This window comes from Anoplopoma fimbria, chromosome 5 (assembly GCF_027596085.1).
Source record: "Anoplopoma fimbria isolate UVic2021 breed Golden Eagle Sablefish chromosome 5, Afim_UVic_2022, whole genome shotgun sequence".
NCBI lineage: Eukaryota > Metazoa > Chordata > Actinopteri > Perciformes > Anoplopomatidae > Anoplopoma > Anoplopoma fimbria.
Genome location: NC_072453.1, coordinates 6,146,976 through 6,403,774, shown reverse-complemented (window position 1 = coordinate 6,403,774; position 256,799 = coordinate 6,146,976). Strand labels below are relative to the sequence as shown.

Genomic DNA, 256,799 nt, shown 5'->3' with positions numbered 1-256,799 from the left:
TCCACATGATCCTCAATGGTGCAAAGCAACACCAGGCTGTTTTTTCCAAGAGGTGGTCCTGTACAGAATACACCACAGGGGGATACTGCCCATTTTGAAGCAATGAAGGGTCCACTGTTATTCAAATAACATTATGCCCAATTAAGCTTTATTAGTTGGCGTAATTTGATATACCTACCTCTTTACTGTGTATATTGTATCCGATAAATAGTGTAAATAGTCTAGGAAGTTACACTTGTGAGGAGGATATCAGTGCATCTGTCCTTCTGTCTCCACCTGTGTCCTCACAGTGAATTGATGACTGAGGTTTTTGTTGGTGCGTGTGCGTGTTTTAAATGGAGGATGTGTGAGTTAGTGGGTTAGTGAGCAAAGCAGGCAAGCGAGATTGAATGAGTGAAAACGAGGAGGGAGGAGTGAAGGATTGAGTGAATAAGTGATTTTTTTTTTTCATGAGACACAGGGAGGGAGTATATGAAAGGGTGAGTTGTACTACACAAGTGCATAACAGAGAGGGGGAGGGGGGCATAGATGAGGGTGAAGGAATGAATGAGTGAATAAAGCGGGTAAGGATAGCTGGAGTGAATAACATTTTTATATATATATATATATTTGTGTTGCGCAAGTAAAGAAGGGAGGAGCCCAATTAGACCATGCAGTGCGTTGCTTATGTGCGTATCTCTATAAATACACAGTAATGTCTCCGTGATGTTATGAACAACATGTCTATTGTTTGAGACTTCTATTCGGGCCAGGTGTAACACGAACACCTTTCGGCTTGTTTTGGTAAAAATGATAGTGTATTGGTCCGTTATTCTTGTCCCCGTTGGTCCGGATGGAGGTGTTATTGTTGTCTTTGACCGCCTGTGCCCCGTTTAGGAAGCGTTGCTGAAAAGCAGCCGCCAAACACAGACCCTCCCCCGTCCCCCGTAGACCACTCCCTTTATCCGCCGACAGAGGGACGTCCTGGGCTTGAATTTTCCCTGCCAGAATTATAACCTGCTTTTTTTAAAATTATTTTTTCTATTTTTTTTGAGGATTCGTGCCTTTGGGGTGTGGGCAGAGCTTCTAAAATTTGATGATTAATTTATTGGTTAAATGACGGAAATTAGTCCTCACTCCATTTATTGGTGTAAACAGTCATTCACTACTGCTACTAGCACACTGATATCTTGCTTCCCAGTTAATAATAATAATAATAATTCATTTTATTTGAGGGCGCCTTTCAAAGCACCCAAGGTCACCTTACAGGGCAGTTTAAAAACAGAAAACATAATCAACAATCATAAAAAACACAAGAACAAGATACATTGAACAATTTACATAAGTGGGGTGAGATGGGTTAGATGGAATATGTCAGTTTAAAAAGATGTGTTTTGAGACGAGACTTAAAAGTTGTAAATTTGGTGTTGCCTTTGTCTGACTTGCAGTTATATTCAACTTTACATAATGCTTAACCTACTGCTGGTTTATTTGTCTTAAGTTGGAGCAAGTTGAGTGGGATGTATAATAAATGTATTTACAGAAGACAGCAACACCATCCTCTCAGGAGTGCGTTAGCGTTGCACCTCTAAGTTTATTTGATGCCAGTTTGTAATTTAAACTGCCTTAAACCTTCTCAAGTCTTGTCCTGCATTTGGCCCAAAGCATTCTGGGGAACATCACACAAAGTTTCACTACTGAGGGCCTCAGCGTTCTCCATATCAGGGCTCTGGATCAGTCCCGTATTAGGTTCAAAACTGTCCAACACATGATCACAGTGTGCTCCGTTAAAAGCATTATTTTTAATATATTTTTATGTGAGGACTGTGTGGTCGTTTACTCTGACTTTGAAAGTCAGATAAGGCCAAATTAAGTTAGATATTTTTTATTTACTCGGTTGGCAAGAAAAGATGGTCTGGAGACCGGTTTAGATCATTTGTTCTTTTCCTGCTCTTCTCTTAAGACTTTTATCGTCAAATTTTTTGATTTACTAATTCTCTACATGCATTTTACTCCTACACATACATTTTTATATTGTAAAGAATTTATAGCTTTTTGATGAAATGAGTATGCATCCAAATCAAGTTTCACTCAATCACTTGGCCAGTCAATAGAATGGAATTAATTTCATTTTTTGGCTCATGTTTAGGATTATGTGCAGTATTGTAGTTTCCATGATGTGGATTTTTGAAACCCATTTGATGTATTGCTATATCATTTTGTTGCATGTCTTTGAAAGATCAGATGAAGTGCACTCCAGCTGTTAATCACAGTTACATTCCCAAAACTACATCTTTGTTTCTTGTTATAGATTTATTTTAGCAACTTTTCTTGGAAACCAAACTGATTCCACTCTAGCAAAGTGCTTTGAGAAAAAGTCAAACAAAAAACACAAACAATGTATACAGGTATAGTTTATAGTAGTTTATCTGCACAAGAAAATTATCGAAAAGTATTTGTTTAAATCTTTGACCAGTTGCGTCTTCCCTGCTTGCGTATTTAATCAATGTAGCCCTTTGTACAGTTTTAAAGTGCTACTTGTGCCCTTGAGCTGGACACCATTTAGTTCAGCTGTCCATTGCGCTGCCACAGATAAAACCATTTATGTCTTGGTGATTAGACTTGCGCTAAACTAACAGCATGCCATGTTGAGACAACCAAAGTGAGAACGAGACGTTGACACACTGGCGGCTTTAATACAAGTTTCCTCAGGGCAGCTGGGGTGCGAGTGTGCTCTGTTTCGACAGTTGTGACAACACTTGGATGTGTGAGCAGGTGTCAGCAGCCAAGTGCTGTACTGACTGTGCGGCAGCTTCGTCTTGATGAATGTCCTACCATTCATGCTCCAACCCCCCTCCCCATCATCTCATTATGTAGAGCAGGTAACTAGTTCCTCAATGTCAGCTGTCTAACAACCTCTCACATGACAGGCTTGTCATTGGACACAGTCTTTGAGAGCACCTGTGGGCTGTCAATCAAACCAGCAGAGATGACCGTAACAGCTATTGTGCTTTGTCTCTCATGCTACAAGATGACACAGCATATTTGTCAAACAGTTAAAAGTGTGATTTAAAACGTAGGTGCTCGATTTAAATATAATTTAGTCGGTCAGTTATGTTCATATTAGTGCTAAAACTAAACATTTTAGAGTTGCTGCTTTCTTTCCAAGTTATGGCACATGTGACATGTTGACCACTAGCTATCACATCTAATTTGTTACTGATACATCACAAGAATGCTACATTTAGCCCTAATCCTGACTTTAACCCTTGCCCCTTTAATACTTGGAGACTTAGGAAGAGTACAGGAGTGACACGAGCTGCTGAAACAGGCTGCCACTAAACCAGAGCCATCTATTAGTAGAATTCAGTATAATTGTGATATTTCTTTTGAAAAAATATTTAAACTATAAACTGTCTTTGGTTTTTTTGGACACCATGAGAAATTATTAATTTATTTATTTTACTTTGTGTTTTGGGTCAAAGCTTTGCTTAAAAATACCAAACAATGACTGAAATAGTTTTTTATGGTTCTAATGCTCTCTTTAAACTTTAATGAACAAGATTTTCCAGAAGTATTTAGCGCAAAGTCCCCTAATACTGTGTACTGGTGACTTCTGATCGTAGCCGCGTTTACCAACAGAGGGCAGAAAGTAACACAAGTTACTTTCCAGTATTACTATTTGCCATTATAATAACCTTAGACTTAGCTTAAATGGGGTTAGCGCTGCTACACAAAAGAATAATATATATTTGTGTTAAACAGTTATAGAAGACAGTAATAGGTGTGTAAGCCATACAGTAAATGTACGCAATAAAGACACTTAGGTATGTTATTGATCTATGGCCTATCCTAAAAATGATCTTAACTAAAGTACAGTAGGGATGAACTATGTGTATTTCAGGTTCATAACTGGTTTTGTCAGCATTTCTTTAAAACTCTATGGTTTGTTAATGTGGATGTCAGCCAACAGGGCTGCCCTCAATCTGGGATGCAACTGCACGTTTAGACACCAGAGGTCTCTCCAGACTTAGTTTCCGGAGACTGCTCAGAAAGCCTGTGCTCAACTCAACTACTAGTGGCACTGTGACGCTGGAATGTCAGAAATAACCATTGATGTTTTTGAGGGCAGACCTGTCCCAGTAGAGAAGTTAATATTGCATAAATGTGGTTGAAAATGTGACTTCCCTATGAATTCACATCATGACAGTTTTACGGAAATGTCAATGCACCCTTTATTATTTACACTTTTACACTCCCTTTCTCCTCTTATTCTTTCCCCTTTTTTCAACATTATTCCTCCAACTCACTGCTTCCCCTTCCTCGCTTCTTACGTTTTATGTCCCCAAGAGATCTTCTAAGTGGAGCAGTTTGGACTAAAACTGTGTCATACGGTGACCTGATTTATTTTTCTGCCATTTTTCATAATGCGGGTGATTCCCTCTATTGCACAATCACTACTGATTGGCATTTGGCTGATCGAGGGTGAAGCACCATCTATTTTAATTCACATGATTAGTTAGAGACTAACAGGTTCCAGACATCGCCTAGAACAACTTGTCTTCTTAATTTATAAAAGATGAAGTCAGCTAAGAGAACAATAGACCAACGCTGTAATGCTGTGATCCTGCACAGTGACAAAACACTGCTGAGTGTTAAATGTATTTTTCAGACTAGTTCCAGTCTTTTTGAGCATTACCATCCCTTGAACTCAAAATCTTGTGTTCAGGTCATGTGATTGAAGTTCAATACTCTCCTCTGTTGAGCGTTCAAACTGTAGCTCTTCACCCTTTTTTAACTGTAATCGTATATTAATATTTGCTTCCTATCCCCGTGTTTTTCAGTGTGGTCAATGGTCGATCCTGATAAACCTTTTCTCAACTAGCAGACTCGTTAGATATACATAAGGGCAATGACACACAAAAGGTCATTCATCCTCAACACCAGCAAGATCACAGTGCGTGAGGAATCGGCTCTTCATTAACACATAAAGACCTCTACCTTCTGCATAGTATTTAAAATATTGTCTGCTGGGATATAACATTGAAATTGCTTCAAAATTATTATCTGTTACTATAAAATGTAGCAGATGTGATCTAGATTTAGACCCTTCAATTTTTTTTTGTCAATGCTGAAATTGACATTGCAATAACAATCAAAATTGACTACACCACAGAGCCTTTTTTGTTGACATCTAAAAAGTAGACTGAGCCCTAGGGCTGAATTTCATCCAAGTTAAAGAGAACCAAACCACCATTTTTCAAAAGTTTATGTGTAACATAAATGAACAATAAACAGTGATTAAATCCTGGTGGAAAGTTTATTTTGCAACCAATCCTTTAGACTGTAAAGTTAGAGGAGCTTATTGTGCACATAAACAAATCCCTACCGTTTGCATTCACATCTAGTACATGGTTACATAAGGCCACTGCTGTATAAATGAGAGAACATGAACCCTCATGCTTGAAACCTGGCAAAGCTGCGGTGTATAATGAAGACACACTGAATTCAGACCTTTAAGGCATGCATTTATAGCTCCTTACCATCCGGTTCACTGACAGAAGCACGACTATCCACACACAGACACCAATAAATAAACACCTGCCTTATGGACCTGGAGGTCATTAAGCTGGTGAGGAATAGCACAGACTGGGGGTCTAATTAATGCGCCTTCCTGCCTCCCTGAAAGACCTTGTTATTCTCACCCTGCTCTCTCACAGAAGCTAGACCAGTGTTTTTTCTGCTGCTCTCAGGCCTTGTTAAAGAGGAAGCAAGCTGCCGGAGTTCGTCCTGCCGTCTGCATCCATCCTCCAGGGGTGAATGGAACATGAAGGGGTTTAGTCAGGCTCAAGGGTGACCATTCAGTTGGGGACGCTTCAGGCACCAAAAAGGCTTATCTTGCTCCGTCAGTCATCTGGATAATGTCATTTGGTATCAGTTTAATGGAAACAATGATACTGGAAGCTGGTGTGACCCGTGGTGGGGCTGTGAGCCTAGTTGGCATCTAATGCATGTATTTTTGCTTACATAAATCTAGTGCCATGTTTTGCTCCATCAAGGCCATTTGTGCATTTTCATTTGATAGTGTGATTGCATAGTGCTGTATTCATATTGGCTTTTTTTAATAACCGTGCCAAGACTGTGTTGTGCTGATGTTATTTATACAGCTCAAATACTGTCTTAACAAATTCACCATCTTGTTCAGTTTTTGTACACATGGTAGAGCTTGGGTTTTTCTTCTTTATTTTTACTTTTTGCACAGGTTTTATTTTTTTTTTTTAGTTCATGGCACTTAAGTCTATCATTTTTTGATGGGAGTCCTGTGAGGTTACCAAGGCAACAGTTGAATCCAGTTTAATTTCACTTTTGCTGCTCTTTCAAACTGTCTCACTTATGGCAGTCTGCAAATTCTCCAGTAGTGACGTTCTAATTAGATTTTTCTTATTCATGCTCACAACTAGAGAGTATTGTAGACCAATTCATTCTGAACATTGATTAGTAGTTGAACAAAGAGTGTTGAGTGACTTCAGTCCTTCCTCACAGAGAAGGAGGTCCTGATGATGACTAGACTTGGAGGTAATTATTAAGGTTTTGTTTAAACTGTTTCAGAATGGAAAGTCAGGGAGCTCGTCCATGTTCAAGGTGGCCTAGGCCAAATCTATTATGACAAATATAGCAGTTACTCCTGGCTCCATATAGACAGCAGCCTCAGTCTGAGCCAATGAAGCACAAGACAACTAGTAATGACTAGGTCCAGATATTTTAGAAGTTTTTTTTCAAATTAAGAAGTATTTATAAGCCTTCCTGCCTGTAAGAAAATGAAAGCCCAAACATCTTGTGCAACAATGGCACTTAAACAGCTAGAGGCACTGTTTGTAACCGAGCCAGAGGCTGAGTTACACTGTTGGTGGTGAATCTCACGGGGAACAGTTCAAATGACGAGAAACAACCCCTGCTTCAACTGCAACGTAAGCTGAAGTCGTCACCAGGTCTCAAACCCAACGACATATTGAGCTACATTCAGCTCGAGGGCATTTAAGGATCTTTCACTTTTTTTATGAGTTAAGATTTACGTTCCCATGCTGCTCCCTCCCCCTCATAGGCATTGTCCCGAGGAGGAGGGGTCACTGCGGATTTGTGCAGAAGGAAAACACCTTTTTAAGGGGATTTTTAATGAAATCAAGCACAGCCATTGCCTTCCGCCCACATGAGCAGTTACAAGTTCCTTTAAATCATTTGCATATTCTGACCCGCTTGCTCTGCTCTCTGCATGCCGGTCTCTTTATTGTGCATCAGATTAACATAAAAAGAGCCCTTTTTCTCTAATTACTTATAATGAAGCATTGTATTGAGGATTGCGGTCTTATGTTATCGTCGTTGTGGTATTCATTTGAGCTCATTGGAGGATCAGTGAGCCATCCAAACAGTCTAATTCAATTCAATGTTTGTGCATGTGTGTTTGGGGGGCTGGCAGTTCGCTTGAATTGTGCAGCAGTGCATACAATGCGCTAATGTGCCAGTGTTTATAATTAGCACAGGGATGTAAAGGCTTGCAGAGCAGTCTGTACCTTTTTTGTGGACCAGCAGTGCTATTGATATCATTAGTAGTTTCATATTGTCTCTCAGCCATTCATCTCCTTTGTCTTCTGTAGTCCTTAAATTAACACATGGTTAGGATTTCACCATATGCCTGTCTTAGTAGCTTTTGTCATGTTTATAGTGTGTGGGTTTTGTGTGTGTATGTCTGTCAGTAACAGACTAGTCATGTGTGTAGGTGGGGGGGGGGGGGGGGTCTGTGTCAGTAGTAGGCGCAAAGCCGCAGTGGAGCCCATCCCATGAGACGCCTTACTTGTAGTGAAGAAGAGGAGCCGCAGCCCATGGACACTCCCTCCCCTTCTCCAATTGGAAAAGAGAGGCCACCTCCCATCCCCTGCCTCATTGGTATGCAGGCGGCGCAGTGTGTGTGTGTGTGTGTGTGTGTGTGTGTGTGTGTGTGTGTGTGTGTGTGTGTGTGTGTGTGTGTGTGTGTGTGTGTGTGTGTGTGTGTGTGTGTGTGTGTGTGTGTGTGTGTGTGTGTGTGTGTGTGTGTGTGTGTGTGTGTGTGTGTGAGTGTGAGGAGAGAGAGAAGAGAGAGAGAGAGAGAGAGAGAGAGGTAGCAGTCAGTGCAATGGGATAGAGGAGGTAGGAGGAGAGTGAATGAGAGCTGCTGGATCTGCCTCGCCTGTGTGCCCGCCTGTCGTCTGCTGAAGCTGGGGTCTCTTTTTTTTTTTTTGTTGCCTCCGAACCACCGAGCCACGCTGCACCGGCACAGAGCAGAGGCACCACCGTCCACAGTCTCGGCACCAACCACGGAGCCACACAGCACCGAGTCTGACTCCAGCGACACCAACCAGCACCGGAAAACCAGATAGGGAGAGAGAGAGAGAGAGAGAGGGGGCATTTTCTCCATCATCAAGGGGGCGGGGGGGACACAGCAGCTCTGAAGGGGTCTGACGTTACAATTTTAGGGAACCAGCTGCTACCTGCAAACACCCCACCACCACCTTACCCCATCCTTAACACCACCACCACCACTCATCCCTTGCTCCTCCCTATGCCCTTGTCCTCGGCGGCTCCTCTCACCTCCCTGGCCAGTATATGGATAGAAGCTCCCTGTTTCAGCTCATACAAGAGCAGGTAAGCGAGCGAGCAGGCAGCGGCAGAGGTTTCTATGGTTACGGGGCTTCGGCCACCTCGTCGTCTACCCAGGGATTGAGACGTGGAGGCTGGTGGGGGTTGTGGGGGGTGACAAGGGGTGACAAGCTGATGTTAAGATTGATAGCAAGGGGGGCTGTTGGCACGAGCAAAAAAAATGAGCGCGTGAGACAACATGACGGACGCAAGCATCATGGAGCCATGTGGGCCCAGAGAATGTGAGGTCAGATACCATTGCTCATGGGGAGGAAAGGGGGGGGAGGAAGGGTGTGTGTGTGTGTGTGTGTGTGTGTGTGTGTGTGTGTGTGTGTGTGTGTGTGTGTGTGTGTGTGTGTGTGTGTGCAAATAGAGGCATGGATATGCTGTATGAATGGATGTGTAAATGCATTGATTGATTCTTTTTTTGAGGAATGACATTACAGCTGCTGCATCGGCGTATGTGCATGGGTTTGTGTGTCTGTACCTGTACATGTGTTTTTCTTTTTTTCCTTTTTTTTTTTAACACGTTGACCACTCACACACTCTTATCATCTCAGGGTCACAAGAACCAAAGATTGCAAGATTATTCCGAATTTTTCATTTACAGGGGTCAAGCAACGAGGCGGTTCCTGTGAAGACCAGGTCACAGTTGTTTCTTCTAGAATAGAAGCTGTTATTAGGCTTTAAACTGTTTTTCTTCTTTTTCAGCCCAGCTGTTGAAAACACAGTGTTAGTGGCCATTGACAAATGTTAGTCTTGACATCTGTAGTCCTCTATCCAAACTGTTGTTTTTACTGTACAGGGAGATCTATCTTTGAGTTAAGGTTTGGTCAACCATCTCCAAAATCAACAGACCAGTATGGATTTGAAAGCAGAAAGCAATGTTTATTTTTGGCTAGTGCTTCCTGAAGACGTGTGTGTGTGTGTGTGTGTATGTGTGTCTCCAGCTCTATTTCATGTCTTGCATTTAATGCAATCTTGCATTCTGTCTTCTGTTTTTGATGAATCTGGGGTTTGGCTGATTGACAGATGGATTGGGCAATCATTCTGTCCACAAGGGAGAAATCAATTATCTGCAGCAGGGTTTAGGGGTCACGAGTGGCCAATCAGCAACACATTGATCAACACACTCAAGAGCCTTTAGGGAGAATTGTGTGTGAAAGTGTGTGTGAATGAGTGTGTGTCTGCGATGATGTGCATAGTTGTTTTTTTTATGAATGTCTGTGTGTGTTTGTATAATAACTGCAGGAAATCCGTGTGGGTTGAGTGAGAAGATGCTTTGTGGTCACACTGGTGAGTCACGTGCGGTATAAACACTTAAGTGATAACAACTATTTAGTGATACCTCAACAACACTTCTTCCTTCATAGACACATTTTAATGTGGAATCAAAGAAGCTGACTCATCTGTGTCAATATCCATTTTGGATGTAGCAGGTCTTTGGGCGCGAGATGAAGCCAATACTTCCACATTGTAAACGGATGGTTGTTTATTGATTGTGGGGTTTACTCTGCTTGCGCCAGTGTGATCATATAGACAGACTGCGGTCCAATTTAGCTCAAGTCTAGACCAAATCACTCACACTGGCTGACGACAAGCTTTTTCCACCTCCATGTGGCGGCTTTTGATTTTGGAAAAGGTCTCTCTAATTAAATTCGAATTAAGTGAAATCTGACAACCACTTTTTGGACTGTGAACAGGTATGCTTGTTTTAAGCAAAGCCTGCTGCCTTTCTAAACATTGGGCACTTTTTGCTCATCTTTATTCGGGACAATGTTTTGCAGAGTATGCCTCTTGTTTTTGCAGTTCTGGCCACTAGAATTAAATAGTCACATACACTGGAGTCTCCGCACAATAACCACAGAGTCCCGCCACCACTAAGCAAATCCACAAGAGCAACTGGAGGGCAAGTGCTTTGCTTCAGGGCATCTTAGATTTAGCCATTTGTAAAAGGAAAAGATTACTCTGTCACTGCTTAGCTTATAATAGTCTATGGTTTCAAACCTACAGCAATACACCTTTTTTTTTTTATAAACATTGAGATTTAAGCTACCACTGGCTAAACATTTCCTTCAGCCAAGCACACATTAATGTTAAATTAAAACTTTAATGCTTTGGGGTTTTTCTAGGAATATACCTCAATTAGGATGTTTTGCTCTAAAAGAAAACGGGGCATGCTTGGTTTGTATGTGCACTGCAGGTATAAAGGAGAGGGGGTATTGCAGCCGTGTCATACAGACCCACATGAAAATGCTGCAGGGGGAGAGAAGGAGAAAGCAACAGTAGCAACATGAGTGAGTTTTAAAAAAAAACAACATTTTTATTGGTCTTTGTCTGCAGGAGGTTGCAATGCTGAGCTCAGGCTATTTCTGGCCTATGCAGGCTCACACATATGCTCATGATCAGAGCACGCACACAGACGCAGTTTCTCTAATAGTCTTTCTATTGCAGCGCCTCTGATGGTCGGAAGCACTAAGTACGCTTTCATTAGTTGGTGGATATCTCTACATGTGTCATTCAGTTTTTATTCGGCTTATTTATATCTCTCCCATAAGGACCTGGCATATTAATGTCCAGTAGAGAGAATAAGGATCTCCTACACTGTCCCCTTTCATCATTCTCTGATGCTAATCTACATTGAGCTGTGTTTGAAGATGCCTCTGGCTGTTTGTTCTGAGTTTAAACGCCAGGAAATGCAGTTAGATTATTGTTTGAATCAAGGAAAATCCCCTCGGTGTCTCTCTACAGTAGTCTCCACTTGAGGAGAGAGTGGTTTGGATGTTACAACCATCACATCCCAAAGCCACAGTAGTAAAATTTGAGCATAATGATGATAACAGCAGGGCAGAACATGAATTGTGATAATTAAAGAGTCGGTGGCCCAGTTGTCGGTGAACACCAGTGAGACCACAGACAAATCAAAAGGGTTTTATCTGACGCCATGCAAATATGCTCTGCCCTGTAAATGCCACTGCCCTCTGCATGTACACAGCCCTGTTCAAGCTCGACAGTCTGGTTCACAGAGACCAAAGAAGTCTGTAGTATTGGCTCTGTGCCAAAGGGTTAGCTAGTGAGAACCATACCAGTGCTGGTGCTGCATTCCCACCGTTATGTAAGTTTTAAGTAGATACCGTTCATTCAACAACTATCAACCTTTCAAGCAATTTTACTTTTGACATCAAATAATTAACGTACAGTGAAAAAGAAAGCTAAAACGTAGCAAAATACTTTAATTTATATATCTCAATAATTAGTTTTTCATGTAGTCTGATCAAAGAAATTCAATTGGCAGTTTCTTCTTGAAAAATGACACAAACAATCAGTTATCAAAATGTTGGCAATTAATTTTCTGATGATTGAATAAACAATCAATCTACTATATTTTAGCTCTCATAAGATTACCTCTAACCAGAATAGAAGTAGGAAGAGCCTCATAAAACAGTTAAAACTGTGGCATCTTGAGTTGGCTGATGATGAAGGTAAATGCAGGCGAAGTGTAACCATGGGAATCTTAACCATCTCTACTGTACTCTCTGCCTCATATGATGTGACCACAGTATTGGCTTTGACTCGCTTGTTCCACAGTCAGAGGGCCTTGTCATGGTTGTGTTTCAGCCTTCTGCAGGTTAGGACTATAGAACTGTCTGTGCATCAACCCACTGACTGTGAGTCTGTCATGGCTGGGCTTTGTAGTTTATTACCAGGCTGGAGGGTTCACTCTTGAGCCTCTGAGGAACAGACTGATAAGTCAGTAGCGGGCTGGGGTTAGTCTGAGTCACTGTGGTGGAGGTAATGGAGGTCCCAAGGGTTAACACTGAGATCATTCCCCTTGCAGTCAGCTTTCTACTCCTCTTTTCCTTCCTCCTCTTCCTCGTACTCATGTAAACCTTTTTGTTTTCTCATGTCTTGTCAATCTCCTCCCGCTTGCTCTTGAGCCAGCCAAATTCGGATTCTCTCTCTGACCAAAATCTCCACCTTCCCTTCATAATCTCTCGCCTTCCTCTCTCGACATCTAAATCCTGCTTTCGTCTTATTACCACCTAATTATTATCTAATTCATCTCCTTCCATCCATCTGTGTTCTATTTTTCCTCCCGCTCTGTACCCTTTCCTCCTTTCATCGTTGCTTTCTCTCTCCCCCCTTTTGTGTCCTTCCCTCTGCCTCTCGAGCACCAATATGTCGGGAAAAAAGGGGGGGGGATGCAAGAAAGGGAGGACACACAGGCGACTGGTAACCATGGCAACGCATGCAGCTTGTCAAAGTGTCGCCCTAACCAGTGTTGGATCGCTTCAATAACTGCTTCCCTCTCATCGCCTTTTCACTCCTTCTTGCAACCCTTTCTTTTTCTCCGTCTCCCCCCTTGTCGATGCATGTCACCATCCTGCCCAGGAAAAAAAACCAAGCTAATCTTGCCAATACTCATTCATCTCAGTGTACCTCATCTCGCTAATTGATAACCCTAATTGGCTACAAGAACCAATCCTCCTTCTCCTTGTATCCTCGTCCTCGTCTCCCCCTGTGTAGCGTTCCTCCTCAATAAGGTCAGACTGCAGAGGGAACAGTATCTGTGCAGTATGACAGCTCAGCGTCAACACTCGGTTAGCGTTAATGTGTACGACCATATACAGTGCGGCTCCACGTCTGTGCTGCTGCTGTATGTGTAGAGATGTGCCGACATATGGAGGCTGACAGTAATCAGACGTCCCCAGTGTGGCTCTCTGTTCCCCCCTGTCAGCCTGGGCTGAGCCGGGAGCACATTAGAATCTGATCTATCTCCCCCTCCATGGCAAGTGGATGCAGAGCACTGGAGTGTGTCACAGCCCTCTTATAGGGAAAGAGAAGACAAGCCAGACTGCCAGGTTAGACAGACGCACAGAATAGCAGACAGTGGTGAGGAGTTTTTATTCTCTGTGCGACCTTGTTTCAATTCTGGCTGTCTCTGTTTTTTTCTTGTTTCTCTTTTCATACATTCTCCTCACGTTCCCTCACATTAATACATTTTCACTATCATTTCACCAACCAACCAACCTACCCACTCTGCTGCTTTTTTCATGTGCTCCCCCCAATCCCACGTATCCCCGACATGTCATCCTGGTGCCCAACATGTCACAAAAGCTGGCCATATCTTCACCATTTTGCCTTAAGCTTCAAGCGGGAGAATGGAGTGTGTTTTAACAAACGTCCATGGAATACACAGTCAAGGGGATTATCTAAAAATAGAGCTGGGACCATTTTCTTTTACATCCTGGTTCATTTTTTGTTCACGAATTTGTTTTTATGCCTTTACACTGCTTGGTTGTCTGACTCAGGAGATGAGTGATGAGATTATACGGAGATCTGAGAGGGACTAAACAACCATGAGGGAGGTTATCAAGTATTATATGGATTTTGCTATTCATGTGTAAAAAGACCTCACTTAAACAATGTACATGAGGGGGGGAGTGTAATCAGGATATGCCCAAGGGATAACAATAGTTGTGTGTGTATAGAATCTTGATTAAAATTAGTTAAAAAACAATTTTGTTACGCTGTTGGTTATGTTAAAGTATCAAAACTAACAAAATTGCTTTAATACATCAACCACCACTGAGAAAACACTCATTTCGAGTCTACCATCATAAACTTACCCATTAGTTCCTGTGCTCTCCCAGGTGAATAAATACATACATATATTTGGAAAGAATGAAAAAAATCAGATGAAATAGAGTTAAAAGGATGCTTGTGTTCAACTAAATGACTGAGGGGAGAAACTGGAGACAGTGAAGGGGAAAGCAGAGCACATACAGTAAACTTGTTCAGAAGGAGATACACACCCACACCAATGGATTCCCTGTTTGATTCCTAGCTCCTTAGTTGAACAGCAGAGCTTTAAGCTTTGAGCCTCCTGCAGTAGGAGCAGACACGTCGCAGTGTAGTCTAATGCCGCTCTCCACATGCAGCCGATCAAACGCCTATGTCTAACCATGTCAGAGCAGGCCAGGTCCAGACTAAGGCGGCCTAGACATGATTCGCCTCGTGGACTTATGACACGGACAACGATGATCCAACACGACTGACTCCACACTGACGCAACATCTGAAAGCTCACTCCTCCCTGGGGCAACGAGAAGCTGTTGGTTTACTATCTGAAACCTAATGAGGCTGTGTTAGCATTCAGGAAACAGTAAAATCAGAAGCAGCAAGGGCTCTTCCCATGTGGTCTCTTTGTACTGCTACAGTTTGTCCTCTGGCGCATTTTCACAAACACAATCAGATGTACGAAGGAGAGCTGGCATGAGAAATTAACACTCCATTGCAGAGCAATCGAGTGCATTTAAGAGGAGGAGAAGGAGAGGTTGAGGGGAAGAAAATCAAGTAATAAGAACGTGAGGGCTGCTCCCCTAAAAAAAACAAAAAAAACATTACATAAGCCAAGCATGGATATACACCCTATACTTTACAAGCCATTTTTAAGCAGGCGCTATTTTGGACAACTACACTCAGCCATTTTTACAACACTCTCCCGCTTAAATCAGTTACAAGGAGCAGCACTGGCATACAGACATCAGCAGTAATAACCCATGGGGCTGTGGGTCTCAGTGAGTGAGTGGTGATTAAGAAAAACCACACTGACTACAAGATGCAAATGTGACCAAGGTCGGACTCACACAGGGAAATTAAGCATCCACTCAGAAACAAAGTCTAAAAAGTCAGCCTCATTTAATGCTGAGGGGATTTTTGTTTTAAAGGAAACTGCAGGTCACTACATATTACAATGACGGGCTCGCCTGTCTCTCCCTTCGCTGCTCCCAACAACAACTACCATCCCGCTGTTTGCTTTGACAGACCTGCCTCTTTAAGCAGGTTTTATTCTTTCAAAGGCATCAAGAGCCAGCACAGCTTAATTAATACTAGTGTCCCTCTCTGAGCTAATGCCTTCACTCTTGTATCTTTGCATTTGTCTTTATGAATAACTTTATGGATTGTATACGTCTCAGCAGTCTCAGCTGTCAAACACTGATGCGTTCTCCCTCATGGCAAACTGACATTTCATCTCTGCAGTGCTGCTTGCTATAAAAAAAATCCTGATGCATAAACAACATCTTCAATACATGCGTTATCAGCAATGTAGTTTTTATCCAAAAATGGTCTGAGAGTGGGCTGTTTATTTTTTGTTTATTTTACAGCTGGACCCAGACAACACCGGTTTCATCGCAGTGGAGAACTTCACCAGCTTGGTGGAGCACCATGAGCTGCAGCTGGACCCGTCCAAACTGGACATGCTGTTAGCCCTGGTCCAGAGCAATGAAGAGGGACAGGTGTGCTACCAGGAGCTCATCGAGCTGGTGAGTGTAATAACGTACAGATGCACATACACATACACAGATACAGATTGTAACACAAAGGGGTTTCATGTCCTGCAGCACGGACGCACATTTCAACACATACACCCACTTTCTGAAAGGTTACAGAATTGATTCAGGCAGAGCCGGCAAGCTCTGCAGTGGCGAAAATTGACTCCACCATCCAGGTCGTTGTCCTGCAAAAGGAGAATCAATCTTTCCAGTTAATGTGTCGGTAAATCCAGACACTTAACCTCAGTAGCCGTGCACAACACCCACACAGAGCTGACAGAGCCACAGAATTAAAGCAACAAATGTATTTATCATAACTCATAAACTCGAACACAAGGTACATATATTAAATAGACTGTGAAGAAATATGTTTTATATACTGATGTGAGAACAGTCTGTGTACTTTTATATTCTCTTAATATGCATTGTTTAAGGCAGCTTTTGTCATTTGCCTCTGCTTTGAGTCATCCAGGTCCCTTATTCTCTGTCTCTTTTTCTACGTTCCCCCACTTCTTCACCTTTGTGTGTCTAAAATAGTTTATTATAAATAATGTAGAGCTGTAAGTGTGAAACACTGATTCTCTCCGAGCACGTCAATGAGCACCTGCCTTCTGCTCCTTGCACTGGGATTAGTTCAATGCAATTCCTGACATATTTTCACTCCCTTAAACTCATTTCCCATTCTCTTGCTTTTCTCTCTCTCTCTCTGTTTATCTGTCCCTTTCTTTCTTTTTCATCTATTTCTCTACTCTTGTGTTGTGCTACCACTGGTTTGTAATGAAGGCCACATGAGGCCACTCAATTTGGAGGGGGTCCCATTTCAACACTGATTTCACTACAGAGAAATCAGTGTTGAGGTGCTGCTCCTTTACATCAGCCCTCTTTCCAGGATGTGTACAGCCATCTTGCTCCGCCATTTTTAAAGTGCTATTCTTTATTTGATCCATCTAATTTCAGTGCATTCTCATCTTTACCCCTCCCTTCCTCTAGCAAATGTAATATTACCCCCCTCTTTTTTTTTACCTGCCTCCTTGAACCCTCAGAGCTCATTTCCTTCTCTTCCATTCTACGCTCTTGAGCATATGTTAGGTGAAAAAATTAAACCTGCCTCTCCTCCGAAAGCATCAGGGAGACACTTTGAAAATTGCCCATCAGCCAAATGCAAATTGTCTTCGATTAGCCCAGCATCGGTAGTAGCACGCAGTAATCTGAGGTAATTTAAGAACGCCCAGCCTCACACAGATATCGACCCCCGGGTCTGATTTTTTAAAGAGTCGTCTGATACACACACGTGAACGCACACATGCCATACCCACACCGTTCTGTGCATACATACAATTTACATGCATACAAACGCTTTCATTATTAATTAAAGCCACCCACTTCCTCTCTGTGCGTCTCACTACTACCCTCTCCCTGATATATACACACACTGTCTCAAACACAGACAGACTCTCATTCATACACATGAGCACTGCCAGTTCAGATTTGCTGACTAATTTAGAGGATATTCAAATGTTGATGTGAATCTGGCCTCCCGTCGCCCAGCATGTGATGCAGATTCTCTGGGATGAGCACTAGGCTGCCACTCGGAAAGTGCCGCATGTAGCCTGACATTTTCAACCAGGTCATCAAGAAATCCCCACAGACTTCTGTTCTCTGTCTATTATAACTTTCTCTCCAGTTTTTTATTTAGTCCCTCTCTTCACTCTCTCTGGTTTGCATTTTGTATGACCCTTCTCTTCCTCCGTCTCTATCTCCGTACACATCTCTGTATCTCAGGCAGATTTATATGTAGCACTCTGCAGTGTGTGACAGATGACAGTGTTATGATTGGAAAGTTCATTGCTGCCATTATTTCATAACCAGTGCCTTAAGTGTGGTTTCTGTATTGATTCATGGTCCGGCCGCTACGGAAGGTGGAACTGCAACGTATTATAATTGACATGGGAAGTGTGTGTGTGTGTTGTGTGTGTGCGCGCTTAGTCCATGCTTATTGATGCTTTTAGGCCACAAGATGTTTCTGTGTTATGTCTCTTAACGGTTGTGTTCAACATTTTCTGATTTGTTGTTCTACACAGTGGAGCCGTGAATCCACACTGCTCCTCTCGACCTCAGTGGGTGTAAATGTGTTTGAATCGCACCGTTGGGCAACAGCGTCTCAGTTGTCTGTGTGAGTGTGTGTGTTTGTGTGTGTGTGTTTGTACAAGACTGTCTTTGACATCGTTTCGTGTTCAACCCATCTTTCATGCAGAGCGATCTTAGCCAGAGAACTCCATCAGTTCAGCCAGAGGGGTGAATAAGTAACGCTCTGCTAAAACCTCTCTTGGGGAACTGTACACACTCGTGCATGCACACACACTCACTCATGCATATACAATGACAAAGAGTATATTCTAGGTCTGTATCTAACTACCTATCCACCTCAGCACAAATAACCTACACAGCAAAGCAACCAGCGCACATTTTACACTCGCACAATTACGCACAAAGATTTTGTCGATGTAGGCGTCTGAGAGACACCAGAGGTGGCAAAGTTCACACATGGTGGGGCTTTAAGGGGACGATTCTGTGATAGAGGAGTGTCTGTGAGTGAACTGAGGGTAAACCTGAAGTCTTATATATTCCTCTGTGTGTAACTGCACATAATGACTTCTTTAAATAGAGTCAACCAATGCTATTGTGCACCAGTTGTGTAATTGAAGAGGTGTGTCATTGTTTTCCTTCGGGTGGTAATTTAGCTAATGTTCAGAGATCCAAAATGGCTGCCATGGTTTATTTTACAGCTAGAGGGTGTATTGTAGAGATTAGGATTTAGAATACTCTTTGTTCAGGTTAGAGGATTTCAAGACTGTTGCTTTGTGCGTCATTTTTACCCTTCTGCCCAAATGTTGAACTTACATTTCCCCTTGTTACCCCAGGAGATATGGTTAACAGATAATCTGTTTTCTATTTTTCCTCTGGATGAGTCTTTTGTCACATTTAAACTAGTATTGTAGGAAGAGAGCACTTACAGAGAGCAGAAATGAACTTCAGTACAGTCCTGGACAAGAAACACTCTGTAGTTTATATACACTATTTGAAAGTTTTCAAGTCATTTGAAGTTGCATTAAGTGCCCACAGTGCATCTGTCTCCAGGGACGCTTCCTATCAACATCACATCCCACACCAAACTCCAGTCAAGGCTTTCTGTTTTAGATGGATTGCCGACTAAAAGTGATGCACTTTCCTTAAGTGTCCTGGAGTGAAGGTTTGTTTTTTTCCCCCAACAAGTTTTAGCACCGCGATGATTAAACCACAAAGCAAGGCTGTGGCCACAAACTGCTCAGGAAAAAAAAAAGAGTTGGACTCTGACTTTAAAAGGATTTGGGTAAGAAAGAACCTGAGTATGTGGGTCAGGGTAGAATCAGAGAGGCTGAGATCTGAAGTGATTTAGATTCTGCTCTGAGAGTGCATGTGTCAGAGAGAGAGAGAGAGAGAGCAAGGGAGAGGGGGGTTTGGGGTCTTCTGAATGACTCACAAATTGGGCGCATCCTTCTAATATTCTAACCATAAATGATTTAGCACGTGTGTATGAGCCAATGTGAGTGAAAGATGGCCGCCACCAAATTGTTTTATAATTTATCGGATTGTTTGTATCTGCAGTGCAGACGCCTGAATGGTCTTTAAACTGTGTTTTTTTTTTTAAATTGTTATTACTAATTAGTATTGAGCTGTGAGGTATTGACCATGTGGTGTGGCTAATTAATCCATCAAGGACAATTGACTAAAGCTGAGAGCAGCATGTACAGTAGGCAACATGCAGCTACCAAGAAGAGGAGGACTGACTCTTGCTGCTGACACACACACACACAAACACAAACACACGTATACGCACACACACTTCTGTCAGTTTGGCCCATTCAGCGGTCTCTCATGGGGAATACTATCTTTATCTTTGTGCTCTTAGCCTCAGTATCAATTATTCCCTGGCAGACGTCGCCTCGTCAGGAAACTTCCACCGTTATAAGTCAGAGGTTTTCCCCCCTCCCACGTTTTATGTCATGGCATGGGATTTTTCGGTTCACCTTGCTCTCTGTCACTCCTCTCCGTGTGTTATCTCATGTTTCAGCTGCTCATGTGTGCCTTTCTGTCTGTTCGCCGTCTCTCCCCCATCGTCACTTCAAAAGGCTGCTAATGCTCACTTTAGAGGCGGCCGTCCTGCATGTCAGAGAAGGCGAAGCGGAGTGATAGCTATGCTTAGCCGTGTCTCCTGGGAACAAATTTTCACAGAGGCGGTATGAATGGCAGAAAAAAACGGTGCGAGGTGGAGAGGCGGCAGGTGTTGTCACCGAGCCAAAGACAGATGAAATAAATTCAGAAAACAGAGACTTTAATTCGAGAAGAAAGCTAACAGAGGAAGAAAACACAATTATATTTAAGTCCCTTAACCTCTCTCTATTCCACCTTTTTTCTTCATTTAAACACACTTACTCTTTTTCATTGTAAAGATATTTAAAATGACAAAAGAGCTGTATCGTCTTCACTGTCCATTGGTGGAGTATCAAGCTCACCCAGGCAGGCATCTCATCTTCCCGTCTTCATTTCTACCTCTCTGCCTTCTCATGTCCCTCTGCTCCTCTTCTTTTGCTTTCACTCCCTGCCTCAAGTATAGTATAATTGCATTTTCCAGGCCTGATTTCCATACTAAATATGCATCCCATCCATCTGCGGGAGAGCCAGCAGCCCAGCTCAACATGGTTCTGGTTATCATTGTGCAACAGACCCCTCACACCCTCACTGTACAACCACTAGTGTCATAATTACCCACTGTTAGGGTAGTAACCACTTCCTGCTCTGCTAACTTCCACCAGGGATTAGCACGTTTTTGTTTCTTTTTTCCTTAGCGATTTCTTAAAATGGCAAAGAAAAAGCTGCCGGCCTTTTTGTGGAGCAATCTGTTCATTACTTCTTTATTATTTGCTCATTTATTTACAGTCTTTGTCCTTCAGTATATTCAGCTCATTAGCTTTTAAAGATATTGACCCACAGTTTCCTTCACTGTGCCCCCTGCTTTGTCTACATATAATGAGTCTACAAGCAGCAGGACTTGGCTAATGAATTAAGAATCTGGTACTTTAATAGCAGGTTGTACTTCCTACAGGCCCCCCTCTGGAAGTTTCATCACACATATGAGGATGCCATGTTGTCTAAGGTTACTATTATTAGAAACCTATACATAAGGTTTGCTGTTGTAGGTTTATACTGTTACCATTTACAGCTGCTGCCCACATGCCCTATTTTTCCTCCTTCACTGCTTTTCCAAGAAGCTAAATTTCATAAAGTGTCACATCACATTATAGCACATATTTTGATTGAAGCATACTTGCATAGTAAGCCAGTTGTCCTCAACGGAGCTGTATTGTTTTAGCTACACAGGAGACTTCAGGCATCTGGCATTGCCACTGAGCATCAGCCTTGAAGTAAATCTTACCTGGGAAGCATGCAAGCTGGTTTTCTATAAGGAATTGCAGATATCTGTTAAAGATTCCTGCTATGTTGGCTGGTCTAGTATTTTCAGTTGTAATTCTGGGGGAAAAGAACCCTCTGTGTCGCTATCCAGACAGTTATTTGCCTCGGCTGTCAAATAGTGGCATTAGGATAGTTTTCATCCTAAGCCCCAATAAAGAACTTATCAAGAGGTGGTACCGATGACCTGCAGGCTGCTGCAGAGCTCCTGCTCACTAAGCAAACCTGGAGTCTGTGATAACATGGATACATACTCACAGACTTTCTCTTTTCACGGAATAGTTCCTCTTGACAAAGATTCGCTTTTCAAGGGCAAAATCACCCCGACAGCCCATTTGTTGTGGTGTCTGAGCTGCAATCAATTCTGCCGGCAGTCACGCTTACATTCTGTCTAAATCAAAAACACTTTTACATTATTTAAGGTTCTTATCAGCCATGAATATTCAGCTGCGGTTCTGTCATTTCTCTCGAAGCAAAAAAAGAAAGAAAATCACCAGTTGTTTATACATGTAACATGGCTTTTATATTAATATTTTAATTTCTGCTGAGATATGCAGGAAAAATGACATTTTATGTCCAACATCAGTTGAATAAAATTGACTATGTTCCCCCGCTTATCAAGCACTAAGGTTTTTTCCTCCTACTTTCTGGATTATTAAGGTCCTGATTAATATTTTTGTGTGAGAAACTGTTTATAGCCATTTTTGTTTATTTTTATTCTGAATAAATGATTGACTTTGAAGTCACACCTGAATTACTATTAAAAATACATAAAATGAATGCAACAATGTGCAAGACGTGCAAAAGAAATACAACCATTAAACATGAATACTAAAAGAGAAACTTCACTATTCATTGGCACCTCTGAACAACATCAGAACAACATAATACGTTCTTAACGAAAAAGACTGTCATTTATTTCCCTTTACTTGATTATAAAAGTAGAACTCACATAAACTGTCATGCTATCCCTTTTGAAATCCGTACTTTATGAATGTTGACGATTAGTCACATTGATGAGCTTCCCTCATTTTATATGAAAAGTAGCTTTTCTTCATTTACGGATGTGTGATCCACTTAGCTTGAAGAAAGTTCTGGATTTAATTGCTAAAATGAAAAATTCAGCAGCAGGCGATGATGAGATCTGTTCATCCTGGTAAGGTGTCTCCAGCTGCCGACAGTGATGCTCATGAAAACAACTTGAGTTTATCGCAAAAAAAACGTTTAGTCATCAACAAAACATACAGGGAATGAGCCTTCTGCTGTTTCCTTGAAGTCACAATGAACTATTCTGTCAGCTCAAACAAATGTTTCTCATGTTTTCTTGAGAAATACGCTCATTTGCTCTCTTGCTGAGAGATAGGTAAGAAGATTGATACAAATATCTGGTAAATATAGGGCTTCAGCAGTTGGTTTAGCTGACTTAGCCGTGCTCTGTCCAAAGGTAAAAGAAAATCCACGACCAGCACCTCTGAAGCTCACTAAATAAAATGTAATATCTTGAATGTTTAATCTGTACAAAAGTCAAAGCATAAAAACAACAAGCTGTAGTTGAACAGAGTTTATATGCCAATCATGGGACTATTACTTGACCTAGAAGTAACTGCCTGCCAATCTCAACCTCACAGTCAAGACGTTGAGAAGTTAAACAAAATTGAATTTATTAGTTAGCGAGTTTTAGAGGTACTGGTTTATTAACTTTGGAGAGAGCCGGTTTAACTGTCCCTCCTTGTTCCCAGTCTTTATGTTAAGATAAATCAAGAGATTGCCAGTTGTGGAAAAGAAAGTGGTTTTGACCTTCTCATCTCACCCTCAGCGAGAAAGCAAATAAGCCATTTTCCCCCAAAATGTTATATTAATATTACATTTTTATCTATATAGCGCCAATCATAATGTCATAAATAAAGTGAAAATGTATCTTGGTAGAAGTAAGTTAACAGATTCCCATAAGTCTTATTTTGAAAACAAATCCAAGCATTTGCCCACAGGAAATTGCACTGAACTCTTGAGATTAATAAATGCATGTTTTTTCACCCTCTCCTCAGATGAGCAGTAAGCGCTCCAGCAGTTTCCGACGGGCCATTGCTAATGGCCGCCGCACGCTGCAGAGGGAGATCCTGCTGGATGAGACGGGGCTGGGTCTGTACAAACGCTTTGTTCGCTATGTGGCTTATGAGATCCTGCCCTGCGAGACGGACCGACGCTGGTACTTCCACCAGAACCGCCTGTGTCCCCCACCTGTCTTCATCGCCATCGTCACCATCGTACAGGTGAGATCCAGGAGCTGACATCATCAACATGTCAGACAGTGAACTGACTATTCTACCAATGTAGCCCATTCATTCAAATGTTCCTTAAACATGGGCTGCAATATTTAAATTGAGTATGTGCTACTAACCCACAACCCTTACTTTAGACTGTTCTGTTGGCTCAGTCGCTCGCTTAAGACCCCCTGAAAAGATTTTCTGCCTTTGATCACACACTTTTACTGTGAGCGCGATATGAGCTGGTAACCCATTTGGGAGTCAGGGGCTTAGTTGGTGCATTTAATGCCTTTCCTCCAAGCTGAAACACTCTGTCAGCCAACATGCAAGGATTTTTTTTTTTATAGACACTGATTTTGGGACTTGGAAACCAGGTTGGAAAGCACCATGGCCACCACAGTGACATTAAATGACCAATTACGTTAATTTGGTAAAAAGAGAACCACTAACACTGAAGCCCTCGCAGACCTCTATTAAATGGTTGAGGATTAAGCGGCGAAAATAACCTACAGCTTCTTCACAAAACTTCATAATTTCCCCTGAAATCATCATAATTCACAGGAAAAAAAAGCCAAGTGCTCTTATACTGCCTCCAAATGGCAGTGAATGGCCCGTGATGACAATGAGGTTGTGATAATAATGGTTCACATTCATTTTAATTCACAGAGACAATGAGTCATTATTCTATGAAAATAAATTAATGGAATTGAACCAGATGTGGCTTTTTTTTCTTCTTCTGCGAGCAGTAATTGTCTCCACAAGTCTAATAAGCATCAGCTGAGGAATACAGAAAGAGAAGAACAACGTCATGTGTATTTCATAAAGCACAATGGGGTTTTGTTTTGCACCTTTGCACCAACAGTCTGCAGAGAGAGAGCGTGTAATGAGGATGTCAGCAAGAACTGAAAGTTTGGTGTCATTTCTGTGTCTGTTGCAGATTATCGTGTTCATGTGCTATGGCATCATGCTAAACAAGTGGGTACTGCAGACCTATCAGCCCGACTTCATGAAGAGCCCCCTAGTCTACCACCCCGGCCACCGTGCACAAGTGTGGCGCTTCTTCAGCTACATGTTCATGCACGTTGGGTACGTTCACAAAACCTCCACTTACCTCATGCTGATGTCTGCAGGACTGGTTCAGTTAAAATCTGGCTGGTTGTTGCAGATGATGCACTGGTGTAGGACTAACTGTTTATCTTGTGCCGTCATTTTAATTTTGTTCTCTTGCTTTGCTCTTTCCTCAGTTTGGAGCAGCTGGGGTTCAATGCTTTACTGCAGCTGATGATTGGCGTTCCTTTGGAGATGGTCCATGGCATCTTACGAATAAGTCTGCTTTACATGGCAGGAGTGCTGGCAGGTGAGTGTTTTTTAAAATAGTGTTTTTTTCATTATTTATAGCAGCGGTTCTCAAAGTGAATGCCGTGGGTTCCTAAAGACAGGTCCAAGGGTGCTGCAAGAATTTTTCATTTTCATTTCTTTACTCTACATTTTTAATGACCCGACATTTTGATTGACCACAAGTTAACAGTTTTACATTATGGATGCAAACATATGAAAATGGAAGAAATAGGAAATAGTAATGCAACAGCTAAGATTGGTGACATGACAGCTCTACTTTTGAACAAAAAAAGGAAATACATTCAATTTGTTAACATTGTTTATTTAAAGTTTAATATGATTCTGCTAATCTGCACAGCCTTTTAGCCTGAAACTGGTGACTTCTTCTATTCTGAGTAATTGTGATGAGACAATATTATTTAAGGTAATATTTATATTAGTTCATATACTGTATGACACATTTAATACATCAGTGTTAGTTGTTTTGTTAGTCAAGATACAGTACTATAACATATATTCATGGTTAGTTTTAGCTGAAAAGTGTGTATGTGTGTTGTGTGAGTGGACATGGGGTGGGGGAACCAGTAGTGTAGAATAAGTACTGATGTAGCACTTAGTTTAGATATTGTTAGCAAATGTTCTGACAGTTTTAGGTCATCTGCAGTGCAATATGGACAGTGCTTTCCCTTTTTAAAACAATGACATAAACAGAGAAGACAGTTTATTCTCTGTTCTGCCCAGTGGCACAAACAAGCACTTTCAGTGGACAGTGAGGAGTTGCCCTGAGCGAATATATTGCAGCCCGTTTAAACGGCTGCTGTCTGCAGCGTTCCAATTCAATACTGGACCAATTTCAAAAGTTGTTGTCCCCATTAGTCACTTAGACACAACAACATTGGTTGTAAAAAAAAAAAAAAGTACTCTTTTAAGAGCTTGTATTAGACCTCATATTTGCTGTGGCAAAAAACAACATTTACTTGCAGCTCTAGTGAGGCTGAATTTTTTAACATCTTGTCATCAAGCTGACATCCATGAGTGGCCTGTTTGATAGTTTGGATAATATACCCGGCCCAGCTGGTGGCCCAGACCTTTGGACAAAAAATTGTCTCCAAACTGAATTCAGCGGAGTGATTCATGGTGCCCAGAAGCTGAGCTGCAGCACTCAAGTCTTTGTTGTCAAGAAACCTCATTAACTTTCATCCTCCTTCAAGCCAGTTAGAAGATTGGAATTTCTTATATCTGTACTGATTGTTGGATGTGGTTTCCCACTGCTGTTTTTTGCTGCTAATGCGTATTTCCAGAAATCATATCAACACTGCTGCATAAACCTATTTCCCCTTTCATCTTCACTGGGAACGATTTCTGTCTTCGATCTGGAAAATCTCTGCTAACCATTAAATGATTACTGTCGAGAGCCATAACCTAATTCAAATTGAGTTATATTAGTTCATTTTCAGTAACATGAATTTTTTACTTTCTTTTGTAAGTGACATATATTCAAAATTCTTTATTTCCCATTTCCCGAGTTCTCTCTGCATGTACAGAAGTAAAATGGAGTTGAAGTTGCTCAAAACTCCTCTTGCTGTGTAAAAGTGAAACCCTCACTCTCCAATACACACACGCTCACATGCACACACACTCCTAACACTCATGAATTATTGTAGCTTTGATTTATTTTAGCTATGATGACAGAGAGAAAGTGAGCGAGAATGGTAGGAGAAAAAGTAGGAGAGTGGCGCAGGGTTTCTCTCTGGGGAATTAGCCTAAGTGCAGTTTGAGATGCTGTTTGGAGATTTAAGCTGCAGCCCGAATCAAAAAGGAGGAGAAAGCAGTGAGGAGATGGTGAATTTTTTTCCCCCAGAGCCCAGAGTTGAACTGCATTCATTACAACTTCTATGCTCCACTGATCGTAGTGATCAAAAATTAAATGTATGTAGTACTGTAGTGTAGTAGTGTGTAACTCTCTGGAATTAGATTAGAATTTTTTTTTTTTGCATTTAACTTTCCACACAACATAATAAATTAATTCCTCCTCAACAGTGAGGAAGAGCGGAGCTGCCTCAAGGTCACAAGATGATGAACGGCTTTAAGCAGCATAATCATTTCACCTTCTGATTCTGCTTGATGGAGTGGAAATTGGAGCTGTGCTGGCACAAATGTTGTAATCTACTGGAGAGTAGTCTCTTAGAAAGGAAGAGCACTTGGACTCTTTGTAGGTGTAATTCTGTGTGATTGGAGTTTTGTAAGAGTCAGTTGGGGTTAATGACAGTTCAGTGGTCAGTTGGTGTTGTGAGGCGCACTGCTGGTGAGGGGAGATTTTTCATTTTATTAAAATAAATGAATCATTTAAATTGCAATCCTTCAAGTTTGCAAATATAGCAATACCTTTTATATTTTAAGGGGCACATTACATCATAAATATATAAGCAGTCATTTGTTTGCAGAATGTCAGAGAAATGAATGTCTACATAAGAAGGTTCTAAAAGGCCACGAATTAAAATGACAACAGAGGACTCATAACAAATGTGTCAAAGCTCTGAGGAAACAATCATTAAAGATTATGTGACACTGTTAGGAGACAGCCAAGTTTTAATCAAATGATGAAACCACTAAATTAAATAAATGAGGCTCCTGCCTGTAATTATCTTCAACCTAATTTGATGCTGAACTTCATATTACAAACGTTATAGCTGCCTGACCCTCTGCTAGGTAGACAGGTGTATTTGTTCATGTACCTCCATCCAGCCTCACATTCCTCCTTTTACTGATCTATTTAATATCATCATCATCATCATCATCAACCATTGCTTGTTCAGGGAGGAAACCGACTTAGCATTCAGGTCTTTAGCAATACCCTGAAACCACATTTGTACGTGCATGTCCGGGATTGTGCTTGTGCAGACATTGGGTCTTTTACCTGCACTTTCCCTCAGTCTTCGTAAACTCACAGTTGCTTTTGGATGTGAGGAATTTGCCCGTTGCTTAGGATTGCTAAGTGAAATTCTTTCTTTTTTTCCCTCCTTCCCCATTTTGTCGATCCATGGCTGTCTCATGTTTATATTCATGGAGTGTTATTCTTGCTCATGAGTTCAATCGTGACGGCTGTTTTGCTATCAGCTCCCGCACGCATTTTGTTTGTTATTTTTTTGTAGGGCAGCGAAGCTTTCAGGTTATAGCTGCAGTCTGTGGGTGTGTTTATGGAGCGACATGCTGCAGGTATTGTTCCTTTTTGTGTGCCTTAACACACTGCAAGAATTTCTGCACCGCAGGGCTTGCTTTCAAACCGAAAAGTAAGAATTTCTTTTTGAAGATGCATCAAATGCTGTGAAAGTATAACATTGTTCTCAAAGATATACATATTTCACATGCAGGAGCACGCATCTCTGCAGTCTTTGTGTGGAAAATCAAAAGAATTGCCATTTAAAAGAAAAGATAAAAGAAGTTGCTTAAAGTACAAGGTTTTCGTTTGTGTAGGTCAGATAGTATAACAAGGCCTACGCATCTTTAAGCCTTGGATATTGTACAGGTCCTGTACTGTAGTACACCCTCTGAAAACAAAGTATGACACTGTACATTTTGTCTTTGGATGTGTGCTGACAAAAGGAAGAATTCTGTAATTACTTTCTGACAGTGCTGTTCAAACCTTGTCATCTCTCGCTTTGCTCTGCTGCAATAACAGCAGATGACGAGCTCCACTTGAATGTCGTGTTTCGGAATATGAATAGCCACAATTCCAAACGAGATGAATGTAAAACGTTGAGTCATGTTCAACGTTTTCAGTCCAGCTCAGTGTTAAGGACAAGCAGCTGCAAAATCCATTTCTTCTATTTACCGTCTTTTTTTCCTCCTCTCTCCTTTGGGTCTCCTTCCCTCGGGCCACCAGCTCCTTCAGCTTCCTCATGTGTTTCAACAAGGGCCAAAACACCATGTTGTTTTCTCGTAGCCCCATGTGAGCCCCGGGCTGTCTCCCTGCTCTAACACCTTACACTTGAGACAAATCCTCCAGCAGCATCTCAAAACAGCAAGCTTGAGTCTCCTGTGTCCCTCAACTCAGAAAGCCATGTATTGATGAGGTTTTAGTGTTGACATAAAATAGTATGATTTTTTTTTCTGCTCTTTATTTTGTCACATTGAATATTGCAAAGACCTGAGCTAGAACTTTCACTTTGAATCATCAGATTTGTTCTGAAATATCAACAAATTCCAATGGAAGAGAGTGTGTTGCTGTATCAGCAAGAGCTTGTGGTTGTGTGTGTTTGTACGTGCGTGTTTAAGACGCTTATTTATGTGTCCTGCATATTAGTTGTTACAGTCATCCACCTCTATTTTCTGTGGAAAACAATCTTTTTTTTACATATCTTAATTGGATTTGTTTGGGTTTATTTATTTATCTTATTTATTTTTATGGGGACAGAACGCATCAAATATTCACTGAGCAGAACAATGCCACAAATCATAGCATTTAATTTGCAATGCTTGTCCCCAGATGGGCTTTTATAAAAACAAATACATACATAGTGCAATAAATAGCACAATAAAAATGCAATAAAATACATATGCAAATATACAGACAACAAATAGAAAATAAGGATGATGATAAAAGGGGCACCTCTACCAATAAACTGACGCTTACATATAAATGCATTAATGCAATAATAAGGAGTCAATAATATAATAATTAAACACTAACTGGGGCCATTGTGTATAATGAGTAATTTGATCTTTGATGCTTAAAACACTTTACTTTACAATGCTAGTTAGGGCTGTAAGTGATGATTATTTTCATTTATTGATTAATTGTTTTTGTCTGTGAAATGTTCAAAATAGTGAAAAACACATTACACCTTCTCGTGTCTTATTTTGCTCAAACAAAAGACAAACAAACCAAAGATCTTCAGTTTAACATGATATATGGTAGAAAAACACACTGCAAATCCTCTCATTTCAAAAGCTAGAAGCAGAGACTGGCATTTTTCTAAATTTTTGCTTCAAAAGTGCTGAAAAAATAAATCGAATATCAGCATAGTTGATGATCTGATAATCATTTCAGCTGCTAATACTTCTACTACTTAAGTAGATTAATTATAATACTTCTTCCACCACTGTCCCTGGATAAATAAAGTTTAAAAAATATGCACAGGAGTAACTGACCTGTAAACCCTGAGAGGTTTCACCATGTCACTGATCACCTTAAGCTCTTGTGGACTGGCTCGCCGACCTTCAGCCCATGCTTTGAATAATGCAGGAGCATTTTCTCCCCTTCGTGTCCGGGAGCCTATTAACAGAATATACTGTTTACTGTAATAAACTGACCAGCCAGTGTTGGATATGACTAGACTCACAGTGCTTATTGGTGTCCTCAGTCAAGAGAAGAAAGAAACATATGTTGGGAAATCGTAATGGAAATGTGATAAATGGCTGCATGTCAACCTCATTGTTTCAAGCTAGCTGATGTTGTCATTACTTAAAAGCACCATGCCAAGTTACATGTAATGTTTACATTACATTACAGTCATTTAGCAGACGCTTTTATCCAAAGCAACTTACAATCAGTAGTATATTACATATTCACCCATTCACACACTGATGACAGGCTACCATGCAAGGTGCCACCATCAGACTCTAACTAACATTCATGCAACATCCAGTCCACACCGATGGCAAAGCCTTCAGGAGCAACTTGGGGTTAAGTGTCTTGCCCAAGGACACATCGACTGCCGAAGCCGGGTATCGAACTACCTTGCTCTCCACTACGCCACAGCCTCCCGCTTAATCCTTCAGCAGTTGATTAATGTTGTTCTGACATCTGGGATGACGGTGGCGGTGTTCGCTTTCCGCCGCGGCCATGAGACCGACTCTATCCTGGGCCCTAATTTAGCCGAATGATTGTTTCTGCATCTTCTCAAGCTAATAAAAGCCTTTTCAGTCTCTTAATGACTGATGGACTTCAGGCTTATTTTTACCTGTGATGCACTACCATTCCTATGTTCCTGTTATACAATTGACTGGTGCTTTTTTCAAGGCGCACTGCACATATTTAGGCAGGGTAAATATGATTATATGTGCTGCCAGTGAATAGAGGGCCTTGGTGTGTGGCCAAGGGTGACTTTGTCCATCATCCATTTTTGCTGATGTTTGATGTTTGGTCGTGGCACACAAGCTGCAAGTATGTCGATTCTATGGAAATCCCAAAAGCCTAGAAAAACAGCTTTCTACAAGATTAAAATTCATAAAATCAATTGAGTAATTGGAAAAAAAAAATAGAGCTTTACTACTTTGATGTTAGATTTCCAATTTGGTAAGAGATTGACTTTATAAGTTTTATTTACAGCTGATTCTTTGTTCTCTGTTCATTTGTTTGTGTGATAGAAGAACTATATTATAGTAAATACTGTTTAAAAGTAAACTTTCCTATAATATAGGAATAAGTGATTAAAAGAAAAAAATACAATTAGTTCTTGACTTTGGTGAAGTAGTTTGTCATCTCGACTCAGGAAAGTTGGTGCCTGTGAACAGACGGTCGGATTTTTTTAAGAAAATGGGAGTTTTTGTTGGAGCAAAGTTCAGTCACACCGACGCTGATAAGTGAGGGCAGAACGGAGAGTAGAATCATCAGAGAACAGCGGGCTGCATGAATTCCTCTCGCTGCCAGAAGGGTGACTCTGTCTCTGACTCTCAGACTTTGTCTCTCTGACTTCAAGCGCTGGTGTAGAGATATTCAACGGCACACTGATTTCACTGGCTCGAGGTGAATCTGTGATGCTGTGCCGAAAGCAAGATACATTTTTTTAGGACTGTGAGAGCTGTGTAGGTGTCCTTGTGTTGCTATTGCCAGCTGAATACCAATAATTACTTGCTCGCTCACTCTTTGAAGGCCCGTTGGTGGAGTGTGTTGGTGTGAGTGTCACTAGACAAGGTCAGATTTCTGTCTTTTCAGCCAACTTTAGCTGCAGACCGCTATGTGTGTACAAGCCCTGATGTAGTGTACGGCGCTGAAGAGTCTGGTCCTGTGTTTCTGATGTACTCCCCTGGTGCTGAGCTGAACTGAGCCACTGAGGAAGCAGGGTGACCTTGGTGCGTTGCAGAGGCTGCCAGCATGATTATGATAATTCCCAACCCCCCATCCCACCCCGCAGTCAACTCTTCCGAGGTGACACCGATCTCACTTCCTCCACAAGCAGCCCTTGCAGCCCCGCTGATAACAACACCGAGGGAGATGAATACTTCTACTGTAATGCAGCCTAATTGAAGGTAGCCCGTCGTGTGGCGCGAGCCCACTGTGTTTATGGGTGTCTATTTGCATCTAATGTGTGAAGCCAATCGGGGACAGCAATTTTTATTGCAGACACTTGGTTAGATTTAGGAGGAGTCTATTTCTCTGCCCAGTTTAAATTACATTTACTTTGGTGTTAAGTTGGTCCAATGAAGAAACACATCAGGCTCGCTGTAGCCATCACTGTGGCTTCATAATGTTGAACACAGGAATGGATTTCATGCTCCTTTTCATTGTGATGTAGAATTTGAGTAATTTCATCCAAGGTCAGCTATTGTGCTTGTTAGTTGAAAAGCAGTATTGAGTAATAACCGCTTTGGTCGTGACAGGAGTACAGCCATTTGTATAACCGCTCTTCTTTCAGAAACACAACTTCAGCAGCATATTTCCATGTACACTCACTAATTTACAAATTGTGACTCTTTGCTTCTTCAGTTTAAGGCATGCTGATATGCCCACACACACTTTTATACTTTTCCAGCAACGGTTCGTGCTGTGCTGAGCGTCCTCCTCTCCTCTCAGCAGCTCGGAGGATGTGACTTGCCGAGATTATTGATTTTTCCTGATGCCCCCTGGGCTCTGGGGTTGCATAAATATTATCATATTTTTTCCCATGTGGCATATTTTGACAGGCAAGTTAAATAAACAGAATCAATCTCTATGGAAACCAAGGGCAAGGTGTGTTTACAGTGGCCATGTTAGCAGACTGTGAAATTGATGAATTGTATTTGTTCCTCCAGGACAGAGCTTGGCATCGATGACGCTGATTGTTTTCATGTACCCTTTTTTGGTGTATACGTAGACATGAGGTGTCCTGATTAATGTTGTTTTTTTAAATTTTGGATCTGTCTTTCTCTTCTCTGCTCATCTGCTCTGACTGCAGTGCATGAGCGCAGTTGTGGAGTGTTTTTTATCACCTAATGATGCGTACAGTTTGGTTGGCCCTCCACATCTTGATTCTAAAAAATAAGTCAAATTTTCAGACACCGTCTTTCTGTTCACGTCATCGAAAGGGGTTTCTTCCCTCCTGCCTGCGCTCCACCAGGGCACGAGGAGATGGATGGAGATGTTAGATTGGATGAAGACTGATTGCAAGTCATGCTTCTCCACTTTAAGGAAAGCGTCAGCGCCGGAGATGATATTTCCCTTATCTCTTTCTGTCTGGATGACACAGACGAGTCCATCTCCTTCCCAGGTGGAAAATCTCTTTAATAAAGCTCTCCCAGTCGGAGAGCACTATTATGGTAGAAATGAGGCTTTGAAATGGACGCCACTCTATTAAATGACATTTCAAGCGATGGACTTTTCAAATAGACTATAAAATAGATAAAAGACCATGTGACAGATGGTCTGACTCTAGTCAAGTCACCCTGACATTTACTTATTTTTACTTCAGTCACCTGCATACGGTGTCTGCTCATATACCGAAGCTAAAGCAAGTTGCTTTTCCAAAGCAAATAACAATTTTTGATGCTCGAAAACGAGAAAGCGATTAGTTGCTTCAGAATAAATATATAACTATTTTGATAATCAATTAATCATTGAAGTCATTTTTATAACAAAAATGTGTGTAGAGATGAGAGAGAGAAAGAGAGGGGTATGACACCTAACAAAGGTCCCATAGCTAGAATTGCAACCAAGACATAATGGTAACATGACATGCGCTGTAACCACTGGGCTACCAAGGCGCTCCATGGTTAGCTAAATTAACAGAATCTAGAGCCCTAGTTATTTGTAACTGAACAGCAGCGTATATTTTAAAAAATGACAAAAAATAAAATTGTAGTTATGATGGCTTGCTTGTACTCTCAGTGTGCGTACTGTATCATCTTTCCTCGTGCACTCACTCCGCTCTTTCTCCCCCCCTCCTTATTTGTGCTCAATAAATAAATCTGATCAGGCATTTCCCCAGTTGATTAGCCAACAGAGGCAGCCCTGTGACTGCAGTGGTGCTGACTACAGCACATCTCCGTGCAGGGACACAAGATTTAGTGCATACAGGATAGATCTGTCCGAGGCAAGTGCGCACAAATACTGCAACTCGAATCTTAAAGGCAACAATCCCATCGTATCGGGCAGAGGTTTCCCTTACTGATACTGTCCTGTGTGCGTATTACTTTATTATTAAAAAGACTAAATGGTAATCATGATGGACTCAACAGAAATTTGTCTTAGAAATTCTCTCATGTCTCATTATCATTTAAAAAATGCATTTGAGTGGTTTATCCTTGTAGCTTATACCATAGACTGAATAAATGAATAAAAGCACAGCGGTGGGTTGACAGATTTTCTTTTATCCAATACCGACTCAATCACCCGAATAAATAAACACACAGTGTCCTTTAATTGTCCTCTTCTGAGTAATTTATTGGCTGACTAACCAAGAAATGTAAATCAATGTATTAATTTTCTCAGACATCCAACTGGTGGACATCTTTACAAATATGGCGTGATATGAAGTTTTGATTCCCTGATAACATTTTCTGTCTCCTGACTAAAGCCTCTGAGATCTAGACATGTTTCACTATGGTGTCTGTGTGTTAAAGCCGCACTAATTAATAATTTTATATTAACAATGGTTCGGATGGCTATATGTAGCCTGATGTTTAAAGGGTCGCTCACTGAGATGAAACCACAGAGAAATATCGCCCGACTCTGCAGTTCCCAACAGCTCTACCGAGCTTCATATCTCATTGATTTGGTTTATCGGCCCTCAACCTCTTTTGGTTCGGTCTCACCTCACTCATCAGCTTTGTTCAGAGAAGCAAGCAGGCAGCTGTTTTTAGCAGAAAAAGCTTGCAATAAACTGATGAATATAGTTGAGCATTTAGCAGCTAAAGAGCCAAATATTTCCCTCAGGAGTTGATGAAAACCAAACAGAACTAAATAGAGAGTGAATATTGGATTTACATTCGCTGGGTCGCCTAAAGCACATCTCCAAAGGAATACTGATGCTTTTTTGTATCAGCTGGATGTGTAAATAGTTAAATGCTTAAATGTTTGCCATATCAACTTCATAAGCTGAGTATATATCAATGTTTACAGCTTCTTATGCTGCCCCCAAAATAGTTAATTAATGCAGGTTTAACTTTTGGGTATGTATTCCCCACTTTTACACAACCTTTATTCCAAGACAAGTTTTGAATATAATGTGCTAAATTGATCTAATGTATTCAATATATTTAACCCTATTATCCCTTTTAGTCTAGACATCTACAGCCGTTGAGATGTCCTTTAAACACACAGAAATGTTATCATTAGAAATCAGCCACATTTCTCCAGGGACTCTTGATAGACTGTAAATAGTCTCAGTAATCACAGTTGATAGCTACCAACACATACAAACTGTAGAAAGCAGAAAACAAGGTTTGTAAGTGTTTGTGCAGAGGCATATTTTCCAAGGATTAAAGGATTTTATTATTGCAACATTTACTTTGCTCTAGCGCAGCCTCCACTGGAGTGGCTACAGAGCGGTGCAGCCTCAGGCACTGTCAAACCCCGGCCATGGATCAGCTTACCATCCCTTGTCTGCACCTTATCCCCAAGAGACTGGAAATACAGAGTTGACCCATAGCTTAAGGGCAGCCTGGAGTAACTGTAATGGTGTAGCAAGTTTGGTTTGACGGAGAGGCTCAGTTCCCGGAGCTGCATTGGGGATTATACTGCGGTAGATCATAGCCCTGAGTGTGTGTGGTTGACTTATACCCCACACAATGTACATTTTCACTCTCTACACTGCAGTGCACTTGTGGATGTTGCAAGCTCACAAAAAGATTTGAGGATGTTGATGATGACTTCAGGATGGTGACAATAAATAATCTGCTCATGAGATGGAATGTGTCAGCTCGGCACTAAAATAATCGTACAACTCACGTCTCAGCCACTGCTGAGTGAGAAAATCCTGAATCTTAAATCCCCCTAAGCAGGAGAGCCCACATGACAGGACTGTTTAATATTCATACTGTATAAGGGATCCTCTCACCAAAGCACAGCGAACAGGAGGGGAGAGCAGTTTGTTTCCTCCCTGTGGAGCCGGTCTCTTCCTCTGTGCTGGAGGTCTCAGGTTTTCTTCTTCACCCACAGATGGTTGTGTCACATCCCTGAGTAGTGTCTCCAATGAAGAGGTGGTCCTGTCTGTTGTTAGATGTAATGTTAGAAACCAAACAGCTCACGTTAAGACTCTTAATGCTTCTCTTATCAACACTTTTATATTACCGTTGTATCAATGTGTAATGTGGACGGGGTTGCTGGTAGAGGGTATCCCCGAGTCTGCAGTTCCCCTCAGCTATAAGGTTCACTGTAGTTCACTGTGAGCTATAATTTATCAATTTTAACTTGTTACAGCCCACAACTTTACTTTCATGATTCACTCCCACCGCTCTCAAAGCGTCATTTTCAGCCGCAAAAGGCAGCTGTTTTCAACATAAAATATATTTTTAATAACACTTCACTATATACTATTAGATGTCAACCACAAGTTTGTGTTATTGTTATCTTTATTATTTACTTTGCTAATGGAGGAAAATACATTTTATGAATTTGTCAAACTTAATTATACTGAATTAAGAGCAACAAAAGACAAAATTAACACACAATCACTGTAACTAAAACCCCAGACATATCTCTCATATTCTATCAATATTTAATCAATATATCTCGTTGTGAAGTTGTGAAACTCCAAGAGGACTAAAAAAAGACCAACTCAGATGTTGATGCTGCTCCAATTCAATTTTTCCTTTACTTTGAAGAGATCAGAGACCACATACTGTATGCTGCACTGTGTAATTGCAATTTTGTGGAACCTCTAAAATTGGAGCACTATAAATCTCCTCAAATCTTTAGCTGAGGAGCCAACCTTCATATGCCCCATAAATCCATGTAAAATAGCCCATAGGCGTCGGAGCGATGCGAGATGAATGACTCAGGATCGTGCTCTGATTATCATCTGTCTTTCCATGATCATCACTGCCACCACGGGCTGACAAGGCGTTCGTAAGACGGTGTTTACTCTGTGCGGCCCCAAAACGCATGCACACACACACACACACACACACACACACACACACACACACACACACACACACACACACACACACACACACACACACACACACACACACACACACACACACACACACACACACACACACACACACAGAATATGAATGTTACAACATGCATTATAGATCTGAGATCACAACTCCAGCAAACCCCAACTGTGATTAAAAAGAGACTGTTTTGTTTTATCAGCCCTCTCCGCTTCCCTTATCAGCTCATTTGCATAATTAACAGTGGCTGACGCTGTCCTCACGAGCGAATGCAGCTATGATTTCTCCTGCTTGGAATTCTGTCCCTGGAACTGGATGAATGCACCGTGCTGCATTCAGGATTGTAGCTTTATACACTTTTAAACACAGACTGCTGAAAACAGCTTCTGGCTTCATTCTGTGTGGTCCATTTATTTGCCTTTTGTTTTTTGAGAAAGCACACACAACAATGTGCAGACCAGTGTTGGCTCCAACGTATGTCCATCACAATTCAGTCACGTCCAATAACTCTTCTCCAGTACACCTTGCTTCATTCATCAAATGATCTTGGCTCTCGTGCCTTCACCAAGGTGGCAGTCATGTGACCCATAGATCACCATAGACACTGAGTATATAAATAATATTATCAGCATCCTTTTTAAATAATATACTATTCACAAAATAGAAAATTTACAATATTTCAACAATCTTTTAAGAATAATCTTTTATCTCAACCCATCAGTGGGTAAAAACGTTGAATGTAGGGATGCACCGATCCAACTTTTCAGTCCCGATACCAGTACCTGGGCTTTGAAAATCAACTGAAACCGAATGTTACAAATAAATACATAGATATGGATTCAACTGCGGAAAGACAACAAAAAAATTGCATTAACATTCAATATGCATACCTGATTAAATCCATGGAAGAAGAGGCTCTTTGAAAGAGTGAGGTTTCAAATGGCCTTAATCATTCAAATACAATGGATGGCAGATGCAACGTAATTAGCCAGAGGAATTGAAAACACCTGTGTGCAACGTGTGTAAGTGCTCAAACCAAGAGAGTAAATGACAAGACATCAACATCAAATAACTGCTTGAAAATGATAAGTTTTCATACATAACACCATCAATTATTTTAACAACGATGCAGTTATAATATACTGTAAGTGTGCAATCACTTTACAGTACAGTTTGTCATAATGTTCACGTCGTTGTCACTGCCACGACAGCCATTGTACTTTCCATATTATAACTTTTTAAACAGAACATTTGGCTTCTGTCCATTTCCACATATGCCAGATTACATTTTGCTCATGAATACAACACGAATAATCTTTAGAGCACACAAATTGGAAATTATCCTCTTCAGTGAGGATCGCCTGTGTTCTCCTTGCCTCACTTTGATCAGAGATCATTTTTAGAAGGACTTTTTTTAATTGCAGCATCCTGAAAGAAAATCCAATTAGGAAATATTCCATTTCAGTTCTTTACCATTTTAAGATAATTAGTCAGCTGCAGTTTTAGGAGACTGCTTACATACAGGAAAAGCCTTAATAACATAGATCACGTGTATGTGAGTGTGTCGTGTATACTAAATGTGAATTTAAAGGGCATGTGAAGGTCAGCTGATGTAGCACAGTCCCTATGAACAGAGGGTGATTTTTACTCAGACATTTTTATAAAAATGCTCCTAGGAAGGTGACTTGTGCTGCTGCGTGATGAGTAATCTGACTCTCCCTTTAATTTGCCCCTCTGATGTCCTTTGCTCTGTCTCTCTTTCTCCCTTCCTAACATCCAAACACGCACACACACACACACACACACACACACACACACACACACACACACACACACACACACACACACACACACACGCACACAGCATTACTACTCTCCCTCTCTGACGTCCACGCTGCTAATGTCACTTTTTCCGTCTCTGTCTCTCTGCAGGCTCGTTGACAGTGTCCATCACCGACATGCGTGCTCCAGTGGTGGGGGGCTCTGGAGGGGTCTACGCTCTGTGCTCAGCCCATCTAGCCAACGTCGTCATGGTAACTGTCATCATCATTTCCTCCATTGTTGCGTCTGAAAAGCTGTTTTCACTGGTGACGAAATGTCAGAGCCATCCACATGGTGAGAGATGGACACCACACTATTGCTCTGTTTTGTTAAAAAGAAAATGTTTGACAATAGATGTTTGTTGCAGGTTTTTTCCTGCTACAGTAGGATCACATCGATTTGAAAAATATATTTTACTGCCAAGCAGCTTTTGGAAATATGCCATTAAATATTCCATGTGACCTCTTTGGAGAAGTTCTTTGAACTTTGTTGTTGAGCAGCTTACCCCACCATGAAATGTTTTCTCTGTGCTTGTCATTTGTATCAATGAATCTAAAGTGAACTGGCATTACAGTGACTTTGTTTATTTAAGTTGTGGATTCCCTTGATGTTGCTTGAGAAATTATTTGTTTGCAGTATATTTATTTGTATGTGTCACAAGGTTTTTATTTGAAATGCCTTCCACATTCTTTTCAACTCTCGAGGCGTCGTTACATCTGACGAATCACTTTAACCACAACGCTGCTGTTCACTGTGGGCAGCAGAGATGCCAGCAGGGACAGAAATCAAAGTGCACTGACGGGCCTTAAGCAAAGACTATGTAACTGTTTGCTCTTAGCAGCTAACAGACAGTTTATTTAATCTTTTACGCTTGATGCTTGTTTGTAGCTGGGAAATCCTTTAAGGCACGTCTTAGTTCTGCTCTGTAGTTTGTGTTCTTGAAGGAAATCTTGAAATCTTGTCCAGTCTCGACCCGGCATTTCCCATGAAGCCTCATCATCATTTCACTCAGCAGACATTTTCAAGCATGACTCCCCAGAAGTCATGTGTCTCCAGCTAAAACATATTGGAACCATGTAGCGCACAAATTCAGCTTTGAAAGAAAATGTGGCCCTTTTCATGTTTAGTTTTTATATTTGTGTCTTCTCATCAGCAAGCCCTCTTTGTTGGAGTCTCTGAATGATCCCTGCACCTCACACACATACGTCAGATTACAAAGTACCATTTCAATGTCAGCAGTGTGATAACAAGACGTCTAACAGACTTAATGGAGTGGCTGTCGTTTGGTTAAAGATCGCCCTTCTCCTCATGAGAGAGGAGTCACTTCAAAGCAAATTGCCTCCCATCAGAGAACAGCATCACCACATCACAGCCAGCTCCAACTTCCTCCTCTGCACCACTGCGTTGACTTCTCTCTTTCCATGATATTAATCATTTATTTGTGGATATATTGGAAATGTCGTGTGCTGCCACTCCTTGCTTGCTTTTAAACGTATGGTCGCTGCAGGTTTTATTTTTATATTCTCCTGTCTTTAATTTTGCATGGCGTTCCCCATTTTTTTTTCTGCTGTGAGAGAAGAGGTGAAACACTGGCCCTGGGTCATATTCCCACAACTAAGAACTTAAGGAGAGATGTGATTGGTACAATTTTTCATCCTAGGGAGTAAATGTGTTATTCTAAGTCCGGATGCCATTGTTCTTTTTCCAAAAGGCTATTTATTGGCCCATTTTCCCCGTCTGTTAAATTATCTTAGCCCTAATTAATGGAGTGCCACTAGGCTGGAACCAGTAAGTGGAGAGCAGCCAGGTGTATAATTGCGTCTGTGTGTAGTGTAAGTGCTTCTTCCTCTCCTGTATGGATCTTGGTTGTCTCTCTTTTAGGTCTAAATATGTCTGGAGGATAACAACTGAAGTTTCTTCTGTTAATATACTCACATGTTTATCATGGTTGTTTGTGTCGTGATTGTTTATGCTGACAAGACAAATTTCGCTCTGTTTTGCAGAACTGGGCCGGGATGCGTTGTCCCTACAAGCTGCTCCGCATGATCCTGGCGCTAGTTTGCAGTAAGTTGTCCAGATTTACTCTCAAAGACCTGCACTTGTGTTCTCACTGTTTCAATTTATTTAGAATTTATAGCTCAATCAGTGAATTGCGAGTGTGCATAACCGGTCATTTTTTAGCATATTTAATGTCCGCACACCTGTTCACAGTTCAACATGTGTATTTATCATCTGAGACGCAGTAAAAATGTCTCAAAGCTCAGCAACAGACATGCTACTCAAGCTAACTTAGTTAATTGCGCAGGCCGAAAGGCTCCATGATTAGACATGTTTCTTTGTTTTCAAAGCATTTGAGTCATACCACTTGTGCTTTTTCTCTCCACAAGGGCCGATACACTGCGACTTTCATTAGTGAGCAATATGTTCCTTCCATCTGTCCCGAGCCTGACGCCCCCAAACTGAGAGAGCAGCCAGTCTCTGCTGCGATGTTAGAATTCTCCTCAGTGTTTTACAAACAGGGAATTCAGCTTTTCTCAATAAAAAGTGACACATAATTTGTATGAGATACTGGGAAGACTGAGTTAACATTTGCTCTGGTTTTATACTATAAGAGTTGAATATTTATTGAGCTAGGACTCTGGGAGAACAGCTTCAAACAACGTCAAATAACATTTGAAAGCAATGTTTTGAGTAAAGATCCATTTAAATACTCCTGTGAACTTTGTTCGTCTGCAGAAGTAGACTTTTAATAAAACACCTACTGCACTACACAGTATAGCTCATCTTCAGGCAATGACATAAAGTCAACTCCGACCTAGGCCCTATTCTTTATATGTGGTTATACGAATGAATTATTCTCTTAGAAGGATGAAGTTACAAGGAAAGCCAGATAAACTTAAATAAAAGTTGCACACAAGTGAAATCAGAAAACACTCTGACTTTATGAAAGGGATTTGGCATTTGAAATCTCAAATTTATGAAATGTACTCACTTTTAGACACATGGATTTTCTTACCTTTGGACATAACCAGGATAACTATTTCCACTTGTTTCCAGTCTTTTTGCTAAGCTAAGCTAACCAGCTGCAGTAGCTACATATTCACCGTGCAGACAGGAAGATGGTATTAATCTTCCCATATAACTCTCCACCAAAAAACAAAGTTCTCAGACATGTTAAACAATTATTTTAAGCAATGATAGAATAATAATCATGAGCAGATACTTAAGAAGTTCTCTCTTTCATCTCTCCTCTCTCCTCCGCAGTGAGTTCAGAGGTGGGTCGTGCAGTATGGCTTCGCTTCTCACCACCGCTGCCCTCCTCGGGGCCCCAGCCCAGCTTCATGGCACACCTATCGGGGGCCATTGTCGGTATCAGCATGGGGCTTTTGATTCTGCGCAGCTACGAGGAGAGTCTGCAGAAACAGTGCTCCTGGTGGGTCATCGTCTTCTCCTTCATCACCTTTCTCCTCTTTGCCATTTTCTGGAACATCTTTGCATATGAGCTGCTGGGGGTGCAGATACCACCTCCTCCCTGATGAAGGCCCCCCCCCCCCCATAGGCCCTCGTCCACATACACACGGACTACAACCCTGCTCCAAACAAAGGTTCCCCTTTGATCATAGTTAGCATTTACTCTCAAGTTAGCCCAAAATGAAATGATATGAAATCATTTAAAACAAAAATCGACCAAGAATCCTTTTTTACAGATACTTTGCAAATCAAAGAAATATGTCTCTTTTATTAAAGAGGGATTACAGTAGCAACAAGTACAGGTGAAAATCCCTCAGATCCATTTTGAATAGCATTATAACTTTTTATCTATATGTCGAAAACTCATCCACATTACCAGCACTAAACTTTGATTTAACGTTTTTTCATCAATTGTTTCTTAAAGTGCGTCTTTCATTTATGGAAAGAAGAATCTGGGTTGATGACAGATGCCTGTGATGAAAAGGAAAGGGAATTAAAGGGGGGGACAGGAAGTGTATGTTGTGTTGTGGCGGTGACAATGCTGATCACTCGCTATGAGTGATGTTCTGTCTTTCATGAAGGTCAGAGATCAGCATCAGCTGCAGCAATGTGCTCGTAGTGCTCGTATGACTTAAGCAGATTTGATGCCTAAATCTGTGCAATTTGAATTTGTGCTACAAATCAGAGCTGCAACTGCTTTAAATGAAAAATTAAAGGAAAATTTCAAGAAGACCAAATTTATCTCCGGGGGCAGCAATACAAAATTACAGCAGCACCAATGAAGTATGATTGCTGATATGAATTTTTGAATTCACAGCCCTGCTGCTACTCACAGGGACTACTTTTTACACCGATTGAAATAAAACGCAACTAACAGAACTTTTTATTGAAATTGCGCTGCTGAGCAGGATCTCCTGGCCGATTATAAAATCTCACTCAAAATTCTTTGCAGTACAGAGGCTTTCCCAGAGCAGTTGTAGGAAGAATGGAGGAAAAAGTTTTAAAGATTTACGTGGATCCTGTCATATTCAAGTACCTTAAGGTTAGAGGCATCACTGTCATTTTCATTTCATGGGGTCTTATCAAATTAGAAGACATGTGCTTTTTAATGATTTTTCCAAGACATAATACCTACACTGTGGATACAGACTCATAGTTCACACAACATAGACAAAAACATAAAGATGGGAAATCAAAGTGACCGCGTGACAGGAGAGAAAAGAAAAAGAAGCTCATGAGTGAGGGATCGCTGAAGTTTCCTGGATGGTCATTACTTAAGAGAGTGAACTTCTCCTTTTTGCTGTGTCAATCTAACCACCAACTTGCTAGGCGCACCTTGTAAAATATGCCATGTCATGCTCTGTGGATCTCAGCGAGACAAGGACACACAAACACACAAACACAAACACTTCTCCCCTTTGTCTTTGAGAGCAGCAACTGCCTGATTCAGTAGGTCAACGTGGACAAACTGAAGAGAAGACACCACACACACACACACACACACACACACACACACACACACACACACACACACACACACACACATACTGGCCTCTGCCTGTTCTCGCTCTGACAGACTGAACTGGGGAGGACATGGATGCGTCATCACCTGACCTCTGACCTTTGTGTCCCAAAGGGCATTGGGGTCTCTCTGTCGGGCCCAGTCAATACCTCAGTTTCTCATTCTTAGGGACTGTATACTTTTGTAAAGGAATGTACCTATAAAGAAAAAAAAAGGTGTTATTAAGTTGTCCCTGTTTTTCCATTTGATAGTGGATGTGTATAATGTATGTTCATAACTAAGAGTATATTTATTTGTATTTTTTTTCCTCTTTGAGAGGGAAGAGAGAAAAGTTTCAAATGGTGCAAAATCAATGCTATGATTGTTGTTCTTCTGATATCTCCTGTATGGCTTTGATCCTCGGAAAAGTCTATGTGGCAAAATCCCCTGGTTTGTTAGATGACCACCACTGACTATAGCTTGATTTTATAAATCTTTAGTGCTTTACAAAATAAGCCATAGAAAGAACCAATTGGAGAGGGTAAAAAAGAGGAAGAAGTTTGTTGGTATCTACAGTGAAGCTTCATTTTTTACTGTAATCAAACATGATTTCTTCATTGTGAATATTCAACAGGTGAGGTGAAAGAAGACAAACTGTGCAAGTACGAGCCTTTGAAACTCTGGACTGTTTGAGATATTTTCATGTAGCGAGACTCATTTTACAACTTGTTTGTAGTCAATGCAACTTTTGCCCACATCTCCAAACTCTCCCTTGCAGGGCGCAGATGCCTCGCTGCAGCTCTTCTTTTGCAAATAACAAATTATGGCCAGAGCTCCTGTCTTACATTATCTCCAGAGTGATTCAAGCTTTTTGGAGAGCTGAGGCCAGGATAGCGATTACACTTACTCATGTTACGTTCCATTTTTCAGTCTTTCAATCAATAATTCATTTGAATGTCCGTTGGCTGCCTGGGGAAAAAATGTTGTACATTTGCCAATTTTGATAGCTGGTCATAAATACAGTCCTCAGCGTTTGCTTCCACATGAAACTGTCAGAAGTAACAGAAGACTCTGTGTTAAATGAGGAAATCCGCATGAAATAGCCAGACAAAAAGCCATTTTCAGATGCATTAAAAAAGAAAAGATCAGCCAATACATGGCAGTAATGGATCCTTGATAGAAACTCTTGTGCTTACTTGGAAATAGTATTGCTTGGTATAGCAAAGATGCGTCGATGAATAATGCATACATATCCTGTTGGCCTATAATGAGGATAAAGAGGATGCCTGAGAGGAGGTTAATGTGCCTCTTTAACTGAAAAATCATACGAACCCAAAAGGGTTGTAAAAAGGGCTAGTAAATGGCCATGTTTTTTCACATTAACTGTGAATATTACCCCTCCTGGAAGTAAAGCAAAGTTAATTCTTGTTGCCCCAAAAAAGATACTCAACTTAGCACTCCTCAGACAAAGTGAAATGGCCGGTGTTTGGTTTATTATTATTATTATTATTAAATATCTTCTGAAAAAAGCAGACAATAGCCTCATAAACAGAAGATAAAATGAGCAGTGCGTGTATCTTAAATAACCAGGTGCATCGGAAACTTTTCAGGAGTAGTTAAGCTGAATCTCCCAGTACCAAAACATCCTAAAATATGCCCCCTCCTCTCTGATACAAGCATCCTCCTGCACTCATACAGCATCTTAAAGGAAATGAGTGATTGAGGCCTGACTCACATAATCTGGCTTGACAGAATGTGGCAGTTTATGGTCTGTGAGGGATAGCGGGACAGCAGAAACAACAGTGTCCGCATTCTTCATAAAACCTCAGCAGCGTACGTGCCCATGTCACAATCCCCCCCTCCCCCCAGTGTCAGGATGATGCATGGTTGTTGCGGGGATACACAGGAGCCCAAAGCTAGAACGTAAACAGGATATCTTCCTTCAATAAGTGGATGTGACAGGCTGCATGATGTTGATTTAATTGCTGCCTTTTGAGTGACACATTTGTTTTCAACAGTATAAGAAAAGCTTGGTGAGAGATGGCATGAGCTGAATAGGGGCAGACTATCAATAACATGTGATCCATCACTTTGTGTACTCCACACGCCCCCTCTTGATTGGTTTTTATATACAGCCATGACTGCGATACGAGGTGATGTTAAAAGGTCAGTGCCAACTTGTGTGACTCTCATTTATACGTGAACCCCTATTGGTGTGACTGCACACTAGCTACTGTTCATTTCTGTGCTCGTCTGATTCAAAAATGCAACATACTTGACATTTCTCTGCTGTTTCATATTTCCTGTTCCTGTATTTTGTCAAATGTGGGCTTTTCTTTTTGCACTTATTATGACGTAGTTAACTGACATTGCCATGTGCCATATTCTCTACTGCCATAAACATTCGTCAATGCTTTTTTACCTCCCTATGCCAATCCATTGTGCTGTTATGCCCAATGCCTTGTTATCGTACATAAGCACGGGGCAGAAAGGCTGCTTAGCTGTCAGCTGTGTGGTGTATTGTTTTACATAATCATGCACAGAATCCATAAATAACATTGATATTGTTAGTATATCCAGTAGCTGCTCAGAAGTGCTACTCACCAACAAGCCGGCCAGGTTGCCTTTTCTTAGTGTTTATTGCTACTTAGATATATATCTCACTGCATGACTTTGCAGGTAAATCAGGCCACTGTAGCTCCGGAGATGGAATTGTTCTTACAACAAAGACGTTTAAAGCTGAAATGCTAGTTTGGCGTTCCAAGGCCTCCAAATGTACAGACGTTGGCTTTAGTTCTCAAAATATCCTGGATATTAATGCATTAACATTTTTTTAAATTGAATTAAACAACATGAACAGGACGGGCCAGTGTAGACTAAACATGGTTGTCATAGTTCAACAACTATCCGTTATGCTAAAAAAGTCAAGTCTACAGTATTGAACCTTAATGATTGAACACTGCTTCTATCTACCATAGCTAGAAACAAGCATAAGGGAGTTTGTCTGTAACAGCTTTCAGGGTTTCTTTCTGGAGATGAGGGTATATTATCTGGTTTGGAACAGAGAACATTGCTAAAGACTTGGTTACCCAGTTTCTAGTTTGGTACGGATTCTTTTCATGTTTCCAAAAACTCGGTGTCATGCAAATATCAACAGGAAGTTTCTTAATATGGGTCGTTTCCCTCTGAAGGTTAAGAATTTAAAAAAAAAAAGAGTAATATCTGTGCTGCTGTGGTAGTTTTTCATGAGCTGCTTACTTGTATCGATAAAAATGGTGCCAATCTTACGAGGTCCAATCTCTCAGACTAGACAAGAGGTTGTACCAACACAGTGTTTACAAAAAGAAAAAGCAGAAGCTATTTTTCTCAGTCATGAGGAAACTAAAGGAAAACTAAATTTACATATGGATAATTTATATCAAAGTCCTCATTAATTATTTCACAATCTATTGTACTTTTTAAATGTTCTGAACGGAACCATTTTATATTGTATATATTGAATATATTTTGTTTTATTTTGTACTGTTCATTGTACTTTGCTTTAATTTAGAAACTATAAATAAAGAACAATACTGTGGCAACGTCATACCGCTCATTGTGCTGCAAATTACAACTGTATGACTGAACTACATGACACCAAACAAAAAAATGCAAATACTCAATATACTCCATTTGATATAAAATACTTTATTATTTTGGAAAATGACAAAAAAAACAACTGACAAACAATAAAGCAAGTTTAATGTAAAAAAAGTACTGTGCAAGATTTTTTTTTTATCTTGTTTTGAGCTTCTTTGTTGGTCTCTGGTCAGTGTCGGCATCTGAGCGCTTCTCCTTCACACTGCTGGCCTTCACATCAACTTCCTTTAGAAGTGGGAGCTGGTGCTGTTTGGCTGTGGTCAACGCCCACAAACACAACTCCACTCTGTGGGGCGTCCAGTCCTGCTGCTGATCCACTGAGGACGAGAGGGGAGGCCAGATATCAGGATCAAAGTAGAACTCATGCAGCTTTTTGTTGACACAGATGAACATAAAAAGACATTTGAATCAGAGTGTCCTAAAATAATAAAATATATAAAACACATTTAATTGTCTAAATTTAAAAAAGCCATATTCAATTCCCTTTGATGCAATGTTGATGAAAGGAAATCTGAAATGAAATCTTCCACTTTTTATAGGCACTCTGAAAGTTTGAATAAAACTGGTTAAATAGGAGAATAAAAGTTACAGTGCAAATTACGAATTAATAGTCCCAAATTTAATTTACTAAAAGGCAGTGGCAAATTCAAAAGTTTTAAGCTTTGATTTAAAAAGAAAATATATATTTCTTGAATTTTGTTTCATATACGTGGTGCATAAAAACTGAGCACTGCTCCTCAATGTCTTGGCCCTGGGGATGGTGAGCAAATACTTCTAAAACTAATGCATTTATATATAGGTAGCATCATATTTTGTGTGCTATATTGACCAAATGGATGCACACACCTCTCTTGTGTCCCCGTCATTAGCTCACCTTTGTTTAGTTTTTCAGTGCACTCAACCATTTTGCCCAAGTACAGACTGTAGTGCTTGGCTGTGTATTGGATGGGCTTTAGTCCTGGTACACTCTCCATGGCTTCATCGGACATGAATGCAGCCTGTTCTGGAGCTCCTGCTGCCAACACAGCTGGAACAAAATGGACAGTCAGCTCTGAGCCATGCTGAGTGTATCAATGAGGTGAATACAAACTATTTATACAGAGCAGTGAGTCCCAGCCACTCAATCCACCAGTGTAAGGACTGCTCTGTGCACTAACTGAGAAGGCTTTCACTTTGTGCTTTAAAGGCATCACAAAGATGTTTTATCAATATGAATTCTTAAGGTTTTATCAATTTGCTGAGAGCAGATTCGATACAGTATCTTCAGAAACAGAATAGAGACGCTGTGCTAACCTGAAGCAGTGGCTGGGCCTACTCCTTTCAGGGTGCTGAGCTCTGTGATCGCTGCCTGCACATCAGGAAGGAGGCTGAAGGCCTTTCTGGAGCATTTCTCCACGGTGTCCTCACTGTTGGAAGCCACCAGCTGCTGCAGCCTCGGCCTGAACTTCCCTCTCTGCAGGAAAGCACACAGGGCCACTCAAGGACACAGCTGATGCTCTGTAAGCGCTAGTGCCTCTTCATAGCTATCCATCAAAGCTATATGTTTGCGGGAATCTTTCTTGAAAAAATCTTTTGTTGTGGGTGGGTTAAAGCTCCTAGGGATTATAATGATTTAATGTCTAGACATAACTTACAGTGAGCTTCCACTCCATCAGTTTCACCAGCTCTGATTGAGTGACATGTTTGTCAGGTCGACTTGAAATGAGTGTAGGCAGCTCCTCTTGGTACCTGACCACAGATAAACGCAGGTTAGACTCAGTTACCTTTAAAGTTATTCTCAAGTCAAAAGTTTGATTCAACTCAGTTCATTTAACACAAAGATAAGCATAGAAATACTTTTTTATATCAACATTTATAAAAAAAGACACTCTAAACTTATTGTGGCAAAACAATCCTAACTCAAGGTCCACTTACTAGCTTTTTCCAGATTTTTTAACTTTATCATGTGGCCTTCATCAACAGATGGGGTTTTCTCAGTTGCCATAGAGATTACTTACATGAAGGAGAATTACTGTCATGAAAGTGCTGTAATGAAATCATTAAGCTGCTGAGCCCCAATGTCAACAAATCCATGTCTATTACAACTGAGCAAACCCTCTCCGATGATGAAGTCACTGTGAGACAGTTGAAAGCCCCTGAAGCTTTTAAGTGGACCCTGAGTTGGGATTGTTTTGGTCAAACTTATATTTCCTGGTCAAGAAAGAACATTGATGCTTAAATCAAGAAATGCATTTTGAATGACAAAGAGATAAATCAATTACATAACATACTGAAAGCAATATTTACTAAAGTGTGAAATGTTACCACATCTATCCCTTACTCAGGGAAGTTGGGTGTGGTTTTGTAACTGTTGCTGTTGGTAAACATTATTTACCACTTGTCGAGGTTCAGCAGCTTTCCAGGTTTCTTGCTTTTGGACTTTGCCTCCACCACATCCCAATATTTCCCATACACAGTCCTCCATGTGGCTGGGTCCTCACAGGCAAAGAGAGTACTCATGGCAACAGAGAGATCACACCATCACCTGCAAACTAAGACAAACATAACCTAAATTACAGTTTGTAAAACCTGTTTTACAAGAATGGACTACAGCATTATACCATTTAACATGTGATAGTATTTCACCTGCCATGTGTACAGAGGAAACGAAACAAAAGCAGAGCCCGATTCTCTAAACGACTGACGGAGTCGTATGACGTCACGTGTCGACGCTTCTGTTATGACATCCGGAGTTCCCGCGAGATTTTAGACGAAAATACTACTTCCACTAACGAAGAAGAAAAAAAAAATACTACTTCCGGTGCCGCAAGCATTGAGCAACAATTTTACAAGGTTTGTCCCCTGAAATACTTTGTTGTTGACTTTGTTTGGACACTGTCACCAAGATATATATATATGTATGTGTTTTATGTTTCTCTAATCATCCGACGTACTTGTACAACTTATGTCGTGCGCGTTTCGTCTTTGCAAAAGTACTCGGTGGCTAGGTTAGCCAGCTAGCATTAGCATCACATTCCAGGCATGTATGTGGTGCAAGTACACTGTAGAGCGAGTTTAACTATTGAATAGTAATTAAAGTGAAGGAGCTAACAGATATACGTGACGTTATCTCAAATCACACCCTGTTTTGGAGGAAAGGGAACTCAAACCTACGCATTAAATCAAGGGTGTAACATCAGGTTACTAGTGAAGATGAATGTTTTCATGCACATGTCACTGGAGTGAGAAAGCTCTCGCCCTCTTGGGATTGCTCGTTCTGTTTTCCACTGCATCATCATATCTTGACGTGAGCACAACGCAGCTATTAATCAATCACCAGCACGAGGTAAAAAAAACAAAAAAACAATGGTAATCTGACATTAATTAAATCTTGAAATAATAATCTGTTGGAAAAATATGACACTAAAGCCAGAAGGTGACAGACAGACATTATATGGAATGTCAGTACCCCCATTATAACGAGGTGCTTGTATATAATGTTACATTAGTCAATATTAGCTTCCATGTCTTTGTGACCCAAGTGTAGATAACAGAACATTTTCACTATATCATTTTTGATTGTGTTTGTTATGGATACAATATATCTGTCCTTACTATAAACACCAATATTATCATGCTATGTGACGCTAACTTGCCAAACTCTCACTAGTAATTTGGCTCTCATGGGAGCACATGAAGACTCTGTGCTGCTGCAGACATTGACAAGCCCGGCTGTTCTTCCACAAGTAAGTACTGAAGCCATTTCATTGTCTAAAATGTTGAAGATACAAAAAAAGACACATCTATCCTGTCCCTACATCAAGTACTGTATAGATCTAACATCATATAGTGCCACCTTCTGGTGGATTTTTTGAACTGCCTTAAAAACATTTCACCTTCTGCACAGGTTGTTGTTGTTTTTAAAGCGCTGCTGGAAAAGTAGCAAAATGATTTGCTTTTCACCTCATGCATCTTGAGCTCAAGTGAAGTCACTGTTGTCTGCTTCAGGAACATGGAGAAGATGTCACGTGTTACCACAGCCCACAGCAGCAGTGCCATCAGTGGCCGGACTATGTTCTGCCACTTGGACGCTCCTGCCAACGCCATCAGCGTGTGCCGGGACGCCACGCAGGTGGTGGTAGCGGGCCGCAACATCTTCAAGATCTACGCTCTGGAGGAAGACCAGTTTGTGGAGAAGCTGAATCTACGAGTCGGCCGCAAACCATCTCTCAACTTTAGCTGTGCGGATGTCATGTGGCACCAGATGGAGGAGAACCTGCTTGCTACTGCTGCCACCAATGGGGCAGTGGTCACCTGGAACCTGGGGAAACCCTCTCGTAACAAGCAGGACCAGCTCTTTACTGAGCACAAACGCACTGTCAACAAGGTGTGCTTCCATCCCACAGAGGTTTACATGCTGCTAAGTGGCTCACAGGACGGCTTCATGAAGTGCTTTGACCTGCGCAAGAAGGAGTCGGTCAGCACTTTCTCAGGTAGAATATTTTGTGATAAGCCTTAGATTATTACTAATAACTGCATACAGAGTGTTTTTGCATGATATAAACTTTATCTTAAGTCTTTATAGTATGGTTTACTGGAATCCTTTGGAAATTATTTGCACACTTCTACTCCATGTGTTTCACTGTTTTCTGTGATTTTGTGAAAAAGTGTTTCAACATTGATCAGGAAAGACAATCATAAAAGTGTTGGAGCAGAAGTATTGTTTTAACTGTTAGAAGATGATTTTTTTTCCACCTTTCCTTTCTTCCAGGTCAGTCAGAGAGTGTAAGGGATGTCCAGTTCAGCATGAAGGATTATTTCACATTTGCTGCAACCTTTGAGAATGGCAACGTCCAGGTTTGGGACATCAGGCGACCAGACCGCTATGAGCGAATGTTCACCGCCCATACTGGCCCTGTGTTCTGCTGCGACTGGCACCCTGATGACAGGTAAATAAAAGTGCCTTTGTGACACAAAACCAACTGAGAAAATGGAGTATTTCCTTTCTATGGTATCTTGGGTCAACCATATGCCACTTGAAATTAGAAGTGCTTGAGTAGGGTGTATTTTATTACAGTCATTTTTTAATAACGTTCTCCCTTTTATTTCTGTTTTAGGGGATGGCTGGCGACAGGGGGCAGGGACAAGATGGTGAAAGTGTGGGACATGACCACAACCCGGGCAAAGGAGATCTATTGTGTCCAGACAATCGCCTCAGTGGCGCGGGTTAAGTGGCGGCCTGAAAAGAAGTTTCATTTAGCCACCTGTTCCATGATGGTTGATCACAACATCTACGTCTGGGATGTCCGCAGACCTTTCATTCCCTTCGCCACATTTGAGGAACACAAGGATGTAACAACTGGTATTGTGTGGCGCCACCAGCATGACCCTCATTTCCTGCTCTCTGGCTCTAAGGACAGCACACTCTACCAACACATGTTCAAGGACGCCACTCGTCCCGTGGACAAGGCAAACCCCGAGGGTCTGTGCTTTGGACTGTTCGGTGACTTGGCCTTTGCAGCCAAGGAGAGTCTGATTAGCAGCGACGCCAATAGAAAGCCTTACCCTGGAGGCGACCGACGCTACCCCATCTTTTTCTTCAAGAAGCCCGACCCGACAGAGCAGTTTGCCCACGTGTCCAGCGCCCTTAGTGTCTTTGAGACAGACTTGGACAGTAACCGCATGGACTGGTTTGTCAAGACTGCACAACTCTACCTCCTCTGTGGGAAGCCCTTTGCTGAGCTGTGTGATCACAATGCCAAGGTGGCCCGGGAGCTCAAAAGACCTCAGGTCAGACCAATCAATACAGGAACAAATGTATACGTATACAGTTAGTATAATCCAGTTAGGTGTATTTTTATATTTTTATTAAAATATGACCATGACAGATTATGATAAAAAACAAAACAATGATGCATTTCACACTTGTTACTTATTAAATAAATATGTCTATATAATTATATAAAAATAGATAGATATTTATTATTTTTAATTTATTGATTACTGATGAATAAATTATTGTTTGGTCTTAAAATGTGAACAAAGCGTAAAAAATGTCCATAAGTTCCCAGAGCCCTGAATTGTTGTCTTTTTAGTTTGATTAATTTACTTTACCTATAAACTATTTGTTATGTTTGCATTAGACAACAATGACTATGAATGAATAATTTCAGTCAACAAGCTTGAGGCTGGTGTATCTTGGTGGTTATAGTAACATGTCACCTTTTAACTCATTACTTCCAATATTAATGTGTTTTACAGTCATTGTGTTTGTCATGTGTAATCAATAACTTGTCTTTTTTTCTTCAATGTAAAGGTTTCCACAACATGGACCATGTTGAGAATTATGTTCTCAGATCCAGCAAACCCCACAACTCCCGGTCTAAGCCACAACCTCAGTAAACTTGGCACCTTGCCTTTAATGAACAGGTAAATTACCTTCCTAGTGTGAAATTACAAAACCAGTAATGCCAGTCATCATTTAATGCTGATGTACATTGGTCTGTTAGTTTCAACATGAAGGAAATGAGCTCAGGGATGGGCACAGAGAGCAGACTGGAGCGCAGTAAAGGTGAGAGCAGGCAGGACAACATTCACCTGGAGCCGGGGAACCTGCACATCAGCAATAATAATGAAGGTGAGAGTGGCCATTGAAACTTCATCTGTATGTCCTTATGTTCTCTGTATAGTATTCAAGACTTGTCTAAATAAGCTATTCTTTTAATTTCCCGTCAGAAAACGAGGAGACGGAGGGCAGCGAGGGCCAGGCTGAGTATATGTTCGGGGATGCTGAGTTAGATGACGACGACCTCTACTCTATGGAGCACGACAACCAAACAGGTCAGTCACAGTACCATCTATGAGGAAACTGAAGAGCTGCTTAGGTAAGTGACTTCTATTTATAACTTCCTCCATGCTCAGCACTCTTTTGTCTAATATTATCTCTGCTCCTTTTGTTACAACAGAAGAGCAGGAGTGCACGCTACCCCAGGAGGCCTTCCAACTGCGCCATGAGATCATGGATAACCCGTCTGCTCCAGAGCACCTTCAACAGGACAAGGCCGACTCCCCGCACGTCAGCGGCAACGAGGCAGAGGTCACTTGTCTGACACCCATCGAGTCCTTCTCCCTTATCTCCATTTCACAACCCCTGTTTAGCCCACATTTACCCTCCAGCTTCTTCTGTCCAATTGTGCGGGAGATGCTGAGCTACTACGCCGAGCAGGGCGATGTGCAGATGGCCGTGTCCGTGCTTATCGTCTTGGGGGACAGGATCCGCAAAGAGATTGATGACCTCACACAGGTCAGATAGAGACAGGTGTTGAAGAACTGCATTAGAATAATTCTTGGACAGTTTTTTTTTTGTTGTTGGCAGGGGCATTAATGAAAAGGTTTTTGGTTTTTGTGTACTCCTAAGAATGACTTACTGACTTTAAGCTGATTTTAAATATCTGATAGATGAGTCAGAAAAAGGCCCTGAATAAATATTTTAGGTTTAATGTATCTGATGTTGTTCATGTGATCTAGAAGAAATTAAGCAAAGTTTAGGGATTCTTTAGGCCTATGTAGGACTGTAGGTTGTTAACCAATAAAACACCAAAGTCTTCAAATTAAATGACGACATTTCAGTTTGGAAGACTTAAACCCTGATCGAGTTGTGCTTCCATTTCAGGAGCACTGGTACATGTCCTACATAGACCTGCTACAGCGATTTGAGTTGTGGAACGTGTCTAATGAGGTCATCAAACTGAGTACGTGCAGCGCCATCACCTGCCTGAACCAGGCGTCTACAACACTTCACATCAACTGCAGCAACTGTAAGCGGCCAATGAGCAACAGGGGCTGGATTTGTGACAGGTATGAACCGTTTTATGGGGGGTTGATTGCTGGACTGTAGACAAAGTTTAAAAAAAAGTTTATTCTTACATAAACCGAGCTCTGACAAGCGCCCTGCGTCTCTCCTCTAGGTGCCACCAGTGTGCCAGTGTATGTGCAGTGTGCCACCATGTGGTTAAGGGACTGTTTGTGTGGTGTCAGGGCTGCAGCCACGGTGGACATCTGGAGCACATCATGAACTGGCTCAAGAGCAGCGCCCACTGTCCCGCCGGCTGCGGCCACCTGTGCGAGTACACCTGAGCCCATCAGGACCACTGTTCACACAGCCGGTGCTCTATGGGATCGGGGATCAGTCCTCACACCGGCCTGGAGTCGCGTGCGTGCGTGCGTGCGTGCGTGCGTGCGTGCGTGCGTGCGTGCGTGCGTGCGTGCGTGCGTGCGTACGTGAAGTGAGTTTAGTCAAAGGTCTGATCGACTGAGTCTAAAGGAGGAAGATCTTTGTATGCGCTCTCCTGGACAGCCATTCAAGAGCAAACACATTCATATTTGAATTGATGATTATGAGCCAATGGTGGATTTGCATATAAGAAGATGTTACAACAGATATTCACAGAATATAACAATTTATTTGTTAATTCACACTTGCTGCATCTTACATTGTTTTTAAACCTGTCAGTAAAATCCTGAAGGCTGTACAGAAAGAATTGTCTGTTCATCCTAAGTGGATTGTTTATGTTTGTACATAATGGTATATCTTATTTTGAAGGACTGTAGATAATGTTGAATTAATTTATATGACAAATAGCTCTATTCAGACAATACATTAAAGCAATACACTTGAAGTAATCCTGGACCAGTGACGTCTCTTTTGTCAACTACATTTAACAGAAAAAACTTTACATCTCTTCAGCGTATACTTAACTTTTCTGATGAATCACAGTCGATGTAGCCTTAAGATATGAAGCCCAAAGCATGTTCAAATGACCTGGATTCATCCAGCTGCACAGCTTCACACCTGGCTGCGGCCCATTGCATCTAGTTTTCTACTCTTGAGTGCTGAGCAGTTCCAGTGGAGCAGTCAGGATAAAAAGTTTTGCTTGAGGGTACCTTACTGAGAGGAAAGAACAACTACTTATTCATTTTCCTCAACCGCACTTTACTCTCTTGGGCCCAGAAATCCCAACTGGCAACCCGCCAACCTTTCTCGCCTCAAATCCACCAGCTAGACACAATGTGCGCTGCTTGTCATAGTTTGTATAGCTCACTACCGGTGAGATACACAACAGATAAATGTGGAAGCCAACGGAGACGACCTCTGTCCAGATAAACCTCAACAGCTTTGTCAAGTCAATTAACACTGAGAGATGAAGAATATTATATCAGTCCAGTCTAAATTTGAAACACTGTCTTTATTTGGGCACATTTACATTCTGGATGCTGCTCAGCAACACAAGTGTGTGTCCTCCACTCTGTTGTCCTAGCTGGTACAGTAATCATCATCATCATCTCTGTTAGTTTCCCATCTGTCCCATTAATAGATCTCAAGTTGTCCTGTTAATCATGGGGGCCAGAGCAGTGATGTCTGAGATGGGCGGAGTCTGAGTTAATTTAATAAACCTGCAGGCTTGAGGCTGGTGTATCAGCTGCTAAAGCTAAACTCAGCCAACACCCATATCGTGCCAAAGATGTTAACTGAGCAGCTATTACTGTCAACACATTGTTTCACCGCCAAGGCCCCGGGCACAGAAGAGGGTTTTCACTTTTTACTCTGAGAGGACATCCCAACCATCAGGAGGGAAATCCCTGACCCAAGAGGCTCAGTCTGCACAGAACTGCCCTGTAATTTTAGCCAATTAAAAACTGACCACATCAATAGAATCAGACGACTCTAAGCCACTTGATTAGATTAGAGACATCAGGACATTAAGTCCAAGATTGAAGACAAGACAATAATAAGATCTAACAATAGAGTCTATAATCGTTTGTAAATGTCCCAATATACATTTCCTGAAGTCCAATGGAAAGCTCAATAGGAACCATGAATCCAATTTAAAGGAGGTTTAATAAGAAGTAAAAAAGAAACCACTGACAAATGTTCAACAGAGCCGTAGTGTTAATGATTAATTAATTTATGATGCACAAACTTTGAGCATTGTGAATTCATCTCATCACCACAAATTGGCAAAGTCATAAATAATTCTGCAGTTTTCAGCTGCTTCTCAAAAAGTAAAATTTAACAGAATTACAAATTTAAGTCTCAAAGAAAATCAAGTTTTCCAGGTGTTCTTTCACCATTATTTATGCTGTCCTTATGCATGCTTTAGACTACATGTTACTGTTATTTGACCTCTGAAAACTTTATTCTACTGATCATGGAATCTCTCCCAAAAAGACTAGGTTGCATTTATATATATATATTTCTATTTACTGTTAGGATCAATTTGTCCACAATGTGTGAACAACCACACATTGTTTCACCTGGCTCTGCTAACACAAATACTGGACCTCAAATACATTTGCAAACATACTCTTCAAGCTGTCATGAAATAAGCGTGTTAGTGAAATAATCTGTTTGCAGAAGAAAATATGAAGCAAAGAAATAGCAACAGTTGTCTTTCTTACAGGGATTTGCGGCTCCAACATTATTTTATGTTGAAAAACATTGAAATTATAAATAAAATTAAACTTTAAAGAAATTAAGTGTCCACACTCAACTTCCAGGAAACAAGGCTTTAATACAACCAAGACTATCTGGCATTTGTAAGATATGGGAGAATTTTTGGGTAAAATGGATCACATTTAGGTATTATGTTAAAAGTGAATCTGAATGATATACTAACCACTTCATTGCACCATTGACAAATCTGTTTTAACATAATGTATTGCTGTAAATGTAAATTGCAGATTTCACACATTTCTCCTAAATGCATTCAGCAGGACATTATTTTCAAACAGCATACAAATAAGATGTCATTCCAATAACTCTGCAGAATGTCTTTTTACTGTGACTCCTCTTCGGCTTGTGGCACAAACATAATTTTAACCACATTTCATACAGGAAGAGAGTACAGTTTTTCTAGAAACATTTCACAGTATGACAGCCTCTGATGCACGATCAGTCCCCTTCACTCTCAACACAGCTACTGGAGTCCAGCATACACCAGGACAGGCGTGTGAGGGTCAGGTACCCTTCCTTCATGTTTGTCATTTCACTGCAGTAGCTGCCATCACCCTTGACCTAGTCCACATCTGGCGAGCTCTGGTCCATCAGCCAATCCGGGAGGAGCAGCAGGTCATTTGTTTCACTCCCTGAGGCGCTCTGGTCCGGCAGGGCAGGCCCCGTCTTTGGCCTCCTCTCATTTCAGTGAGTAGTTCAGGGTGGTAAGATCACCCTCCGTCAAATATTGGCAAAAAGCCTCCTTAAAATACAAGAAAAAGAAAAAATATATATTTTCTCTTGATTTATCAGCACTAGAACTCTTTTAGCACTTGTTGTGTTCATCCAATGAAATTTGGAAAAAGTACTCACCTGTAAACGTTAAGGCTGTTCCCAGCTATCAGATACTTTTTCGGGGGCACTCAGTCGCCTCAGACTGTGAAGCACAGTTTGCAGGGTCCCCGCTGTAATGATGAAACGAGCAGAAAACAGGATTAGCATTAAAACACTACTGATGACACAAAACCACATGAATCACTGAGCATTACACCATCTTACCCAGATCTTCTTCATAGGAAGCAAACTTATTTTGTAACTCTGCAACACTGGAGCGTGTAAAGCCCTCCACTGCTGCAATGAAAAGTAGAATCATTTATTTATTAAATATCAAATCACAAAATGCAAAAGGAGTTATCCAGCACAGGCCGCCTCAACTCACTTTTAACACCGTGGTCATCTTTCGTTTCATCTTCCACGGCAGTATGTGAGCTGCTTTTCCCGTCAGCAGTGAAACAGGAGAGCAGTTCAGCGCTGCAGGCCCTAGACTTTGCCAGTGTTGCGCTCATGTCCTGAGCAAGCCGGTGGTTCTCCACCAGCTCCTCATGAACCCTCCTCCATGCCATCTTGTCCTCCATCAGACATCCCTCCATCACTGTACGCAGCTCCTTCTCCTGAGACACTTGGCTCCGAAGGCTATCCGCCTCCTCACAGTGCTAGACGAGGAGAAAGTTAGTTTAACGTGGGTAAAAAAAAAAATTCAGTTGGGTCAAGAAATGTGAAAAAATGTGTAAGGCAGTTAAAGTGAGTGTTTGTATTTTTGTTACTTTGTGTAGCTGAATGGCCATCTCCTGCATCTCTGCTTCGAGCTGGTCAGCATAAGCCTGTTCCAGAGCATCGCTGGGTGGTCGAGCACTGCTGTGCCATCTTGCTATAGCCGAGGTCATCTTGCGCTTGGGTCCAAACAATCTGGAGTGCAAGAACGGATTCAGCATTTCTTGAGAAAACAAAGGCTGTGTGTTCTGGAGTTAATGTAAAAAGAGTCTCTTACGTGATCCCTATTTCTTTGAGGTCATTTTCAGTCAAGGTGAGAAATATCCGCAGGTCAATGTCTTGCTCTTCAAGGACGGGGAGATACTTAGAAAAGCCAATTTGTTCCAAGAACTCGGCCAGATCCTACAGAAAGAGGAGATTTTAGACCCAAGACGGACCAGAATAGACTGACCATGAACACACCCACACCATCAGGGGTCAAATTACGAATACATCAGAAAGTAAGCAAACAAAGACATGCCTTTGGACCAGTGTAGGAGGGTGGAAGACCAATATGTGAGAGCAGCCCACAGTTCCCTTTACCACTTGAGTGAGCTGCATCGTTGCTTCCATGCCGACTCTTGCCTTTTGAGTAATGGCCCTTATTTACTCGGCGAGAGCTGCTCTTTTTGCACTGGTCAGAGTCCTGGTGGAGAAAAGAACACTGTGTCACAGAGAAATCTAAATACAATCTGGTGTTTGACTGTAAAGCGAATTGGCTGTGCTCTTGCGTTCACCTCGTTACTCTCCACTGAGCCTTCCCAGTTGAGGCCAATCACTTGAGGCAGGCCTTCGCTGCTGCTACTGCTGCTCCTCATGGTGGGCATGTCGTTTTCAAAGAATGGACTGTCATCTGTGGGGGTATAATAAAATATTGGATTGCTATGGCAGACACCCGGTATAGCACATTGTAGTATTTCTTCCGGTGCCTTTCTTCAGATGTCACAACATTGTCATTGTGTGCCTCTCACCTCTGCTGCTATTGCTCTGGCCGTCCAGCTCATTTATGGGTGAGGTCACGTCACGATAGCAGATATCCTCACTTTTTTCACCAATATCACGAAATGTCATGTTGCTAGGCGGCGCTGCAGGAGGCTCTGTGAGGAGAACAAGCAGTATTAACAAACTGACTATATTTATGAATGGCAGTATGCTGAGAGTGATTGAAAACTGACTTATTTGTTTCATATAGAGATTCCTAATTTTTGTCACATTTTGTAATAAAATCTCAATTTATGGAGTTTTTCAGCATTCAAGGAAAAACTATCCACTATACACAAAGTAGATGACGTGTCAGTCAACCTACTTTTTTTATGCACAGACTGATTGTATTTCCCTTTTTAAAAACCTTTGTGTAATTTGACTTAACAACTAGATACTCTTAACATGTGACTGGTAAGGAAACAAGTTGGCAGACAGGATATCTTATGTGACGCTACCACACTGTTTGCTGGTGCCTCCTACTCGGAACTTGGCAATGGCCTGGGGCCCATCGTGGATGCTAACGCCTTTAGCTCGGTTCCGACTTGGCCTTATCCGCGGGGGTGCGCTGTCCGAGTCCTCGGAGGAGCTCAGGTCTTCAAAATGTCCTGACGAGTTGGAGCACGCAGAGAAAATCAATCATCAAAATCAATGAGTATATAAAAGATAGAAAGGATAACATATTTAGTATAAATAAGCAATGAGGAGCTTTATCCGTTTCAAGAAGTACCTGGTTTGGTCCTTGGAGAACGTGAGTCAATGAGGCTGACAAGTTTGGTATAGCCGTATACCATGGCTAGGGCACGGGCCGTCTCTCCTTTATTGTTACGGTCATCCACTTTAACTTTCTGTAAATCATTAAAACAAGGCACATGTCATGAGCATAATGCATTATCTTCTTTGTGCAATTCCACCACCCATCCTCAGCGGTGTGCAAATGTAACCTACTCACATGATCAAGCAGGTACTGAACAATGATTTCATGTCCTGAAGCAGCAGCCTCCATCAGGGTAGTGAAACCAGACCCTGGCTCCCTGTAGATGAAAGAAGAAGTAATGACAAACTCTTGTCTGAAATGCTGGAGTGTTGCAGTGCTTTTGGGATGAATGACACTCACTTGACATTGGCATCAGCATTGTTATCCAGCAGGAACCGGACCATCTGCTGGTGGCCTGTGCTTGTGCAGTGGAACAGAGCGGTCCAGCCTCGAGAGTCCTTCAGCTCCAACTGGGCACCTTGCTTTTGTGGTAAGAAAAACAAGAAGCCTTTCATACTCTGAATAACATTGTGTTAAATAAGAGAGCCTCAAATCCAACAGCTTATCAAGAAAATAATTTTAAAAAACATTCCTTCCATCCTTATGAAAGAAAAACACTTAAATTCAACCTTAGATTTCTGATGCTGAAACTTCATCTTGTGAATTTTCTGTTTTAAAGAAAGATCATTTAAAATACAATGCCCATTCTGTGGTTTATACCAGATCTGGCCTTAAAGTGCTCCTACGGACATATATCATTTTGTATTGAACCTTATTGTGCCATCGTTACCAACAAGTGGCTTTTATTTACATGATGCTGGATATTAATCCAACCCTATTTTAGAGGACCATACTGGTGGCTTTGCATGATTTATTCCATTAACTATAAATCAATTAGCTTTACACGACTGTGTTCACAATTTCGTAAAGGACTAGTTCAGAAGATGAAACCTCCCTTATTGAACATTTAAAGCCACCATCTGGGTTTTGAGAATAACCTGCCGTTGAAAAGGCATTTAGGACGATGGTATAAATGCAATGCTTGTCAGCATCAAACCATCCATCACTCTGCATGGTTTCATTTTGTCACTGTGAAGTGTGAACATGCTGCATGGTAATTTTGCCTTAATGAATAAAACTTATAAACACACCAACATTGCATGGCATGAACTGTTACTGTCTGAAAGCTTTTTTTGTACCTGAAGCAGAAAGTATGCGATACTTTCATTCCCACAGCTCGCCGCCAGCATCAAGGGGGTTAATCCTTTGGCAGTGGTAGCATTTACATTCACACCCGCCTCCAACAGGAGATTTGCGATGTTGTCATGGCCGATGTAAGATGCATACATCAGCGGGGTCCATCCTCCGATGTTCTTGCCATTCAGGTCCACCTCACGTCTGAAAGGACACAAGATCATTGTTGTGAAGAGCAGCTGGGGGAACAGTAAATGATCAGAGCCTAAATAGGGATTGAGTTCAGGTGTGAGTCCTTTAGCATTACCTACAGCAGAACCCTGGGCTTCACTACCACTATCAAAAATCTGATTTCCTTGTTCTTAGTTCCTTTATGTTTACGGTACCTTGATCTGCAAATTTCCCCGCTGTGGTACTTATAAAGGATTATCTTATACTGGAGTTATTTATGTTAACTTAGAAAGATGTACATCATGTTAATTGTACAGTTATCGGGTAGCCAGATATTTGCTCCCTATGTATTCAATTAAATGTATTGTGATAATACATGGTACATATTTTCTGTTTGGATAAACTAGCATTGTTTGTGCCAGCCCTACCTGCCCTCCCACCTGTCTGTGTCTACAAAAAATAAATAAAATCACAATTGAAGTGGACTCTTCTGGTGTCTCATTGTGCCTGACTGAATATTCAGAAATCATGGTTATCAATGCACATTGATAAGGCTGTAGGTGAAACAAACACATCTGGTGATAGCATTATATTTTTAAACACCCACTTTTTGATACACTCTGCCACCACGTCGTACTGGCCGATGGAGCAGGCAGTGTGGAGGTCCAGAGGAACGTCCAGCTCCTCAAGTCGCAACAGGGAGTCACCCAGCCACAGGGAGAGGCTGGCACCCAGTTGCTCTGATTCGCTGGCTTCGTCACTTAGCTCAGACATTTTCTACCTCTTCACTTGTCCCTCCACACACCTGGAAACAGAGGTGGCCCTGAGAATGAGCACCAACATTGGAGATGAAAGGTTTAATTTGTGATAAATATACAAACAAACCATATATGTCCCTGAGTTTCTCTCTTGGGAAGAACAATCCAAATAACCATTTCAACTTGATAAATCCCATCTTGTATTTTCTGAACTATGTTTTATGCATTCCTCCTTCTGTCCCACACAGCCCTGTCATCTGGAAACAGTGATATTTCCATATCCATTGGCCCGTTTACAAATGTATCATTAATTATAACAGAAAATAAAGTAGATCTCCACAGAGGTGTTTATTTTCTACATGTTAATTTGATAATTCTGACACTATTTTACATGAATAGTTCCTCCACTTAGAAAGTCCATAATCCAATGGACATTTCCAACTCTTCTCTCCGTAACATGTCATAAACCTTTTTCAACATGAAACAGCCACTAGTCTCGCTTCCTTCCAGCTCACTGGGATTTTCCCCAATCTCCCAATCATGATACTTTACTAAATAAGAGCAGTAACTTATTTAGCCCCTCCATACCTTACTTAATAGTAATTGTTTCATCATGTAACGTTCACATAGTTCATCTTTCCCTCGTCAGTGTTGAATCCTCAATGCTGCTCTCTACTTGGTGCCTTTTCCTAGCTCGAGCTTCCAACCTTTCTCTTCAGCTAGTTCAATGTTAGCCTCCGGTATGAACTACTGCACACCTTCCTAACAATCTACAGATACAACAACATCCCCTGATAAGACTAAACGAACCAATATGTCGCAATATAGGCGAATAGCGAGAGTTAAACACTTACAGTCAACAGGTACCGTTAGTTGGTTTTTTCTTTACGGCTGACACTTTTTTGTTTTGTGTGTCACCCTCAATACTGCTCGTGTTGAATCACCCCCCGCCTTTCCTGTTTCAATGGTGCCGTTCCTGTTTCACTTTTTTGAGCAGGGAATGCACTAATTTATAGTAATGACTGGCTCGTTTATTATTATTAAACTCTTTGAATTGATCTCTAGGAAAATTATTGAGTTTGTGCGTGCCAAATAATTTTTTTGTCCATAGGCACTGTCTCCCAACCAGGGGGTAAAGGATTAACAGATCCCTAAAAAAAAAAAAATCTGAGTCAGCAGATCAGGGATAAGAGAAACTGAAATCTGTTACTATTTTATCTCTATTTTCCAGGTTTTCATTTATTGTAAACAAAGGGGTGTTTAAAATACTGGACATTTTCAACCTCCTCTTGCCTCCAAAAGTCTTTCAAATGAAACATTTAGAAAATGACAATCCCACTTTTGGTTGGACAATCTGGACAGCTTAATTTCGATAACTACAGCATGGTACTGTCATGCTATGATTAAGTGACTGTTTACAAAACATATTATTTCCTCAACTAATAAATGTATTTGGGGATGATGTGATAAAAAGAAATGTTTGTATTCAGACTGCCACTTACTTACTACACCTTTCAGAGGTTTGACAGGTATACAAGCAATAATTACCAAGCAACTTTGTATAAACGCTCTGACCCTCACCTAACAACACACCTGTAGATTGACCTGACATCAATATAGCATCTGCTCCTGAGGGAAAACTTTATCATTTCACACATACATACACACACACACATTTAAAAAATACAATGCATACCAAAATTATAAAAAAAAACTTTATTTAGATATTCAGTACAAGCAGTCAGCAATGGAAAAGTTTGAATGTGTGATTTTAAGTGTTATGATTGTTTTTCTCCTATTATCTCCAATGCAGCCCACAGTCACAGTTCAACATGACGTTTGGGGAAACGTGTCTCCAGGGTGCAAATCAGAGAAAATTGAAGTGAAACTCCTCCTTTGATGGTGTAAAAACAAAAGCTGACGTCTCCTCCTGCGTTTGTCCTTTCAGGTCTGTATCCTGGGCAGTATCCCGGTTCTCCTCTGGGGCTTTTGTCTGCTTTTTGACCTCAGCTCTTCGGTGGAAAGATGACTTCTTTGGAGAATTGGAAACAACTTTGACCTGAGCTGATGCAATTTCTGTAGGGATTGGAGAAATCTTTCTATTAACAGCACTTCGACCTAATTTAAAAGTTCTTTCTCAGTTCATTAGTTATTTTTACTGGACAAATCACTCTACTGCTACATTCCACTCACCACTCTGAATGAGTTTGTGCTGCTTGCTCTTCTCCTCGTCCATTTTTTTCCTGTAATCTCCGGTCATGGCTCTCATCACCTGCCTCTTCTTGGCCAGAGGAGCTTTTGAGCTTCGTAGAGTTTTCAGGGCACGAGAGGTTTCCTCTTCTGCAGGGAGAAAATATGGTATTAACATGTGTGCTGTATCTAGATACGCTATACAAACGCGTTTACCTCCCTTTGTAATACTACAGTACACTCCATTTATGTTCACGTGTACCTCAGCACATGGTCTGAGTAATAATATTCCAAACATATTTTGTTTTGACTGGTCAATGATGTGGAAGGTAAATGTCATACTCTGTTTTGGTGTACTCTTCAGGGACCCCATTCCCAATTCCAGCTGCTCGATGCACCAGTCCAGCTGTCTGTTCAGCTGCTCCTCTGCACTCTGAAACACACATTCAGACATCAAATCAACCAATCAACTTGAACCTGCTATGATTACTGTAAAAAAAAAAGAAGTTCATACTGACCCCCTCTGCCGCCTCGCTGCCTTGACTCCCCTCAGCTGAACTTGGCGTCTGCTGTGCATCAGCGCTATCTGAGAGGTTTTTCTTTCCAGATTTCTTCTTCTTCTTCTTTGCTTTTGATTGCACTGATGGCTCAGGTGGAGAGTTAACCTCCTGCAGTGGGGAAGGCTTTTCCTCTTGGACACATTGTTTGTTGGTGGGAGAGGAAATGTCTTGGGTCTCTGTTGTCTCCATGTCTTCAACAGGAGAAATTTGAAAGTCGAAGGCAAAAGCAGAGCCTTGTCCTGTTGAGGATATCTGGCTCGCTCCTGGTTCGGTCCTGCTGACTGATGGAGATGTTTCCTCCTGAAGTGCTGGAGAGTTGTCAAGGAGGAAGTTGAATCTAAAAGGGTTGTCACTGCGAGTCTCAGCTCTGTCGTCAACAGGACCAGAGGTGTTTGACTTCGGTTCAATATCTGTTGAATTAACATATACACACAAATAATAATCAGAATAATAACTTCTGGGGGCATTGACTTTGGAAAGCATTAATAACCGCAAATAGTATTATATCTTTAATTTTAACAGACACACAAACATGCATAAAATGATCTAATGTCATTGAAAACATTAACAGCCCACACCTGATCGAGGTAATTTCAGTTAAATAAAATTAGGAACAAATTTTCTGACAACTACTCAAAAGGATTTAAATACACAATTTATTTCTAAAATGCGGCCTACAGTAGACCACACACGTGCATACAGCAATGCTCGTAGGGATGCATTTAGCTTATGCTGAGTAAGATTTGATGTACCTATAAACAGCAGCCTTTCCTCTGCCATACTATTACTTCCAGTGTTGCAGGTTTCATTTGAAAGACGCCCGTTAGACTAAACTATTAAGCTCGACGCTTCAGGAATATAGACTTGCTCAGTCGCATGCTAAAGTTTTAAGACAACATTTGTGAACTACTTCTATTTTCTGTTCGGTGTGTTTGCGTTCAGAAAACTCACCATCGGTGTCACCTGAGAATAATTCCGACTGGTGATATTTCCCCAACGATTGTGGTTCCGCTTTGTGCTGTTCTCGTGACAGTTAGTTGAGTGAGTGGATTGACAAAAACAACGTTTTAATAACTAAACACTAAAAGATACATACGCAGACCTTTACAGACTGATTTGATGATTTCTTAGATGAAGAATAAAGACACGGAAAATGGGTGAATAAGGATAAAAGACACCACGGATAACTTGCAAAACATTTTTAAAATAAGGCTTAATGTCTAGCTATTTAACTTTGACAGCCTGAAAAACAACATAAAAAAATTAAGGTACAAAAGAATATATGAAGAAATGAAAGTTTACAAACGAAACAGTGTGAAGCAATATATAGATGACAACAGTAAACTAGATCAATTCATTTGCAGTCATAAACAGGCTGTAAACACTGTATGATAATAAAGAAGACTTGAGAGTAACAGGATAAGGTAATCTTAAAATGACAATGAAACAAGCGGAATTTGTCAATAGGATGTTGATGGCTTGCTGCTCTCTGTATCAGCTTACTCCTGAACCCTCCTCTTTGAACAGGCACAAAGGATCAGATTGTTTGTGTCAGTCTGTTGCTTAGGCTTGACCACTGTCCGGGGGGTTGCCAAACAGATGTTAAACCTAGAAAGCAGTGGGGACACCTGCAATGTATGATATTCACAGAATGATCCATCCAGGCTCTGTCATCAGAATCAGAAGTGTTTTTTCTCAACCATTTGTGTAAATACAGACATTTTTTTTTACGCTGCTCATGCTACGTTAAGAGTACAATGCCTGCTTGGTATCAATAATAAAAAAATCTATATTTTATTTAATTTCTTCTTTTTGTTGCTCTCTCTGTTTTCATTTCAGATTATTGCCAAATGTAGTGTTATGGACTCAAAACAGTTGGTTTGTGATAGAAGCTGAGGGTGTTCAAGTGCATCCTCAACAGAGTATCCCCTGTGATGTGTGTTTTATCACCTGCCATTCACCACGTATGTTTTTCCCAAATCCATTATTGAAGTTTACTCTTTTGTACACAGCATTCATATCTGTTGTTTTTCATATGGCACCATTGTTCCATTTTAAGAAAGGGATTTGATCTCGATGAGCACCATTCATTATTATCATATTCCTTTATTGATCCCCATGGGGGAAATTCGAGTGTTGCAGCAGCTCAACTACACAGACACAGACAATAAATACACATACTATACTATACAACTACACAGACAATAAATACACATACTATACAACTACACAGACAATAAATACACATACTATACAACTATACAACAATAAATACACATACTATACTATACAACTACACAGACAATAAATACACATACTATACAACTACACAGACAATAAATACACATACTATACAGCTACACAGACACAGACAATAAATACACATACTATACAACAAAATAAAGATAGAAGAGATTAAGAGATTGATCAATCCTACAGATGTAACACCAAAAGCAAATTAAAAAAACTGTCTGGATTAAGTAGAAGCAGTTTCCGGTTGATGAATGAACAACAACATGTTGACACATGTCCCACAGACTGCCCTTCACTATGCGTGCATCATTCTGATTAAATACAGAGGCAGTGACCGTCCTCATTCCCTCCGCCAATCACATTCCGTCAGGGATTTGAGTTTGGACCAATCCTGTTGGTTTGGGGGCGGGGTTTAAAGTGCCGCTCCTCTCGGACTATAAATACCACCTCCTTCTCCGTCCGCTTAATATTGAAGACTGACGTGCGAAGTGACAACACCGACTCACCGGAAAACAAACACAAAAGGTAACGCGAGCGCGACAACTATTTTATTGTGTTTTTCCTACAATTGGTGTTGATTGCTTTAAACTATATCGAGTTATTTGAATTTCCAGGTCGTTAGAAACGTTTATAAACGGCCCGACCGGCGGTTATCGCCCGTCTCTTGGCAACAAAACAGAGCGCGCCATAGCAGCAGGCTAACGTCAACGGTTTGGCGACATTTTAAATACTACGAACAAACCGCTTAAGAAACACGTGTTGTGACAATTAAGCTCCCGGCTAAGGCTCACTGTGAGTGGGCCGGGAGGTCTGCCGTGTCTGTACACACTGGTATTCTTCAGCCTGACCGGTATCTATAGCTAGCTGGCGCCATTTTGCAGCGGTCGATGCTTTAAATCTACTAACGACGGCAGAGAAACGTGTGTGTGTCCCGGGGCTTAATGGTGGCGCTGGTGTTGTTTAGTTTAAACCTTTGTGTCCACAGGAGCCACGCTGTCTGCTGAGCAACGCGCGTCCCCTGGCAAACCAGCTGTCACACACACACAACATAAGTTTGCTCATAAGTAAAGTAAACACTGATTATTAGTCTGTGAATGCTGAATGTGTTTTATTCTGAACGGAGAAGTAGCGACGGTCAGAGTGTCAACAAGGAAGTCGTTGCGGTGATGGAGCAGTGAGGCGACCCTGTGATGGTTTCAATGCCGAGGAAATGAGATACTTTTTGAAATTTAATTTTCATTGTTGGTCTGATCTTTTTGTTTTGTTTCTGTTTCCAGACCTGCAGTTGAAGTATGGCTCGTACCAAGCAGACCGCTCGTAAGTCCACCGGAGGAAAGGCGCCCAGGAAGCAGCTGGCCACCAAGGCAGCGAGGAAAAGCGCGCCATCTACGGGCGGAGTGAAGAAGCCCCACAGATACAGGTGACTACACATGTTCATAAAGGCTTAGGTTGGTGTTAGTGGTTGAGTTAGAAAGGCCATTCAGTCTGCTGTCACTACAACTAGGACTGAGGCAACTAATGAAACTACAACAGTGAGCGTTGTGGTTGTTTGGGGTCCTAATGCATCACATCTTTTGTTGTTTCAGGCCTGGAACTGTTGCTCTGCGTGAGATCCGTCGTTACCAGAAGTCTACTGAGCTGCTCATCAGGAAGCTGCCTTTCCAGCGCCTTGTGAGAGAAATCGCTCAAGATTTCAAGACAGATCTGCGTTTCCAGAGTGCAGCTATTGGGGCTCTGCAGGTGAGATGGCATTCATTGTTTTTTTGTCTTTTTCAGGGGCTACACTCACTGGTTCAAGGTATAATTTTTGCATTTCTTTTCTCCCTGTAGGAAGCCAGTGAGGCGTACTTGGTTGGACTGTTTGAGGACACCAACCTGTGTGCCATTCACGCAAAGAGGGTCACAATCATGCCCAAGGACATTCAGCTGGCCAGGCGAATTCGAGGAGAGCGTGCATAAATGATCAATTGGATTTTATCTTTTTAGTAGGGGGTGGGTGGGTGGGTCGGACTGGGGTTTGTTTTGTTAATCTTGGAACTATTACCAGCATGTGTACCACCTAATTTGTCATGTGTAGTTTCAGGCATGTTTTCTTTTTGTACTTAATTTTACTCTTGACTGTCCTATTTACTGTAGCGTAGAGCTTCATTTCTGTAATTGCTGAAAAACAATACTCCACTGCCTTTCTCAGGTTTGCAAATCTATTTTAGAATCCGTACCATTTAATCCTGTGTGCATGTCATGGGATTGCTTGTTGTGCTGTAAATAAACTTTCCGCTACCTCAAAATAGATACTTAATTGATGTCTGAATACATTAATTTGGACCGGGGGGGTTCATATGTGGCGTTACATTTAGTAGTTTACGTCAAAGAAGTTTGTAAAATAAAAAAAATCAAGGTGACAGATGCTTCTGACAGGGTCAAGAATAACTTCTCTAAATCTCTTGTATGGTCAAAATGCCAATGGATACACTGCAATAAATGGTGTGCATTGATAGAAAGACCAGCCAAAACCTGATTCAGTGGTTTTAAATACATTTTAATCCATATGTTCCAAATCAAATTTAAAAATAAGGCAAAGCATGGCCTCAGAAGTTTACTGAGCAAAAAAAAAAAAGATCCATTGCACTGGACGGCTTCCCTGCTACACTCCAGTGGTTGAGCAATGAAGTACTACAGAAACACTTCTCAAAATAAATACAACGTGATCTATATATATACACATCTTAAGTCCCACATTTTTAAACTTTATTTACTTCTTTAGCTTCTTCCGCATCTTCCTCATCCTCCTCTGAAAGCAAGCCAGGTAACTGCTCATAAAGCTCCTTCTCAAGCGTTACATCAATGTCCGTCTGGCCTCTCAGAGCACACCACAGCAGAAAGCCGATGGAAAACAGGCTGACTGGGAGGACTTTCCACCAGGGCCGCTCGTACTGGCTCCCCATGCCGTGGTCAACTTTCCAGGTTCGATGACTGGCTTTACTGGTGGAGAACTTGAGGGGCTCATTGTTCACCTCTTTATCACCATCTTTGGACTCGGCTGACGTCTGCGAGCTCAGGGCTAGGGAACGCACACTGTTCACTCTGCTAACAGAGAACAAAAGTGCATCAGTAACAACATCCATCTATTAAACCAATGCATTATCAAATAAAAACAAGCCTATTGTTTTCATACAAAGTACTTAAATGAACTCCAACAGTAAAATTCAATGTACACAAGATAATCTGGAATGTTAATATGGGCAGTTTTTCTGCATACCCAGTACTTTGAATTTTGAAACTGGTCTTGATGTCAGATTGAATCACAGAAAAAGCCAATATATTTATGCTCTTTAATGATTGAATGCATAAAGGATCAAAAATATTTATCAATCTACAATTTAGTTAATATATTTTTTTAATCTCACAAATATCAATACAGGTATGGGTTTCAGAATCTGGTATCAATCAGGCTCTAATACATTTAATATTGTACACATTTGTGTATCCTATCACTCCATTAACATATAAAACAAATACAATGAGGCACTGGCAGCCCCCACGATTATTTTATATGATCCGAGTCGTAATTTGGAAGCAGTTAAACTCATGATGTAATATATCCATCAATTAGTCAGCATTTCTTTCCGCTTATGTCAACACTACAACAGAACTTATGCCCCTCTGAGACCTGTAGGGGTCGCTTTGCAATGTGACATTGTATTTCAGGCCTTTAGGTTTGCTTTTAGGGATGCCCGTTCTAATCACCCGCCTATCATTTAAGGCCTAGATTACATAATAAAAATATGCGATCGGCATTAATGCATTCTGGTCGCAAATCTGCATTGAGAACAGCAAATCCGACAGGGGTTACCAGAGGTTACATTACAGGTTACATTACAGGTTACATTGTGGTGCGTTCAGGGTCTCCAGGAAAAAATAGTATCGGGCGAAAATTATAACGTTATCATGGATAATTATATATTGACAGACAGTTGAGGTGAGCACTTTTAATATATATATATATATATATATATAATATATATATATATATAAAATGTGTGACATTATTTGTATGTGTGGTCAGAATCTTTGGTTAATAGCAAGACTTCTCTCTAGGTACAACGGAAGCTACATTTTGCTCATAGACTAACTTACTGCTATGAAACGTTTGTGAACACACAAACAATATTGGCAATGACAACATAGCTTTATTCCATATTATCTGTAGGTTACAGAATATAACAGAGCAGATAACACATTGTCATTGAACAGCAGCACTATTACAGAGTCAACGTGGTTTATGTTGATCCACTACTTACCCAGCAGTCGGTGCAGCGTTATGAACAAATATCCCTCGACGGACACAGGCTCGCATCAGACCGGTGAAAACTCGTCCTGTTGTTGTAGACATCTCGGACAACTGGTCATCTTCGGAAACACGACGTTAGTTAAATAAACTGGAGGGTTTCTTATAAAACACACCTTGTTGAGGTCATGTAACACATCGTTGTGCAACCTTAAATTCTGTCCGGTGCCTCTGCTCAACGCTGGTCAGAACCGTTCCACCAAACTCTATAGTGATATCTAAAATCAATCCACATTATGTATCTGTTTCGTCAAAGTTAATTTTACTACTGCTTTATTATACTGTAATTGTTTACATGTGAGGATTAAACTTTTTTTTTTTGCCAGAACAGTCTATATCTGATGTATTTCGAATAACATTATCATATCGTTTTTTCATTTTTATTACTTCAGAGTCCATTCAGTAGCTTTTCTGCAGCTTAGGATCATACTACAGGATCTTAAGCAGTATATTGAGCTGGCCCAGGTGTCATTGGAATGTAGATGCTTAGATTTAAATTACCTTGTAAGTAATTTTGTTTTTTTCCAAATGCTTTTACTAAAGTCAATAATTAACCTTTACACTACATTTAATATCATGTCTTGGCTTCAGGGGTACATTAGACCCTTTATTAACTATTAAGTCCTTAGTATCAGCGGCTTTAAGCTTTCACACTAATAATACTCTCTTTTTTTTTTAATGCTACATTATTGCTTTTATTTTGCAGAAATATATTTTCCGAACCACTAGCAATCCGGAACCATCATCATTTTTGCTAATTTCTTTGCATAGTATAATATATATGTGATAATATAAATACCACAGATGCTGAGGGTTTCAGTAGTTAACTACAGAAGCAGTCACATACGTCACATCCGACGACCAATCACAAAGCAGAGAGCGTTATCCGTCCAATCACGATTCACCTTTGCAACATCACTTCCTGGTTGAGTTCACGTGCTTGATCTGTGCTTTTCAGTTTTCTTCACGTTTACTTCTCAGGTCAAGTAAGTATAAATGAGTTTAATAGCAATGTTATTTCATACATGTTTGGTCCACGATTAAGTTTTATCGGACATAACGTTTTTATGTTGCGGCCGTCGAAAAGTAACTAGCTGACGTATGTTTTTGGCTGTGAAAAACTGTTTACATGCGTTGAGTATTCATATTCAGTTGAAGATGAGTTCAAAATGTCCTTCAATTTCTCTGTTTTAGTGTTATGAAATGTTTATCTCGGCAAATTAAGTATGCAAAAGCCCTCAGTCACTAAGGCGTATTGTTTGTCCATTTATTATTATGTGTTCCTGCTGTTTAGTTACATGCTCATGTTTCTTTTGTAGGAAAAAGTTAAATCATGGCCAAAGACAAATCTGTGACAGATCCGGCTAAAAGGAAGAAATTGACTTCAAATGTCATGGATCATGCGGAAGAAATGATGGAAACCAAGATAAAAAAGAAAAAGAAAAAGATGGAGATTGAGGTGATTAGAAAACTTAAGCGTACCTGTTTCTGTTTCAGATAACACAAAATGAAATTGCTTAAAATAATAAAGAATTGTTGTTTATTTAATCCAGGAGGCACCAGTAGATATTCCTCATGTGACAATCAAAACCAGTGATAAAAAACAGAAGAAAACAAAGAAGACAAAGCAAACTAAGGTAAGTGTGTCAGCCATTTCCCTTCGTTTCCTCCTGTTTCTCCGAGTACTCAGGTGAACTCTGACTGCTGATTTGTGTTGCTTCATACAGAAAAATCTTAACATGTGCTGGTAACTGGTTAAGGTGATGAAAAACACAATTTAGTGCAGCTAAAAGTTATGTTTTATAGACCAAGTGAGAGTTGATAATGTATTCTTACAGTTGAGTTTATATTACTATATTAATTTACATGACAAAAAATGGTCTGATGTTACATTCCAGATGGCATCAGAAATTGATTCAAGTTGAAGTAGCCTGTGGAAAACAATGTCAAAATTCCCAGTAAATGGTGAGCATAAATCTTAAATAAGTGATTTAACACAAGCGTTTCCACAACAGCTGGAGTCCTTGCTTTTACGTTGTCCGTTAACGATGTCTTTACACTGATTGCACAGACACCATGTCATCTATTATCTGTGTGACCTACAGTATGCAGGCGGTATTAATTTGAGGGGATTTCGCATGGCCACATGTGCTTGCAGCTGGTACATAGATGGATTTTCTTGAGGTTGACCTATGTAGGTTGGCCCATCTGCTCCTCAGTTTTTCCTGGAAGGTTTCCCCAAGGAAGCTGTAGATGAGCGGGTTCAGGCAGCTGTTAGAAAAGGCCGCCAGCCTGACAGCATGGCCTGTTAGGGGGTAGTCCTGCCATAGTTGGCCACGGTTTGTGTCACCTCTTAGGAGGTGAAAACTTACAAACACATTCTCTGGGAGCCAGCAGAGGAAGAAGACTACCACAGCCGCTGAGATCATCCTCAGGGCTTTCTGCCTGCGAGGCTTTTGCTGTTGGCCATCTTGGCCCCTGTGACTCTGCTGGAGCACCTGCGCTATTCTCCAGTAGCACAGACCCAAAATGCAGAAAGGCAGCAAGAAGCCCAGCATCACCTCCAGCCATTGAATCTGGGTCACGTTTGCAAAGCAGAAGTGGAGTTCTCCGCTGTGCTGCCTTTGAGCTATAGCAAAAGGAAGCACAGTGAGCAAAGAGGAGGACACCCAGATAAGGCAGCAGCTGAGGCGTGCATGCGGCATGCTGCGCCCCATGAAGCCGGTCAGTGCCACGAACCGGTCCAAGCTCATCCAGGTTAAGAAGAAGACACTGCTGTACATGTTGACCTTCTGGAAAAGGTTCATGAAGGTGCAGAGGCCGGGCTTGTCGTAGTAGCCCTGCCTCAGGTTGAATACCTCGATCAGAGAGTCGCCCACAAGGGCAAGGTCAGCCACGGCCAGGTTCACAAAGTAGAGGTCCGGGGCTGTCAAGTGCCCCTTGTAGTTCAGGTTGACCACTAAGATGAGGATGTTCCCGAGGAAGCCGACAGGGAACAGGAATATAATGTAGAGGCTGGAGAGAAAGAGGCTGATAAGATAAAGCTGACCACTCTCTGAAACCGCCTGCAGAAAATCCGAGACAACTGCCTTTGTGTCGTTTATCTGAGCAGTGAAGACTATGTGGTCCAGGCACATGGTCGTGTCCATATTACACCTGATCAGGTGTTAGTAGTAGCCCTTTTCCAAGGCTTTCGCCCCAGTCGAGACTGTGGTGTAATCTGTGTCGTCTTCTTGGTTATGTAGTGACGGCCACTCTTTGAACTGGACAGAGAGGAGAAGTGTAGTAAGTCAAGAGTTGAATTAAGTGTGACTGAATAGACTTTTATGAAACAAAATCATCCGTTTACATTATCCTTAAATGACAGTAAATTTTACAACACTGAATATACTGTTTATTAGTTAATGATCACTTTTGGATTAATTAATGTTTCTTGTTTATATGTAAGTGATCCAAACTGCCCTTACATAATATCATACACCATGCCATTCAAGGTCATTATACGAGATGAGTTACAAAACTGTATAGTTCATCATTTGGAAAAAAAGTTCATCATTGTCTTATAACTTTGTTGTTGCTGTTTCTCTTTAAAAAGTGCAGCATTTCTAAAAATCATTTCAGAGTGAAGATTGGGGAGAATGATTCAAAGAGAAAATGCATTATTTTTATGGTACAAAATAGCAATAGTGTTGCCGCCTGCTAGTCTAGGGTTTTATGACGGCAACAATAAACTGCAACGTCCCTGGTTTCAGTCTGAACGGGGAGCTTTGTTGCATGTTTTTCCCATTTTCTCTCTCCCCTTGCTTTCTTTCTACTATCATGTAAGTAATACAGACCTGAAATGCCCAGAAAGGCTTAAAAAAATCTTAATAGTTTTTTTGCTACTGAGCAACTGCTGATCATATTAATGGTACAATAAACAGATACAGGTACTTTAGTTTGAAAACTTTAAGACAATATAAGTCGGGTAACTTTGATATAAATTATTTTGTGATTTATCTAAAAACTTACCTGAGTTTCCTTGTACTGCATTGCGTCTTTCTAATCCTCCCTGTCCTTATGGTGGTGACTTTGAAAGCAGGTGTCACATTAAACCAAGAGAAGTGTTGTGGTGCCACCCACCAAACACAGACACACAGCGAGACGAACGACACAATGCAGGCACAGACACACACAGACACACAAATCGTATCTTTTAAGCTAAACATACAAACATTATCTTCGTCATAGCTTCTCTTCAGTTTATTAGCAATGCATTGCATAGTCACAATGAATATCCCCCTATGTATTTTTATATTATTTATTGTATAAATATTTATGTCAAGATAGCACACAGAGCCAACTTTTCGACGCTGAAGTGTGAACGCGACTATGATTGTAGAATGTTAAAATATATAAATATGGGAGTCAGGGGACTCTAAGCCGAGACAGACTAACAGTTTATTTACACAAAACAAGATGAAGGACCGTCTCACTTCATCATTTCTTTTCTTTACTCTTTAAAACAAATAGTTGTGTTTAGTAGAACCTTTTTCTTTTTGTTGAGAGTGTAGATAATTTCCCATATTGAAGCTGAAATGTATCACATTTTGCATTTGATGATTTTGTGACTTTCCTGCGAGGAGTAGCATATTTAGATCTTAGACTTTAAGTGTTGTTACTTTGATTTTTACTGTGAATCCAACATCTTATGCAACCCAGATCCAGTATTCATTTTCCTACTGCTCCCTGGCTTTGTACCGCCATGTTTTGGCACCGATGCAATATGTGATCCATGTAGGTCACTTATTCCTAGAACTGGTGCCCGTCAATTTCTTGAAAGAAGTTGGAAAGTTCAGAGTATCACATGTCTGCCTTGTTTTGTCGCTTTTCACATCTTTAAAAATAATTACATGAAAAATATTGACACTGTTGGCCTAAACTTCTGACTGACTTTTCTTTTCCTTGACTAAATGTTTCCTATGTGTCATTCTGGGATTTGCTCAGTTTTTTCCAGGCATTTCATCTTAAATGGGCTTTTGTGCAGATCATGTTTATGCAAACGGTGTCAGTTTTGTGAGAAAAGAGGTTTGTCTAAGAGCAGGTTCAAGAGACATAATATTGTACTGACAGCAAGCAAGTCTTTGTTTAATAGTCTCAATCATAGTTAATGTATACAAACAATATACAGTTATCATTGCAACAGTGACTATAAAAACTGTCAATGTTGCACTATTCTGAAGAAGTTACAGCAAAACACATATTTTTTGTGAAACAAAAACAGTTTTGCAAGCACACATACTCAGGAGACACACTAAGAATGAGAATATAACTTTTAAAAACCCTTAAATTGTCACTTAAGTGTAAAAGAAGCATTAAAAGCATTTTAAAAATTAGTTTTGAATCAGATTTCAAAAGTCTTAATTTCAATGCGTCAGAAGAGTTTTGCTCTCTTATGAGAGAGTCTTAATCCTCTATGACTCTATGTCCTGCAGAGTGTCTGTGATCTCGATGTGTGGAGCTATGATGTTCCTGTTGGGTTGTGTGCGCCCTGGGCTTCGACAGCAGTTCCTCAGCTGCCTAAACACCCTGCACAGACTCTCTGGACACGGCCTGTGCATGAGCAGCACGAGCAGGAGGCTGGCACTGCTCCCTGAGAACAGTACAAACTCAGCCACGTTCAGAAACGCTTGTTCCCTCAGCCACTCCCTCTCTGGTAGTTCTAGTTGCGCTCCTCTCACCAGCGCCACGCTGTAGAAGAGCTGGCAGAAAAAGATGACCAAAGTGACCGTCAGGAACACAGGACCCTCCTCGGAACCGGAGAGGAAACGTCCTTTGGATTTCCACTGCCGGACGCAGCCGCCTATCAGAAGACCCAGTTGGAGGATGTAGGGAATCAAAAAAGCCAGCCACAACCTAGCAGCTGCATACGACACCCCAGCATGGACTGGATCCATGAAACACTTGCGTTCTTCCTGCAGATTACCTCTGGGTCCACGAAGCCCAGCCAGCAGTAGAGAAATCAGGAGTGAAGTCAGGATCACCAGAGCCGCACAGACCCGAGGCTTCCTCAGCAGTGCGTCGGACGGCGGATCCATGGTTAGGACATAAGCCATGAGCACTAAGACCAACAGGCTGCACAGATAGGTTGTGTTTATGGTGAAGGAGAGAGCAGCACAGCCCAAACCTGTGGTACTGAGGTAATCAGGTCTGTAGACCACTGCGTGGAGAGAGAGGAGCAGAAGCAGCAGCTGGAGGACACAAAAGGCCCAGAGCAGAGAGCCGAGCCAAGCCAGCCGTCTCTTGGCTCTGTAGGTTTGGATGTAGCTGTAGAGCAGGAAGCAGCCTGCGATGAAGCCCAACCCCGCAAAGAAACTGTAGACATAGTTTGCCCTGGAAGTTATGTCATTGGCTGCAATTCTGTCAATGACAGAGTTATTTGCTGAAGTAAAGTACTCCTTGACGGTGGAACTGTTGGAAAATGGAGGCATGGTGCTCCTTTCAGTAGGGACCAAGTCCACGCTGTGATTAGACTGGAAATGAAAAGAGAAAACACCTACTGATGACATCCGGTTCTCTGCAGCATCACATTTGAGTATTAAACTCTTTGATCAGCGTTCTTTTAAAGATACATTTTAAAGTGTTTACGATTACTCAGCCTGCGAATCATTAAATGGGTTTTCCACAGGAAGATACTCTTACACAATACAGTACATTAACATCCTACATTTTTAACTTAAATGGAAGTCATTATTATAAATCTCATATAACTCGCATATAATGCTGACTAGATTAAGTAAAAATGTTTTCTTTCTATTAACTTTTTACGACCACATGCTCCTGTTGGACAGTCTTTGTCTGCTCCCCTTTTGAGGAACTGCCTGCTCAGTGAAAACACATGTTTCCACTTACCATTTTTGCTTTCGTCACCCACTCGTCTTCTGTTTTGTATCCACCAGCCCGACGCTGCTGATCGACTCAAAGCTCTAAAAACGATGCTCGTTGCATGGACACGGCCGCTCAGTGTGAAGGACTTTTTAAACTTCTGTGGGCAATGCCCCGCAAGCATACTTTCAGAATGACTTTTGGTCATGTGATCCAATATTTTCCTCCCCTCCCTCTTTTTTTTTTTCATCACTGTGCAGACTGAAGTCTGTTTAATCTGAGCATACTGTGTCCCTTGTTTCACTTCCTGTGAGAGTTGAACGCAGTATTTAAGTTGCGCTGTGGTTACTGGCTACTGAAGCAAAAAAGCTCTTATTTGATTCTTTATTTATCTTTCCAGGAAGTTTAAAATATGCAATATATTCTACAGACAGATGGGGATTTACATACTTAATTACAAGCATGTGAAGTGAAAAAGAAAAACTAAAATCCAATTTTTGTTTAGATTCATAATTCACTCAATGTATGATTGTGCAAAGGTGGTGGTAGTGGCGATGGTTTTTAAACAGTGCAAGTGTGTGCTGCGAATAAAAGGGAGTGCTTCAAATGCAACTATGAACGGATGTTGCAGACCACAGTAAATTTAACACAGTATAAATGTGGCTGATGCTGACCTGCAGATACAGGAAACACCGTCCCTATGAGCTGCAGAGCACAGGAAGTGGTTAAAGTTCAAAAGGTGCTTTAGCATCCAAGTCTTCCCCCTGTTGCACAAACAAAGGTTACATTTATTTTACATTTTACTGTAGAAATGAACGAGATTGAAAACATTGGAGGCATCTAGCATTATCTCCGCATTGACCCCAAAAAGCGTAAAATACGGAAAAATGGCTGATCGGTACACAAACTTGAAATTGTTGTTCTAATATTTTTTTTTTATCCTTCCATCACATTCAGCGCAAGTAGGGGATGTTTGATGGTGGTTTTATGCAAACGCAGAACATGAAAAGGAAGGTCTGTTAATGTTGTTAACTCCCATGAGCCTTTGTTTTGCTTTGGTTTGACAGACGCACGAGGTGGAGGGAGAGGAGGACTTGAGCCCCGAGGAGAAACGGGTTATGGAGAGGAAGATGAAGAAGATCCTTAAAAAGGAAGAGAAGAAGAGGATTAAAGCTGAGGGAGAGACCGTACAGAAAGCCGAAGCAACTGGACCCAATGCACCTCAGCAGGCCTTAGATTACCTCACCTGGTAAGAGACACTCTTAGTGAGTACAGGACAGGTCAATCAACATGTTGGCCTCCTGCCTATGATGTCATCACTTCTTAAATAAGAAACCATCAGTCCAAAGCACCCTATTGTCTGTGTCACCTTAACCAGGGAGCAAGGACTGGATGGCTAAAAACAATGCACATACACAATATTTAAATTTACTTTTCAGTCATGATATGAATCCAGAATACCACAAATAGTTCACAAAACATTTTAACCTGTTGTCCACGGCTGACTTATTTCCTTAGTAACATTTAACAGAAAAATTACACATAATCAGGAAAAGTAATGTAATGCAATTTAGGACAGCCCCCCAAATATATGGCACTTTGGTTATGTTGATTGCTTATGTTGAGCATGTCTTAGAGAGGTGTTGCTTCAACTGTTTGGTAAATGTGGCGAGGGTTGTTTGTGGTGTTGGCGGTGGTGGTTAATTATTTAAATTATATCTTAATGGGGAATGCCACAGATTTTACACCTAAAGCTCAGTTTACTAGTCATAAGGAGCACGAGCCTGTAAACATGTTTGGTAAATATTCTCTGTGGCTATGAAGATTTTTTTCTAAAGAGAAAAATAACCCTGATGATATCACCTTGGTGTGAGACCAAAAAAACATAACAGAAAGTTGCAAGTGTGTTGCAAACTTGGGGCGTTGACTTTAAAAAATTGCAGTGTTTACCACACAGGCAGAACAGATCTTGTCAAGTTGCATCGTGGGAAGTGTATGATCCAGTGGTTTTGAGCTTTACCCATATTAGTGACTAAAAGTCTCGGCCTCTACTGCTTTGACTGTTCTATTCTAATTTGTCTCTTGTGTTGTCTAAGTGCAACACTAGATATCTGGAGTCCCTCTTCAAGGTCAGGGTCATGAAACTTGTTATGTATATGGTAGAACAAAATACAGTGGATGTTATAAAGCAACAAAGTATAATAACACAGACTACAAACTGTGGTATCAAAAATCAACACCTTTCTTGTAATTCAACTCGCACCGGTTTTGTCTTTGCAGCTGGGCGGAAAACCGTACAGAGTGGAAGTTCCAGAAGACCAGGCAGACGTGGTTACTGCAGCACATGTTTGAATTTGAAAAGGTAAAATTAACCAGTGTGATGATAGTGATGATGATGATGATGATGATGGGGAATTTTTACCGGTTGAGGTTCACAGTTGGGGGAAGTGATGAGCTCAGAGCGATGTCTTCCTGTTTCATTAGTGTGTGTGAGTTGCACATACTCTCTAATCTCCCTTCATAACGTATAATGACATGTTTTTAAGAATGCCATTTGTTTGTTTGCATTTTGTGAATATAGCATGGTTGCCACTTTTGAAGAACAGAAAGTTGAATCTATGAAAAGATTATTTCAGTAAAGTCATCTTTTTGAACTCTCCAGAAAATACATTTAAAGATATGCTCTTTTGCTACCCTTTAAGGAATACAATTGCTTTAGAAGAACAATATACTAACTTATTCATTAACAATCATTACTGATATTAATTTACTTTTTATTTATACACTATAATATGTAAAGTAAACTTGTATACAGGATTCAAGCAACATGATCATATAAAATACTCGCTCTCTCAGGTTCCAGATGAGAAGTTCTCCGTGCTGCTCCAGTATCTGGAAGGGCTTCAAGGAGGGTCCAAAGACACCACAGTCCAGAAGGCCTTAGCCCTGGTTGAAGAGTCAGGCAAAGCACCAGAGGACAAAGATATCCAGCAGAGGGCGCACAGAGCCAGAGAAATCATCCAGCTGCTCTCCTGAACCCATCACCATCAAACAAACACATGAAGCCCACTAGAAAAAAAGACTGGAACCCGTTTGTTTATCAGTGGACTTAATGATCACCCTGATTATAGATAAGGTTTAAACATGTTGTATTATATGTAGCTTTGGGACTGGCCCTTTATGGAAAGGATGTGTTTTGATTAAATTACCAGTATTGCGTTCATTATTTATTTTTTATTTCAATGTGTCCAGGTGACTTTTTCTTCTCTATTTTGTGAGTGAATTGTTTCCTTGTAGTATTCAGTCATCATTTTTATATGGTATGAAATCTTACAAATATTTTTTTTTATTACAAGTTACACAGTAGCTACTTTTTCCACCTCCAAATGTAAATAATTCAGAGTCCAGTTTCACCATTAAGGACTGATGAAGTGAAGTGCAAATCCACCCAAAGATGCAACAGAAAGCTGACAGAGTGCTGGAGTCAAACGTTTCAGGAATGTGTGTAGTCAAAACATGTTTGTGCATGTCAAAGCCCATAATATGTGAAGTCACTGATCAGAATAACTTCATCCACTCCAATAAAAGAGAATACAATTATTAACAGTGTTGGACGCGATGATGTCTCCTCCCCGGTGCAAGACATACAGTTTTTCAGTGCACCAACCAAATGCAGTACAGAGTACAAATCTTCACCTGCAACAGTTTTTAGGGACCCGATTTTCTCTTGTGAAGTTTGTAAACCTGATGAGACATATATACACATTCAACTTTTTCCGCCTCTCAAAATGTTATTTTTATTTTATTTCTCAATAAGTTGCATGATGATGGGATTTGATTCAATAACAAGACTGACAATTCAGAGTCTCGTAAATCCTAAAAAGAAGGGGGGAAAAAATCTACAGAAGTCTGACAAGTTTGTGTTATAGGAGTTCCATTTTTCTTAGTGTCACTTGTTGAATGCTGTTGCTATTTGATATTGCCCAGCGAGTGTCTGTCACTCTCATTGTTCAACAAAATCTTTAAATCCACTCGGGTGCTTTAAATGGAGAGTTGACTTGCTCTGGGAGAGTTTTCACTGCGGATCAATAAGCCCGTTATCTCCCCGTAGGTGTTGATTCATAGCCGTCGTAACCACTGTTCCTTTTGCTTCATCTGCAACATAAAGCAATGATATTGCACAAAAATGTTATTACACTCTGTACAAAACTTAAAGAAGGGAACACAATCTAGATTATAATTCACTTACTTTGCTTTGAATCAAAGGGAATATTGTGTTGAGTGAGGAGAGCACGCAGTCTCTCAATCTCTTCTCTCTGTTTTTGGAAATCCTTTAAAGAACGTAGGACATAAATATAAAGTTTCTGTCACACATTTTAAGCAGTATTGTAATTATATCATACATAATTGTGTAGGCTATTTGGAAAAGTACATAAATGTACAAACCTCTGTACATTTCTGTAAAGAGTTGTGTGTTTCTGAGTCAGCTGCACTTTCTGGCTGCTTTTTCTTCACTTTCTGGCTCTTCAGGAGACCAGCATCCTCAAAAATATCCTTCAAAAGACTGGTGTATCCCTGCAGCAAATGTGCATTGTGTGTTGTTGACCAGACTTTTAGAGAAATTACCAAAACTGGAATTGAAATGCTGAACAAGAGGGGCTGAGTTTTGAAATGAAAATGGCAAAAAGGTCTAATTGTCTCTGTATGAATCACTAAGGAAACTCTCGGCATGCCTATACATTTCATAAGCTTGCAAGTTATCAGCAGAACTGGTCTTTACCTGCTCAGTAATAAGACCTTCATAGCGAGCCTGTTCAGCTTCGTCCCATTCCCTTTGGAGCTTCTCACTCAGTGTTGGGTACACTTTTAAAAAAAGCATGAAAATGATAAGAAATCCATAATAACACTGACTCACCTCACTGACTTGTGCTGTAAGATGGTTCTTTTGTCTTACCTAAAAGCGAATGTGGATGGCAAACAAGTGGGGTCTCAAAGGTTAGCGAGTACACACAAGTACTGGGCTCTGAGACTTGAGCAAGCTTGCTGCTTGCACTGCAGACAAAAATCACCTACAGAAACATGAAAAGAAACAAGTTACACAATGTTCTGGAGTTCATATTGTTGATTTTTTTTGTGACAATGTTTTAAGTTGATGAAATTATATAAAGTTGTCTGTGAAACTTTGAGTTTCAAATTAAATGTTGGATTTAAACTTGTAGGTAAATATTAACTGATGTATTTGGTGTTTAATGTTTCATAATGATCTCCTTGAGCGTTACTTAATCCCTCTTAGAAAGAGTTTAAACATTTAAAATCCATATAACCTTTGTTTCCCTGTTTCTCGTTCCACAAGTATCTCCGTCTCTCATCCACATGCCTGTGAAAGTGTTGTTTGCCATTTCCCACTCATGCCAGATCCTGTTAGGAACATGCAAAAGGCTGCTCTTAAAACAACCTATCGCTTATTGCCAATCATTCACATATTCAAATTTGCAGAAAGGTAATATAATGTAGGGGAGCCACATCTTACCCCAGTATCCCACTGTAGGCATTCCATCTAAATGACTGTTCATGTTGGGTGATGTTGTGAAATGGACATAATTCATATTTATACCTGCAAAATAACCCAGGCACACAATTATTCTGCAATGTTTGTTCAGATATGTCACTGTAACATGCATGTATAAGATAATCAGAATCAAAAACAGGGTCATTCAGTAGCCAGTGGAAATGGGGATCACGTTACATGATATGCAAGATAAAATACTTACGTTGACTCTGTCAGACTGAAGCACTTCCCAGAAAGCCGATGAAAATGTGAAGGGCCTTGAGGAAGACATTGGTGTTGATATGATGAGTGAAGTCAGTGACTGAGTTGATCCACAGAAAACATCTTGATAACTTTGTCAACATCTTCTGGTTAACCATTTAAAAACATTTACAACACAGGATGAAATAAAAGGCTTAAAATGATGTCAAACTATTTTACCAGACACTGGAGATGGGGTCACTTTAGGCTGTAGTCTGCTTGCCTGAGCCACAAAAGGATTGTTCAACCTAAACACAGAAAACCAGTCAGAAAAAGTGCTCATTTCAACAAGGTGCACACTGTGACAAATCTTTTACTTAACGTACCCAAATGTGTTTGGTTCCTCGACTATCTTCATTTTACCGGCGAATCCATGATTTACTGTATAAAAAAAGTCGAGATCATACTTAAATCAATTATCACACACCACCAGCACAATACAATGTGGGGCATATGTTTGGGTATTACTGGCATAAAACAAAAATACACTCAGCGGAGTGTCAGCACTTACTGAAAAGAGACACATAGACCATCCATAGCCTTAATAAACGATGTATCCCGTTACACAAACGCTGCATTGTTGTCTTTTGAATGACTTAAATATGCTATCTGTTGTTTCGAGGTACATTTCCTGCTTTGGTGGTCGTTCGTCAGGTGACAGGGCACGTGATCAAAATAAGATTTGAGCATGCGCCGTTTACGTCTCGGGCTACGACGTGCTTTCCACGAGCCATAGCTGATCTAACTAGTTCATACAGTGTACAAAGAAGTGCGTGTTGAAGGCAATTGTATTGTGAAAATCTATTTGAACTTTTGAGTAGTGTACCCTTAGATAAAATACGAAACGTGAACTTTTGGTGAGCCACACTAGACAAACTGGTGTGTGTAGGGTATAGCTAGATAGCTAGCGAGCAGCTAACGTCACAGGACAGCAGGTGAAATGCTGGTTGGTTTTAATGCAAACTGTAATCTGACAATAGCTGAATAGCTGTCCACTGGCTGCAACATGGGAAGAAAGAAACAGGGCACGTTTGTGCGCCCTGGAAACAAGGGCAAAGAAAAAAGGCATAAAATGAAGGGGAAAACCTTAGAAGCCTTTACAGAAGAAATGCACACTGCTTTGGAAGGTAATAATGAATTAACAAATGACAGTCAAAATCATGTTCTATTGGATCCTGATTATTTAACTGTATTGTGCTTACCTCATATTTTGGGGGCTACACGACTTGAGGTTTAACAAAATACAATGTCTTGTTATGGTTCTACTTTTAATTATTGAAGCATTTGTGTTCATGTTATTTTGCCACTTTAAAATGTAAAACTGTTATCTTAAGCTATATAGTAAGTAAATGGCAAATGATTTGGTGTACATCAATGTTATTAAGAAATAGTGTGCAACAAATGAGAAGTGTGAGTAAGAGTGCTTACACTCGCATCATAATGAGCACTGTGTCCTCTGTCACTGTGTTTTTCAGCAAGCCTTCACCCGGAGGAGGGAGCAGAGGCCCCTCAGGTGAAAATGCCTTGTCCGCTTGCCATGTGGGAGTTGGGTCACTGTGATCCCAAACGGTGCACTGGCAGAAAGTTGGTACGCAAGGGCTTTGTACACAACCTGCGCCTCAATCAGAGATTTAATGGACTCATACTGAGTCCGATGGGCACAAAGTATGTGACCCCAGCAGACAGGTGTGCATTTTTTAATCATTATATCAATATCATAACATTTGCTTTTGTGTATTGTAATAAATCTCTCTTATTGTGGTCAATTGATTGACATTGTCTAAAATAAAGAAGAACTTTTTGTATGGACCTTTATACACAGGGAGATTGTGGCTCAGAATGGTTTAGCAGTGATCGATTGTTCCTGGGCTAAACTGGAGGAGACTCCCTTCAATAAGATGGTTGGAACTCATCCCAGGTTACTGCCATTCCTTGTCGCTGCAAACCCTGTCAACTACGGCAAGCCTTGCAAGTTATCCTGTGTTGAGGCTTTTGCTGCTACATTCTGCATTGTCGGTAAGGCCTTTACTTTAGTTATTCAGGAATGATGTACTGTATTGTCTTCCTGACTACTTCTTGTTTCCTGTTCCAAGTTATGGCAGTGAAAGTCTAACAAACTGTATCTGGTTTTGCAGGTTTTAAAGAACTAGCAATGCTCTTGTTGAATAAATTCAAGTGGGGGCCAGTGTTCCTGGATCTCAATAAAGTTCTGCTGGACCGCTATGCTGCATGTCAGTCAGAGGAAGAGATGCTCTCTGTAGAAAAGGAATATCTCAAGACCCCAGTGGAGGACGAGGAGTTTGGTAAATTGGGGGAGAAAGAAATAAACTGGGGTCTGTTCTGTGTTTACCAATATATTTGTGTAACAGAGATGGTTGGGGTCATTTCGGTTTTAGTCCCACATCTGTCCCTATTTAAGTCTTGTTCAACTTCTATCCCTGAAATAGTTAATATCTATTAAGCTTTATTGCAGTGAAAGCGCTGCTTCAAAGTGGCAAAATCACGAGTAACTTGATTTAAGGAAACTGGACTAATATATAATTTTTGTCTATTTCATAATTTGTTTTCCTTTGGTGACTCACCGCTGCTGAATGTTCATTGTCTCATAAAGCTTTTAAGCTGTATTATGATAAATAATATAATCCATCAATTACAGGCCACATTCTCTAAAATTTTAGACACTGACAGTTTCTTGCATTTTTTCCTAGACTGGTGATCAATATTATAACAGATCATTGTGATTAATTTCAATTGCTGAATGAGTCGGAGATTTTGGCAGTGATTCAGAGGTGTGGGACCAGGCTAATTGTTTCCAGCATGTCTGGAAATTTGCCCCATACACAGAGAAAGAATGCTTTTTGTTGCTGAATGATAACTTCTATAGTTGAAGCATTTTCCTAACAAAAGCTAATTATCTATCTTTTTCACAGATCCATTTGATGTGAACTCGGGAGTAAAATGTAGGAATCTCAACAGACCTCTGTGGTAAGCATTTAATCTTCCTCGGGAGGGCAATTAATATACAACCACTTTCAGAGTGAGGTAATCCCTAAGACACACTGTTTGCAAACTTTGTTGTGATGAAATGATGATCAATGAAGCATAATTTTACTGACGCATTTGGTCAAACTCTAGATTCTGCATTTATTTCTGCTAGTAGTATGTCACTTTATACAACTTTTTAATTTGCAACTGAAATAACCTACAGTCAACATTGGAAAAAACAAAATATTCTTGAAAAACACCTGTACATTCAGAGTATATTGCATGAGTATGGTAACTAAGTTGTTTAAACTGTATTTAGTGCACCTGAAGATGAGGATTCTAGTGAGGATACGGACACCTCAGAGGATAACGAAGATGATGATGAGGATGATGAAGAAGAAGATGAAAAAACAAAGAGCAACATTGCGTCAACAACAGCGTCACATCATCATGAAGAGGAAGAGACTGAATTAAAGTAATCACTATAAAGCATATTTCAACTATGGATTTTTGTTTTTACCACAAGGACTGGCAAAACTTTTTAAACACTCACGACTAAAACATAACATAAAGGCTATTTGTGGCTATGCAGTTTTGTACAAGCATCCAAAAAAGAGAAACTTGTACAATAAATTGTATCTTTGTATTTATGTAAACTGCAGACCTAAATAAAGGAATCCTTGCAACCTTCATACTGGAATCACTGGTGGTTGCAGTTCGATGGATACATGCAGACTTGTGTGCTTCAACACAAAAGTTGAGGAGTTAAAAAGGTGTAAGATATCTGACGAAAAAACCTCTCTACACTGCATCAGTATCAAATATAGTTTGTAGGCCACGTTAACTGCGGCATCTGAATATATATATAAATATATATATATAAACAACTGCAGCCGTCTGACTCGATCCCTATCAGCAAGATGCAGTTCAGTAGGTTGTAAATGTGGCGAGGGGGGCGGACACAGCGGGACTCTCCTCTGCTGTCCTGCGGTAACATTGTTGTGGAACGACGTCACAGCTCGAAAATGAAGGCGCAGAGGCAGCCATTACTGGAGCTTCTCTAATTATTTTATTCCAAATAAATACTCGTGGAAAACTCCCATGGCAAGAGCTACAAGTCAGCTGGTAAGTGTCGCAACTCTGAAGAGAACAACAGCACGAAGCCGGGGCTCAAAATGTACAGTGTGGCGGCTGTTTGACAACAAATAGTTGCGTCGGGCCTTCATGTGAGGAGCGCTGCTAGCCGCAAAACACCGTTTAGCAGCGTTAGCTAACACAACACCTAATGTTTGCTACGCTGCACGGCATTGTCTAACACCTCGTTTAATTCACAACACGAGGTTGTTTTAGTCATTCTGTGTGGGTTAAGCGTGTAACAGGGCTTGCTGGTAGCAGTATAGGATGTGTGACCATTCCCCCTTGGTCGGTAGCGGTATCTGTCGGCTGACGTTAGCTAAACATGTTCGCGCTTTCGAGCGATGCTAACAAGCTAACAGGCTAACAGTAGCTTTATTGCGTTCCACCTTCTGGTAAGAAGGCAGCTTTATAAAGTTCACATTTCGTAGTTTGATTGTCAACCCCATTACCTTTTGAAATGTCGACCACGACTGAGTAACGTTGTGTGAGACTGGCGTAATGTTTTGAAGTTGCCGTGACTTGTGACCTGGCAGGCTAACGGGAGCTAATTGACTGGTTGTTAGCGTTAAGTTCATAACTCGCTGTCAGTGATGGCCGGCTTTATTTGACAAGGCAGCAGGAGCTAGCGTTAGCATGCTAGCAGGCGTTAGTTAGCTAAGAAAGTTCGCCACAGGCCTGGTGTTACCGGAGTACTTGGGGCTGGGGTTGACGTTAGCTGACATGTCCCTAACCACCATCACATGGTCCACATGTAGTAATGGCTCAGTGGAGGGGCTGCGACTGAGGTTAGCTGGCAACAACACAGTCCAGTCCGGGATAAGGCAGCTAAAAGGCCACACCTTGGTTTTGAATGAGAAGAAGCTAGGCCATCTGAACTAGCTAACTAACATTCACAGAGTTGTAAGCTGATGGGTCCAGTGGTCCAGTAAGTTATGAATATACAACACTGGTGCCAGCACCAAACAGTGTGTAGGAAAGCACAACCTGTCTATGTTATCCTCGCTTCCTCCACAATTATTTGGTGGTTTTCTTGTGTTTTGTTTGCGTTAGCTGCTTCTCAGTTTGATCTTAAGGATTCCTCCAGTTTGATATGATCACTGCTCAGTGCAGATGTGCTAGTAAGTACAACGGTCACATGAAAGCAGTGCCTTTGACATAGTTTTCAAAACGTAAACACTGGAGGGTGGGACCACCAGGCTCAGAAGCAGTTTCCTCAAATAGTCGTTTTAATGTCCTTATCAATTCTAGACTTTGCTCCTCAAGGGGTCTCACTTGAAATTATACATTTAAGACAGTGTTAGGTGCAGTCAATTGAGTTGTCAACCTTGGAAAGTGGGTCTACTCTATTTGATCCAGATCTCATCTAGTTTTATTTACACAAACTGCTGGAAAAGGTTGGCTAATTGCTCGTTTATATCGATTTTATTTTACAGTTTGCATGACTAAAATGCAACAAATTTATTATATTAATTTTCGTTTGACAATATATACATTTTTGTTTATTGTCTATCACTATTGTGTCATCCTATTTATAGGTATTCAGGTGTAATTATGGTGCACTATAAGAAAGGTTTGGTGAAAGCTGTTTGCTCATAGCTGATGGTGAACATATTTAAAATTCCAGTTCAAATGACAGTTCAAAGTGCTAAAGAGAAGAACATGATCCTCTTCAAAAACAGGTAGTCTGTATGAAAATTTACATTGAAGGCAGTTCCCACTATTGTTATTGTAATATCTTATTCCCAGCATTCATATGGTTACCAGCACACTGCTTTTTAGTCATAATGAAGGGATGATTCATTAGTTTTTGGTTGCATTAAAAAGTGCAATCTTAGACTAGGTCTTCCATATTTCTCAAGAGAAGATACACTATTTAAACCAGACGTGGACATGGCTTTTTTTTAAAACAAGAACTACAACTGCATCACCTTGCTGACTGATCTGTTCTCAATGTTCCCTCTCCTCTCTCAGTATGATGTTGTGCCCATTCAGCCCAGCGTTGTCATCTGCTCCTGCTCGCATCCATCAATGGTAAGAAACCACCCTGACTCCTGCTCGCCACTTGCTATCCCAGGCGCAAGCAGTAGCCACTGTCCCAGCATGGAGGGCTCAGCCTCAGAGGCCCGTGCTGTAGGAGCGTCTGCCAGCAGCCAGAGCGCAGACCTCCGCGCACAGCCGGCTGTCCAGGCCCCTCAGCCACGCAAGAAGAAGCCGGAGGACTTCAGATTTGGCAGGATACTGGGAGAGGGCTCCTTCTCGACGGTATTTAACTTGCATTCCACTTAGCTTCTGAGTTATACCTGTGTAGATGTTGCTACATGCTAGGATTCTTTTATTTAATGCATTTGAATGGGGCATCCACAGTTAATTTGAAGGAACTGACAAAGCAGAACCTATGAGTCTGACAGTGTTTTTTTGTTTTTTTTGTTCTTTGATCCAAAGGTTGTTCTGGCAAGAGAGCAGGTAACGGGTAAAGAATATGCAAGTAAGTAATAATGCACTAGCTTTTGGTGAAGGATATCAATGATACTTATTATCCAGATGGAAAAGTTGCTCAGTGTATTTTTACCATTAAATCCTGAAATTGTCTTTTCTCTCCACCAGTTAAGATTTTAGAGAAGCGGCATATTGTGAAGGCGAAGAAAGCCCAGTACGTGAAAAGAGAAAGGGATTTGATGTCGAATCTAGAACACCCATTCTTCGTCAAGCTCTACTTCACATTTCAAGATAATGAGAAGTTGTGTATCCTTCTAATAAGTTTGTCAAGGCATGTAGTTTATTACATGTTACCTCTTGTTTTATTGTAAATGTGTCAAGTTTGTAGTTTTGTAACAATGATTTCTAGTAACCGGTCTTCCTTAACTAGCTTTTCTTAGATTTCGGTCTCAGCTACGCTAAGAATGGAGAGCTTCTGAAATACATTCGCAAAATTGGTTCTTTTGATGAGACCTGTACTAGATTCTATTCAGCTGAAATAGTTTGTGCTCTAGAATACTTACACAATAAGGGGATAATACACAGGTAAGACTAACCGTTTGTTTTATCTATTTTTGCTTTTTTTGATATATCATTTTCCAATACTGTAAAGTGTTTGTTCCCCCATAAGTTACCACTGGTTTATCTTATTGCAGAGATCTGAAACCAGAAAATATTCTTCTGAGTGAAGACATGCACATCCAGATAACAGATTTTGGGACGGCAAAACAGTTATCATCAGACAGTAAACAAGGTATAACCTCAATCCTGATTTTACTTAAACATGAAGTATAATAACTGTGTTCGTTACACGAATTTAGCATTTTACTCACTTTGAGCGGTATGAAGTTATTCATGTTTTTTTACCATTCATTTCCGCACTTTGGCAGCAAGAGCAAACTCCTTCGTCGGAACAGCACAGTATGTGTCACCAGAGCTGTTAACAGAGAAATCTGCCTGCAAGAGGTATGAGGATTGGTCAAGCAACTGTACATGAAGCAAATGTGCATCATTGTTCTGTTTTAATTTAATTTTTATTGTTCTGACTTTATTCCTATATCTGATTTCCTTCTTTAGCTCTGACCTCTGGGCCTTGGGATGTATAACCTATCAGCTGGTGGCTGGTTTACCACCTTTCAGAGCTGGGTGAGTACTAACTTAAATGCTAGACATGACAACAACCATGCCCGAGTAAAATACCTCTATCAAACAACATTTCCTTAAAATTCCCTCTTTTGTTGTTCCTTCCTCTTGTGTTTCATTTGTTGCAGAAATGAGTACCTAATATTCCAAAAGATAATAAAGCTGGAGTATGAATTCCCAGAGAAATTCTTCCCCAAAGCCAAGGATCTTGTCAAACAGCTTTTGGTAAGTCATCAAGAACCATGAGTCATATATGTGAGATACAATTTAATGCTAATGATATCCGTGGGGAAAGTTTGGTTGTCAGCTGGTATTGGTTATTTACAGAATGGAAATGCATGTCGCATCTGTTTTGTTTTTTCTCTTAGTCACTGGACCCTTCCAAGCGGATTGGGTGTGAAGAGATGGGAGGGTACGACCCTTTGAGGCAGCACCCCTTCTTCGACACTATCTCCTGGAGTGACCTACACCTACAGACACCCCCCAAGCTCACCCCCTACCTGCCAGCCATGTCTGAGGATGATGAGGACTGCTATGGAAACGTAAGATAATTATTTACAGTCCAGGTCACCCCGTTACTTTTTGTCCATTGTTTGATTTCATGGGAAGACTTAGGTGTGATGCCTTGTTGTAAAATTGATTCCCCCAAACCCTGAACAAACTACAAATCTTCAGCCAAACAGTACTAAACCTTTTCTCAACCGTCTCATTTCCAAACTCAGTATGATGACCTCCTGAGCCAGTTCAGCAACATGCAGGTGGCCCAGTCCAGTTCATCACACTCCCTTTCGCCGCATGAATCCACACCCCCGCAGAGGTCCAGCAGCAACATTGAGCAGTACATCCATGACCTGGACAATAACTCTTTTGAGCTTGACCTGCAGTTCACTGAAGAAGAGAAGAAGCTATTGCTGGACAAACAGACCACTGGAAACCCCTGGTAAAAGCCCATGCCAATGTGTCAACCTGTTAATCTGTGTGTTTAAGAGTTCTGTTCGTTGTTTTATGTAAATCTGAATCTTTCTTGGACTAAAGTCTAGTTTGTCTTCCAAAAAATTGGAACAAATGTTCATTTGTTGAAGAATAAGTAATGTCTTAAGGGAAACAGAGTTGGTGTCAATAATCTGATGTTGCTTCATTACACAGGCACCAGTTTGTGGAGAATAACCTGATCCTGAAGATGGGCCCAGTGGATAAAAGGAAGGTGTGTGAATTCTAGGCCATGTCATTTCGGTTATAAAATGTACCTTTTAAGTTAGGTCTTCTTATAGGTGAAGATTTTTTTTCTGCCAGCTAGACTATAAAGTGGCAGTGTATTAGATGTTTGTAGTAAAAAGTAAACAGATTTTCTGTGTAAGTTTGGCTCAGCATTAATTAAGTCACCTTCCATGGTATTTCTCTGACTCATGATATACACAAAGTAAAGGGGAATTCAATGCTGTGCTTGGGGAAAGTCTCCTAGGCCTCATAGCCCCCTCTGTTGGTGAACTGATGTCTTGAGACGTGTGGCATTCCATTGCAGGGTCTGTTTGCTAGACGGAGACAGCTGCTTCTCACTGAAGGACCACACCTGTACTACGTGGATCCTGTAAACAAGGTTCTGAAAGGGGAGATTCCTTGGTCCCTCGAGCTACGCCCTGAGGCCAAAAACTTCAAAACCTTCTTTGTTCATACGGTAATTTACTATTTATTTTTGATGTTCTTCCAGTTTATTTTCCTCCAGCAGTATGTTGATACTTGCCGACTGATTTAGAATTTATCCTCCTATGTGGTTTACTTTTTTAATTGTCTTTTTCATCTCCTCTTCTTGCAGCCCAACCGAACATACTATTTGATGGACCCCAGCGGAAATGCTGACAGATGGTGTAAGAAGATCCAGGAAGTGTGGAGAAAGATCTATCAAAGGCACCAAAACCCTGGCCTATAGGAGCACGGTTCCTCCTGTGGCCACTCCTCTTTAGCTCTGAGGCCAATCACTGAGCAGAGTAACACCCTCTTTAGTGCCCTTCATCACCGCAATGTAAACAAACTCTTAGAGACGCTGGCATCTAGACCTTGTTTGTTTTCCTGAGTAGAACCATGGGAAAAATACAACTTTGGATTCAGGGTTGCTTTGCTTGTTCTTTGTGCTCTCTGTGAGGCTTCTATTGCATTTTTCCATGTATGGATGATAAGACTGCCACCATGCACATCTGCTTTTTGTACATTCTGCAGGGGGGAAGAGAGAGGCAAGCTTGTCCTATAGAGTGACACAAGCTTGGCTACCGCTAGGACTATCTCAAATGCAAGGACTGGTTTCCTGCTCCAATGATACCATAACACAAAATCTAGCTTTTGTGAATCAGAGCCTATCCTGATATCTTAATTAAACCATATCCTATTCCTACATTGTATGTGCAAGCTGTAGTCAGGCCCCACTTCTAGAGCATAATACTCCATGGTTGTAACAGATACTGTAAGCTGATTCAGTCTCACATGTTTACCAAACTCAAATCCCATATATGGTTTTGTCAGAGCCCAAGTGTTCTCAAGGTATCTGAGTCGTGTTTTTTTTTTTTTGTCTCTTGGAACTTGCTTATTGCAGTCAAATTAAGGTCTCGATGTTACAAAGCAGAGTGCCGGTCTGCAGCGAGACAAGGGTCTGATTCAGTCTCTTTACAAGTGTGAGCCTTCCGTAGCCGTTACTTAGGATGTATTGCTAACAGGGGGCGGGTAAACATGCCACTAGCTTGTACTTCCTAATCATAACTTGCTTATCTTTCCTGCATGGCCAGTTTTGTAGCTCAGCCTTGTCCGCTTCTCTCTCCGAGGGCACTGGAGATATAGTTTATTCAAGTTTAAAGGTGGGTATTTTTGACTGCATTGGTAACCATAGCGTATTTTATTGGATGATTTGGCTGTTCTGTACCATTCACTGGCTTTTTCTTTGTGATGTGAATTCTGCAACTTCTTTTTCGGTGGGATAGTCGGCTCATCTTCAGTACGTCCTATTGAAAACTAAATCTTATGTGCTGACCACCCCATCCATGCTGATCAGAAAACCTTCATCAACAGTGATACATACACATACTATCATTCTCCGAAGCAATCACAGTAAAGCTGTTGTCCCTGGACAAGATGGCAGACCTGCCTCATCGGGCTCATTGGCCCGTTATGTTTTCATTCTGACGTTTGGCCCAATAGAAATTAAAGCGACTGATTTAATTTGTGCTCTTGTTTTAGCAATATGTATTATCATAATGCTTTTAATTTTTGACATATTACCTTAAGGTCCTTTCCAAAGGTCCTCTTCCTTCAGCTGAGTCTGTGTGTGCAGTGCGTGACTGGAGTATAGGTGAATAGGACCCTCTGGCCCTGGGGCCCGGGGCTCAATGTGGTTGGATGTCAGTTAAAAGATATCTATCTGATCCAAATAACCGATGAAATTGCTGTATCTGTCTATAAAGTTGAGGAAGCACTAGAGTAGTGTTTTCTTCTAGTTAGAAAAATGTTTGAATCAAGTCGATGGCAGTCGGTTACATTGTGTATGGAATACTCTACCTGGCTTGTAACTGACTAGAACTGTGATGTACAGATGATGTATTATTAAAATCTGAAGCAAGTAATGCAATGATATTAGGATACAGTTTTTGTATTTTTATTCTTGTATAAGGTTATTTGATGGCTATGTTTAGCCTCTAGTTCATTCTGTGTTATTTAAATTCTAATATATGAATCATTTGGATTGAAGTCATGTTCAGGGGCCATGTTGTGTATGTATTGAGATGTAAAGCCTTTGAATGTGAATAATTATTGTAAACTATAATATTTTACAGCTTTTTTCTTACTATATCATACATTTTCTATTTGCTCAGTGATTTAATCATATTCTGATAATTTAATGAATCTGTTCATTCTCTCTCTGATTATTTGTGCGCTAGGTCAGTAGATGTTGAATGATGAATTTTCCACTTAATGCTTGGTAGTCCAGTAATTAAAGCATGTAGGGATTTAGGCATACAAATAAAGCCGTGTGTCCTGTCTTCTGTTAAGAACCAAAGTCATCACACAGTGAGAGCAGCAGCAGCATTCAGTGGCAATGGTATCTCACATTTTGCAACATGTAAATAAAGTACCGGCCCATTATCAGCGCTTTTGTGTCGTGAAAATTACTTTAATACACTTTGTATTGCAAACAGCACAAGAGAGAGAGAAAAACCTAAAGCTGGTTGGTTTTGAGTTTATTGTCTATGTTTCAATCACCTCCAGGCTTTCGGTATCAAGAGATCACTGCTCCACATCGAGGCGTCGGTAGATCAAACTAGGGAGCGCCTCTTCTCTCTGGGACAATCTGCACACAAGTGTCTGTCCGCGCCGGTGGAGTGGGCTGGTAGGAGTGGCTGTGGCGCTGGCAGCCTGCTTTGCATGAATCGTGGACTCCCAAGTTAGTGGCTGCAGCGCAGATATTTCCTGTCAGCCGCACACAGCCGAGGCGAGGGCGGAGGAGACGAAGAGAGGGATGGCAGAGAACAACTCCGAGACGAGCAGCTCCGTCCACCGGAGATGTTTGGGCCATTCTCCGGATCAGAGGAGCCCCTCAGCCGGGGTCGGGGCATCCAAATGGATCCGGCTGAACGTCGGCGGGACGTATTTTTTAACCACGAGACAGACGCTGTGCCGAGACCCAAAATCATTTCTGTACAGACTGAGCCAAGCTGACCCGGAGCTAGACTCCGACAAGGTAAATGCTAAGCTAGTCAGCTAGTTAGCACCATAGTTAGGAGCGCATTGGTTAACTCCTTTTTTTTATTTATTTCTCCACTAAATTACTTTTTATTTGCTTTCTGCATTGTTAAGTCATTAGTGTGGCTGGTGACTGTGTGCACCAGCTTGCTTAATTAGATACCCCGCTTTGTGACAGTCAGTGTTTATTAATACTTTGTGCTAACTCAAATTCTAGTGGCTAACTAGCATTAGCACGCTAAGCTAGCTAGATTCCGACAGTCCCCACATGACATACGATATTTCTGCTAGCTTGTGTGTGTGTGGAGCTGGCTGAATTGGTCTTTAAAAATAAAATAAAATAAAAAATAAAAGAAGGTTGCCAGGTATTGTCGTTACCGTAATTTGTTGTTCAAAGTGTTGACTTTGGTTTTAACAGTTTTACAGCTTTTTCAAGTCACAGTATCAAGTCTCCCCAGTGCGTTAGTTGGAAACTTTCCCCATCTGAGAGCTGAGGCCGATGCATCAAACAGAGACAGCAACCAATAGTCTCCATAAATGATACAACTGCTGTTAAATATTCAACTATGAACCTCTTACTATAATATTTAATGTAAACTATTTCACTCATCTTATCAGTCAAAACAAGTGAATCATTTCAGTAAAATGTTAAATTGACTTGCATATTATTCCAATAGCCCAAATCTTGTGCAAATTTCTATTTTACATCATATTGGTACAGAAACTCTTATTAATCTATAGCTCTTTTTTTTTTAGCTCAGCTAGGGACTGTAATGTCCAAGAGCTCTAGTGCTATAATTGACTTGCCAAATGATGTAACGTTACACATATACATTTTTATTGCTTGATCAATTTGTGTTTTTCCCCCTTCCTCTCTCGAGGTAAGTCTGTTCCTTGGCTCTGTTTGCTATGCAGTAATCAGCCTCTGTGCTGGTGGCGAGGCTTCCCTAATGAGCACATAAGTCACTGCCAAGTGGAGTGAGGTGCTGCTGACAACTGAGAGCTGGGGATGAAGTCACTCATCTGCCTGAATGGCCTCAGTGCTCCAGAAGCAGGCTGCTCTCTGTTTGTCCATCTGCCAGTTTTACCAGCAACGTGCGTGTGTGCTTTAAGGCCCCCGGCACTGTCAAATACAATGTTTTACTGTCTGTATACATAGTATAATAGGCTTTGTTTTTGTCGTTGATTTTACTGCCCCATTATTCATTGTTGTCATCTATTTGCACCCCTGCCCTCCTTTCTACTAAGCTGAGACGGCGGCTCATCTCGTATTTTCATGCAAATATCTTAATCTCTACATAATCAGCTTGCTTTTTTGTCAGTTTATCCTCCCATGAGCAATGGATCAGTCCATCTAAATCCTTTGTCTTAAGTGAGTATCAGACTCTCAAGCCATTACTGTACCTCTCTCCTGCAGGCAGGATCATTATAGAAAGCTTCTAGTAAAGAACAGGTTATTGGATATTATTTCACTTGCTTCTGTGTCTAAAACAATTTACATTGACATGATATCATCTAATCAGCGACTGAGCCAAGAAGGCCATCTTTTTTTTTGCATCACACGAATACATGTGAACAGGAAAGCCCAGCAGAGTAACAGATCAGCAAAGAGCTCTGTTTTTGTGCAAATGCAGTATTGTGTTTCCCAGCCAAGGAAGTGAGTGGTTTAGTTCTCAGTCACGCAGGCTGACGTGCTTCAGCAGGACTCTTGAGGAGAACTGCATTATTCATGTTGTTGACTGGAGCCTGTTTTGCACATTGGGGTAGAGCACGGAGAAAGTGCTGTCACGTGCATAGCTATAGCAGCAGAAAGCCTTTTAGAAAGTGTTTCTTTTTAAATAGTTTACCCTAGAATGAACATCCTACTCAGTTTTGTCGTATTAGAGAATTATTGTTCTAACCTGGTTTGTTAGACTTGTGTGAATATTTGATGCTGCAAGATCATAAGCAGGTATTGCAATGGGGCAGCAATCCCTCTGGCAGACTCCTGCTTTCATACTGCTCAGCTCAAGACCACTCAAGTAGAGACCCAGCTTTCAGAGCTGCATCAATTTTTCAAGCACCCCATCACAAAGGGTTCTTGTTCCTTCCACATCTTAATCTTTTCATATTTATATCCATTTGATGCCCGAAGAAGTTCTCTCTGCGGCATGTGTAAGAGAAAAATATGGCCGCATTTAATGCCGTATTCAGCTGGTATGTCATGCCTGAGCACACCATGGGAGGTGATGTAAATATTTAACAGTGATATCGCGGTCTCCTCCTGCTCTGTCTTCTTGCAGTGAGTGCTCAAGAGGACAGTGCAGAGGACTATTGGCAAATCAGGTGCGACTGATGGTCCTATTGGCTTTATTGGTAAAAAGCAACTTTATCAACAAAAGCCACCTACAATTGATCATAGCCTTGTGTTGCAATAAATTGAAATGTTGTCATTTGGAATTTGATTACCGACCAAAGGCAGTCGTCAATGAGACCAATCGTTTCACTTCCAGCTCCTTTTTTTTCTATTGCAATACACATTTCTCGTTCGGCCAGGAGAAAGCTCCGGGTTGCAGTGATTTCCTGGTTTGCCTGCTTAGTCATGGAGCTTCTTAACTGCCTCACATTATAACAGCAAGGCTTTTAGGTGACTTTAAAAGGAGCTGTTTATTTACTGTCTGTAGCTCTGCTCCGTCATTATTGTTCTGCAAAAGGCACAAAGGGTGTTGCCTTGAAGAGTTAGAAATGGTGGAAAGGCGAGATGCACTTCCCAGCGTTCATGAGAGGTTTAACTCGTGTAAATGCACAGTGTTAAATATCTTGAAATATGAGAGAGTTTCACATAATGTAGCCTTGATGTGATGTGTGTATTATTTAAAAGATGAAGGCCTATTTGAGTATGCCATTACTACTTGTACTCCAGAGGGACTCCTGGCTCCTACTCTACAAGGATTATGCTTCCACTTGGCTAAGTAGCTACAGTCATGTGATTCAGTAGATCTACTGCAACATCTTTAAGTGGTGTTTCTGCAGTATGCTTGTACTCCAGCTTGACTGCAGTGAAGGCTGAGCAGCGTTTGATAACCTTTTCATTCTCTTTATTACTGGTCTGAACAAATTGGAATGACTTCCCTGCTGTTGCTATTTCTCTTTGATATTTACTGGTAACCACCATCTGGTGGATTACTTAAATGAAATTTAGCAGTAAATATACCCACACCTATCAGGCTTGAATGGGTGAATTGTGCCATGCAAAGGTTTGGTGTAAACCCATTGTTGTACTCACAAGCAAACATGCAGTGACGCATTCATTTTGTTGAATTAAGAATTGAAGTTCAGTATTATTGTGTCTGCAAAAAGCCTTATTGGACATCACATGCTTGAAGGGTGGGTCACCATGGTATTTCCTGTGGGAGGATATGTAATGTGTGTAGAAGAAGAATGATAAGGTTCCACTCAAAGCCCACCCTTCTAATTTGCTTCTGTTTACCATCATTTTAAATTATCTTAAGTTTGAATCCAGTCATAGTTAGGCCTGCTTTTACTTAGCTCTGGTTACTGTATGTGCGGAAGGCTTTGCACGTTCAATATTTTTACAACACCAAACCACAGAACACTATGAAGCATGCCTGACTTAAAGTGAACAACCCTATTACTGGGGTTGCGTGTGACCTTAGCACTTAACACAGTGTATTTGTTGATATCATCTGTTGTTTTTGGTTTAAGCTGTTGGCTATTTTTATTTAATTTATAAATCTCTTTATTTTTTGAATGAAGATTAAGTGTTTTTTTGAGATAGAAGGGTTTTGCTTTTCAATTAAACCTTGATATTCATAGTTTTGTTAATCATCACGATCATATCATAAAACAGAGATGCTTAACTTTCTCAGACTGAGCATCAAGCCTTCCTCCTATTCCCTCACAGTCCTCCAGCTCTCTGCTTGTTGTCAAGTGCTCCCCAGCCTGGGCCCCCAGAGACACAGCCTTTTGTTTTTCATTAAAGACACTGTCCCCTTTGTATACAAGGGGCCCGATATCTGAGCCCCCATAATTTTTTCTGAACTGGGTCACTGTCCCCTACGTCCCCCATAGATGCATGTGCACCCTGAGCAACAACGACAGGCCTGTCAGCACAACAGGCCAGGGGGCAGAAGGTTGACTGAAGTGGAGAGTACATATATTGTTTCTTTGAGTGTTTGATCAGTGGGAGTGTTTTGAGGCCATTTTCAAAAGTTTATTTGTAAAATGCAATCAGCCTTTTTTCACAGCAGACATTTTGACTTATCATAGCAGGATGGGCGCAGGTGTTGCTAATAACATTAACACTGGCTCTGTTATTCAAATGTCCCGGTATGACCGAAGGGAATTGATAGGAGAGCCTTAACCACTGGGCTATTGGAATTCTCCCTGAATGTAGATTATACCATTTTATTAGCCAAATGTTATGCTAAACCCATATCATACATGGAAACTTATTTTTATTAAGCATTCTCTTTTTTTTTTTTTCAAGCACATTGTAATATTTTCTGCCTGGGCCTCGACAAGTTCTTGTAATAGCAGTGGTTTCCCAAACTTTCCCTTCACAGAGCCTTTCCAGTGGAAGCAGGATGAAGGGGAAAATGGGAAATGAATCTAAAGTTGAATAGACCTTTCGTCAAACAGACATAGTGACTTGTCAAATGCAGGATTAAGCAGTAATATCAGTAATTTGTGGAATGGAGCCATCCTTAATGTTTTAATTTACCAGTCCAAATTCCTGCTAGGAACAAAGTAAATGGATCTCATTAATTTGGTAATAATACAAATGGTGCTCTGATGCTGGCAAAGCTATTATCAGCTTTGATATATATATATATATATATATATATATATATATATATATATATATATATATATTCTCAAAGCAAAACCATATGTTCAGTACAAGATTAACTGTTGATAGGATTTAAAAGAAAAACGTGATACTAGAGGCTAACAGTAGAAACTTAACCTTCTATGTTAAAATCAACCATTACGTACAGTGCGGTTCGAATGTGGAGAGCTGTGCAGCTTTCGTCTTGTCCTGTTTCCTTAAGCACAGCCTACCCATGCTTGTGCTTAAACTTAAGTGTCTATGGAAGTGTAAGGAACTGACACAGGGCATAAGACCAGAATAGAGCTCCATTAGGCTCCAGTTGGATATTTATGCATTGGAAAGGAGGTCAACCAGCCAGGAGGGTTCAGATTCATTACAAAAGAAAATGCACTGGGACCTTTTCTCATTATTGAAAAGACTAATGGGTTTTGAGAACTCATCTCTGAGCTTGTGAGGATGAGGTAACTATGACTAATCACATGTTCATCAGTGTAGTTGTGTCTGTTTGAGTTTGGTCATGGCCTGCAGTGTATGACAATTTTGCACTGACCATCAGTGTGGCTAATTTGCCATGATTGCTCCTGAAGCCATAGTACTTGACCTGATGCAAAGTCAAACATCCTTTAGCATTCAAGGATTAGCACAACATTTGCTTAAGGCCCGTCCTCCCTGCATGGAGTGCTTTAGTAAATATGAAGCACTTTTGACTCACTAATGTCACATTGTATTTAACAACTTTTTGTGTTTACCTTGTGTTTGCTGCAGTAGCTATACAGCAGTTCAATCCGACTCATATTATGTGTTTGGCCGACTATGTAGCAGACCAAAGTTGACGAGGCTAATTGTTGGTTGAAAGCCAATGTGCTTCCTCCTGGTCCCTGTGGTGGATTCAGCTCGCTGTTCCAAATCTTTTTATGTTCTGCTCTAATTGTTTTAGCCGCCTCTTTCCCCCATGAGACAAAGGCGGTCTAATCACAGTACCTACAGAAATAGGGGAATACCCAGTAGTTGTGATGAAATCTGGATCAAACCCAAGGCCTGTGGGAATAGTGAAGTGATATCCCAAAGCTGTCGCACTTGTGTGCGCATATACTCTCAACCCCTGTAGAGATTATCAGCAGAGGAGCTGACCTCATAATTCTCATCCCTCGAGTTTTGTTCGCTGATGCACAGTGTTGTTTTTCCCCCTCACATGTTATGCTTCGATAAAGATATACGCCTGCTCATTGTCACTTTTTTAAAAAAGGATTTTTTCAGACTGGAGGATATTAAATCATTTTAATCTTTGTCTGTACATTGTGTTCCCTGTATTGGATGCTTAGAATTAAAATGACTATCAATGGTTCTCTTAAGTGTAGCTTAATGTTGAATTGTTTCTTAAAATCGAAAACTCTTGACATGTATTCAATGTTATTCTATTAATTTCATCCTATTTATTCTCTGCATTTCAGGATGAAACTGGTGCCTATCTCATAGACAGAGACCCAACATACTTTGGGCCAGTGCTTAACTACTTGAGACACGGAAAGCTGGTGCTCAACAGGGACTTGGCAGAGGAAGGTAATGTCTCTGTAAAATATAAGATGAACTGTATTCCAAATCAAATACAGTTGTTTGTTGCACAATAAAAAGAAATGGTAACAAACTGTGTTGTCATTATTTTAGTCATTATTGTTGATTGATTGTTACACGGCCATGATTGCGAAAAATAAAGGCAACTACTTATCTGTCCACCACATCTCTGTTTTGAAATACCACAAGTGCAAAAAAAAAAAATTCTCACACACTGCTCTTGCATCACTGCATAGCCTTAAAGAAGATGCTCCTTTTAGGTAGTAGAAGGATATGTCGACCATAAAAGCTGAAGTGTTTATTTCTTAACTGTTTTAGGTGTGTTAGAAGAGGCCGAATTCTACAACATCACATCATTAATAAAGCTCATCAAGGACAAGATCAGAGATCGCGACTGTAAAACATCACAGGTACATGGAGTTTCATTTAAATAATTTTTTCTCCATGAATATGATTCTTGCTCCATTCATTTTGTGTTATTTCTGCCTTTGGATCCCATTTCTCTCATGTGTTTGTCCCCCTCTCAGGTTCCAGTGAAGCATGTTTACCGTGTGCTGCAGTGCCAGGAGGAGGAGCTGACACAGATGGTGTCCACCATGTCCGATGGCTGGAAGTTTGAACAGGTAAATCTCTTCCTGCAGGGTTTACAGCAGCAATCCTCCTTTCATGTGCTTCACCCACCCCGCTATGCTCACATTGACCCAGAAAGTCCAATCCTCAATATTGGAAATTGGCTAAAAAGCCAAACAGCAAATCACATCTTTCTCAATGTCCACATACATGATCCGGGCATCCCTTCTGTGCTCTGATTGGTCGTTGCAGCTTGTCAGTATAGGTTACGGGCGGGCCCACCAGTCAGAGTTTCTGCTGATTGTGTCAAGGGAGGTGAAGGGAGAGGAGCCTGCTTTGCCAAACAACAGCGGAGAGGTGTGTCTAACAAATTTCTGTCCACGGGCTGGTCACTGCATGGTCCCCATGTTGTCCATACACACCCCGTTGGCCATCGTTTGTCCCAAGTAGACACATAGCTGTCATTTTTTGAGTTGATTCATTTCGATGTTCATTTGTACTTCTTGCTCACCAGTGAAGCTAAGAGACCATGACACCTCTTGTCTGTGAATTTCTTTTTTTTAAATTTTACTATTTTTGTTATTTTATTTTTTATTCATACTGCATTCACAATTTCTAAGCTCGTCAACAGCATTCAGTGCTCTGCTTTCATGTACCCCTTAGCTGTTTTGGGGGCTGTGCTGTGATATAGTGCTGGTTGTTTAGAGGTGAAATGTTGTTTTATCTTCACAGCAGGTAGTCTATCTTGTAATTGATATAGATTACAAACATTAAATGTGAAAAGTCCAAGTTTACATGAGAGTTTGTGTTCAGCTGGAAATGCCAAAGGCTAATATTTCTAATGAGAAACTACACTTTGTGTATTATATGTGAATGAATCCCTCTAAGACAAGGGATCTCTGGATCTCCCATTAGAGCTGAAATCTCTCTAATCTCCTGACACAGGTCAGATGGGAAACTCCTCGTAACACTACTTATGTAAAGCCTAAAGCGCGGCCGTCAGCCCAGGAGAATCTTTTGGGGAGATGAGCTTTATTGACCTTCGGCTGGTTTAGGATTCCATTAATATAAACAATTTGTTGAAGTATATATTTCATCCAGAAAGTCTAAGTCTTTGTTGCTCGTTGACTCTTTAGCAGTATGACAAGTGGAATCCATGGTGCCTAGTTGAGATTATTTGGTCTTTTTTTTTTTTGCTGCGTTGATGCTTAATGTGAGGAAGATTGCTTAACAACAACAAGTCTCTGGCAGCAGTGGCTAATGAGGCGATGCATGTCTGAACACGCACACTTGGGTACAGGAGGTATACATGTAGCCTGCAGTGTACACACACTTAACATTCAGCAGTAAAAGCAGTTATTCAGGAACAGGAATTGCTTTGTTTTTTTCTCAAATGTTTTTTCAATGTGTGCACAAGGTTTTGTTTATAAAGATCTTATCGATGTTGTTTCTTTTTAATTATCGTCTTGTGTCCGTTGGTGTATTTTATTCAAACTGACATGACCATGCCCTTATCGTATTTCTAGATACCATGTGTGGGATTTTCTCATGCAAATTATTTTCCTGACAGACACGCATTCAGTGCTCAAAGAAATAAGCCACTTGCTTGTTAGAAACGGTACATCCACTGATGTTGTCAGTTGTTTGAATTTGGTTTCTGCACCCAGTTCTTTCTGACTATTCAAAGTGCTTTGCGCTTCATGACAACATCCACGCACACATTCATACCATTGCCATGCAAGCTGCCAACCTGCCCATCAGGATTTAATCTAAATGCTCATTCACACACCAATTTGAGGTTCAGTATCTTGCCCAAAGATACTTCGACATGCGGACTGGAGGAGCTATCAATATATTCGATCTTACATTTAGTAGACAACCCATTCTAGCTACAGAGCCACAGCTGCCCAAAATAAAATATAAAGTAAACCGAAAATCAAACAAAGCAGATGTTATAACACAGCTCATAGCATCTACTATTGATATTAGTGATCTGAATTAATATGGCAGTCGAAGCATTAAAGAAAATCCAACACATGTTGTCTTAAGTCACAGCGCTAAAACATGGAGCAGGTGTTACTAATGGGAGTGCGCCAATATGTAGTTTGCTCCTTTATTTGCTTTGTAAAAGATACTGTAGTTTTCAAAAGTTGATGGTATCGATTTGTCTCCAACTATTCACTTTAAACAAGCATGGTCCTATCAAGTCAAATCCTTACCCCATTGATTTTCAACCAGCTTGTTTGCTTCCTGTGGTAGAGTCCCTGCACTTGTATTCAATACCTATCTTTTTTTCTGTCTGTGGCCTCTTTGTGCTATTACTTTTATTATTATTACCTTATCTTTGTGGACCACCAATTATTTGGTTTCTGTCTAATTACTTCAGTAACTCAATTTTCTTCTTGATTTTCATCTTCATTTATGTTTTATTTTGATACTCAATGCTGACATTTCTGCAGCTCCTGAAAACGGGTCTTTTTATTGCATTTATACGTGTAATAACTTAACATTCAAATTTCTAATTACCCTTTTAACTCTAGAGATAGTTTTTAGAGCCTCTTTAGTCCATCTTTTCTTGGTGTATTAGTTTAAAATGTTTTAGGTGGGTTGCCCTGTTGGCTAACTGATGTACAATGAAATTGTGTGTCCACGACATTCTGGGTTTACACCTCACTGAGGGCCTTTGTGTCACCCCCACTGTATCTCATATTATATGGTGTTACTAATGTAGGCAAAAATGCAAGATAATTCATCCTACAAACAAACTTAAGAGTCAGGGTTAAGTCTAGTCTTTATGAACTATAATGAACTATGTCTAATTAGAGAAGCTCCAAAAAGTATAAATTTGAGTTACATGAACCTGTAGACCCTCTGTGCTCCTTGATTGGTTGTCAACCTCTTTTACATTACTTTAATGTCTCCCGACCTCTGTTTTCCCACCAAGAGTAACCAAGTTTTTGCCTCTACTTCATAAGCCTAAGGCTAATTATTCCTCTGTGCTCTGCTCTCCTGTCTCACTAGCTGGTCAGCATAGGCTCCTCTTACAACTACGGAAACGAAGACCAAGCCGAGTTCCTGTGTGTAGTCTCCAAGGAGCTGCACAATCAATCATACGGGACAAACAGTGAGCCCAGTGAGAAGGCTAAGGTAAGTGTCTGAGTTTGTGGGGAGGCCAGTTGAAAATCCGTTCACGGCAAACATCCGTGAATGATGGCCTGTGCTGAATGTTTTAAATGCATGGCATTTATGAACATGCCACCAGGGAACTTAAAGCACCTCTCTTTTATTGATGAGGAAGCTCTATGAAGGAGAACATTGTGAATATTCAGTCCCTCAGTTAAAAAAAACAGCCTGCCTGAAAAACCACAAGTGATCAGAGAAAAAGAAGTATGAATTAAAGCAAAGCAGACATTCATTTAGAAGTTTTCTAAACTGAACAATGATCTCCTTTTAAGATTAAGGCATGAACAACTTTTATTTTGATGCTGATGACTAGACGACATAAAGTTGTCTTAGACAGAACTCAGCATTTAAACCTATGTCATGTTAGATTTGCCCATTTGTATTGATGCTTTTGATTTATTTTAATAGAAATATTATAAACTACTGGTGCATTTTACAAGCAAATCTAGAAATTAGGGAATAAAATATTGTATTTCTTTATTTTTTTGAACAAAAACAATATTACAAAAATATATTGTCATTAGTAATTTAATTACGTATTCTGAGCTGCCTAGTGTTAGAAAGTTAAACAGTAATAATTCCCTCTCTAATATTTATTTTATATTATAGTGAAATCTTCCCCTTTTTAAAAAATAAACTGTATTTATTCAAGTTTCTCACCAAGATTCAATTTGAACACATTATGATATTCTTACATTTACTAGTTTTACTGAGTAGCCTGAATGCATCATAATGTAACTCAATGCTGTCATCAGACAAGTCTGATTAAGTCAGTAGTTGTTCCTCCACTGCTTGTTTTGGACTAGCAGTTGTTAGAAATTGAAAGCTTTATGTCTTCTTCACTCACACTAAAGAACTGCCACACAAACCTTATGTTGTGTATTTGGCAATCAGCTGAACTTTGCCCGGTTTTGAGCAGTTGCCGATTGATTGGTGCATCTCCAGTCATATCCAAATTTAGTCCTCAAGTTTGAATAATTTCACTTTGCACTATACAATGATTTGATTCTAAAGTCATCTCTCCTTAATTGTAGTAAGCAAATTGTATCTATTTGAAATAAATGGCACAATTTGGAATCAGTTGAGACAAGTGAATTGAGTGTATGGAAGATAGGTGCTTTTCTTTTCATGGTCTTATGTTTTTCAGCTTTTTTTGAGTGCTACTAAATGTAGTTGTTAATGTTTACACCCCCTAAAAATTAATCCATTAGTTATATTTTCCCCCTCGTTTTCCTTTTCAACATTTCACACCTCAATTCATTTTCCATTACATTACAACATGCCTTTCTTGTCTTTTCTGTGCTGTCTGCATGCTGCATGTTGCTCAGAGTGAGGACGAAGAGACGGATTATGAAGTGAATGACTCTGATTAGGGTTGAGCATTTATGATTCACTGGTGAGCGCTCAACTGCTCATAGTCCCCTCAACCAAGCTTCACTAGTTTGTCCCCTCTTTCTTCGCTGTGCCTCCTTGATGCAGTTTACACTACTGAAAACTTTTTTTCACATCTCAAAGATGAGACACTTGAAACCAGAGCATAGTAACTGAAAACAAGTTAAAAAGCAGCTTTGGTCTTCAGTCTACAAGCCAAATATAAATCAAAAGCCAGATGGTTCCTGCTGAGACTGGTTGAATACTTCTTTGCAGATTAAGTTCTTTTTTATTTTTTTAACCAGATGAGAAGAGCTCCATTTGTTTCAGTAGTGTAAATAAGCCCCCTGTAATTATTGCCATGCTCACAGCCTTGTTGGATGGAGGACATGCTGAATCATCAGCTGCAGCAGTTTGACTCATTTTCCCTCATTCAATGACATTTAAAGGGAAGGGAGGGTTACTACACTCACTTTGTCCATTTCATTGTCAAAAACAGTAGTTGTAGGGTTGCTTTCACAGCACTAGTGTAGTCTTCTTTTACTGCAGTAAATGTGGCAATATGTCTTCGGGCATGGCATCTATATCAGCCAACCCTAATCTCCCTTGATTTACACAAAGAAGATATCTGGGATTGTGGACCCTTGAGATTATTTCAATTTATGTGATGGCGATAAAGACCCAAAAGGGAAAATATGTTAAGCAGAAGTGTGATGAAGTGCCGTGATCAAACACACAAAATAAAATGTCCTCTTAAAATGGACTATTATGCTATTATGAATAATTTAGCTGAAAGTTGAAATAAAAGGGTTAAAAACAACGATATTTAAATCTATACTGAACCAGAACTAGGTAATGTTACATTTTAATTCTACTGCTGTTTCCTTCTTAATGCACTCAGTTTGTTTTGGCCTTCATCTCTTCTGCAGTTCAGAATAATTCCGGGGCTGTGGTTAGTTTGGTTGCATGTCTTCCCAGTAGCAAGGAAGCTTTATGGGCTCACCCACAATTGGCTTTAGAACCACGTTCTGCATAGTCTCCAGCATACTGCTTTATTTTCCTCACATGAGCAAGCATTTCCCCTTTTCTCTGCACCCTACGCGGTAAGTTTGCTTCAGCCAGCGCGTAGAGTAAATGTAGGAGTCCCCTGTGTCGGAGAGTTTGCACTGTGGCAGGATTACAGTGGACTGTAAAGAATTGGGTACAAAACTGCTTTCAGAGCATGTGGTACGATGTGTTTTTGTTTATTCTTTCATTTTTTTGGTCTCCGCAGATTCTTCAGGAAAGGGGCTCCCGGATGTGAAGAGGACTTAAGTATTATGAGCTCCAGGTGTTATGATGCTAACATATCATCTTTGTGGAAGAACGTTTGGCACAATGGAGATTTAAAGGAGGAGTGTGCATTTACTTTGTGTTTTCCCTCCTTTTTTTGTTTTTATCTCTCGATGTAAATAAGACTGTTTACTGACAATTTGTGCCTGTACATTTAAACTGGACCTTTTTGTTTTGAATTAGCGGCAAGTTTTTTTCTTTCTTATTGAGACAAAGGAATTGCAATCTACAAATGTTTTACGCTATAGAATATGGCCATCATCATATAAGGCCAATGATTCACTCAGGGTCATCTATTGAGTTCATTCTTAAATCCTCCAAGTCAAGGGTCTGCTAAGGGATCAATCAGTATGATCTTTATCACTCAAAATCATTGTTTAGAAATGTTAAGAAGGGAATTGTGTTTATTTAGCACATGTTAAAGAGTTAGGCTATTAAATGTGAAATTCAACCCAAAAACCAATCGATAAAATGTTTTCGCAAAGATTTCAAACAGTTATACTGAGATTTGTGATCATGAGGATGACAGCTATACAACACCCACATTTTCAGATGCATATGAAACGTTTTACTTTGATTAGAAAATCTTTTTCTGTGGATATTCACTGTCAAAAAAGAAACAAAATATTCTCAGACCAGGATGAAAACTGTGAACCGTGTCAGTGATTTGATACCGTAGGTAAAGGGGCATTAGGTCAATTAATAACTTGCAGAGCTTTTTATTGGTGAGACTAAGTGATCTGTAATAAACAGGACCATAAAAGCCCCATTTTCACATAGACCAAACAAGATGACTTGAGAGAGATCAGAATATCTGCCTTATATGGCCACGATGCTTCTTGTTCTTATTGCTTAAAAAGCAAAATGTGTTGCTAGTGTAGTTACTTGTGGCACCATGTAATCTAGCAACCTTAGTAACACAATTACCCGCAGATGTGCTGTGGGATTAAATAATTGTTTTCAGAAAATCCACTTAAAAGTTTTATTCTTATTATACAGTTAAGTATTAGATACATTACATTACAGTCATTTAGCAGACGCTTTTATCCAAAGCGACTTACAATCAGTAGTATATTACATATCATACACATTTAACGACACATATTTGTTCAAAGTAAGATTTCCGCTGCTCCTGCAAACGTGGACTTTCTAGTCCAAAGAAGTAAATTAATCTCTAAATGTTGTAAAGTATAAATTTATATCACTTTTAGTCTGCCAGACATTTTTCTTAATTCCTCATGTTCATAAGTCTAAAGTTAACTGCCAAAATAGTCAATGGTGTTTTAAAATGTGAATTCTGTTTTACAATATCATTATTTTTTTAACCACAGTTTCCTGTTTCTTGTCGGGACAAACATCCTTGAGACAATGGCGTCTTAAAAAAAAAGGTTTCCCTCTAACTTCTGAGTTTTCCTTCACTAGTTTATCGTGTATGTTTGAGGGAACATCATGTTTGATTAAGATCTTTTTTGAGGGGAAGTATTTGTGGTGTGGGAGGTTTGGGGGCAGGAACTGCTTGAAGGCAGCGGTGAAGGACTTTCTTTTCATATCCAGAGGATTTTGTTTTGATGTAAATAATCCAAATTCAATATTAATATTTAACTCTTAAAAAAACTGCACGTTTTGTACACTGTAGAGAAAACACAACTTGGAACAGAAGTTGTTTATACTGGATCTTTAAAACCTAGATAATTTTGACAATGTTAACTTCTGTTTTGAATTGTTTGTACAGGAGTTAAGATTGAAACATCTGATGCTGAACATGGTGTCTTTCACTGAGAACATGCCTGGAACATGTTTTGATAACCAATAACAAAGCTATACTTGGCTGTCTATGAAGTTGACTGTTACATTTAAAAAAAACAAAAAAACAACCAAATGTATTTTTCCTGCATTTGATAGATTCTTCTAAGCATTTTGACTTGTGTAGATTTCGTACACAGCATTACAAGCACTACAGTGGAAAACAGCACTGTGCACATTGCTTACAAGCCTGTAATGTTGATAATGTAAATACTGCATTTTAGAACACTTTTTTTTTTTTTTTTTTTAATATAGAAAGTTGTTTTCAGGTTTGATGTGTGGTTTTGATAGGTTGAATATTTCATTAACAAATAATCATTTAGTGTTGCCTTTTCCCCCAAAAAACCAAAATCCAATGTCTTATATGTATTGTACACGTTGATCTTAGTGTCAGGGATGAGTTAACTTTTCTTAATGCTGGCACACTTTGTACATATAGACTTCTTAATGACACGCAAACCTCCATTTACTCACATATACACGTATACACTTGATTAAACAATTTTTATATTGTCGCGAAAAAACAAGTATGGATGCATGTTTTTTGATATAGCTATACACACAAACACACACAAGGGCTTTTAAAGTGCAAAATTTGACATCTGCAATGAGGTTCAATCAAAGTAGACTGGATTTCCTGCCAGAGCTAGGCTATGTTTACATTTGCTATAGTATTCTGAAGCCTTCCAATTATGTACTGTCTTGCACTTCCTCACACACACGTTAACATTCGTCTGATTTGTGTGACTGCACCAATGGCAACTAGCACTCCCAACTCCACATGAACTGATATTCACACGGACGTGCTGACTGATGAGTAACTCTATCCACTTCTGACAGCCTGTTGAGCGTTGCAGACAATCATGCTTTCCGCCCTCTCTGATTGCAGTAATGCTCACTTTTAATAGGCTGAACCCACCTGCGTTGGGTCAGAGCAAAGGTTTATTTCGGTCTTTTGAGACCTTTTTTTTTTTTTTTCTGCAATGAGATTTAAAGTGTTTTGCATTTGGTTTGCTTGGTTCAGTTGTAACTTAATTTGATAGACTCTGGTCTGAGGTGTTTAACCCCTCTACTTTAGCAACTACCTTTTTAATGCCCTTCACAAACAGGTCGTCTGGTTGAGCATTTGGCATCGATAATCATTTCATGTGATGGACAAACTTATCAAATCTGTAGCCTAATACTTATAAGTGCCCAGTTTGTTTTGCATTCAAGTCATAAGCCACAGACACTGTAGTGCATGATTGAAGATGATCACACTTGTAATCAGAGGGAATGAATGTGTCATTTTTCCTCAATCTAGCATTTACATCAATGAATAAGGTTCTCATATCACTACATAGATCACTATTCTATATGATCTTATGCAATGTTAAACATGTGCAAACTAAGTATGAGGTTAAGGGGATATATCTATATGGTCTTGCATAGGGTAAACCCAATAAAAATGTTGTCATTCATTCATGTGTGTAGGCTTTTTTTTTTCCCCGGTGTGTTTACCCTGATCTGTGTTTATTAGTAATCATACCAGATTGTACATCACGTAGAATTGTCCTTTCACATGTAGATACTAGAGTAAGAAATTAAGAAATCATGACAACAAATCCTATTTTTGGATGAATAGCGACCCCTTGTGTCTCAAAACAGCTTTCAATAGCTTTAGTTGCCTGGAAACATGCCTGTTTATTTTGTAGACCTATTTGTTTTTTTTAATCGTTTTTTGTTTTTTACAAGGAAGTATAAAACAGTGTTCAAAACTTTGTTTCTGACAAAACAATCATCGAAACTCTCGTAATTTTGCCGGTCTGCTATGTGACTTATCAAACTCAGTAGTTTGGGTTAACGGTGCCTACAGCGGCTTACGGTCCTTAATCAAGGCAAAGATGTTATACAAGAGAAGATAGAAACCCGCCGTGCTTGTTAGAATGGGGCCTCTTGCCTGACATTCATGATGTATGAAAAATTCATTAAACGTTTTATTTAATATGAATATAAACAGATGGCAGCCAGCAGATACTAATATAGCAAACATAATTTGTCTCTCGCGTATTTTCAAAGTTAGAACTTTAGCCTGTTGTTCTTTTCAGAACCGAGTGCGTTCGACAGCGGCACCGCGCATGCGCGTTGAGCAGCAGCCGCAAAGCAAAGATGATCTTCACTAACAAATCGCAGTGGCAATTCTTCAGATTTCAGTCCTGGTTGATTTAGAATTTATATTTGAGTAAAAGCAATGGGATTGTATCAAGTGTTTAGCAGTATGAAGTCCAAAACGCAAGTCGTTTGAAGAAACACACGCAGCCTGCTCTACCTAGGGGTATTTAAGCAAAGCCGGAAGTAAACGACGGATAACTGTTTTGTTTCGCTTCCTCTGTGTCTCTCTTGAGTCGGAGCGGTTGGTTTTTCAGGAGGGAAACTTTACGGGTTTAACGGGATTTGAGCACGATTAATTCATTTCACCTAATTACCAGAGCCAGTGCAGCCACACTGAAAGGTAAGAGCACACCTCAATTAAGGAACATGTTCATTTAGTCGTGTATTATGATATTTTACCCGTTTCAGTTTGCGCCATTTTCGCTAGTTTTGTAATGCACAAATGTGCGCCTTTTAGCCCTGGCGTTCTTTGTCCGTGTTTTTTAATGGGTTGTGATTTGCTCTGTCCCTGTACAATACTCCCCATCACCTATTGCTAACGTGGATTATATATTTATAAGCAGAAAGACAGTTGTGACTTTTCTGTCATCCAACATTTTGTTCAAATCAAGTGTAATTGCGCATTTCTGTGCTGCACCAGGCCGTGTGGAGACGCTAACAGCGCCAGCGCCTGTCGGGAGACAACACGATTCTGGCGCACATGAGTTAGCTCACCAAGCTAACCGGCTAGCTTGCTAATCAAATAGCTTTTTTTGGTGGGGGGGGTGGGGGGGGTCAGGTTGTTGACACTCGTGTTGACAGCAAGTTGAGAGTAAAGCTCCACGAACACGTAGGAAACACCACGTGTGTGGTCTGAGCCTCTGGAGCCCTTAAATCACACCGCAGACCAACATGAAGCAGCAGGAGAGTCGTGTTTTGTAGACCTGTAACGTTATCACCACCAGCTAACCTGGCTAGCCACTTTAGCATAGACATGTCTGTTCAGACGATACTTTAAAACAAAGCATCGTTGCCATAGAGATCGTCCATCATCTCTATTGAAGGTCCTAATTAGAGCTCCTAATTAGCTTTGACGCGGACTGCCAACAGCAAGGTGTACAAACCATGAAGTTAAGATGCTATAAGTGAGGATAGTCACAATCTTTCACACTGACACATGAATAGGTTGAGTGCCATCATTGAATGTAGTTGTTTTAACTGATTTAAAACACTTATTTAGTAAGAAGGAGCTAATTAATTATGCATGTAGGAGGTCCTGGTAACTACATGATCATTGGAGCTCACTACATGGCTAATTGCAGGCTTTCAATTTTCTAATACTGCAATGTTTCTTGTGCTATTTATCACTTAACAGAAGGTGGGAACTAACATGCCACTGTTGGCAATTGTATACACACTCACGTAGTAACCTTAGTCACTGTAGAAAGTGCCAAACCCTTGTGTTTGAAAAGCTCTCCACAACCCAAATGGTTTAGCTTTATTAAATTGTTTGTTTTTTCAGTCCAAAAGACATTTAATATACACTGATGTAAAGCGGAAATAAGCACTAAATCCTTACATCCTCCATTGCTTTTCTGCTTTAAAAATGACTAGAATAATTGAAAAATTGTGTCAATTCTAAAAACTATGTACAATGATACATTTTAAAGGCAATTACCTTCACAAAGTTTATGAATAGTAAATCCCTGGTGCCAAGTCAGAGCTGGTAAGGAATGGTTTCATACAATTGATTGACATTCTCTTTCATTACAGGAGTCCACAAATCATGTCAGGCATTGCATTGAGCCGGCTTGCACAGGAGCGCAAGGCATGGCGGAAAGACCATCCTTTTGTAAGTAATCGTTGGTTTCTTATGTGATGCACCTGTTCTGGCTTCACTGTGGTGGTCTCTCTGAGCTGTCATTCCATTAATTCAAGTCCTCTGGTAAACACTGATATCTTAACTGTTGGCATTATCCTGTTCAATTTTTCAGGGATTTGTAGCTGTACCAACAAAAAATCCAGATGGAACCATGAATCTCATGAATTGGGAATGTGCTATTCCTGGCAAGAAAGGGGTAATGTCTATTATACGTATCTGTTTGCATTTATAACGTGTTTGCTTTACACAACAACCACAACTAAATGAGAGACACAGTGACCTTGAGAGTGAGAGTGTTTATATGGACATGAGTATCCAGGTTATGGTCCAGTTTTTTGAAGTATCCCATTATTTTGTTTGAACACATAAATGCCATGTCTCGATTTCAGAAACTTTGATAAACCCTTATTCCTTTTTTGGGAAACCCAAATATGGCAGCTGGAGTATTCCCAAAGAAACAGGGATATTATTGCATGTATACACCTCATCCTGGTTTCTGAGTGCTACAGAATATCTGCACAGGCGCAGCTTCAGACTTACAAACCGACACAGAAATACAAACAACGGCAGCCCCAAAAGCATCTTCCTTCTGAAGCAAAGAGGAAACTGAGTATTGTCTTTCTGTAATGAAATAGTTGAATATACTTGGTAATTAAGATGGGAAAAGGCATCTAAATGCTGACCTATTCAAGTCTGTAGTGGGCAGCCGCAAGGTACTTTACAATAGTTTTCTGAATTAAAATGCTAGCATCACATGTCCATGTGCAAATAGTCTGCATTAACTGGGATACTAGTATTTATTATGAATGTAGTAAAATAAATAACCTATTTTTCTGTGCTCTTGTAAACATCATATCCTGGATATGATCAAAACTGAGAAAAGGCTACTCATGTAAACACACTTAAAGACATTTCTGTTGAAGGTGTATGGCTTTTAATGTTTTTTTTTCATTGTATTCTGGATTATTGCAGAAAATAAATTATCTGGCAAAAAAAAGTTTATGGTATTCCCATGGGATTGGTTACCTTCTACTACATTTTGTGTCATAAAACAAAACTTTAAATCTATAAAGTCTGTGCTAAACTGAGATCTTATTTCAAGCATAGAACCCAAAACCATTAAAAAACTAAATATTAACTATTAGACAAAGAAAGCATTAGTGCAAAAAATGCAAATTTGTTTCTAGGTTTTAGGACTCAATCCTGCAGCACTTTATTGTGTCAGCATAGGTGGTGAATACTAACAGAGTTTCCCCAAATTTGAGTTGATAATTCTTGGTAACAATAACTAACAGCGATGAGCCTAAAATGTGCTTTTAATATTAATCTTGCAATAATTACAAGGTTTTAAGAGCAATTTTTGGTGGATCATGTGTTAATATGAATCTAATGGTTGTGTCTCCTCAGACTCCGTGGGAAGGAGGCTTGTTCAAACTGCGCATGTTGTTCAAGGATGACTATCCTTCTTCACCTCCAAAATGTGAGTTATTGTGTCCGAGCTGTGCCTACATACTGTTATGCTGTAGCAGATCCTTGTGGAAACCTGCATTATGGAGTCAGTAGATGGAAGTAATGGCCAATACTGCACTGAAAAATGCTTCTTCTAGAATGTAAAGTCAGGTGCACAATACCCTTCAGCGAGCCTCAATATTGTCCCTACCAATGTATCAATTCTGCAAAATCTCTGTAATGGCCGAATAAGACATCCAGTTAACACTTGGCCAAACTGAAATATAAACCCCTTCCAACATGTTGAAGTATCCTTGTAATCAGGAAGAATGTAATTTATAGCTAAGGGCTTACTTTGCTAGGGTCTTCTAAAGGGTTACTATACTAATCTTAAGGTAACTCTGTAGTTCAGGTAGTAACCCATGTTTAAGATTTCTTACTAAAGCTGAGCTTTAGTGCTGCTTGACATCCTGGTTGTGATTGGTTCAAAGCAGCAGTAGATGACACAGGGTTTCTCCCGCACCATCTTTTGTGTTTGAAGTCTTGTTGATGTCTTTTTAAGGCTGTTGAAATGGATCTAAATGCAATGTCATGGTAATTGTTTCCATTCATTGCTGTTCACAAGATATGATTTGGATGTTAACTGGTGGCTCCATCCAGTAGGTGGTTTCACATATACAACCCTTTACTGTTCGTTTAACAGAATTGCACAGTATTTGAGTGTTGAATGATTTGAGTGTTGATAAAGTCATTCTGAACAGGTTCAACATTCGACTGCTTACTGAGTGAAATTAAACATCACATCACCCCTATGGGTTGCAGACAATGCCTGGGCACTGAGATGTACCATTTTTTTCTAATATCAACCTACAGGGGTTGTGTTTTCTGAATGTGACATTATAATAACATTTGGCCATTGCTTGTGTGAGTAACAGAAGCTGCTACCTTTTAGTGGCCATTTCAGTCCGTGTATACTGTGAAAAAGCTCTCTGACATTTGTGGAACTTGTTCATCTTGTATGCCATTTGTATTGGATCTGTAAACATAAGTGCCCCAAACATTTTCTTGTGTTTCAGGTAAATTTGAGCCTCCACTCTTTCACCCAAATGTGTATCCATCAGGCACAGTATGCCTATCTATTCTAGAGGAGGACAAGGACTGGAGACCAGCCATCACAATAAAGCAGGTTTGGATTGACAAGCATACATCATTAACATTATAGGTTTTTCCAAAAGGTCTTTTTAAAAAGTAATTTTTCTCTTTCTTTGGTTTCAGACTGTATCTCTAAATTTCGAATTAAATTAAATCTTAGAATCAATTGGAAAAAAACAAAGCCTATAATTATGTGATTATTTTCAACCCAAACTACCCCAAATAAAAATTAAGACTTCATGCAACTGATCTTAAACTTTAGTGACTAACAATTATTACAAGCAAACTTATAAAGAAATGCAAACAGATATATATTTTGATTTAAAAAAAATAGTGTTTCATTGATTCATTTCTCCTTCAGATCTTATTAGGTATCCAGGAACTCCTAAATGAACCAAATATCCAGGATCCAGCCCAAGCAGAGGCTTACACAATCTACTGGTGAGTGACATTGGATTTCATTTTTTTCAACCGTGACACTAAAATGTGTAAATACTAGATGGTTTGTAAAGTAGCCTTCGTGTCTGAAAAAGGGTAAAGAAATGAGATGCCAATTATTGGTCTTCTACATTGAAGTACTAAAATCTCTTTCGAAGTTAAACCTGCTGAGTTTGACTTACTCTGCATTACCTTAAACAAATTGATGAGAATCAGAATTGGCTTTAATGGCCAAGTAAGTGTGAACACATACTAGGAATTTGCCTTTGTCCATTTCTCTATTGTATACTATGATAAAACAATTCCCATGTTTTAATGGATTATTGCTTTGCCAATACATTTTAACTGACACAAACGGGCCTCTAACAGACCAGAACTGTTTCCCAAAAAATTGATATAGGCATATGGCTAGGCACAAGAAAAGCTGAACATAAACATTTAACTACTATGTCCAGATATCAATATACATATAAGAAAGTGTACATTTTCTTTACCAAATGCAGCACTGCAAAGCTAGAAATTGAACTGTAGGGTGCCACTCTCCCACAGCCTGTGTCAATTCACACCCCAACACTCATCACTCGTTAATGCACTCTCAGCTATAAAGGGCATCTTGGCTGATGTAACATAAAAAAAGCCACCACATCTGTTTAAAGTTGATAGTCTGCCCAGTAAATTCAACTTGGCGGGTCAGACAAACTCTTGAGTGTGGGAGGATCCTCTCCCCTGTGCCGGCCGTCCCTGGCTGGGCGCATTTTCTGTGTGCGCCCGGACTATAGTAGGTCTGCTTGGCATGCCTGGTGGCTCGCAGTTCTGGCATTGAGCTTAACATTCTAGAGTGCCCCACACCTCGCTTCCCGAAGCCTTGATCTTAAGGTCCAGTGTGTTGGATTGAGAACGGTCCATCTGCATAAATGTAATATAATATGAGTATGTTTTCATTAGTGTATAATTAAACTAAGTCTGGTTGTGTTTTGTTTTCGTTAGCTTAGAATGAGCCTTTCATTGCTACATAGCTAGCAAATCCTGTTCCATGGAGTCAGCAATATTTTTATACTGCATATCACAGTATACATCGCAGAAAAAAACAATATAGCTAGGCTGTTTGTTTTCCCCCATATTATACAGCCCTAACTTGAAGAGGCAACCGTGAAGTGTAACTGTATGTGTGTTTGTGTGTTCTAAAGGTCTGGATGTGCGTTATCTGAACTAATACAAAATATTTCACAGCTCATTTTAATCCAAACAAAAGCTTTGTTAGCTTCACATAAAAAATAAAACAATATGGAACCTCTGAATCCTGAAGATTATGTTGTTTTTAACTTGTCCATACGAGATTAAAATGATTTACAGAATCACAACCTGACAAATAGATCTGACCGAGGAGAAGAGGATTCCTGCATTTTTATTGTTGAATTTATTTTTTTATTTTTGTGGTTTGCAAATGCCTGTTATTTCTGATGTGAATTATTGATCAGAGCACCATGATAACTGCTTTTTTTAATTTATTTTTTTTAACCCCTTTCCAGCCAAAACAGAGTAGAATATGAAAAAAGAGTTCGAGCACAAGCCAAAAAATTCTCCCCCTCGTAAGGGCGAAGACTTGCTCCGCTGTGGCAGAAGGAATGGGTTTAACAAGAATCACCTCCCCGCTCAGTCTCTCAATGAATGTGCTCCTCTCACATCAGGACTTGCTTAAAGACTTCTATTTAAACTCCACACATTCTGTGCCATCCGACCTATCATTTTTTTTGTTCTTAATTGCCAGTTGACGCGTAATGCTGGGAGGGGTTGGGTGCTTCAGCACCCTGGTCATTTCTTTTTAAACATTAATTGTCTTATGTGGTAAGGAACACAGCTCGGTACCAGTTTCATCAACTCCATGCAAGCTGGCTGTCATCAATGTTCAAGGAAGAAAATGTTTTGTTTTGTTTTATATTGCTCTTTCACAGGGTCTATTCCTTTTATGTTCCCCCCCTTTATTTTCCATAAATTTAATGTAAAATTAGCTTATTTCATTGTCAGTATTTCAACTGCTGTATAATGAATGGCACTTTTATACTGTTGTATCTCACTAGTGTCTCTAGATGGCTCTGTCTAATTCTCTTTCCCAGGTTTTCTATTCAGCATGCTGTAATATATGATAGAATCTGCTGCCTTGGCTGTCTTTTTGTTATTCAGAGTGTTTGCTATGAAATAAATAAAAATGGCCATGATGACTGAGGCAGGTAGGCTTACTTCTGTATCAGACTTTAAGGTTATATGGTGCTTTGTTCATGTATGTGTTGGCGTAAATAAAACTTTCTACAGAACTTTAGCATTTTATTTATTACGTTAGTAAAATATACAGCCAGCTCAACTTGACCACTAAGGGTCCAGAGACAAAGAAAAAACTACTCAGTCATTTACAAAAGTGTCAAAATGAATTTTGTCTGACAACTATCTTTTAACAGTTCTTTTCATTTGATTCAAGCAAAAGTTATACAATTAATATCTACATAATGCATAATACTGTGGAAACATTTTACAAATAAATTCACACTAATCTTATAAAAGCAAAGCATCTAAAAACAAATTAAGAATTCGCTAAATATGTTTGGCTTTAAGCATTACATTTATGGTGTAAATGTGTGTAGTTGAACTTCGGGCACAACATTATTTGAAATTCAGCTGCAGACTTTTACTGTCCAGTTACTATACACAAACTCATCAGCTTATGCTTCAGTATTGGCCTCCCTTATGATGATCCCTGTTGGGCAGCATTTAGTTGAACGGCTCCCATGGTGCTCTATGACTGGACTGCTCTGCTGAAAGGTGCTCAGGGTGCAGTACTCATTGCAGTACCACGGAGAGTCCTTCTCCAGCCAACACCCTGAGTCTCCTTCAGCAGGGCTCCCCGGCTGTGAGCTGAGGGCCAGACTCTGGTGAGAGCTCCCTGGAGGTGAAGGCGGAGCCATGGTGCTCACGGCGTACGGGATGCCCAGGAGAGAAGTGTCGCAGCCCGGGTCGGGTATATTGCTGTATATGCTGCCCTCCGTGAACTGGTGGTGAAACTGGAGCTGACTCTCTTCTTCCTCCTCGACAACTTCACACTTGGTAAAGATGTCAATTTGGAGTGTTTCCTCTGCCTTCAGCATGTCTGCTGTGTTTTCTTGTGTAACCACCCAGCTCTATAATCAGTCATGGAAATTGGAAATTGTTATGAGATAATTGTCAGTAAATTGTTTTAAGCTAAACTTACCTTGAAATCACCCTGGCAGTCACTGTACAGGGTCTGGAAATAGGGTGCTGGAGTTGGGATGAATGCACTCTGCCTCCACCTGTAAGTGTTAGTAACGTAAAGAAAATATTTGTGTGCATTCGTTGTAGGAATTGGCATTTGTTACACTGTACTTTGGCGTTTACTTAGGAGTAAAAGCTGTGAGGGGAACTTACTTTTTTACTGGAGCGTAGCAGAGAAGTAAGAAGACTGGCACCACCACACAAAGGGGGATGAACACCTTACCCAGTCCAGAAACAAGTATGTTTGATGGGAATTCTGTATGGACTTAGACACAGAAGAAAAAATGTGAAAAAAAGTAGAACAGCAAATAAGTAAGCCTGGATGCAAAGAGGATTTTTAAAAGTTATGAATTAACAGTTGCTACATTCTCAACAAGTTGCCTTAAGATGAAGATCCTCTTCAATAAGCTTAGATCAGATGACTATTTGGAGGACTCACCCTTCACAGCTGACACTGTCTTCCAGTAAACCTCTGAGGACCAGTCACTCCACTGTCCCTTGTATGAAGCCAGATTAGGACTGGACCTTACTCTTGCAGCGTACTCCGTGTGTGGATCAAATATCCGATTATCCAAATAATAATACAAAAAGTCTGTGTTGATTTCAGGCGATAACATCTGAAATAGATAGATATGGTAGAATGTCATTAATCTTTGTAAAGGAGAGAAACGTCCTGTATGGGGTCCCATTTGTTGGTCCCATCATCAAATCACTACAACAGTTCACAGGAAGGTGCAGATAGATGGTTAGATCAGTAGATACATTATTTAATAATGTTATTAGACAAATGTTTATAGTTACAATATACAATTTTTCAGTTGCTTTATGTATGACCAAGTTTAATTCTGACTGTCCTAGGAGATATTATCTGTACTGAGTCATTATAATCATGGGACAAGATTGTGTACTGATAGTAGTTTAATTTAATTTAGCTGTTTCACAGCCAGATTCACAGGATGTTTAACATTTGCAGTGGTAGCTGATGGGCACTTTGAAAAGACAACACTTAATATCACTACTAAAGTGGCTGGTGTGATAAACTGATAAGAGTCACTGGCAGTTAATAATCCTAGCAAACGTTTACTCTGAATTGTACATTTAGGTATGTAGAGTTCAGTCTTAATTTGTCATTAGGCAAAATTGTGTAATTGGTGTCCCTGTTATTCAGTTATTTGTGTTAAAGAAATCAAACCAAAAGGATCCCAGATTGCAGTATTTTTTTTATCATTGATTAGCTTTTTTTTTTGTTGCTATTTAAGCTATATTATGCAACAATTTACTAAATAAATCTTCTTATTTTGCTGTGTTCGGGACTCTTCAGGGCACGTGGGGGGTGCAACCTCTAGCCAATCATCAGGGGTGTGCAGCCCGTTCCCAGGTCAAACACTGTCGCCTTGTCATGGGGCTCAAAGTAGCCTATGTGGCACTTTTCATGGTCTGATGCAAAGCGGTTGTTCTATGCGTATGTGTTTCCCCTTTCAGTCTCTGCTGTGTGGTGCTATATCGGACCCTCATAGTTAGTGAATGATGAGAAACACAGAGAGAGCAGACAGGACACAGCAGGGTGAAGCATGCATTCACTAAAAATCAGGCACCTTTCCCTCAGGTTTGTGAGGAGGTTGGATTTATTTATTTATTGGTGCTTTCGAACGCGACTGGCGTTAAACAATCAGAAAAATAAAGTTTTATTCTTCTGATTCCTGGCTTTGTTCTCACTAATGTTAGCCCCTCTCTTAATTCACTCTAGCTCGCTCGCTCACTTGTTGATCTGGAGAGGAGGGACGAATTTTAATTTTAAATGCTGTGTTAACAAACAGCAACCGACAATGTGACGTCGGTTTGTATGTTATAACTTTAAGTGTTTTCATTAATCTTTAGATTACTAATTTGTCCATTTCTCTATTGTATACTATGATAAAACAATTCCCATGTTTTAATGGATTATTGCTTTGCCAATACATTTTAACTGACACAAACGGGCCTCTAACAGACCAGAACTGTTTCCCAAAAAGCATGTTATTCTCTTATTCCCCCCAACAAAGATCACACCATTCTCGTTTGTTTATCATTGAATCTCACGTTATGTTTGTCTCCTCTTTTGTAGTAATTGAGCTGGAACTTGAGGTTGCGAACAAGACCGGTGTAAGTCTCATAATTCTTATAGGTACTTTTCCAGGTGAAGTGGTGTTGACTTGAGTTGTGGCTGACTGTGAGGTTGGATGGTGCGTTTGGTTTAACTAGAGAGAACACACATTAAAGACAAACACACACAAAAGGCAGGTCTTAAATAAACATACATCTGTATTTTTATAGATTAATGTGTTCTGTGATTCTGGTTTTGAAAACCGACCAAAACCAGTGTGTTCCTTACTGTTTTCCACAGGCTCATATTCGACAACCAGCTGCTCACAGATTTTAGACTCATCATTTTGGCTGTGACAAACTGAAATGTTAAAACTATCTGCATCCATAAAGATCCCAGGATATAAGGCATCATCAGGCATTGGTTGGGATTTCTTTAGGCTGCAGAAGTAATCCTCATTGATCTTTGTCAGCATACAGTCAAACTCGTATCTGCACAAAACAGTAATGAAACACAATATCAACATCACGTTTAAGGTCATCCATTTTTTATAAATGCCAGGAAATAAAAAGCCTCACTTTTCAAATGTTTCTACGAATGTGAGCCAGTAGGACCTGTTGCTGCCTGAGTAGTTTGGTGATGTTGCGATTCTTAGGGAGCAGTTGATGGTGAACAGGTAATCATTCACACAGTGAATATCGTGGTCCACACCTAAAAGATATACAGGCAATGTTTTATTGGGACTTTCAGGAATCAAAGCAGAGATTTAACTTTGTACCCCCTTTTGGTTAAGGATCCCTTTAGTTGGTGAATAATGCTCTTTGTATTTGAAGCCTTTTCTTTTAAACATGTAGGTTTTTTATGCGTACCATCCAGTTAAAGAAACACTACTGATGACTAAATGACATTTTAAACTGTACGTATAATGTTTTATTGAAAAAAACCTTTTTACTTACAATATTAAAAACTGCAGATTTAAAAGATAGTCCCCCAACTCTTCTATTAAAGTAGCTTTAAGAGGGAAGCTCTTTGTGGCCAGTGTGGAAAAGAGAAACAGTTACTGAGACCAATAACGCTTTCAATGTCCATATAGAAATGTTGGTTATGTTTTAGGATAGACCCTAAAAAATATGAACTTATCCTTTAATTGGTTACTGTAAAATGAGCAAAACGTCAACATTTATTATTGACCAACTGGCATCTAAAAGTGCATGTATACTGGTTTATTGTAAAATAAAAAACCTTACATCACAACATTAATAAAAGATATATACCTTTCCCTTTATAATAAGAAACATTAGCCAACTTTTCCCATTAGGTCTAAGATCTAATAAAGATCTAAAAAGCTGAGGTCCTTCAAAGTATAACAAAGCCTGAGTCATTTATTCTAACTTTAGTTTGCATGTTGTTTTATAGTTTTTAAAGCATCTTATATTTACATTTTACGGTTATTCATTTGGCTTTTGTCCTAAGCAACGTGCAAATGATCGTACAATCAAGCAATCTGATCATCATGATTTTCTTATTACATAAAACAAAATAAAACTGACTCAGATTTTACCTGTGATAAGATTTCCATGCAGACAGACAATGTTGGTAGATACAAGCAGAAACCCGAACAGCAGCTTCAGCCACGGTTGAGAGCTACAATCCATCAAACCAGACGATCCAGACATTATTTCAGCCATGAGAGGTCTTCATATAGTCATGCTGCCCTGAAGCTCTCGTTTAAACTGTTTTTAATGAAAACTGAAGAGGGAGGTATCAGTCGGTGCACACTGATGGCTATCATTCACATCTCTGCGGGGAGAGGATGTGCTATTTTAAAAGAGCAGTTGTAAAAGGAAAGTCGGTGAAAGGGGTAAGGCTTCGGTTTAACCAAATATAATGTTGAATCTCACATCACAACCCTATAATCTATCACACTATGCACTGCATTTGGTTCTTAGCATGAAATTTGGTTTAACAATAGTATTTTTTTCAATATCAGACCTTGCAATTCAAACAAATTAAAAAAGAAAATGCTTTGAGTCTATAAATGTTTTACATTTATTCTTTCAGTGTCCTTTAGATCTCTTCACTGATGGTAACCGATTGGAAAGGCACATAGCTGGAAAACAGTCATGTGATGTCAGCACTGTGGTGAGATTTATTTTGATCTATGAACCAATAAGATAAAAACACAAACGCATGCAATGGTGAAACTCAACTTGTTACAAAACAAATTACTGCATGAACTCCTCAAGCTCTGCAAACAAAAATTTGTGAAACAAATGCTCCTGTAAAGTAATACATCTGCAGATTAGGAAATATAGCTGCTAAACATCACATTACTTAAATCACACAAATTTTTATCATGGACCTTATTCACATTAAAGGGGGGAACAATGAAATATACCCATTTCTACGGACATTAGTTGTGTACCTGAGTGTGATTGTGCATATATAAATCTTATTCTACACAGAAGTTATTCTTAGGACAGTATAGTTTCATTTATTATTTTTGACTCTTCTTTTACATTGCATGTAAAGACATAACATTACAAACTTTGTGAAAATAAATAAAAATATGTTTTTAGCACGGATAAAAACCTTCAATAGTGCGGGGATGTCCATCTAAAATTTGCCATGTGGCACTATTTATGCACTGAACTGACAAATCACATCTTCAACGCTAGATAACAAACAAAAGTGACTTATGTGAATGTATTTAAGCTTAATATTTGCGGCTGTTCCACTGAGCTAGACATACGTTGAGGAATACAGTTTATGCCTGGTGATCGTTGTGAGGCTCCTTTTAGTATGTAAGCACTTAAATGCCTACATGCGAAGTCTTACTTCATGCTGGTGTACTCAGGTGATAACTTTAATGATTTAATGTTACCTGATTTTTTCAAAAAAATGTCCGACAAAACATCGGGTGATCTTATTGGTGATTCTCTTTTTCAAGTCGAGTTACCTGAAACTGGAATATGAATTGTTGTGTCACTTACAAGATTATATATAATAGTCTATTTTAGATTTGAAAACCATTGTACAGCTGTCAGCAATTATGCAATGATGCAAAGTTGTGCAATGTGTAGAGCAGCGACAGGAGATCAGCTGAATGTTGGTTGTGTGTTGGGGTGATCCTATAAAAGATAGAAGCTGACAGTGTCTCCCTCTTAGGTTCACAATTTTGTTGATTTAGAGTTTATAACTTACACTAGTAGACCAGCAGACTGTCTCTCGGTGTTAGGTTGAAGTGCATTAAATCATTTTGCAGTTGATCAAGAGGACGTCAGCAAGTTTCAGGACAAAACACGGTTTAATTAAATGCAAAACTGTTGATTTGTTGCCCAAGGGGGCAAGGTATTGTCAGTGTGTCAACTTCATCACTTGTTGCACTTGTAGCAAAGGTTAAAATTAAAAGAGGGCCATACTCTTAAGGCTCCTTTTATATATATGTTGCAGAGAGCATCTGAAAAAGAAACAAGTAAACATCATGTTACCACAGAGACGGTCATGTCAATGTGATAACACAGGTTTCAGTTTAATTTGGGGTTTTGCTATCCAAAATATCTGCAAACTTCTGATCGCTTCACTTCACTTCACCACACAGCATAAAGGAGGCCTATTTTTATTAGCTGAAACCTAAATGACTTTCTGTCCCCCTCATGTGAAGTAGTGTGAACATTCTGTTGAAAACGTGCTCTTTAGATTGTGCAAGAGCAGAAACCCTCATATGGTTGTATTTCTCTGTAATTTGTCCGCAGTATCTGATATAAGTGCTTTTTTTCCGTTTTTTTCAGTATTTTGATAAGAATGCTTCCTTATTTCTGATAAAGAGGCTAAAGATGACGGTATAAAGTCATAAATGTAACTTTTGGCTTTAGATAACACGTAATCTGATGAAGATTTGAGTGGATGATTAAAGCAGCACTAAGTTGTTATGGCTTTGGAAAAAAATTTTGAATCATAATATTAAAATTCAACCCAGTAGACACTATCTATTTATAATTTTTTTTTAAAACATAGACTTGCAGCACTTGTATTATTCACATTTAATATTTCCCTGGTAGTATTTACACAGTTGTCCTCAATATTTAATTGCAGGAGTCCTTTACCTAGCTGGCAAATATAGAAAGAAAGACAGTTAAATTAATTTAAATAACTTATTCCACTTCAATATAAAATCTGCTGTAAAATAATACTGGACCTATAAAACAAGTCCCCTCTGAAGTCTAGGTCTATGGCATGTATTTTCCATATTTAGTGTATACAAAGTGTTACAATGCACCAGGATACAAAATATGAAAAATGACCCTGTGTAAAATTATGGGTATAGTTTTGACTTCAATTGTAAGTTTCTATTTAGATCAGTGATCTGGATAAGCACTTGAGGCACACCAGCGTGGCTCACTCACAAGCCAGTTTACCATCAAATGAGGACAGGGTGATGGCAAAGGCTTGCAGTGCACACAAGGGGAAACTGTAATCCATGGAGAAGACATCCTCTGCCACACGTCCAAACTGCATCACTATGTAATCCTCTGGGCAGAAAGAGAGGAAACAGATGACTGTGAAGTTAGGAATGAAGACCAGGTAGCAATTTTTGCTTGTGGTTGACAATAGAGGGAGAAAGTCACATCTTACCGTTGTCAGGGTGGATGATCTGGAAGTTTTTGACGGAGGCCTGGGTGACACGACCGTGGAAGTTAAGCACATATGACTGAGTCTGTTCGTTCCAGCTTGGGGATTTGTTCAGCAGTGTGACGAGTTTGTCTGTGTGGCTGTTCGCATGGCGGACCAATAGAGTCTCAGATTCCTGTAATAAGATAATATTTTAGTCCCTCTGACATATTTCACACTTAATCAACATCATCAAAAGGATCAAAAAAAATGTAAACATACATTTTTGGGACGAATGGACACTCTTTCATCGTTCTCCAACATGCCAGGGATGACCACTGTCATTTTCCTAGGACCCTTGAATCCCAGCACATTAGTCTCCTGGAACATGATAGCCAAGTTTATTACAGGTTTTATCTCATTAATATGCTTTATTAAGTGGAATGTGTATAGAGTTAAATTTGAACTTACATAACAAATTGCTGCCAGCTCTTGCCGCACTGATTCACACTCTTTGATGAACGGCTTTTTCTCAGGGTTTTCACCTCCATCATAGACTGTGAACTTTGTACCCAGGACATTGGACCTGAAACAAATTAGTCTGATCAGATTCATGATCTGGAATCGTCTATAAGGTGAGAGATCAAAATATCAACCATGTCTTAATTAAGGAAGACAACAGCTGGGAGTATTCAATTCCAGGCAAAATTACTGGCTCATTACAAATCATGGAGAAATTCCCAAAATACTAAAAAAAGGGAAACATTTCCAATAAACACTTCCAAATAATCCATCAAGAGACCCTTTTCATGGCAGATATTATGACACAACATAGCAGGAAAATCCAAGGTGTAAATAATATTATTACTGATGGCTCTATTCCATTTCAGGTGTTTTAGTGCAAGGGAACTGGTGTTATGCATGCTGGCTCAGGCTTACTGAAAAACTCAAATGGAACAGACACATTGTTAGTGTTATTAGTTACATCAGTGCTTTTCCTGCTATATCAAGTCAGATTGTGGGCCATAAATAAGTACTTCAGGTCCAGTTTTGAGAACCACGTAGTTTTAGTTGGATGACAGTGGATTCTTAAATGTTTTCTGAAGGTTTTTTTAAAGGGTTTCATTATCCCAAGATCAGAGAATTCACTTGTAGGTATTTAAGTAAATCAGATATTTTTGGTTTTGAGTTCTTTCTCATGGTAGAAATAGAAAGTTATACCTTAGTTTCCCTATGTAGCAGTTTGTCTCTCTGGACAGATTTGTCGGGTCAGTTGAGATGAGATAGTTCGATGTTTTGCACTTCTTCCTTTTTCTGCCTGCCATTAGGAAAACCTGGGGATGAACGAAAAAACATATTTTTTGGAACAGACAATGAAAAGGACTTTTATAGAAATATGAAAGCTCAAGAAAACAGGATCATGCAATCAGAGCTTAAATCAATGTGCACAATGATTGGGTTCAAATTGTGCAGAAGTGCCTACATTTTTGCCATCCGTCTTCTCCATGTGGAGGTAGTACGTCGGGTACATGCCCTTTTCCATGCCCCTCCTGTCCCTGGTGACCCTACACTGGATCGTCACATCTCTGGGGGCTGGACGCAAAGCAAACTTCTCAAGATCCTCCACTGACATTGAAGATGTCGGCTGGAATGAGAGTTGGAATGATTTCACTAGTCGTTTTTAAACACAATCTGTGACACATCTAGATAAGGTGCATACTCGCCTAAGTTTCTTTTGACAACACAGTCAACAGTTTATTTACTTTAAAATGTCTCACTCTTTCATTAGATTCACTGCCTGAAGATGAACTCTCCCTGTAGTTGGTGTTGAGGGAAGCAAGACTCTGCTTAGTTTTTTCGGCTTTCTTTGTCTTCTTTTCCTTTTTCACCTTTTCCTGGGGTTCATCTTCTTTGCTCTCTTCACTTATTTGGCACCTGGCTGTATAATAACACACACAAATGTATTCCTTACAACACCTTTACATTTTTGTTTATCATAAAATGCACATGATTAGATTATCACTCACATGTGTCGAGTTGTTTTTTCTTCTTAGGCGATTGAAGGACAGGCCTCTGGGTCCCTTCTTCATTGTCGCTTTCGTCACGTTTGTTCTTCTTTGGACTTTCCACCTCCACCACTGACTCTGTCCCCTCGGTTGTAGGGAGTTGAAACTCCTGGGATGAAACCTCCTGCAAGTGATTCTCTGAAAAAGAGGAGACAGACGCTATAAAAGCTGTTACATTTAGTAATATGTATTTATGATATTAAATACAATTTTACGTTTACAACTGTAAGTTAGGTAAGTTAGATAAGTTAATAATAAATTAAACATTGATGTTACTTTTCCGCTCTTGTTTGGTTGTCTTGTTTGTCTTCTGTTGGTCATCAGATTCTTTCACTTTTTCTTTCTTCTTAGTTTTTTTCTCCTTTTTCTCCTTTTCCTTTTCATCGTTCTGTTCCGTCTCTGATGGAAAGCACAGCAGCTGATTGCTGATGAATCATTTATTAAAGCAAAGTATCGCGCTTTATGTGCATGCACACAAACATGCACAGCCCCATGCAGTCACAGACCACTGAGGGCCCAATGTATGTGTGCATACATTTGTACACATAATACACTATTTGAATCCTTGAAATTGCGTAAGTAATTTGTACACACACACATACTTACAAAAATAAACACGAAGACATCACATGAGAATAAAACATTCTGCTTTCTATATTCTTACGTTTGGCTTTATCTTTTTTCCCTTCTTTCTTCTTTGTCTTTTTTCCCTCCGCCTGACCATCATTCTCCACCTCCCAGTTTACCTCAGGCTCTTTCTGAATGTCCAAGCTCATTTTCTTGGGAGTAACATGATTCTCTGAAGGCATCTCATCAAATGTCGTGCTTGCTTTCATGTCACATTCCCCTAATGTGATCTCATCCAGTGGGTTATCATGGGCATGTTCAACTTGATCTCCAGAAAAAAACACAAAAAAACTTGTATTTAATATAATTTGAGAGACTGAATTTAATCAAACTGTACATTGGAATTCGATTTTCTATATTTAAAAAGTGCTACATAGAATAATAAATAATTCTAATACAAACCACTCAGGGAAGCGTTGCTGAGGGATTGGTGGATCAACAGAGGTGTTTCATCAGAGCGGGCGGCTTTGTGCTTTCGACTCCTTTGGCGAGCATCCCGATTGGCTACTACCATTTGGGAATCAGCCCTCTTCTTTTGTTGCTTTTTCATCAAAAGGGTTCGCTGTTCGAGAATTGAATATAAGGATTAGAATTCAAACTGTCAACTCAATGTTCATACCTGGGGATACAACTACAGAGATGATAGTGATTCTTATCTCTGTATATGTGGGGAAATTCAGTTGGACAGGTATTCTCCTGTGTTTTTGTTGCTGCTGTTTACATTCCTAATGATGCAAATTCAAAAAATGCACAGCACAACAGGAATGACCTGTTATTTTTTTTATTTATTTTTTTCTTGTGTAGCGTTAAAGGACAACGACTGCATTTTTGTTGTGCAACCATATGTTGTACAATGACAACCTAGAGCCATGTCCTTTGTTCAGAATTAGAACATCACATTCTAATATAATGATAGATATTATGTTGGTTGCAGTTTTATTTTAAATTATAAATAGCGAGTTGTCGTTGTAACAATTACACAGCTGAAGGATGATACTACTGATTCTGGATCATTTTAAATGCAGGTGCCCATCCATCATCGTTACTGTTTTCTACTATTTTAGTTGGTTACTACAGCTACTATTAGTTATTATTAGTGCCTCTTCCACCGGTTCTATCCGCTGGTCTTTCGTAGTAATCTGCCTCTGCACTATACTTTTGCTCTGGCTTATGCTTTGAGATGCTTGCTTAAGAAAGGAGATGCACTTATGACTTCTGGTGACTAGTAGTTCTCTTGAATACCTATGTTGAATACACTTCCTGTAAGTCGCTTTGGATAAAAGCGTCTGCTAAATGACTGTAATGTAATGTAATGTAATGTATGTAGCACTCTACTGGATATAAGCCAGTAGCTCACATACTGTACAGTGCACACAAACAGACTGTGACTTAATGTTGAACACAGCAGGTGGTTCTGACACAGGAAGCATGACCTCAAGACTCAAGAAAGCTTTATTTATTTGCAAAGCTCTGTCTCAGCTTTAACCACTTGTCAGCTAATTAGCCTGAACAATAAACAAGTTGCAGTCTTTGCTCCATTGTCAGTGTGGATATCGCTGATAAATATATTTATCCTATATATTTTTGGAAAAGAAACATATATAAAAAAAACTACTCTTTCAATTTAAAAGTAGTTAGGCGTATCTCTTTGTCGGTTATTTGAAGTGCATTGTAGTTTTGTACCAGTTTGATATAAACCAAAACGTATTTGGGCAATTTCATGTGTAAATGACGTCAAATACTTAAATAATCCTTGTTTATTTACCTGATTGTCAAGCTTCTGTTGTCTCATATCGGGGTCCTCCATTTCTGCCTGAAAGACTCACTGCTAACTATAATCAGTACAATTAAGGATAGGCTACTTAAAAACAACAGATGAAATCCAGCATCAATGTTCAATGCGAGAATCTGTTCAGTTTCCAAAATAAAAAAGCAATTAAATATGGAGGCGGGCGTGTGACTGTGTCTGCCTGCTCCATTGAGCGTCTGTCCACCTGTATGCAGCAGAAGGCGAAGTGGATTAAAAGGGGATAATGTTCTTAAACTGCACTGCGCCGCTCAGTCACTGCGGACGGGCAGTCTCTGGGGCAAAGCAGGCTTTCCATGACTGCTTTATGGAGAAGCTGAGTGTTACAGTTGAAACGTCAGACAAGAAGACACAGGAAAGGGGACCTGCTCCTGTCCCTCCATTTACACAACAAAGTCAGCAGTCTGCATCAGTTACCCAGGCGTAAATAGTAAAACACGGAAGCCGCAGCAGTGACCACAAATCGCCCTACAAAGTCTCACCCAAAAAGGGGGGGTATGCGTTGCTAGGATACAGCGAGGTAGCCAAACAGGAAATGATCCAGCTTCATTACAGCCTGTTTAGCCATGTAAGGTTTCGTTAAATACCTGTATTTGTTAAAACACAAACAAAAACAAAAAACAAAGACTTGATCCTTTTTAACTACAAAATGTATTTTTTGACAAATGCGTTGAGTAGTCTGTGTTACAACCAAATCAATCGCACTTCTTCTGTTTTTCAGCGGTCAGACTCTACAGATTTCTCATTTTTTGCAAAATAAATGTAAAAAAAAAATGGATACGAAAACAAAGGTAGGCTCCTCAAGTTTAGTTTCGTTACATGTTGGCCTCACTTTACTGCCAGGTAAAATTTAAATTAATTAAAATGTCATTAATACCGTTTCTGTTTTTTAATCACATGATTACAATCTAAAGATTCATATTATAGTTTACACTGGATACAGCTATTCTGTTAAGAACTGCCTTACAATACATTGTTTTATCATGTAGGTACCACAGGCCGTGAAAGCTAAAGTGATGCTATGGTGAGAGCTGCGCCTATAATTTGGATTATGTTCATTTTGATTGTTTGATGCTTTCTTTTCGTCTTGCATTATTACACATACTATCTAACACAGAATCCATTCCCTGGGTGTTTGCAGGACAGATGTAAGCTACCATGAAATGGAGGAGATAGGCAAAATACAGTCCATTCCTGATCTGGAGAGGTTTCTGTCCATTTATGAATAGAAACACATCCATCTATTTTAACACAATGACATGCACAGCAATGACACTTACTTTTTCTTTTCTGTGGCAGTGCTTTATGCAGTGTGTTTGGAGTCGTCCTCCCTGAACCAAAAAGAGGAGTTCTGCTGGAGATGTATGTACAAACTGTGCTTTTTTGCAGAAAGTGCAACTTTAAAAAGGAACAAAGCTCGGCTCTCTTGTCCATCATCAAGTCCATCCATGAGGTTAACATTGGTAAGAAAAGTCATATTATTATCACTGCAGTGTAGTTGGATGATGAAATCAAAGTACACTGCAGATAATTAATTTAAATGTTTCTTAACTTTTATACAAGATCTGTTTGGAACTCCTGTCTTGCAGAAAATCCACTCAACAACATAGAACAGTGTTTCAAATACTGCAAGGATCTACTTCTCTGTCACTCAGTCAGGGTCTGTAAAACAATCTTTTAAAAAGTCTTTTAACTCAGAATATTATTATAAAACCTATGAATTCTAATGAAAGTAATATTTCATTCCGATGCTTCTCTGTGTTCCCCCACTACAGCGCCCCCCCTTCAGTATCAACCTGTTTAGCTCTGAGGAGGTGGAATGTATATTTAAGTACATCCATAACAGCTATCTGAGACACTACAAACTCTACAAATATATTTTCACCCCACAGGTAAGAATTGGAAATTAGTTATTCTGCACAAATTGTTTCAAGCAACTTCTGCTAACATTTATTTTTATTCAACTTCACTTTAGTCTACTGACACTAAATCGGGAGGGAATAATGAGCTCTGCGTATTATTTTTTCACAGGTAAAACTTGATTTATCTCTGACTTACTCTGAGACCCAAGATCAGGATGAACCCACCATGGAAGATTCATCTGCTCCAGGTAATTATTACAGGGTAACAGCAATTTTAGTAGCACAAAAGTCAAGTTTTATGCTGTTACATTGAGAATTGATATTTTAGAGCAATTTGGACCAGATTTATTAATACTTTTATTGCACCAGACATTGAAAATGTGATTGAAAAAGAAACAGAAGCAGCCCCCAAGACAGACAGCTCTCCTCAAATACAAGAAGCATCCATCGAAGAACCAGAGGGAGCCACACTCGGTAGGATCACAAATCATAAATTGACTGTGCAAAAATAACTTTTTTAAGTCAAATGCACCCCAACTAATTGATTCATTTTCTAATTTTCAGGTATACAATCAGAACTGAAGGCACTGATCGAGAAAGAGGTCAGAGAGCAGATGGTGCTTGTGTCTGGACAACTAGATCAGCGAATGAAAGACATTGCAGATCAGCACAACAGTGCACTAGATTCACCAATGCCCAACCACAAGGTCAAAAAATAATGGTGGAGATATGTTGATTTCAAATAAGTGATCACAAAGAATTTGACAAATCAAGCTCAAACATTAGTTTTATTATCAATAAAACCTTGTTTTTTCATATACAGTACATCATATCTGCATTTGTACAATTACTATTTCTTAGAGAGGCACTTTCTGTAACAGTGCCACTTATTAAACTGAAGAATGAACTGAGTATGGAATGGTGTTGGTTAAATAGAGTCACAAATAGTTTTCACAGTTAGTTTAAGTGGGTTTCCTATTGAGGAATGCCTGCATGCATAATAGCTGAAAGTTACTCTACCAAAAACACTCTAAATACTGTACTTGAATGTTTCACATGTCTTCTAGTACTGATTTTTTAACACTGGAATATCTGTAAATTGTAACATTATGTGTATAGAATCATCTTAAATAATTAACCACAGTGCTTTAATGTCCACTTCAGCCACGCAGTGCTTTGAAACACATCCTCTCCTCAGTTATAACTGATGATCAGCAGGAAACATCATAAATACACGATGTACTTATATGTGATGTGTTATTTCAAATGATTGTGCAATGTGTCCTCTACTGCAACGTGACACTGCAAACGTGATGACCTGACAGGAAGAGTTTCAAAACAGCCACATACTTGGATCAAAGGGCAGATAAGATAAGATGTGCATGCTTGACTTGCAGAACCATGGTGTGCATTAATAACGCACACAAACATCCCAGGCCCTGATTTCCTCATCTTAAAAATAAACACATTAATTCAACATCACAAACACTTACATGACAGCACATGCAAATGTTTAAATAAAAAATCATTGTGGTTAGGAATGAGGTTGACCTTTTTAAGTTTCAAAGTCCTCCAGGCCCAGCAGCATGATTTTAGCTGTGTTCTGAAAGAGGGCGGCTCGGTTCTGCTGCTCCCCTTTCTTCACCCAGTGCCCGTAGATGCGGAATGCGCAGCCATCGATGAGTTTGCGGACACCGCGAAGGGAGTACGGATCTCTGGCAAGCACTTCCCGAGTCAGCGGCCGAGCCCTGCGGTAACGGCTGTACATCCTGATACAGGCCAGCACGCTCACTATCAACACCTGATGAGGCAAGAAAAGAAAGCAGGTGAGAATGGAGAGGATATTTTCTCCGGGGCTAAGAATTTAAAATCAGCAAGCCAAGTCGAGGCTGTGACCCACCCTAAATGTCTTTCTGGGACTGAAGAGTCGCACATCCTCCTTCTGGTACTGTCTGAAGAAGGGATGTGCTAGAGCTTGCTCAGCAGTGAGACGGACAGCTGGGTCCAGCACCAGCAGCCTGGATATCTGAGCAACACAGGCAAAATTATTGAAAATCAGGACTCTTGTGATACTGTAGATGCTGCTGTCTAACAAACAAAACAGCAAAAACAATAGCTTCATGGTTCAACCTAAACTAGGAGAAATTAAAGGAGAATATTATCAGCATTATTTACGTTATTGTTTAAATTCAAACTCAGTCAACAGAATATCAGCTTACCAGATCTTTCACAGTGTCAGACCTGTCATCCCACTCTGGTGAGCTGAACTGATAGTGACCCTCCATGATCATCCTCAGCATCAGCATCTGCTTGCGATGCCAGAACGGTGGTGAGCCGGCCAGTAAGGTGAAAAGGATCACGCCACATGCCCAGCTGTCCAACACATTTATCAAAACATGTAAGCAAGAATTAGAAATAAAATTCAGGACAACACCCGGGATCATGCTTTGTAAACTTATACGGATTGAAATGTTACCTCAAATAAATGTTATTGACAAAAGAAAAGACTTACAGATCGACCTCTTGGCCATAGCCCGTGTGCAATTCATCCATTGAACATTTCAGTATTTCAGGGGCCAAGTAACCAGGCGTCCCACAGAGCTCTGATAAAAATAGAATTAAGAATAATAAATTAAATAAAAGGCAAAAATAAATAATTTTAACCTCAATTATTTACATATCTGAACAGATCATCAATATATTGATTTTCAGGAATCTGGTTCATTTTATAGTACAGTACCTCTAAGCTTTTCTCCAGGTTGTAGCTGAACAGAGAATCCAAAGTCTGACAGTTTGATGTGTCCATGATCATCAAGGAGAATGTTTTCAGGCTTTAAGTCCCGGTGGACAATGTTGAAGGAGTGAAGGTACTGCACAGCCTCCAGCAAGGCTCGCATCATACTCCTGTAGAGCAATGGGTTTTTATAAAATGTAAATGTCAAATGCATCAATTTTACATTTTACACTTTTATATTTTACTTAATTAAATGGATTTGTTTTTCAAGCAGCAGCATTTATTTGCAATGCCCTGAAAACATCAACTTGCAGAAATGTGGAATGTGATGTGTAAATGTGAGTCAGGTATCCTTCTGTGCTTTTGTCAAAGTTTGAAAATGTTCTGAAATATAAATTACACATGATTTAGCATAAGTGAGGCTTTAACATGCAGAAACACAGTTATAGAGCGTAACACCAGCCGTACAAAGACTCAAAATGCTGCCAGATTAAATTAGCTGATGTTGTGTGTTGATGCTGAAGCTCACCTGGTTTCCTTCTCACTCAAAGTAACTTTTTCTGTGAGGTAGTCAAATAGCTCTCCTCGTCTCATGCTGTCAATGAAAACACGAGATTGATACCATCTTACAAAGATTTCATGATGATTCACTCACTTAGTAGGGGATGAATTGTAAAGACAAAGGGATTTGAGATATTTGTGGTAATACTCACAGGTCAAACACCAAAAATATGAAGGTTGTGGACTCATAGGAATCGATAAGAGTGACTAAAGGGAATCAACAGAACACAAAAAAAGGTTTTATCACTTTTTAACCTCCGAGAACAGAAAATGAAAGTGTCTTGCTTATCAAAAGAGCAGAATAACATACTGACTGAAGAGTGTCCCTTCACCATGTTGAGGACTTGGATCTCCTTCAGCGTAGATGTTTTCACCTCCTCCAGCTGCTGAACTGTCATCTTCTCTGCGGTGATCTCAATAATCTTCACTGCCAACTCTTGACCCGTATGTCTGTGCACACACCTGCGCACCACACTGCTCACACCCCTGAGATGCCATTGATACAGAGTACAGAATGTTTTTTAATCATCCCAACAGACAAGTGAGATCACATGCCAGTGTATCTTGCTGGACTCACCTGCCAATCACCTCTTTTGGGTCATATTTCTGGTAAAACTCCTTGGCTCCCACCCAGTCTGGTAATTCATCTCCAACAACGATGTCCTTGGTCATGATGACAGAATATGAATCTATAATTAAAAAATTACAGCAAACTGTTGGTCACTTGCTAACAGTGTTGCATGGTCTGTCTAATAACAGGAACTGCCGAGCTAACTCCTGACAAGGAAGTGTTTCAGTTTAATTCTAGTTGCTCTAGGGATTTTCACACACACACACACATCTCTTTCTTCTCTACTGTTACTTAAAAATGTGGGTTAGATCCATCACGACAATTAGCTCACGGTAGCTGTGTCTATTTGGCCTTGCTGAAGCAACGGGTTCACTGACCGTCCAGGAAGCTACTCACCATGTATGCAACCAAATGACAACAGAGAGCGGGTTACTGCAGATATGGAATCAGTGTGTTTGTGCCATCACAGCTCGAGGAATGGATCGTTAATCCATACTTCTGTGCAAACCAGCGGCGACAGTATCAAACGTAGTTAGCTACAGATAATGTTAACAACAGTAAACTAGCTTAGCAACTGAGCACTGTTTACATTCAAGTCACATTCCTCGAAACAGTTTGTAGTCTCTTAATGCACACTGTGACAGTGCTGCCCCCACGAGGCCAGAGTACACGATGCAGTCATAGGTTGAAGTATGTTTCTTTAAAATATGTAATAATGCTGAGTTATTTTTTAGATGCATTACACATGAGTTCAAGTGGCTACATGTGTCCCACTAATGCAGTAAATTAGTTTTTATTTTCTTGATTAACTAAAAAAAAAAAAAAAAATGACTGCGGAAGTAAAGTGACGTCACTTCCTGTAGCTCCTCTGGATGCACTGAGTTATATTTCAACCGCTCCGTGTGAAGGTTTGTACTGTTCATGTATGTCGGAAAACGATCCAAACATTTCTTTGCATGTATTTTTTTTATACAGAATACATAATGCGTGTAGTGGCTGTCCGTTAATAAAAAATGGCGACCACCAGTCATTAAATACGCTGGACAAAGAGCGCCGTTTAGCCAACTAACGCTAGTTCTCGAATAGTGAACGTTAGCATTAGCATAGCTAGCTTTTGCAGCTTGCTAATGTTCGTTGATCTTAGCAGAAATGCCAAATGAAAATGAGTCGGTAGCTTTTCATGGAGCAGCTTATACACTGACAGTCAACATAAGCGTACAGGAACGCATATGAACACTGGAAGATCATCATTCGGACGATCTTAAAATCACTGGCCCTGTGATTGTAGTGCAAGGCTAATGCTGTTGCTAACTGTCATCAAATGAATGAGTTTACCATTTTCAGACTAATCTAATTAAAATAATTAGTTTAGAAACTTTCTCACAGCTGTACCGACGCAAATATTTCATGTCATGTTTGGTTGTTTGGTTTCTTACAGGGGAAGGAAAGATGTCAGGTGCTGGGGGAGGAAAACGTCCCCCGGGGGGGGACAGCCCCCCTGGCCCACCTGAGAAGAAAAGCAAAAAAGAGGAGAAAACCACAACCACTCTGATTGAGCCCATACGCATAGCTGGAGTCTCCTCTACGGTAAGTTATTGGTGTTTACTCACAGGTCACTTTTTGTAGTCCATATCCCACTACTTCCACCAGGATGACTTACACATTGTAGCTAATCTTAAGTATTTTTTGCCAAACAACAATCAGGACCACTAAAACTCCTCACTTTGGTGTTTGTATTTGTTCCGTGCAGGAGGAAATGGACATGAAGGTCCTCCAGTTCAAGAATAAGAAGCTGTGTGAGCGCTTGGAGCAGAGGCAGACGATGGAGGATGAGTTACGAGAGAAAATTGAGAAGCTGGAGAAAAGACAAGCCACTGATGACACCACCCTGCTGATTGTCAACCGCTACTGGTCGCAGGTACCTCTTCACATGAATACATTGTTTTAATCTAACTATACTAATTTTTTTTTTAGCTGAAACTTGATTTCAGAATGATTCTGTCAAAGCCACCAGGTATTCAACAACAACAAATGCAAATGTGAATGTTATCCAATGATTTGAATTAACCTGAACTTCTATAAAAGAAAAATATTTTGTTTGTGTGTATGCAAATTAGAGGATTTTTCACTGTGCTCAGTCTGTTGAAGCACCACCATAATAGTAATCAAAATATCTTACATATAGCAGGACTCAGCTTTTGTAATAGCACTCTCCAAGTTCTGTGGTACTGAAAGTATACTCAAAGTAATGCTTTTCCAATCCGTGTGCTTCTGATTTGCAGTTGGACGAGAATGTGCACGTTCTACGCAAACGTATTGAGCCAGACACTCCTGTGACATCTACCCCTGCGCCACCGGCGCCCCCTCTCCCTGAACCCATACAAATGGAAGAAGATGGTGTCATTCTTGCCTCTCCAGCTTCTGCTGTGCCTCCACCTCCACTCCCAGAGGGCCAGAATGAGGGGGAGCAGGCAGAGCAGCGAGAGGAGCATCAGGTAGAGCGTCAGGAAGAGCAGAAGCAGCCCCCTCCTCCTACTGGGTCAGAAGAGTTGTTGACACCCACAGAGCCGCTACAGGACTCAACAACAGGTAAGCAGGGTTTTTCCCAGACCATAGTTATCTCTGTAAAGTCTCCATCACTGACATGCATTTATGTATGCATTTATGTAATGTAATGTACTGCTGTAATCTGACCATATAATGTGTTATCTGACAATTTTTTATATTTATAGATAGATGAAAGTTTTTACATGGGTATGACTTCACATTCAGATTTTTATATCAGTTACCATCCGGTATTGAACTTAACCCATCTTTCTGTTATGTTGCTACTGCTGTTGACACTTGTAGGCAACTTTGTGCAGCTTTTGCAAAAACGCTTAAATCCGTCCTTTATCACACAGGTGGAGTGCACAAGTAGATATAAATGAAAGAGCTTGTATGTGCCACAAAATATCAATACCATGTCTGATAGTCATAGATTTTTTAAGATGATTAAATGTGTATTTCATGAAAGTGATTACACCTGTTGTGAAAATTAAGGAAATGGCAGAGGGCAATAACAATATCTCATGAAAGTATCTTTAAAGGCAAGAGAAAATCATTGGAGATGTGAAGGGAGCAACTGTTAGCTTCCCTTTTCTTTTTGGGAGACTCTTCTAGCAAAGAGCTTGTAGAATTTCAGGCTATTATGAAGCAATTCTAACCTCTCTGTCTGTATTAAACTTGTCAGTAGAAGCATGCTTTAGATTATTTGATAATTAGCTAAATGCTCTTTCTCAACTTTCAAGTCAAGCGAAACCACCTCAAACGCATCTTAACGCACAGTTTCCAATTTTCTGTCTGCAGGTTGAAGTTTAATACTTAAATCATTTTATCATCTGCTGATTTTAACCAACCTCGTACATAACCACATCTTACTTTGTTCAGATGCATCACTCCCCCCTGCTCCCCTGAGTGACAATGCCAAGGGCTTCCTGGCTATATTGGAGCACAGCAGCGAGGAGGAGCTCACCCTGCACTTACAAGACCGCATGCAATTCAGCAAGGAAGCCATTGCCTGCTTGGTCTGTGTCTTTGACAGGCTGCACAGCCACATTGACAACATGTGCAAGCAAGTCCAAGCTGCAGGTAACTGGAAATAAGCTTGTTACTGACACAATCATATATGATAAGCCAGTGATACAAACGTACAAATAAGGATCATCTGCAGTACCTTTTTTATCCTATGTTAAAACTTATTGACTGCTACTTTTGGTTCATATGTCATTATCAAGTTGTTGGTGTAGATAAATGTGAGTTTTTTGCCACTTGTTCGCTCCACTCTAATTTGGCAAACAATCTTGATCCCCATTGGCAGCATGTGAGGACGATAGCCAGTCTGACATCATCAGTGTGAATAACACTCTGCTGGAGGAGAACACTCGACTGCGAGATCTGGCCACTCTTCTGCAGGGCCGACACCACAAGATGTCCATGGAGGTACGATTTCCTAAGCTCTCTTAGTGGGTTTCAGCATGTGTAGTGAATTATGGTGCTTGTGTGTGTTCATTAGAGGTGTGTGTGTGTGTGTGTCTGAAATAGTTGGAGTATATTATTGAGAATATTGTAAAAACTTGTTTGTATGTAACCATTGCCTGTTGTCGCGTGTTTGCCACTTTTGCAGTACAATGAGTTAGTGGACAAGGTAACCAGCTCCGAGACCAAAGTGTCAGAGATGGAAACAACGGTGGAGGACTTGCAGTGGGACATTGAGAAACTCCGCAACAGAGAACAAAAGCTCAACAAACATCTGGCAGAAGCAATGGAGCAGGTGCGTTTGTATGAAAATGTCTGTGTGCATCTTGCATCTTTCTTAAGTGCGTGTTGGTGCTTTTTAATCTGTCCACTGGGCGTTTCATTCTCTGAGCATTAATGCGTGTAAAGCCAGCTGTTCTTATTCATGCACATCCCGCTGTCGATGCTATCATAAGCCGTTTTAACTGTTAAGAGTAAATAAACTCCAGTGTTGCACTCCTGTTGTGTCTGCTATTACTATGCAAAGAAAACCTGCACGCTGCGATGACAATGATAATAAATTTGCGTTGGTTGGGCATTAAGCCTCACTGACTAAACTAAACAAAATCAAAACAAAGATCAGTGGGTTTTTTAGCAACCTAAATCACTCATGGTAGCTTTACTGCGTAATTTGTCTGTCAGTTTGGCTGACTTTTCAACCGAATGTTGTGACGTACTTTGACAGATTGGCCAGCTCCGACCAGGGCCTCACAACTACACGGCTGTGCTCCATAGACTCTTATGCAATCGTTTCAGCTTTTCTTCATATTCAGCCTGGTTAAACGTTGTGCCTGGGTCATGTGTACCTGATACTCGTTGCGTGTTTGGTTTGTGCTTAAAGTTGCCACTATAGTCGTCATCGGCCTCCAGATCAACCAATAGCAAAATTCTATTACAAAAGCAGGGTTTCAACCATTAGAGGGCAGTAGCTATGCATATTTATAACAATTTCTAGAATTCAAAAACTTTGCATTAGAATTTTAATATTAGGACCCAAATCTGCCAACAAAACTACTAAAACCCCCAAAAAACAAGAAAAAAGTGGTTTAAGTTAAAAGATCAGCATGACCTGAGTCGTGTCATAGAAACTGTGTAGGTGTGTTGTGTTCTTTCATGTTGTTTTTCTGTCTTGTTTGTTGTTTTATTTTTTTACATATGTTCTATGTTTGCTGTCTGCAGCTCAAGTCTGGATACAGCAGCGGCGGCAGCTCAGGTGGACTTCCTGGAGGCCAGATTACACTGAACATTCAGAAGGTGAGCATTCAGAAGCCCTTTTGCAGTAATGTTTGTGTGCAATATCACAATATCTTGGCACATAACTTACCTGATATCTCAGATGCCATTTTGTGCTGGCAAAACTTTGTTTTTATTCCATGTGCATTTCTCCTATCTTTGACATGTTGTCTTTGTTTTTTTCTAGTTTGAGAGTCTCAATGCAGAGCTGGAGCACAACGCGGAGTTGGCTAATAGCCGCATGGCAGAACTGGAGAAACTGCAGGTGGAGCTCCAGGAAGCTGTGAGGGAGAGTGAGAAGCTCAAGGTAAAGATGCAATCTCTGGTTGTTTGATTAGAAACATTGATAACACCTCACCTGTTTGTCAAGAACCTATTTTATATTCATCTTGTAACATTGTTGATGAAATTATAGTTTTGGGCCAGTGTATTTTGGTTACAGATTTCAAATGCTCACCTTTCACTGCCATCTCCTGGTTTTTCAGATGGACTTGCGGAATCTTCCAGAAGAGGTTGTGAAGGAGACTCTAGAGTACAAATGTCTACAGTCCCAATTCTCGCTGCTGTACAATGAGTCCCTTGGGGTGAAAACCCAGCTGGATGAGGCTCGGGCCCTCCTGCTCACTGCCAAGAATGCCCACCTCCGACAGATTGAGCACATGGAGGTAAATTTCAGTGGTCAAAGTTGATCTCTTAAGAAAAGAAAAATGGTGTTCATCAGAGAAAATGTAAAATATTTTTCCTCCCTGCACTTTTTTTGTAACTCAGTCATTCAAACCGTATGTCTTAATGCCTTTGTCCTAGCAACTTAAACCTGGATTTGTGTATTATTACCACAACTCTGCAGCAATGTCAACATGTCTTACTGTTTTCAACTGTTCAGAGTGATGAGCTGTCCCTTCAGAAGAAGCTGCGGACTGAGGTAATCCAGCTGGAGGATACCCTGGCCCAGGTGCGCAAAGAGTATGAGATGCTGCGCATCGAGTTTGAGCAGAACCTGGCAGCCAACGAGCAAGCAGGTACCTTTTGAAACGCACCCTCACATCTATTAACAAGTCTTTGCAGAGGAATGGGAAGTCATGCCATAGTATGGTGCATTAGCATATACTGTATTGTAAATCTATTCCTGTATTAAGAGATGGATTATGTTTTATGCACTTCACGCCAGAGTTTACGACAGTGTGAGGAATATACTTAAAGCAATGTATTTGTATCAAAAAGCACACGTTGACTGTGCTCATTCTTTGTCTCTGCTCTCTCAGGACCAATCAACAGAGAGATGCGACACTTAATCAGCAGCCTTCAGAACCACAACTTGCAGTTGAAAGGTGACGTGCAGCGCTATAAAAGGAAGTTGCGGGAAACACAGATGGAGATCAATAAGGTAAATTATGTTATTCACAGACTAATGTTTGCTGTGTTCATTCATTGAAATCCAGAGGGGTTTCCTAACAGAAACTGATATATTAGTAGTGATACTTTTCATCTAACCAATGTCACTGTATTAATCAGTAAAATATAGGAATTCTTAAAATTGTTTTTGCTTTGTTTGACAGTTACGTTGTCAAAGTGGCGACACGGGGGTTCTGATTATAGAGGAGACAACAAGTGACAGCATCGACGTGAAGAAAGATGAGGATGAGGACCAGGAGGAGGAGGAGGAGAGGAGGAAGGAACTGGAGAGACAACGGGCTCGGGAGAGGGAAAGAGAGAGGGAGACTGAGCGAGAACGAGAAAGGGAACGCGAGAGAGAGAGGCAGCGCAGTGACGAGCTGAAGAGGAAGGACTCGGACACGCTGAAGATGCTCAGAGTAGAACTCAAGTACATCCCTTTTCTACTCTAATCCACTTATATCTAAATTACATATCTATATTTTTATAGTTTGCTCCTTTTTACCAGCAAGAATTTAAGCAAATTAATGTATGTACACTTAGAAGTTCTAAATGAGCTGCACTACTGGGATTGCAATTTTTCAATGTGATATCTTTGTCTCCTTTAACCCATCAGGAAAGCCCAGGAGTCCCAGAAAGAGATGAAGCTCTTGTTAGACATGTATAAGTCAGCTCCAAAGGAGCAGAGGGACAAAGTGCAGCTCATGGCAGCTGAACGCAAATCTAAAGCGGAGGTTTGTTCTTTGGTGTCTTAGTCTCTGCATCATACCGTTGCACATTTTTTTGCACCTTATAACCCTTATCTCGAACTGCTCAGGTGGATGAGTTGAGGATGCGAGTGCGCGAGCTGGAGGAGAGGGAGAGGAAAGAAAGCAAGAAGCTGGCTGATGAAGATGCCCTCAGGAAGATTCGAGTGGCAGAAGAGACCATTGAGCATCTACAAAAGAAACTCGCTGCCACAAAGCAGGTGTGTAGGATTTTTTTCTCTTAAACATATCAGAGCATGTAAGTGGAGTGGCAACAGAGGCTGGAGGCTAAGCATGTTTACCACATGTTTTTTGTTTACCATAGTAAATGTATGCTGTAAAATGGGAAAGGACTCTCTAGATTTATTTTTATTTTCCAGTATTGCAAACATCAAACCGCTTTTTACCCAAAGTTTGAAATGAAGTCTATAAACATATGCAGCACTTTTAACATTTGTTCATAGCAGAAAATTGACATGTTCAAAAGCTTGATAAAATTAAAACCTCTTCCACCTTTTAAACGCATGAGGAATTGCAGACCAGCATGACATGCGACATTAACCATCAGCCCTGTATGGAACATTGATTTAAACCTTCGGGCAGCACCAGATAAGAATATAAACCAGCCAGCTGTGTTAAGAATAAAAGTAGTGCAATGAGTATCACATTTGCCTAAAACAGAAGTTCAACTAATCTGAGACGGCAAAAGAGGAATTGAAAGCTGATGCTTTGGCCTTGAATTTAAATCTGCTGATAAGCAGGTTGCATATTTTTCTTTTCTGTTCAACAACTTTATTTTATTTTATTATTATGTTATTATTTAATATAATTCACAACGCACCTAAGAATTGATTTACTTGTAAACAAGACAGGAGAGGATACTCGGAAATGGTCATGTTTACATTTTAAAGATAAAAAATATATAAATGCAATTATTTTGGGAGAGGCAAATCTTTTTCGATGAGGCACCCTGATGAATTCAAAGTATGTTAAACACTGTCAGATATAGACTCATTTACTTGACTCATCTGTCTGAGAAGCTCTCATGGAATTTCATTAGTGAGTCAGAAATAATTCTAAAACCTTAGTTGAGTAGATAGAGGATACACCCACATTAGATAATGTTATACTGTCACAATAATATTAATTCGACTGTTGACCTTAGTGTTACATTGAATAGGATCTTGACGTCTTAGATGCTTATCACATAATATGATTCTTATTATTGTCACCCAAGGAGCCCTGAGGAGATTCTTTTCAATTCCAGCTCCATTATGCCAGTGAACTTTGGTACAAAGCAAACAACTGCACTAAGACCATCTAAAAAAAATTAAGTTAGCACTGAGACTGTTATTAAATCAAATACAGGAAATGTGTAAAAAGAGTTATGACTGTGTATTAAGCTATTTTAACTGTTCTTCCATCACATTTAATTAGCAAAAAGGGGAAAGATGTTGAGATCTGAACAATCTGGACTAATCCTGATAAACTCGGCTTTTCACTTTTGCCTTATCTGGTATAATGTACAGTAACTAAACTATTTTGCTGCCAACATTTAACTTTGCTGGGTGACAGATTGGCAAAACTATCCAATAAACAAGCAACTTGTGAGATCATGACTTTTATTTATGGGCCCCAGTTAGTTTGTAAGTGGTCAACGTGAACCAAAATAAAGCAAATGCAGAAAAGTAACATTTTGCTGCAAAGAAAAAAAACAGGTGGGATTGCACCTCGAGATGCAAAGTCAAAATATGCCAATGAAAATCTCATGAAGTCCATAATATGTTATAAAAAGTGCCTTAAAAAAGTCACTGTATAGCATGTTGTAAAAAATGTCTTTAAAATGTTATAGTATAGTATGCCATAAAAAATATCAGTTTTATGATGAAAACGCATAGTATGTCATAGTACATAAAGTCATAATATAAATTCAAACGGTGATAGTAGAGTATGTCATGAAATAAATTATAGAGTAGTATGTCATAGAAATTCATTGTGTAGTATATCGTTAAAGGAGTCATTGCACTATATGCCACAAAAAATCTCATAAAAGACATAGTACAGTATGTCATAAAAAGGAAATAGTATAGTATGCTATGAAAAAAATGCTAAAGTCATAGTACGGTATCATGCCAAATGTTTTAAAAAGTCATAATATTGTATGTCATAAAAATGTCATAGTATTATATGTCTTAGGAAAGTCAAAATAAAAGTAATGTAAAAATTGAATAGTATGATTTCACAAATGAACAACTGTGAATTGGATTATGCTGATCAGACACTTGTGTGCTTATCTCAACAAACTGGTACATAGGAAAATAACAATACAATAGTACAATAATAAATTGGTTAGCCAAAAAATCTGATTTTAGTTGTGTGTCGTGATTTATTTTAATTTTTATCTAGAAGCCACTAAGAAGTTGGTAAGAGCAGATGCTGTGGATTCATTTTTCAATCTTTTTATTTTTATATTTTTAAGGCCCCACTGTTTTTTATACTGGAGTCCAGAGGCAATATCCATTTCTGTCGTTGTCTTGTCATTGTTTTTGATCCCCGACTCCTCTGTCTTTTGAGGAGGAGGAAGCCCTGCTCAGTGAGATGGATGTTACAGGCCAAGCCTTCGAGGACATGCAAGAGCAGAACAGCCGCTTGTTGCAGCAGCTACGTGAAAAGGATGACGCCAACTTCAAGCTGATGAGTGAGCGAATCAAATCCAACCAGATCTACAAGCTGCTGAAAGAGGAGAAAGAGGAGTTGGCTGACCAAGTTCTCTCATTCAAAACCCAGGTGACATGCAACTTCTTAACCTGGAAGTGCAGCATTTATGGTGTTCATTGTGTCAGTGCACTTAAGTATTAACTGTTTCTGTTGCCGTCACTCTGCAGGTGGATGCCCAGCTGTTGGTTGTGCAGAAGCTAGAGGAAAAAGAGGGCATCCTCCAGAGCACACTTGCTGCTCTGGAAAAAGAGCTCACCGTTCGGACACAAGCACTAGAACTCAACAAGAGGAAGGTGTGAAGAAAAATGCCATCAATCATTTTGTCAGCTCTTGCTTTTAAGGATTGCTAATCAATGAATGATTCAATTGCTGCCAGATGTCTATGTTCCTAAATATAAACACTACATTTAGAGGATCTGGAGGATCAAATTGTATACATCATCTATCCGATGTGTTCAGATTTTCGTGAAAAGTAATGACGTCCAAGATTTGTTGGGTTCCTTCCACAGCACATTGTATTAATGAGCTACATTTTTAGACAATTAAACCCACCTGTTTAGTAATTGCTAACATTGCCCAAGTACCTGTCAAGACAGCAACTGTGCACTGGGGCACTGTTAATGAGGTCATCTTGTGTGCGTGAATTGTGGAAAATGGTCGTCAGAGCTGGAAAATATACACAATCTGCAGTAAATAGTCAGTAAATAGATAAATATGCAAAACCAATGGTGCTGTTGTTCAAGTTGGTACATGACTGAATATTTAAAGTTAGAACAAATTATAGACTCAGAATGTCAGGTTTTATTCAAGCTTGTTGTACTGCCATTACAGCTCAGGAATTTCATTAGGTTACTTTATTTTTTATTAAGTGTGTCCGGTTCTTTTCCTCCTGCAGGCGGTGGAGGCTGCCCAGCTGGCAGAGGACCTGAAGGTGCAGCTGGAGCACACACAGGCCAAGCTTAAGGAGATCCAGGTCTCTGTGGCTGAAAACCGCAACGCCCGGGAGAGGGAGAGCAGCAACCTGAAACGAGCACAGGTATGTTGTATTCTCAGCACTGGGGATATCGCTATTAACTCTTCTGAGCTCTCAAAAATTACTCCTGATGTTCTGATTGGGAGATTGCATCAGGAGTCTGTTTTAAACAACCCTTCTCCTGATGACTTCTAGGAGGATCTATCGAGGCTGAGACGGAAGCTGGAGAAACAGAAGAAGGTGGAGGTGTACTCTGATGCTGATGAGATCCTGCAGGAGGAGATCAACCAGTACAAGGTTAGGAAAAGAAAGTGTTTTGTTTTAATGCAGAGAAACATTTGGCTTAAATCACTCCGTTAGTGGCGAGTGAGTTATAAAAACACCAACAACTGGCACAAACTGCCATAGACTGTTGTTCACAGAACTAAAACAGTCTAGTGAAAGTAATGTGCTGTAATACAAATTACTACACCTTTTTTTTGTTTTTCATTTGTGGGTATGGACCAGAAAGTGAGCTTAAACCTCCACAGAAATATAACAGTCCGGGGATATCAAGAGGCTAACTTGTTACACCCTCAATTGTTAACTGTGTTACCACACAATAAATAGATACATGTCATAAAAGTGTTGCCAAGTAACAATTTGGCCCATAAACAACGTATTTATCTTTCTCCAGGCCAAGCTGCGCTGCCCCTGCTGCAACACACGAGACAAGGAGACGGTGCTCACCAAGTGTTTCCACGTATTCTGCTACGAATGTCTGAAGATGCGTTACGACACCAGACAGAGGAAGTGCCCCAAGTGCAATTGTGCCTTCGGAGCCAACGACTTTCATCGCATCTACATCACCTAATTCACAAAGAAGAAAACAGTAGACAGAACCAAAGGAGAGACACTGATAGAGAAAAGACAAAGGAACTGAAGATGTATTCAAAGAGGCAGACAGTTTGGGGATAGCAGAAGATATGTGGTTCCCCGTTTTAATCTCTCTTTGGAAAGACTTGTTTTACCGCATCATTGCCATTTTGGTGACCAAACAGATATTGAAACATCTGACTGAGTGTTGTGCTGTAGTTAATAAACACAGTTGTTTGTGCACACAGTGATAGTCTTACATGTTGAGCTGCTCTGCACTGTTTTTCTGTCCTTGCCATTCAGGCCATTTGACACATATTCTCTTTAAACAAGCTGGGCCCACTTTTAAATATGTCTTTTTTTTTTTTTTTTTTTTTTTTTTAATGTATTGAAAAACTTGGAACTGCAGTGGTACATGGTTGATCTTAATGAAGCGTTTCTTTGAATTTTTTTTGTCATGCTGTTTTTTTGGAAAACCCGTAATAGCAAAATTTCAAAATTAGAAGAAGCCATGCTTTATAGATTGCATGTGTAAAACTAAATATGCTTCTAATATATAAAGTACAACAGGCAGAGTTGTGTAACTTCGTTGTTTAAGCTATAGTAATAACAATGCCTGAGAGACGTCAGCTAGTTTGGCACTCAGTCAGCGCATACAGCAGTGTTTGGATCACCTTGGGCAAGGTCCTCTGTGTGTGTTCATCCTGTTGCCATGGTTCCTATTGGAGAGTTTGACACAACATCTGCAGCTTATAGTGCCTCATTACAGATGAAATCACTGCAGTGGAAAGTCAGCTCATATGGGTGTCCTTAGTGGGCTGTGCTGCTCCAGGTCCTCTCAGACCGCTTTCCTAAAGGTTAGCCGTGACAGTTGAGTACAAAAACATCTGTTTAACAACATGCTTCTTACCTAATTGATCCAATGAAACCCCTTTTCCTCTGTTCGCATGATGTGAACTATTTACTGGGAGGTTGGTTCACGTCTGTTTGACGTTAGCGCTTGTGGGAAAGGCAGATCGCGCCATGTAACGCACATAAAAAAGTTCCAGGCTGCAGAGAAAAAGAGTGAATATGTGAGAAAAGTTTATCAGGCAGTTGGGAACAGTTGAGTAAGACTCCTTAAATATTTGGCTAGAATGTTGGCAAAAATAATAATTGATAGGTAGTTATACATTAGCAGTGGTTGTTAACTTATGAATATGCATAACCTGTCATAAATAAATAAGTAGTTTTGACTTTGTGCTAAGTGATCATTTGTATGCCACACAGCACAGATGTAGTAACTGATGGTCTTCATTAATATATGAGACGATACTGTGACAGAGGCCAACGTGATAGCACTCCAGGCGTAAGTTCACTGGCTTTGTTATTGCATATTTGTGCTGCAGCATCAGGCAACACCCAGCCCCAGACATTAATAACACCACCCTGCGTCAGGGACACACACACTATTCAAATGTCAGTTTTCCAATCAAAAACAACAGTGCAGTTGTACAGTACAGAGCATTCAAGTGGACCAAGATAAAGATTATCTGGTGTTCACTTTGAGCAGATTTTCCCAAAAGCTTTAAAAGCTGATAGTTTTTCTACTGAATGTCATCTGTTTTTGACTCAGTTGCTGTTCCTCTTTTTCTGTGCATGGGACCAAGGCTCGTGCCAGAGAGTTGTGTTTTTTGGCACAGAGGAGGGAATGACGTCGACAGGCGTGGTAATAACAATGAGAACACTATTAAGTCCAGACTACACAGACTGGTAAAAAAGAAAAAGAAAAAATGTGGAGAAGACCCTGTAGGGTGTGGCCATAAAATATGAAATGTATGTATTTAAACTTTCATACCTGAGGTGGTTTCTTTGAAACTTTCACTTGAAACGTAGCAAACAAGACCACATACTATGGCAGAGGAGTTTCCTGTGAGTCGGGGAGTGCGCACAGAGAATCCGAGCAGTACAGTACATAGGAAATGACTCATAGGAGTTGAACTGTTAGCGTGGGTGTGTGCACTATTAAAACAAGGCTCAGACTCCTCCGGGTGACTCACTCTGATGCTCGCTTTTCCATGCTGAAAACCAGCACGGATTGTTAATCAGATGAACTTTCGGGAATTGTGTAGCCGACAGCGAGCAGCTTTCTACCCGCAGACATCATGGCTTCGAACGCTCTCTGTGCGCTGTGCGGACTTATTATAGCGGCTGTGACCAATTTCTATGCTGTTAGCGCACAGAAAAGTAAGTAAAATAAACTTTTTTATTCTAAGAACAATTCTAACATTTTTTTGTTTAGTTTTTTTTAACTAAAATGACATCACGGTTTTTTTTCTCTTCGTTTTTTTTACATTTGACTCGAGGAATTGTTGGGTGTTTGTTGTTCCTGTTAACATGGTCTAGAGTCTGCTGGTCTGGTCTCCCTATAATGGAGTCAGATAGTGGGTCTGCTCACAAAGCCGCTTCCTTTACCAGCAGCATTTCTCACCGGTTCCGCATTCCGATCGCCTTATTTCACCCCATCCATCCGTGTCCCTTGTAAGACGGACAGGACGCATGGATAGGCTGCACTGCCAGTGTCCTCAAAGATATATTTGTATTGTCTTACAGAAACTAAAAAGCTTTTGACTCTTTGTCCACAACAGTTTGGATTTATCCGAGATTACACTGAGAGCCTAAACTATTGAATGATTACACTTGGTTAGGACCATTTCCTCTGACACTGAAGTCATCAAATGCATTTTAAATTCACTTAATCAAAACATGCTTGCGTGTTTTAGATTCTATCTATGTGAAATCATCTCTACATCTGGACATCAGCTGTTGGTCCACCCACACCCTTCTAGTTCATGACAAAACACAGCACCCCCACACCCAAAAACAGCCTTTGTCAGGCAGCTACATACTGAGATATGCCAATGTCTTCTGCTGGGGAACACAAAAAATGACACCAAACTTGTTTTTTTTTGCTGGATTTTAAGTGAAAAATCATTGAAACTTAAATAATCCCTGCTGCTAAATGCTGTGTGATGGAGGCATTGCCATTCAGGAATGTGTGAAAATGAATCAGGAGGAGTCTTACTGAACCCCACCCCCTACCTCAAGGTTAAGATCAATATCAGAAACATGGTAGAAATTTTGTCAGCAGTTTCAAGTTATTGTCTGCCTTGAGCGTCAAAAGCTCCACTCTCAGGTGTGGTTTGGATGGAGGTCAACCAACAGTCAAGGCTCAGTTCCTCTCTGTGACCTTTTGAACCCTTGTGCGGGAGACCAGCTGGACCTGCTCGATGATGTAGAGCTGTAGTCATCTGGATAAATGCTTACAAGAACTGTGACACATTTTTGCTGTGACCACAGCCATAAAATGAGTCAGCCCAGCTCTGCAGGCTGTGGAGGATGTAGAGTCTCTTGGGGTCTGAGCATGTGGCTGTAACATAACCAGAGAGTTAGAGGTCAAAGTGCCTCAAACATGATTTTTTTCAGCGAGAGCCTTTTGGCTGCAGCTGGTTTAATAATGACCTTTACTGTCTGGTTGACAGGTATTTTGTGTTATGTGACCAGGGTGACATTGCCATTTTAGTTCTTATAGACATGTCTGCTGCATTTGACACAGTCAGTCACCCTAAATGAATCAATCGGCTGGAAAAATAGGTTGGGATATTTGTAAACTGTTTTTCTTCTCATCCAACTGGAATTTTTTTGTATCCGTTGATGACAAGGTTTCCAACTGTGCTCCTTTAACTTGTGGGGTGTCTCATGGGTCAATTCTTGGACCCATTTTATTTTCTCTGTACGTATATGCTCCCTATAGGGCACTCGGTCCAGCAATTTGGTTGTGTGCTTATTATTGCTAAGCTGATGATACTCAACTCTACTTATCCATTAGGCCCGGTGACCTCTCATTTCAGTTCAAGTATCTTGCCGAAATTAGTAATTTGATGTATAATATTCATCAATTAAATCACAGTAAAAATGAAACACTGGTTTTTGCCCCAGACCAGGTCTCTACAAATTTACTCCTTGGCTCCTTGGCTTTTTTCTGGGGGTCACTTTTAAATATCAGGTAATATCAGGCTAATATCAGGCTCCATTAACAGTAGATAACAGTAGAAAATATATTTTACAATTCATTTGAATGTTAGTGGTCAGACTGTTACTATATTTTTGTTATTACACTTACGAAAACAGTGAAACTTGTTGCTTTTTTGTTATATGATGTGCAACACTACGCTAAAACCGCGGTGATGTTGTCATTGAAGCTGCCACAGTTTCCCACACATTAATTGAACTACTTTTGGTTTGCGTCAGACTTGTTTCTCTGTTAGTTTTGGTTATGCTTTCAGTGGTGATAAAAGTAGCCAGTTTGAACATGACAGTTCCCACAAATGATGAGTCATTTCAGGCTTGAGGTGGCTCCTAATGGTGGACAGAAAAAAAGGTGTCCATGCAAATACATTTAGGACACTGACAAGGAAGAAAGATTATTATAATTTTATCCATCAAAAATCTGTTTCCTTGTTTCTCTATATGTGACTTTGTCGTGTCTGGTATTGTTTCATTCATCCCATAGGCTGACTTGTGTTGTAATATTGCTTTACTAGAGGTTTTTCAGCGTGATGTCTCAATATTTATTACTTAATGCATGACTTTGAAAGGTTAATTCCCACGTGCCTCTTAACCAAAGCCAGAAACCTGCAGGGAAGACTACACATTATTAAATATTAACAGTTTCTACACTCGGCTATTGGTGTTAACTGTGTCACATCTTAAGGCTAATTCCTTCCTTATCATCTGGCAAGTGCACAGTTGTTATTGTTCAGCTGTCTGGCTGCCACAAAAAGAGATGAAGCCTTCCATTGTGTCCACAGAGGTAGATGCTAAGCAAAGGCTAAACCACCATCAACTTCTTTCTCACAGTGTTCGCTTATTCTCTGGAAGTCGCACACGTACACAGACGCAAAACAATTCAACGGAAGCACTGTGAAAACACATCCTGCTCTTTACGCACTGTCTGTACATGCACCCAAAGTTACTGAGTAATTCACTCACTTTCAATTAAGTTGCATCATCACTCTGACCCATAGGAATTTCCCAATTTCATTTTATGAGAAGAAGAAAGCCAAACATTTTACTGTATTAGCTGAATTCTAACATTTCTTTCAACACTTGACATGATGAAGGCACTTGCAAATGACAAGGTAGTACAAAATGTAAACCATACTTTGGTGTTTCATTTTTTACCTCTTTACTTAAGATTTCATTAAACGTTTTTTTTTTTTAGTTTGTTTTTTTACAAAAAGTACCAAACCACTGGCAACAAGGAAGATCTTGGGTAGATAATAATGAGAATAAATATGAAACAAAATTTAAATCTAAACCTAAACTAAAAAGAAATCTGGTTTGAATTGAAATGAAACACTTTTACAAAGCTTGTTTACAAGACATTTATCTATAGAGGGAACCATAAAGTGCATCTTTGGATGGATGGGAAAAACAACACTGAATGGAAATGCTTTTGACTCTTTCAGTCCATAAAGAATTCATAAACAGTTACTGATTAAAACAAACTCATGAGTGGCTGTAGAGTGCATGATTAAAGACGAGTGGATAACTAAAGGAATAATTCCATATTGAGATATTTTGTGTGCATATCTTGTGTGGCATTGTGTTTGATTAGGCATCTGCCATCAGCATAATGCAAAATAAGCCGTTCCAATGAATCGCCACCTTATCGTGGTGGAGGGGTTTGTGTGCCCCAGTGATCCTGGAACCTTCATATTATTATGTTTCAAAGGTTTAAGCAGTGTTCTATATTTAATAAATTAAGGGAAAATGTTTTTCCCTTAAAACTAACGAACCAATGATCTGACGTTTTTCTGCGTGCAGGTCAGTGTGGCAGTTTAGAGTTTTGGAACCCAGATTTTGACGTTTGTGTGCCGTGTGCATCATGCAAGCAGTACCCAAAGACCCCGTCATGCAACACATGTAAGACATTGAATCAGTTTATGTAAATTAATTCTTGCCACGATGAAGTCATACAGTGATGTACTTTCTTTCACTGTTTGCAGTTTAAGCTCTTACTGTACAACCAATAGGTAAATCTGTGGATGAGACACCTGACGTGTGGAAACTGGCAGCCATCACCAGCTTCTCCGTGCTGGCTGTCGTGCTGGTTGGTGCTGCGCTGATTATCGGGGTCATGGTGCATCGACGCAAGTCACACAAACGACCTCTACGTGGTGAGATATTTTGAACTTCAAATCAAAGATTAAGCTTTTATGACATATACAAGTGTACAAGATAAAAAATAAATAATTCACATTTTTTCTTGGCCTATATCACTACCTGTAATCCCAAATTGCATTTTTTCTATATTAGTTTCTAATACAGTACATACCCTGGAATCGAAGAATGCCTAATTATGACATACTATTATATAACCTTTTTACCTACATACTTTAATATGACCTTTTTAACGACCTTCTATAATATGACTTTTGAATGCCATATTATATATAATATATATATAATTATGTTTTTTTTTGTTTTTTTTAAATTGTACTTTCATTTTATATGCTATACTTTACTGTGACTTTTTATGACCTACTATACTATGAAAGGTTTTGACATTTTACATTCACTTTTTTTTAATGACATTATATACAATGACTTTTTCCTTCTAATAATTTTATGACCTCTTTAATGATATTTTATGATAAACTATACGATGACTTTTCTCGGAACTTCTTATTATAAACTGTACTATTACTTTTAATTTAATTTTAACGATTTTGTATGTGACTATTTTATGGTGTACTATGACTTTTTAATGACATACCATACTATGTTTTTATATTCGGGCCATTTTTTCTGACTTTTTTCTGATATCCTATAACTTTTTGTTAATGAAATACTATATTGTTTCTTTTTCATGACATATTATACAATAATTTTACTGGGGTGCTGGGAAAAAAATGCTAATTTTTATCTTGATTTATTACAGAACCCATTGAAGAAACGGCTGGGCCGCTATACCAGGCTTAAACATTTCAGTAGGTATAACTGTCACTATATCACAACAAGGGTTGGACCCAAATATTTCTAATGTAAGAGAGGAGTGGACAAGTTAACTTTGTAGTCTGTAAATCCAGCAATGGCACCTACAAACATATAGTATGTAAGAATTGCATCAATGTTTGATTGGTTTTTTTTGTTCTTCACATTTTATTTGCATGAAGCCAGATTTTAATGCAAACCACTAAATATCAGAACCAGATATTTGCAGCTTCACTCCATAAATATCGATATAATGTTATCCTTGAAAAGTACATATTGGTCAGATCATAATCAAAGCATGCTGTTTGTTGTAAATGTGAATCTACCTTTAATTACCCATAATTTGACTGTGACTGTTATTGTTGTCATGGCCTTCACAGCCTCATCCTAATCTGGAAACAGATGTGACAGAACCGAGGAGCGACTGGTTCAGACCTGGATGGAGCAACCTCTTTGCAGAGCTATGTTCTCTGACTGCAGGGTATCTCTTCACCAGAATCGGACAATTTTAATTTATTGTGACTGTTGAGTGAAGAGATGTGCTCAGTTCTCTCACTCAGTGTAGACCCAACAGTGACCACAGGAGCAACTCTCACACCTCTGTAGGAATAGTAACAACATTATATAAGTGGTATCGTTCTCAGATATTGTGTGCCTTTATATTCCAGTTAAATAATATCCATGTCTGGGAGGCCGTTGTGGCTTTACAGATGTTTGATTCAGAAAAAAAAACTACAGTTCTTTCTTCAGAGAGAAGGATGCTTTCCAAATCCTGTGTATTTTTCAGTAGGACTCCAATGAAAGTAACACAGCTACTGCTGCTTGCTGGGCTGAAGTGGGATCTCCTGCTATTCAGCTGGGTTTGAAGGGGTCTTCCGGTCATTTACCACAACAGCCTCTTAAAGATAAATCACATGTGAGTAAGATGTACTGTTTGGCACATTAAGGCCATTTGAATGTAGCTACTTTTACAGTAGGTGAAATGTATTCTAGCCCTCTTCCCTGCCAGTACCTGCTTGTACCTGCTCTTTTAGTTGCCTGGTATAGTGACAGAGCTTTTGATTAACTGTACTCATTCACTGTTACTGATGACAAAGAAACAAAGACCCTTTATTGCAGGTTATTACATTATTGTCTGTTGTAATGTTACTAGATTTTAGGAGATTTTAGCTGGATTTATCTCTACCACAACCCTAGAATGCATTCATTACTGTCCCGGTGTTTTAGGACGGGACAGAACGCTAGACACACAATCCTAAACTGCTAAAATGTGGGAATGTTACGAGGAATGTACTGTAGTAAAAAGTACACCTACAGTGTTTTGGTGGAGCTACACAATCACTATGCATACTAACTTTGACCTGTTGAATCGTTTCAGATCTCACAAAATATGTAGAGATGTCTGTTTATAATTTTGTGGCCTTTGAAACCAGCGAGAACCATGGTGGCCAGGGTTGTTGTTTTCCATTTCTTTTTTTAGTTCAGGTTGTTTTCTATATTCATCAGCAATTACTGATGTATTCTATGTGTCTGACAATGTTTCAGGTCATATTTTGGATCTGTCTGCTTGTGGGTAAACTGCTTGCCCTTTGGTAGGAAAATTAGAGAATTGCTTAAAACACAGACACTTCCTCTTTAATTTTTTTTGTTTTAATATTATTTATTTTTAAGTATCTTGTGATGTTGTATTGCATCAATTGCGAGTGACAAGCACATTTTTAAAGGGACTCCAGTGAAGATTTTTGTTAAACTTCCAATCGGCCAGCTAACGATGATACTGAGCAATAACTAACATTTTCCACATATTTCTCTTGCATTCTATTTCTAATTGTATATACTGTACATGCACTGGCTTCTTGTACGTAATGCAATCTTATAAACTGCTTTGTGTACCAAATGTATTTTCACAATAAAACTGACAACTTCAATAAATGCAAGTCGTGTTTATATGCAAACTGCTAAAACTGCTCCATTTTCTGCTAGGTAACATCTATCTAATAAGTCATGACACAAGTCACCAATTATAGTATTGAACGCCATAAACACAGATTATACCAAAAAGTCATAGTACATTCCGTCATGGAAATAAAGAAAAAAAGTAATAGTTTACTATGTCAAAATATCATATGTTAAAGTCACACAATAGTATGTCATGAAAAAGTAATAAAAAGTCATACTATAGTATGACACAAAGATGCCTTGATATAGTTATAGTATTGTGTGTCAAAAAAAAAGTAATGGTGTAGTATTTCATAATAGGCCATGAAAATATCATAGTATAGGATGTTGAAAAAAATCATGAAAAACTCATAGTGTAGAATGTTGAAAAAGGTCATTAAAGTCATAGTGTAGCATGTCGAAAATATTATAATAAAGTCATAGTATAATATGTTAGAAGATAAGGCATAGTATATCTGATCCCACATGGTCAGAGAAAGGAAAAAAAAGACATTATATAGTATTTTTAAAAAAGTCATAGTATTTAATGTTGAAAAAAGTCATGAAAAAAGTCAGAGTATAGCTTGTCGAAAAAAGTCATATTATAGCATGTCGAAAAAAGTCATATTGTAGAATGTTGAAAAAGGTCATAATAGAGTCATAGTATAGTATGTTAGGAAAAATAAGGCAAAGTATATCTGATCCCACATGGTCAGAGAAAGAAAGAAAGTAATGAAAAAAGTCATAGTATAACATGTCGCAAAAAGTAATGAAAAAAGTCATAGTATAGCATGTCGAAAAAAGTCTGGAAAAAAGTCATAGTATAGTATGTTGAAAAAAATCATGAAAAAGCTCATAATAAAGTCATAGTATAGTATGTTAGGAAAAATAAGGCAAAGTATATCTGATCCCACATGGTCAGAGAAAGAAAGAAAGTAATGAAAAAAGTCAAAGTATAGCATGTTGAAAAAAGTCATAATATAGCATGTTGAAAAAAGTCATAATATAGCATGTTGAAGAAAGTCATAGAATAGCAAAAAAAGTCATGAAAAAGAATAGCTTGACGAAAACATTTTCATAAAAAAGCCATAATATAGCATGCTGAAAAAAGTAATAGTCTATTATATTAAAAAAAAGTCATAAAAAAGTCATAGTATAACATGTCGCAAAAAGTAATGAAAAAAGTCATAGTATAGCATGTCGAAAAAAGTCTGGAAAAAAGTCATAGTATAGTATGTTGAAAAAAATCATGAAAAAGCTCATAATAAAGTCATAGTATAGTATGTTAGGAAAAATAAGGCAAAGTATATCTGATCCCACATGGTCAGAGAAAGAAAGAAAGTAATGAAAAAAGTCATAGTATAACATGTCGCAAAAAGTAATGAAAAAAGTCATAGTATAGCATGTCGAAAAAAGTCTGGAAAAAAGTCATAGTATAGTATGTTGAAAAAAATCATGAAAAAGCTCATAATAAAGTCATAGTATAGTATGTTAGGAAAAATAAGGCAAAGTATATCTGATCCCACATGGTCAGAGAAAGAAAGAAAGTAATGAAAAAAGTCATAGTATAACATGTCGCAAAAAGTAATGAAAAAAGTCATAGTATAGCATGTCGAAAAAAGTCTGGAAAAAAGTCATAGTATAGTATGTTGAAAAAAATCATGAAAAAGCTCATAATAAAGTCATAGTATAGTATGTTAGGAAAAATAAGGCAAAGTATATCTGATCCCACATGGTCAGAGAAAGAAAGAAAGTAATGAAAAAAGTCAAAAAGTCAAAGTATGAAAAAAGTCATGTATAGCATTGAAAAAAGTCATCAATATAGCATGTTGAAAAAAGTCATAATATAGTATAGTGTGTTAGAAGAAAAAATCATAGAATAGTAGAAAAAAAAAGTCATGAAAAAGAATAGCTTGAAGTAATGAAAAAACATTTTCATAAAAAAGCCATAATATAGCATGTTGAAAAAAGTGAAATAGTCTATTATATAGTATAGTAAAAAAGTCAGGCAAAAAAAGTCATGAAAAAAGTCATATAACATGTCGCAAAAAGTAATGAAAAAAGTCATAGTATAGCATGTCGAAAAAAGTCTGGAAAAAAGTCATAGTATAGTATGTTGAAAAAAATCATGAAAAAGCTCATAATAAAGTCATAGTATAGTATGTTAGGAAAAATAAGGCAAAGTATATCTGATCCCACATGGTCAGAGAAAGAAAGAAAGTAATGAAAAAAGTCAAAGTATAGCATGTTGAAAAAAAAGTCATGAAAAAAAAAAGTCAAAGTATAGCATGTTGAAAAAAGTCATAATATAGCATGTTGAAAAAGTCATAGAATAGCAAAAAAAGTCATGAAAAAGAATAGCTTGAGAAAACATTTTCATAAAAAAAAGTCATAATATAGCATGCTGAAAAAAGTAATAGTCTATTATATTAAAAAAAAAAGTCATAAAAAAGTCATAGTATAACATGTCGCAAAAAGTAATGAAAAAAGTCATAGTATAGCATGTCGAAAAAAGTCTGGAAAAAAGTCATAGTATAGTATGTTGAAAAAAGTCATGAAAAAGCTCATAATAAAGTCATAGTATAGTATGTTAGGAAAAATAAGGCAAAGTAAACATGGTCAGAGAAAGAAAGAAAGTAATGAAAAAAGTCATAGTAAAACATGGTCAAAAAGTAATGAAAAAAATAGTATAGCATGAAAAAAAAAGTCAAAGTATAGTATAGTATGTTGAAAAAATCATCATCATAATAAAGTCATAGTAATGTTGAAAAAAAAAAGTCATAGTATAGCATGTTGAAAAAAGTCATAGTATAGCATGTTGAAAAAAGTCATAATATAGCATGTTGAAAAAAGTCATAGAATAGCAAAAAAAGTCATGAAAAAGAATAGCTTGACGAAAACATTTTCATAAAAAAGCCATAATATAGCATGCTGAAAAAAGTAATAGTCTATTATATTAAAAAAAAGTCATAAAAAAGTCATAGTATAACATGTCGCAAAAAGTAATGAAAAAAGTCATAGTATAGCATGTCGAAAAAAGTCTGGAAAAAAGTCATAGTATAGTATGTTGAAAAAAATCATGAAAAAGCTCATAATAAAGTCATAGTATAGTATGTTAGGAAAAATAAGGCAAAGTATATCTGATCCCACATGGTCAGAGAAAGAAAGAAAAATGAAAAAAAAAGTAATGAAAAAAGTCATAGTATAACATGTCGCAAAAAGTAATGAAAAAAGTCATAGTATAGCAAAAAATGTCATTGAAAAAATGGAAAAAAGTCATAGTATAGTATGTTGTCGCAAAAAGTAATGAAAAAAAAATCATGAAAAAGCTCATAATAAAGTCATAGTATAGTATGTTAGGAAAAATAAGGCAAAGTATATCTGATCCCACATGGTCAGAGAAAGAAAGAAAGTAATGAAAAAAGTCAAAGTATAGCATGTTGAAAAAAGTCATAGTATAGCATGTTGAAAAAAGTCATAATATAGCATGTTGAAAAAAGTCATAATATAGCATGTTGAAGAAAGTCATAGAATAGCAAAAAAAGTCATGAAAAAGAATTGAAAACATTTTCATAAAAAAGCCATAATATAGCATGCTGAAAAAAGTAATAGTCTATTATATTCAGAGAAAAAAAAAAGTCATAAAAAAGTCATAGTATAACATGTCGCAAAAAGTAATGAAAAAAGTCATAGTATAGCATGTCGAAAAAAGTCTGGAAAAAAGTCATAGTATAGTATGTTGAAAAAAATCATGAAAAAGCTCATAATAAAGTCATAGTATAGTATGTTAGGAAAAATAAGGCAAAGTATATCTGATCCCACATGGTCAGAGAAAGAAAGAAAGTAATGAAAAAAGTCATAGTATAACATGTCGCAAAAAGTAATGAAAAAAGTCATAGTATAGCATGTCGAAAAAAGTCTGGAAAAAAGTCATAGTATAGTATGTTGAAAAAAATCATGAAAAAGCTCATAATAAAGTCATAGTATAGTATGTTAGGAAAAATAAGGCAAAGTATATCTGATCCCACATGGTCAGAGAAAGAAAGAAAGTAATGAAAAAAAAGTCATGTTGAAAAAAGTCAAAGTATAGCATGTTGAAAAAAGTCATAGTATAGCATGTTGAAAAAAGTCATAATATAGCATGTTGAAAAAAGTCATAATATAGCATGTTGAAGAAAGTCATAGAATAGCAAAAAAAGTCATGAAAAAGAATAGCTTGACGAAAACATTTTCATAAAAAAGCCATAATATAGCATGCTGAAAAAAAAAAAGTAATAGTCTATGTTAGGAAAAATAAGGCAAAAAAAAAAAAGTCATGAAAAAAAAAATGTCAAAAAGTAATGAAAAAAGTCATAGTATAGCATGTCGAAAAAAAGTCTGGAAAAAAGTCATAGTATAGTATGTTGAAAAAAATCATGAAAAAGCTCATAATAAAGTCATAGTATAGTATGTTAGGAAAAATAAGGCAAAGTATATCTGATCCCACATGGTCAGAGAAAGAAAGAAAGTAATGTCAAAAAAGGAATGTTGAAAAAAAAGTATAGCATGTTGAAAAAAGTCATAGTATAGCATGTTGAAAAAAGTCATAGTATAGCATGTTGAAAAAAGCATAATATGAAAAAAGTCATGTTGAAGAAAGTCATAGAATAGCAAAAAAAGTCATGAAAAAGAATAGCTTGTTGAAAACATTTTCATAAAAAAGCCATAATATAGCATGCTGAAAAAAGTAATAGTCTATTATATTGAAAAAAAAAAGTCATAAAAAAGTCATAGTATAACATGTCGCAAAAAGTAATGAAAAAAGTCATAGTATAGCATGTCGAAAAAAAAAAAGTCTGGAAAAAAGTCATAGTATAGTATGTTGAAAAAAATCATGAAAAAGCTCATAATAAAGTCATAGTATAGTATGTTAGGAAAAATAAGGCAAAGTATATCTGATCCCACATGGTCAGAGAAAGAAAGAAAGTAATGAAAAAAGTCATAGTATAACATGTCGCAAAAAGTAATGAAAAAAGTCATAGTATAGCATGTCGAAAAAAGTCTGGAAAAAAGTCATAGTATAGTATGTTGAAAAAAATCATGAAAAAGCTCATAATAAAGTCATAGTATAGTATGTTAGGAAAAATAAGGCAAAGTATATCTGATCCCACATGGTCAGAGAAAGAAAGAAAAAGTAATGAAAAAAGTCATAGTATAACATGTGCAAAAAGTAATGAAAAAAGTCATAGTATAGCATGTCGAAAAAAGTCTGGAAAAAAGTCATAGTATAGTATGTTGAAAAAAATCATGAAAAAGCTCATAATAAAGTCATAGTATAGTATGTTAGGAAAAATAAGGCAAAGTATATCTGATCCCACATGGTCAGAGAAAGAAAGAAAGTAATGAAAAAAGTCATAGTATAACATGTCGCAAAAAGTAATGAAAAAAGTCATAGTATAGCATGTCGAAAAAAGTCTGGAAAAAAGTCATAGTATAGTATGTTGAAAAAAATCATGAAAAAGCTCATAATAAAGTCATAGTATAGTATGTTAAAGTCATAGTATAGTATGTTTGGAAAAATAAGGCAAAGTATATCTGATCCCACATGGTCAGAGAAAGAAAGAAAGTAATGAAAAAAGTCAAAGTATAACATGTCGCAAAAAGTAATGAAAAAAGTCATAGTATAGCATGTTGAAAAAAGTCATAAAAAAGCATGTTAAAGTCATAATAAAGTCATAATAGCAAAAAAAGTCATGAAAAAAAAGCTTAAAGTCAAAACATTTTATAGCAAAAAAAGGCAAAGTATATATTGAAAAAATCATGCTCATAATAAATAAGTATAAAAAAGTAATAGTCATAGTATAGCATCGAAAAAAAAAGTAATGAAAAAAAAGTAGCATGAAAAAGTCTGGAAAAAAGTCATAGTATAGTATGTTAAAAAAAGTCAAAGTATCATGTCATTTAAAAAGAAAGATAATGAAAAAAAAATAAATGGAAAAAAAAGCTCATAATAAAGTCATAGTATAGTATGTTAGGAAAAATAAGGCAAAGTATATCTGATCCCACATATAACATGTCGCAAAAAGTAATGCTCATAATATGTCGAAAAAGTCATAGTCATAGCTCATATGTCATAGTATAGTATGTTAGGAAAAAAATAAGGCAAGGAAAAAAGTATATCTGATCCCACATGGTCAGATGTCGAAAAAAGAAAGAAAGTAATGAAAAAAGTCATAGTATAACATGTCGCAAAAAGTAATGAAAAAAGTCATAGTATAGCATGTCGAAAAAAGTCTGGAAAAAAGTCATAGTATAGTATGTTGAAAAAAATCATGAAAAAGCTCATAATAAAGTCATAGTATAGTATGTTAGGAAAAATAAGGCAAAGTATATCTGATCCCACATGGTCAGAGAAAGAAAGAAAGTAATGAAAAAAGTCAAAGTATAGCATGTCATGTATAGCATGTTGAAAAAAAAAGTCATAATATAGCATGTTGAAAAAAGTCATAATATAGCATGTTGAAGAAAGTCATAGAATAGCAAAAAAAGTCATGAAAAAGAATAGCTTGACGAAAACATTTTCATAAAAAAGCCATAATATAGCATGCTGAAAAAAGTAATAGTCTATTATATTAAAAAAAAGTCATAAAGAAGTCATAGTATAGCATATCTAAAAAAGTAATTTGATATTTTGACAAAAAAAATCCTAGTTCTGGATGTCGAATAGTAATTTAAAAAGTCCTAGTATAGCATGTCTAAAAAAGTCATAGTATATTATTTGGAAAAAAAGTAATTGTAAAGTATGTCAAAAAAGAAAGTAATAGTATAGAATGTGAAAAAAAAGTCATACAAAAAGTCAGGAAAAATAAGGCAAAGTATATCTGATCCCACATGGTCAGAAAAAGAAAGAAAGTAATGAAAAAAGTCATAGTAGAGCATGTTGAAAAAGGTCATAATAAAGTCATAGTATAGTATGTTAGGAAAAATAAGGCAAAGTATATCTGATCCCACATGGTCAGAGAAAGAAAGAAAGTAATGAAAAAAGTCAAAGTATAGCATGTTGAAAAAGGTCATAGCATAGCATGTTGAAAAAAGTCATAATATAGCATGTTGAAGAAAGTCATAATATAGCATGTCGAAAAAAGTCATAGAATAGCAAAAAAAAGTCAATCATAGAATAGCTTGATGAAAACATTTTCATAAAAAAGCCTATTATAGTCTATTATATAAAAAAAGTCATAAAAAAGTCATAAAGAAGTCATAGTATAGCATATCTAAAAAAGTAATTTGATATTTTGACAAAAAAAGTCCTAGTTCTGGATGTCGAATACTAATTTAAAATGTCCTAGTATAGCACACACCACCCGTTACAGTATAGCATGTCGAAGAAAGTAATAGTATAGAATGTGGAAAAAAGGTCATACAAAAAGTCATTGTCTTTTATATCAAAAAAGTCATAAAAAAGTAATAGTATTGTATGTCGAAAAGAAGTCATAAATAGCATGTCATAGTATAGTGCGTTATAAAAAACATGAGGATGTCATAGTAAAGCATGTTAAAAAAGTCATAGTATAGTTTCTTGAAAAAAGTATTCAAAAAGTCAAAAATCATAGCATAAATTGTCTTAAATAAGTCATAAAAAAGCTTAGCATGTTGAAAAAATGTAATACTATAGCATGTCAAAAACAACAAAAAAATATCATAGTATAGCATGTCGTAAAAGGTATATTATGTTTAAAAAAAGTCAGAGGATAGCATGTTGAAGAAACTTTGAATATTATGCTGAAAAAAGTAATGCACAAAGTCATAGTATAGCATGTTCAAAAAAGTCATAGTATAGTTATTTCATTATGTCAAAAAAAAATTGGAAAAGTAATTGCAAAGTGTGCCGAAAAATGTCATAGTATGCCATATCAGAAAAAGCACTTGTGCCGAAAAAAGTATAGCATTTTCTACAAAGTCCCCCCAAAAAAGTCATAGTATAGCATGTCAAAGTAAGTCATGGAATATTGTGTATATATATATTATTTTTTATATTTTATGTCAAAAAAATTAATAGTATAGTAAGTCGAAAGAAATCATAAAATTCACATTAAAGAATACTGAAAAGAGTATTCATTGAATAGTATCTTGAAAAAAGTCACAGTATAGTATGTCAAAAAAAGTTTAGTATCTCGATATGAAAAAAAGTCCTCCACTACAGTGATTGTATGAACACTCAATAAAATCACACCATAAAATATGTGAATGTCTGTCTTATGTCGGATTATAAATAGCTTGATCTCTCCTCTGCTCAGACAGTTTAAAACCACATAACAACTGCATATCAGCTCAAAAGAGGTGCAGCAAGAGAGGATTGCATTACCCCGCTCAGGAAAAGTGCTTTCAGTCCGTATGCATTTTCTGTAAAAGCTACACTAGAATGAAACTCCATCCCAGTGTCCATTAGAGACCTGGACACCTAATGTTCATTGAAAGCTCATTTAAAGAAGTGTTTAGTTAGTGCCCAGCTCAGTCAGCACTAGAACATAACAGTACCTTATTGTCCTCCATCGGTCCGATCTGAACCTTCCTGTCTGCTGTCACCTCTCTGTCTATGTTATGTCTATGCAGTTTCAAGCGACCCTCATCTACCTGCATGCATGTCTTTTATTGTTGTTCTGCTGTGTCAGACTGATTTCTCAGTATTCTTTTATGTTTTTTGCTTCTGCTGTCTTTTTTTACTGTCTAACAATGCAACATATTTTTTCTTTAGTCCATGTTTATATTAACATAATTATCCCTAATTAATTTGCTCTGCATGTGTCGTTTTATGTGCCTCTGTGTTAAATAACTACATAGTACTTCACAATGTTTTACAAGAGTATCCGTAACCGCTTATCCTGTTAAGGGTCACGGGGGACAGTGATAGCCACTGCACCACCGTGCAGCCCCTAAATTATGTTTCTACTTTTTATAAATATTGTCTCTCCTTTTATTATATCTGCAATCTTATAAAGGAGATATGATGAATAACTTATAACTTATATTCTTTTTTTTAGGGTGACCTTGTAATATCTATCCAGGGACAACAGATGATGAACAAAATTGCCTCTTGGCTAACTCTAAATAAATAAATGTCAAAAAAGGTAAAAAATGTAGCATGCAGAAAAAACGTCATGCTACATTATGTCATAAATAGCCAAGTTGAAAAAAACTAATAGGACAATATGTTGAAAAAGAAAATGATTCAAATGTCAGAGTATGTAAAAAAATAAATAAAGTAATTCTAAAGTCTGTTGAGAACAAAAAACATGTGGTATGTGGAGAACAAAGATGTTATGTGGAAAAAAAAACTTGAAAAAGCAAAATTAAATTATGTGGAAAAAAGTCAAGGTATAGTACCTAGAAAGAAAAGCCACATTTAACGAGAACCATAAAAACGTCATAGTATAGTATGTCAAAGAAAGCCAGTTTATTATGATGAAAAAAGACTTAGTATAGTCTATCAGAAAATGCCATTGTATAGTATGTCCCAAAAATATCATAGAATATGTTGAAAAAAGTATAGCAGTTTAGTGTGTTATAAAACATGTAAATCAAAGAATAGTATTTCATTAAAAAGTCAGCGTATGTCTTTAAATCTATTAGTATGTCATAAAAGTCATGGTATAATATGTCATACAAATTTCATAGTATAGTATGTCATATAAAAACTTTAATTTCATATTAAAGAATGTCACTTAAACGGTCATAGTATGACACTTCATGAAAAAAGGTCACAGTATATTATACAATAAAATAAGATATTGTACAAACATGCAAAAAAAAACCATCACATAGTATCCAATATACTTAAATTGACTATCACTTGGAAGATCTTTGAAAATAAACAAACACATTGTATTTCTTCAAGTCTTTTAATTCATTTTAATTATTTTAATAATTTGCTTGTTTTCTAAACTAGGTCCTAACAAAGAAGTACAAATCTACGTTCCATAGTGACAAAATAGTTATATAAATATGAATTAAATAGTGAGCATACATTTCTGAGCATTGAAATCAAATAAATCCAAACATGTTGTATATGCTTTTTTATTACACAATAGCAGTTTTCTCCTGCTGAAGAAAATCTGAATGTACATATATCAGACTGATCATTTCCTTAAAATATTTACAGAGAGAACTCTGAGATTTACACACGCCACAAATACCAGGCTGTGATTGTGATCAATGACAGAGGAGTGAACGTTTTAAGTGCCACAGGGAGATTGGATGGACATTGTAAAAAAAAAAAAAAAAAAAAGTTTACTGTTTTAACTCAAATGTGAATGTGTCGTTTTACATGTAGGCTACCATGGCATAAGGAAATATGTTATAGTAAGATCATCTAAATCTTAATTAATACACGTACGATTTTAAATAATGTAAGAAAACGGCAGATGGCATGGTTACTTATGACTTCTGGTGACTAGTAGTTCTCTTGAATACCTATGTTGAATACACTTCCTGTAAGTCGCTTTGGATAAAAGCGTCTGCTAAATGACTGTAATGTAATGTAATGTAATGTTATCAAGGCTAGTGTAGGTAGGTATACTGAATCTGATGCCACCGTACTCCATACAATGGAAAGACAAAACAAATATGTTCTTGGTTCATGCACTGAAACAATACTTTCAGCATATTGCTTAAATATTACTACCCGCAAACTAAGGTGAGGTGAACTATCGAACAGCCGACTTGTTGCCCGTCGACACCCCGACAGACGACAACAGGTTGGGTTGCCTTATTCTAAACTTCCTGACCTCCTTAGGCTACAAGTGTCTCATCTATAAATGTGCAAATATAACTCTGAAAACAACAAACTGCAGCGAAAAACAACCATTTTATGGAAAAAAACAGCTTCTTGAAACTACAATGTAAAACCTTAAAATTGATGCTTCATCCATTCCATGTCTTACAGTTGATAACTAGATCTATAGTTACAGTGTATTCTCTACATTTAAGCTGCATGAGGCATTAAGTAGTTGCTAGGTAGGCAGGACTTACCATGAGGTATTTTATACTTCTGACCAGTGCCAAACATACTCATACATGAAATGTAATGTATAAGGCATAAAGAAAAGAAAATTTCAGATTGTTATAAAAAAAAAAACAAGGGCCATGTGATCCCTTTTGCTAGATTTCTGATTTGTGAAAATAAACCACAATTATGTTAGCAACATGGCAAAAAACTAAACAAATTAATCAATAATTGCACATTTTTAAAGAACATAAAATGGTTCATGGACCTGACAGTGGAGATGAAACTGGTTCGTCTTTGCACATCCATAAAGCCTGGTTTGTTTGTAGCAATACTTGTGCTTGGCAGAAATTAGGCATTTTGCCCACATATTTGTTAGTTTGAAAATACATCGGCACACTATTTGATTCATAAAAAGCATTTGTGGGGTAAGAAACTTCATGGAGACAAAAAAGAACCATTTTCACATCACAGTTGAAATACTTCTGTTATCGACTTATTTTAAACATTTTGGCTGTCTGTGGCTGAGGAGATTCACAAATCAGAAGATAGATTTAAAAAAAAAAAAAAAAAAAAAAAAAAAAAAAAAAATCTAATTTTGCGGACAATATAAAATCAACATTGTGGTTTACAGTTTATAACAAGTACAGTGAGAGGAGGTTTGTTCACATTTAACTGCTACAGTTGACTTACATTTTAGGCACTGGCACTTTAACATAACTGAGGCTTCTCAAAGGTTCAAGATTAATCTTAATTGAACAGCATGCACTGCATGTGGAGCTGCAGCTGACTGTCAACTGACAAGTGTTACATGAGCTAAATTATAAGTGTTGAAATGGCACAAGTGAAGATAAAATGCTCAGTTCAGAAACTGATTATCTACAATGTTTTACACATCAGGTATGTTCCTTTGCAAGGTTTACCCTGAGTGCTGCCAATAATGTTTGGCTCATTCATTCCTGCCTGTTGTAACTAAGAACTAATAAGCAAATACAAATTGACAGATGATGTTCCTTAAGGGCTGCACGGTGGTGTAGTGGTTAGCACTGTCGCCTCACAGCAAGAGGGGCCCGGGTTCAATTCCCCGGCTGGACAACCTTCTGTGTGGAGTTTGCATGTTCTCCCCGTGTCAGCGTGGGTTCTCTCCGGGTTCTCCGGCTTCCTCCCACAGTCCAAAGACATGCAGCTTAGGTTCATTGAAGACTCTAAATTGCCCGTAGGTGTGGATGTGAGCGTGAATGGTTGTCTGTCTCTATATGTCTGCCCTGTGATAGGCTGGCGACCTGTCCAGGGTGTACCCTGCCTTCGCCCATTGACAGCTGGGATCGGCTCCAGCACCCCCGCGACCCTTAACTGGATAAGCGGTTACGGAAGATGGATGGATGGATGGATGTTCCTTAAAGGCTACATGAGTTTTAGAAGACAGATTTTTACAACATTCATAAAAAGCTCTTCTAATAAAATATGCACATAAAATAACAGGAATAAATTAATAAAAAACTCATTTTTTTAGCATACAATGTCACTCAACGTGAATATTATTAACAGTACGACTATTTACTTGATAATATGATTTCAGAAAATAGCTTTGCCACTGACCTTTTGACACACCCAGAGGTATTTGACTTAATAACAACAGGCTTGCCTGATGTGCAATCCAAAAGGAAAGTGAGCAGTCCTTTGACACTGACGGCAAAGCTAACAAAAGGATTCAGAGATATATATAGTTTGTATATTTCGTTTCCTAAGGAACTTACAGAGGCACTGAACACGATTATACAAAGTAAGAGAGGCGAGATCACTGTTAGAACAGTACTGTCTTACAAAAACATGTTATCAGTGTTTATGTTCTTGCATGGACCTGGGCTGCACTTTTCTGTTCACTTTGGTTGGGTTGTTTGTGATTGAGGATTGAGCGCCGACTAGTACTTTCATCAGCCGTCCTGTACTCTGGGATCCTGTGTATTTATGGACAACATTCAGGCCTTATTAAAAGCTGACTGATAAACCCTCTGGAGTCTTTTGAATGATGTCACCATCTTTTGTGGGGGTAAGACTGGAAGTCAGTAATGAAAAGTGCAAGTCCTCAAGGTAGCTTCTGTCATAAACAAGGAGAATTTTTTTGGAAAAAAATACTGTTTTACAATTACTGATAGAGGGATGAAAAACTGATAAATAAAAGGACTGTGTTCTTCTCTTGTACAATCTGGAATCCAACTTTAAAGAAAAGACCCCATGTCTAAGTCCATAAACGCGTTAGCATCCATGCTAAAAGACGAGTCGTAGGTCTGGCTGTTCTGGTGCATCTTCTGATGGTGCCGCAGGTTGGACTTGCTGGAAAAGCTCTTGTCGCACAGCAGGCAGGCAAAGGGCTTCTCTTTGGTGTGGATTCGTCGGTGACATATGAGCTGTGTGGACACGCGGAACGCCTTCCCACACTCCAGACACTGGTAGCGCTTGGGCTCTGTATGAATGCGCCGGTGGTTCTTGAGAGCCATCAGATTGGTGAACTCTTTCTGGCAGACAGAGCAGAAGAATGAGCCCGTCTTGTGGCTGTTCTTGTGGTTGAGGAGGGAGCCGGCGTGGCGGTAAGTGCGGCCGCAATGCTCGCAGACGTGGCTCTTCTCCTCTGTGCCAGGAGACTCGTTACTCATCTGTGAATTTGTGATGCTTTCTGGAATGTGGGACAAAGGTGGTGGAACCTGCTTGTGCATCACGTCGATCCCCATCGTCTGACTTATTCCTGAGTCCCAGCAAATGTTGTTATCTACAGGTTCATCCATGCTTTGTTGATAGGGGTCCTGAGCCCTGTGGTGCGTGTCCTGGTGCTGCTGGTAACTAGCTGTGTTGGGAAAGCTCTGCTGGCAAGGGCTGCAGACCACAGACTGGTCCTTTGAGTGCACCTCCATGTGGCTCTGCAGGTGTGCGACTAGACAGAAGGTCTTGCCGCACTCTGGGCAGCAGTGACGCCTCATCATGGAGTGTATCTGTAGAGTGACAGGATCAGGAAATGTCTGGAGACACAAGGTACAGTGGTGGAGGTTTTCGGAGTGGGTCTTTTTATGGTTGAGGAGAGAGCCAGCATGGCGGTAGGAGCGCCCACAAAGATCACACCTGCAGCAGGGATATGTTCATATTCAATGCCTGATATTACAGTTCAACTAATTTAACTTTTTAATCAACCTGCAAATTACTTAATATTACTTAACTTGTACTATTATAAAACATTATTTTACTTTTAAAATAACAGCCTGACCAATACTGGATCTTTAAGGCTGATATCTATAATTATATTAGTTTTTTAACATTAACACAAAAACATAAACAAACACTGTTAAAAATGATCCTTAAATGTGTTTTTAAGCTATAAACGTAACTGTCGTTTTTTCTGTAACCACTGCATAGCATTACATTAACAGCACAAGGCTGCTGTCACCTTTCTGTGTAAGGAAATTAAGCCGTAAGCACATATGTTGAATCCGTGTTAATGACTTTTATTTATTTATTTTTTGACAATTCTCTGGCAATAGCAATGTGTTTTCCTACGCTGCAACAAGAGTGTGTGGATGAAGCATTAAGTTGTTTCATGTTTCATATTAAGCAGCTGCTTAGTTAGCTAGCTAATGTTCACTTGCTAATTCCAACATGTTTTCAAACTAATGTTACACTGGTAACAGAAAAAGAACGCTGGGTCCGTGCTCTCCGCCACACGGGGAGACTACAGCTGGGAGGAGAGCAGACAGCCTCTCTGGCCAACATGTGTTGTCACAAAGATATAGAACAGGCAGGATATTTTAAATTTAAAAAAACAAACTTGTCAGTGAACTTATCTTTAACATTGTTTACTACAATTTCTGGTAACATATCGGCTGTAAGCTTAAATCAGACGATATGTTGGCCTGACAAATATATCAGAAGGGTCAGGAAAGCTTTGTTAAACAAAAAGAAAACATATAGAAAGCCCCTGATGGAGACTAATAGATAAAAAAACACAAAAAAAACAAGACTTACATACTGAGTTAACATTAACACATAAACTCACATGAAGCACTTGTCTCCCCTCTCTGACTGCTGAACTCCAGCTCTCGGGGAGTTCTCTTGGCCTCTGCGGCAGCGGTGCCTCTTCAGGCCAGACCTGCCTTGGAAGCTCTTTCCACACGCAGGACAGCTGAAATGACTTGCAACGCGATTGTGGACCCTCTGGTGGTTGTGCAGGATACTGGCGAGGCGGAAGGCCTTTCCACATGTGAGACAGACATACTTTTTCTTCTGTGTATGGATGCGTGTGTGATTGCGTAAAGCCATGGGGTTGGTGAAAGGCTTAGAGCAGAAGGAGCAACTGAAGTGTCCCGTCTTGTGGGTGTTTTTGTGGTTCAGCAGAGAGCCTGCGTGACGGTAGCTGCGATTACATATGTTGCATGTGAAAGGTCGCTCCTCTTTATTTGTAGACACATTTGTTTTTGCGTCACTGCTGCCTGAACGTCCATCGCAGGTGTGGGCTGTCAGTTGGTCAGCAGAGAGAAAGGCCTGCTTACATTCCTTACATTTAAATGCCCTAGGTTTTAGGCCCCTCCTGCCTCTGGTCCTATCCTTTCTGAGGTCTGTACAGACGTGGGCTAGTAGCTGCTTCCTTCCCCTAAAGCCTTTTCCACAGTTTTGGCAAGAGTGCTTTTTATATGCTAAGTGAGTGCGCAGGTGGTTCTTCATCGCTAGTTGATTAGAGTAAGAGTTGTTGCAAACAGAACAGTAATATTCGCCTGTTTTATGAGAGTTTTTGTGATTGACGAGGCTTCCTGCGTGGCGATACGTGCGTCCACATTGATCACAGGAGAAAGGCCGTTGGTCACCTGTGTCCTCTGATTTGACTGCTGTCTCCCGCTTTGTTTGTCCTCTCTTACCTCCCCGCAGTTGCTTGCAGCGTCGGGAGGAGGAAAAAGCCTGACTGGCATTTGAAGTTAGGGACTGCATTCCTCCATCATCTGACCCGGTCCCATTCATCTGCATGAGAGTCTGGATCTGGTTGTTGAGATCTTGGATTTTGGCTTGGTTCTCTTTGTGCCTTCTCATATGATTCAGTAGCTGTTTCTGAATCTTGAAGGCTTTCCCACACTCATGACAAGTATGCCTGGGGGAGGAGACAAGGCATATGGTGAATTCTCGGATTGCAAAACAGGCAACCATGATGACAAAACACATCAGCAACACAAAAAATAAAGACTCTACAGGAAACTTTAAGGTTTTTGGTTTAACACTTTCTCATAATTTCGAACAAATGTTAACAGTGTGCAACATGAATAACAATTTTACATGCATGGATGATGTGTATCCTTACTGGAACTAACCTCTTAATATCAAAGTGGGACCTCTGATGGTTTTTAAGGGCCAACAGGTTGTAGAAGCGCTTCTGGCAGATGAGACATCGGAACACACCCGTTTTGTGGGACTTTTTGTGGTTAAGGAGGGAGCCGGCGTGTCTGTATGAACGCCCACACTGATCACACTTGTATTGGCGATCTTCGGAATCCAGAGTTTCTTTGTTGTGACTCATGTCTTTATTCAGGGAAACATCATTTAATTGAATTTCCTCCTTTCCATGTGTAGACTCATCCGTCCTCTCAGCTGTGCAACCATGGCTTTCAAGATGATGGTAGTTGGTGCAGAAGATGCCACAGCTGCCACAGATGATACTCTGTGCTTCTTCTTTTCCTACAGATACACCACTGTTGTTCATATGTACATGATTTACATTATCTACCTGGTCCTTTTTGTGTAGAACCTGATGAATGATCAAGTCCTGCCTATTGGCAAAACTTTCTCCACATGTGCTACAGATCATCATCTCTCCGGGTTCATCTTCTTTCATTTCTTCATGGGAAGACATGGAGGAAGGCCCTGAGCTTGCAGGAGTACCATTCGCCTGTGTGTGCCCTCGGAGATGGCTCCTGAGAGCCCTCATGCTGGTGTAGCTGTTTCCACATATAGAGCACTGACAAAGATCTCCATCGTCATCATCATCATCCTCGTCAGCACTACCACCTTCTCCGTCACCATTCAGCTGATCAATGCTCATATCGTCATGGAAGTTCTGTTCAAAGTAACTTTGGTCGTGGCTATTCAGACCGTGACACTCGACATTACTCGCTGGATTTCCAATGACACAGTGACCATTACTGTCCTGGAAATTGATATTACTGTCATAGTCACTGCTAGTAGTGTTGTGTTGCTGCTGTAGCAGTGGGCAACTGTGAGACTTAATCCCTGCAATATCTGCAAATGTCTCCCCACAGTCTGCACACATGTGCCTCTGCGTTGGGTGTTCATTGTGAGGTAGATGCATGATATCCTGGGAAAAGTCCTGTTTAAACTGCTCATGGTATAACGCTCTATTGCTGTGGTCCACTCCATTCTCCTGATCCACACCAAGCACAGGAGTAGTGACTTCCTCCTCCTCGTCTTGAGAGGAGAAGCAGCTCTGTTGGTTATCGAGAGTCAGAGGCTCTGAGGAGAGCCAGTCCCCCTCAGTGTTGAGACCAAAAGATGCCGACTGAGCTTTGTGAAGACGAAGATGGCTTTTTAGGGCAGCTAGATGAGGGTAGCTCTTTCTGCAGATGGAACATTGGTAAATCCCGACCTGATGTGACCTTTTGTGGTTGATGAGGCTCCCAGAGTGCCGGTAGCTTTTACTGCATATTTGACACCTGAAAGGACGATCAGAATCTACAGATGAAGTCTCTTCTGGTTCAGTTGCATTCTCAGTGTTTTGTGTGTGCATCAGGGCCGGATTGAGAATGCTTGTATCTATGATTGGGGGTTCTCCCTGAGTGCTGTTGGAAGGGGGTGTTTGATTATTGAGGCAGTCGGAGTACACATGGCCGTTACTTCTTAACCGCTCCTGTGGCTGATCAAAGCCTCCATGATTATCTATTGATGATACTGAGGGAACATTATTTATAGGAGATGCATAAAAATTTGACTCTGGAGAAGCAATACTGTTGTCATACGATATATTGTGGTTCTCTGACAAAGTATCATGATGACCAAATGACAGAGAGGAAGAGTTATGCATTTGGATGTGTTCCTGGAACTCTTCATCATTGGGGAAAAGTACCTGACACAAATGGCAAAAATTTACTGGAGTATCCTGGCTCTCAGGTGAAAACTGGCCCAGTGGTGTGTCTGTGTATGAGCCACTCATTGAATCAGGGTCTGTCCCGCTTCTTGTCTTGTGAGTTCTCTGGTGGCTATAGAGGGCAGCCATGTTATTGAACAGCTTGAAACACACTGTGCACTCAAACATTCCCACTTGGTGAGTTTTTTTATGATTGGTCAGGCTTCGATGGTGTATGTATGACTTGTCACATAAATCACATCTGAAAGGTCGATTTTCTGCATCATCAGAGGTCTCGGATTGTGCATTATAAACAACCTCCATCTTGTCGTCAGCTGGGCTATTTTCTGTAGAAATCTGGACATTGGCCGACTGCTCACTGAGATCATTTTCAATTTCATCTTTGTTTTCATGTGTGGGATATTCCATGTCTACCTTCCTAAACGTCTGCTCCTTTACTCGCCTCGCAAGATGAACCCTCTCATGTGTGGACAGCTGTGTTGCCAGACGAAAAGATTTCCCACATTCGGCACAAGAGTACTTTTTCTGTGAAGTGTGGCTCCGGAGATGACTCTTCAGGGCCAAAGCATTGGAGTTTTCTTTACCGCAGATGTTACATTGAAAAGAACCCACTTCGTGAGTCTTTTTGTGGTTAGCTAGGCTACCAGCATGCCTATAACCACGTCCACATTCATCACATTTAAATTTGCGTTCTTCCTCTTCTTGAAGATGAGCGTCCATGTGCTCGAGCAGACTGGGCATATTGGGACATACCATGCCACATTGTTTGCAAGGAAAACCTGTTGTCCTGCCAGGGTCTTGCTCTGCCATTACAAGGTAGCAATTTATCGGAGTGCACCAGACACAGAGTGTATGAAAATGCAAAGGGGAAATGCATTAGATGCTTTTAATGTCCGTATACAAAGAGGATTTTTAATAAGGTCCGAGCAGTGCCCAGTGACGTAACATGGCAGAAGATGTTGAGAACCAGTTCCACACAATTAGGAGGGCGACTTAAATTTAGGGGCAGGCAAATTGAGCTGTTGAGGAAAGAAAAAATACCAGTTAGGGCTGTGGTGAAAACATAAAAAAAAAAATCTATGTAACTGTATTCAGCTTTATGCCATGATGTATACATTGCAGAAGGTACAAATAACCTTGTAATTCCTGTAGCATCAGCGAAAATCTCATAAAGTAAATGGCTCACATCCCTGATTTAAATCAATGCATCTTTGTAAATACACAACACTATATTTAAGATCACATGCAACACTTCCAGCAAGTAACTAGTACCATGGACCGACGTATTAAGTTGAAAGCAGCTAGAAACGGTCACCAGCCCAACATGTTGCCTACCCCTCTGCAGCAGCAGGCTAACTGAACTAGCTATGTCAATAAACCGGGAAACGCCTCTTTCTCTATATATTTATTGCCATTCCAACAAAAAACATTTTCTCCGACATTGTAAACAAAACCAGAACGAACACACTCGTCGTCATCACGTTGTGAGGACGAGCGAGCCGGCCAGCTGCAGCTAGATGTGTGTAATAGTGTGCAAAGGTGAGTGCGCTCCCAGCTAGCATCGCCAGGGCTAACTAGCTAAACAAACATTGCACCAAAAAGCCAAGAAGTCGTTTTAAAAGCAGAGTCACAACGTCAGCAAATGTGTCAAATTAAATACCTGCAGCAGTGCTCATTCAACGCCAGCCTCCGGAGGTAAATGTTCATTCCTTATTTAAAAAGCGTTATTTTTGTATAAAGGGCAACCCCCCCCTTTTCTCCCAATTGTCTTTTTCCTTCCATCCCCATTTCCACATTGCTCTTGTTGCTAGGAAACAGGAAATGTGCAGCAGTGAAATGCTTCCCCTCTCGCTCGATAGACGAAAAGTTTAATTAAAAATAATTGCGGCGAGCTCGGCGTTAAATAAATCCCAAAGCAAACATTAAACTCAAATTTAACCCAAACACTTAGGTTAACCACCATGTTAACATTGTGCTGCTGGTTATCGTAAAACACCCAAAGCACGTCAGCCGTCTAGTGTTACGTTAGCTCACTTAGCATTAGCCACTTCTGCTATTGACTTCAGCTTGGCACACGTTTCCAATATGGCAAACAGCCTGCTCGCATCATATGAACCAGCATGTTTTACCAGGGTGTTTTAATACATTTATTATTAGTCTTATCCTGATATTCTGTAACATTACGCGCATTAAAATGTTGCACACTTGGCTTGCCGAGAGCTTTCGTCATCATGGTCCTAGCGCCGTCCCCCACCCTGTAGCCAGTCGACAGCAATCACCTTGTCTCACTGCAAATGCAGTCGTGTACAGATCCAGCTATTAATGTCCTGATTCTGGTAAGAAATGTCTTCGTTTATTTAATGCACACAAGGCAGCTAATGTTAACCAAAGCCATCCCGCATAATCTCGGTCATTATGATGACGACACTGTCGAGTGAATTGGTGCAGCCGGTCCTAAAGCCAGCCATTTTGAGTTAGTTAAAGTGTTTAGCAAGAGCGCTAACAAAGAAATAATACGTACATATCGTATGCTGTTGTTATCACCAACACACTTACTGGTGATCTTTGATCCTCGGGCACATGTCAGTCAATTATGCACAGTGGTCTCTGTCATCGCATCGCGACTTCCTTTGGCATCAAAGCGGTTAGCTTATTGTCCCTGAGGTCCTAATGCCAGCCATTTTGTGATTTAATGCATACCAAAATATTTCTATTATGATTGTAACATAGATTTTTTTCAAGTCTATCCTCATCAGCCGTTGCCACGATCTGCTCTCCTAATTCTCATCTATCATAGCCAATGACTTAAACCTGATGTCTTTTAGTCTCATAGTCTTATGCTGCTAATAATCTGTTTATTTACATACTTATTACAAAGGTCTTTAAAAAAATGTCTTTGCAGGTATAAAGATGGCCTCTCGTCAGCCTGGCAACCCCCCTCTTGTGGAGCAGTACACCCCTCCTGCACAGGATGAAGAGAGCCAACAAGAGGAAGAGCTGGGGAGGGATCAGCCTGCAAAAAAACGCGGCAGAGGCAGGCCTCCAAAAGCCAAACCATCCTTCAAATGCTCTGCATGCACAGAGGCTTTCAAGACTCTGTCAGCTCTGCGGAGCCACAAGCTCTCGGAACACGTAAAGGATCGTCAGCAACAGCACTCGTGTTCTCAATGTACTAAAACATTTTCGAGCAAGGCTCAACTCTCAAAGCATGAGCGTACTCACTCAGCTCAGCGCCCCTTTCAGTGTCCCGACTGTCACAAGGCTTACAAGACACCCACAGAGCTACGCAACCATAGCCGCTCTCACACTGGGGAGAAACCATTCGTATGCACAGAGTGTGGAAAGGCCTTTATGCAAGCCATATGCCTGAGGATCCATATGACACAGCACAGTGGCGAGCGTCCTTTCTCTTGCCGTCAGTGCTCTAAGAGCTACCCCACCCTGTCTAAACTGAAGGTGCACATGCGTTCTCACACGGGAGAAAAGCCATACTTCTGTGCTGAGTGCGGTAAGAGTTTTGCAGATCCTTCTGTGTTTAGGAAACACAGAAGGAACCACCAAGGCCACCGACCGTACGCTTGTGATGAGTGCGGGAAAACGTACACAGAGCTGAAGGACCTGAAAAACCATGAGCGCTCCCACACTGGAGAAAAACCATACCTGTGCTCAGAATGTGGCAAAGCCTTCTCCCGCTCCTCCTCCCTTGCCTGCCATCAGCGTATTCACTCCCAGAACAAACCCTACCAGTGCGAGCAGTGCGGTAAAGGCTTCACCCAGCTCTCTTCCTACCAGTCTCATCTCCGCACTCACTCTGGTGAGAAGCCGTTCCTCTGCCCACAGTGTGGCAAGATGTTTTCTGACCCCTCAAGTTTCCGTCGCCACCAGCGAGCCCACTTGGGTTTCAAACCATATCCCTGTGATAAGTGTTCCAAGAGGTTCCGGCAGCCAGCCGATCTGGCCGTGCATGAGCGTGTTCACTCTGGAGAGCGGCCTTACAAATGCCAGAGCTGTGACAAAGCCTTTGTAGCGTCCTGGGATCTGCGCCGCCACATGCTTGTCCACACGGGTCTTAGGCCCTTCTCTTGCACTGAGTGTGACAAGTCATTTGCTGAGCGCTCCAGCCTCAACAAGCACCGACGTGTGCACTCTGGAGAAAGGCCTTTCAAATGTGAGGAGTGTTTGAAGTCATTCGTGGTGTCCTCAAGCCTGCGCAAACATGAGAGAACTCATCTAGCTGAGCAGTCTGAGCAGCAGCAGCAGCAAAAACAACAACAACAACAGCAACAACAGCAACAGCAGCAACAGCAGCAACAACAGCAACAACAGGAGACGGAGGCCGGGTCAGCCTCAGCCTTCACTACCCACACAACTCTCCCTCAGTTCTCCTGTACTCACTGTGATGCTACATTTGGAAGCTGGGATGAAGTTCAGGCGCATGAGAATCTTCACTCCATTGACTCCACTCCTCAGGCTGTAAACAAAATCGTGCCTGTGGACTCACATGTCTGTGAAACCTGCCAGGCAGAGTTTGCACAGCTGGCAGACTTGCAGGAGCACGAGAAGCAGCATCCCAAGCCGAGGCCTCATGTTTGCAGCAGCTGCGGCAAAGGCTTCCTCAACAAATCTGGACTGCGTAAACACCAGAAGATCCACTCCACCAGTAAACCTCACAGCTGCCCCCACTGTGGCAAAGCTTTCCTGTTTGCTGCCTATCTTCGCAAGCACTTGCGGACTCATGCAGACCCTGTCCCAGCAAGCCAACTCAGTGACATAAACATTATTCACACTGATCCACTTCCCTCTCCTCCAACCCCCAGTGAGGTATCCCCCTCCACGGTTGAACCTAGCGCTATTTCCCCGACAGTTCCGGTCACTGTACCTGTGACTGAGTACTTGATCAAAGAAGAGGGACTTTGAGCTGTTTTCTTTTAATGTTTTTGTTTTTATTCCACAAATATTTAGCCATGGACCTTACATCTTTTTAGATGATGGGTCTAATGAAGTGTTCTTTTACAGGAAAACTTTTTTTCAAGAAAAACTCAAAATAGAGTTTCCTTTATGTAAATTGTCAGTGCTTTGTCACTGTTTTGCATTGCCATGATATTTCAAAGATGTTACATATGGTGTTCATTTAAAAAAAACAAAAAAACATATATGCTATAAGTAGCCTACTATAAATATCTACTCTGTTATCTGTAATCTCTTCATAAAAATATGGTGTTGCTAACATGTATGCTGATCACTTAAGATGTTGTGATTTCAGGTAAATGTATTTTATGATGCTTTTAAATTCCTTTAATTTACATTTTGTAGGAACAAAACGTTACTGTTTTACTGTGTATGTATTAGAATTATTTAATATAAATTTGTTGGGTAAAAAATAAGGAAGTCAATTGCATTCCGGAATGTAAAAAATCAGTTGAGTTACATTTTACTCAAATAAAAAACGAGTATTGTGTAAATAGTTCCAATGTTTTTTTAGAATTTTTTTTGTTACAAGTTATCTTTGTCAGGAGCATCTTCAATTTTGAAAAGGCAGCTGCTTAGGAAAAGTCAAGTCAGCACAACATCTGGTGTGAAACTGTAAAAAATACATTGCAATGACAAAATTATTTCTTGGGAATGCACGCAAAGCGTATAAGCTCTCTTACTGATATAAACTTCATTCCTATTAATGTATGGTGAATTACATGAAGTACCACGGGAATCCATGCATACCAACAGCTGGATATATTTGCTTTGACCTTTTTGAATGTTTTAATGAAAAGCTTTCAAGCTTTATGCTCCTTAAAGCTTTTTAAGATGAGTTAGTGGTACATCCCATTTAAAAACGGGGGATCCATAATCATTCGGGGCAGAGAAAATGATCATCATTAAATTCTGTGTGATCTTAACGACATTTTGTTGATTTTATACTTCAAGAAGAATTCCGAACACACATGAAATTTAAGCTAGATTTAAAAGGGAAATGATCTGTCCGAAATATGTAATAACAATTTCAGCAGTTGTGGGTCCCTTTTTCCAACTTTCCCTTTGTTAAGATTCCAAACAAAAGCCAGGAGCGATAATGGCACCAATAATAACAGGCCTTTCACCTGTTCTCCAGACAGCGGTGGATGCCACCCACAACACCTACAAGTGTCGCTCCCTGTGATTTGGGTCTCCGTGCGTCGCCTGGTGAACCTCTTCCTGGCTGAGCTGCTCTTTACCAAACTAGAGGTTGAAAAAGGGACAGCATCTGCTTAAGAGCCTGTTTTTAGCAAACACTGGTTGTGTCCAAAGACACGGCGGTGAGACGGTCACAGATCTCCACAGAGACAGAGGCACAGTCGGCTGTTCAGCATCAGTCTGGGTATTGATGGAGATTGCATTTGCTCTCTTGGAACCTGCCGCCACTTAATTATGTATTGATGCATCTTCTGAACAACGTTCAGTGCATATACTTTATGTTTTCATATATAAAGTAAATAATAATACTTAGCTGCTGTTGTATGTTTGTATTTTTTGCTGCTTTGTCAAGTTTGCTGCAATCAAGTTGCACGTATTAAAACACAATTACATAATCATATTCTGAACTATAATAACTGTTTTGTTGGAAGTTTATATATGTTGTGAGATGTGTTTTGATGACCCAAAAAGAACTAGGTGTTAGCTGCATGAAGGTGTTTCTGAGTCAGGTTTTTTCCTGTCTGTTTTGGTCAGTGTAAACTCTGCCACAGTGTCAAATACAATACTCCCTCAGCAGATTTGATGTAACACACTGAAATAACTCATACAAAGTCTTACTTCTTTATGATACAGATAACCATGTTTTTTTTATATAACCTGTAATGCATTATTTACATTGTGAAATATTTGAGGGATATTTATTCAGCCAGATAATAAAAATCAAACAGCAGTGTTTGTCCTTGTCATTCAGGACTTGAGTTGCTTCCAACTAGATGAAATCTGAAGGCTGACAGTTGGTTAAAGTTTATGTTTATTCTTCAGTACGATGGTCTTCCTGTTGCTGTGCTTCATAGTGTAGAGCAGCGCTGCACCAGCGTCTGTTAGAGACTGGTGGGAGGAGGAATGGTCAGTAAAACGTGCAAAGAATTTAATTACTAAACAGTATAATTTATAAAGAACACAACATGAGTTACCTCTAAGTCTGAATCGACAGATTTTCTCTGTAAAAAACAAACCAAAAGAGTTTAGTGTTGTGTTTTTAACCAATGTTAGACACTGAAGCTGATTAAAATATGGTAAAAACTCACCCTTGTGTAGTTATGTTGGTTGCTGTATATTGGCTCCATGGTTTTAATCCATTCTTGGTATGTTTGATGGTCCTCTGCACTGTGATTATACTCTCTGCAAACAGAGGCAGACTCACTTTGTACAGTACAGTATCTGGCCTAAGAAGTACATTTAATAAACAAACAGCATGCGTCCAGACACATACTGTAATTTCTATAATAAAATCAAGTTTATCAAAAGGAATAAAAAAGAAAATGAAAGCCTTAAAAACAAGCTTAAACTCAAAATGATCCATTTGAATGAATGAACCAAAAATGAGGGTCATTGCTTATGAGCCCTTGAATTAGAAAAAACAATATTTACCAGTTTGATCTTGAATATTATTAATCAACAGTTCATCAGAAAAATCTGATGTATTTAGCATTTGCTCTTTAGTTGACATTTTAATGTCACTTTTGCATCAAGTTGAGTTTTGCTCTCAGTTTCTGTAATCCAATGTATTATTTACAATAATGTAAATTCATATTTTTGTTATCCTTTTGTAATATCATTTTCCTAGTTTTTTTGTTGAGTAAAAATAATATGCCCTCATTAAATCCATTTGTCAGACCTAAGGATTAAGTAGCTCTCATTCTACATGTGGCCCACACAAACTACTGTCAGCCAGAATTTCCTCCATCCCTCCTGTTACTCACATCGCTCTCTCGATCAGCTTCCTCTGCACCTCTCCTTCCCTCCTGGCGTCAAGGAAGCGTCCTCTGACAGCCAGAGCGGCGCCGGCCTGTGACGAGTTGAGCTGAATGATGGCCATGGAGAGAGAGGACAGGGCCGCCGAGCTGAGCAGGAGGGTCACACTTTTATCAGAAGAGTGCTTCTTAACATTTACAGCTTCAGCTTTGCCATTATCATTTCTGTGCAAACACACACAGGGGCCACTTTGTAGCTGTTTAGACGATGAATTGCATGACCTTCATTCAGTATAGACCCAGTTGAGAGGTTCATTTACTGTGCGATAAAATGTTAGAATGGATGAGAAATGCGATTTACATGGTGCAATCCTTTCAGTATGATGTAAAAGGCCCTTTATCTCAGCAACAGCCAGTCTCCTTGGATTTTCACAAACACTTTACTTAAAGGTTCATTGAGATTGGTGTAAAATAATACATCTAATCAATTGTTGTCTCCAGGGTGAAAACTCCTAGTTGATTAAAGATGTCAGACGATAATGAAAATAATGTTTAAGCAACAGCTCAGTGGTGTGTGTGTATGTGAGGTAATCTTAAAACCCCAGAGTAAGCGAAGTACTGTAATTATGAAAACATCATTATCACCTTTCATCAGTAACATCCCGGCCTGCGGTGATCACCCTGAGCATCGTCTGTCCCTCCCTCTGCCTGTACCTGATCTGCAGCTGAATGAACACACGGCTACCAGCGGCTGGCGCTGACACTGAAGGGAAGCACAGAAAAAAAAAATGTAAACCGAGAAAGTTTCTGAGAAAGTACATGTTGATTTCTCGTGATGGATTTTGACTGAATTAATTTACTCAAGCACTTTACTACAGATTAAGTCAGCAGTGAGACATTGTCATGCATACCAAACTAACCAGTCTGTCATGTTGACATGCCGTTACAGTTTTTTCTCACCATCTTTGTCATGTTCATTGGCTCCAAACTGGAAGGTGATCTCTGTATCTGGAGCCACGTTCCCCACCTCTCTGGTCCCTTTGTGTCCTGCCTCCTTCTCTCCTCTCGTACACCTGCACCAAAGGAGAACATCAGTCAATACTTTTTAATAATGTTATATATAATGTTGCAACTAGACCACTTTGAAACATTACTATTAAGGTATATACAGATCAGATCTTACAGTGATTTGGGTAGCAGTAACATGACTGTGCAATGTGTAGCTATCATCCTGTTCTCAATGATCTGTTCAAACTCTGTGTGCAAACTTTTGGGACTTGCTATCACCACCTAGGGGACAAAACGCACAGATGACAAGATCTAATGAGTGATATACGTAATAAATAAAAAATACTGGTACTTAATATAAAAATAACGTTGACACTCATCACAACACATCTTACTTTCCCTCCAGTGCGATCAGCGAGTCTTCCCAGCTCATCCAGCCTGCAGTCTGTTCCCTCTATGGACAGCACAGACACTGTCACACTAATGAAAGAAGGACATTTCAGTGTGATCTTCATAACAGTGCAGTACTTGACTATAATACAATATGAACTGTAATATGTATTAAAACACCAACCCCTGATTGGCAGCATAATCCCCCAGGTCCTGGTAGAAGATGGCGGATGAGAGGAGAGTGTCATCATCCTCTACCTCCAGATTCCCCAACCCTGTGTTGGCCTTTCCATCTGTACAGATAATCACCTTCGAGATCAAAAGGGATAGCAGGTCAGGATTGTATTTAGAGAATAGACAAATGAAAAATGACAATTGGTTGCTTAAGAAGTCAGAAATACTGATTAAGATCAACAAACAAAACTTCATATTGTCATCAACACTTTATGGTATGCATGAGTCTTGCTGACTATGTGCAGCTAAAGTGTGCAGTGCTATGAAAGGATCATGTACTACAGGTCACATGTAAAATATAGTACATGGGCTAATACATACAAATACAATTGTATGGTCTTGTGAATAAGACAAAACCTACATTGGACCCTGGCTGTCTGGAGGCTATCGTAATCGTCAGGAGCGCAGCAGGACCGAGAGCTGTGAACCCACCGTCAGATAATCTTTCAACAAGAGAAAAATCAAAAAAGACATCTGTTATTCAAGTTTTATAACACACAATAATTGGGAGGTAATTCAATATGATTTATGAATGCATACTCTTTCAATCGAATCATAGCATAATGAAAACATATATTGACATTTTGTGATATGTCGTCAATTTGATTGAAAAAAAGACAGAAAATCTCTATTAATAAGAATTCTGCTTAATTACCCACCACAGTGTAGTTAAATCAAAGTATTGTCTTAATCCAATTATTCTGTTATTTGGTGCAAGCATATAAACAAAGTCAGTAATGGCTGGGAATTCACAAAATACCTAGTACTTTCTAAGTATTTAATTCACTGAGTATTAAAAAAACGGATTAACATATGGTTATTTCTTAAAGATGATTTATTTACTGAACTGCCAGAAAACATGCAATACGGTGATTTATATTATCAAAATATGAAATCTTACCCCATGACTTGTCTCTGTAAGTAATCCTTGGTCTGTGAGAGTGGAGGTGGAGTTGGGAAACCGGCTGCAGTTTTTTTCAGAAAGTTGCGATCAGTTAACTCAGAACCGCTCAGGGAATGTGATGTCAAATTTTCATTTCCATGCATTGTCACCTGGTAACACAAACATTATATGGGATGAAAAAAAGCAGCAGTAATAACTTGCATTTTGTGCTCACTTGCATTCTATATGTGTCAATAGAATACGTCAGACACAAATTTAAGAGACAGAAATAGTTCACTGAAAAATAAGCAAAAGAGCTAAATGTACATACAAATCTATTGGGAAGATCAAGCCTCTGATGATTATTTATGTACCTGATTGTTGAAGGTGATGAGTCCCACTCGCATGTCAGGTTGTTGCTCACTCAATCTCTGAACACACTGTAACACGGCTTCCAGAACAAACTGGTTTGAACACAATAATACCATATCACCAACTGCATCGTAATAGCATCTTTGCACAAACAGCATTTTGATATTCATTTTGTAGATGTTGATTATTAAGCAAACCTACAGTATGTTAAGAATCCCAGTTTTTTTTCAGTCATACAAGGTTAAAATATAAAATACTCACCTGGAGACGGGTTTTGTGGACAAGCTGTCCTCCCTCTATCACCTTAAAACAACAGAGACTAATCATTTGAAACACCACAGGATGTATTAAAGATTCCCAGATGTCTCAAATGGCCTAATGATACCAGCGGTAAACAGATCAGTGTCAGGTCATGTGGTTTTACCTCAGAGGTGACGCTCATGGAGCCGGAGACGTCGATGCAGAGGAGCAGCAGACCGTCAGCAGCACAGTCAGGCTTTTCATTAGGGTATAGCCAAGAGAGGGCATCCTGGTGGCACTGTGGCATACTGGGAGTGCTGGTCAGCTCCCAGGGCTGACAGAAGTAACACTCATTAACCTGTAGTTCAGCATAAGGAGAGAAGATTACTGTTACTGAAAGTCATTACAGACATTAAAGGATTCCACACTGCCTGCAGTCTGTATCAATCAAACAAACCCAAGTTATCCATTGTTTCATTATGTTATGATAAATGAGGCTTGTGCTTGTTATGCTCTGTGTTTCGGAGTAGTGATTACAAGGAGATTTACAGTTATTGTTCACATTCAAAATCAATGACTCCGAATGGAGTTGCTACTTATCAGTTTCAGAATAAAGATTGAATGAAATACAGCATGTAATTACCATATTGACGTAGCAGGACTCCAGCACAGCACCACATTCAGAGCATGAGGTGGGATCTCCTTTTGTGGTCTGTGCTAGAAATATGCAAACATCAATGTCATCATATGCTAATAGGACTGAAAATAAAACAAATGGGATATAATGGAGGTTTTATGGTGATGACAAAAGTTTTACTGACCTCTTTCCTCTGAGAGTAATTTTCCTAAACTGACAAGGAGCACATTGGGATTCCCAGGTAGAGGCCCCTTATCTGCTGATCCTGAGTTGGGAACAACAAGAGCATTAAAAATAAACACTGGTGGTGTAAAACGTTCATGATGAGAGTTATTCTTTTGACAGCATGACAGAGACTGTTGCACTTACCTTTACTAGTAGGTGATGGGACAAGTGATGTGTCTGAGATTGATTTCGGAGATGTTGAAGTAGATGAGTGGGGTGCAGGCAACAGCAACATGTACTCTGGGATTAACTTCATGAATGAAGGTCTCGGAGGAAGAAGTGGGACTGAGGTATGAGAGCAGAACAGAATAAAACTGGGATGATGTTTTTATTCCTCCATACTGTCAAATAAAAACAGAATGCATTAGAAACAAAAGTTGTCTGTTTACCTTTGATAGTTTCAGCTGGCAGCTTCACCGCCACCCCTGTGCCTTCTGGTGTGGCGTACGAGTAGTTCGGGTCCCAAGGACGCACCTTTAAATCTGGCTCATTCGGGAGGTCGTAGGTAAATGTCTGACTGCTGGTGTTGGAGGAAACAAGTGGCTGGCTGTAAGGAGGTGACTGGCTGTTTGCTGAAGATCTCATGTGTGGTGGAAGAAGAGCTTGGTGAAGCAGAGAGGAGCAGTGTGTTAAAGGAATGATTCACCCAAATAATATAAACTGTCACTCATTTGCTGCAGATCATTGGAATTCATAGGAGCAGTGGACCACAAATCACAGTGCGTTACCACCAGCAGCTCAATATCCGACTATTAATCAAGTCCTTATAGTCCTAAAGGGCTAGTTCACCCAAATTCTCCCCTCTCTTGGGATGTGCCAATCCAATACAGCTTACTGTTTCAAACAAAGAGAACCAAACTTTCAGATAAAATAAAGCCTCTTTTATTTAATTTGTTTAGATTCTTACACTTGTTTGGTAGCCTTCAGTTGAGTGCGGCTTAAATGATAACACTAAAATACTCATTAAGGATATCAATTGCATCTAAGGTTTTTAAAATAATACCATAATATATTAACTGATCTTGTTCAGCCATACATGTACATTAATATTGCTACATTCACAATACCTGTTTTTCGAGGAGGTGACTGCTGAGGAGTTATTCTGCGGGAAGAAGCTTCCCCCACTTTATTTTGAAATTCAGCATTTTCATAAAAGGGAGTGGGGTTCACAGCCTTCTTCACTTCCTTGCTCCTTTCCAGCTGTTCAATGACCTTTGGGTGAGATTGGGGTGACTTTAGTGAGTTGGCTTCTGCAGAGTTTGTTGGAGGAGGAGGGGGAGGATTGCGAGGACGAATCCGGTTAACACGAGGAAGAAGAGCTAAAAAGCAAAGAAATACAAAATAAGTATACAGTGGCTGTTCATTTGAGAACAGTTTCTTCCAAGAGAAATGGGAGCACAGATTAAACAACTGGTGCAGCGATGACCTTTATGCGGTGAATAAATGTGACTCAGGTGGCAGATGGGTTTTAGTGATAAAAGCTGAGTATCTGAAAGGATTCTGTCCTCTAAGATAGACAGGATAGGTTGTGTGTGTCACATTACATAATGCATAATGGTACTTAAACAACTCAGAAAGCTCTGCTGAACTGAGTCGGCATTTACTTTTAGAAATCAGTAGTTTTTAATAATAAGTATTGGAATTTACTCCTTTAATCTTTCTCTTAACTTATACTTCTGACTTCCTTTATTTCCCAGAACCTCTTTTGCCATCCTGCAGAGAATGGACCTGACAGCTGGTGACGTGACCGTTTCAGATATAGTGGCTGCACAATGAAAGCTTTGTGTCTCTTTAGTGGATTTCTTCAAACTGGTGAGTCAACAAAGAAGCTTTTTGAATCTAAGACTGACTGTCACGACAGCTGCCTCTATAGTTTGCCTACTTCCCCAGGCCCATGCTTTTCCATGAAGCTTTGCAGTCATTGCCATTCTCCACCTGTCCACCAGATGCCCTCGGTATTGACTCCCACATTTCCCTGCTCACGTGTCTACATATATACTAGCCCCTTTTCTAAAGTTTGTCAATGTTGCTTCCAGCCTCTTCTACCTGAACATGAATCTCTACCTAAATGCATCTTTTTCCTGCCCCATTCCTGTTAACCTCTGGATTCTCGATTACTTCAGTTTGGACTATACGCTGTAAGTTTATTATCTACTGTTAAAATCACCTAACTGCTGCTGGTTGTCTGCATTTGGGGACAACGTTATCAGCTGTAACCGCCGGATGAAAGCAGTGCAATTATGGGCGCTAACCAGTGGGTCACGCTCACGTGCATTAAAAAGGCACTTAAAGCACGCGTGGCAGGCCAAGCTATGTCAACAAAGCAAGGAGAAGCTCGGAAAAACAACACACACAAGGAAAGGAACTTCTCTCTGCTCAGGTACATTACTCCACTGAATATTTACACAGATATTAATGTTCAGAATGTTAAATGAAGCTCCTTTAAACAAGAATAAGTGTTTGAAAGGGATCACACCTGAGCGCTGGATGACATTAGGACGTTGGCCATCCTTCTGAGTCACTGATGGCGGCACATAAACAAAACCACAAGCAAACTCCATTGTGAGTCTACCTGCCTGTGAGAGAGAGGACATTATGTAACAAAACAACACACCTTATAACACATGAAAGAGGATATGTTAACGTCTGTAAAACATAAAAAAATGACTTACACTCCAAAGTAATTACAATAAAATTTGTCTCTGGGGATCATGTGACACTCCGTTTTTAAGATGTCGACACGCCTGTAATAAGAAGCACTCCAATAAAAGGAACTTAATCCACACAATTCAGCCAACATTTATCTATTGTATCTGCAATATAAAAGGAACACATCCTCTAAAAAACAAGCATATCTAAGACATACTTACACATGCAGAGTCCTTTGAATGCTGTCAGTACAGTAGAACCCTCAACATGAAACCTTCTCAGCTCTCTCAAATGTTTCAACAACTGTGTGACGTCTCGTCATTCACAGTAGTGTCTCAGACATCTTGTCCAACAAGTTTCTGTCCTCAAGAACCTGCTGTGGTGCTATAGAGTAGTGTGCGAACAAAGCAGTGAGGTTGGGTGGTTAGTCCGATATTCATTGTCTATTGCCTAACTCTAGTTAAACATTTCAAGAATGTAAGTTTAAATGAGCGGAATATTAGAAGCTGAATTGTGAAACCGGACAATAATATGTTTAAGGTCAAGATGTTTAACATGCCTTTCAAAGTAAATGAATATCCTACACAGACTATACTGTAAACATATTTGATGTACATAGACCTTGCTAATGAAATAAAGTTTACAATGACATGCTATAATGTCATTATATTATTAAGTTAATAGCATCTGTAATGTAATATAATGTCATGTTATTTATTTTATCAATGCTAATCCCAATCTATAAAGCTTGATCACAGAAGAAATAAATTACTAAAGAGCATACTTTGAACCAATTACTTTTGTCTTTGTTGTTTTTGTTTAGTGTAATTCAGTATTTTATTAATCCTTGGTTTGATTCATGAAATTAAATGTATCTTTATTTACAAAACATTCCCTTATCACAAAATAAATCATAATAAAAAAACATATCATATACAATTGAAACATTTTAAATGTATTTGAAAAAATGGTGGCACATGTATGTTTTAGTTTTTTAATCTGTTCTTTTACCCTTTGTGTTGTTTGTCTTAAAACATGAAAATTCGACAAGAATAAGTCTACAACCATGATATAGTTATAGGTACAGCACAGCTTTGAGCCAAATGCAACATCATCGCATTCACCCAGGACCAATGCTAATAAGCTGCTACGGCTATTTTAGCCTGTACAATGTTTACTATGTCCATCATCTTAGTTAGCACATGTTAGCATGCTAACATGTGCTAACTAACTTTAACCTGCTGGTGGACTCGATGAAAAGTCATAGTTACTAGGATCACTAGAGTCATTAGGGTTCATCCTCGGTGCACCATGAATTACTTTTCAAAATCCATTTGATTGTTGAGATATTTCAATCTTTACCAAAGTGGTGGACCAACCAACTGAGCAACATAGCCATCCATTAGTCATTGCAAATTTCCCCGCTGCGGGACTAATAAAGGATTACGCATGCATACACGCACACAGCTATCATGGCAACAGAAGCACTGTCAACACAATATATTAGAGGCAAAACAATTACACTTTTATTTTGAAAATCAGTTCCCTCAGTCAAAGTTATTTCTATGTGCCTTTACATAATACTTAAATAAACATTAACCTTGTGTGCTCCCATCATTGTTACTTGTGCCTGAGTTTTCATTTGAATGACCTAAAGACTCAGACACGACGGCAGTAAATAAATATCCTCTCTTGTTCTTTTTTGTTTCGTCTTAACGTGAACACATGCATGCAAACACTCGCGCATATACTCATATAGCTCCTGCACAAACAGTACATTTAGTCTAGAAGTTATTTCATATTGCAGAAGCATTCAAACCAAAGTAGGTAAGAATATTAAGGCCTTAACAAATTTTGCATTTCAAAGTGGCTGGAAACAGATTCTATCTGTGTTACAAACTATATTATATAACAGTAGTTGTTAGTTTTGGAAGATTTGTAAACTAACTCTTTGTAAGAAATAAGTTTAGGACAAAGTCTATTTGACAGTTTGACGTCACTCTGCAACTTCAACGTAATTTGCTGGGTAGAAGCCCTCTTTCCCTCCAGTCAGGACTCCTCGACACCAACCCTGGTCATCCTCCTCCTCGACCTTCAGGAACACTTCACCTGGGATCAAAGAAAATAGAAGTCTGTTGATCAATGTTTGTGTTTAATAAATAGCAAATGATGTGTTTCATGAGACGCAGAGTTGTAATTTTTTTCTTTACATTGACTTTAAAGTTCTACCAACCAACATTATGTGAGCTCTCTAACTGTTGTTATTATTTGACACTTTGGCTGTAACATTCAACTCTAGCAGCACAATGCATGTTTAAGCCATTGCAGAAATGCCACAAGATGTTGTTTCTATTAATAAAACTTGGTATTTGCTCTAAATTTCAGTAACACTTCATATCAAAATTTGTCAAATTTGAATGAAGAATTACATATAAATACAATGTTTTAGTGGTGGAGCACAAAAACACACTTTAAGATAGCTCTTTGAACTTTTTTTACATTCCATCATTTTCATGTACATTTTTATCCAAATACAGCCAAAACGAGAACGTTCTATAAAATATAGCCACAAACAAGTCAAACATATTACGAGCATGTTAATAAGCATCTTATAAGGACTAGTTAGGGCATTATTACCTATTATCTTAAATTAACATTTATTACATGCACCAATTCCTAAAATGTTACCCAATTTTTTTCAAATATACAAAGCATGTGCAATTTTCCTATATTATTTTGATGATTTAGGAATAATATAATATATGTTAGTTTGAAAAATACTATTTTAGAGAGTGTGTTTTTATTTAATTTGATTAGCTGTGCAGTTTGCTTGGCTCACCTCAGCTTCTGGTGTCTTACGGCAAAAATTCAACAACCTTTAGGCACAATGTAATTCCAGTGGTCTGAGAGAAAACTAGACTTTGGCACCTCCTCTTTGCTTTGTTTTCAGGTTTCAGAAAATCTAGCCAGAGATGGAAGACTTTGCCCATTTGCAGGTCATTTCAGCGAGGGTTTTCCTATTGGCTTCTCTACAAATGCAGATAGATGTTTGTGCATGCCCCTTCGATGAAAGCATGATTTAATGGCAGAATCACAACCCAGATATCATGTAATATAAAATTAGTGAACAGCAAACAGCGCATGTAATTTTACCAGCCTGCCATCAATTAAGAGGGATGGGATGCATTTATTGTGTTCACACTCAAATTTAAACTGATACAATGGTTGCAATTCAGTATAAAAATCCTATTATAGCTTTAAAACATTGAGAATAACACTACTGTCTGATATATTTGAGTGCCGTCACATCACACTTTAGGTGTCACCTGCTTTAAAGGACAGCTCATCACCCTCCTCTCCCACGTAGTCATACATAGCTCGCACCTTCACACCCCCAATCATCACACTAACAGGAGAAGACATGGAAGTTTGAACAATCACATTTACACAAATATGAATTGAAATAAAATGTATTTTGTTATATATTGAAAAAGCTACCCTGTATTACTTACGGCCGATTCTCTTTTTTTTTCATCTTGTCTCTCTTCTTTCTATCTAGCTTTTTAATTGGTGGGACCCATTCCTGTTGAGAAAGATACAAGTTTAGGTTTCAAATGTAGCAACACTTTGGTCAAATAAAACTGCTATAATGATTGCATTGCAAGATCATGCAAATATTCACACAAAAATAGGAAAATATCTTGTTTATATGGTGATTAAATGCATCTCTTTAACTGAGGTAAGCACAAGAAAAACAACAACACAAGAAGGTTTACACCATCAACAATATACATTGTAGAAGATATGTCCACATTTAGTTCATGATGTCTCTGATGTACCATTGGAAAAAGGCAAAGTCTTTGGTTCTGCCAAATACTGCATTTACTTATCATTGAATTGTTTATTTCTAATCTGGTTGCCCTGATAGTGCATGCATTTTTATCCTCCATGTGTTTGAGTTCAGCATTGTAACATACATCAATCTTTGGCCAGTCGGTGGGCATGCCAGGACCGTGGTTGTTCTTCCACCATTTAAGATCATCTTGCTCATTGATGGACATCAGAGTGTGGTGGAGCTCACCGTACACCGCCTTCACACTGACACAAGGACACGATAAATATATAGACACTCTGCACTAGCCCCTAACAAACAATTTACTTACACACTGTCACCTGATGGCTGCTCACCTCTCATTGTTGGTGATGTCAAGATGTCTGTGAATGGAGAGGAAGGCCTGCTTCAGAAAGCTGATCCTCTTCCTCTCCTCCTCCTGCGACTCTTCAAAGATGGCTTCCATCTCCTCCATGTAGCGAGGTGTGTAGGACGTCACTTCCTCCAGCAGTTTCTCATAGCGGTCTCTGATCTGCAAGCAGTGCACAAGAACAACTTTATGAGGAAAAGTAGAACATGTACTTGATTCTTGAATGGAAGACAATCTAAAATGTATAAATCATCTGGTGCTCTTTTCTGTTCCCATGTTGGGCTCCATAAACACAGAGAAGTGTAACAATAACAAATCTCCATACAAGGAAAATGCTTGGAACAGAAACCTAAGGCTGGGGCTTGTGTTTAAAGTAGAAAGTGCATTACCAGCTGCAGCAGGCCAACAAGTCCTTCTTGGAATGCAACATGTTTAACTTTGTGGCATGTCATGAATCAGTAATTGGGAATTTAAATGTGCTGTGAATTAAGCCTTTATTCAACATGCATGACTTGGAGTGCAGTGGTGCAGTGTGTTAACATCCCTTCTCACCTTTTCTTTCTCTTCTGTGACCTTCTCTCTGGCCTCTGTGTTTTTCTGCTTTTTCTCTGGACTCATCTCAGAGTTTTCGTTTGCTTGTTTTTCTTTGTCGAGGGCTGTCTGCTCCCTTTGACAGGACTTATGATATGCAACGCGGACCTTCTCCAGCTGTTGAATACACATTCAGACACATGTATATTATTTACTTAAAGGAAATTTACTGATTTGCCTTCTTGTCGAGAGTTAAACATGAAGCTATGGTTAGGGGATGGTTAGCTAGCTATGCTAGCCTGGAAAACAGCTTGCGTGGCTATGTTCAAAGGTAAAAAAAAAAGAAATCTGCCAATCAGCACATCTAAAGCTCACTAATTAGCATGTAATAACCTATTTTTTTGATTCGTATTAACAAATTTAGTGACACAGTGTGTCTAACTGTGATCTGAGAGATGTAATATGTTTCTTTCCAGTTTGAATGAAAACTGTTTTACAATGAGTTAACAAAGCAATTAAGCCTTTCTTAGTTCAGTCTACAAGAGGGACATTAATTAAGAAGGTGTACAGTTGTATTTCTCAGTTTAGGGGTAAGAATATTTCGTAATTACGTTTTTAGGGTTAATTTTGTTTATTTATCAGACATATCAAAATAACCGCTTGCACGCAATGCATTCTCGTACATGTAGGAACAGCAATCAACTACAGACCATCAATACTGATTGGACATCCACATAAAAGGTGACAGTTTTCCCTTTGATTTTACGTTAATTTCCGTTCAACTTACAAGCAGTGCTTTAAATAATTATAGAAAAAGTATATGCATAACTTTTAAGGAATAGGTGGCCCTTTTTGGAGAATACATTCCATGAAGTTGGTAAGCTAAACTTACAGGGGGTTTGTGGTGGTGTCCCTGCGCTTTCTTGACATAGCTGGGCTGGTTTTACCTGCTTTTTAGTGCATGTAAGGCCGCTCTCTTTAGTGCATGAGAGCGCGCTCCACTGTAGCTGGCTCATAGCCACCAGAGCGCCAACATGGTGGTTAGAGTTGCTAACGTGTCGGCATCGCTGTGACAGTGTAGTGCCCACCCTCTGGTAAATCCATTTACTAATAAAGCCCATGAAATGCAAAAAAAAGTTACCAAGTCGACTAAATGGTGGAGATAAGGTTTTCAGTCAACCTATCATTGCTACTTCTGACCTCCATCACAAGCATGTCGCACACACACACACACACACCTTTATCAGCTTTTTGGACCAGGGTTTCTGCGCACGAGTAAAACTTGTGTTGTTGGTGTGGCTCTCCCTGAACCCACAAAAGATTTTCTTTGGAAAGGTCTCCTTCTGCCAGGTTTTCACGCGGCCGCTTTCCTCCACCATGAGCGACTGGGAGATGGATGAGTGGATGGCGGACAAACGCTCGGTGGAGGTGAAGAAACATTGCCATGCCCTCATGAGGGAGCCATAAAGTGGTCCTGTGAAGGGAGAAAAAAGGCAGACTGAGGAATGAAATAACACAGAGCACAGAGGTCATGGAACCAATAGAGAAATAATGAGCCCCCATTTTGAAAGTTTCAAACAAGCACAGATGCAGCAATTTAAGAAATATCAAGAGGTAATTTTAACCTGATGTTGGCTGAGATGTTCAAAAAGACCTGAGAATGCATGTTATCTGTTTTCAGGCTAGCTGTCTGCAATTTCTCATACTTACTAGAATCCACTATGGACTTCCACTTGCTGCTCCACTGGCTGAGTTGCTGTGCGTAATGTTTTTCTACATTTGCTCTCTCCATGAAACAGGCCACAACGTCGTTGCAGGCCTGGAAGGACTGTTCAGTTCGGTGCACTGTACGCACATAATTCCCCGGCTGAGAGGAGGAATGGTAATGATACGTAAGAATAACAAGCCTGCAGAACTCAAGTATGTACATTCACAAACACACTTGAGCAGTGATTTGGATTAACTAGCTATACCTTGTATCGTAGTGTTGTAAGATTCAATCATAAATATAATCCTCACCATCCAGAAGCTCTGTTTCTTGGAGTCCTCCGGCGGCTCTTTGGGAAGGCTCGCCATTGTAGGGTACGTGTCTGTCTCAGAAAGCAAAAGAAAGCTGTTTGTGTTGTACGAGGGAGTTGCTCGACTGGTTAAGATGCATAACGAGCAAGGAAAGTGAGCTTTTATTGGCAGACAGGTGACATTGATAATCACGCAACAGGTTGGATGTCTACACGGTGTAATGTGCAGTTACAGCAGGCTGACTTCCTCATAAAGAAAGCAGTTCCCCCTGCATGGCAGGCAAGTCTGATAGGAAATAATTGGCGGCTGAAACCTTACAGTGCGTGTGTGTGTGTGTGTGTGTTGCAGAGCTTATTGCCATAACAACTTTGATGATTCTGACGAGGTGTTATTTACACTGTACAGCACTTGGATACATCCAAGAAGCCCCCTGCCTCGGTAAGGGGAGTGTCATGCAGTGGCAGACTGGAATTCACAGGGGTGGGATCTGCCAGTAGGAATAGAACAGCTGCTCCAACATTCTTCCTGTTGCCTTCCCAAAATAAACAGCATGGAAAGGTCATATTTCCCTTTGCTCTGACTACTACAAGGCCTATTAGAACCAACTGTCGCCCACTCTGACTCCTCCTGCCATTCGATTCGGAGATCATAACCTCAAGAGCAAGATTTCTGATTTGGCATACCAATGGGTAGACAGGATTTAAAAGGAATTCAACTGTCCGGACATTTTTGCACAGCTTGTAAAGCAAAGCCCAAGTGGAGCATATATATTGGAGGAAGATTGAACAAAAGAAGAGAGATGCATGCACAAACACGCAAAGGACGCAGTCACATTAGGGCCTATTTCTGTCTCGGTAACACATTGACACATTGCTGGCTGAGTAATATGAAAGTGACTAACCACACCTCATCACAAGACTGAGCATGACGGAGAGTCAGGCTCATCTAGGACTTTCTTTCCCTCAGCTTACTGGTGTAAATGCGTATATATATATATCATGTTATTCATTATTTTTTTCAGTTGCTATGAGCTCCTGCAAGTCAAAACATGGAAGGGAGTCCCTGATGGCTCAGCTTAAATTTCACTTTTTCAACATTGTCTGATTCTGTTATCCACGCAAAGGAAAGGAACAGCTTATCCACTCATTTGATCTCACAGAGGCATTCATATAAAAGTATTTTGATGCTAACAAAAGAAAATCCATCCACAAGCATTAAAAAGAGGCAAGAAGTGGCAACAGAGCAGTCATGCCTGGGAGCACTTACATTTCTCTCTGAATGACCAGTGATTACTCAAGTGACCACTTGTTACTGTAGATCAAGGGCCGAGAGGTTTCTCTCCATTTCTCTGTCCGTCTCCCCTCTCCCAGTGTGCCTCTCCTCCTCTAACACATGTTTCCCTCTACTCTCTCACTGACCTAATTTTCCCTTGGCACTTAAAGTTACACACACACGTTGTTGATCTAAAAGTGGGCGTGAGACACCGAGACAATGCATGGAAAAAATTTACCAAATCAGAGCCTTTTTCATGGTGATCACTCCGCTGCTAATTGGCTTCAGGGCAAACAAAGAGGAGGAAGAAACTTACCTTTCTTGCTCTCCTCTCCTGTCAGCTGCGATATTTTAGTTCACAGTCATGAACTCTTCTTCCCCTTTTGCTCCTCTGTTCCCTACTTTAACCCCATCCTTTGCTTCTTTGACTCACTGGCTTCACTCCCTATCAGGCTGTTTAGCTCTTTGACTATCACCCTCTCACTTTCTCTCCACTGGTAGAAAAAACAACTGGAAGAATCCCCCTCCTTCTCTCTCCATGCGTGTCCCTCCCTCTGTCTCTCTCGATATGGTGCTAATGAGATGCTGAACCTTCTTTTTGACCGTTGGCTGGTCACAGAAACATGTCAGTGTGGCACAGAGTCATGTGAGCTTATTAGTGAATGTGTGTGAGAGCAGGGGGAGTGGGGGTGGCCCATGAACTGTCACATTAGCCCTGTGCCCCTTTTTGACCTGCCATTCTCTCTGTGGTCAGGCCTAGAAAGAGATCACAGTATGCAGCAAGTTCACCACACACTTGTTGTGGGATTTTACTTTTCTGGATATCAGCCAGAAGTTAGTGGAAAATACAAGAATTTTAGTTGACACACTGCTGTTTATATCTGGTTTATATATCTCTATATAAATGCTGTATATAATTAGTTTTCAAACAGCCACTCGTTCTTAACAGCTTATCCAGAGCCAGAAAAATCCAAAGGACATTCACCACCCACCCTACATGAGATATTGTTACTCACTAGTGGTTGCATAGGTTTCATTTCAATTTGGGTAGGTGTTCATTTAGGCTCTATGGAATTAGAAACCCTGGTAATAAATAATATAATTAAAAAAAATGTTTTAATAATTTTTTAATAATAATAAAATGTGTGGAGACTACTTTGCCATGGAGGATAGCGTCTAGCAGGGCTGGAAATGGGCCTTCAGTTAGCAACTGTAGCAACCTTAAACAGCAGCAACAAAAAAAGTTGAGTCAGAAACACTTTGTTGCTGCCGTTACAACCCAGCACTGCAGCTGCCCATTATCCCGGCGCTGGTTCAAATCGAGTTGGTACAGCTAAATGAAGGTCCATCTCCAGAGCTGCCTCCAGCTCTCCTCCCAGCGAAATAGTCCCCTAGCGGCAGGGAAAGAGGCGGAGGAACCGTGGGTGCAATAGCTAGCCTAGTCTTGTCTCATTTGTGGTCTGATCAGTAAATTCATCAAATTCAGTCCCCCTAATCGCTATTTTCCAAACTATAACTTGCATAGTGACCCTTGAAAGAGTTTTGTGATATCACTCAGAAGTAAACCCAGTTTACAAAATGTATTTTTTCAATTTAAACACAAGTGGTTACCTAGTTGTGCAGTAAGTTTCTTCTACTTATCAGTCTTTTGAGATTTCATCCCGATACAACAGGTGAATGCAGTTTTGATTGTGTTACATCATCGGAAAATTACATTTCAAAATTTGAAGAGTAACATTAGTTTCTGTTTACGCTCCGCAGACTACACTATAAGCAGCCTCTATTGAAAATACAGATGGGTGACAAATAAGAGGAAAAACCTGATTAAATGGGTAAAAGAAAAATCATAAAAGCACTTGCTTGATGATGACATTCTGTGGCCTGCGCAGTCAGCAGATTTCAACCCAACACGTATGGGAGATTTTAGACAGTGCTCTCCTCCATCATCATCAAAACACTAAATGAAGAAACATGTTTTGGAGGAATTGTTCTACAATCCTTTTGTGTTTTTCTCTGTTCTTTGAAGTTCTTTTTATACTGTGAGAAGAAAAATTGGAAGCTTGTGGCCTCATTCCCACAGAGATAAACAAGCCCTGACATCTGTAATTTTGGTAACTATGAGCAGATTCCTCAGTTAGAGGGCTACAAAGTAGGGGCAACCTGGACATCTGGCAAAAAACTGGCCACCATGCTAGCAAGCAATCACACACTTGTCTCCTTCCAAGCGGTTTTTCCATTGTTTTTCATGCCTCACAGGCGTCTTTCAGTTTGCTGCCTAAATGCATCCACTACTTGCCCTGAATTAAGCCATTTCATCTTCTCCCTCCCCGCAAGCTCTACTCTTTTGTCCTATTAGCTCACCGAGCCTGATGGGAATATAATCCTGGACCTGAAAACAATGTTGTGTTCAACCACCGCAGGGCTGAGAGACGATCTGCTGCCAAATGACTCAATTCAAACACAGCACTTTAAATTGGATCATTATGTGAATCTGTCAAAAGAGGGAATCCAAGGAGAAATAATAATCACGACAGGGCCATATTTCATTTAAGCATTTATTTCAACACCTTAGTTGTACCTCTATCATATAGTTTATCAGTATATACTTTATTTTATTTAAAGCAAAAATCTATCTATCTATCTATCTATCTATCTATCTATATATATTTATATATATACCTTTTATCTCTGCATATTTATGCTCATACTGTATGTAGTCATATTCATTATGCATTTTACTAGACCTAAAATACTCTTTTAAATCATAGTTTGCAATGCTTTCTACACTACTGCTCAGTCCTTCCACTTCTCAGAATAGTCCATCATGAGATAGCAGTGAGGCACCTCAGCATGAGAATACAGAGTCATAATTTTAAACTCACATAGAGAGAATATGCATTAACTAACGTGTGTGAGCTTCACTGGGGTCACCACAGGGCGAGCAGTATAGAAAGCATTCACAGAAACTCCAAAATAAAACGTAAACAAAACAAAGCTTCAAAGAATTTCTCCACACTATTTGGAAGACGGAGATTCTTAAAAATGTTAACATACTTAATATTATCATATTTATTATACTATATTTGTATGTTTTCATTGCCATCATCATCATTACATATAGATCTATAAATGATGTGTGTTTGCCTTACAGTTGAGTTCACTGCAGGGTAATGGCTAAACTGGCATGTTAAAAAAACTCAGGCCGTAAATCTTCACCTCAATGCAACATATGTAGTATTTACTATAAGTTTAGTGTTCTGAAAAAAACTTTTAAAAAGTGTGTTTTATTTTTTGAGGGTTAATGTGTGGAACGGGGAAACCCTGGGATTGTCAACTAGTGAGAAAAAAAAAGTTTTCTGACCATTATAAATATGTTTTGAAAAAGGCATTAGAAAGAGAAAGGTGTAGGTCAGGGAAAGCATTTGTCTGACGAACACTCACGCACAAAATCAGACACACAGACTCACAGAGGCTGAAGGTTGAGGTTCAGGCAGAGAGAGAAGCAGTAAAAAGCCCTTTTTGATCACTGCACCTGCTGTGGGAGAGAGAGCGGTCAACATTATGGCATCAAGGAGGACGGATCCATCCCTTGACCTGTGCTATGGCAATAAACACCAGTAAAGTAAAATAACAAACAGACGATTTGCAGTTAAAAATGTCATGCAAACCCTTTTCAATTCCTCTTCTCTATATTTCATCTCCTTTCTATAGAATTATCAGGAAAATAATAAAAGGTCATTTCACAACAATATAATCTCAATACTTGTACGTCCTCATTATGCACAACTTCAATTCAACAGTTATAAATATACCCTGACCAGTTTGAGATGAATGATTGCGATCAGCACTTTGTACAAAACATATGGTTCTACTATAGTAGTGAATCCCGTTTAACATGTAAGATATATTTAGTGCTCGCAAAGTACATACATACAAAGCTTATTGGGGCATCCTTTGGGGGAATATGGCAAATATATAAAAGGAATACTATTATTGTCTACCATTTTATCTATCATCATTTACAAACAAATCTCTCATATTCTGACTTTGGCTCATGTAGTCACAGCCATTTGATACTCTGATCTGCTTAAAGCTTCAAAACTGATGTTAGGATGTTTCACCCAGAGTTTCTGGCTCAGCCACAATCAGTAATATTTTATGAAGGTTTACCCTTTAAGCAGCAACTTTTCAATTTTTCTTTGAACTCAGACTGAAGTTTTCTCAATGCTGCTAAACAGCAGATGGTGTGAGAATCCATCTGTCAGTGTGTGTGAGAATATGAGTGTGTGTGTCTTTTGTCTTTTACAGCACAAAATGGTGTGTTAATTAAATGCCTGTCCATCAATAGTTTTAAAGTATATTTTCAGTTGAAAAGCGTCATTTTCATATGATATTCTTAACGTCCTCATACCCATTCTTGACCAAAAGTCATTCCACAAATTCCAACAGTATTCTCTAAATATGTAGCAAATTTGAAAGAAAACTTCTCCCCACATCCAGACCTTCTTAGTCTTAGTTCAACACAACCTGTTGATGTCCACCAATCTTCTTTTGCACATCTTCTGTTATTGTCCATCTTTGTCAATTAGTTTCTCTCCCTTTCTTTCATCTTTGAATCCCCCCATTGACTCTCTCAGTCTGTGTCTCGGGGAGAAGTAGTGACATGCAAAGGGGAGGAGAGCCGCCTGGGGAGAGAAGGAGGGCAAATCAATAAGAATAAAAACGAGCCGAAATGAAATAAAGGCGGAGCAAACTAAATAGGGTTAATAAAACTGGGAAATAAAGAGAAAAGGGACCGAGGGAAGATGAGATAACTTATCAAATTATATGCATCTAATGAAGAATAGGGATGGCCGAGCTAACTTGTCTGTCCTTCACCATCCAGTGCTTCCTTTTTTGACCTTCGACCCCATTTCCTCTATGTGTTCCAGAGTCTATTAGTCCTCCCTCACCTGTCAGTGAGTTTCTTCAGCGCCCTCTCGATATTCATTCGGTGTCCCACACGTGTCACTCCCAGGTCCAGGAAATCATCCTTGGTGAGCGAAGGCAGATGTGATCCATCTATCTCATTGTCTATAAAACGCTCTATGTGTTCCCCCAGGTTTAGGTAAGCCAGCCAGTCGGCCACATCGTACTTGGTCCAGTAGGGCAGGGGCTTGACGGCAAAGGGTTTGGCTGGTGGAGGAGGGGTGAGATGGGGATAGCTGAGGCAGGATGGGCTGGGGGGCAAGTGTATGGGGGAGGAGGCTCCAGAGAGAAAATGGGTGGGGGAAAGAGAGCGGGAGACAAGTAGGGGGTTCGCACTTGGCACACCAGATGGGGAGAACAGTGTAGGAGTTGAAGTCTTGTAGGTATCTCCTAGAGGGATTCCAGGCGAAGGAGGAGTGAGGGGCCCGGGGAAGTCAAAGGGGTTGTTGTAGACAGGTGTACTGGGGAGGATAGGGAGAGAGGAGGGCCTGGGAGGAGTGGGGTTTGGCTGTTCAGTGTTATAGATCAGAGGACTTGGAGCTCGCCGTCGTGAGACTGAAGACCTTAGAGGCATCTCCTTAGTGGGACTGCATTGAAAATCAAAAGTCTGCCTGCGCGACTTGGACCGATGCTTCGGCGACGTTGGGTATGGGCAGTAGGTCGGAGAATGGGGAGGGTGTGCATGAACTGGGGAGGTAGGCATCTGTGGAGATGGGGAGCGGGTCCAGTTGCGCTGAATTGGGACTTGAGCAGATGGGGAGATAGAAGGAGTGGCCGACAGATTTGGTGTCAGGATCTGACGATGTTGTGGAGAAGAGGTGGGTAGTGGCGAGGTGGAGTGGCCAGAAGGGGGGCTATGAAATACATCGGTGAAATCCGCGGAATACCTGAGAGACAGACAAACAACAAACTTCGGTTAAAATAAGCAAATATGCAAACTTTAATTTTAATATCAAAGGTCACTGAAAACAAACAAACCTATGCATGGTGGGTGACTTTGGAGAGTTGCTCCAGTCATCCATGCTCTTCATGCTACTCATATGTTGCAGCTTTGAGCTCAGCTCATTGATGATGCTTGCCTTCACGCCAGAAAGAGGGGAGTGAAGTCTTCGGCCCTCCAAAACGATACTACCTCTCTGTAGTCCGTCTCCACCTTGCTCATGTTCCCCAACCTCAACCCAGCTCACTGACCGAGGGTCCATCGGCCTCTCTAAGCAGGCAGCCAGAGCTGTGTTGAAGCCATCCTCCATTTTGGATCGACTCTGCTTGCGCTTTCTATCATCTGCGAAAGCTCCATCTAACCTGACATCGTCCGGGGTGCTTTGTCTGTGCAACTGCAAAGGAGCAGGGTTGGTGCTATTCTGCCTACGAAGTGCAACAGGCGGGCACCTCCCTCCTCCCTCCTTGTAATGAGTCATCCTTGGAAACACAGGGTTTGCCTGTTTGGTGCTGTGCACCTCAAATGTTTGCCCACCTGAGTAGGTTGTGCAAGGATCCTGATGCTCACTTCCTCTCTCTCCCTCTCCTCCTCGACCATCTCCTCCGATCCCTCCCCTCTCTCCTCTCAGCCCACTCAATCCCAGCATTTCTAAATGGTGGTCGCTACTGCTGTGACTGTCCAGCTCCTCAATCCCAGAATCCACCACGGCATCTTGCCAGTCTCCGCTCTTTTGTATAACAGTAGGGTGATGAGTATGGTCAGCAGCTTTGCCCCCTGTACTGAGGCCAGCCTTGTGCCCAGCCATGGTCATACTGTAGTCAGAGGATCCCGGTGAGGTTGTGGTGGTGGCGGCTGCACTGGCTGTCATGGTAGGGGTAGCATATGTCATGGTGGCTGTGAGGGCGGCTGTGCCTCTATCCTGGGTCGGTATGTGACCACCTACCGAGGGGTCGTTAGGGCTGCTATAATAGTGGTGAGAGTGAGACATGGGCTGGGGTCTGTGTAGTGAAGTGGCAGGCAAAGGCTCAGCAGTGGTATTAGTGGCGGACGGAGGGGGAAATATCTGTGAGGACGGGTAAGATGGAGAGAGAGCTGACTGGGTAAGGTTGGCCACCTCACTGTCGTAGGATGTAAGGCTGGAGGCAGCAGAATCCCCACCCTGTGAGGGGGGCTGGGGAGCATTTGAGGGCTTGGTAGATGGAAGAGGGGGTGGGGGAGGGGGTGCCACAGCAGCAGAGTGTTGACTTCGGTGTTGATGCTGCTGAGGATACTCCTGGACTCTCTCCTTCTTACCATTAGCAAACTGTAAAGGTGGGGGTAAGGGATCTGCAAAGACAAACTCATCCTCTGCATCTATTGAGGGAGCTGGTGGAGGGAGAACCATCAGTCCTAGACCTCCTCCACCCGTCCCTGCTCTTGCTTCTCCAATAGTTTCATGCGTCTGTCCTGGGGCTGTGGAGACAGTATACTGAGGGATGTAGCTGCTGTTGGGAGCACTATCCATCTGCAGAAAGGAAGGTCTTCGGGGTGCTGGTTGAACCGGCGGTGGAGGAGGCTGCATGGGGGCAGCAGGTCTGCTGTCATAAACCTCCTTTTCTCTTTCTCTTTCCCTGGGGCTCTGTGGGTAATACTGGGTTGAATACTGACTGGTTCGGTCCTCTGAGAAGCGAACTCTAAGACCCTCCCTTGGTGCTCCCTCCTTTTCTCTCTCCATCCTTTCACCACCTCCTCCTCCCAAACGTAATATCCTTGGTGACTGCGGCCGGCTCATAGATGCAGGGGAGGTGGTGGTGGTGGGGGAGCTTAAGTGGACGGACACAGGGGAAGTGTAGGCCGATTGTGTAGGGGTTGCAAAAAGGGAAGAAGTTGGGGTCTGAACAGGGGTAGGGAACGCTCCTACTGTGGATAACTGCCGACCAAAGTGTCTCTCTTCTCTGCGTGTCCTGCGGTCATCCTTCAGGGCCCTCTCTCTTGCAGCTAGGGCCAGGCCAAGTGGGGACGAGGGGTCCAGAACTTTCCCTGTAAGTGGGTGGATGAAAGTAGTAGTGGCCTGGGTGCCGTACATTGAGGGAGCTGACTTGGGCTGGCCATCCTGACCAAGGACTGGGGAGGAATACTCAGGCAGGCCAAATGCTGGGGGCATGCTGCTGGAATAGTGGACATAGTTGTCTCCAGAAAACATGCCCTCATCTATAGACTTGGAGGGCCGTAGACGTGGGGTGGGCACTTCCATTTGTGAACCCTGTAAAGGCTGAATTCTTGCCCCTAGTACTCCTCCTCCCTCCCCTGCTCCTCCCCCTGCCTCTCCTTGAATGTCCTCCTCAGTTGATAGGAAAAAAGATGCACTCTTTCTTCTCATATCTCGGAAACGTTCTCTTTCCCTGCGTGCCCCTCCTCCTCCGAAGGCCGTACCGTATGTTGAAGTGTAATCCAAGTTTTCCAAGTTTTGCTGCGAGGAAACAGATGAGGAAACAGTTGATGAAGGCAAAGATGTTGAGGTAGGGGGCTGAGGTGGCAAAGGGGTGAGTGGTGAGGGTAGACTGGTGTTGGGGCTGTCTGAGGTTGTATCTGCTGTGGTGTGGTCTTCAGCATCCGGTTGGGGCTCAGCTTCCATGCTGCTACCCTGGCTGCTGCGGCCGCTGCTGCTGGTGGAGGGCGCTTTGACAATGATGGTGGGGATGGGGATGGAGCTCTTCTCTTTGGCTGCAACTCCTTTTCCTCGGTGCTGTCTAAGCCCATCCTCCACTTTCGACTGTTTCATCAGAGCTCCTCGACCACCCCTCCTGGTTGCCCCCCTGCCAGCCCCTCCACCCTGCTCCCGGTTGGCCATGTGCGCGTGTTGTTGCAGTGGTTGTTGAGCCTTTGGCTTAGCACTTGTCGGTGGTGTAGCACTGCTGTAGCCTCTCCTTAACCCTCCCACTTTGCCACCACCTCTCCTGGGCGCCTCCGGCTCTCTGATAGACAGTTCTTCAGATTGTCTGCGGAGGGTGGGGACCATGACCTGCTGGTTCATCCCACCAGGCCCTCCCCTCTCCCAGCCTGCTTGAGTAGCATGCCCTGGCTGGGATTTGAGCTGGTAGTGGGCTTGAGATACAGGGGGTATGGGCATAGCAGGCCCTCTCCCAGGATGAGGGCCTGCTGACAAAGGTGGCTCTGGGGCGGATGTGTTAGGGGGTGGGGGGATTTCCTCCGGTCCTGGCACCGACAGGCTCCGGGCCAGTTTCATAGCAGGTGGGTGAAGATACTGTCTTTCCTCCTCTGTTACACCTGAGAACAAGAACACAGGGGTTTATAAAATTTAAAATAAGCTATTAAGCAGGCAGAAATCTTTCCATGACGATTGCCGTTACCAATAGATTTCTGACGCATCATGACTGCATGCTGAGTGTGGCCTGGTTGAAAATGAGCTTGGTTGTAGCCAAAACCTGGTCCGGGCTGCACCATACTCACTGATGACTGCTGCTCATAGGGTTGCTTCAATTGTCAAAACACAAAAAAGGGAGCAAAAGAGAATTTGAAAGGAAGAAGGGAGTAGAGAAAGGAGAGGAAACATTTACTCAAACATTATAAAATCAAACTGAAGTCGGCTGTTAAGCTGATATTGATATACAGTATAATACCATACAGAAGAATTAGTCAGTCCAAGTATTGGAGTATAAGGTAACAAAACATGGATGAATGGACTCAATCTGACTCACACTTAAACATTTTTTTGTGTGGGTGGTACATTGTCAATCATTTTCATAAAATGCAGTGAAAGCAGGAGAACATAAACAGCTTTAAAAAAAGAAGAAGCTTAAGACCAAGCTACTCTATAGATAGCAAACCTTTTCTAGCACTAGTCACTTCCATGACTTAATATCCGTTATATATTCTAAATCAGTGGAGAAGCTCTGTTGTAGGTGAATTTGGTATGTTAGAGACTGGAAGAGAGATTCATAACTGTACAGTATTTGTTAATATTTTGTAGATATGGAAATTAGTCTGAAAAGCCAGCAGGCCCAGACAAATTATGGTAACGACCAAAAATAGGACCATTTCCTTTTAATTCTCAACAGTACCTCATTGGAGACGTTGGGAACAATACTCTTGCTCCGGTCCCTCTTGCCTCCATGACCCCTCTGGCCCTGGTTGTCTGATGTAATAGTGTGTTGGGCAGCAGCCAAGATTTCATCCAGTTTATCTAAAACAAAGACCAAGCAGGGGCAGGGCAGGAAAGAAATATAGAGAGAAAGTGAGAGGGAGCATAAAATAAAAGCAGAAACATGAAAAGAAGGATTCCCTCCCGTCCCCTCAAGGTTTGAAAACACCCTTTTACAGTATGACAAGATTGGTGAGAGGGATTTTTTACTTAGAGCCATCTGATAGACGGTCCTCTTCTTATCAGGACCAAGAGAAGGCTCGTAATCTGAAAAATGAGGGGGGGAAAAAAGAGCATCAAACAAGCTAACTTTTAATTAAAGCTCAGGGGCTGATAGGGGTAATGATTAAGGCTGATATTCACCTGCTTTCTTTTTCCATGGAGATGCAGCTGTAGCATACATAATTTGGGAAACAGAAATTAGGTGTGACTAGAACTGCTGTGTAGTCATGTGTATTAGACAAATTACATAGCTGGATGAAATACATACTCAGACACATGTGATGGTGTGAATACTGATGAAAGGAATGGTGATGGGGACGGAAATGATAATGAGAGCACACAAATCCGTGATTCTCCCACCTTTGTCCACTGTATGCAGAAGCACATTTGGTTCAAAAGGAAAAAAAGAAAAAAGAAAGTTTGTGACTGATGGCACCAGACAAGTATCACTTCACAACCTGTTTAATCATAACCTTTCTTATATATATATATATTTTAAACGTTCTTAAGAGACCTCCCCTCTTCTTAATTCTTTGCAATCTTTTCCCCCCATATCACCTTACCCATGTCTTCTAGCTCTGATGTCATTGACTTGGAGCGCAGGGCAATGGCAGGAGGAGTCAGTCTTTTAGTCTGCTGCGGGGCTGCCAAAGGAAGCCAGCCAAATGCAGACTTAATGTTTAGTTTTCTCGTATAAACATGCAGTCACCATTGACAACCGCATTGCAACAGGCTTTTAAGGTGAAGTAAACACGCAATCAGCTTTATCTTCACATCACAAACATAGGATGTAAACGACATACCAGGCAAGTTTGACTCATACCTTTCTTCCGAGCAGTGTCCTCCAGTTCAGGGTTTCGAGCAACCATCACAACTTTCACCATGAGGCTGTTGCCGCCCTGTCGGATCATGTTGACCACCTGCCGGTGGCCAACCTTCACCACATTCTGGCCGTTCACCTTACAGATAAAAAAAGACACGGAAGGACTGAATGAAGGATGAGCTGATCCACTTAAATGACCACTGGTTCACTTTGGAAATGCAGCTTTCCCATGTTTGGCATATGTTGTTGCAGTTTTCAAAGACTTTTCTTCAAACATACATCATTTTCCACTGTTTTGGACGAGTGCCTCAGCAATTCAGGCAGCGACTACAGTAAATCACAGTTACAAAGGCTTGGGCAGCTACATAAGTGACTCATATTAGGTTGAATACTAATTAGAAATATCTGTCAGCTTATATAGAGGTTTGGCATTCACAATTTTTAGAACTGAGTTTTTTCAGGCAACTAACAGGAACTTTTAAAGGTACAAAATGGCCAGAGAGTTTCTGCCTGAACGGGCAGAGAAATATGAAAGGGCATAGGTTTTACGCTGGAGGCCTTAACTGAACCCCCCACATTCACAGCCCATGGAGGATACATGTTTTGGTGGTGGGAGGAAACCAGAGCACAATGGCGAACACAAATAACATGCAAACTTCACACAGAAAGGTCCTGCCCAGACAGGGGATCGGACACCAACTCTTCTTGTTGTGAGGTGGCAACATGTGTGGGTAACATTTCAGGTAGAGTTGGCCAAAATAAATATTTCAATCACAATCTTCTTTTCTGATCTCATAGAAATCCCATCTGCACCTATCAGCTCTCCTTAACTTGCAGAGTGCGTCTGGAGTTTCAGTTCAGGCTGCTTAATGATGTTTTAGTAAATCAAATTGCCACAAACCGCAGCACACATATGCACAACCTAATTTTCCTAGTAAATATGGTCCAATGTGTTTTATCAAATTGGTATTTACTGCAAAGCTATTGTATTGTAAGGCGGTCCTGTTGTCCACCCTGCAGATATCAGCCATCTGTGATCAGTTCAGTGCTTCTTAGAAGTTACTTTGTAACGTGGTGTAGATGTTTGGAGTACCCACTTCTCTTCAGGCTGCCTGGTCTATGTCTTTTTCAACAGGAAAATGCCTGCACTTTGTTGCACTTTCATTTTAAATAAAATTTTAATCCCTCACTCAAAATGTAATATAGTCCTTCAGGATCAGTTTCCAAAATGTCTCTTGTCCTTACCTCGATGAGGAAATCCCCCATCCTCAGGCCCGCCCTCCAGGCCACGCCCCCCTCATCGACAGACTCCAGGTACTGCAGCGCGGGGAACGCTGGCGTTGGAGTGAACTCTTCTATGGGAGTCTGAGCTGCAGAGGACAGAAGACAAAATGATGAGCATGAGTGGACACAGATAACAAGATCAGGGATTTGAAAATGAGGGAGGGGTAGATGGATTAGAGAGAGAGAAAAAGAGCATATGAGAATGAGAAATCTATAGCGACAGAAAAATATGAGGTACATTTTGGCGAAGAGGCTCACCTTTGGCTCCCCTAAGCACAAATCCAAAGCCCTCATTGTCTTTCTTTTGCAGGAGCACTGTCTTCTCCTTAATGATGTAGTCACTTTGAAAGGTTGAAGTGGGAGCAAAGGGGAAAAAGGGTTGGAGATAGACGGGGAGGAAACGAGAGAGAATAGGAGAGATACAGTGCTATATGACTTCTATAGCAACAGAAAAGTCTTATTGTCATGCAAATAAAGATTTTTTTGAATGTGTAAAACAGATATACTGCATCACATCATGATATCACACTGCAGCAAAAGAGGTTGGCTTGAGAATGTCAAAAAGCGTTTGTGCACAAAAGGGTTGATGTCAGGGATACAGTTAGTGTCACAATGGGAGGAAGTGTATATGAGATGGCATTCCATACTATGGACTTATCCAGCTAGAGGTGACAAGCACTGGGCTAAGGGGAACGGCACATTAGAAAAATGTACACATACACTTCACTGATAATGGAAACTTCCAAATGCACCTAAATTGCTGCATTAGCTTTCACTGCCTCTGGCAGCTTTTGCAAGGATACAGTTTTACCGACTCCAGCGCACCACTACCGGTCATACATGACACATCAAATCATGGAACAGAAGACGGTGGACAGGCCTCTAATGTTCCTCCACAAACTCTTCTTGCTAAGAGACCACAGGCTCGGAGGGCAGAAATGATCACAGATATTGGTATTGCAATCTTATTAAAAGACTGTTGGAGTAGTGTAACAGCTGGCCCAGCAAGCTCCTTCATTGTTCTATTACCATGTCTGGGACAATGGGCCAAGCTGCTTTACAATCCTTTCTCTAATATAGGTCTGGTTTTTAAATGGACTTCACACTGGTACACACAGCCACATCTCATGACTCATTTCTGGACTTGACTTTCTAACAATGTCAAATTCATCCTGGTTCTGTTAGAGAGCCCGGGGCTTGAGCAGAGCTGTGGGATTCAAGAGGAATTCCAGATATTTCTTTCTTAGGCAGCTCATTTTAGTGTTAGTATGTGCTCTTCAACTTAAACCAAACTGACACTCCAACTGAAATCAAATCAAAGAATTTGATTTCCTAGAAGGGCTGACCTGTGAGTGAACAAGACGAGTGGCCTGGTGGAAGAATTGTCTTTATTTATAGTGATAGCTTCACTCCCAATAATGTAGTGAAAATAAGGACACAATTTTCACTGGGAATACATGTTTTTTTTCTTTTTGACCCTCCCCCTTTCAAATGGGAATTTTGGGTGAATTGTGTTTGCATCCACCCTGGACCTTCATGAGAAGTAAGGAACTTAAATAGTATTTTTTGGCCATGAATTCAATATGTCAGGCAATGTCTACTGTCGAGCTGCTTACACATTTTCAATAACAATTCCCCTTCACTTGAATCAACAGACCAAAAACCTTGGTGCTTAATCCAACCATAACTATCAGTAACCTAAACCTAAACACAATCATTTGATTGGTTTCCTGACAATCAGGTCTGCAGAGTAACTTGGCCATGTGACACAAAAAACCCCCACAATGTTACATTTAAAAATGCCAACAAGTCAGCAGATTTAAATATTTTCTACGTCTGGCAGAGGCGACCATCACTCCAACTTCATTCTGCCTCCACAACGTGTGAAACACCCATGTGTATACTGGTCCTAAAATAACAATAGCAGTAATAGAATATTCCACACCGCCTCTTACAGCACAGACCAAGCAAGGTTTTGTGTGTTCAATCCGGCAGAGCATGTAATAAAGTTTGGCTGTGGAATCACAGATCACAGAGGTACAGCGGAGCCGTTAGCGTTGGCTTAGAGGCCTGAAGATCCAGACTTCGACACCAAGTTGTAACTTTAGCACTGAACAGACGATCGCTAGTTTCCCCTACTGAGGTCCATCCCTTGTGTGTTCTCCATCAATGTTACTGTTTCGCCAACGCACAGCCGCCTTCCAGCCATCTGCTCCTCACACCTCATTCCTTTTTCTCTCACCCTGTCCTCCACCATGCTTTCCCTCTCTGAGGATCAAAGTAGCAAAGAGTGGGTGGAAAAATCCATTGGGCTCTTCATCCATCCACCTCTACAAGGGGAAAACGTGGCTTGCGTTGGTCCCTCCAGGTGGTCTCAGTTGTGTTGCTGGATTACAGTAACACACTGGATTTCCTTTACATATTTAAAGCTCAACTTGTATGTCACCACATTGACCACTATGACCCGGCCAATTAGGGCCATAAAAAGCGCAAAGTCCCTGTTTAATCCCTGTAGGCTTGTAGAACGCACACTGTCTGAGCTGGCTGCAATGAAGCTGTAAGCCTACTAGAGACCAGAGTTATTATGTACCCTCCTGAGTCATCCTCTCTTCTACCCACAATTATTGAGAGAAAAAAAAGCTCTTTAACCATTAACCTGCTGAATGTAGATGCAGATAGACTGTCTACGTGGGGACAATACCCACACAACACCATAGAGGCACTTTATGGTTGTTAGTGACACACACTGTGGATGGAGACTTGGTAGATAGATGAACAGTACATATACATAAATAAAGGTAGCAATTAAGCACTATGACGTATACAATTATAAGTGAAAACACATATATTCCATTCATTGTATATAGTCACATGCACACACACATAAACACAAATGCATGCACACAGACAAGCACATAAATGAGTGGTATCTCAAATTAGAGCTTGAAGGGAACTGACAAAGCGCACTCTTTCCACATAATGACTTCATCCTTCTGTACAGACAAAATACCATTCTTAATGATATGCTGGGATACATGAAAAAATATATGGGATGTGACAATAATATTTCTTAAAAGGAACAGCAATACATGGGAAGTCCTGGTGAATGAAAAATATCTGCTTAAAGAAATCATGACTCAAAGAGAATGAAATACACCCACACTGTCTGACTGAAATGCATCAATATGTGCTCCCTTTCATGCACTAACACACACGCACACAGCGTTCAGAGACACACGGGGAGGAAGACAGAAATAAACAGGCTGCAGAGTCTCCATTCAATAGCCACTTCCGCACCACAGATATTCACATGCATAAGAAAAAAATACACATCTTAGACAAACGCACATATATACACACGCACACTCAGAGACAAACACGCACAGAATACATAGCGTATTAGTCTGTCTTTGAAAAGGCACGGCCTCTCAATAGCATCATCTACCTCTCCCCTCTCTCCATTGTCCTCTCCTCACATCCATAGCCAGCCAATGAATGAGGAAACAGCCGCTACCTGTAAATGAACCACACGCTCCTGTTTCTGGGGCCCAGTGACGGCCACGAAGAAGAGAGGGAGAGAGAGAGATCTCTCTCTCCGCAACCCCCCATTGCCATGTCCCCCCCTCCTCTCTCGTGCGCGCTCTCTCACTCAACCACCTCCTCCCTGCTCCCTCCCCCCCCTCCTGGTCTTCCAGCGAGAGCTCAGCCGGAGAGCGCCGCGAGAGTGGAGGAGAGAGCGAGAGAGGTGGGGAACAAGAAGGATAGAGACAGCGTGATGGTCTGCACCCCGCATACTTCAGACAAGAGAAAGACAATGTGAATGAAAAAAGAGAGAGGGAGAGAATACCAGCGATTATCCCAACAGGGAGAGAGTGTATGGAGTGCGTGCTGGTACATGACAGGAGGAGGGTTTGGATGCAGAATGGGGCTGAATTCACCGTGTGGGGATGCGGGGGATGGGTACAAATGTAAGGTGACACAGGGAGAGACAGTGCTTGAATTGCACATCCACTGACTGGTGTATCACAGATATACTAACAGCTGATTCTCACCCTGGATTCACTCACACGCACATTTGCAAACTTTCCTCTCGCTCCCTCCTCTCCTCTAAAACAGAGCTGTCATCACCACACAGGCTGACAAACACTCTTCCTCTCTCCATATCGCTCTGAAATAGTAATTGACATTCTCCCAAATGCCTAGCTGCAGTGAGGGAACATGCTCCGGATCACCTTGCTCTTAATTGAGCACCACTTCACCACAGTGCTGCAATTACGCTTAACCAGCTTAGCACAGGTAATATAACCCCAGTGGCTGCTATTTCCATTTAGAACACAAACTCAGCTGCATTAAAGGGAATGCCTTTTTGCAATGACACTGACAGCGGCTCAGCACAAGGGTACAATGTCAGCTACAATGTGTAAGACGCTGTGAAACCCAGGGGTGGCAACTGGTAGGTCTCACTAGCCCAGGGACCGAACCCTTGCTTGGTGTCTCAGCCTCCTCATGACTCATCAGCAGGATGATGAATATACACGCAAAGACACACACAGGCATATTCAGATGCACACCAACTATAAAACAAACATGCAAAGCTTCATAATACACAGCTGCAGCTGCCCAGGGCTGAGCAGCAGATTCAAACAAATGCCATGTAGGAGGAGAAGTACCCCCCCTCTACCTCTCATTATGGCATTATTGTGTTCCGTGTAAACAAGCAACAGCAGAAGAGAGAGAGAGAGGGGGGGGGGCTTCTGGCTGGATGTATCAAAGAGACAAGTGCATTTGTGTGGTGGAGCCAAAAGGGGCAGAGCTGAAAATGACATGGCTGCTCTTTGTGCTTTCACCGCTGACGTGTTCACACAGCTAAAACAATAGTGAACAAGCGATGCTCAGGATCAGCAGAGACACATGCAGCAGACAGGATGATATGAAAGCACGAGGGCGAAACAAGTGAGCACGCACACACACGAAGCTCCTGTTATCTGCAAAACATGAATGTGACAACTATTTCAATCGCTTTAACCTGCCTCACAGGCTTTCCTTACAGTAATAAACCCAGAGAGCAGACAGTTCAGTGGCTGCCCACGCTCATGTGACAAACCACAGCTAGAACTATATCAAAGGCTGCAGTCAATCAAATGTATCCTTGTTTTATGACTCCATCTATTTTCTATACTGGTATCCTGTTCAGGGAAGTGCTAGGGCCTGTCCCAGCATACAGTGGGAGAAAAGTCAGGGACAATTTGAAATGTCACAGGGCAGCAGAAAAACAGAATAACCCTCACATTTACACTTTTCCATCAGTTTGGACTTATCGACCGATCACAGGTTTTAAGGTTCATAGCAACTTTTCTTACCTCGGGCCGTCAGTGCCATCGTAGGCTCCAACAGTGACGTTACGGAAAAGCTTCCTCTTGGCTTTCTCACTGCGCGTCTCTGCAAGGCACATGCAGGCAAAACATATGCTCAATTTAAATCTTCAGCTTCCTTCATGATACCTTCTCCACCATTTTTAGTAGCATTGTGTCCTTAGTGCAACACACAAACGAATCATATGTTTTAAACCCTGTTTTCTACAGGGCAAATGGTTTGCTTGCTGTGTGAACAGTGCAGCTTTAAAAATAGGAGAAATAATAAAAATTCAGATTATACATGTTACACGCTAAATGTAACCCCAAAAAGGAATAGTACATAACATAAAGCCTAACTATACAAACAATCAGATGGACAAAAAAAGTCGCACACAAAAAACAACACAAACATAGATAATCATCCTCCATATTATACCTGCCATAACAATTAAATATGAATAAATATTGTTGACTTAACCCTTCAGAGGTCACTTGGATCCCAAAGTTAGCAATTTTATTTTTAGTTTATACAGATTACACGGTTAATGTTACCCTAAAAATCAAATATATAACATGACAGCTAACTATACACACAATCAGACTTAGCGACAACAATAAAAAAAAAAATGGAAAAAAAGCTCTTCTTCTCCACAATTGATGTGAAGAACAGAGGGATTACACCATTTTTGAAACCCGAAGTTTCCTTACTGGAACTTTAACGATACAAATGTTGGAGCTTCTGCTGCAATTCTCTTTTAAGTCCTCCTTCTGCTTCAGGTTACTGTTTTATTTTTCAATTTGACTGACGCAGATTTTTAAGTCCTTAATGCCGCTGACTCTTTGCTGTATTGCAGTAATTTGGTCACCAAAAAATTTCCAGTTTGGTGTTTCCAGATTGTAATCTCTCATTAGATTACCACAAAAAAACTAAATGCTACACGTTTGCCGTGGACGGATTCATATTTTAAAATACAATAGTGAGGTGAAGCTCCCTCTGGTTTTGTCTTACCTGATCGATTGTCTTTGCTGGGAGCCGCCACCTCTTCCACACAGTCTGAGGGAAACCAGCCAGTGCGACCTTTTGCTGTTCCCTCCCAGTATCCCCCTTCTCCTACACTTAACACTGAGACAGATAGATGGACAGATGAAAAGATAGCATAGATAAATGGATATAATTTAATTTGGCTAGTAGATCAATTGTCACAAACTCTTACACTGTAACATGTCTATCCCTCAACCTTCCTTGTTTACTTCAAGCCACCTTTTTTAATAATAACATTGAACAGTCAACTGAGAATAGAGGAGAACATGTATTGCTTTGGGATGACTGGATCTCATTTCTCTTGTTTACAATCCTCTCTTCCCTCATGGACATCTCTTCTTGCTGTTGATGTTTTAGATACAGTAGTTACAATGTTCCAGCATCAAACTATATTGCAGCTGCACTGGAAGTACAGAATCTCAGCATTACAAAAAATCATCTGCAGTTGAGAACGTTAAGCTAATTGTCTGTCAAACAACAACATGATTAAAGGCAAGTTTTACTTTTATTCTCATAATTGACTATTTGTTTATTGACTCTATCTCACCTTTAACTCTGTCACCTTTGTTAAGTGAGAGCTCTTTGTCTCCGCTAGCAGAGTAGGCACGAGTGGCCACGTAAACCCGCCCTGGCACTGCGCTGTACATACGTTTCATCTGACCTCCTCCACTGCCCGCTGAGGTTGCACTACAGAGGGAGGAGGAAAGAGAGAGAGAGCCTCTTACAAAACCAAGAGATAAGACTGTGTTGCACACTGTGGAAAAACAAGTGAGACAAAGTGATACAACATACAGCTTGTCAGGCTTCATCAGAGACAGTCAGTAGTTGAGTCATAGCAACAGTAGGAATGCGTGCAGCAACACTACAAGTAGTGTTCAGTACAAATTGTATGTCTGATATATAGAAAGTGCTAACAATCTTAACACAGTATAATAATACTATAAATGACTTACTATTAGGGCAGGTGGTACTCAAAAAATGTATGTAGGATTTAAATGAATGTATTTAGTAACCAAGGAATTTGTGTTTCAAAAGTGAAAAGACACAAATAGCAAGTACCATACGTTTTGTAGTAATAGGGATTTTTTGGTTTATTTTTATCCACACTAGATCAAGAAGAAATGGAAGAGTTGGCCACAACTTTGAACCAGACTGACGTATCTCAACGACTACTAGATGGATTAGGACAATATCTGTTTCAGACATTCATAGTTTCTTGATGATGAACAACTTCGGTGATCTAGCACACCTAGTGCCATGAATATGCCATGATATATTATTATTTTCATTTATATTTGTTCAATAATTTGTTTATGATCAGCCTCACCTTTGTGTTTAATCCTAATTAGCAATGTAAGCATGCTAACATGCTAATCTAAGATGATTTACATGGTAAGCATCAGCATGTTAATATCTGCCATTGTAGGCACTGTACAGCCTCACAGAGCCCCTAGCATGGCTGTAGACTCAGCGGAGTAAATGCATCACTGTCTAACATTTTTTAAACTTATTTCAGGCTGTGAAAAGATCCTCTATTTCTGTTGCCCTGCAAGACAACAATGCCATCCATACCACACTTGAAATATGTGACATTATTGCACCTAAAAATAGTACACAGTATGTATCTGAGACACAAATAGTAATTCTCTTGCATACAGCGGCTTTTAACTGGAGATTTAGTGAGTCCTAATGGTAGATGGCCTTAAATGACCTGGTCAGAATAAGAATCCACCACTCTCCCTCTCTTCATATACACTGTACATCTTCCCTCCTTACCCCTGTCTGCCTCTTGGCTGCCGGTGCCTCTCCTCTGTGTCACTTTGGCCTCCTCTACCCCGGGATGGGGAGCGAGTACGAGTTCTGGGGCTGCTTGAGCTTCTCATGCCTATGGAGGCCCTGCGTTGGCCCTGCAGAAACACACCAAATCCCACATGGACAGAATGTCAAAGCTGATCCTGTAATTTACTATATGTCAAAGACTGAGAAAGAAATGCAACACCAGCAAAGCATATCTATTATCACAAAGATCAGCAGATGAGCAGCCACCTAATGGTCCTCAGTACCTGTCCCGGGTTGGGATTGGTTGCAGCCTTGTTGGGCAGGACCAGGGGGTCGGACTGGGTCATGGAGTTATCACTGTTAGCGCGCAGTAGGGGGTGGGAATGGAGTGAGGGGAGAGGCAGAGTGTGGGCGCTCTCTTTTCGCTTGGGAACATACTTTGGCGATTCCAAAAAGGGCACTGAAGATGGGAGGTTGAGGTTAACGGGTGAGGGATCACAGGTGATGAGTAAGAAGGAGTAAAAAGTGCGGAAGGGCAGTGGGGTTTGATGTGACATGGAGGGAGGAATTAGGTAGATTGTTAGCGAAAAAAGGAAGATTGTAGTTGGCAAAATACATGATATTTTCAGGAAAGTACAAAGAAAAGCAGGTGTGGAACTGTAACACTTGATGGCCCTCTCAGACGAGACCGTTTGGCATGACAGCTTACCTACGTCAGAATCTTTGTGGTTTTTGATGATTTCCCCAAGTTCAAAGTGACCAGACATTATAGCTAGCTGCAAACATAAAAAACAAAATAAGAAGTAATTAGTTAAGCTATTGTAATTATAGCTATTTCTTGTTGTATTGCATTGTCTGCTTTTCCTCTTTAAGTTTGTGACAAAAGTGTTGGTCAAAGCTACTAAAAATAAACCCATAATAAAACTGTGTACAGATTTATCATAACCATTTACCTGAAAAGGGGTCTGACCATGCTTGTTCTTTGCCTCCTTATTTGTTCCCCTGTACAGAAGAACGCGGACACAGCTTTCCTGATTGTTCAGAGAGGGAAAGTGATGTGTTAACACCTCTAGGAAGAACAGCAGCAGTAATTATGGTAATAATAATTGCATGTAAGGGAATCTGTTTCCATACTTGCCTTGTTGTACAGGGCAGAAATGTGAAGAGCAGTGTTCCCTGAGGCATTTTGAGAGGAGGTGTCTGCCCCATAAAACAGCAGATGCTCCAAGTGCTGTGCAAAACCATTCTGGCAAGCCTTTAAGTGTCAACAATGTGATAGAAATATCCACAAATTGTCAGAATTAGAAAGTATAGAAAGAGACAAGTTAAAGTGAAAAGGGTGATTTCATATATGACAGTTTCAGTAGAATAAAATTAGTCAGAAAAGGAGAGAAGAGGAAAGATATTGCAAAAGAGAAACAATTAGACTTGAAGGGAGATAATGTCTTACATCCACATTAAGATCCATAATTACTCTTTACAGAAAAACAGGACAGTGCCAATTACATTGCACTATTATCGAAAAGAAAGGAAACAAAAATCATTAAAACAACAGAAACGAGCCTTCAGCAGCCTGAGAGGTTTCCTCATGATTTTCTGCAGAGACTTAAATATCACAAGATACGTACAAAGTAAAGAAAGAAAACCAAGAGCACGGTGAAACCAAAATAAAATACCATGACAACCGGCTTGCAGCACAAACACAAATTAACCAGAATGTCAGAGACATGATGTAGGCAATGCACCCGCATCTACATTAAGAAAGAGATAGTATCCGATGCTCTTTCTGAACTGGACTGAGCTTGAAACCCACATTTTAACAGGTTTAAGGAAAATATGTGCTCAGTCACTTCATTCAGTTTATCTACATTTTTATAAAATCATGATTCTAAGTGCCTTTGCCTCTGAAAGGCTGGAGGGGGAGATGAGATGGTAGGATGAAGGGTACCTTATGTATTTCTTCCATTCCAAACTCTTCTTCATCCCTGTGCTATGGAAAGAGACAAGGAAGGGAGGAAGGAGAGAGAATGGAGATACGAGTGAGGAAGGCTGAGACGAGAGGAGATGGAGAAAATGCTGAGAGAGTCAGGGTGATGGTACATGACATCAAACACAGATATCAGACAGGGACATGTTGGTCCATTGCTTAAGTTGAATGAGGAGAGACAAAGACCAAATATATTTAATGTGAAAACATGAAAGAAAACAATGAAACCACATAGAAATAAATGGATGTATAGATAGGTAGATTAATATTAAACTGTCCATTGGTACCTGATGGGACTCGTCCCAGCCATTCTCATCCCTCGTCCCAAGCCTCGCCCTGTAATACAGCAAGGTCTCGCAGCAGGAAGTGTCGCCCCCTGTCAGTACAGTGTGGTACAGCGGGGTCAGGCCACAGCGGTCTTTGTAGTTTGGAGATGCTCCGAGGGACAAGAGAGCCTGGCAAGGAAAGACCAAAGAAAAGCATCACTTTTCAAATGACTGTGGATGTGCTTATTATGTTTGTCATGAGAAATAGACGAGCTGAGAAAGAAACAAAGTAATAAGTACAAGAAAGAAAGACAGAATTGGGTATATGGTTGGGTCTTATTTTACTCGTGATGCTGCTGCTGATCAATACAACACACGGTATAAATTGAATCATACTTAGTTATTGTGATAAACATGTTCATGTCTAAATAGATTATATGTATATATAGTTTGATTATTTAACATTTTTTCTCATATATATATACTACCAGTTTTATACTGCATGTAGCTGAAGTGGGGATTGAAACTAAAATAAAAGAGGGTCTTTTTAAGCAATGTAAAAGTAGCTTTGACATGTTGTCTTTGAATGCCATATAAAGCAGCTAACAGTGCTCCCTAAAGGCAAAATCCTCTGTTCCCAATTGCAAGTGTACTGTAAAGTAGTAAAGCAACAGCAGTCACAAAGTTTTACTAACCAATAGTTTTACATCTACAGTATTTAAGAACTGTCAATCTTCTTAACATCTTTCAATCTAATGACCACCCACATTTCATTCAGCCTTTGCAATTTATTCACTTCTACATTAAAAAATGTGTATATGAGGTGTGTATGTGACTGTGCCTTAAACATATAAATTCTTCTAATTATCTTTCAATTTATTTTGTCCACTTTGTCTGTCCTACTTGAGTGTATTTGCAATGTATATGCAATTTCAATTCAAAGTCCTTACCAGCAGCCCAGCGTGATTGTGAGCCCTAACAGCTTTGTGCACCGGTGTGAAGCCATCTCTGCTCCTAAAGTCCAAATGAGCGCCGCCCTGAACCAGCAATCTGATGCCGTCCACCGGCAGCCCAGACTGCATGGCTATAGAGAGCGGGGTCTCTGACCCACAGAAGGGGAAAGGGTCAGCAAGGATGGCAGGTAGAAAAGTGTAAGTTAAAGCATTTCATATCACCACCCATTACCACTTGTACAGTCATTTATTTAAAATCAAAGACTGAATCTAGGCAAAGTTTTTATTCCCACAGTGAGAGTCAGCACACACAGTGAACTCACCTCCACTGTCAGGGTCATGGAAATTGGAATCAAGACCTTTATCGAGGACTTTTGTCATTTTCTCTATTGCTCCAGTCTGAATGTAATCCAGGAACTTCTTCAGACTGGCCTGAGAATGGTAGAAGAGGAAGGAAAGGAATGTCCGAGTGTAAACGAGGATTGTGCACCAGAAATATTCAATTGACAAGAGAAGAAATACCTTTGTGCTGAGTTTGGAGAGCGCCTTTTCATCCAGATTTGTCTGTTTATAAACTCTGGTTTTGTACCTAAACTGAGGACCAGAAAAAAGATATGTGTGAAAACTGTGATTCATCGTCATGCTGCAACACAGTTCAGTTTGATGGTTAAATGGTGGAAATAACAAAAACATTTTGTGCAGTAAATATGTACGTCAGATTATGTTTTACAATCTGAACTTTAAAAAAATATGAGAAGCAAAGCTGGGAGAATTTTTTTTAAATTAGTTTTTCATTCCAATAATGATAGATGGCTTGTGCTTTTTGAGCAAATAATTAAAGCTATTTATTTCAGCATTGCAGCTTTAAAGCACAAAAAGCACCATTACTCTTGTTAACTGCAGCTAAACACTTTCCAGAAATTAACTCTCCCACTCAGAGTTGTTGGAACAGCTCCATGAGTAATCACATGTAATCAAATGTAGAGTAAGGCTGATGGTGATTAAATCGCTTTACCAACCAGATATGCTAACTAGGGCAGTTTTCTTTTATCCACAGGAAGAACAACATATCTATATAAACCATAGGCATCAAAGGCTCTGACATTAATCAAAATATATTGTAATCACTGGAAATATCTCCTGGCAGGCTATTTTTACTGTGTAAAAACTGTGTATTGTTTAAATATTTGTGTTTTATTCTGTGTAAATGTTAATTATGTACAGAGAGCAGTATTATGCAGTGTTTTAATGTTTCAGAACCTTCTGTAATGAATAAAATTAGGCAATGAAATAAAAAACATTGCTCTAAAATATGGTCTTAAGAATCAGTCTTCTAAACACCCTTTCTATCATAAACATAACATCCTTCAAAAGATGAATTAACTGAGTTTAGGTGGTTTTTCCATCTGCTGTCTTTTTGAATGGGAGACCATGTCAATGAATATCACCTGACTGAATGTGCTGTCTCCACATCAGTATTGTACTGTAATGGTAAACCACTGAGGATTGCTGATGTGATAGCAGCTGACACTAGTTTGATCTGAAAAGTTGTGGCACACAGTAAGAACTAGACCTAACCTGAAACTACTATATACCAATGAATACTGGTCCAATTCAAGCACTGAAGTTATTAAAAAAGCCATTACTCGTTTTATAAATACATACACTTAAGGAGCAGTGAGATAGATTCTGCTGTGGAGCAGCAGTCCTTATCTGGAACTGTGTCAAGAATGTAAACACTCTGGTTTGAACCCAAACCCTGAGTGAGGGATATTTCTCAGCCCCACCCAGAATATCAACATTTACAGCAGCTGGACCACCAGAGGGCACTGTGAGATAATTGTATCACAGCATGACAAAATCATATTGATGTCATCTCACAGCCCACTTCCTAAAAAGTGGAGAAATATAATATAATTTGTTGGTTACATAAAGCACAGAATGAAATTAAGTCCATGAGGTGGATATTATATTTGTGAAGATTTGTTCATTAACTTTGTTGAACATGGGAATTCTAATAAAAAAGTAAGCTGTGAGTAATTTGTCTGCAATTGTAGAACATTCCTTATGGTTTTTACTTAGTTATTTATGTGCAATAACATTTTCAAAGTATGATGCAGTACAATAGTTAATGTCATCAAACAAAATAAGCTGCAAAAGATAAAATATGCACACAAAGATTGTTCCTGTACTTGGTGAACATAAAATACATCAATGCTGTATTTTATGTTCGGTAATAAAGAGTGTACTCAGTCAGGGCAGTTGTTACCACGGAGGGAACTGACGTTTTGTACTATATCTTTTGTGGAAACTTTGGGGGGTTGTAGCGACACTTTTTGATATCTTATAAGCAGATTTTTGGTATTTTTAAGGCTGAGTATAGTTAAATTGAATAACTTTTAGGCCAACAAATAAATACATGAAGTATTTCCCCACCAGCTTGTTATTCCTGGCAGTGTGGAGAAGTCTCCGAAACAGCCTTTTGATATTTAAGTAAATAAATTTAAAGGCAATATAACTGAACAGTTGACTGTAAAACTAAAAGCTTTTCATCTTAAGCATCAAGTCGGAATTTTCTAGGGGGTGTTGGTGCTACGGGGATACTTGGACTCATGACCCCAGTATATGTGAAATCCTGGCTATGGCCCTACATGGGGTCATTTTCCCACTATTTAGACCCCTGTACCTCCAGATAAGGCACCCCTTTCTCAAAGGTCTGTGAGTAGTCCCGCAGGGCCCTCTCCTCCTCCAGGAACTTTGCGTCCCGTCCTTCTCCAGCCGGCTGGAAGAGGCCGTAGTTGTAGGCGTCCCACAACGGCTCGTTGAGGGAGCAGATGATCTGCTGCTTAGCGTTCCAAACCCTGCAGTCCTGGTCAAACTGGAGACACCTCTGACAGACACACAGGGGAGCACGGAGGTCAGATAATGCTCCTCTCATCTACACCTGCTCTGATGTCTGAAATAGTAATGGTTTACTGTTAAAAGCAACACCCTTAAAATGTCCAACACGTCTTCATCCAACTCGTCACATACATACTGACGCTTTGTCAGACCCCTTCACTTTCTAACGTCCTGGGTAGCCAAGCATGATGATTACACATGATTAATCAATTCAGAAAGGTTGAGGAAAAACATCATGGTTGGGCTTAAAGTAACTACGTCCAGCAAAACGTGAGGTATCAGAGGCAGAGGGACGTGACAAAGCGTCAGTATTTGACGTCCTGTGTGTGAGAACAGGCTAAAAGTCAGCCATGCACAATCAAGAAGTAGTTTATTCTGAAAAATAACATTGTTACAGAATAAAATAAAGTACTTATGCTGCTTGTTACAGAACATTTTTATCTTGTTGTATTGCTCCTTTTATAAGTTAACTGTCTGAAACTACAAGTGTTATGTTTCATAAGAAGCTATAGCCTTTTGTTAGTCTCATTAGTATTTCATTATTTTAATCAATATTTCTCTGATTTGAGTATATTATAAATAAGATAATTACTGACGTCCATTTACTGTTTGGCTACAGGTATTCTCTGAGTTTTTGGCGTAACAATTCTGCCTTAAAAAGTCAATATCTTTAAAATAGCAACTCATTTAACGATAGTGTTTGTGTGTGTGTGTTCATTTGCATGCACACAATTTCAGCTATATTTAGTCAGTTTGGTTAAATAGCTAGCCATCGTAATTTTATCATTGCGGATTAATAATGTAGGATGACCGTTTTAACGTCAGTTGGTGAATGATGGATGGATGAGAATGTGGTATGTTCAGAATATGAATGCATCACTTTAAATAATTAATCATCTGCCACGTCCATGGAAATTCAATGAATTATACTGATCTTTACAGTCTATCAAAGCTATCAATATATTCAAGTCTATTTATTTTTCACAGCACTTTTTCCCTTTACCACTAAAGCAGAAGTAAAGATTCTATACAGGGATAAATATTTTCCCTTTGTTATTTTTTTCCCTTTAATCTCTGCATACATGCTTCCAAGGGGAGAAAGAACAAACTAGCTTGAAGGGAAAAGCTCCTTCACCTCTTACTATATGTTTGTGTGTGATACACCAGAGACTCACCCTGGATGTATCATGTGTATGCAGTACGCCTAACCAGATTTCACGGTGATTTGTGCACTGCCCTTTTCCTCATATTATTACATTTCCTTGCATTTCAACAGTAAGACTATCGTTTTTTGTCCTTTTCTTATTAAACACTGGAGCCGGAGGACAGAGCTGACCGGGAGCTTGAACAACGGGGACTGAGAGGCCTGAATGAGAAGGATGCATCCATGCTATTGTTCCATTTCAGATAACTGTAAGTAAAAATTGCACAGCTCAGCACACTTTCATGTCCCCTCTGCCCCCCCTCTACAGCTCCCCCACTAGGTTGCACTATTTGATAGTGTAGCCAACTCTATTGGCATGGCAACCAGTTCATTAGTGAAGGCAGGCACCCGTTGCCGTAGCAATGTCTTGGTGGTCCCTGGGAGGTAAACCACATGATGGGGATGTGTTTGTGTATGCGTGCGCATATAAGTGAGTTGCGAAGTGTATGTGTGTGTCTGTGTGTCTTTCCGTGAATGTAATTGTGCAGTGTTGTGTGTGTGCGTATGTGTGTGTTTGTGTGTCTGTGAAAGAGAGAGAGGTAGGACGGCTTATCCTTGGGAGAGAACTCTAATGTAATGTAAACTGTATATTACAGTGACACTTCTTTCCCCATTGTTCGGTTTTATTCAACCAAAGGTTTTCTGAGATCTATCTGGCAGTACTTGTCCCCACTCAGGAGAGTTATTTGGACCTTCACTGTGCATCATTATGCTTCTTGCAAATGCGTTTATCTTCCTCTTTGCTTATTCATTCCCTCACCTTTCTCTTTATGGCATTTATTTCCTCCCCTCCTTCTCTTAAACTAGCTCCTAATATTCACTCCCTCTCTTCATCTCTCCTAATTCAGCTCAATATTATTACAGCTGGGAGGTTTGGGGTGGGTAGTGTTTTTTTTTCAGTCGTGTGCAGAGCTGAATATGATGCCTGTGGCTGACGAAGACCTACGTGCAACACAGACGCCTTCCACCAATTCTTTCCTTTCCAGCGTCACTCACTTCCCCAGCTCTCCCCAAACTCATTAAAACCTATCAGATAATTAGCAATTACTGTTGTATTGAGGGCAGATTGGCTGACATGTAGAACAGTCGGCATGTTCAGGGAGTTGAAATAGGAGAAAGGCAGTTTGCGGGGGGAGGGGTTACAGTGGGGCACCCGTTCTCACCTGGATATGGCGTGTGTGCCCTGGCCAATTCTCACCTGCCACCGCTGTACAGCAGAGAGCAACTGTAAAGTGTAAGTGTGAATTGATACTAACTTCAGTTTTGGAAACGAATTATGACCATACCTGACCCAAGGCAGATGCTTACATGGTGTTGACTGAATATGTCAGCCTTCGCAAGCCAAGCTGTGTTTTTTCATACATCCTTTTGGGATTCATCCCTGGGCTTGTGGGATGGCTGGAATGAAAATGCTTTGAAATAAGTAATGCCCTTGTACATTTGTACACACTATTTGGCTAATGTAAAAAAAAAAATGCATCAAGTACCCAAGGGTTCTTCTCAGCAACAAATTTGAAACAGATAAAAAAAGAGAAATGTGTTTTTAAAAAAAAGTTTAGTTTCGTCTGTACTTCTGTAAAGATCAGAATAAGTAATGCTTACATAAGCCGAATGCACTATTACCGTAACGTTGTAAAGTTGCTCAAGCTATCATTCTTTTTTCTATTCTGTTTGTTAAATTAAATCTATCTATCTCACTCTCTGAGGCAGTAATACCAGAGAGAATTGGCTTGAACTACTTCCTCATTTGGAAAGACCTCCAGTCAGTGCTCTGTTTGCAAGGGAGACTTTTTTTTTTTATAGGTAACTACACTTTTAAATGATTGATTTTGATTGAGTATTCTTAAGTGTTTGACTTATTTTCCTCACAAATTGCAGATATGAGGAACTGACTTGTGGAACATGATGTTTTCTCTCCCACCACTGTAAATTTGTATCACTGTCAGAATAAGTCTCAAGAAAAACTTGTTTGCATAGTGCTTGGCCGTAGTGTTTGGATGAGAACATGCACCTACTGTTTGTTTGATGTCAGGAATTCCAATGCGGAACACCATCATGGTCAGGAAAGAGTCCTCCATTGGAGCAACTGCGGTCATGCTGCGCTCCATTAGAGCTCGTCTTTTCTGCAGCGCATTCAGGCCCGTGTGATGAGGCTGCTGATTGGCTGCGATGGGATGATGCTGTTGCTTATTGGCTGGTTGATGATGCAGCAGGGCTTGATTGGACATGTATGCGATACCCCGGTTGACCAGGTTGCCCGGCCTCAGCGGTCGGTCTGCTCTCTGTCTACCAACCACGATGGCTGCTGGTTTCACCACCTCGCCACCTTTCCCTTCCCAGGATTGTCGTCCTCTCGTCATTTCCTTCTCCTCCAGACTCTCTAACTCTCCATTCTCAGTGTCACGTCCATCTTCCCCTTCTCTGCTTTCTGTTCCCTGCTCCTCCTCCTCCTCCTCATCCTCCCCATCAATGTCATCCTGGCCGGGATAAAAGTGCTCGTTATTTCCCAGCATCCTTTGCTGTGCAGGTGTCACTGCAGAGATCGCTGAGTGACATAGCTGTCATGGAGACAAAACATGGCTATGCCATGAGACTGGCTTCATCCTTAGAAACATGCTGTGGGAAACAGGCAGAGAAGGAAGTAAGGTCATTTACCTCTTAAAACATAATTGATAGAGTGAGCTTAGGAAAATAATAAAGTATATAAAAAGACACGTGCAATAATAGAAAAACTAGCCACCGGCAATGCTAATAAGTCCACATGTGTGAATGAGCACACAGCTGGTCCACATTTTCCATTTAGCCACTGGGAATGCATCGGGGAAAAGCAGGCTGATGAAAGACAGGCTATATATAAACTCTGTGAATTTGCATCACAGGTTTCTTTGCAGAAGAGTGAGTTTCATATGAAATTTAGCTTCACATGAGGTCAAGATCATTGCTACTTTGTGGTAATGGAGCTGACCTATGACTTAGGCAAAACCCAGGGCTAACAGCTAGATGTGAGCTCCTTAAAGGAAAATTCCACCCTTACATACTTGAACACTGTTATACATCATCAGTTTTTGATGTTCATTGGGATGCTGGTGTGATTTAGAAATGTTGTGATAGACCTCTTGGCCTACTCACTGTCCTTCTATCTGACTTGACAATGATAACATGGTTCACTGATGTTATACTTTTCCCACAATACTTTGTGACAACCGCCAGAAACATGCCTTGACTTATTGTGCAAAGTTTGATGCAGCTATTACAGCCGTAATAAGAACAATACAGCTGGCAGTATACTTCAGATCAATTAAAACTTGGTTATTATTTGCACAAGCAAGATTATGGATTTGGAATAAAACAAACATAGGGCTTGTGCATTGATTGTTGCTGGGTAGAAAGGCTATGGCCAAGTGAACTTGTCAATATTTTACACATGCTACAGCAATTTTTCATACCCTTTAACACACCCACCAGGTGCAGTAGGTGAGAATTAATTGGTTACATAAAGTAAAAATCTGTAAATCACTTGGGGCCTTGTTTTTTCACTTTACTTCTATTAGTTCTAGAACGAACAGGTTTATTTATTGCTTTGAGGAATTTACTAGCCCTGTCTGCACAATACTCTATGGTCTGTTCCTTCAACTTTCAAGCTTTTCCAAGCAGCACGGATACCATTACATGAACAGACCAGGGGGCTTGTTACAAAAGGTTATTAAGATAACTAAACATCAGTCCACAGATTTAAGAGGCTTTTATTCAGCAAAGGTATCCAGATAACTCTGTAAACTCAAATTCTCTCAGTGTGCAGTTGTTGACATGATTTGAGAAAACGCCAAATTAATTTGAATTTGAAGTATGCTGCAAAAGTGCAGGAGCTTTTCCAGCAGAGAAAAGCAACAGTCATATCTCTTAATTAAAACTGGGGGACTGACGTCTTAACATGATCATTACTGTTGATAATATAGATAGCTGAAGCATTTATAAAATTTGACTGACATAACATGAAATACAGTATATATTGCTTGACATTATGTCAGGTCTTTTGCATTTGGCCAGTTACCTGCACCACGAAAAACACTATGAAGAATAAAATGGATCAGCGATTACAACTTGCATCACCGCTATTTTAAAACATTCTTAAAAGTGTCTAAGGGTGAATTTTTGCTTTAAGATGGTGTCATTCCTTCAGTGTGTTTCAGATTTGGCATACTGGCGCCTCCATATGTCTTGTCCTGGTTTTCGGTGGTGGTGAAGTATGGCTATAGGGGCTTTGCCATCATGCAGATCTGGACCATTGCCAACAGCAGCCTTAATGATGGTGAATGACGCAGGGAATCTCCCATTATCCCATTGGCAGTTTGGTGCTCTGAATGTCATATGACTTGGGGGTCTAAAATAGTTGGGTATCAGGACAGATGGAACTCAATAAAATATCAGATGAAATTAGGACGCAGATCTAAAATCATTCAATCACAGATCACCAAAATGCAAATACTTGAAGAGTCAATCCGTTTTTAGTAAAATATGTAGAAAACATGGTGCTGATGAAGGTTAAAGGTGCATTAAGTGATCTATGACTTTTGACTTATCAACCTCTATTGGTGACCAAGGACATCGACAGGTGTCTGGCACAGCTTACAGTAGCCTGTAATTGACATAAATAATAATGTAGAGATGAAGAAGCTAGCCAATGGTCAGAGATCCAACAAACACATTTGATGAAGAGGTCATAGACTATACCCATATTTAAAATACTGTAACAGATGGAGTGCTTTGTTTTTTTTGGCTTGAAAACAAAGTATGCTTGCGGCTTTGCCAACACTGGCTCCACCTCTGATTGTTGCACAGCTGAAAGTGTGTCTGCATGCCTGTGTTTGTCATTGTGAGGACCGGATATCCTTGCAATAACAGAAAGAGAAAAAAATCAAGGTCATGGAGGTTGGCTGGCTGGTTGGTTGCAGTTAGAGTAAGCACTCATATTAAGTAAGGTAGTATTATAATTAAGCTCCAGATTTTGGCTCGTGACTCCTTGAAATCTGTTAACAGTTCACATGAAAGCAAAGATTTGAGAAAAGTCTGAAACCATAAGTTTAACTTTACACTTCAGATATATATTTTTACGTATTTTTTGACTTATTGTGCAAAGTTTGATGCAGCTATTACAGCCATAATAAGAACAATACAGCTGGCAGTATACTTCAGATCAATTAAAACTTGGTTATTATTTGCACAAGCAAGATTATGGATTTGGAATAAAACAAACATAGGGCTTGTGCATTGATTGTTGCTGGGTAGAAAGGCTATGGCCAAGTGAACTTGTCAATATTTTACACATGCTACAGCAATTTTTCATACCCTTTAACACACCCACCAGGTGCAGTAGGTGAGAATTAATTGGTTACATAAAGTAAAAATCTGTAAATCACTTGGGGCCTTGTTTTTTCACTTTACTTCTATTAGTTCTAGAACGAACAGGTTTATTTATTGCTTTGAGGAATTTACTAGCCCTGTCTGCACAATACTCTATGGTCTGTTCCTTCAACTTTCAAGCTTTTCCAAGCAGCACGGATACCATTACATGAACAGACCAGGGGGCTTGTTACAAAAGGTTATTAAGATAACTAAACATCAGTCCACAGATTTAAGAGGCATTTATTCAGCAAAGGTATCCAGATAACTCTGTAAACTCAAATTCTCTCAGTGTGCAGTTGTTGACATGATTTGAGAAAACGCCAAATTAATTTGAATTTGAAGTATGCTGCAAAAGTGCAGGAGCTTTTCCAGCAGAGAAAAGCAACAGTCATATCTCTCATTGTGAGGACCGGATATCCTTGCAATAACAGAAAGAGAAAAAAATCAAGGTGATGGAGGTTGGCTGGCTGGTTGGTTGCAGTTAGAGTAAGCACTCATATTAAGTAAGGTAGTATTATAATTAAGCTCCAGATTTTGGCTCGTGACTCCTTGAAATCTGTTAACAGTTCACATGAAAGCAAAGATTTGAGAAAAGTCTGAAACCATAAGTTTAACTTTACACTTCAGATATATATTTTTACGTATTTTCTACTCTCCTTTACTGCTATTTATCTTGTGACCTGCCTGATTTTTTTGTGTACCGTCGTGGGGGTTTTGACGCTCAGGTTGCAAAACTCTGGGTTAAAGGTAAGGCTCAATTTTAGGGAAATCAATTTTTGGACCTTTTAAAAACATAAAGAGATAAAGAAAGATTGACATAGATATTGCTCAGTATATGTACAAAACCTGGCCAGGTCCTTCACATATGCACTATTATGGTTTGTTTCATGCAATGAAACAATATGCATTACAGTTACTGCGACTTTTAAAAGAGCTATATTCTAAATGCTATAATACAGTCAGCAGGGTTTGATTGATGATGATTGACCGGATGTATGCAAGACAATCCAAGCATGGACTGTTTATGTCTCACTGGCCAAAAGGAAGTCTGCTAGTTGAGCATTTCTGGGCAAAAGAGCGATACCACAGAGGGAAGAGGACTGGCTGTTGTTGAATCCCCAAGATGATCTGAGAGTGACAGGGTGGGCCGCTTCAACACAAACACAACGCCCTGTCAGCGCAAGAGAACAAGGCAGGACAGGAAGAGCAGGAAGCTGAAGAAAAGCTTGTGAAAAAAAACTGTAACCACTTGAGAATAAAGTGTCTAACCACTTACAATACATTTGGGAAAAGTGATGTGATTAATGACGAGGAAATGTTTTGGAGAAACATTGTTGCTGGCTATTACGTATAAAACGTTTTTCATTAAGGCATTCTAGCACTGGCAGCAAATGTAAGGGGCTCAGTGCCTTTCAATAGACATAAGAGAGGTCAGCTGTTACCAATGGCCAATTGTAGAGAATAGCACACTACACCACCGTTTTACAACATTTCACATTTAGGCCTCTCTTATCTAAGGCTGAGAAAGCATGGAGTGTTAACACTCACAGGGTTTTGCAGATTAACACTATCATTCAAGTATACCAGGAGGGACCAGAGGAGGTTGATTTATTAACAAAGTCTCATCAAATATTGAAGAACATTGAGTCTGTACTAGGCAAGATAAGGGAGCTCAAAGGACAGGCTGAGAGTGGACGTGAGCACAATATTTGGGATGTAAAGGGGCAAAGGGGAAATACACAAGAGAGAAAGATGAAGAGTTATAGTTTGCATAAAGCAGAGTAATCAGATTCTGAGAAAAAAAAGTGGGGGTGAGAGGACAGCCGTGACTGGAAGAGGAATGAGAGCGAGGGGAGAACTGAGCCAAAATCAACAGTAACGTGAGGATAATGACAGAATGAAAGGAGGGATAGTCATGTTTAAGTGCTATTTGATTTCACCCTCCAACTATGGAAACTCCAATCACACCTCCTGAAATGCCCACGTCAACCACTGCAACCAATTATAAACGTCACAACTTGTCTCGTCTTCGCTTTCCCCATCATGTCACTCAACTCCTACGCTCTGCCACAACAATAGCTCAGAATTAGTTCCTCTTGCCAGCTGTTAGGCTCTCCTGTCCCTGTGCTGGCCATCAGCCCTCCAAATACTCTTGACTTTTCTTTCTCATGGGAGAACGGTGGTGGCAGAGAGGAGTGGATTGCACTCTCTTGACAGAACAGTCTTCCGGCACCTTCTGTCAGAGGCAGAAAACTCAATTTTCACTGTCTTACACCGAATCTTTTTTTCAGACTCTCACTTGAACTGTTCTGCAATATGACTTATTGGTTTGTTTGTATTCTTCTCCTACTCTCACTTATTCAGAGGTCAGATGAAAATGGCCAGGACATCCTTCACCTCCAAAGTATGGCTTATTTGTAATGTCAGCAAGAACTTAAAGGCTTATTTCACTGTTTTAATTAGGGAACATGATTTAGAACCATATTCAATTCCTTATGTTGCTGTGATGGCTGATTTTAAGATTGTGGCGAGGCGACAGTGGTCTGCGGAAAATGAAGGCCACCAAAGACAGATAACAGCTACTTTTACTGCATGTTAGCTTCAGATAAACTTTGAAATTATATTTTTACACAGAATGAAGCCTGTAAATGTTGGACTATCAACTTCTGTTTTTAGACTGACTTAAAAAAATGTGAATCTAGTTTCTTCTTATATCTCAACATTGCACTTTATTATATCATTTTGTCATGCGCTTGCCTTTTTTCCTGATCTCATGAGCTACTGTTTCAAAACTTGGATAGGAATTTCAACAGTCCTGCAATGTTAGAGTAGAGAATAGGGACATCTGAAGATTTCAGAAGTCCGTCTACCCATGGGAAACCGATAGAGCAGCTTGACTTCTGATGATCTGAAGCCATGTGGAGACTCAGAGAGAGGATTTTGATAGATTTGAGCCGGCTTCGGTTCACAGACGGTAAGGATACGGAGTGAGGGTAGGAGGAAGAATCAGACACTGATTAAATAATGACAACGAGGACAGAGATGGATACCCTCCTTGAGCACCTGGAAAGCTAAGATGGATGGATGGAGAGATTTTGCAGAGAGATATCAGTGATGCCCCTCATCTCTACTCGTCTTTGCCTTTTCTGAGATCTTTTCTGTACATCTTGCTTTATGCAAAAAAGCGCAGACTTTGAGGCTTGTTTGGTTGCTTTAGTCCTTGAAGGGCTCCGTATAAACAAAACATTATGCAGCATTTTTTTAATAAGTCAAACTCAAGTTTACCACGATGCAAATTATGCAAGATCAAAAATAATGCTGGCTCAGTTTGACTGATTTAAATGTGTCATGCCTATTTAAATGTATTTAAAATGTCAAATTATAAGAGGAAGTATCTTCTGTTAAAATATCTTACTGTAAATTCTCTGTAGTTTGCTGTGATGGCTGGTGTGACAGTGTTGCCTGTGTCTCAAATGAATGAACTATAAAGACTTTATGGACAGTCAGTTCAACTCATACTCATATTTCATCTTTTTGTGAATCTCTCTCTTTCTCTTCATCTCACTCACTCTCTCCGTATGTAGGACAGAGCATGTGTATAGATATATTTTCAGTGTATCGGTCCCCGGAAAGTAGAATTGGAGATCATCCAAGGAACAGATTGTCCCACTTTTACGTCCCTGCAAAAGTAGAGCGGCCAAGTTCTGTCCTCTATATCCCTCTCTTTCATTGGGTCTCCACCCTTCAGCCTCTTTCACACCGCCAGTGATGGGGTACCATCAAGAACACTCTAGGCCTACTCCAACACAAGATGGATGGGATGAGTCACTAAACTGGGGGGAGAGGGCACTCGGTTTTATATGAATGGTGCATAGCTAGCCATCAGGTCTGGGGGTGGTGCTCTGACGTAGCAGTTAAAGGGGGAAGGGCCAGCTGGGGTATGAAGGGTACCCTACTGTATATAGCAACAGCACTTAGATAGATTCTCCTTATCCAACACAAACAGATGCCTGTTAGGCAATTGCATATCTGATGTTCATCAAGTAAAACATGATAACCCTCCCTATCAGTAATTAAGTGGATGATTTAAAAAATGAATCCCAGCACTCTATTTCAAAATAAACCTCCTGCTCTTTCCAGTTTGATCCTCCCCATTGCCACCTCACCGGGGCGGATCTTTTTTAAGCAAAAGAGGCCTAGGCTTTCTTCATAGGTCACACATCGCCTGATGCTCCAAGCACGTGTGCGTGCGCATACACACATACTGTGTGATCGCACACACAGTTTGACTCTTTAGGCAGCACTCACACACATCTGTCCTGAATGTCTGGCAGAAAGCAGCATTAAGTGCCAGACCAGTCAGCTTCAGCTTGGCTGGTGGTCTCGTGTACATCAAAGTGGGCTATCTTTCCCCTCAGACTGGATATAATTGGGTCAGGTGGAGCATGCGCTAAGGGCCTCGCTTGGGCTAAACTTGGCTGGATGGGCTGGGAGACCTCAATGCAGTACAGATTTAGGAGTGTACATCCCCCTGTGCAATTTCTGAGACTTCCCCCTTCCCGTAAATATTGTTTGATACAGTAGCTAACAGTAGCTACACGACAGAAAACAACTTTTTCTTTACTAGCCTTTACTAGAGTATAGGATAGATTTGTATTGTATTTCCAAGCTATAAATGGATGATATAATAGAACAAATGTATGCCAATATGAGTCTTATATTAAAATATATCAATCAAATATTTCTGTTTTATAGGTTTCCTGCAATTCCAGTCTCCAAATCAAGTTACCCCCATGTGTGACACCAACTGCAAGATTGAGGACCTCTACACAACATAACATACCTTCAGTGTTTTGCCTAGTGGCCCAAATATGAGACACAATGTTCTTGTTATCATTTAGTTGTTTTGCCTTCAGCAATGAATTACATGACACCAGATCCCAGGTCTGTAGCAGACCTGAAACCAAACTTGTGTGTTACAATATTTTGTGTGCCTGCACAACACCATCTATCTAATAAATGTATCATCTTCCCTTTCATTCTCCACACATGATATGACAAAAAGTGAATTAAAATGTCATTAAAAAATGATAAAAGGAAACTGTGCAGCAGTTTTGCAACAACAAAAGAAGTAGAAAAGAGCCGATGTCATAACATTTCCATTAACATAGACCATCTTTTCAATTCCTGGTATTAAGTAACTTTTCAAGAGCATCTTCTACTTTATATTTGTTTCCCAGAGCTCATGTCTGAAGACCTCAGGCCTCAAATACAATGAAAGCAGGCCACAGACAAAGTCAGACACACAGTGATGAGCGCAAGATTAAGGTGGATTGTATGGCAGATAAACAGCCATGAATAGACCATGTCCACTAGTGACAGTTTCACTTACCTTGCACGTCCATCAAGATAAAGGTAACAATGAGAGACAAAAGTCAACAAGATACTAATAAATGCTGTTAGACATGGCTGACAAAGTGAGTACCATGTTGATGCCTGTCAGGCCACATAACAGTGTGTCCACCTACCATGTAATGGGGTGTAATTGGCTGTACTGACAGGAAGACCCTTTATTCTTAGCTTTATGCTCTACTTATAACTATTACTCTGCCATTAACGCTGTATACATTGGATTTTCTAATAAGCCTTTTTACTAAACAAGTAACATGTATAACCTTGAACCAAGAGGGCAAGAAAAAGTTTGAAGAAACCCTCAAAATAATGTAGTATTTGGAATAAAATGGCACCATCACGTGTTTTTTGGAGGGCATCTCTACAGAAAACAAGTTTAATGTAAGACTGGAATGAAAGTATTAAATGTGCTGTTTCCATCCAAGATATTTTGTGGAAAGCGTGTTCTCTACACCTGCTCTTGACTCTAATCAGATGTGCACCACCTTGTTACAACCGTCAATTGAGCCAAAAAGCACCAGCTTCAGGGCCATCTGACCCTGCCGGCTTGAAATGGGCTCAGCAGCCTAGAAGCTAGATCACGTCAGCAAACAGTGAGGTTAATGAGGTGAGACCCCTTTACTATGGCTAAAGGTCTATGATCACCTACTTGCGCTTTAGCCCCGTCCTTATGTGATGTATTACTCCCGTTTTCCCGTCATTAGATTAACATACTATGGACTCTAACTGGTGTACCGCTGGTTTAAAAGCTGGCAAGTGCAAAGTAGTGTTTCCTTGATAAAGTCCTTCAATCAGTACATCTAAAATCTAGTTGTTCCCCTCTGAGCCATCTGTCCTTGAATGAACTTGAATTTGTGTTAAGAAATCATGCAGATAGAGCTATTTCAGTTCTTCCTAATGGTGGATATGTTGCAGTTTGTTGGATTCTGTTTTCATGGCTTAGAGCAATCCTCAAGATCTTTCCCCTGGTGGAAATCTCCCTGTATGTAATAAGGAGAAGCCTGCAGAGTCAGGGGAAACAGCTCTTCTCTCCCGTTCCATCTTAATGAGCACAACAATAAGACTTTGTGAGTTCCCAAAATAACAATTAGAAGTCCATTAAAAATCATATTAAATGATCATTTTTATTTTAAGAATGAAATTACTTCTCTTATTTGATGATGCCACTTAAAATGTCAGGCAGAAGATGATCTGTGGCATTTTCTTTGCAGATTTTACAATGTTTGTCCTTGAATTAAAAGCTTATGAATAAGTGTGTGCGTGTGTGTGCGTGTGTATGTTATTTGAATGGGCACGTGTGTATTGTTTTTTATAGCTCCATACAGCTATAGCCCAATTTAATACTACCATGGGACTGATTTAAGGAACATTTTGTTGTGGGTTTTGCCTTTCTGCTTCATAGACACCATAGTAGCTTGCAGCTAATAGAATCTAACTGCATTCCTCCACAGCAGTGAGCTGTCACTGAAAATATTCTCTCAGCATGTCTGTATTTTGTCCTACAATCTCTCCATACCAAACTCTGGGGAATTACTGTACCATATAGCATTGTCACATCTGTTACACTGATTGGCCTATGTATCGACTTGTGCTCTTCCTGCAGAGATCGGAGAGGACAGAACAGGACTCAGCAGGAAAGAACAGCATGACAGTGGACAGGATGAACTGGAAATAAGTGGGTAGTGATGGTGAAATCAGAGAGACACACACATCTCCACTGACAAATCCAGGTTTCTGGCCAATTCAGTGTAATTCATGTCTTCCAATCCTTTGTCATAATCAAACTGTTTTGGAATTACCCACACATTACTTATAATCACTAAGTCCCTCTTTTTGGCATTGATAACATCAGCTGATGTTCTTTGTTCCATTATGATCAATTGTTCTGTGTATCTTAGGAAGCCATTTATCTTAGTGTGCCCACTCTGCTTTAAATTGCCTTGTTTATTTTTCCTTCCTTTTCCAAATAAATTCCCCCAGGTGCACTTTGCCAATAGAAAAAATAACCTTTTAAAGCCAGCAACGCTTGTTGTGCATTACACTGTGCAGGGTAGGTCTTAGGAGGCTGTGCAAAGTCAATTATGTTGCATCTAAAAGGATGATCTTGTACAGAGCTGGAACACACCACAGCGTTTAGGTGTGTGTGTGTGTGTGTGTGTGTGTGTGTGTGTGTGTGTGTGTGTGTGTGTGTGTGTGTGTGTGTGTGTGTGTGTGTGTGTGTGTGTGTGTGTGTGTGTGTGTGTGTGTATCGTTTTCTGGGTTCCTTATTGGGTTTCCACCTTTCCACCTTTCCACCAGCTGACACCATAAACACTGCGAGCAGGTAACAATTTTGACAAGTTGCAACTAAAGAAGTGTGTGAAATGTGGGTGTTGATGAGCTCTCGTTTGGTTCTGTTAAATGTTATACAAGGTTATAAGTGTCTGGATGGTATTAAAGAGGAGTTACATAAATTTTGCTTTTACATACACACAAGTATTATTGTTTCTTTCTCCTAACTCCCAGGCTTATTTCTACCTTATGTTATCGACATCAATTATTCCCCATTAATTCTGTGCATGTATCACTGTAACACAACGGGTCATAACCCACATTGTAACTGTGGGGGAGCAGTTGTAAGTACTGCAATGTACAATTCTGATTCATAATGAACATGGAATAACCTACATGGAACGGGGTCTTAACTAGTCACAAGGGATTCAATTATGGCCACATAGTTGGAATCAGCATGAAAGGCTCATTTAGTGAAATGAACTTTTCCACCATCACTGTCCACTGTTTCCAGTAAAGAAAGCCTGGCATCAAGTTTTTCAGTTAAAATGACGCCTTAATGTATCTTTTTGTAATTCAATTTTTTAATTCACATTAACAGCTGTCTTATGCTTGAAAACCATAGCTACTAAAGCTTATATGCACATCAGTAGAGCTCTCTATCTAATCAGTTTTAAAGCTGTTCTGGATTGATATAAGCAATTACTTTAGTGTTTTCTTTGAAGGTTTGGTGATCTTTTTAATTATTTCTCTGTCCCACTTTGCTCTTCTTGCCAACCTACATTAAACATGGGAATAAGACCTCAGAGGACATTTAAATTTGTTTCAGTTTTTGTATCATATTCACTTTACATTACTTTGATTGTGAGATACACACGTTATTCAATTCCACCAAAAATGAGAGTATAAATTAAATTAAAAAAGTAAGTACCTTTTAGTCTGCAGTCCAGGCTGTGTTGCTCCTCGTTGTATCCGCAGTGACCTCCTTGATAAACCACAAAGAGAGTAAAAAAGGGGGCCGGGATTAGAAAATGAGTGAAAGATCCAGTTGATGAAATATAGATGAGGAAAAACAAGAAAAAGTGATTTGCTTTTTCTCTTGCAAAATCACATTTTCATGGCTTCTAGTCTCTAAATGTGCATTGGTGTGAGCCAGCCCCAGCCCCTGTATTGTGCAGCCTCTCTTTCTGTTTTTCATTCACACACACACAATTTCCCTACTCTATGCCCCAGTAGAGCCTTCTCTGTCTCTCTCCCTTTCTCTCTGTTACACACACATTCATGCACTCCCTCTCCAGTGTGGTGTTCTCTCTCTCTCTCTCTCTCTCTTACTTCAGCTGTTAGATTGATCTCTCTCCTTCGCTATCCTTCCACTCTTTGTACTTCCACTGTGTACCGACTCTCCACCATCCATCTGTCAGTTCCTCTTTATGCTTTTTTTTGTATCCAAGTGCTCTTCTTTTCAATTATCCCCAATTTTTCTTCATTACTCTCTCTCACTCCGTCCTCTTGGTCTCTCACTGTTCCACCACATTTTATCCTCTCCTTTCTCTCTCTCTCGCTCATTATTTTAGTCACTCTATCAATCAAACACACTCACATTGGTCCCATGATATGATTCCCTCCCCTTTATCCTTTCGTGTCTCACACGAACAGTGAATGGATTCAGGCCACCTCTTTGTCCCCCTTGTGTCTTTGATGCTGAGAGGTACTCATAGAAATAAAGAAAGACTGCTTTTCCTGACCGTTTTTTTTCCATTCATAAATGCGACTTTATTACCAATGCAGAAGAGATAAACGATGATGACAGATAATGCATTTACATGTTGTGGAATAGTTAATACAATCTTCATGAATCTGTCAAGAAGGTGAGCGCCAACTAGTCTGACTATGAGTTATTGCGGTTTCTGTAATTTAAAGGGTCTATTCATGTAAATCACACACAAAAACACATTTTTCTCAGCTTCCCCTTGTGGCATCTTGCCATGCAGACGTCTCTGGTTTTTAAGTGAGGTTTTGAAATACGTGCTGCTGGGAGTTCTGTCCAAATCCCAGTGCAGTGGAGCTGAATAGCATTTTGTTTGTTATGCTCACCAGATTGAAAAATGACATTTTAAAGTCTAAGCAGCAAGATAAATATTGTCCCATTTATGCTGGATGATCCACAGACCTCACCCTACTGTTTTAGTGTTTTGGCTGAACTGACCATTTAAAAACATAAACTGATTACCCTGGTGGGTTGATCACTTTTTAAATTCCCTACTTTAAAAGATAGTAATGTAACAGATATCCATGCAGAATTACACCAATTGGCCTACTGAGGTTGATACAATTATAACTCCTTACAAAACACACTGATGGACCTAATAATGGATGATAACTACAAGCTGGGCAATCGATCAAATGTATATAGCACATTTCATTAAAACTATTCACATGGTCTTTCATTACTTCCCAACTCTGATGTTTTATCTAAAGGTTGATGTATGCTTCAAACTAATTAGTTCTTACGACATGTCGTCCAACCCCGTCTGAATGCAAAAGTGTACATACATGTTTACAACAACCAAACTCAAACGTAGAGAGGGTCATGACATGATAATCGTTCAAATATAATGACGATAATGTCCATGGTGTTGTACTTGGTTGGAAGCTTGAAGGTGATGGAAGAATGAAAAAAGGGATCTTGACAGAGATGTTTCAAATCAACCTCTATTCTCACCTCTACACACCCGTCCTATCACTGATTGTTGGATGGTTGGTTTTGACACGTTAAAGAAAAAGGTGCGTTGGAAGGTTTCAAACACTATTCAACAAGCACTTTAGTTGAAACACACTGACCTGCTAGTGAAATGTGGATTTAAGTTTTAACAGACGGTGTTTTGTGGCAGTGTTTATTGACAAATACACTGACTGGAAAAATAGTCCAGTCATTATTACCTCAACGTGTGGGGAGAGAAAAGTCATAGAGAGGTACGACATGCACAAAACCTTAATCATTCGGCTATCAGGACTAAAGCTAGTCCAGCTCTGATGAATCCTAGTGATAAATGTCGTTTGCGACGTACTCAAGGAAAGACTGCATCAATATCAGTATTCGGTATAACCACAATGTCCACAACCACAAGGGGAACAACTTACGTAAAAAATTATAAATATTTAATATGGAATATGTGTCATGATACCGAGTAAGTTTATATAATAATTCTCAGTGTATTGGCTGAGTGATAAATGTCCTTATGCTTGCTTTATGGTTGCTCTTAGAGCCCATCAGAGAGAAGGATAGAGGACAGAGGAAGGTGAGCTGGGTTGAAATACATTAGAGCACACTCTGAAACCTGTCATATCCGGCCTCTTAGACGACATGAAACCTGCATTGTAACCCTTGACAAGAACTGCAGTGGGTGCTCTCCTTTAATGGTGCACCACTCCATGGTGCGTATTCATTACACTTTCATCCTACCTTGGTGCATCTGCTGCCTTTGCTGCCCATTGTCCCTAGATGAGAAACTAGCTTTCGTCCTGCTTTCTGTGTGAACGTCTCTCACGCCAAAGGCAAGGTGAGGAAAATGCTGGATAGGTTTTTTATTGTTTGCTTTGTTGTGGTGTGTTTTACAGAGTGCATCTACTTAGTAGAGTGCTAGAGTCAGAGTGAAAAAGAAAACAAAAGCAGAAGAAGAGATGGGAGTAGAGAGCAGGTTGAGAGAAAATTATTGATTTATGAAATCGAAGCTGGAAAGCACAGAGAAGGTTTTGCTTTAGATCACAGGCTTGAAATGTGTCTGGCTTGAAATGATGTATTGTACATTTTCAGTGAGAGTATACACTAGTAACAATATACATATTAGTATTAATAAACCATACATTCACTACTTGTGACCACTGCAGACATAGACCAAGATTGCTTTGCAAATTCACAGCCCTGTATACAGTTACTCACTCTTGAAATTTAACATTTTATATATATATATTGTATGATGAACAATGAAAAAGCTGCCTACTCTACAGACAGTCTCAAACCTGCGTTAAGGCCTTTTTCCTGAATTATTTTCTCAAGGAAAACCGGTGCAGTGCTGGACTCTGGTGGCCATTTCAAGTTACTGAAACAGAGACCTCAGCCTATTTCTAAAATGTGAGCAATGAAACAGTGCTCTTTTTTTAAAGTTTCAGAAATATGTCAACATTCACTGTTTTCTAGTTCTTAGAAAGTAGTTCCTTGAAATGTATTTCAACATTCATACCGTTGGTATGTCTTAGAAGCATGGGAATCTACTATGTACAAAATAAAGAAACAATTAGCTTTATAAAAATGATTCGGCTCTTTTTCATATCTTTCATTATAATACATTGAGGTTGCTAACAGTAAGTCAAAAAAGTACCCACTGCGCAAAAGGAAACTGTTTGGGTTCTGAGAAACAAGGCAACACCACATTTTGGTTTGACATGTTACATGTGGTTATCGGTTTTTCCTTTTCAGCGGATCAGCTCAAATGTGTTCTGCTTTTCTATAATGTGTGAAAGAAGAAGTTGTTGACCATTACTCAGCTGTTTATTTTGAGATATTTCATTTAACACCTAAAACCCACAGTGTCCTGAAATGATCCGCCCATGTAGTTAACAATTACAGAGTGCTCTACAACTGTGTGATATTAAACTTTTTGAGTGTTGAGTTTTTGATTAGTTTTAAAGTCTGAACTGGGCACCTGTAGTACAGACAAGTTCACAAATATCTCATCTTATCTGTGTGTCGATTAATAGTGACCTGATGTTGACTGATGATTGTCACATATTCTTCAAAGGAAACTACATGTTGTTTTCCTCTTTTAGCCTCAGAGCCTCGCCCGTCAGTTTGATCGACACCACATTCTTACACTGTGATATCAGCTTACACCAACAACTAAACTCATCGGGTTTCTGCTTTGATCTGAGAAACAGCTGTGTCAGTTTCTCTGTGGTAGAAACATCTTTGTTAGAAATCAACTGATAAGCAGAGGGTACGTTATTAGTGACCATTATTTAAAACAACTGTAATATAACTGACTTTAGCCATCATGACCTTACATATCTGAATGTTGAGTTCCTGATAAACATAGAAGTCTATCATATATGTGTGTGTGTATGTTGGATGTGAGTGGACCATCTGAGTCCATAATAAAGATTTATATATATATTATTGTGAATGACTTCATGGTGCCTTGCTATAATTGAATGCCAAAGTTGTTTAGGATCTATAGCTCTATCCATCAAAAAAAACATCTTTATGAAATTGTAGCACTTATTTCATCTGTCTGGACCTCCACTGAGAGCTGCATTCCTGCAACTACACACTGCATTGCATGCTTCCAGCAACTGAAACTATTGAAAGTATTATTCGTCACAAGTTTCAGGTGCTAATTAGGGATGCAGCATGTAAATGATTCTCTTGCTGTTTTGTTCTGTCTGTGCCTTGTTAAACTATTTTCTCCCATACAAAAGCAGGATTGCTTTTAGATAATTTGAGTCTCTTGTTTGCCTTCTAAGTTAAACTGGGATTCTCTAACTATAGATTTTTGAATTAACAAATACCTATCTTTCGTGCCTATTTGCTTGGAGGACTTTGTTTCTCTTTTTCACTGCCTCTCGGTTAACCCGTCTGACTGTAGTTTGTCAAACTATGACTGGCCAGGTAAAGCATTTGTACTGTGGTGGAGATTCCCACACAATTTACTATACTAATACACAATTTATACTAATACTATCTATGTTCCGAGATGAGTCTCAATGAGCGTTGCAATAATGATCAAATAACAAATGAATGTCCTTGCGGTATTTTATTTCTTTGCATGAAAGAGCCAGAAGTTTACAGAGTCACCGGGAGCCTGCAAAATACTGAACTCCCGAGTAAGGCTGCTCACCCCTGTATATATGGGAGCCGGGGTGGCCAGGCTCAGTTCTGAGTTAGCATCTCCTGACAATGAATGTGTAATGGGGGGGGGTTATGAAGAACATAAGGGGTGCATGAATGTCTAGGAGAAGGAAGAAAGACAAAGGAGAGGCAGAAGACCAAAAGGTGGGTATGAAGATCAGGTGAGGAGGAAGGACAGAGGTGGGAGAAGGCCAAGGGGTGGGGGTATGAATGACAAAGAGGTGAAGGGCCATGAGGAGCAGGGAGGGGGGGATAACACCTTCCCACAGTGTAATACTATCATACAGAGAGACAAGGTTCTCGACCTTTAGAGTAAAATCTTCACATCATAGTACATTTCATTCAAAACCTTTTACACTATATACTTCCAACATACACTAATATAATTTTCCATTACAGTACATACTGACATTTATTAATCTTCAAAGAAAATATTAACTTCCCTCCTTTTTAGGAGTCCGTAAGTCACTAATCTTTAAGCTTTCTCAAGCATCAACTTCCAGTTTTCCTTCTCCTTTCTTTGTATTCTATATTCACTCTGTGTCTCTGTCTTTCTTAACATTCAGCTTGTGTGCTTTTCAAGTTGCTCTCTTGGTTCCTCTGCCACAATTTAGAATGTACTAGGTAAGTTCTGTTAAGATGATGCTGAGTACTGAGAAAACTATTGAGATATATTGTTGCAGAGGGGAAGAATATGTAGATACTGTGTCTACCAAGGCAGAAAGATCTAGATTCCTGCCTTCCTCTTGCAACACTGTTTGGCTCAGGCCCAATAGCAACTTCCTCAACATGACTCAAAACAGACACTTAGGGTCTGGTCACTTCCCAACTGCTCAGTCATTTTGATGATTCTCTTGTCCGTTGCTTCTCTAGCAGAGCCATGAGGGGGATACCACATCTGCTGCTTCTGGCAGGTAAGAGAGAACCAGTGAAACATGAACCGCTGGGTCTATACGTTTATATTTATTTATTTATTTATATATATTTATATTTATTTATTTATTTATTTATATTATATATTTATTTATTTATTTATTTATTTATTTATTTATTTATATATATATATATATATAGAGAGAGAGAGAGAGAGAGATTATATTTTTCAACATAGGTTTTTTGTTTTTGTGAGTGTTATTTGTTTGCTCAGCAGCTTTGATATTGCTTGAATACAGATTTTTAAATGTATTTGTGTAGTATAACATCTAATTTCATATTTTGTAGAGTATGAATATATCACAAACTAACGGTGAGGCCTTTGATAGAGTCCCTGCAGCTGGCGATCCTGGTGATAGAGGCAATTAATCAATTGTGCAACTAATTGCAATTTCCAACGTAGCTAAATCATACTGAAATGTTCTTCCACTTAGCGGAATTTTCTGTTATGAATTGCATTTAACATTTAACAAATAAGTTAAAGTTTTGCCTCTATAAAAATAACAGACATGCTCTTTAGTAAAGCATTAGGTTAGAGTAGTTAGTTGTTAGAAAACTAATACATTTTGATTTATAGGTGAGTATATTTTGTCATGTTTGGCACTCTATAATTACAGAATTCAATATGCAATTTTTTTTTTATCAAATTGAAACCTTTTGAGTATTAAGCTGAACATTTTCATGAAGCTGTTTGATTAGTTTTGTTATTATTGTTATAGTAATGGATTTAAACTGTACTGAATTACACTAAACTAAAGCACACATTACAATAAACAATATTGCTGAACAAGTTAAAGTTGATAAATGTATACACTAATACTAATGCACACGCATGCAGGCACTGGCTCAAGTATACTTGTGAGGATACTGGAGGCTTTACACTAACTCTACAATTAACTCACTGTGTTAGGGTAAATTTGAAATGTTATTAATAATATCAATAATTAATCTTGCATTGGATTAGTATTAAAATGTGTATAACTAGGTATGCAAACAGGCAGAGCTAAAATTATCAAATAAAATTTCTACAAATTGAACATAAATGTTATATTAATTTAAAAGGTGAGAAAACAGAAGAAACTAATTGAATGACAAACGACTAGAGAGAACATCACAAAGCAGTATGAGAGTAGTATGTAATGGAATTCAGCTGCTCAGGTTTTGGACTTTATCTGCCTGGCATTAACTTTTGTTTTTCACTTATTATTAGTTGCTTTGGACTAAAGCAAAAAAATAAAAGTTATGTCGTGTAATTAACCCTTTCCCCCCCTCTAACGGACAATTTTAACGGAGCTTTAGCCAGCTCTGACCCGGGTCCAACTACTATCCGGCATTGCTCCATAGACTCGCATTCAATAATTTTTTTGTATTTTAAAGGCTGCTTAGGAATTCTGACGAGCCAATCGTGGTTAAACATTGTGTAATAGTGATGCTCGTTATACTTCCTAACCTCATTAGCTGAAAATCTTTGAAGAAAACATCACACCGTTTGAGTCAAAAGTAATATATTTGACTATATCACCAAAAAAGTTGATTTTGCGAATCAACATTTTGACTTAGTGTCTGAAATGCCCCGCTCTAGATGGAAGAGACCAATGTTAACTGTGTATTATTACAGAAAGATTAATATTCTAATAAAGAATAAAACATTTTTTTTTGTTACAGAGCTCGTGCTCCTGGCAAGATGTCAAAATCCACAAGGTAATCAGTGTTCACAGATGTGCAAAAGCTGTCAGCTCTCCACCTTCCCTGTATTACCTCTCAGAGGTGTAAAATATCAATAGGTGGCAGCAATAACCATGTACAACAGCCCTTTGATGTTTCCTGTAATGGCATAAACTATGCCTCCACAATCTATATGTCTTATTTTTCTTTGTCTCCTGCCTCCTTAGTGTCTATCTCACCCACACTCAAGCAGATCTTCTCAGGGGACTTATTTATTCTGCGATGTAACAGCGGGAGCGGAGTGAAATGGTACTTCAACGGCACGGAACAAGTGCTGACAGGAGGAACCTGGAAGATAGAATTTGCTTCACCCATGCACTCGGGCTTTTATCAATGTGAGAGCAACGGGGTAAAGAGTGACAGTTTCTACATCGAAGTCCTCGGTAAATGTACCACATGAACATAAGCATTACAGTTCAAACTCCCAAAGATGTAAAGCGAGATACACAAATAATTTTAAAATTTATCTATTTACCATTCAGATTACGTCCCCAGTGCCTCACTCACCATCAAGACAGGCCAGCCAGTGGTGAGGAACGGAGGTTCAGTTGTCCTGCAGCTTGGCAATGAGGATGGTCTGAAGGGATGGAGGTGCTGGGTCTTTGACGGAGGATCCACATACATGATTCTGTTGAGGTTGAAGAATGACAGCGTGAGAGTGGTCTTTCAACCCAACAGACTGAAGGTCCAACAGACCATTTTCTGGTGTACTGATACTCAAGAGCGCAGAAGTAACCAAATCATGGTCAGGACCTCAGGTAGGCCTACTGTTATTTTAATGTTCTGACAAAACCAAGGGGACATGCAGGTTCACGACGAACAACCCCTTTGACAATGTAACATCAGCATAATCAACATAGTACCAACCTCACAAGTGTTTTTAGTCATTTAAATTATAGGGGTAAACTCTAATGCAGTCATCTACTTCTTTCAGAGAAGGACATATCGTTGGAAATGTATCCTCTGCCTGCTGTGGTCGGGGAGAGTCTGACTCTGAAGTGCCTGGCCTGGGGCGCCGATCAAATTAGCCGCACTATTTTCTACAAAGACGATGAAATAATTCTGGATAGTCTGAGTTCTACCTACAAAATCCCCAAAGTGACAGAACTTGCAAAGGGAAGATATAAGTGTGATGCCACCTTCACATACATGAGGGACTCTGTCGGGCCAGCGTACAAAGTGGTCTCTGATATTCAAGAAGTGTTTGTTCAAGGTACACATATCCAACCAACACATGCATCTTTTTCTCCAGTGGACATTCACAGCAACTTCTTAAGTCTGTCTCCTCATTTGTTCTTTTTCAGCACTTCCTATGCAGGCATTTCTCTCTACAAACATTGGCATGTCGTGTTATTGTTCACTTTGTCCCAGTGATAGCACCTATCATTGGTACCACAAAGATTATGGTCAGTCTTGGGCCTTTTTGGATTCAAGCCTAGGATTCATGATGCCAAAAGCGAGTGGTACCTATGCGTGTAGAGCTGTGTGGGCCGTCGGGAGGTCTTATCTCAGCAATGTTCACACTTGTGAGTTCCTGCTTTTGTTACTGCTAACGGAATTTGACATTGTTTCCTTGACAATCTTACAAATTAAGCACAGTTAACTCGTCATGAGCACTATCCAGCCTGTGAGAACATTTGGATGCAACGTACTAAAGGTCAAGATATAATTGCATCTCTATAGCATCAATTTTAACCATTTTTAATGCCAGTCTTTTGAGACCCCTAACTTTATGGCATTGCAATACTAAATTGCTGAAGTACCCCTTTAAATTAGTATTTAACTAATGTTTTCCCATTTTATTTGGCCTGTCAGAGCTCTGTTAGTTGTCATATGTTGCTTTAAAAAAATCATATATCAATATTTAAGACTGAAATGCTACTAATTCAACCAATATGTACCATCTCAAGGTCACAGACACAGGGATTTCAAGTAACATATGTTCTGTGTCCGTCTCAGATCAACCTCCGACCAAATCTATTCTAATTGGTGTGTTCAGCGTGCTGGTGATTCTAGGAGCAGCCGCTGTGGTTTTTTATATATGGACTAAGAGGAGAAATACCACAGGTGAGTAATTATAACTTGTTTTACTTTTTTTTTAAGCACACTGATGGCATTAAATAGCATTTGTTTTTCTTTTGTTTTTAGGACCAATTTATGAGGATGTGCCGCTAAGGTCCCGAGACACAGGTGATGACAAATATGAGATGCTGCAGAAGGGTGCCCACAGGGAGGGCGAGTACGACACCATTCAACCAGAAGCACCAGGCAGACAGAAGAAAGAGGGTGAATACGAGGCACTGAAGAAAGAGGAGGTGACAGAGGGGACGTACCACACCCTGGGAATGGTGGGAGCAGCAGCAGGTGAGTGAGGATACGCAGCAGTGGAGAAGGAAAAGGATTGAGAATATGAGATAGTGGAGGAAAAGGAGGAACAAAAGACTGCGCCATAAAAGGATAGGTCTCAGTAGCTTTAATGCTTAAAAAAATAATCTAATTTCCTGCAAACCAGAAAAGTGAAGTGGTGTCTTTGTCACAATCCTAAAGTTCAAATTCTATGATAAGATGTTAACTTTGTAGTGACGTATGGGAAATTAAAGTAACTCTGGGTCATGTATCGAGAATTGTCAGATTAAACAGGTAATTTGCAGAGAGGAACACTTTGACCTAAAACAAAAGTATGTTAAAAAGGACCGCAAAATAACAAAATAATATCCTGTTTAGATATACAGTATATATGCATAGTGGAGCAAGTAGCAGCTGTTGCGATTTCTTTTTAAATTGTATTTATCATGTATTTTATGTGGACACCCTTCAATCAGAAGCACCAGGCAGACAGGAGAAAGAGGGTGAATACGAGGCACTGAAGAAAGAGGAGGTGACAGGGGGGACGTACCACACCCTGGGAATGGTGGGAGCAGCAGCAGGTGAGTGAGGATACGCAGCAGAAGAGAAGGAAAAGGATTGAGAATATGAGATAGTGGAGGAAAAGGAGGAACAAAAGACTGCGCCATAAAAGAATAGGTCTCAGTAGCTTTAATGCTTAAGTTTTTTTTTACAATTACAACAAAATAAGATCCTGTTTATATATATATATATATATATATATATATATATATATATATATATATATATATATATATATATATATATATATATATATCCATCCATCCATCCATCTTCCGTAACCGCTTCTCCAGTTAAGGGTCGCGGGGGTGCTGGAGCCGATCCCAGCTGTCAATGGGCGAAGGCAGGGTTCACCCTGGACAGGTCGCCAGCCTATCACAGGGCTGACATATATAGACAGACAACCACTCACGCTCACATCCACACCTACGGGCAATTTCAAAGTCATCAATTAACCTAAGGTGCATGTCTTTGGACTGTGGGAGGAAGCCGGAGAACCCGGAGAGAACCCACGCTGACACAGGGAGAACATGCAAACTCCACACAGAAGGTTGTCCAGCCCGGGAATTGAACCCGGGCCCCTCTTGCTGTGAGGCGACAGTGCTAACTATATATATATATATATGTATATATATACATATATATATGACCACAAAAGTATACACCACCGTATATATATATGTGTATATATATATATATATATATATGTATAATATATATATATATATGTATATATTATAGTATATATATATGTATATTGCATAGTGCAGCAGGTAGCAGCATAGTGCAGCAGGTAGCAGCTGTTGCAATTTCTTTTTTAATTGTATTTATCATGTATTTTATGTGGACACCCTTCAACCAGAAGCACCAGACAGACAGGAGAAAGAGGGTGAATACGAGGCACTGAAGAAAGAGGAGATGACAGGGGGTGTACAACACCCTGGGAATGGTGGGAGCAGCAGCAGGCGAGTGAGGACACGCAGCAGAAGAGAAGGAAAAGGATTGAGAATATGAGACAGTAGAGGAAAAGGAGGAACAAAAGACTGCGCCATAAAAGGATATGTCTCAGTAGCTTTAATGCTTAAGTTTTTTTTACAATTATAACAAAATAAGATCCTGTTTATATATATATATTTATATGTATGTTGCATAGTGCAGCAGGTAGCAACTGTTGCGATTTCTTTTTTAATTGTATTTTTCAAGTACAGTCAAAATACAGTCAAAAACACCAAATATTGTGTCAGCTCTGATCCTTTCAAATAATTTCTTCAACTCATATGTTTTCTCCGATCTAATGGCATCATACACATTTTTCATGGCAACTTTTTCTAATGTGAAAAGTAGATTGAGTGCTTAATAAAACAAAATTATGGAAAGGGATGAGTAAAGTCATATAGATTCATCTGTACAGACATAGAGAATGGTCCCATAATTTGACTTTTGTATCTTAAAATGTATATGGCTTACCAATGCTTTCTGTGATATTCTTTTATTTGTGCAAATAAGAAATGGCATAATATCGCATATTTCTGCTTTTGCATTCTAACATAAAATCACTTTGTATATCATTGTGTGTGTGTGCCGATCAGATATCTCTCTTGGGAGAGAGTGTCATTCCTGTTATGTGCTGAAATAAACTTTTGATTCAATCTGGTTGTGGTTTGTAAAATCACTTTAGCACAAAATGTTAAGAAGTTATAAACCTGTACTGCCTTTTTAACCTAAGAACTAATTAATGCTAAGGAAGGTTCAAGAATAATAATTAATTACACATGAAACTCAGGTGTTATCTCTCTAACTGTTTGTGATGCAGAGGAGAAAATAAAGGTCAAACAAGTTGACAGGACTGCTATTTAGAATGGCAGCGTCAGGGCAAGACAAAAACCAGTGCAGCCAGTTCAGCAACAATAAGTCAACTTTTGGGGAATAAAATTCTAAAAGAAACTACCTATCACTTACTTTGCATGCAGTAAACCGGACTACACCCTGTTAATTTTCTGGTACTAAGAGATCATTTTCTGAAACATTTTACAAATATAAAGCCATCTGCCCTAAAACAGGTGTTGTGTCATAAATAATGTAGTTTCCAGTTTTGAAGGTTTTCATTGTATTTATATGCTACTGGCAATATATACACCCGTCGCCTACTACAAGTTACTGTGTACTAGCACTTGACTATATTCTTTCTGGAAATTAAGCTTGAAAATAAAGTGAAATTCCAGCACTACTTACCTTTGAATGCAGTGTCACTGAGTCTGTTACTACTTGAAGAGTTTAATATGTTGTTTGTGGCTTTGTTTGCTAACCAGGTTTTAGCCATGGCCTGTTTTATCTGTCAGTCCCACAGGTGAGTCCTCACCACACTGTCTTTAATCACAAGAGTTTATCTGAAGGGTCAGCGTGTTTTGAGGACACAGAGGGAATAATTACGAACTAGAGGAGCTTTGAACGCATTTACCGCATCTATGTACGGACTGATCTCCTAACAGCCAATTAGCGTTAACTACTGCTGTTACCGAACATGACGTTAAAATATGGCGACTCACAAACAAGCTACGCT

General features: G+C 39.9%; 27 protein-coding genes across 48 annotated transcripts; 13 read left to right on the top strand and 14 right to left on the bottom strand.

The window, feature by feature from the left end:
• Positions 1-8,616: 8,616 nt before the first annotated feature.
• Positions 8,617-42,773, top strand: rhbdl1 (rhomboid, veinlet-like 1 (Drosophila)). 2 transcript variants are annotated; one of them, XM_054599375.1, is made up of 9 exons: positions 8,617-8,655; positions 10,086-10,088; positions 15,818-15,976; positions 23,539-23,763; positions 24,695-24,843; positions 25,002-25,114; positions 39,349-39,449; positions 41,241-41,301; positions 42,502-42,773. In XM_054599375.1, exons 1-9 carry the CDS (start codon positions 8,617-8,619, stop codon positions 42,771-42,773), a joined length of 1,122 nt encoding a protein of 373 aa, XP_054455350.1. The 2 variants fall into 2 exon arrangements, with proteins under 2 accessions (XP_054455350.1, XP_054455351.1); XM_054599376.1 differs by lacking the exon at positions 23,539-23,763.
• A 5,125-nt stretch (positions 42,774-47,898) lies between these two features.
• On the bottom strand, positions 47,899-50,565 carry zgc:112496 (uncharacterized protein LOC541336 homolog). 4 transcript variants are annotated; one of them, XM_054598702.1, is made up of 6 exons: positions 50,478-50,565; positions 50,223-50,379; positions 49,483-49,576; positions 49,142-49,301; positions 48,723-48,875; positions 47,899-48,165 (listed from the first exon to the last, which is right to left on the bottom strand). In XM_054598702.1, exons 2-6 carry the CDS (start codon positions 50,345-50,347, stop codon positions 47,984-47,986), a joined length of 714 nt encoding a protein of 237 aa, XP_054454677.1. In that variant the 5' UTR covers positions 50,348-50,379; positions 50,478-50,565; the 3' UTR covers positions 47,899-47,983. The 4 variants fall into 4 exon arrangements, with proteins under 4 accessions (XP_054454677.1, XP_054454675.1, XP_054454676.1 ...); XM_054598700.1 differs by having other exon boundaries at positions 50,474-50,559; XM_054598701.1 differs by having other exon boundaries at positions 50,223-50,395; positions 50,474-50,550.
• A 16-nt stretch (positions 50,566-50,581) lies between these two features.
• On the top strand, positions 50,582-56,508 carry wdr24 (WD repeat domain 24). Of its 2 annotated transcripts, none has more exons than XM_054598698.1 (11): positions 50,582-50,680; positions 51,498-51,573; positions 51,836-52,320; positions 52,599-52,776; positions 52,945-53,617; positions 54,144-54,256; positions 54,337-54,464; positions 54,563-54,667; positions 54,793-55,130; positions 55,500-55,684; positions 55,795-56,508. In XM_054598698.1, exons 3-11 carry the CDS (start codon positions 51,840-51,842, stop codon positions 55,961-55,963), a joined length of 2,370 nt encoding a protein of 789 aa, XP_054454673.1. In that variant the 5' UTR covers positions 50,582-50,680; positions 51,498-51,573; positions 51,836-51,839; the 3' UTR covers positions 55,964-56,508. The 2 variants fall into 2 exon arrangements, with proteins under 2 accessions (XP_054454673.1, XP_054454674.1); XM_054598699.1 differs by lacking the exon at positions 50,582-50,680 and adding an exon at positions 50,780-51,173.
• Positions 56,509-58,382: 1,874 nt separating this feature from the next.
• On the bottom strand, positions 58,383-64,662 carry anks3 (ankyrin repeat and sterile alpha motif domain containing 3). 3 transcript variants are annotated; one of them, XM_054599094.1, is made up of 16 exons: positions 64,625-64,662; positions 63,620-63,835; positions 62,847-63,045; positions 62,008-62,129; positions 61,843-61,924; positions 61,621-61,738; positions 61,349-61,498; positions 60,881-61,006; positions 60,647-60,762; positions 60,391-60,555; positions 60,148-60,272; positions 59,924-60,065; positions 59,539-59,812; positions 59,379-59,450; positions 59,193-59,284; positions 58,383-59,082 (listed from the first exon to the last, which is right to left on the bottom strand). In XM_054599094.1, exons 2-15 carry the CDS (start codon positions 63,784-63,786, stop codon positions 59,202-59,204), a joined length of 1,941 nt encoding a protein of 646 aa, XP_054455069.1. In that variant the 5' UTR covers positions 63,787-63,835; positions 64,625-64,662; the 3' UTR covers positions 58,383-59,082; positions 59,193-59,201. The 3 variants fall into 3 exon arrangements, with proteins under 3 accessions (XP_054455069.1, XP_054455072.1, XP_054455070.1); XM_054599097.1 differs by having other exon boundaries at positions 59,379-59,447; XM_054599095.1 differs by having other exon boundaries at positions 63,620-63,817; positions 64,625-64,659.
• Positions 64,663-65,502: 840 nt separating this feature from the next.
• On the bottom strand, positions 65,503-67,463 carry c5h8orf33 (chromosome 5 C8orf33 homolog). Its single transcript, XM_054599337.1, has 5 exons — positions 67,273-67,463; positions 66,479-66,930; positions 66,303-66,393; positions 65,964-66,110; positions 65,503-65,846 (listed from the first exon to the last, which is right to left on the bottom strand). Exons 1-5 carry the CDS (start codon positions 67,298-67,300, stop codon positions 65,638-65,640), a joined length of 927 nt encoding a protein of 308 aa, XP_054455312.1. The 5' UTR covers positions 67,301-67,463; the 3' UTR covers positions 65,503-65,637.
• Positions 67,464-69,200: 1,737 nt separating this feature from the next.
• Positions 69,201-71,063, top strand: h3f3d (H3 histone, family 3D). Its single transcript, XM_054598837.1, has 4 exons — positions 69,201-69,298; positions 70,051-70,193; positions 70,360-70,513; positions 70,604-71,063. The coding sequence occupies exons 2-4, from the start codon at positions 70,066-70,068 to the stop codon at positions 70,730-70,732; spliced, it is 411 nt and encodes a 136-aa protein (XP_054454812.1). The 5' UTR covers positions 69,201-69,298; positions 70,051-70,065; the 3' UTR covers positions 70,733-71,063.
• A 75-nt stretch (positions 71,064-71,138) lies between these two features.
• LOC129091272 (ubiquinol-cytochrome-c reductase complex assembly factor 4) lies at positions 71,139-73,312 on the bottom strand. 2 transcript variants are annotated; one of them, XM_054598835.1, is made up of 2 exons: positions 73,075-73,312; positions 71,139-71,860 (listed from the first exon to the last, which is right to left on the bottom strand). In XM_054598835.1, exons 1-2 carry the CDS (start codon positions 73,164-73,166, stop codon positions 71,515-71,517), a joined length of 438 nt encoding a protein of 145 aa, XP_054454810.1. In that variant the 5' UTR covers positions 73,167-73,312; the 3' UTR covers positions 71,139-71,514. The 2 variants fall into 2 exon arrangements, with proteins under 2 accessions (XP_054454810.1, XP_054454811.1); XM_054598836.1 differs by having other exon boundaries at positions 71,139-71,857.
• Positions 73,313-74,026: 714 nt separating this feature from the next.
• LOC129091112 (uncharacterized protein C7orf50) lies at positions 74,027-83,874 on the top strand. Its single transcript, XM_054598584.1, has 6 exons — positions 74,027-74,107; positions 74,441-74,580; positions 74,675-74,758; positions 81,053-81,234; positions 82,266-82,347; positions 82,842-83,874. The coding sequence occupies exons 2-6, from the start codon at positions 74,455-74,457 to the stop codon at positions 83,019-83,021; spliced, it is 654 nt and encodes a 217-aa protein (XP_054454559.1). The 5' UTR covers positions 74,027-74,107; positions 74,441-74,454; the 3' UTR covers positions 83,022-83,874.
• Positions 74,818-76,384, bottom strand: LOC129091109 (G-protein coupled estrogen receptor 1-like). The gene has a single exon (XM_054598581.1). The coding sequence runs from the start codon at positions 76,268-76,270 to the stop codon at positions 75,221-75,223; it is 1,050 nt and encodes a 349-aa protein (XP_054454556.1). The 5' UTR covers positions 76,271-76,384; the 3' UTR covers positions 74,818-75,220.
• On the bottom strand, positions 78,237-80,388 carry LOC129091108 (uncharacterized). The gene is made up of 2 exons (XM_054598579.1): positions 80,013-80,388; positions 78,237-79,633 (listed from the first exon to the last, which is right to left on the bottom strand). The coding sequence occupies exons 1-2, from the start codon at positions 80,013-80,015 to the stop codon at positions 78,575-78,577; spliced, it is 1,062 nt and encodes a 353-aa protein (XP_054454554.1). The 5' UTR covers positions 80,016-80,388; the 3' UTR covers positions 78,237-78,574.
• Positions 83,875-83,980: 106 nt separating the features above from the next.
• gnptg (N-acetylglucosamine-1-phosphate transferase subunit gamma) lies at positions 83,981-86,447 on the bottom strand. Its single transcript, XM_054598582.1, has 11 exons — positions 86,306-86,447; positions 86,121-86,175; positions 85,975-86,042; positions 85,757-85,811; positions 85,516-85,599; positions 85,310-85,403; positions 84,940-85,054; positions 84,766-84,848; positions 84,432-84,560; positions 84,235-84,316; positions 83,981-84,140 (listed from the first exon to the last, which is right to left on the bottom strand). Exons 1-11 carry the CDS (start codon positions 86,370-86,372, stop codon positions 84,061-84,063), a joined length of 912 nt encoding a protein of 303 aa, XP_054454557.1. The 5' UTR covers positions 86,373-86,447; the 3' UTR covers positions 83,981-84,060.
• Positions 86,448-86,500: 53 nt separating this feature from the next.
• tsr3 (TSR3 ribosome maturation factor) lies at positions 86,501-89,461 on the top strand. The gene is made up of 6 exons (XM_054598583.1): positions 86,501-86,921; positions 87,270-87,480; positions 87,617-87,810; positions 87,930-88,097; positions 88,725-88,779; positions 89,099-89,461. Exons 1-6 carry the CDS (start codon positions 86,801-86,803, stop codon positions 89,256-89,258), a joined length of 909 nt encoding a protein of 302 aa, XP_054454558.1. The 5' UTR covers positions 86,501-86,800; the 3' UTR covers positions 89,259-89,461.
• A 280-nt stretch (positions 89,462-89,741) lies between these two features.
• Positions 89,742-97,659, top strand: pdpk1b (3-phosphoinositide dependent protein kinase 1b). The gene is made up of 14 exons (XM_054599425.1): positions 89,742-89,904; positions 91,888-92,178; positions 92,359-92,401; positions 92,521-92,658; positions 92,793-92,937; positions 93,048-93,145; positions 93,282-93,357; positions 93,469-93,537; positions 93,663-93,759; positions 93,903-94,076; positions 94,257-94,474; positions 94,681-94,738; positions 95,057-95,209; positions 95,348-97,659. The coding sequence occupies exons 1-14, from the start codon at positions 89,881-89,883 to the stop codon at positions 95,459-95,461; spliced, it is 1,698 nt and encodes a 565-aa protein (XP_054455400.1). The 5' UTR covers positions 89,742-89,880; the 3' UTR covers positions 95,462-97,659.
• Positions 97,660-97,696: 37 nt separating this feature from the next.
• Positions 97,697-111,297, top strand: kctd5b (potassium channel tetramerization domain containing 5b). The gene is made up of 6 exons (XM_054599424.1): positions 97,697-98,254; positions 104,542-104,650; positions 104,981-105,072; positions 105,190-105,285; positions 108,254-108,379; positions 111,060-111,297. The coding sequence occupies exons 1-6, from the start codon at positions 98,033-98,035 to the stop codon at positions 111,087-111,089; spliced, it is 675 nt and encodes a 224-aa protein (XP_054455399.1). The 5' UTR covers positions 97,697-98,032; the 3' UTR covers positions 111,090-111,297.
• Positions 111,298-115,132: 3,835 nt separating this feature from the next.
• ube2ib (ubiquitin-conjugating enzyme E2Ib) lies at positions 115,133-121,901 on the top strand. The gene is made up of 7 exons (XM_054599423.1): positions 115,133-115,412; positions 116,825-116,903; positions 117,046-117,129; positions 118,341-118,413; positions 119,459-119,568; positions 119,896-119,975; positions 121,502-121,901. Exons 2-7 carry the CDS (start codon positions 116,838-116,840, stop codon positions 121,563-121,565), a joined length of 477 nt encoding a protein of 158 aa, XP_054455398.1. The 5' UTR covers positions 115,133-115,412; positions 116,825-116,837; the 3' UTR covers positions 121,566-121,901.
• Positions 121,902-122,327: 426 nt separating this feature from the next.
• Positions 122,328-127,022, bottom strand: LOC129091779 (interleukin-21 receptor). The gene is made up of 8 exons (XM_054599474.1): positions 126,899-127,022; positions 125,916-126,048; positions 125,626-125,828; positions 125,334-125,491; positions 123,694-123,871; positions 123,408-123,519; positions 123,214-123,292; positions 122,328-123,142 (listed from the first exon to the last, which is right to left on the bottom strand). Exons 1-8 carry the CDS (start codon positions 127,011-127,013, stop codon positions 122,687-122,689), a joined length of 1,434 nt encoding a protein of 477 aa, XP_054455449.1. The 5' UTR covers positions 127,014-127,022; the 3' UTR covers positions 122,328-122,686.
• A 2,533-nt stretch (positions 127,023-129,555) lies between these two features.
• On the bottom strand, positions 129,556-134,865 carry si:dkey-220f10.4 (tubby protein homolog). Its single transcript, XM_054599233.1, has 12 exons — positions 134,407-134,865; positions 133,044-133,203; positions 132,679-132,909; positions 132,291-132,413; positions 131,976-132,152; positions 131,727-131,887; positions 131,432-131,593; positions 131,170-131,282; positions 130,420-130,534; positions 130,231-130,329; positions 129,973-130,144; positions 129,556-129,869 (listed from the first exon to the last, which is right to left on the bottom strand). The coding sequence occupies exons 1-12, from the start codon at positions 134,446-134,448 to the stop codon at positions 129,736-129,738; spliced, it is 1,689 nt and encodes a 562-aa protein (XP_054455208.1). The 5' UTR covers positions 134,449-134,865; the 3' UTR covers positions 129,556-129,735.
• A 109-nt stretch (positions 134,866-134,974) lies between these two features.
• On the top strand, positions 134,975-137,120 carry cfap119 (cilia and flagella associated protein 119). Its single transcript, XM_054598796.1, has 10 exons — positions 134,975-135,016; positions 135,170-135,239; positions 135,438-135,472; positions 135,590-135,655; positions 135,748-135,911; positions 136,038-136,108; positions 136,224-136,340; positions 136,480-136,558; positions 136,680-136,784; positions 136,875-137,120. Exons 2-10 carry the CDS (start codon positions 135,222-135,224, stop codon positions 137,027-137,029), a joined length of 810 nt encoding a protein of 269 aa, XP_054454771.1. The 5' UTR covers positions 134,975-135,016; positions 135,170-135,221; the 3' UTR covers positions 137,030-137,120.
• Positions 137,121-137,860: 740 nt separating this feature from the next.
• On the bottom strand, positions 137,861-140,817 carry phkg2 (phosphorylase kinase, gamma 2 (testis)). Its single transcript, XM_054598795.1, has 10 exons — positions 140,573-140,817; positions 140,183-140,294; positions 139,916-140,091; positions 139,758-139,812; positions 139,574-139,639; positions 139,051-139,214; positions 138,823-138,913; positions 138,530-138,683; positions 138,211-138,336; positions 137,861-138,111 (listed from the first exon to the last, which is right to left on the bottom strand). Exons 2-10 carry the CDS (start codon positions 140,275-140,277, stop codon positions 137,866-137,868), a joined length of 1,173 nt encoding a protein of 390 aa, XP_054454770.1. The 5' UTR covers positions 140,278-140,294; positions 140,573-140,817; the 3' UTR covers positions 137,861-137,865.
• Positions 140,818-141,002: 185 nt separating this feature from the next.
• rnf40 (ring finger protein 40) lies at positions 141,003-152,531 on the top strand. 3 transcript variants are annotated; one of them, XM_054599189.1, is made up of 20 exons: positions 141,003-141,084; positions 141,615-141,763; positions 141,927-142,094; positions 142,459-142,765; positions 143,606-143,806; positions 144,036-144,157; positions 144,342-144,488; positions 145,412-145,486; positions 145,653-145,772; positions 145,951-146,130; positions 146,349-146,484; positions 146,728-146,849; positions 147,022-147,287; positions 147,474-147,591; positions 147,675-147,824; positions 150,184-150,390; positions 150,489-150,614; positions 151,217-151,357; positions 151,490-151,591; positions 151,971-152,531. In XM_054599189.1, exons 2-20 carry the CDS (start codon positions 141,626-141,628, stop codon positions 152,145-152,147), a joined length of 3,003 nt encoding a protein of 1,000 aa, XP_054455164.1. In that variant the 5' UTR covers positions 141,003-141,084; positions 141,615-141,625; the 3' UTR covers positions 152,148-152,531. The 3 variants fall into 3 exon arrangements, with proteins under 3 accessions (XP_054455164.1, XP_054455163.1, XP_054455162.1); XM_054599188.1 differs by having other exon boundaries at positions 150,181-150,390; XM_054599187.1 differs by having other exon boundaries at positions 150,178-150,390.
• A 1,545-nt stretch (positions 152,532-154,076) lies between these two features.
• LOC129091511 (tumor necrosis factor receptor superfamily member 12A) lies at positions 154,077-161,122 on the top strand. 2 transcript variants are annotated; one of them, XM_054599169.1, is made up of 5 exons: positions 154,077-154,375; positions 158,018-158,116; positions 158,227-158,370; positions 159,135-159,187; positions 159,568-161,122. In XM_054599169.1, the coding sequence occupies exons 1-4, from the start codon at positions 154,294-154,296 to the stop codon at positions 159,173-159,175; spliced, it is 366 nt and encodes a 121-aa protein (XP_054455144.1). In that variant the 5' UTR covers positions 154,077-154,293; the 3' UTR covers positions 159,176-159,187; positions 159,568-161,122. The 2 variants fall into 2 exon arrangements, with proteins under 2 accessions (XP_054455144.1, XP_054455143.1); XM_054599168.1 differs by having other exon boundaries at positions 154,078-154,375; positions 159,135-159,183.
• Positions 161,123-172,678: 11,556 nt separating this feature from the next.
• Positions 172,679-181,879, bottom strand: znf646 (zinc finger protein 646). 4 transcript variants are annotated; one of them, XM_054598531.1, is made up of 4 exons: positions 181,792-181,879; positions 177,449-180,254; positions 176,149-177,231; positions 172,679-175,220 (listed from the first exon to the last, which is right to left on the bottom strand). In XM_054598531.1, the coding sequence occupies exons 2-4, from the start codon at positions 180,043-180,045 to the stop codon at positions 174,326-174,328; spliced, it is 4,575 nt and encodes a 1,524-aa protein (XP_054454506.1). In that variant the 5' UTR covers positions 180,046-180,254; positions 181,792-181,879; the 3' UTR covers positions 172,679-174,325. The 4 variants fall into 4 exon arrangements, with proteins under 4 accessions (XP_054454506.1, XP_054454508.1, XP_054454504.1 ...); XM_054598533.1 differs by having other exon boundaries at positions 181,757-181,842; XM_054598529.1 differs by lacking the exon at positions 181,792-181,879 and adding an exon at positions 181,515-181,694.
• On the top strand, positions 180,724-184,664 carry znf668 (zinc finger protein 668). 4 transcript variants are annotated; one of them, XM_054598535.1, is made up of 2 exons: positions 180,724-180,774; positions 182,138-184,664. In XM_054598535.1, the coding sequence occupies exons 1-2, from the start codon at positions 180,753-180,755 to the stop codon at positions 184,150-184,152; spliced, it is 2,037 nt and encodes a 678-aa protein (XP_054454510.1). In that variant the 5' UTR covers positions 180,724-180,752; the 3' UTR covers positions 184,153-184,664. The 4 variants fall into 4 exon arrangements, with proteins under 4 accessions (XP_054454510.1, XP_054454512.1, XP_054454511.1 ...); XM_054598537.1 differs by lacking the exon at positions 180,724-180,774 and adding an exon at positions 180,845-180,930; XM_054598536.1 differs by lacking the exon at positions 180,724-180,774 and adding an exon at positions 181,057-181,571.
• Positions 184,665-186,201: 1,537 nt separating this feature from the next.
• On the bottom strand, positions 186,202-193,707 carry LOC129091803 (circularly permutated Ras protein 1-like). The gene is made up of 20 exons (XM_054599498.1): positions 193,623-193,707; positions 192,214-192,465; positions 191,536-191,748; positions 191,291-191,449; positions 191,106-191,186; positions 190,928-191,001; positions 190,469-190,642; positions 190,306-190,347; positions 190,047-190,136; positions 189,691-189,842; positions 189,151-189,232; positions 188,740-188,864; positions 188,561-188,645; positions 188,341-188,447; positions 188,118-188,230; positions 187,803-187,920; positions 187,167-187,307; positions 186,492-186,585; positions 186,378-186,404; positions 186,202-186,291 (listed from the first exon to the last, which is right to left on the bottom strand). The coding sequence occupies exons 1-20, from the start codon at positions 193,705-193,707 to the stop codon at positions 186,202-186,204; spliced, it is 2,304 nt and encodes a 767-aa protein (XP_054455473.1).
• Positions 193,708-195,119: 1,412 nt separating this feature from the next.
• LOC129091615 (protein kinase C and casein kinase substrate in neurons protein 3-like) lies at positions 195,120-202,206 on the bottom strand. Of its 2 annotated transcripts, none has more exons than XM_054599304.1 (10): positions 202,136-202,206; positions 200,548-200,618; positions 200,239-200,395; positions 199,767-200,002; positions 198,550-198,705; positions 197,984-198,159; positions 197,773-197,893; positions 197,308-197,378; positions 197,122-197,201; positions 195,120-195,904 (listed from the first exon to the last, which is right to left on the bottom strand). In XM_054599304.1, exons 2-10 carry the CDS (start codon positions 200,602-200,604, stop codon positions 195,792-195,794), a joined length of 1,167 nt encoding a protein of 388 aa, XP_054455279.1. In that variant the 5' UTR covers positions 200,605-200,618; positions 202,136-202,206; the 3' UTR covers positions 195,120-195,791. The 2 variants fall into 2 exon arrangements, with proteins under 2 accessions (XP_054455279.1, XP_054455278.1); XM_054599303.1 differs by lacking the exon at positions 202,136-202,206 and adding an exon at positions 201,814-201,909.
• A 2,822-nt stretch (positions 202,207-205,028) lies between these two features.
• LOC129091283 (SH3 and multiple ankyrin repeat domains protein 1-like) lies at positions 205,029-232,196 on the bottom strand. Its single transcript, XM_054598850.1, has 27 exons — positions 231,699-232,196; positions 228,265-228,468; positions 226,101-226,172; positions 225,902-226,010; positions 225,576-225,727; positions 224,647-224,814; positions 224,321-224,362; positions 223,511-223,627; positions 223,326-223,403; positions 223,082-223,148; positions 222,657-222,832; positions 222,370-222,500; positions 221,141-221,280; positions 220,561-220,674; positions 219,558-219,636; positions 214,456-214,538; positions 214,159-214,283; positions 212,914-213,049; positions 212,654-212,734; positions 212,451-212,459; positions 212,232-212,258; positions 212,079-212,135; positions 211,789-211,910; positions 211,078-211,201; positions 207,766-210,994; positions 206,772-207,674; positions 205,029-206,504 (listed from the first exon to the last, which is right to left on the bottom strand). Exons 1-27 carry the CDS (start codon positions 232,194-232,196, stop codon positions 206,453-206,455), a joined length of 7,095 nt encoding a protein of 2,364 aa, XP_054454825.1. The 3' UTR covers positions 205,029-206,452.
• A 14,033-nt stretch (positions 232,197-246,229) lies between these two features.
• LOC129091383 (uncharacterized) lies at positions 246,230-255,946 on the top strand. 4 transcript variants are annotated; one of them, XM_054598979.1, is made up of 11 exons: positions 246,230-246,329; positions 249,548-249,588; positions 251,273-251,308; positions 251,500-251,715; positions 251,815-252,090; positions 252,267-252,545; positions 252,637-252,858; positions 253,292-253,399; positions 253,481-253,696; positions 254,155-254,259; positions 255,102-255,944. In XM_054598979.1, exons 2-11 carry the CDS (start codon positions 249,555-249,557, stop codon positions 255,251-255,253), a joined length of 1,644 nt encoding a protein of 547 aa, XP_054454954.1. In that variant the 5' UTR covers positions 246,230-246,329; positions 249,548-249,554; the 3' UTR covers positions 255,254-255,944. The 4 variants fall into 4 exon arrangements, with proteins under 4 accessions (XP_054454954.1, XP_054454956.1, XP_054454955.1 ...); XM_054598981.1 differs by lacking the exon at positions 246,230-246,329 and having other exon boundaries at positions 249,483-249,588; positions 254,158-254,259; positions 255,102-255,946; XM_054598980.1 differs by lacking the exon at positions 246,230-246,329 and having other exon boundaries at positions 249,483-249,588; positions 255,105-255,946.
• Positions 255,947-256,799: the final 853 nt, after the last annotated feature.

Excerpts from the sequence above, each read along its gene's own strand:
- rhbdl1 (XM_054599375.1), top strand. The coding sequence starts at position 8,617 with ATGGATAGAAGCTCCCTGTTTCAGCTCATACAAGAGCAG. Across the intron at positions 15,977-23,538 it reads ACCAGGAGCTCATCGAGCTG|ATGAGCAGTAAGCGCTCCAG; the intron begins GTGAGTGTAATA and ends CCCTCTCCTCAG. Across the intron at positions 41,302-42,501 it reads GATCCTGGCGCTAGTTTGCA|TGAGTTCAGAGGTGGGTCGT; the intron begins GTAAGTTGTCCA and ends TCTCCTCCGCAG.
- zgc:112496 (XM_054598702.1), bottom strand. The coding sequence starts at position 50,347 with ATGAGTACTCTCTTTGCCTGTGAGGACCCAGCCACATGGAGGACTGTG. Across the intron at positions 49,577-50,222 it reads CTGCTGAACCTCGACAAGTG|GTACCAAGAGGAGCTGCCTA; the intron begins GTAAATAATGTT and ends ATCTGTGGTCAG. Across the intron at positions 48,166-48,722 it reads CACTGAAAAACTAAACAAAG|TGGATCAGCAGCAGGACTGG; the intron begins GTGAGCTAATGA and ends TCTCGTCCTCAG.
- wdr24 (XM_054598698.1), top strand. The coding sequence starts at position 51,840 with ATGGAGAAGATGTCACGTGTTACCACAGCCCACAGCAGCAGTGCCATC. Across the intron at positions 54,668-54,792 it reads GGAGCACGACAACCAAACAG|AAGAGCAGGAGTGCACGCTA; the intron begins GTCAGTCACAGT and ends TTGTTACAACAG. Across the intron at positions 55,685-55,794 it reads AGGGGCTGGATTTGTGACAG|GTGCCACCAGTGTGCCAGTG; the intron begins GTATGAACCGTT and ends TCTCTCCTCTAG.
- anks3 (XM_054599094.1), bottom strand. The coding sequence starts at position 63,786 with ATGTCTGAGCTAAGTGACGAAGCCAGCGAATCAGAGCAACTGGGTGCC. Across the intron at positions 61,739-61,842 it reads TTCAGTACCTGCTTGATCAT|AAAGTTAAAGTGGATGACCG; the intron begins GTGAGTAGGTTA and ends AATGATTTACAG. Across the intron at positions 60,556-60,646 it reads GCTCAGTGGAGAGTAACGAG|GACTCTGACCAGTGCAAAAA; the intron begins GTGAACGCAAGA and ends TTTCTCCACCAG.
- c5h8orf33 (XM_054599337.1), bottom strand. The coding sequence starts at position 67,300 with ATGGCAGAGGAAAGGCTGCTGTTTATAG. Across the intron at positions 66,931-67,272 it reads GGAAAGGCTGCTGTTTATAG|ATATTGAACCGAAGTCAAAC; the intron begins GTACATCAAATC and ends TTAATTCAACAG. Across the intron at positions 65,847-65,963 it reads GCACAAACTCATTCAGAGTG|AAATTGCATCAGCTCAGGTC; the intron begins GTGAGTGGAATG and ends CAATCCCTACAG.
- h3f3d (XM_054598837.1), top strand. The coding sequence starts at position 70,066 with ATGGCTCGTACCAAGCAGACCGCTCGTAAGTCCACCGGAGGAAAGGCG. Across the intron at positions 70,194-70,359 it reads AAGAAGCCCCACAGATACAG|GCCTGGAACTGTTGCTCTGC; the intron begins GTGACTACACAT and ends TTGTTGTTTCAG. Across the intron at positions 70,514-70,603 it reads CAGCTATTGGGGCTCTGCAG|GAAGCCAGTGAGGCGTACTT; the intron begins GTGAGATGGCAT and ends TTCTCCCTGTAG.
- LOC129091272 (XM_054598835.1), bottom strand. The coding sequence starts at position 73,166 with ATGTCTACAACAACAGGACGAGTTTTCACCGGTCTGATGCGAGCCTGT. Across the intron at positions 71,861-73,074 it reads AACGCTGCACCGACTGCTGG|CAGAGTGAACAGTGTGCGTT; the intron begins GTAAGTAGTGGA and ends GTTCTCTGTTAG.
- LOC129091112 (XM_054598584.1), top strand. The coding sequence starts at position 74,455 with ATGGCCAAAGACAAATCTGTGACAGATCCGGCTAAAAGGAAGAAATTG. Across the intron at positions 74,759-81,052 it reads AGAAGACAAAGCAAACTAAG|ACGCACGAGGTGGAGGGAGA; the intron begins GTAAGTGTGTCA and ends TTGGTTTGACAG. Across the intron at positions 82,348-82,841 it reads ACATGTTTGAATTTGAAAAG|GTTCCAGATGAGAAGTTCTC; the intron begins GTAAAATTAACC and ends TCGCTCTCTCAG.
- LOC129091109 (XM_054598581.1), bottom strand. The coding sequence starts at position 76,270 with ATGGACACGACCATGTGCCTGGACCACATAGTCTTCACTGCTCAGATA.
- gnptg (XM_054598582.1), bottom strand. The coding sequence starts at position 86,372 with ATGCAGCGTTTGTGTAACGGGATACATCGTTTATTAAGGCTATGGATG. Across the intron at positions 85,055-85,309 it reads CGAGAAACAGGGAAACAAAG|GTGATTTTTGTCTGCAGTGC; the intron begins GTTATATGGATT and ends ATGTTTCTGTAG. Across the intron at positions 84,849-84,939 it reads CCATCCACATTCGCTTTTAG|TGTACCCAACACTGAGTGAG; the intron begins GTAAGACAAAAG and ends TTTTTTTAAAAG.
- tsr3 (XM_054598583.1), top strand. The coding sequence starts at position 86,801 with ATGGGAAGAAAGAAACAGGGCACGTTTGTGCGCCCTGGAAACAAGGGC. Across the intron at positions 87,481-87,616 it reads TATGTGACCCCAGCAGACAG|GGAGATTGTGGCTCAGAATG; the intron begins GTGTGCATTTTT and ends CTTTATACACAG. Across the intron at positions 87,811-87,929 it reads TGCTACATTCTGCATTGTCG|GTTTTAAAGAACTAGCAATG; the intron begins GTAAGGCCTTTA and ends CTGGTTTTGCAG.
- pdpk1b (XM_054599425.1), top strand. The coding sequence starts at position 89,881 with ATGGCAAGAGCTACAAGTCAGCTG. Across the intron at positions 93,538-93,662 it reads TTACCACCTTTCAGAGCTGG|AAATGAGTACCTAATATTCC; the intron begins GTGAGTACTAAC and ends CATTTGTTGCAG. Across the intron at positions 95,210-95,347 it reads AAACCTTCTTTGTTCATACG|CCCAACCGAACATACTATTT; the intron begins GTAATTTACTAT and ends CTCTTCTTGCAG.
- kctd5b (XM_054599424.1), top strand. The coding sequence starts at position 98,033 with ATGGCAGAGAACAACTCCGAGACGAGCAGCTCCGTCCACCGGAGATGT. Across the intron at positions 98,255-104,541 it reads CGGAGCTAGACTCCGACAAG|GATGAAACTGGTGCCTATCT; the intron begins GTAAATGCTAAG and ends TCTGCATTTCAG. Across the intron at positions 108,380-111,059 it reads AGCCCAGTGAGAAGGCTAAG|ATTCTTCAGGAAAGGGGCTC; the intron begins GTAAGTGTCTGA and ends TGGTCTCCGCAG.
- ube2ib (XM_054599423.1), top strand. The coding sequence starts at position 116,838 with ATGTCAGGCATTGCATTGAGCCGGCTTGCACAGGAGCGCAAGGCATGG. Across the intron at positions 119,569-119,895 it reads CAGCCATCACAATAAAGCAG|ATCTTATTAGGTATCCAGGA; the intron begins GTTTGGATTGAC and ends TTTCTCCTTCAG. Across the intron at positions 119,976-121,501 it reads GAGGCTTACACAATCTACTG|CCAAAACAGAGTAGAATATG; the intron begins GTGAGTGACATT and ends ACCCCTTTCCAG.
- LOC129091779 (XM_054599474.1), bottom strand. The coding sequence starts at position 127,013 with ATGTCTGGATCGTCTGGTTTGATGGATTGTAGCTCTCAACCGTGGCTG. Across the intron at positions 126,049-126,898 it reads GCATGGAAATCTTATCACAG|GTGTGGACCACGATATTCAC; the intron begins GTAAAATCTGAG and ends TATATCTTTTAG. Across the intron at positions 123,143-123,213 it reads ACTGCCAGGGTGATTTCAAG|AGCTGGGTGGTTACACAAGA; the intron begins GTAAGTTTAGCT and ends GACTGATTATAG.
- si:dkey-220f10.4 (XM_054599233.1), bottom strand. The coding sequence starts at position 134,448 with ATGGAGGACCCCGATATGAGACAACAGAAGCTTGACAATCAG. Across the intron at positions 133,204-134,406 it reads AACAGAAGCTTGACAATCAG|CGAACCCTTTTGATGAAAAA; the intron begins GTAAATAAACAA and ends ATTCTCGAACAG. Across the intron at positions 129,870-129,972 it reads GATCATCCACCCTGACAACG|AGGATTACATAGTGATGCAG; the intron begins GTAAGATGTGAC and ends CTTTCTGCCCAG.
- cfap119 (XM_054598796.1), top strand. Across the intron at positions 136,109-136,223 it reads TTCTCTGTCACTCAGTCAGG|CGCCCCCCCTTCAGTATCAA; the intron begins GTCTGTAAAACA and ends CCCCCACTACAG. Across the intron at positions 136,785-136,874 it reads ACCAGAGGGAGCCACACTCG|GTATACAATCAGAACTGAAG; the intron begins GTAGGATCACAA and ends TCTAATTTTCAG.
- phkg2 (XM_054598795.1), bottom strand. The coding sequence starts at position 140,277 with ATGACCAAGGACATCGTTGTTGGAGATGAATTACCAGACTGGGTGGGA. Across the intron at positions 140,092-140,182 it reads CCAAAAGAGGTGATTGGCAG|GGGTGTGAGCAGTGTGGTGC; the intron begins GTGAGTCCAGCA and ends ATGGCATCTCAG. Across the intron at positions 138,337-138,529 it reads CTGACACTGTGAAAGATCTG|ATATCCAGGCTGCTGGTGCT; the intron begins GTAAGCTGATAT and ends TGTGTTGCTCAG.
- rnf40 (XM_054599187.1), top strand. The coding sequence starts at position 141,626 with ATGTCAGGTGCTGGGGGAGGAAAACGTCCCCCGGGGGGGGACAGCCCC. Across the intron at positions 146,131-146,348 it reads GACAGATTGAGCACATGGAG|AGTGATGAGCTGTCCCTTCA; the intron begins GTAAATTTCAGT and ends TCAACTGTTCAG. Across the intron at positions 147,825-150,177 it reads AACTCGCTGCCACAAAGCAG|GAGGAGGAAGCCCTGCTCAG; the intron begins GTGTGTAGGATT and ends CTGTCTTTTGAG.
- LOC129091511 (XM_054599169.1), top strand. The coding sequence starts at position 154,294 with ATGGCTTCGAACGCTCTCTGTGCGCTGTGCGGACTTATTATAGCGGCT. Across the intron at positions 154,376-158,017 it reads TGCTGTTAGCGCACAGAAAA|GTCAGTGTGGCAGTTTAGAG; the intron begins GTAAGTAAAATA and ends TTCTGCGTGCAG. Across the intron at positions 158,371-159,134 it reads ACACAAACGACCTCTACGTG|AACCCATTGAAGAAACGGCT; the intron begins GTGAGATATTTT and ends GATTTATTACAG.
- znf646 (XM_054598531.1), bottom strand. The coding sequence starts at position 180,045 with ATGGCAGAGCAAGACCCTGGCAGGACAACAGGTTTTCCTTGCAAACAA. Across the intron at positions 177,232-177,448 it reads TCCCACTTTGATATTAAGAG|GCATACTTGTCATGAGTGTG; the intron begins GTTAGTTCCAGT and ends CTCCTCCCCCAG. Across the intron at positions 175,221-176,148 it reads AGGGGAGACAAGTGCTTCAT|GTGTGATCTTTGTGGGCGCT; the intron begins GTGAGTTTATGT and ends TCCCTGCTGCAG.
- znf668 (XM_054598534.1), top strand. The coding sequence starts at position 181,816 with ATGTCAGTCAATTATGCACAGTGGTCTCTGTCATCGCATCGCGACTTC. Across the intron at positions 181,880-182,137 it reads CTTCCTTTGGCATCAAAGCG|GTATAAAGATGGCCTCTCGT; the intron begins GTTAGCTTATTG and ends ATGTCTTTGCAG.
- LOC129091803 (XM_054599498.1), bottom strand. The coding sequence starts at position 193,707 with ATGGAGTTTGCTTGTGGTTTTGTTTATGTGCCGCCATCAGTGACTCAG. Across the intron at positions 191,187-191,290 it reads CCCATCACCTACTAGTAAAG|GATCAGCAGATAAGGGGCCT; the intron begins GTAAGTGCAACA and ends TTCCCAACTCAG. Across the intron at positions 186,586-187,166 it reads AAGCTGATCGAGAGAGCGAT|AGAGTATAATCACAGTGCAG; the intron begins GTGAGTAACAGG and ends CTCTGTTTGCAG.
- LOC129091615 (XM_054599304.1), bottom strand. The coding sequence starts at position 200,604 with ATGGCGAGCCTTCCCAAAGAGCCGCCGGAGGACTCCAAGAAACAGAGC. Across the intron at positions 200,003-200,238 it reads GAAGTCCATAGTGGATTCTA|GACCACTTTATGGCTCCCTC; the intron begins GTAAGTATGAGA and ends CTCCCTTCACAG. Across the intron at positions 197,379-197,772 it reads CCGACTGGCCAAAGATTGAT|GAATGGGTCCCACCAATTAA; the intron begins GTATGTTACAAT and ends CTTTCTCAACAG.
- LOC129091283 (XM_054598850.1), bottom strand. The coding sequence starts at position 232,196 with ATGCTGGGAAATAACGAGCACTTTTATCCCGGCCAGGATGACATTGAT. Across the intron at positions 213,050-214,158 it reads TGGGGGATTTCCTCATCGAG|GTGAACGGCCAGAATGTGGT; the intron begins GTAAGGACAAGA and ends TTTATCTGTAAG. Across the intron at positions 212,735-212,913 it reads GGACACTGCTCGGAAGAAAG|CCCCGCAGCAGACTAAAAGA; the intron begins GTATGAGTCAAA and ends TTCCTTTGGCAG.
- LOC129091383 (XM_054598979.1), top strand. The coding sequence starts at position 249,555 with ATGAGGGGGATACCACATCTGCTGCTTCTGGCAG. Across the intron at positions 251,309-251,499 it reads AAGATGTCAAAATCCACAAG|TGTCTATCTCACCCACACTC; the intron begins GTAATCAGTGTT and ends CTGCCTCCTTAG. Across the intron at positions 254,260-255,101 it reads AATGGTGGGAGCAGCAGCAG|AAGCACCAGACAGACAGGAG; the intron begins GTGAGTGAGGAT and ends CCCTTCAACCAG.